The sequence below is a fragment of the Poecile atricapillus genome, chromosome 3, assembly GCF_030490865.1.
Source record: "Poecile atricapillus isolate bPoeAtr1 chromosome 3, bPoeAtr1.hap1, whole genome shotgun sequence".
In the NCBI taxonomy this organism is placed as follows: Eukaryota; Metazoa; Chordata; class Aves; order Passeriformes; family Paridae; genus Poecile; species Poecile atricapillus.
In genome coordinates, this window is record NC_081251.1 from 46,326,365 (window position 1) to 46,545,159 (window position 218,795).

General features: G+C 38.9%; 4 protein-coding genes across 8 annotated transcripts; 3 read left to right on the forward strand and 1 right to left on the reverse strand.

Moving 5' to 3' along the window:
• Positions 1–4,789: 4,789 nt before the first annotated feature.
• On the reverse strand, positions 4,790–125,112 carry CDK19 (cyclin dependent kinase 19). 4 transcript variants are annotated; one of them, XM_058834928.1, is made up of 13 exons: positions 124,865–125,112; positions 106,101–106,176; positions 79,624–79,734; positions 68,984–69,124; positions 40,193–40,250; positions 38,721–38,852; positions 23,064–23,207; positions 22,738–22,807; positions 21,467–21,539; positions 17,670–17,767; positions 16,084–16,162; positions 11,842–12,108; positions 4,790–9,047 (listed from the first exon to the last, which is right to left on the reverse strand). In XM_058834928.1, the coding sequence occupies exons 1-13, from the start codon at positions 124,990–124,992 to the stop codon at positions 8,916–8,918; spliced, it is 1,509 nt and encodes a 502-aa protein (XP_058690911.1). In that variant the 5' UTR covers positions 124,993–125,112; the 3' UTR covers positions 4,790–8,915. The 4 variants fall into 4 exon arrangements, with proteins under 4 accessions (XP_058690911.1, XP_058690912.1, XP_058690913.1 ...); XM_058834929.1 differs by lacking the exon at positions 124,865–125,112 and adding an exon at positions 124,492–124,514; XM_058834930.1 differs by lacking the exons at positions 4,790–9,047; positions 21,467–21,539 and having other exon boundaries at positions 11,847–12,108.
• A 30,126-nt stretch (positions 125,113–155,238) lies between these two features.
• Positions 155,239–173,289, forward strand: AMD1 (adenosylmethionine decarboxylase 1). The gene is made up of 9 exons (XM_058834796.1): positions 155,239–155,767; positions 165,681–165,767; positions 167,038–167,164; positions 167,619–167,721; positions 168,528–168,570; positions 168,656–168,800; positions 169,808–169,900; positions 169,986–170,141; positions 171,118–173,289. Exons 1-9 carry the CDS (start codon positions 155,637–155,639, stop codon positions 171,256–171,258), a joined length of 1,026 nt encoding a protein of 341 aa, XP_058690779.1. The 5' UTR covers positions 155,239–155,636; the 3' UTR covers positions 171,259–173,289.
• An 18,351-nt stretch (positions 173,290–191,640) lies between these two features.
• On the forward strand, positions 191,641–198,280 carry GTF3C6 (general transcription factor IIIC subunit 6). 2 transcript variants are annotated; one of them, XM_058835634.1, is made up of 6 exons: positions 191,641–191,979; positions 192,921–193,001; positions 195,241–195,304; positions 195,846–195,890; positions 196,022–196,132; positions 197,645–198,280. In XM_058835634.1, exons 1-6 carry the CDS (start codon positions 191,908–191,910, stop codon positions 197,941–197,943), a joined length of 672 nt encoding a protein of 223 aa, XP_058691617.1. In that variant the 5' UTR covers positions 191,641–191,907; the 3' UTR covers positions 197,944–198,280. The 2 variants fall into 2 exon arrangements, with proteins under 2 accessions (XP_058691617.1, XP_058691616.1); XM_058835633.1 differs by having other exon boundaries at positions 191,643–191,979; positions 196,019–196,132.
• A 1,883-nt stretch (positions 198,281–200,163) lies between these two features.
• Positions 200,164–211,059, forward strand: RPF2 (ribosome production factor 2 homolog). Its single transcript, XM_058835632.1, has 10 exons — positions 200,164–200,290; positions 201,406–201,538; positions 202,344–202,381; positions 202,658–202,697; positions 204,505–204,586; positions 204,678–204,754; positions 205,068–205,167; positions 209,223–209,325; positions 210,199–210,343; positions 210,652–211,059. The coding sequence occupies exons 1-10, from the start codon at positions 200,268–200,270 to the stop codon at positions 210,829–210,831; spliced, it is 921 nt and encodes a 306-aa protein (XP_058691615.1). The 5' UTR covers positions 200,164–200,267; the 3' UTR covers positions 210,832–211,059.
• Positions 211,060–218,795: the final 7,736 nt, after the last annotated feature.

The following is a 218,795-nucleotide window of genomic DNA, read 5'->3' on the forward strand; positions in this document are numbered from 1 at the left end:
CATTCTCTTCTTGCATCCCCTCCGTAAGCATGCCATGTTGCATGTACTGGAATTTCAGGCCACACAAGGACAAGACTGAATGCTGCTGTGGTGCTCTTTTGAGTTCATTTTCAAGGTAATGTGTAGGCTATCCAGAGTCAAGGCCAGTGCATTGTTGGTCTCCCCACAGCCACACACGAAACATCCCGGAGAAGCTAGGCAGAATACAGATGGATTACCACATCTCTAATGCACGAGAAGCAGCAGTGATAAGACAGTCTTGGAATAGTACAACTGCCATGTATTAATAAAAGCATGACACACTGCGACTGATTTATGAGCCTGGCACGTTAGGTGGGAAGAGAATATGCCTGGTTCTGGTAGAGATGGCAGGTTGTTCCTTACGTCCACCAGCACACAAGATCCATTGACAAGTATTTCATAAGATTTATAAGTTAGCAAGTCACAGCTGAGCACGTCTCCACAGACAATATATGTAAATGTTATCATGCCAGATTGAGTTCTTGGAGTTGGAAGTGTATGGCCACTGTTCAAATACAATACATGTCACAATCTCAGATGACCCAAATGCACTTCAAACACCTCTAATATCGCTCTGAATGATAAGAGAAGCTGCTTCCTTCCTGCTTTCCAGAACCAACTGTTTTAAAGTCACAGGGGACTTCCAGCTTTCATCTAGCAGCAGCATGACGTAGAAACAACTCTTGATAATCCCCATTGGGACATACCACCAGGGTGTGTTAGTAAATGTCCCCATTGTTTCTTAAATGAGTGGGGATTTATTTCTATGCTTGTGGGATACTGCAAGCTACAAGAAAACTTTCAGATGTTTAAAGAAAAGCTCCATTATTACCAGGGGATGTATTCTGAAACCACAAACTATGCAGATTTTCATGCATTTATGAGTGGGCAAGACCAAAGTCTATAAACTTCCCAATGTAATCAAGTCAGTCTGCTTGCTATGTGCAGGGAATTTCATAAAGTTGACTAACTCACATCAACTTTGCTGGGTATACTTTCTATGGTTGTGATGCTGCACTTATAAATATTTCTCTTTCAAAAGCAAGCGTTTCCCAAGAATTACAGTTACTACACAATGTCACAATATGACCTGCCTCCTTGAATCAACTCTGCTGCAGTGGAAGGATTGACACCAGCAAGGGAGAAGCCTGATCTCCTTTGGTTCCTCTTCCTTAGCAAGTCAATGTTCTGAGCTTTACGGCCAAAACCAAACTACTGGAAACTGTCCTTTCTTCTCTACCGCTGCAAAAACAAGTCATACAATTACAAAATTACAATTACACTTTCACAAATTACTCATTCCACATCATACTAGATAATGGCAAGATGTTTTAGAACAATAGATGTTTCAGAACTGCACAGACTAGCAGCAATTATATGATCTGATAATTTACAATCATCTCATAACACTGTCTGTCAAACTGGGGGGCCACAGGAACCTTTTGCGTAAGACTTTAAGCCTTTAATTTCGCAGTTCTCTGGCTCACCTTACAGCCAAGGAAGTGTGTTTTCTGTAAAAACTGATTGCTTTTCCACAGACCTGTGTGACCTGAGCTTAAAGGTTAAAGTTCAGCGTCCACTTGTGTAAATTGTCTGCAGGACTCTGAACTGACAACTGTCCCCCTGTCCAGGTCATGCATGCTGAGTTGAGGTTATCTTAGAGCAGGGCTGTGCCACACTGCCCAGACAAGGGTGGAAAATATTTTTAACAAATGTTAAAAACACATACTTAAAAGTATTTTGAATTTCATTATGATCTGGAGAACTTTAGATACCTAAACTTGATAGCATGAAAACTTTTTTACAAAATCAAAAGGCTGCACACTTCCAGTCCTTTCCCCTCCACAACATCCCACAGAAATCCTATTTGTGGATACAGGGAAGAATCTTACCAGTGTAGGCTTACTTATGGCTTATGCAGGCCATAGAAAGGATGTCTGAGCCATACATCACTTGGCATATTTGGCTCATTATTAAAACTTTGTCTGCTGCTGATACCTATGAAGAATCCCTTTCTTCAGTGCTTCATATATCAGGTCTTTTGGTACTTGAGACATGATGTCTTGTGGGATGGAGATGGCATAAAAAGTATTATTGTTGGCTGTAACATCACATCCAAGATTCAGTAGCAAATCACTAATATTTAAAAAATAATTTGTATTTTCCTTTACTAATTTATTTACCACATTTACTGACAGTGCAAGCAAAGCAAAAATCCATTCTGAGAATGGACTGGGGCACAGGTATTCTTTCTGTAGTGATTTCATATACCAGCTTTATTCAAACAGCTTCTTACTGAACAACATTGTAAGACATTTTAGCTACGGGAATTGCTGAATACTTCATTCAACCACGTGTTCTGTGCATGCAGTTAACATGTAGAAGTTAAATACTCTCAGCTTGTCTGTCCTCTTCATAATGCTTCAAAGAATACACAAAAAAAATCATAGAAATGGCTTGTTACAGACCCTAAAATACACATAGCAGCATGACATTTCACCAAGCTGGAAAAAAATATCTTATTCCAAGGCAAGTACATTTTTAAAAAATATTAGGTAGGTTAGTAAAACTTTCAGACTTGCAATAATAATAATAGTAATAATAACAACAACAATAATTTTTTAAACACCTACTCTGGATTAACTTGGAAATCTGTTACATAACAGCTGTGGTACTCCCCCAGCAATTTCAGCAGCTCAGCTATGACTGTACACACATCTTTCATAACCTTGTTGGTGATTTTAATCTACCTCAACAACTGTTGCTCTAATAAATATTTCTTTCAAGTGAAAAAAATCATTGTAGTAATCATGCAATAATAATTTTCTAAATTATGATAAAATCACCAAAATAAACCAAAGCTTTTGGGTTTTTTCTGTGATCATAAACAAGGACACGAAACTCCCTGGAAAGTAATGCAGCAGAACCTACCTGTTAAAAAAACTACAGGTACACCATCATTAACCTTCGTTGCCTGTTGGAACAAAACTTGCTCAGGTTCTGTGATTAGCCAGGTGAAATTGGTATTTGGCACAAACATGACACTTCTGGAGTTGAAACAGCACATGGAAAGCGACAATACTACCACTGTGTATTGTCAGCAGTAAAACACCATGATATATACAGTGATTATTATTCATATTCCAGAGTGCTGCAAGCCCCAGTCATGAAGCTACTGTATCAGAACAAAATTACTCTTCTTGTCACAGGGAGCTTGTGAGGGGCATGCAGGGAGGTGACAGATGAATGCAGACAGACTGGAAGGCAAAATGAAGTCTTCATTAACACAACAGATATGACTCCTTGCACACTAGTACCATAAAATTTGTGTATACATTAAAGCCAAGGGGCTTTAATGACAGATGCAGAAGACACCTAGGAGGGAATTTTTCAGAAATTTATGCAACAGCTCTTCAGGAACAATGAGCAATTGAAACAGCTTAAAAATGCTTATTTAGAAGTCTGAAAATGAAGGGTGCAGAGGCTGACCTGGTGGGACAATCAGAACAAGAGATAACTTACATAACGTCTTGATTTGTGTAAAAGGGATGGTGTAACAGCAGGCTTTGGTAGTCATGAGCAAGTGAAGAGAGAAGCTTTACAACTAATGCAATAGAGATGGCAAAGCCAGAGAAATAACACAAAGCAAGAAGCAACAAGTCAAAGCAAAAGACTAATAAACAACCCACTCTGCAACTTTCTCAGTGGCTGTGAAATCAAAGCTGTTTAGCTGTCAAGGACAAAAAAGGGACACCATAATTCAGATCAGTATGATCTGGCTGGGTTAGACTGTAAACTTCATGACCAGGTAGGAAAAACAGAGAGAGATGTGCTGTAATGGATATTGAGACAGAGCTGGCATAGGAGGTTTTAGAAACATCCAAGTCAAAGCTGTTTACTAAGCACAATTGTATCTACAGAAGGACAACAGAAGCAGAAATCATGAGGGTTACAGAGTTGGGAATATTCAGTTGCATTGAAGGAACTGCTCAGTCTTGAGGCATCAGAGATGCACACTAAGCAGAAGGCCAATCCTACTCCCATCCTTGTGTAAAAGGCATATCAAAAAGCAAAGCCTATTTAAGGCAATGGGCAGTGCCAAGTAAATCCCAACCATTCTTATGCATGCAGCTGTTATGGAGAGGACAAGTAGGATTTTTAAAAGAAGTTATCCATCCATCCATCCATCCATCCATCCATCCATCCATCCATCCATCCATCCATCCATCCATCCATCCATCGTTGGATGGAACAGAATCACACAGACTAGCAAAGCACACAGAATCCCACTCTGAAAACCGACCAATATGCTCTAGCTCATACTTTCCATGGTGCCACCTGAAATACTTGAAATGCTCCAAGGTCCAGCAGGTGGATTTATTTAGTAAGGTATTTATTTCCAGAACAGAGTAAACCAACTTTCTTTTTCAGAAGATGCACCTACAAGATTGTCATGCAAGTTATAATGAAATGCCATCAGTGTGGCACACCAGCACAATTACAAGCAGAGAGCAAAACCTAAGAGAACACTCCATCGATCCTGCTTTCCATAAGGCTTCATTCTATTTTGATAGACACGTAGCCATGAATATCTTCGTGGACAATTCTAAAAGCTGTAATTTTAACTCTGAGGTTTTGCAAGCTTTGTTTTGTGTGGTGTATGATATCATAAACATCCTGAATATAATTACAACTGCAATTTTGTGGGCTGTACTTTCCCTACTGGTAGCCCAAAGTTGATGCTTACAAAAACTTTTCTGCAAACTTATTTGATTTGAACTTTTTATTATTATTACAAATGTATATTATTTCATTAAAAAAATTCACACTGAAGCAAAGTCAATTCCATTTCATTACAACCAAGAATATAAAATAAATGCAATGAACTCATAGCTTAGTTTTAACAGTCATTTCAAGAGTGACATCAGGACAACTTAAAAGCAGTAAACTCTCAACTCTAGAATGAGAAACAAGTATTTTGCTTTGTGGTTTTGGTAGCCCATTGGCACAGGCACTGCTGAATGAGGCCACCACAGATCTGGAGCGGCAAAGTTTCATGGCAGCACCAGGCGCATACACAATAATTTCTAATGGAAACTACAAAAACGAAAGATGCGTGCATGAAATTATTAGGAAAAAAAAAAATAATTGAGTAGAGACAGGCACACTTCCACAAATAGTAAACATGGGAATATACAACTAGAACAACTTGAAAAGTTACTACCTTACATATATAAAAAGTTCTTTAAATTGCTGTTAAAAAGGACATGTTCTGTCCAGATTTTGTGTAATACTTTTTAGTGTCTACACAAGACAAATTTTTAAAAAAATTAAATAGCATTAATTTACTACTAAATATTTAGGAGATAACAGTGCATTAAGGACTTTTTTCATATAGTAATACACATCGCTGCTGTCTGGCGACATTTTTAGAAGATTACGTATGGCCTTATGTACAATACATTTATTTAATCCTAAAACAATTCTTTGCTTAATGGTGTTAAAGTACCATTCCTGAAGATTATGAAGGGGAACTAAGCTTATTATGTTTATATAAAATATCATACATATTTGAACACTTCTAGCTTCCCGCCACCCCTCCCACTAGGAATGCGCTTCCCTCCCCCTTCCCAGATACAGTGTCACAGATACAGTGCAGGAGTCGCAGCTTTCCCTATATTTTTCCTTCATTGTGCAGTTTGTGCTACATAAAACTTCACCAGCGTGGACCAGGATGCTCATCCCATTAATTCCCTATGTTTGTTTCCTCTGAGCCACTATGTGAAAAGCTGTACTCAGCAGCCCGCTCTCCCACCGGGATGGAGATGACAGCTCTGCACCTCTTGGTACAGGTGTGAAACACTTTGGTGAGGGTCTACAGGTTATGGGCAGAGACAGAGCTGAGTAATAAAGAAACTGCACAGGCAAAAAAACCCGATAAAAATGACATGGTCCTGGTTTCCCACAATAAACTGCACAATTCACTTCTGAAAGGGGAGTTTTTACCTCATGGGATAACCCCTAGGCAGCAAGGCTTTTTCCATTATGACTGCCACCCACCCTGGCAGCATGCATCGAGCTCCCAAGAAAAGGCAATTTCACTCCCAGGAAGAAACTACAAGAGCGTGCAGAGCCTACGTTTTGCAGCCAGTGCTGTTGGTTTTATTCGCTCTCCTGGCTGTGAATTTGAAGGAACAGAGGAAGTCAGCTTGGCTTCACCTGTGCACACAGAAGCTAGAGAGAGGAGTGGCAATGTGGTCATCTATCAAACCCAACCAAGGCAAGAAAAGCAAGTGCAGCTTAGAGAGGTTGTGGCAGTCACTCTAGAAGCTGGAAGTTCACTCAATTAAAGCACCTTACATTGCTGTGAAGTTTCACACTCTTTATACAGATTAATCTACACCATGATTTTGCATTATTGGCACAAGAGCCCACCTTAATTAACCAATGGATCCCTGCCACCTCCTGATCTTGCATGAATTTTGATGATCAGCTGCAGGTCACAGCAGGGAAAAAAAATGTTAGATAACTAGTAGAAAAGAATAATTTTGAGAGAACAGAAGGATGAAAAGAACAGGAGGGGACAAAAATCACTCTGCCATTAAGTTAATTTCCAGAAATGTGACATTCAAATTGCAGAAGTATAAAAGATGTGTTACTTAATGGCATTGGTCAAATATCCATCTGATCAAAAGTACCTCATCCTAACATCAATAGGGGGGAGACAGAAAGAATGTCACCCCAGAGTCACTGAAATAAAGGAACAATTAAAATCTGTTCTTTCAAACAGAGTATATATATGTATGTAGTATACATACTACAGTATGTATAAAATGTAGCACTTCAAGTGTTACACAATGAAACTATCCTTCGGGAGATTATTTTTTCCCCAGAAATAATTTTTTTTCCTTCCAATTGCTTAATTTAGTTTTTCACCACCTTCTTATCCATTTGATGACAAAAGCAGGTTTTAGCTGCTTTTCCAGAGCAGCTGGGTGTTGTCAAAATCACATGATGGTAGGGATGGCCAAAGCAAGCCAACCGCCCACAAAAAGTAGGAAAACAGCATGAGTTTGAGAAGGAAGGGGGCACTAAAGATGATTGGGAGATCAAATCCAGTAGAACCATGTATATGACTGGCTGTGACAAAAGTTATTCTCCTCAGAGCAAACAGATCTACTCATCTTGCTACATCTGATCACACCTTCAGTGTGAATGTGTATGGGTACACCATTTTTGTTGTGTGGGCACAGGACAGAAGAGAACACTCTAGAGTATAAAAACCTGATATACCAAAGAACTCCTCTCACCTCACCTCTTCTCTGGACACCAGCTGTAGAAACTCACTGATGTTACACTGCCAGTAGCTTACTAAATGCATTCCTCTAGGTTTTCTGCCACAGGAGTCAGCCTTATTTCTGAAGGCTGAAGCAAAAATGAAGCTGTCCCAAATTATATGTTGTGTCTCTCCGAATAACTGTGGTTCCAGAAGTTGGACAATAATCCTCTGATTATGCTTCTGAACTCTCGCTTAATTACTGAGGATTTTCTGCCAACTACCCATCCACTTACAGTCCCTTAGGCACAATCAAAACATGTTTGCTCTAGGGAAAAAGAAACATTTCAGTGCAATCAAGCGCATCTGGTGTAACTAATCTAGTTAATCACAGCAATGTGAGGGACACAGAATATGCATTATAAACAAGAAAAAGGAACAATTTTCAACATGCTTTTCAAACTGCACAATTTCTCTTAATTATAAATTCTAACATAAAATGATTAAATGCATTTGTTTTTGCAAGTCTTAGTATTTCTGTCACCTTTAAATTTTGAGAACTGACTCAGGAATGTGAAAGAAAGCTACATTTTTAGAACTCTCACACACATTAATAAGCTACTTAGCAGAAAAACAGAAAAAGCCCATCATCCACATTCCTATTGAGACTTGAGGGCAGTAAATACATTTTCCTGACTATTTTGGTGTCCAGCCTGGGAAGACATTCCATTCTTCTGTTCCAACAGATCCTGAAAGCATCTCCTTTTCATGTGACTGTCCTGGTTTCATTTGAAGTAATGCTTAATTTAAAACTAGTCAGAGCATGATCACTGTGATTTCAAGAATTCAATGTGAATGAGTTAAGAAATATCAGCAATCTTCTGTTTGGCATTCAGTCCAGTAGCATGAAGCATATCTGTCGCTGCAGAGACTTGGGTGGGTTTTTTTCTTTTTTCATTTTTCTTTTTTCATTTTATTAATTTTTAAAATTTTTTATTTTTAATACTTTGCCTGAAAACTAGACTAATAAAAACAGAATAGTAAAATACTCTGGAACAGTAAAATTTTGCTGTTCTTGACATCCATGAGCAAAACAGTAATATCCTGTGAAAATAACATAGTGCTTTAAAAAGGTGCAATATACCTGTATAGCTAAACTGGTTTGCCTAGTATAAAACTAACTATATACAAGCTTGAAAGCCTGGGAGTTCAAGATTTTAAAACTTTAAAATCCCATCAAAGAGATTGAAAAGACAGATTTATGGCAATCACTACAGCATAAGGAAGGTGCACCAGGAATCCTTCAAAATTCCAAAGGATAAAGAAGTTAAGTGCTGGGTTCAGATCAGAAGGGTTCATTAGAGTAACCACAATGGAGCACATGCAAGGGCAGGGAAGAAGGAAAACTTCACAAGAATCTCCTTTATGGCAATAAAGGGATGGGGATGGGGCAGGGGTGGGGAAAGTCTTCAGTGAGTGAAGTTTTCCTTTTGTCATCATGAATTTTAATTCTGCATCATAGTTTGTATTTTTGGTCTTCTCATCGTTATGAACTTCATATTGCTGGAGTCTTCTGGCTTCTAGTCCATTCCTTTCTGAGTGCAGCCTGTCAGGCCCCTCAGTACCTGTGAGACTGATGAGATTGGTGATACTGAGAGCTCTGCTGAGATGATGTGGAATAGCCCATTGTACTCTGGGACTGAGAAGATCCCTGAATGTTGCTTTGGTAACTCAGGCGCGAGCTGGAGTGCTGCAGGAAAAAGGAGAGGGATCAAAGGTATGAAACCCAGCCTGTCAGGATCATGCAGCTCAGGAAATTTTTTACCTCTCTGGTGCTCATTAAAACATGATTGTTGTGGAAGCCGACTAAACAGTGCTACTATTTAGGGTCCCACAAAACAAGTCATCATTCTGATCTGCAATTAGCTTTAAGACAGCACACAAAATACACGAGAACTCTTGGAGACACCTAAAAGCACAGCAGGTACACACCCATTTTCTGAAGAAAAAATACACAAGAGACAAGAGAGCTACCTTTCAAAATTCATCTGTTTCTTAAACTTACATCTATGTTATTGCAAATGCTGTTAATGCTAAGGCTACAAACACCCTTTTCAAGATAGGCAATACTAAATGTTATAGAGGAACATATTATTCTTTTCTAAGAAAAAGACAACCATGACTTAAGAGCTACTCAATTTATCTAAATGAAAAGTTGTCCATTAAGATAAAATAATATAATTTTAAGTGAGTCTTTCAACCTGCTACTGCAAACAAGGACAACTGCTTAAAGATGGACATATGTATGTACATAAGGTAACATTCATTTTCCTGAAGGCTTTTTTTCCCCCCACCGCAGTTTGGAGCAGTCAGCTCAGTGGACTCCAACCTCAGCAAGACAAATTTGAGGATCTTGCAACCTCCAGCCTGCTGAATTTTCCCTTTCATTATCATAACCATTTCCCATCCAGAATTAACCATGAGCTGCCCAATAATGCAAGTTGCAAAATCACTTGGCATGAGAAGTACTGCTTGGTGGACAGGAGACTGTGCAGCAAGGTAAACCCCACCACAATCCACATGATTAGGCTGGTTGTGTAACACAGCGTCTGAAACCTGATATTTTTCTCAAAATTTTGGAAAGTTCTTCAACTTCTAATGGAAAAGAAAAAAAATTGTAATAAATTCTATGACTTCATAGGAGCTCTTCCTGGATAAAAAGCATCAGCTCACCAGCTAAGCAGAATACCCAAGGTCACATAAGAAAGGCTCAGTAAAATTCAACAAAGAGTTTGCATTTTCATTTGTGGGAGTAACATATATTGAGGCTGGTGAATGACAAAAAAAACTTCAACAGAGACTTTAGGCCACAAGCTAAATGAAACTCAGAGCAAAGGGTATCTTCTACCTAGTTCTGAATAAGATAAAATGAAGTAAAATTAATGCTGTAAGACTACAAGAATGCATTAACTTGCCCATGCTTATTTTTGTTCCCCATATGAGAATTTGTTTTTAACAAGTCAGACTTGGACAAATTGCAGACATTCCTTTCTGGAATAGAAGATAGTCAGCTACAAGTTAAAGGCAGATAGCCAAACACAAGTGTAAAAATGGATAATCAGACCATGCAATTTAGTGAATGACGTAAAGGAAACATACAGATCATAATTTTGATGCCTGAGCTGTTAAAGTTTAGAAGAAAAGCGTCATGGAGGGCAAAAAAAACCTGAGAAAAAGAATATTTAAATTGCTCGCAACTTGTAAGGCGTTAGTTTGCCAACAGTTCAGAGAACTGGATAAGAATTCTATAATGCATCATAACAGAATTCATCAAATGCATCCCACCTGTCCTCTAAGTGTAGACCAAACCAGACCAGCTATAAATACTGTGCAGTCAGACAGATGTACTGATCTGTCCAGGCCTCAAGCCTGTCTGGAACTTTTCAAAAAACAAACTTAGTTGTCTTTCCCCTTAAATTGCCCTCAGTGCCTTCATGACCATTTGTAACTAAAACAGTCAAACAAAAATGGGAGAAATATGTCTGGCACTGAGTAACCAATTGTCTGTGAAGAAGGTCTGGAGAGCTAATTCAAGACAACTCGAGAGCTGGTGCCTTAAAACCTACTTATTTAACTTTAAAGCAGCCTGAAAAGGCCGTTCTCCAAAAAGGGATCCTCTTGGAGGCTAGGAGCAGACAGAACCCCTAGCATAATTTAAAATTTACCCTTAATATCTACCTTTTTTGTTTTATTCTTCTTTCAACTAATTACTGCTCTAGAAAGTATAAACTGAGAAGTACTGAAGATCCTGGTAAGTTCAATGCTTTCTACATTTAATGTAAGTCACTTTTTTGGTGGAAAATATAATTATAGTGAGCAATGACAAGTATGCAAATTCAAAAATTATTCAGTGATAATGCTTTTCCTTATGAATGGTACTGTACAGAAAATATGAAATCTGTTCTACTTTGGTAACATTAGAAACAACACATGTCTTTGTGCCCTTCTCTGGCATGAATCAAATGGATGAACCAAATTGTCATTAATGTGCTTACACGCATTTTTTTTCTTTAACATTAGAAGGAGACTTAGAAAGATACCAGAATAAACTACAGAACCATTTCATACACGTGACAACAGGAGGAATGAGATGGGAGAGCCTGGTTCTAACTTTGCTTCTCCTTTTCAGGATTGTCTCACATCTACACCTCACATGGGATTTAATATTGCAAAGACTCGAGTATCCTGAACTTGATACCATGGAGCATTTACATCCACTGGCTTCAGCAAGATTACTCTAAAATACAATTAAGGAAATACCAAGTGCTTTCCTGGAGTGGACTAGTCCACGAGACTTTATAGGGCACAGTAGATACAACTCAAACTGGTTGAAAATTACTAATCATGGAACAAAACCTCAGGATGCCTCAGGTTACACCAAAAATTCATTAAAACGTGATCTTTTCTTGCAGTTGGGAAGTGGGAAGATGACATTTTGGCCCTTGGCCCTATAGTATCAGAAGCAGCAAAATTTCCAGAGGTACCTGATAATCTGAAGGCATGACAGGCCCGCCTGAGTTAGCGCCTGAAGGCCCTATGCGTGGTTTCTTGTTCGGAGGCACCTGGTTGAGGCTGGAGTCCTGGCTGTGCTGGAGCCCTGTGCCTGCGCCCCCTGCGCCCGCGCCGGTGCCCGCCGCCGTGCCGTTGGTCTGGCTGCTGTTCTGCTGCTGCGGCTGCGGCTGCTGCGGCGCTGCCTGCGCCTGCTGCTGAGGTGCTGTTTGCTGCTGATGCTGATTCTGCTGCTGCTGATTCTGAGGGAGGAAGAGACACAACACGGTCACTTGCTCTGAGCTAGGTCTGTGAGCTCCATGGAGCTGCCTATCCTGGTGTCACCGCCTGCCCGACGGGAAAACACAGCAAGGCTGAATGCTGGGAGAAGTTCACCCTCACCTTATGGGGGTGTCCCACTTGTCGTTTTGCTTTTTTAATGAAACAAGCTGGACTTAAACTGGAAAGACAGCCTAGTGCCTCCTACAGCTACGCAGGTGCTCCGAGGATAAAAGGAACCCTTTATAAAGCAGTAATCACCGAATGAAGTAAATCAAAGCACCCACTAGTGCTCAGTGGCAGATATGAGGAACCACTGAAAGTTGTTCTAAATGCTTCAACAACCTTGTTCATGCAGAATCAAAACCACATTTCAAACTTTCACTTTTCACCTGAAGAAGGCTGGCACCATTACTGCCAGAAAGGTAAGACCAAAGGAATTATAGCATGTCTTCATGGTTGCAAGGAAATTCTGTGGCAAAAGCAGAAAGAGGTTTCATTACTATTTGTTTTCCTGTGCTTTTAAGCACCTTGCAAAGGGTGCTGTAAAGGGAATAGGGCCTGGCATGGTGCACAACATATAGGGTCAGAAAATCTTATTGCAATAAGAGAAAAGTGAAAATAGACCAGAGATGTTGAAGACAAAAGAGGAGGAAACAGCTGAAAGAAGAATCTGGCAAGGGAAGGAGAAGACTAGCAAAGGAAGATAAGGCAGATAATTAAGATGATACTGGTTCCTAGCAGGAAAATAAACAGAGAAAAGTGTCACAGAAGGGAAAAAAAAGGTTAAGAAGAAGAACACAAGAACAAAAGACATTGAGAGCTCAAGAGACATTCCAGCTTCAGAAGGGTACAGACTAAAAGGAGTATTTGAGGAAGCGGTGGGAAGGTCAGAAAATTAACTGAGTGCAATTCCATCCTCCATGGTTACAGCTCTGGGAAAGACAACACATTCATCTACTTTCAAACAGCAGGAATGGCTCCTCCATCCCAGCACTAAACCACCTAAGAGAATTGCAAAGAAATGCAGCTTCACTCCAAATGTGAGATATGTCACTTGCTCATCATGGAAGAAACCTTCAACTGACATGGATTGACTTAAAAGCTTTACTATCTTTCCCCTAATATACTGTAGGGAACATTCCAGGATAGGGTTTATTTTTCCTAGAGTATCTGCTTATATAATGACTAAAGCTTTAGTATGGCAGCCTTTTAATTAAAACCTCACTTTATTAGTTTCTCAGAAATTATGACAACCAGCTGCCACTAGCAGAAAATTCTTGATGCCCCCCTTCACCAAGAGGCTTTTAGTTACCTCAGATAAATGACATAAAAGATCTGCATCTATGCCATTCATTGCAATGGTCTCCCAAGATACATTCCAATAAAATGTGCTGTGATGTATTCACTTAAGACTAGAAAGAAGACTTGCATCTTCAAGGATAGGTGAACTTAAGAGGTGAACTGCAATTCCATTTCACATTTACCAAAACCCACAATGTATCCTTCTGCATGTAGTCCTCAAATCTCATCTCAGTCAGATTATATTTCCTGGGAGATTTAAATAATCTCATGAATTAAAAAAGTTAATCAAACTAGCTTGTAAAAAAAACCTATTAAGAAGCAATTTATTTTTCATAATGGTTTGAGCTTCACTTACACAAACAAAACACCAATAACTAAGGTACAATTTGTGTTAGAATTCTGAAATTTGTGTTTTCATAGGAGTGTTTGGATACAAGTAAGGTAGTTACTATTGTGTGAGCTGAAAAACTTCAATATATATTTGTAAACAAATATTAAAGTGAGTCTCACAATTAAAGGCAATATCTTGTTGTAGGACCCAGGTTTTGTGCTTCAGATTTTAGCACAAAATTTAGCTGACTACCCTGAGTTTGCTTGTGTGGAACTACTACTGCTACTGCCTGGCTAAAGACTGAGATCTGCTCTGTCAGTCTCCAGCTGGGGCCTGGCTGCACCACCTTACTCCAGAAAAATGGCTTTCGCCAGCAAAAACCTTGTCCTCAGGTCAGTCTGGTTCATGGCAGTTCCTACATGACTAAACTCATGAAAGGTCTACACTTAACAACCCACTGCCATATGTCACCTCTCAGGCACAAATTACCCAAATGAAATTTCAGTCCTACCTAGAAACAAACCTAGCAGAAACTTGCCTAACAGAATTTAAATGAGAAAAAAATAGTATTTTCACTTTCTTTTACAAACCCTCATTTTAGTGTTGCTAACTAGTAATGAACCATTTTGCAAAATGAATACTTATGCAAAATGTTATTTAATTCAGATGCAAGTTCCAAATAAACAAACAGAGACTTCTCCAGGTTTCCAAATGATTATATAGATATTTATGGTTTTAAAAACAAACCAGTAACAAGCCAATCTAAAAATAATAATAAAACCTTTCATTTACAATAACATTATAAAGAAACAAAACATGGCACAGATTCAACTTTCAGAATAGCCTTTACCTCCACATTTTCTACACTGTGGGAACACATTCAATGAGTAATGTGTGACCTGTATTACATAAATGGTCTAAGAAAAAGTTTAATTTGGAGTGTGCATAAATACCTGACTGCCCTCAACAATCTCAAAGACCATTTATATGTTGGCTTTTTAAAATATAAATGTGCCATTGTCATCATCCCTGCAACATTCCCTGGGAAAACACAGATATTTATTTTCAAGTACACTGACTTAAATGTAAAAAAGCCAGAGTAATTTTAATTCAGGTTTCTTCTTGTTTTTTTGAAGTTGTGAGAGTCGAAGCAAAACAACTAAAGTAAGAAATATTTATTTTACAACATTTATATATAACAAACAACTATTAGTAACTAAATTACAGTGAAATCAGTATCATGAATTTTATTTTTGCTCAGGGGTCTGTTTCCTCCTTTGGAAAAAATTATCTGGACACAAAAACCATAGATACTGCCACTTGTTCTCGGTAAAGAAGAACCTGCAATATCACTTCTGAAAACAAAATTTGCTCTCTAAAATAGAGTTTTAAACTCAGCTAGTTTGTCATGCTACACAGAAAACTGAAAACGGAAGATTCATGTATACAAATGGTTTCTCCAAAAGACAACAGCCCTTCTCATATAGTCCTCAGATAACTACAGTTTAAGACTGTTGTCTTCATATTTTGTTAGCTATACATCACTGCTGGTGCCTCACTGTACCATGTTCAGTGAAAAATAACACGCTGTTTCCTACACTGTAGCACCATTGTCTGGCCTTCACAGCACAACAGGACAATCGCTGTGGTCATACAGCACAGCTGAGCTACACGCACCAAGAAGATCAGATTATGTTGCAAACACACCAAAATTTATGCACACAAACAAGTTCTCACTCATGTCTACGGGGCTATGGGAAAGAGAATATTTAGAGCAGATTGTTGCTACCAGAACAGCTCAGAATCCTTATTACTCCTTTGTCTGAGGGCCCTTAAAACATGATCAGGAAACTGCGTGCAGATGGATGAAATGTTCTGATGTAGTGCCAGAAGCAGGCTGCCACTATTTATTTGAGACCCCGACAACCATCTACATTCAAATGGCTGGATGGATGCCAGTCATACAATGAAAATGCCATTCTTTTCATGTGCTCACCACATATTTTCATCATGCAGTGCTGGAGGAGGTAGCAAGGTCTTCTTGGAACAACAGCAGCTGAGAGCAGGCTACAGCTGACAGAACAGCCCATCCAGCTCATTCCCTGCAGGTCAGGGTAAACTGTGCTGGTGATACCACCTGAGACACCCCAAGGCATCTGATACTTTTCAACTGTCTGAGAAGCAGTTTTAAGAGAGCTTTGCCTTGGAAACACATTTTTGGTTAACTCTTCATGTTTCATTAGTTTTTATTTGGCACCATGATGCTTTCTTATTGAATGCTTGAAAGTAAAAAAATAAACCCAACCGAACAAGTTTATTATACCTTATCCCCTTTCTCTTCAGGTTCATCTTCATTGAGGAATTCTCTTTTTGGATATGGAATCTGACAGCCAGCAAACACACTGAAACACAGCAAACAGTAAACACTCCACAAATATGTACACATGGCATACATTTCCTTAATGCTATGCTAAAAACAAGTGCACATAACACAGCCTCATTTCTTGTATTTGACAAATCCTGTTTCCACAAGTGAGTGGCAGTGTGAGCACCCAAGATAGGTGCTGATTGTAATGTCAGATCTCTTTGCTGTTGGCACAAGGCTATCATTTAGAAATCATGGCATGGTTGAACATGCCCAAATGCCAGAACGACCACTTGTTGATCCAGGTGGTAAAATGAACAAACACAGTGTCAGAGGTTCCACAACACCCAGTTGGAACATGCATGGCTCACTGAATAAAGGGACTGATCCAAAGAGTATAAGTATCTTATGAGCCTGCCTTGGCTTACAACAGGCTTCAATATATTTGCCAATCATAGCTGCAGTGTCACTTTAACTAACTTCTCAGCTCTTGTTTAGGAAAAAAAGATCACTTTTAAATCCATCTAACCAGTGGAATTTGGAACATTCCATAATGTTTATGGCAGAGACCTTATCATAATGTTATCTGGTAATCCATGAAGAGCTAGAGTTCTCCACAGGATAGCATCAGATAAACTCTAAGTGGAAAATTACTGGTAGATCTTGACCAGTATCAATTTCTTAGATTTCTGTGCCAACATTCAGAATACAATCAACATGATGTGCTTTTCAAGAGGGTGTAAACAGTTCTTAGTCTAGTTGCTTTGTAGTGTTTGATTTTTTTAAACAGAAAAAGAACTTTAAAAAACCCAACTAGTCCCAACCAGACTCCTTTTGCATTCCAGTGACTGTTCCCTCCTTTTGGTGTTGCCTGCTAGTTGAGTAAACCATGAAAGCAAAGGTAGAAGTCTACCTGGACCAAGTTCATACAGATCAATGCTATGCACCACTATGCTGCAAAAACTGGGAAGAGAAACTGACAAAATCTGCCAGCTGGGACTGAATATGTCCTTTGAACTTTGCATGACAACAAAACATAGAGACATCAATTATGTACTCTCAAGCCTTCTGAACTATGGATTTGTGGGATTTTAGGCAGCCATTTATCTCTTCACTTTTCTCATACTGTTACCCTGTGAAAGAGGGCATGGGAATGGGTTGTAGGTCAGGGAACTGTCCCACTCCTAGGGAGAGGCACAATCAGCCAAGCAATGGAGAACATTGGCTGTGTAAGGCAGAACAGAAGAGGGCAGAGATTGGTTCTCTAAACGCTGCAGTAATGTTGTCACTCTGGCTTTGGTAGTATGCTCAGAATTACAAAACTACTGAGGTACTGCGTTATTTTTCATGACCACTCAGTTGTGGCACGAGTAGATAGAGACACTTCCGTATTACACTTGTAGTTTCTACTGAGCATGCTGAACTGCTATTTCTTGTGGACACAGGTAGGTGTCTGCGAATTTCTCAGCTGTCATGTCATTTCAGGTACTAGCATGTAGCAGAAAGTAGTCACCTCAGAAGCGCACAGAAGAGGGAATACATACTCTGATGTAGGCAGAGGATCCTCTTGAAAGTAGGGGTCCTGCAAAGCCTGCTCTGAGGTAATTCTCTTCGTAGGGTCCATAGTAAGAAGCTTCTGAAGCTGCAAAGCATGACAATAAAAATAGCAAAAAAGCGTATCAAACTATCACTTTTCAAACTATGACTTGTATGTCTTGGATTGTGGATTGCTAAATTATTTCTAGCTTGCCCAGACAAGCCAAAGTTAGCATTGCTTGTTCGGTGAAGTTTCCAAGAACTACAATGCACATCCATCAAAGTACTGTGGTTGTGAAGTATTTCTCACGTAATAAACAGTTAAGTATATCAGACAGTATTAATTGCTCAGGCTGAACCACTGCACTAAAGCAATGCTAAATTCACCTATTACAGGTTCATAAAACATCATTTCTAAATAATGGCTGTTGTGGTACACGTACAGCTTTTATATTGTTCTGCACTGCTGACACAAAAGGAAAAAAGAGTGGACTGAACACAACCAGGATTCTCTGTATTGCTTTAGGGAGTGAAACAATAAATCTTCATTTCTTGCACTGGCAACATTCCAGAATCAGAACACTCTGCTACTCATGCAGCTCCCAAACCTACTCTAATTGGTACTGAAATGAGAAGGAGCAGACCCTTCCTAGTAACCTTTCTTCCTTGTTAGGAGGAAAACAAGCACAAATTTATTAGTTAGAATGCTTTTGACTGCAACAGGCTATAAAAGGGGATTACAATATATTAGCAGTATAAAACAGGACTTATAGGCATATTGCACCATTTTAAATAGTTACTTATCACATTCTGGTAAACTTACAGTAGGAAATTTGGGTGCTCAAATTACATTACACAGTATCCTGCTCTCACACAATACTTTCTTAATTCAAGCCACCAGTGAAAATAAATTTCCTTCTGTAAAGCACATCTCAGTCCAAACTCTCTTTCAGGTCTCCAACAAAATCTGCCTGGATATTCAACAAAATAATGTGATTTTGGCATGGGTATTTGGGGCTTTTTATTCCAATAAATTAAAAACCTGGCATAGAATTATATATATATTATATATATGTATATATTATATTCTATATATATGCTACAATAAATTTTATATATATGCTAGAGCAAACAGCTTCAGTAAAAATCACTCACTCTCCTCAAGAAAGGAAATACAAGAAATCATCTTTTTCAGTAGTTGTAGTTAACCCTACTTGATAGATAAGGTCTCAAAACTCTCTGTACTTTTGCCATTTCCTTCCAAACTCCCAACTTATTCACATACTTTATGGGCCACAGACCTCAACAGATTCACAGCAAAACTGCCATTTGGGCTGTCTCTCCACACATCAGCTCGTTTGCAACTAGCTCCTAAACAGATTTCTGCTGCTTGCCTAGAGATACACCTCAAGATATTCCTGCTTTATATACACATGGAGGGTCTGAATGGGCACTTATTTACTGTATTTTTGTGTGCTCTTAACCCTACATTTTCTGTGCATCTTCACAAACTGAACTTCTAATGATATGTTGGTTCTCTACATAGTGACCTCACACAATACAATATAGACAATAATTTGGTACTCAGTATCTTTACTTCAAATCACCTTTCCCTACATGAAAATTTTCTGTCAGCTGAAGCAGCTTCTGGCACCATTACAGGTTATGCAAATTTCCCAGTTCCTCCACAACAATTTGCAGAGACAAAAATGCATATTCTGTGCAAGGCCATGCCTGATCTTTGGTACCAGATGTCACTGTTGACAGAAGAGCACAGGGCATCAGCCTCTGCCCCCTGGACTCCTTTCCTTAGCATTCCTGCTTCACTCCTGAGGATACAATCAGCTAGCCCATTACAAGTAATACCACACACAGTATCATTCCCAGCAAGATAACCTGCCTATTGGTGATGCTACTGTGAACCAACTTCTTTGAGAAATTCCAATTATTTGTAGCTTCTGGGAAAATGAATAAGAAACGTGTCTGGAGACAATTTGCTTTCAGGGCAGCAGCTGCTAAGACAACATAGAAAACCAATGAGACTAGATTTCATCAAAATCTCGTACTTCCTAGCAGGTCTCAAGCTCTTAGGCTCCACTGGCCTAACATGACAGCTATGAATACTATGCCTGTAACTTTTCCAGGACAGCAAGAACAGATGCCTCTTCCTGAAAGGAAAACATTCTGCCCTTCCTGTAGACATTATCATTCAATGTCAATCAGCAGAATGGCATAATATCATTCTCTTTGTCAAGAGTCACTTGCTATCCTGTACTGATCTATTTGGTGCCATCTGTTCCCCACGCACCACACTTCCTGTACTCATTAGCACAGGCTCAGTCAATAACTGCTACAAAGCAGATGTCTTCAGAGGTCACCCTGCAAGATGGAGGTCATCTCGTAAAGATAACTAGCTTGGATATGAACAAGAAGTTCTAGGGAGTCTGCTTCACAATACATGTACCTCCAATGTACAGCAATGAGATACCGGGAAGGTAGTCCATACTCTTGGGCATTTTTATTCAGAGCTTTGGGAGACTGACCTATATGAGATCAGCCTCTGCCTCTGTAGCTGATCATTAAATCACCCCTGTTCACCCTTTGAACAGTGAGAAAAATTTAACAAGCTACCTTACTTAGGAAACTAAGTCTTCCTCACAATGTTCAGAAAGAAGGGCAAACTATGGTTAGTTTTGTTGTTCTTCAGAGATCTGGTTAATATTTCCGCTGGGAAAAGCAGCCAACCCACCCAAGATGACTCTCAACTCAATGTTCAACCTTAAAGAATTGGCAATATAAGCTGACAGCAAGCAGGTTTTCTGGTATATTCCACTTTAAGTAAGAAAATATGGAAATTCATGTGCTAACCAATGATGTCTCTTGCAATTGTCATCTTTTCAGTTAGATTTGCCCTCTATGTGATTCCAATATGTGCCCAGTAAGTTGAGGTTAAGAAATTTTAATTCATTTTTCTTCAAGTCTCACTTTTCTTACGGAAATTCTTTCCTTACACCCACTTGGGACTAACCTATTCTGTTTCCACAGCTATTTGTGTCATCATCCAGCAGCCACTAACGAGTCAAAGAGCAAATCTTTGCCAGAGATGACTGCTACGCTGAACTTGCAACTGAAAGCAGACCACTGAAAGTCAAGCTGCACTAAGAGCCTCATTACTGAGTTCCCTGTACACAACATTAGCAATATCACTTTGAACTTAATTCCTAAATTTAGACAGCACTAAGTCATCACAGAGACATCCAGAAATGATGCTGTATTAGACAGAGAAGCCCTGTGTTGGCCTACAATGGATGACTCAACTAGGCAACCAGCAAATATATAGAGATTTTGATTGGAATCATCCCCAGAACAGTGGTGGACTACTGTCAGAGGGAAGAAAAAGAAAACAAAATTACTACAGGAAATAAATGTCTCCTTTCCTCTTCCCTTTCTAAACAAAACTCTAGCTTTTGGGACTTTTTAGCTCTCTGAAGCCACACAGTATCAAGACACATATTATACTCACTCTCTTATTTGCACAGCAGACCTAAAGGTAAGACTGGGTATAAAAGTGTCTTGCAGATCTTACTTAGAGAAGATTCTAAGATCTTTAATACCAACAGTTTAAGCAATTTTGAAGATATGAAAAAAAATGAAGAAAATACATTTTAAAAATGGCCAGTTAGTGTTAAATAGCTTTCTTTAACATTGTTGTTCATTAAAATGAGATAGGAAAACCGACATAGATATTACCCTTAGAAATGCAATTTCATTCCTGTCATCACAGCAATTTTCAAGTTGCACCTACCAAAAGAAAAACTTTGCTGTCAGGCTTGACTTTGTGTTTCTCCATGTATTTTATGAGGCTACTATTGGCATATCTGAAAAATACAGTTAAAGAAAGACATGTCTGAAATAATAGAGCATTTAGAACATGGAACTCTATCAAGTGACCACAGAAACATCTCCCAACCCGCAGTAAGTAAACTGTAAAAAGAACTGACATCAGAAGACACGTCAGATATTTATCTAGCAGTTGCACACAAAGTGTGCTTTTCACCAATAGGACTGCTATCAACTGTGTAAAGATTATCTCCATGAAACATGCAACTTTTATAGTATATGGATAAGCTGCTGATAAGGACAATGACAGAGAGACACAACTTGAAGTTTATACTCTACTTTTCTAAAGCAATTCTGCCACAGAAAGCATTCAGCAGTTCATCACAGCTCAACATTTAAGCTATTGTTCCTGGTTAGAAATTGGCAAAGTAGTTAGATTACCATTCTCTCTTCCCAACCTCCAGAAAACCATACAGTCCCTACAGCTCCCAAGCTCAAAATTGCCCTAAATACCTATGACCTGTGCCTTGCCTTTAATTTACAGCTCCAGAGGTTATCATCTATAGCCGTTTTCAAAAGAAAGAAGATTCATGCACAGATAAGCTTCATATCTTGTGTAAAGCCAGTGTAATGAATCCACGTCAGAGCTGGAAACAGAATCCAAAACTCCTAAATCCATGTCCTCTACCTTACTTTAAGGAGTCCATGTGACTCTTTACCAGCTCTGATCTATTATCACCACTTGACTAATTTTGCCAAAGCACCAGGAAACAGTAAAAATAGAAAATTCCCAGATCCCAGACAGGCTTTGAATCACAACCTATTGAACATGTTATATTCAATAGAAATTTCTGTCCCATACATTGCTGCCTCCACATACCTGCTTGTCAAAAATACCAGTGTTTCCCTATTCTTTCTCACACAAAATGAACAACATTATCTTGAATATGTAATTGAAATGGGTTAAGGAAGCTCATTTGTCTGTGCCTGCTATAGATTAAATTATACTTATAACAACCCCTTCAAGAGAAATGAGGAGGCCACTAGGCTGATGTTCTTAACAAGCAGCGGAGGTAGAGAACACCGGTCATGTAAACCAGATAATTCAAACAGGACAGCTGCCACAGTATTAGAACCCAAACACTTCAAAATCCCCTCCACAAAAAGTGAGGGCATAGGAGCTGATTTCTGCCTCCACCACACTCAATGAACTGTTGTTACATTATCATTACTTACGTTGTTCTTCTAAAATCTTTCTGGAGAGTTGGATATTCTGGCATCTTCCTTATGTCTTCCCAGTCTTTATCTTCAGTAGTATGGAAAAAGAAAAAGCATTTACAATTCTGAACATGTAGGTTAAGTAATACTCAAGAAGAAATAACTACAGGAGTTGACTTCCTGTTTGTTGCTCAGTGCTATTGTTCTTTAATTGTCAGCATTTCCAAATCCATCAAACTGACAGTTTCTTCGTACCTATACAAACAACTAGTAATTTCTTTTAGAAAAAAACCAACAAACAACTCACTAGCATCATGTCTGCTGCTTTAATGAAAATAAATTACCTGCAGGGAATCCCATTACACTGAAAATGCGGTCTAGCTGATCGTGATGAAAAGGATTACTTGTTTTGATGTCCTCCTGGCGACAGTGAAATATAGGTTCTGAAGTCAATAGTTCAGCAAATATGCAGCCGATTGCCCAAATATCTGCAAAAGAAGGGGGATAATTAATGAAAATTTACTGCACTCAATTGCTTTGTTTTTTGTTTCTGCACAATTTCTCAATCTGTATAACAACAGTAAGAAAAAATACTTCACATTTAAAAACAATGCATTAATATAACACATTAAAAAGGGTAAAATCTGGAGATCTGTTTTCTTTAAACCAAAATTAGAGTCTCAAAAGCCAATTTGCATAGTGGCAGTCCAGCACTTAACATATTCACACTTATGTCAGAAACCTACACAATATTTGCTTACAACATAGCTTCAAGGGCATTCAGTTGACCAAAGATTATCACAAAGATACATGGAAATAATACTTCTAGCACATATTTCAGAACAATTCCAAACAGATAATTGATAACCAAATAAATACTAAGGAGAAGACTAATGGCTCATATGTTTAAGCCACCAACAACTGGTGTAAGCTAGTTAAAATGCGGGGAAAAAGATCCTAAATTTAATCAATTTTAGAAGAGTGACTACCAAACTTTGAAAAAATTAAAATCCTACTTGACAACTGACTCCCACAGCAATAATACTTTAACTGTCTCATCTACATCTCAAGTACATAAAGAAAACAACAGCACGATATTTGACAGTTGGACTTGATAATCTCAGAGATCTTTTTTACCTTAATAATTCTATACACTGAAAGAAAAAAACAACAACTTCTATTCCATAAAATTCTCATTAATATGCTTCTTTAGATTAAATCTATTGTGGATCAAAGCATTAATTTACAAGAGAAGAGTTTTTCAGATTAAATGTATGCATTCTAGTTACTGCTTATTACCATCCATCCTACTGTTCTGTATGATCCAAATGGTTTACTATGCATCTTAAAATGAAAGTGTGAATTTGCTAGTGATAAGAATCTTGTTCCCACCCCCCACCCCAAAAAAAAAAAAAAAAAGATTTATGGATTTGCTAATTTACTCCACTGATAAATATGTGTCTGGGATACTGGGATATAACTTTGGAAAAGGTGTTGAGATCAGATTAATAATAAGCATAGTCTGCTGAATACAAGAGTGGAGACTTGCGTACCAATTGAAGATAAATTAGATGACCCTAGGAAACCTTTTTTATTTTTCTAATTTAACAGAATAAATACAAAAAAACAATTTAACTTTAATGTGTCAGCTAAAAGATACAAAATTCTTTAACCAGATCTTAGTTTATTCAAACTAAAGAAAATACCAAGAAAAATTCTCTTGGTTATCGCAATTAATCTGAGACTTCAAACCCCACCTTGCTGTCAATGGTGGTGTGTTGGCCCATGCTGCCTATGAGACAGGGTGTCCTTAAGAAAAAGCACTGCCCATTCTGTAGGAAATCAAGAAATGAGCCATCACACTCAGCTTGCCAAAATGGGTCAGTTCCATTTTCATCATGTTACAGATGTGGAGCTTGAGGTGTCCCAATATATAACCCTTTCTTCCAACTTCCCTTAAAGGAAAATCTGATTATATTTCATTCAGACTTTACACTTTTGACAGGGTATAACTTGCTCTGTGCATTACATCACATTCTCATGGTTTTATCTTCCTTTGATTTTCCTATTAGCCTTATCTGCATGAAAACAAGATCTTTAGCTGTTCAGATTTTATCTGCTCAAGCAATTAATGCAGCATATTAATCACAATTGCTGCCTGGGTAGTAGGTATGAAATTATCTACTCTGGAATGGAAATTACTTATTAATATGAGAATGGAATCTTCATTTAACAGTATCTATTCACTCATTTTCATAACAGATAGCAAATCCTTTTAGAGATGGCTTATCTAGAGGCCAAAAGAATTGCAGCTTTCTTAGTTTTCATGGCTTTCTACAGTGCTCACTGCCCATCACATTGTGAGGGAGAGGCTGGGCCACTGCTCAATTACTCCATTCATACTGCTCTAGCCAGATTGACCTTTCCCTTTTAATGAAAAAAAAAACAGGTAAAATCTAGTATTCCCCCTGACAGCAAAGCTGAACTGGGAAATCTCCCTGATGTGACACAGCAAACTTCAAAACACTTTCTCCTTCATCACCTGCACTGTGTGAGAGAAGAGCCACTATACAGTGTAGAGAGAGTGCGTTTTAAACCCTTTGAGAATTCAGAAAGAAAAACATTGTACCAACTGGATGTTACATCTGTGTAAACAATGGAAACTCCCAAGATGGTGCTACAATTTTCTGTGGGATGGCATTATTGGTCAAATCAAGCATGAGACTACTTTTAATTTGATCAATTGTTATATTCTCTAGCAGTCCATATGCTGGGGTTCAACCCTTTATGTTTCTTGCCAGATATTCCTCATCTCCAAAGAACTAATATAAAGTAACCCAAAGGACTTGGTACAGAAAACCTGAAGCTTTAATTTATGTAAGAAAAGATTAAACAGATGGAAAAGGCCTTGCAGCCATGCAGGTCAAGGTCTTCTCTTCATTAACCTTTTATGGAACCGAACCTGATCTTGAACGCATCCTTGGCATATATTGATACCATTCACAGTTAATGATTTTCTGCCAAGATTAGCTAGTCCTTTTGCTTGTTTCTTCTAAAAAAAATTCATAATTTGCAATAATAATGCACCACATCTGGCACCTTTTTCTAGCAGGAATGCTTAATTAAATTCCTCTAAGTTTAAACACTTCATAGATACAAGCAGTCTTAAAAGGTCTTAATCTCCTACACTGTTCATTGTAGTCAACCAACTACAAATTTTAGGCCCAGCTATGGGCACTAAAAATAGCACTTGTCTAGTGCCATTTAAGGTTTTCCATTTATGATCCTTAAAAAATTAATGATTATTACATCTATTTAAAATATATTCCAAGTAACATGCACTACTCCTCAGTAGTGGGCACTGACAGAGCAGAGCTTAAAACACACAGGTAGTGTTTTTCAAGTACAGTGTATTCTTATTCTAATGCACATCATCTGCCCCTTGCACTAAAGGAGCTTCTTATAATGTTATATAAAAATTTCATTATAAATAATTTTTTTTTTTTAAAGCAAGCACCAAAATAAGTTGCAAGATTTATTCAACAATTAATTCTCTCGTCTCCCATCTACTAATGGTCAAGACGGTGCTCACTGTTCTGAAGTCAAAGCTAAAACTACTGAAGGCATCCATACCCCAGATCCACTGAAAACCAGGACACAAAGGTCCTACAGAGTTGCACTGGGTACTAAATGTTTTCCCATCTGATGTTTTGGGAGGATGCAAGTAAGGTTACCAGAGTAACACAAACATTCCTGTAAAGATGGGCCTGTTTCCTATGGTCTCTTCTACCGTCATTACACTTCAGGACTGATCCATAGTAAAAGGTTTTTACTGTCTGTTGGGCTGTGTTGTTTTGCTGCTGTTCTCCTCTGTCCCCCAGACTCACAGATTTCTCACTTTCCCCAAGTTTACACTGGACCCCAGTGCAAGCCAATTTTGCTCCCTGGCTCTGGAAAGAGGGGTGGGAGTGACTCTTAACCATGCAACTTCCTGAGATTCCATTCAAACCTGTTCTCTACTAAAATATCCTTCCACTATGACAATACTTCTCAAGTACTACATAATTTTATGAAAAGAAAAAAAAACTAGCCTTTTATGGATAGACACTTGTGTTTGGTAAACATTCCCCATATAAATGCCTGTGTGCACAGATTATTAAAATATTTGTACGGCTGTCTATGTCCCAGTTTCAAAACCTGGGACTCTAATAGCTTTATAGGTCAGCTGAGAAAATCCTGCATGTCCTGCTCTACTTTAGCACTGTAGCCAAGAAGCAAGAACAAAGGGATACTGTTTCAATGATAGGGCTGATTAAGCAGACAAATGCTCATGTATTCTTTCATTTCTATGGCACAATAATCTCATTTCTGTATTTGTTCCAGTATCTTGGAAACATTCTTTAAGAATAGTATGACCACTTAAGACAATAAGAATTTATTAAGCAATAGCCGTGACCCATAAAATGAAACATTTTCCCATGCATATTAACCAAAACTTTTCACTGAACACAGGACAGAATCCAAGATTAAATACACCTTAATTCTTAACTATATCCAATAAAAGAAATAAATGAATGATCTCTTAGTCTCATTGAATTCTTTAATAAAATCCTCTTAACGAAAGCAAGTAAAGGCTTGGAAAACATATTTAGGTGCAATCAATCTGAGCAATTCATCATTAGTGAGGTTTAGCATAATAGCATCAGCACTCAATCAAAGTGCTTTTTTCCTGTTGTTCTTTTAAACACAAAGTCTACACTCTTGGACATGTGTGAATGCTGGTAAAGGCAGTGAGGAGCAGCAGGACAGACAGCAGAATACAGCTTCCCTGCACCTGTCAAGGGCTAATGCAACAACCAGGGTACCCAAGAGCTGGTTAGCAGGGACTTAGCCCAAACAGGGCCTTTCAGGCCACCTGTAAGAGTAACAGAATTTACTTAAGATCCTCCAAAATTTCCAGTCAAGGCAAGGACATCAAACACACCAATGGACTAGAAACCTAAAATGGGGCTGTACAGGTAAATGTGTCTATTTTTTTCAGATAGCCATCAGTTGGTCTAATGAAAAGAAATAACCTTTCTTAAAAAAATATTCCACGTCATGCTGAGCACACTGGCACATTCTAGACTTACCTGGAATCTTTATATACAAGAGTCTAGGAGCACAGAGATTGTATAGAAAAAGAGTTTTTTGATATTTATGCTGGTTTTAGCATTAGAAATTAGATTTAAGAAAGTAATATATCTTTAAACAGGGATTTCTTTGGCCTGGTAAGGCGAACAGAACATGCCTGTTACATATGTTCTGTTATCATACATATACACAAGCGAAAGACCTTCCCACTCATACATTAAGGTCCCAGTTTTCATGTGCTTCATTTAAACTTTAGTCAGCAAAACAGAAGGTTGAGGAAGTGGGTTACTAGCCTTTCAAATTTGACACCTTCTATGAAGAACTGAAGTCAAACATTTAAACAAACAAACAAAATATGGAGTCAAACATTTACATGTGACGGGCTTTTCAAGGGGAAGCAAAAAATGGTGTCAGTGGGTTAACGGTCAGAAATTTGCTTTCACTCTTTGACATTAGGCAGTGTTGAACAATTTTTAAGAAACAGCATCTCAATAGACTTTGAAGAATAACTTACATTTGTAAAGCCACAAAGATGACTGTGCTGCAGACGGAAACAACACCTCCCACTAATCTGAGGGATGTTCACAGCCAGCTAACCACGTATCTAAGAACAATGTTTTATTTCAAAAGTGCATCATCTTCTGTGCCACGATGTAATGTTAAGATAATTCAAAACTTTTAACTGCAAAACCATACTAACTTGAATTAATAATGAAATCCATCATCCTTACTTTTCTTTCTACCTCTATGCCTTCATCCTAGCATTTTAAACTAAGCTGCTTTCTTCTCATGTTTGCACTAACAATTTAATTAATTTCAATTAATAAAACCCTCAAAAATTTAAAGCATCTTGACTGAAATTCTGAGTTCACTCAAAATAATTGTCATTTTCTGCAGTGCTTTAATGGGCCAGGCTTTCATCATTCTGTCTTAACAGAAGTATTCAAGGTTGTCAAAATATTTTCTTTTCCCATTTAAATTTCTACTCCTCAGTATATCATTAAATGAAGATCCTGGATTATATGATTTCAGACTTCTGCTATGCATTAGATACATTATCTAGCTTGCAACATTAGACTAAAATTACTGTGCTAAGCTTGACAACACAGGTACAATAGATTTAATACAGGGAGTGGCAACAAATCCAGAGGCCCTAAGTAGTCCTTTCATGCAGCAAAAATATGATTTCAAACAGAAAAATCCTGTAAAAGAACTTAATCCTTAGTTTACAGAACTTCACATACAAGAATTTGGAAATTCCAGGTTTATGGTTCTACATTAAACCTTGTATTTAAAATGTGCAGATTCCTGAAGACAGGAATCATCAAGGCTGAAATCTTACCAACAATTGTAACCCCAGAGCACAAGAATTTGACTTACGCCAGCACCAGTACCTTGAGAACCAAACCTTCACCAACATTATATTGCTTTTGCAAGGATTTTCAGTGACTGTCTTCTCAAAGACTCCTCTCCTCCCTTCCCCCCCGAATCCTATATACCACATTTTTATCAACAATTCTTTAATTCCCACTTGTATCTCCAAGACTACTGCTGTTTAAACCAGATTATCTACTACACTAGCTAGCAGTAGAGCAGCTAACTTCCTTGGGAGCATAGAGTTGCATGAATGCAGAATAGAGTGACAGTTTCATCTTCTTTCTCCTCTTCTCTCAGTTCCTCCAGAACCTGGGGTTGCTCCAGCCTCAGGTGGTGTCATCTCAGGGCAAGGAATTAGGTCAGTGGGACAAGCACTTAGTTCTGGCATGGAAAGGGTGTTACAGTCTTTCTTTTTCCCTAATCCTAAATCTTTAGATGTTTGGAGATGGCAGAGGAACATTATGACAACTCCAGCACCTCCAAGATTTAGTAAATTGCTACTAATACTGCTACTTTTGTTTCAGCATGCTAATACCTCCCAAGCTCCAAGAGGTACCGTGGCAAACTCTCAAGCTCTTCATGCAAACAAGGGTAAGAAGAAAAATGGCATTTCAGTGACAACACTTCAAAAGCATGAGTGAGGTATGTAAAGGGTGACAAGAGGCAGCTTTGTAGCTTCAGGGCTACTTGCTACTTCCCACTACCAAATAACAAACTGCACCAAGCAAAGGAAGGATGAAGATTTATTGCAAAACTCTCTCAAATCTCTCTTATACTGCAAAGTATTAGGCAGGTCTAACACAGAAATTGTTACTATTTCCTCCTATAATGATGACAAAATTAAGAACAGGCAAGATTAGCCACTGTTTGGTAGAACAGTATTAACAAAGTTTTTCAAGAAACATGCACAGCTCTACATTTCATAAAATCATATGAAAAAAAATACTGACAATAGCAAATAAGAAAGCAGTACATATTCTTTGAAAGGGAAATGTATTTTTTTTTCTAATTAAATTAAAAATATTTTAATAAACCAGCTTTTCTGTACACAGTGGCACTCTTCGCAGCTTAACTCCACACTAACTAATGAGGAACAGTGAGTCTGCTATCTGTTGTGTGCTCTCACTTGGCTTGTGTCTTTAGCTATTATAACTTTTTCACAGATCCAATATGTCAGCACCTTCAGAGCTAACATAAGGTGAGCAAAAGCCTTACTATCTGGTAGACTGAGTTATCACAAGGAACATCTGTGAAGAATACTTTCTTGGACTGTTCCAATTCACAAGCCATGACAGTCATTTCTAGAAGTTATCGAAGTTTTTGATACCTACTTTATTTCAGTCAACGGAGAGGAATGCATGTGAAGAAACCTCCCAAACAGTACGACTGGAGAACTTTCTTTGTCCTTCCAGAGTGTTTTACTTTACAAGATCTTAACATGTCTGTTACTACGGTTTTCAGCCTTACAGCTACTTCTAGTAAGGCACTGACAATAACTCAGACGAAATTATAAGCAACTCCATTGGATAATACATGAAATAAATTGGTGTGAAGGGAAATTTTGCTGTCAATCACAGTTACTGACATGAAGTCAACTTGTGAAGCAATCACACCTGTCCTGAAAACCAGTCATTCTACTCAATCAGTGCTGTAATGTTGAAAGTTTCAGTTGATATTGCTGAAGTAATTATGCCTGAAGATCAAACTGATGGATCAGTTAAAACAACTCCTCTGCACCAGGAGCATGTATTTTGTTATGATAACAGGTACTTGGTTTTCAGCCAAAATCAACTTTTAGAAGCCAACTTTTTAGATTTCATAGCAAAAAGTGCACATTTAAAGCTACTCATTACTGCACAGTATAGTGAGGGTAACATGTTTATGGAACCAACTTACACAAGAAAATCTCCTGTCTTACATTACTAAGTAATGTTTCTTTAAAAAAATCAAATTTTTTATTTTTTATTTTTTTTTAACTGAGTTCATGGCATATGTTGCTCAGGAAGATTAGAGAATCAACATGCTGCTGCAAAACTCATCTGTCTGGTAAAGGGCAAAGTCAGTGAGAAACTAGGAAGAAAAATCCCATATGAGGTCCCATGGTTATTAACTGTTTGGAAGAACACAAAGCTGATAGGAAGCGAGAAACAGAAGGAAAAAAGGCATGGAACTAAAACTATGACCAGTACAGAAGATTTTTGACCCACAAATCATTGATGACTCTTGAGGTACATGGGACTAAATGTAGACAGATTTTTGAAGGCACCTCCTGCTCAAAAGTGGGTTTTTATCACAGAGCTATTGCTATAGAGAATATTCTGAGTATTCTGAGCCTTCTGAGTATTTTTATATTATTTTTCATCCTCTAAAATAAGCCATATATGGTTAAGTTGTAGTACTAATCATGCAGCAGCAAATCTGCCAAGATACTAAACAAAATGGCAAAAACATCCAGTAATTCCCTTCATAACTGTTGCAAGGGGAGAGAGACACTAGAATACAAAAAGTATTGGGTGACCATATGTGGAAGTTTACAGGTTAATTTACCAAGCAATCCAAATTGGGTTTAGTGCTTTTGTTTTCCTTTTCTTTCCTTTCCTTGTTTTTAATGTCCAGAATGTGTAAATTTGTCAAGTTAATTGCAGATGCTAAGTGACATCCCAGGTTCTCAGACAAATAATCCATTCATCGAATTAACAAAAAAAAATTTACAGCATGCTTGTACTGGAGTTCCCTATTATCCTTAACTGACTTTATCTTCAGGACAATACCATTAAGTTGCGTCCTCACTTTATAGATAATGAAACAACACTTGGGATGGAATAAATTACACATAGCCAACTACATACAACCCTTGGGACTGAATCAGTATTTAAAGCCAAGTCTTTTAAGACCCAGCTTACTGTCCTAAGAAATGAAACTTAGTCTGCCCCACATTACAGTATCTCCTTTTTTTGCTGGTTTTACACCAGCAGAGACAGGTCAGACCCACAGCACTGTTCTCATTCTTCTGGTTATTAAACTACTACACATCTTTCAGACTCTTCAGAGTTGACAATGGCCACCAGCTAATTTCCAGACTTAACATATTTGAGAAGCAAGAGTAATAGAGGAGTTAGAAAAAGGCAGGAACTAGACCACAGAACAGTTAATGTCTTAGTGCACAACAATCCTGCTGATGATATTCCTTGAGTTGATGTCAGCATCCCAAGCTTCCCAAAATACTTACTAATATAGCTTTAAAATGTTCTAATTAGGTGATCAAATAATCCTTTATATAGCTTTACATTTCTTAGATTATTGTAGTCAAAAATGCCTTTTATTTTTTAATAAAAGAAGAAGCTTGTATAGTATTTTAGACATATTTTTCCATTTTAGAGAGCAAGAGGGAAAAAGAGCAGTAAATGATCCAGTACCTGCAATAACTAGATAAGAGAGCAACAATTAATCCTTGGTATTAAAATATGTTGTCTCTCAGAAAAAGTGTAAGAACAACTTTCATAATCAAAATTAAGAAAGTTTACCACATGCTAAAACAAGTTTACCACAAAATATCATCTGAATCCAATTACTCTTCATGTTGTATAACATTTCCCAGGGCATGAACAAGGCTCCCTTCTTGGTGCAGCCTGAGTTTTTCTTTTCAGCACGCATAAATGAATATTTTCCAAACCTCTCTAATTTAGTTTATTTTTCTAGTTTTTCCACAACCCCTTCCTCAAATCACAATCTCTCACAAACAAGAATGTGGATTCCTATGCAGCAACCAAATGCTGACTGACTATGGATTTGTTCTTCTTAATTATTTCTCACGGACGCCTAAAAGCAGTCTCCCTGCTCCTGTGGCTCCACAGATAGGTATACAGGAACCTTCCCAGTACAATTTTCCTGAAGGGTTTTCAAACTTCTGGCTGATCCCACCTGTAATTTCTGGTTTACCAGATTTTCCAGACAGGTCTTATTTTTTTTTCCTCCCAACCCTCCCAAAACTTGAGACCAAAAGAGCCTCAGGCATCAGTCCAAGATTTCCAGAGGCCCACAGCCTGGCTAGTATGCCAACAATCTGTGCATGCACAGTAGGGACATCTGATGCACTCGGAATGTGTGGGACTCACTGCATAGGCAATATGGAACACATATGCACATATTTCCATCCTAAATCCTACATAATACACCCCAGATATTTCCCTCTCTTTTATTCCTGCGTGAGGTCAAATGGAGTTGTTGAAGCTCTGACAGATCCCAGCATTCATTATAAATTCATTCCCTGATACACCAAATATTTTCCTGTGACATTTGCTTTCAAAGGCATTTTGGTATCTGCTTATACCTTTCACACATTTCCAGCTTCCATAACTGCATGGTAGTCTGGAAATAGAATGAGGTAACAGTGCAATACCCAGGCTTTGAATTACAGTTTCTCTGTGCCTAAGTCTCATTTGGGCTGGTAAATGCAGTTACCACATGGCCATTTCTGACATTTCTGCTGACCTGTAATTTAGACAAGTGTAAAAAGAAATGGAGATTTCTCAGGTTTCCAGATTTATTTTTTCACTTTAAACGAGCCCATCTTTCTTTTGTTCAGGACAGTGTTTTAGCCTTGCTTAATGGGTGGCTGAATGATCCCTTTGAAGAATTTTTTTGTCAACAAAATCCAAACCATCTTAAATACTAGAAGCCATCTGAAGCCATTTATCAAACATGCTATTGCTTTAATTAAGGCAAGTAGTAAAGAGAGGTAAGATAACATGCCTGTTTGATAGCATTGATAACTATACAAGCTGCAGCTTGATAAAAACAAGTCATAATTATGTTATTACCTTGATATGCTACAAGATGGCCCAGAATGAATCATATTGGAGACTGCCACTTGCTTTCTTAAAAATCTATGATGAAACAGTTCTTACTATTTGCTTTACCTACTAAAACATTCTTTTCTAATCTGATGTTCTCAGAGTGAAAAAACCACTCTGATTAATGTGTCCTTTCAAGCTCAAAGTCAGCTTAATGTTTCCTTCATTTTACCACAGTCATTTCCTTTAGTTTCCTTAAAATTAAACAGCAGAAGTCTTTGCCCATACATGAAAAGAGCACTATACCTTGCCACTTACTTCATCAAGCTTGTTTCTTAAGTATTTTAGGCATAAAGGCATTTTCTGTTGTGCTGGACTTTCTAGTTGTTCAGTAATTTTATTGAAGTTTCCATGATGGCAAGCAATTTGCATTTTTGCAGCTACTTGGCTTCACCTGAAGCTTGTTTAAGTTGCTTTTATTTACAGGTTTTATGTCTTTGCTAAAGTATTAAGACCTGATGAAAACAGAAGCACATTCTATTTTTGAATTTTGATGCTGAAAATGCAGAAAGTCTTCACAGGCTATAGTGAATTTAGTAAAAATTCATATTGTGGTAATGGAATAGAGAATTAACTTCAGTTTCTACAACACCATTTTCCATTTTTGCATTCATCTGGTAAGTTAGTTACTTGTAACTATGGCAGCAGATATTATATGTGAAACTTTTATTAACAAATAGGGCTTAGATTACAAACATTCATAATTCAGGAAATGAAATATTACTCTCCACGAAACCCTAACCTTTTTATTACCCTTTTAACATGCAGAAAGCAAAAGCTACTTCTGTTTTTCAGCAATAGCATTTTCCTGATTCCTATCTCTTTAAAACATGATGTTACATATATGGTGACCAACTATCTGTTCTGCAAGAAAATAAAAGTAGAATATTTAATTAGTGTGAAGAGACAAACTAAATAAACAAAAAATATCACTGAAAAATCACCCCTAAAATAATGAAATATGTTTATGTATTGCTTTGTGTAATATATAGCAGTTTCTAAACATTGTATTTATTCCAATTTTCCCTCAAAGTTAAGCCCACAAAATGTAACTAAGATCAGGTCCAGAATTCAAAGACAAAAATCCTGAACAAGTCAAAAGTCGACTTCTAATTTCAGTCTTTGATTACATGAGAATTATGTGCATGTAAGAAAGCACACCTAAAGGCTCTGTTACAAGAATAAAACCAAATTAGACATTATAGTAGACAGTGTCTAGGATACTTAGAATAAACTGCTAATAATTAAATTATATGTGAATCAAAGACAAGGGAGAGTATTACATGTAGAACACAAAAAATACATTTAAAATAAAGTAAAATCAAGACAAATTCAGTAAAAAACTAAGCAAACATCTGAATCATGTAGCAACTGTTGGACAATGTTAGGACATTGCAGAAGAGAGCTGATGATAATGATTTCCTAGTACATTCAAACAAAAATATTTCTTACTATGACAAAACTGAAAGAGAAAACTGATTTTAGCCTTATCTTGTATGTATTTACTAATCAATAAAAGTTATGTATTATTCAAAAGACACAGGAAAATAGCTATGGAAAACAAGTAGCTATACTAAATAATCTTTTTTTTTCATAATTTGCTCTATCTAATCACCTTTCTTTTAAATTATTGTTTCCAACTCAAGCAATTAAATGAGAATCTTAATTTCTGAGTTATTACTAAAAGCAATACATTATACTTCCTGAGAATTATGTAATATTAAGAGATATTAAAGTTGTATTTCTTGCACAGAGATTTAAGAGAAAGTTTTAAGAGTTGCATCCGTTGCCAAAAACATCAGCACTCAAACTCTCACTAGCATGCTTCTTAGCTCATGAAAATGGCCTTTTTTAAGTGCACATAGTGCTAGAAGCAAAACACAAGTCCAGACTCAATAAATTGCATGAACATCACCACTACTGTCATTTTGCTACTCACTTCTTCCCTTTGCTTTAAAGCTGCACATAGATCAGTTCCATGCATTTTTTTTCTTTTCTCTCCAATCACATGCTCTTCTAATCCTTCAGTCAGCCTACAAATCTCAACTTGCTACTTTTCTTGTTTTCATTTCCATATTTTTTATTTTGCTGCCCAAACTGTTTTGAGTGCCCTCAGCACACACACTGCATGCTAAGTACTACTATGTAACCATTCACACCCCTCCTGGGTGACTCACTGGTGTGATACAAGAAATAAAAGCCTCAGAAATAATAAACTACTATCAAAACCAGATCTCTCCAAAGTACCACTGTCTTCTGAAGTTTCACAGGAACTGCTTTCCTGTATTTTAGTATAGACTAGAGATCCCTCAGGGCAAGACCCAAGTTATTTATGACATAATTAAACAAACAACAGCATTACACTAATTCATCCTTCAAAGAGATACCCTGAGATAGTGGTGCATATCACTCACCCAAATCTCCAAACAATATGTCATCTATCAAAACCACGTAGCTGTCAGTTGAGGTAACTTCCCTGTACCACACACACACAAGTCACTCAGCAATCCGGTCCATTCACATCAGTGTTTTCCACTGTGAACACAGGGTAATTTAAGCATCTAATTTATGTTAATTTATCTAATATGTTTGAGGCAATTCTGTTGGTATTTTCTTTAAAACACTTCAGCAAACACCAGCTTGGTAGTTAGCAGCCCAGTCTGCATAGTGGCAGATGCGAAGCAGGCCCTAAGAGTCTGCTCCTGCCACCATGGGATGGTACCAGAACCCTGCAGGGAACAGGGGCATCACAAGGCTCCATCCCCAGCTCCCACCGAAGCAGATCCCTGGGATGCCTCTGTCTCAGCTGAGGCAGAGCTCCAGAGGGAGGGAACCATGCAGGAGTCAGTCTGCAGGGTGACGCTGGCCTCACACTGAGAGACACCCTGGTTCGGGCACTGGGACACCAGGCACAAGGAGATGTGGGAGAAGGTGAGCAGACCACAGGAAATCATGGAGAAGAAACAGAACACAAACAGGGTCACTTCAGGGATGCTGAAAAGATTTCTAGTGGACTGGGCAGTAAATTATATGTGTCATTCCTCAGATCTGCTGCTGAGGAAGAAGGAAGAACTGGTTGGGGATATGATAATCAATGGCAGCCTTAGCTGTAACAACCATGAAACAGTAGAGAAACAAAGGCAAGAAGCAGAGGAAACCAGGATGGTCAGAAGCTGGAGAACCTGCTCCAGGAGAGGCTACTGAGGGACATGGGTTTGTTCAGACTGAAGAGGAATCTAAGAGCAGCCCCCCCGGTACCTAAAGAGAGGAGACCATGATGACGGAGCTAGGCTCTTACAATGGCATACAACAGGAGAGCAAGAGATTATTGGCATAAACCAAAACAAAAAGTTGTAACTAGGTATAAAAAGAAAATTATTTGCTACGATGATGATTTTGCAGTGGAACAAGTTAACCAGAGAGAGTGTGAAATCTTTGTTCTTAGAGGTTTTCAAGTTGGACAAACCCCTTAACAGACCAGGCAGAATTCAAACCAGGCACTGGTTTGAACAGGAGGATGAACAAGAAGCCTTCCAGGATCCCTTTTGACCTGACTCAATCTGTCTGCAATTAGTATTTTATTTTGGACCATGTTTGGGTTTTGAAATGGATCTGGTTTTCCTCACTTCTGATACTTCAGCTTTTGCTGCAGAGTTCTCCTACAGTCCACAAAGTAAACTCCTGCACTGGAGGATTCCAAATGGAAGTGGAAAGCAATAAAGAAACGGGAAATGGAAGTCTACCTCAAAAAGTCAGGTGTCCATTCATTCTCCAAACCTCTTGCTGTATATGGTAGCTGAATAAACAGGAGTTACTTGAAAAAACAAACCCAACACTGTGAACCCTTAAAAGTGTTGGTTCACCCAAGAGAATACTCAAACTGAGATGCCAGTACAACACAGTATTTTTTAACTCTCCAAACAAAGGCCCATAGAGCATCTCCAAAAACTTCTGCAGCAGAAAAATGCCTGCCAAGAAAGTCACCTCTGTACTCATAGGAATGACTTAACACTATTAACAGAAGGTCACTGTTTCCTTTGCAGTTCAATATATGAGCCAACCATGCAGCCAGGATACCTCCCATGTACCTCAATGCTTTAATTCTCCAAATAGCTGGGCACCGAGGCTGATTGTGCTTCTGGAACTTACTAGAGTGGAAAGAGCCTGGCTACCAGCATTTCCTGAACATGGAGCTTCATAAGGCAGCCGGAGCAAATGATCTGCAGGTTATGCATAGCACAGGAGTCCAGCTTTCTGCTTATCAAGCCACACATTTCATAGAAGCATCTGGACATGTAACACCCTGTAAGAATGCCATAGCTATTTCCCTTCCCAAGGTTTACAACATTACAAGATTTCTAAGCCAATATTAAGAAAACATATAAACTAATTCAGGGGATATTTTTGTTTTAAAAACAAAACAAACTAGATATTTAAAATGTCTAGGTTATAGTGAAAAATAAAAGCATGGTCCTCAAGAAGTTTTAATCTTGATTAATCTTTTATAGATGGGATCATCTGCTACTACCTCAATAACAAAACCTCAAAACTAGCTGGTCAACTGACCATCCTATCTGTTATAAGGCTACTATCCTTACAGAACTTGCAGGCAAATGTCTCTCTTACAGGACAACTCACCAATGGCCTTTGTATAATGTCTGGCCCCAAGTAAAAGCTCTGGAGCTCTGTACCAGAATGTCACCACAACTGGATCCAAGTCTGCCAATGGCTTCAAAGGCGAGTTAAACAATCTTGCAAAACCCATATCGGCTGGGGAATGAGGAGAAAAAATGAGATGAGTATTTGAATTTTAATACAAATAAATCAAAATTCAACAGTATTGTCAAAAGCAATTACAATAACTGCTCAAAAACATTAAAAATTACAAATCAAATTTTCTAACAAAACAAAAACTACTTAAAACAATACTGGACCAAATTTTTCTAAGGCTAAATTCCATTTACTTCATTCCTAAGACTATGAAGGCTAACATCTGATTTGTTTTCATCATGGTATTGTAAAACTTTACATATCACAGATGCCTGTTCATTTTTCAGAAGCGTAACAGAAACTTGGTTAACTGAAGTCAACAGTAGTAGGTTTTTAATGTACATTTTCTCCTTTATTTTTACACATGCTTACAAAACTGAGTCCATGCTCACAAAACTGTGACTGCTACATATTTACCCAAAGTGCAAAACTAAAATGACTACAGTGTAGGTGGCTTTGCACCATTTTTCAAGGCATGCCTCCTACATGATTTGGAGGGAAGAGCTCCAGAGTCAGTCAACATGCACTGTTAAGGAGGTGTATTTTAAAACTAAGCATTCATTCTATAAAACCCAAAAACTCTCCTTAGAATGAACCTGGTAAGTAACATCAAGAACTGAAAGAGGACCAGTAAGAAATGCTAGATGGGAAAGTACAAAATTTGGGGTACTGTCAAACCCAATTCAAATCTGAAACTTCTCTTTTATACACAAACTTGAGTATTGCCACATGATTTATTTAAAAAAGGTAATATCCACATCACTAAAACTGAGAAGGTAATTAGATTTTGGATAAAGACCATTATAGCCACATGTGTTACTCACCTTAGCACCAAATAACTTTTGCGTAACAAACCTTTGTATCTCTACAAACATGTGCAATAATGTTATTTGTATTTTTAAAAAACCAAACCCACACCAAAAACAACAACAACCCCCCCAAAAAAACCCCACAAAAACAAACAAACCAGCACCAAAAACCCACACCCCACAATTTATAAGTTACAATGCTAACTTATGCTAACTAATCATAATAGAAGTCAAAAGAACCCTGGTCATTACCAATGTTCTCTGTGCTTATTGCTTTTTTGTTTCATACAAATGCTTTTATGTCTCATCCAATACCCTTGGCAAGTTTAGAAATGTCTAATAATATGCTTAGAATTTCTTAAGTCTGTAAATTCAGTGAATGAGATTTAAAATTTAACTAGAGGTTGTAAATACATACACTCAAAAAATAATGATCTGTTTCTATCTTACACAGAACCTGCTTCTATCTTACACATTTTTTTATTATAGTAATCTCTTAGCTGCACAATTAAATTTTCTCAATAAGTTTACCTATTTTGACTCTTCCTCTTTCAGGACCTTCCCCCATTACCAGAATGTTTGCTGGTTTCTGGAAAACAAAAGAAGAATTTTTAGCTGATCAGCCTTTAATGATTATTTTTGAGAATAATAACATTACATACATTTGTTTTATAATGAAAACATTTCTGGAAATATCCTTAGAAGTCTAAAATTACCTTTGTCTTGTTGACATTTAGTTTTTATCTCTAGTTACCAATTTCACAATTAGAAAACAGAAGTATACTTTGACATTTCGCAGTAAGAAATGCCATCCATAATTAAATGTGCATTTCTATTGTTACTAGAGTAATTATACTCACTGGAGAGATTTTCTTCTAGAGGAAAGTTTTATATTAGGTTAACTTTTATGCTACACATCAATAATCTAGCAAGAACCACTTTTGCTGGTATAACTTACTTAAAGTGATGCCAAATCTCGGTATGCAAGTGTATGGTTGAGAGTCACTTTTGTTTTTATCCCATATGACTACAGTTTTAGAGCTGTGCTTGTTTTTAGTGTACAAACGATAAAAATCACATGGGCAAAAGTACTTTTTGTCCCACCAAGTTGATTTCATGCTATGAGAACTCTCTCGAAACAGGAGTACTCACACACAGCTACATCCCAAAAGCTTTTGACAGTGCAGACAGCAGCTTTACAAGTAGAACAAAACCTTTATAAGCATTTTTTGCAATCTGTTTGCAACCAGCTGTTTGTGAACACCACATAAAATCTGCACATCACATCGCAGCAATTGTTCTGCAATTAGGATCAAGGTTCCCTCAGACATCAATAGTCATTCCTTGGAAGCTTTTGCCCTATTGTGTTAACAGCTGTAAAAAAGTAAACAAGACTGAAAACATTAAGTGATTTGAATGAAGAGATGCATAACAAAGCTTCAAAGCAGAATTTTTGGAATGCTCATCTAAACAATAATTGTATTTAAATCCTTAATGTCTGCAGAGGGGTTTGCTCAAGCAGGATTTGTTCAAGAATCTGAAAAGATGTCCAGAAAACCGATGTCAGAATCTCACTTAAATTCTCAGTTCCTTGCTGCTATTTACCTGAAATGAGACACTCAAACTAGAGTTACCAATTTAGCTCAAAATTACACATCTTTAGCTTTTTTGAAAAAGCAAGCAAGCAAACAAACAAAAAAAAGCACTCTAGCTCACACCTATGCTTTCTTCTTTCCCCAGGAAGGTGCTCTTCCCACCCCTCACCCAGTGCTAATATTGTTTCTTCCCTGGCTCCACTGCCTCTCTTTCCAGATGCGTCTTTTATTCTCCCATTTTTAATCTGTAACTCTCAACACCATCGCTGACTTTTAATTCCCCAACATATACTGGAACCATTCAAGAGGCAATATGCACTTCCTTCTTGGAAAACACAAACTATTTCAATTGACCTTGAGCAAACACTCACCAGCAAGTCTAGGAGAGAGAAAGATGCTGCTTGCTCTTAGCTAATATTTAATGTTAATAAAATCAACACCTCAAGGCAATTGTCGAACTCTGGTTGCACATTTATGTATTACCCTGCACCAAATATTCCAGAGAACAGACTAATCACTTGCTGCATATTCAGTAACCAGGCAGCAAGAGATGAATGCAAGTTCACACTACATTTTACCTCTGTTAGGAATCATATGGATACAACTGTCCTTACCAAGAGAGCAAAACTCCAGTTTTCTTGATTAAATTCTTCCTAAACTTTTGCCTAGCAACTTGGATTCAGAGTTGAGTATGATGAGCTTGCTGGATTGATGTGCCAAAGCCAATGGTATGAGGTTCAACAGGGCAAAGTGTTGGGCTCTGTGCTTGGGTCACAACAATCCCATGCAGTGCTACAGGCTGGGGAAAAGTGGCTGGAAAGTTACAGCTGCAGTCACTGGAACAAGCTGCCCATGAAACTGGTGGAATCACCATCCCTGGAAGTGTTAAAAAAATGAGAATTTGGCACTTGAGAGCATGGTTTAGTTCTACACATGATGGTGTGACGTTGGACTTGATCTTAGAAGGATTTTCCAATCTTAATGACTCTATGAATCAAAAATACTCAACAGCCCTTTACATTCAGGATTGGATTTTAAGCACTATAAAAATGCATTTATTTGTCAAGCGAAGCATGATGATAAAAATGTTATTACTGCACTGATTGATAGGTCAGGTTGTTTCTAATAAAAGAATGAGGTTGTAAGAAATAACCATTATAATTCCAGAGGATTTACTAAGATAAAAATTAAAATCTAAGCAGAAACGATTTTCAAAACATCTCACAAAAGCCATAGTTTATCACTGACAATACAAAAACATTCTCCAAGCAGCAATTTCTTCATGGCAAAAAAGGCTCCCAACTATTTCATCTGCTGACATAATCCACAATATTCACAGAATATTTCAGGTTGGAAAGGACCTCTGGAGATCAAGTCTCAAAGCAGGGTTAATTACAGCAGACTGCTCAGGCCTGAGCCTAGCTGGGTTTTAAACTTCTCCACAGATGGAGACTTCACAGCCTCTCTCTGAAACTTCCAGTATTTGACCACTCTCACAGTAAAAAAGGTTTATTGATACACTGTATTTACATCTACTGCCTCCTACATCTACTGCCATGGGATAGCACTGCAAGGAGTCTGGTTCTGTTTTCTTTACTCACACTCATTAGGCACACACACACATTGGTAAGACCCTACACAAGCCTTCTCTTCTTGAGACTAAATAGCCCCAGCACCCTCAGCCTCAGAAAGACTCCCCAAAGCCCTAGGAGATTTACTTGTCCCATAAATACAGGAGATACACTAGATTAGAATCTATGGAAGCAAGAGACTTGTCCATTTATGTATATTTTTAAAGCCAGAATGTTTTAGAGAGATGCTGCTCTGACTAAAATTTAAATCTGTTCTAAGATGTAATCCACTGAGGTTCGAAAACCTGCTTAGGCAGCCAGCAGAGAAACAAACTGATTTATAAATTTAGCAAATGTCATGTTCATTAGCTCTTATGAATCCCTCTGAGAAAGTCAGGGGCAGGGGAAACAGGGAAGGAATAACACGGGAAACAATTGAAAACTTATTTCTAAAAGAGCAAGGGCTTCTCCTGAGGCACCACCAGCAATAAGAAGACAGCATGGATTTCATGGATGGCAACCTGATGCCTACATGATCCCCACTGTGTCAATAACATCCTGCATTGTGGCACCTTCCTGCAAGGTGAGAACTCTTGGTTCCAACCTGCTCCTTAAGTAACAAGAAGCCTACACCTCAACTTCTTATTTCCCACATGAGCAAATTAACTACTTGATTATCTACTAATGAGCACTTTCTGAGTTCCTCTTGCTATCAGAGCAGTTCTGGCTAGGAAAGGTTTTTCAATGTACATATGCTAAACCTGATGAGACCCATCTTCTTGAGATGCAACTGATGATATCCAGTTCCTCTGCCCATTAATTTTTTTTTAATAAAAATAAACAGCTTCAGAGAAGCTTAAAATATAGGTCAAATACAGTTTTATGTAATAATGGCTTGAATATTGTAAAACTCTCCTCACAGTCTTAACAATGCACATACCATGGTGAGAGAAACACAACCCTCACAGAGCAGTAGTGCTTGGTTAAACAAGAGGCACCAAGGCAGAGCAGCAGAACGTCATAAGCTCAGGTATGGAGGAAAGATTTTGGTTTACTTCAAAGGGAGTAATTTGGCATCAGAGATCCTCAGAAAACTATGTTATGAAGGTTTCCATCATGAAGTAAGAGAAAGGACTACTAAAGGAGAATTCAAACAACCTCTGCTTCTTGGAGAAGGTAGAACGTGTTAGCTTTACCTTAGTAACCACTGAAAATGTAGCATTTAAATATCAAAACATTTTACTCCAAGATAGTCACTTAGCTGACAATAAAACTACAGTCTAATATACTATAGTTACTGGACAGCTGCAAAAATCAGATTAAAAAGCCCCACACTTCATGTACATTCAGGCTATACGTAAGTCATAAGCACCAGTCTAGTTCCTGACAAATCCTACTGCTAGCCATTAGATGAAGAAAACAGGGTGTTAGCTGAAAGGAACCATCAAGAACCAAGCAGCAGCTAGAAAACCAAAAGCTGGCACATACTCAGAGTAAATTATGTGTCTATTGAAGAGAACAGAATTTTAATAAAGAAAGTTTGAGAATCCATGCTTAAAATCATTAACAAACTCCTCTAAAGGGTGAGACGGCCCAGCAAGGAGTATACTTTTCTACCAGTTACATCCTAATTAATACTCTGTTTTCCTCATATTCTCCCCCCTTGCTGAGAACACGAACACCAGCTGGGAAGCAAAGTGATGCTGCTGCATCTCCCCCTATCTAGTTGCTATAGGAACAACAGAAACAGTAAGAATTAGGAGTCTCACATTTAATATAAGCTATAAAATTGAACAGGCAAATCCCCACTGAGAAATTCAGTTGAGGTTTGACTGTCTAAAAAATTTTGCAAAAAGAGCAAGGTCAACAGCAACAAACAAGTAAAGCAAAAATCTGAAATATTTACAAAAAGGGAGGAAGATGATGATTCTTTATGAGTCTTTACAATAGGTTCTTTACAAGTAATAAGCATGAATAATAACATTTACTTTTCTACATTGGTGGGGGAGAGAGAATAAAGCAATTTAAAAGATCTTGGTGGGAGAGAAATGAAAATTTTGGACTAACAAATGTGTTTTCACAAATACTAGAAGTGTCACGACTGGGACTCATACAGACATCCATCTGGAGATACACTTTTTTTTCATATTTAGACAGTAAAACAGAAGAAAGGTTGAGAGAAAAGAAAATCTATGGTATTAAGATATAACAGTTCAAAACAGGAACAACAACCTAACAATAGATGGCAATACTTCAGGTTTAATGGTTGTTATCTCCTTAAGTACAGCAGTGACACAATTCATAAGAGATTTGGTGCAGAACTACAGTCCTGTGAGAAATGCCCATAGGGATATACCACTTTCCATACACTATTCTTTATTGTTTATATCCAACCAAATGTGTTTCCCTTTTGGAATGTGTCACTGGACAAAGAATAATCTCAATTTAGGAGGCTTCTATTGTAAAAGAGATTGCAAGCCTTACAGATAAAAGTTACTGACACTGCCTTGTGATGAGGTCTTTTCAAGTCTCCCTTATTTAAGAACAATTGTAAACAGTACAGTGTTGATACACAGAGATACTTTCATTTCACAAGTTAAAGGAGAGCCATAGTATTTTTGTCTCAGCTTTTACCATGCTGCTTCCCAAATGACAAAGGTCCTGAGTGACATGGCAGTGTCCCACTCTGCAGGCACTACTCCAAAGACCACTGAGCCTCTCAGTTCAAAATTAAGAGGGAAATGCTGATTGTTCACTGAAATCTGCAAACAAAGCTTTTGTTCTTCTCATCTATAAGGAAATGTAGGTATTTCCCTGCCTTAAACCAACACTGTTCAAACTCAGACTTTGTGCTCAGATCAATAAATTGGCACATAGGTATTAACGCTGTTGCTAATAATTGAGCTAATTAAATTTAATAAAAAAATTAAAGGTTCTTTAAAGATTTTATTATGCACTGTAAAACTCAAAATCATTATCACTTCCTTTTGCAATATTTCCATATATTGAAATGCATGTAGGAAAATTGTTATCCCCACTACTCCTTTTAGAAAACTGTTTGGTCAACATTTTTCTGATTCTGAAGCACTAGAGAGAAGTATTCCATATAGAGTGAAGTATCTTCATATCTGCTTCTCTTTAGCCTTACGCACTACAAACTCATATGAGAGTCACTACTGTGATTACATAGGATCACGTTCAGCTTGGTTTTTATCAGTTACCTTATCCTTACCTTTGGGTTACAAAAACCCAAACATATTTCATTACATTTTTGGCCTAGATTTGTAATCCATACAATTTTTTCCCACTATTTCTCTATTTGTTGAAATGATTGACCTTGAAAAGTAGTATTATTAACAAATTCCATCAAGATATTTATAATTTAATTTGAATCAATAATGTAATAATACAGATATTATCAAATTATCCAAAGGCCAAACATAAAGCTGATTACTACATAACATGATCTAAACAGTCAGCAAAATCACAAGGCAAACAAAATGCTTTGAAAGGGTAGATCATTCAACTGAACTCAAAACTTATTCAAATCTGAAAAGGAGCAAAAAAAATAGAGATAAACACATTAAGTAAATAAAAGACTGCACAGGAAGCAAAGAGTAGCACAGAATGCTCTTATCACATTAAGCAGAGTGCTTGTGCCTCTGGGATAACAGTTTTTAAAAGGAAAAAAAAAGTTATTGCACAGAAGTAATTGAGGTCAGAGTAGAGAAATATATGTATGCACACAGACACCAAGATCAGTGAAGAGGGGCAGGAGGTGCTCCAGTCTCTGGAGCAAAAATTCTCCTGCAGCCTGTGGTACTGACCATGGTGAGACAGGATGCCTCTCTGAAGCCCATGGTGACCCACAATGGGGCAGAGATCACCTGTAGCCTGTGGAGAAGCCCATGCTGGAGCAGATGGATGCCCAAAAGACAACTGTGACACTGGACTTGTGATCCCATGGCAGACCCATGCTGGAGCAGCCTGTTCCTAAAGCGCTACACTTCATGGAAAGAAAATTAAGGAAAAAAAAAAGGACCCATGCTGGAGCAGTCTGTGAAGAACTGAAACCCGTGGGAAAGACTCCTTGAAGAAGATCATGCAGGAGTGTCTCCCATGGGAGGGACATGGCAGTGGAGCAGAGGAAGGACTCCCCTGCATGAGGAGGAAGCAGTGACAGAACCAACATGGGATTAACTTGCTGCTAGTCCCATTCTCCATCTCTCTGTGCCACAGTGTGAGGAGGAGGTAGAGAATAGGGAATAAAGTTAATCCCAGGCAGGAGGGAAGGGCGGGGGGGAATGCGGTTTTAGGATATGTTTTACTTCTCATTATCCAGCTCTAATTTTGACTGGGAACAAATTCACCTAATTTCCTTAAGTCTGGTTTGCCTGTGATGGCAACTGATGAGTGATCTCTCCCTGTCCTTTTCTCACCCCAGCAGCCTTTTTTTTCTGTTTTCTCCTCCCCTATCCAGTTGAGGGGGCTTTGGTGGGCATCAGGCATGCAGCCCAGGTCAAACCACCATAAAATGGTACACAAAATTTTACAGCTAAGCATCACCAGACTGTGTCTCTAAAAAGTCCCCAAAATTCATTTTATTACCATTAGAGGAATATTAGAGACAAAAGAAACATTTAAAAGTGCACGGTAACTTTTTATCTCCACTCTTGGTCCTTATAAAATAATTTTAAAATGAAACGTGTACAGAACCGATAAAGAAACGGAAGCATGTGCCACTCTTCAAGAGAAAAAAAAAACAACTCTCTTGTAGGATTCTGAGATACAGAAACTGCATATTCAGTCACAAACTATGCTGTCAGATTATGATAGTGACATATATTTCACAGCAGCTGAGCTGATATGGTCAAAACAGTCACTAAACTCCAGCTACCATGAATTCTAATAGCAACTACATTTGCAGGATTTACCTGAGAATGATGGCAAAACATTACTAACTAGGAGTAGGAATAAACTGTACAGAAGATAACCCGAAATATTTCTTTGGAATGCCTTAGGTAAAGATTTTGGTTAAACACATTCCTTGCTTGTATTCATTATGTGTTGAAAGGGGAAATGTGCTGCTTTCACATGGAAGCTAGTTAGCAAAGAAATCTTTTCATGTTTATATACTCCTATAAAATTTGGCACAAAAAGCAAAGGTAAAGGAAAGCAGAAAAAAACAAACTTTGGCCACAATGCAACCATAAATCTGCATATATTTAAAAAAAAAGTCCATGAATTAAGCTTAAGGTGATCTAGCCTTCAACAAAAGCAGTCACTACACAAGCTTCATTACAGACAGATTTCAACAGCCCAAGAATCTGGATACTCATCTGGAGGATCAGACAAAATCATACAATGCTTTGAGCTGGATAAGACCTCTGGATGTCATCTGGACATTTTTCAGCTCAAAACAGAGCCAAATCTGAAGCTCCATTAGATTTCTCAGTATCACGACCAAGAGAGCTGCAAGACTCCAACACTGGAGGTTACCAAGCCCTTCTGGTGGGCAACACCCGGCACTGTCTGACAAAAAAATTCTTTCCCATCACCTAATCAAAATGTCTCTTGTTAAAACAGATCTGTCCCCCCTCCTCCTTCTGCATTCCCCTTAAGAAGGCTTCACCTTTTCCACAACGCCTATAGTTCAAGTCCCCTCAAACCACTCATGCTGCCAAGTTGCAGTGGTAGCACAGCTGACTCTCCCAGAGACATCTCTGTCACCCTGCTGCAACCAATTCTATTGCTCCTTTGGCTGAATGGCTCCAGAGACACACTTTTAACACCAGAAAAACGTATCTGAGATGACAGCATCAGCGTGAAGTCCAGTCTCTAGAACACACTCACTCCAGAAGTATTTTACCAAAGGGAAAGATAGACTTTTCCACTCCTGTCTTCATTTTAACCAAATCACACACAATCACACACAGACGTACATTCTAATTAAGTTGATATTCCTTCAGTTACTCTCATATATAACCACCCTTAGCACAATGAAATCATTGTTCAGGTAGAATATTCATGACTCTGTTTAACTTGATTTTTCATAGGTCAGATGTTCTCTTGAGATGTAATTAAGCATATACCTCAACTAACATTAATTCTTTAAATTCCCCCCCACCCTCACTTCTATCTAGGCCATCCCCAGAAATGGCCAGAATGTCCATGGTTTCTTATAAGAACACTCTGCTTCAAAATCCATTTGGAACAATGTTTTCTTAGGCAATTTCAAGAAAAAAATATTTGATTTATAAACTCAAGGAGCTTTGGTCATTGTTGGAACAGTAAAAGACTATTCACAAACTCTATTCCCTGGTTAACCAATGGATAATATACTTGCACTTAGGTAATTGGAAAATTGACTGCAAACACAAGGGAATATGAAATAAGAGACATCAACAGAATGGAATATAATTCTGGGCTGCATGAAAGTTCAGAAATGAAACAGTCTTCCTTTCACACAACATTTCAGATTTCTTATGACTGACAGGGTGATAAACTAGTGCAAGACAAAAACGAAGACTCCAGACAACTCTGGATGCTGGGCATTGCTTTGATTAAAACAATCTTCACAATGTACCAGTGTACCAATAGCTTCACCCCAGTCAATGGCAAACCAATTTAAGTGAAAAAGAAAAGGATGAATAAAAGTCACACTAGGAGAATGCCAAAACATTTGACACAAAATAAATTTTATGTTGCTATGCAACATTATCCAAAGCATTCTGCTGTTACTAGTGCTGCAATAGCATTCTTGAAAATATTACATGCAACCTTGAGAAGGACAAAGAAGGGGGAAGTCAGAAACAAAGAGAAAAATATGATCATAAATTTTCAACGGACAATAAAGCAAATGTTCAAATAATATGCTAAATTCACATTGTCCCTGGGATTTTCAACACATTGCAGTGTTGTAAACACATTGACTGTACACACTCAAGCAAAATTCCCATGAAGCTACCCAGCAACCATCTAGGGCCTTGTATTTATACCTTGCCTGGGCTCTTTGGGAGCACCAAGCATAGCACAGGACAAGACAGACTGTCCAACCTTTCCTACCCTGTTTCTGAACAGTGAGATGTGCAGGTCCACCAGGCAGGGGAACAGAGGAAAGACTCACCTCAGAATACTTTGGAAGAATGTTCTGCTTTTAATGTATTAACAAAAAAAAAAATTAAAAAACACACAAAAAAGAGAAAGGATAAATTTTGTTCTATAAAAGCACAGTCAAACTCTTCCTCTGTTGGGCCTTGAAAATACATCCTAAATGCCCCAAGATGCTGTGGTCAAGCCAAGTCTTTGCATCTCTGCCATCAAGTTCTCATTACACATTCTTCACATGTAATCTTTACTCAGAATTATAACCCAAACGCAAATAAATTGAGAAGATATGTGCATGCATGAAACATTACAAACACTACTATTTTCTTCACCTTCTTAAAGGCAAAAGCCAGAAGACAATAAGTCTGACAGAACACTAACATAAGAAAGCCTATGCCTGTACTAACATTCGGACTAGAATTGAAGAGAAAGGGGAAATGACATGATGCAATTCCCACCTGTTCCTTGAATTACTTTGTTTCTGTTACAGCAGCATGAAAATTAGGTACCATAACTGGTAATTCTTTCAGTTGCAGCATTATATTCCACCACGGCCAAAACCTGGTATTTGTTTTATACAATATTCTGACAACTCTTCTTGATTTAGTAGGGTTATTAAGTCAGGAGGATGAAGCCTCTATCCAATCAAGCAATAAATGACTGAAAGTGAGACTAGTGACACCATCGTAAAACATTTTCTTAATTGCCTCTCACAAAGTATCTTTGGCAGTAAACCTCCAGTATCTCCATTCCCCCAAGAGTCTGGCAGAGTCAAATAATTAACAAAGCTTTTCTGACTGCAATAAATAATATACTACCAAATGAATAGATATAAATGTAACCTATTTTCATTACAAACAAGCTTCTGCTTGGATAGCTTAGACTGATTGAATTAGGTTGAAATATTGAAAGCCCTTTAATGGAAATTTCAAAGAAGGAAAAGAATAGGGTAGCATGATTACCTGAAGTGGTTACTTCCATGCTAAGTGGGTCTTAAAAAGTCCCTTTTTGTCTGCATATGGACATGGGAATATAGCTGAAGGGACTCAGAACTATGGAATACATTTTTTTTTTTTATTGGAGTATAAGCTTGGCAAGATTTAGAAAAGCAATAAAAACATTACATTTTACAGGACTTTAACAAGCAAAGGTTTACGTCTAATAATATATTTTTATTAGCTCTTGTCAGTTTATTACATACATAATTTCATAGCATCAAGCTACATTTTTTATCCATTTTCACATATGCTGTTCTTCTATGCTCATTTTCTCAAGGATAAAAAAGCGAAATCCCATCTCTTCTCCTCTCCTTCTTCCACGTTGAATCTGAAGACTAAAACTAACCCTTATGTACATGAGTAATGCAGATGCCTGTCATACTTTAGCATCAACTTTCTTCTCTGTTTGGAAACAATCTAGATCAGTGATTTAAAATGTAACCCAAATCCTCATACATAGTCTTTCTTGGAGCATCTTGTTAAAGCAAGCTCCCAAGTTCCATTATTTGCAGGGCTAGGTTAAGTGTCCTGTTTGCCTCTTGCAGATCAGTTTTCAGGTTTCAAGGAGAAATTTTATCACCCTAATACAAGCCTTATGCCTACAGCAATACTGACTGGGATTTAACAGTTCTCCAGACCTTAAAGCCTCAAACTCACCATCCAGTTACCATGTTTAGACAATTTACTCATGTATCACTTGAGGCAGCACAACCCCAGATGTCTTCCAGTGGGAAAAAAGCAACCACAGACCCCAAAGCAAGCAGATAGAAAACATATCACTGTTCAGCTGACACATGCATTACAAACAAAGCTAAATAAAACACAACCTTTGAAACCCATCCTAACAGAAACTTTTTTCCTAGTTTATCACCACCACCTGAGATTTATCAATCTCAACCCCGAAATTATATCTCACTTCATCTCTCAGTCAGTTCTCAGATTCCTGTGGGAGATCCTTAGGTTCACAAAGACTCTGATTTTTAAGAAAACAAGCATCAATGGACAGCTTCTTCAGCAAGAGTTCAGACCCAGTCTTGTAACATAAAGTCAGAGAAGCATTGTGCTCCTAGTTTTCTCTTGGAGGTTTTCTGAAGGTGTTCCTGCACAAGCAGCTAAGAAGTCTTTTAAGTAACCAGTAAATGCAGCCAGGTGACGGCATGCTACAACTATATGTATATAATACTCATTTCCACTGTTATTCAAGAGAGCACTTGTTTCACAACATTAACCAGATTATAGGAGAGCAGAATCCCCACACCATCTCAAGAGCTGTCCTGTCTCTGCAGCCCACATCTCCATTGCTGTACTCCTTAAAGCAGTCCCTGGACTGCTGCAGTGCTCACCCCTGAGCCAAAAACCTGCTCACATGCTCAAGGTACTCTGTCATGGCCGGGGCTGCAACAATTCCCTTGGATGAAAAGGCACTGATGAGATTTTTTGAGGCAGTGAACTTCACAGGAGATACAGCAAAACATTTCTAGATATAATGCTATAGCAGTATTCAGTATTAGACTTCAATACTGGAAAGTTAGTAAAGTACCAACAAGATAGGATGATTCTCTGAAATCTTTTTAGGGTCTTTTTTTGTAGAAGAAAAAGTCAGAAAGAGGTAACAAAGGTTATATTTGCAGATAGGTTCTTAAGTTATAGTATTCCTACTTGTTTTTTGAAGCCTGAGATGTATTCATTACCTGCCATTACTCCTACACACAGATGAGATTAAGAGATACCAAGTAGCACATGTGCATGTGCTTATATTCATGAGGTCCTGGTAATGATTCTCAATACAAATGCACTCAGTAAAATTTAGAGTAATAATGCATTCCCTTTTTTCTCATTTTATCAGTAAATACATAGGAAAGGAGCTTAATGTTCAGCTGGGATTCAAATTTTTTGAAATTTATGGCGTTCCTTTTGTAGTATAAGCTCCAATCATTACAAATCCAGTGTAACAAAAAAGGTCTAGATGGTCTAGATGTGCCTGAAGAATTGAAGACCTAGCCCTTAAATAAGCACTAATTCAGAATTATCAGCACCTCAAAACAATTTGAAAGCATCTCATCACAACAATTATTCTCGTAAATTAAAGGTCATACGTGTTTAAGGTTTTCCAGTGATTAAAATAATTTTCTAACAGGCCAGGCAGCAACAAGCACAAACCCTTTCAATACAGAATGTACTTTCCAAAATTACCATAAACAACTAAAAGGCACAGATCTGGAATACTGCTATTCCAAACATGAGTGAACACTGCCTACACCACAACCCAATTCAAGTATTGTATTGTTTGTTTATTCAGCCTTTTGTGCACAAAGGGCACAATACCTAAAGTACCAAAAAACAGCTCCTGCTTTGGAAAACTGGAGTCTGGGAAAGGCCAGTACAGCAACAAACATAGGAGAGAACAGAGAGCAGTGCATGTTGTGTAAGGAAGACACAGCAACTGCACCAACACAGCTCAGGGCTTTGGTTTCAGGGAGGAAGAGAACTTGCAGAACAATAACCAGAGAGGTTCTTTCAAGCAAAGACTGACACATAAAGCATTGACACTGGGTGGAGCAAGGGACAAAGACCAAGGAAGACCTCTCCAGCCACAGGCATAGCTGGTGAAGGCTGTGAAAGGTGTATAAGAAACAGGGAAAAAAGGCTCTGAATACAGAGACTGAAAACCTGAAAATGGTTGAAGAAAAGGAAAACTATTTAAAGATAAGATCTAATATGCCAATTAAAAAATTACAGAGACCACAAATTATTTTTAAGACTCTTGAGTATTTATCCCAGTTACTTAGCTACTGTATGTATAGTCCAAGATTGCTAAGTTTTCTTGCCTTGGAAAAGAAAAATATATTCCTCTCTCAGATGCCACATTATTTACACAGCTTGATAAATATTTATATTTTAAAAAGTGTTATTGGAAATCAAACAGTTTCACTTTAAAGAATGACATTTGTATCAACAGTCAGCCTAAGACAAGCTGGAAGCAAAGGCTTTAAGTAGTATGTACCCTGCCATCTTGGGCATGAGTATTTCTGCCTGTTGATCCAGTTTCCAAGTTTTCATGGAGAAAAACACTTACTTATTTAGAAGAGTCCTTCCACAGAATACTTGCAGCCATTCATTTCAAACCAGTACCTCCAAAATTTCAAAATAAAGATTCTGCAGATGCTGAGGCAAAGTATGTTGGACGTGAGCAAGGAAGGCTCCTAATTCCACAACACCATCACTTCAGGGCTGGTAACACTGCTCCCTTCTTTCAGTCTAAGAATCTCTTACTAGCAATGAGAGCGTGTTTGAAGGCAAAAAAATTCACAAGAGTTTAGACAAACCTGCTCTTGAACCTAAAAACTCTGGCCACAAAGAGTTCACATTGCACTTCCATGCTAGTGGGAAGTGCCAGGCCCCCTCATACATTTGCTTGAATAACCAAAAGCAGTAGGTTTTCAATGGCATGCTTCTCCACAGCATAAATGAGTGAGATGCCACTTAAAAACTGTTCATCAACACATCCATTAAACAGTTACGTTACATTCTTAGTATTTGCTATGGGCGTTTTCACATGCAGAGTTACATGTTTGGAGTAGCCTTAGATATTCGTGCAGCTGGATGAACAAATTAGGCTAAATGAAAGCAGGAGCTGTCAGCACCTCCATCAACATGCAGGTAACTGCCATGGGCATGCTCTTATCATGTGGTATCTTGCAGTAGGCATTAAGCAACCTGCTCCTTTTCATGAAGCCATGAACGTATCTTATATTTACCACACGATACCACTGGTAAAAGTGTGCGCACGGGCACGCAGAGAAGCTAAAGGGCTTTGAGTTCATACTCACCATCTCAGCCACAATAACATCTCCTTCAAGAGAACATGCTTATACTCTGACCTGCAAGTCTCCCAGTAAGAGGTTCCTCAGGTTAGAGACTACACTCATAACTGAAATGAAAACTGAGGTGCAGCAGATCAGTGATGAAATCTCTCTAGATTAATAATGAGTTTATCCACCTGACCCAGTATCTTAACTGTGTTTACAAAGCCAACAAAAGATTGAGATGATGACACTGTCAGATGCATGAGTATTCCATTTAGGCTTCCATAATACATATGAAAGCTTTTCAGCCCTTAAATTTAAAATAACCTAGGTAGATAAAGAAGAGTGTTTGTATTGAACGTACTTGATACAGTGACTTGAAGTGTTAATAAAAATGACTACAGTTTATTAAAAGCTGCACAGTATCTAAAGCAAAATGCTAATCTTCTGTCCTAAAAACATCTTGATTTATGAATGTAAACAGAAGAAAAAAACATGTTTGAGGAAGCAGTGATGGCAACTAGGCCAGAATAAGTTACACAAGAAGCAAGTTGTTTCTTTATTTCCTTTCTTCAGAAGTGTACAAGAGCTTTATTAGGGGGAAAGAGAGAACATTAAATATATTTATACAGTGTAACATACTGCTACAACATGGTATTTCAGATTCTTAAAATTTGTTTCTGTAGGATATTGACAGACTCTTCATTTTTTATTTTACTACCTCATAAAAATGCATAAGAAAACAACTACGTCAAGAGAACATTTCATGAACACATACATCAGGTATTAGTATTACTTGGACTCATTAATGCAAACCAAAAAGCATTTCTTGGCAGGATATTAACAAGTGATGCTTAAATATTTTAGATAAGCCATCTTAAAACAAGATGTGAGAATCTGTTAACTACTTTTGAAGATTAGGCTCTTTCCAAATGACACATACAGCAAAGAACAAAGAAATCATTAAGTCACCTCAGAAAAATTTAACCTAACATATTAACATTTAAATAAAGTCTTGTTAATGTCTCTGGAGTTATTTGCAGCAGTTTTACAGTAGTTTTATAGTAAGCATCAAGACCCCTCTTACACACTGAAGTTGCTGTGCTGTATCTAATCCAGTGTGGAATGGCTAATTAGTTATTGACTTGGAATGCCTGCAGACAGTTTACAACACCAATTACTAAAAGGTTTTTTCTTTAGTTTTCTTTTCAATTGTCAGTCAAGACTGATTCTAGACTGAAGTCTGTGGTTGATCAACTTTCATGCAAGCTAGTTAATTATGATAAGGGATCAGCCTGACACCTCCAAAAAGCCTGTAGTCAGTAATACTTCTGATAATATAAATAACACAAACACTTCTGGAAAGTTTGGGTTGGTTTGTTTTTTTTTTTTTTAATTTTTACAGTGTACTGCCAAAAAAGTCATTGCTGTTTAAAAAAAAAAAAAAAAAGGTCTGCCAAACACAAAATGGATAAACCCCCTTTTTATTTCGTAAACTATTTTCCCAGTGATCTCCAAATGCTTTAGAAGAATTACATAAAAACTAAGACATCAGAACTATAGATTGCAGCAATTCAAACATACATGATCATATTCACACACAAAGTTACTAATGGAAGCTAAAAGAGATAGGGAAAGAAGATTTAATACATACAATTTTGAGTGGGAAAACACAGAAAAGCTGTCTTGGGAAACAAAAGCCTCAGAAAAGACAGTCTCAATATCTTTTTTGAGGTAGAACCACAACAGTACGGAGTGTTACTGAACTCAATCTAGAAACTAAGTTTTAATGAGCCCGTAAAGTTTTTGTATGAGCATAGTAGTTTTAATGAGAACCTAAAACAAAGGAGAGTCACTCCACCTGGAATATGTAAGCTTTTCCTACATGGGGGTCAAGTTATGAAACACAGCATTCTACCCACACCAGCCACAGAACTCAAAGTTACAAAGGCCAAAGGGAGGAGCAATAATTAAGATTGTTAAGATGAGACGGAGGAGTATTTCAGGAAAGTTAAAGCTGAGTCAAGGTTATATGAGTAATGTTGAAGAAGTGGCAAAAGGCAGATCAACAGATATGGAACGTGGGCAGAGGAGAAGGAAGTTGGAAGCAAATGAAAGATTTGTGTCAAGAAAAAAAACCAGAATAGTTGTGAAGAAGGTTCTATGTGCCAAAAACAAAATCTCAAGTAGTTCAGAACTAATTATAATATTTTTCCATTCAACAATTATGCCCTATTAAAAAATGAAAAACAACCTGCGTAGACATGCAACGGCTGTGAGATACTGTCAATTCCTGAGAAACATTTTGTGACTCATGTCAAAAACATGAGCATGTTAAAGAGTGGCAGGTCAATCTACCCTAATTTTTTTAATTTTTATTTTTTTAAAATTAAACAACTCCAAACACATACCACACTTTTAAAGTAAAACACAAGCATCCTTGCTACAGAAAATTTGCCTCAGTTTACTAGATAAAATATCTATGTTTTCAGTGCTCAGGTCTTCAGATTTACCTCACTGTTGATGTTGCCAATAAGTCTTCAGATATTCTCACAAAAATCAAGTGCTTAAAATGCAAACAGATTTGTTGTGGAAATTTTTATTTTCTTTTTTCAAACTGCATAAACAGGCTAGACACTCAAGTCCTGCTACTCAAAACCAGATTATGACTTTTGTAAAGTTCACTGTGTAACAAAATGCCTTTGAGAAAATCCCTGGCTTTCAGAACACAGTATCAGAGAACTTTGTACTTCCTGTTAGTCCATCCCATGTTTTGTATAGTCTACAGCTCATCAACTGAAGTTCTTCTCTATAGCTGCAACATCAATTTTGAGAATAGCCACAAATTTAGGACCAGGAATAAAGTCTAGGGAAGCTCTACTGGAGGTAATAATAGTTTTGATAAAGATTTAATGGCTGCAATGTTTCTACTATTAAAAATCCCAAAGCCATCAACACATTTAACAACCTGATGTTAATAAAATGGAAAGAGACACTAACACCTTCAATTCTGAACAAAATCTTTTGTAATACTAAAGTACTTCTTGCATACTGAAGCCTAAACTACACACACCGCAGGAGGACTGTACCCAAAAGGCTAAATTCTTCTACAAGCTCAGCATATGGGTACCAGTCAGAAAAACCCAGTAACATACTGTCATTATTATTAACATTATTTTAGTAACTTACATTTTAATGAAATTGCTCTCAGAAACAATGTAAAGCACTTCTAAATTAATGAAATAATTGTCCAGTTTTAATGACAGTAAATAGGACAATTTTATCTCACCCTATTAAGGAGTAAGATATCAAAGCACTATGCTCTGTCTGCAGCATAAAAACATGCAGGTGAGCAGACACTATAGAGGACCTAATGCAGAGTAAATCCACACCCTAGACTACCTTGCTGTAACTTGTTCATGTACTCATACCCTCTGCATTAGTTTAAGATTTTTAACTAAATTAAAATTACTGAAATACTAAAGACAGGTACCACATCATGTGCACCAAGAAAAGCAGCGGTATTGTTTAAAATGTTGCTACCTCTAACAGCCCACGTTGTCTTGGCTGGAAATAATCACCCAGGAAGTAGATGGCTGGAAAGGATGGGCTCCCTCCAGTCCACTTTTAGCACCTCAAAGGCAGCACTGGCACCATGGGCTGGGTCAGACACAGTGGAGAAGCACCCTCACACCACTGAGTGCATGGCACCCAGCATCGCCCCCAGTGCCGCAGAAGGCTGGGCAGGGACGCCACTGCCTCGTACTGGCGCAGCTGGACTGAGCACGGACCACTTTCAGAACAGCCACATAGGTACTTTTCAGACCACTCAGAAGAGCCACGGAACAAGTTTAATGCAGTTTAGTTAATCTATTTCAAAACTTTATGCAGACCTTGACTGTCCCCATGTACACCACCTGTGGGAGTGAGGAAGAGAGATTAGCATCTAGTATTTTTCCATTGAAGCAAAAAGTCCTGAAATGAGCAGAACTGTGGGGAACAGCACTTGAGTAAGCTACAAGTTACAAAGGAATAAAAAAAGGAATAGGAATACATATCCTTATAGAGAGGGAAAAAATAAGAATCAAAACTTCACATTGAAGAAGGAAAAAAACAATCTTGAAATTAGACAAACAAGAAAACAGCTTGATGTAACATGTTTTCAAACTTATCAAACCGCCTGCAATGTATACTCAGGCACTCTTATGGTACACAGAAAAGATCACATTTATGTCCTCTAAAAGGTTTACTGCTACTGGAAGCTCTTCCCATTGCACTACAGAAGCTGGCACCAAAGAAGAAGAGCAGCTCCTACCAGAGCAAGATGTGCACAGAGCAACAAACTTAAGTAAATCCTTCATCCTAGAAAAGAGCAGCAGCCAGCCAGCAACAGCATATACATTTGCTGACAGCAAAATTACTAAGAAGCTACTAAAAATGTATTATATCATCTAGTTATAACCAGAATTTCAAGCACACGCCTTACCCAAAACCTAAATGGGTCTGCAATTCTATTTGGTTTACCTATCAAGAATTCAAATTAATATTTACTTGATAAACAGTTTTAGGGCTGAGACTGGGATTCACACAATGTCAAGAAACAAACCAAACTTTAAACATCTTCTTCAAGAAATTGTATTTCAGCTGAGCTGCCAAATAGGTACTCATACTCGCAGTTAAACTGCCACAAAAAAGTTTTCATAGTTTTCATTAGAAGTTAATATCAGTTCATTAAAATGTAACCTACTAGAGTTTGCATTTATTTCACAATTCTAACATTCATCATCCACAACTGTTACATCAAAAGTAACTACATGAAACACAAATCAAAGTAAAAATGTACAAGTGCATTTCATGGATTAGAGAAGAATGCAGAACAGAAGACACACCTGAAAAATCTTCTCTTTGGCAACAACTACAGTGTAAGACAAAATGGCTTGAGCAGCTGAAATCCCCCATTCCAAGAGGATTTTCAGGAATGAGAAATATTGGCTATGGAATTTTATTTTTCATGAGTTACATCTGAGAACACCAGCTACACAGAACTTTACCGTGCTAAATTTTGGGATTTGGGCTCAATATTTGAACTAGCAAAACAAGCAGGAATAAAATACTAGTACGACCTGACTTCATTTGTATGACTATTTTATCTGGTTAGGTAAAATACTTCAACCAAAAAAAACCAAAAAGCATCCTCAACACACCAGAATTGGTTAAGTAGAAATAAACTAATAGAAAAATAATCTCAACCTATGTTCAAAGATTATTATAACAGTAGGAGCCAAAATGTCACAGATGGAGAGCTAGCTTGAGGGTGGAAAGAAGGGATTCCAGGAAAATGTAAATAATTCAATAAAAAGAACATTTTTCAGATGCCACCAGCTAACTTAAATAGAATAAAAAAAATTTCCACACAGTTTTCAACTACTTTACATAGTAGCACAGAAATGTTGCTGAACTGCTTGCAAGTGCTTCTACAAGCCAGTCAGAAGAAACCAGGTTAATTGTGCTCTTCCACTGAGGTCCTGAACGAAGTGGAATGGGGTCTGTCAAAACTACTGTCATTCACATGGGCTTTAGTTTCCAGAGGGCAGGACAACAACAGAGAATAGCAGTTCAAAAAATCCTGTTAGTACCGAGGTTTGGTATTCAGAAAATTGTGTGTGTTTGACTACTTGCACTACGACAAGCCTTTTTTGTCTTGTAATCTTTGCTGTTAAAATAGGTGACAGAATATTATAAATTTTTTACCAGTGGTCCAGATATCCTGAAGGAACTGGTCCTGTATTAATTAAAATGTCTTGAAACTTTAATTCCAATATGGTTTTATGTGAAATTCAGAATCCTCCCTAAAGATTAATCTGAAGGCCTAATGCACAGTTTCAGAGAGGACCACTTCACAGATTATGCCAAGTATTTCCTTCGTTTTAACTGACATAACTGTGTTATTGGGTCTTAAGAGCTACCATAAGGTCAGTGATTTCTGAAGCAGTAACCAGAAAGCATGGAGGTTGGAGAAGACGGAGGCCCTGAGATACACCATCTGGGAAACACCAGCTGATCAGTCATTTTCTACAGCAGAGCCAGTTTCTTTGATAAAGTTCACACATAGTAAAATGAGAAAAAAACTAACATCCTTTGCTAGGCACTGCAGCTTCCTGGATCACTAATCAAAGATGCTTAATTTAAATGCAAGACAATCTGCAATGTTACTGCAACTGCTTAGTAGAGCAGCAATAACTACAGCATGTTTGCAAATGAAGAGAAATGCATAAGAGAAAGCACAAGATGGCAAGCAACATGGAGAAAAAACACCTTTTTATTTTTTTTCTTGATTAAACATTGTTTACATTAGTGGTATTCAGTGATTGTAACATACTTTTCTTAAGCTTCATTAATTTCTATTACTATAAAACAACATGGTGCCAACCTCTGTAGCCTTATTCAGAAGATGTACTGAGTCCAAACAGAAATAATCCCATAAATGCACTTGTAGTCAATCCCATTATCCCAAGGGTACTTTCTCCAACAGAAGAAAAAAAAAAAGTAGTAATACTTTTACAAAAGAAAAACTTCTAAAATCAGCTTCTAACATTTGTATTTTTATTTAGAAGGCAAAACTCAGTTTGCTCACTCCAAATGGTCTGGTACACCAGTAAGCTTAAATACATCACATATTTACTAGAAACCTCCTTACGGGCAGATGGTACCTAAGCTGGGGCTACTAGAAAAGATGACGTTTTCAATCTGTTTATTCTGTTTCAGGAAAAAAAATTCTAGAATTATTTTAATACTTTTGCTTCCTTGTCACCCTTTTTCCATCTCAGGAAAAGAGATAAGAAGTTCACAGGCCATATGTCATCTGTTGACTTTAGCAGTAAAACGCAGCAAAAAGAACATTAAATCAGTCCCTTTGTTTCCTCTGACTCAACTGAATTTATACCCAGCCAGGGTTTTATGAGTATAAGCTTGTTTCAGAACCTGAGGTAAAGCATTTCTCTTCAACTGTAATTATTTTTATTAGTAAAAATTAATCTACAAACATCTTAATACTCTTGCCACAAACCAAAAGGTATGCATTAGTCAGCCATGGAAAAATTGCTGTTTCCATGTACACAACACAGGTAACAGCATACAGGTCTTCACATACCTTTTTAATACATGTGAAGATTAGTTTTTACAACTGAAGGACAAAAGCAAAGTTCTGAGTAGTGAGAAATGCACCATTTTAAAGAGGTGCCCTTAATATATGCATAATACTTTATATATATATATATATATATAAGTATACGTTGATAAAACTCTCTTAATCAGCATGTAAAGTTTCTGGTTCATTTATCTATCTAGAAGCACAAACAGATACGTGTATAGACATCTACAAACTGCTCTTCTTCACCAGTAAATAAAAAAAAAATAAAATTCACTCTAACCACATGTAAAGTAGGAAAAATGTGTTGACCTTTCAGTTAGTAAATTCAAGTCACCTTCTAATGTCATCAACTGAGTCTTATTTCTTGAAATATCTGGGTTTAGCTTGCATTTCCTTTCTTTTAGGAAATCTGCAAGCAGAGTATGATCATGCATATGGTTCTCTGACACTGTGGAAAGTGTCCTCCATCCCAAAGAGATCATGCAGATGGAAAAATAAATGATTAGGAGGTCCAAACCCATACACAGCTTGGGAAGAATTTGAGTCAGGAGTGCATGTCCATACGTATTCCTGCACCCTTCCCATGCACACACACACACACCCCATGACACAGAATGGTGGAGATGACAATTACAGTGGGTTTTAAAAGTTTAAAGAAACTGGTAGACAGATTGACTTGATATTTATTTCTAGGAGTCATGTGTATGCTCAAATGGGTGCGCCAGGGTCAAGAAGCTTTTCAAGCCAGTACAAAATTACTGGCAGAAGGCAGGACCCAACAGTTCTACATTCCTACACAGCAGCTGCCTGTCAAGAGAGGGATGTATGAACCTGTACCTAAATTTACTTTTGATATCAGCACATAAAAAATCCCATTTTAGAATTGCTAGTAAAAGGGGAGTTTCCCACACTCATCTATTTACATTTTATTTTTCAAAACCACAGTTTGCTTGCTTAGCAAAATGCAAGTGGGAAATTTAAAAGCTATTTCAGTTCTTCTGCTTTTTAGGTAACTTTTCTAACCATTTACTGGAAAACCTTGTGAGGGCACAGGGAGGAAGTCAGGGAAGTAGTTAAGTGATATAAACTAGTAACAGTAAGAATTTATCAAAGGTTTTGAAATTAAAGCAGAAGCAAAAAATGAGTATCCACATAACATAATTGTAAGTTTACTGGTGCCTTCATACAACATGAAATTATTTTTATTTTTAGAAAAGGAACATCAAATGACAAAAATAAGTCACCTACATAAGCCATAACATACTACACCAATTTCACATTAAGCAGTGAGCTACAAAATAGACCCATAAATAGGTAACAGATTGGGGAACAGAGGCAAAAACAAGTTAAACGAGTTGCATAATGTGGGAGCAAAGTTTTAGAGCAGAGTCCAGGTATAGGTCCATGCTAAGAGACACCATATTTACGTATTGGTTAGAAAATTATTACTATGAGAAAATGACCAGGGGCTTTCCCTAAACTAAAAATCTATCAGTCAACTAAAAACCTGAAAACTGTTAGAACTTTACTGAATTTAATATAACTGAATAACTGGAAATTTACTAAAATGTTGCTATTCTATAGAAACATTGTGATAGGTCATCTAAAATAGTTATTCTGAATAAATAAAAATATTTCTTTAAAACTTAAAAAATTGTCAGAGTTGGAGGATGAAAACCTATTTAGTTCAATCATTTCTGAACAGGCTGTGCTTTTATGGAGACAGAAGTAGCAGACTGACAGAAAATTATCTGTCTGACCCCTTCAGCTTGGGCTTTCCCTTTCTGCTTTACTTCTGACAGAAGAAAATCCAGGTTCCAGACGGCTGCAGTTTCTAAAAAACCCTGAGAGACAACAATACTGCACTGTCCACTCCGCACAGTTCCACAAGAGATGCAGAGCAGGACCACTGCAGAAGTCAGCTTGCCCTGAGCGCAATCACAGCCAGCTGGAGCCAGACACCACACTGGCATCTCTTGTCTCTGCTCAAACTTTATCCTTGGAAAGATACTGGGCTTTCTATTACTACACCAGCTGGGTATCCAGGGGCCTTGTTAAGATGCCTGAATCTGAGAGCTCACACATCTGATCATCCTAAAGGCTGCATATAGATATTTACTATAGAGACAGATATGCAGAGTCAAAATTATGTCAATCTCACCTATGTCCTTCCACCAAAAATGCCCAGATTAGCTCTCCATATATTCTGAAGGTGGGAGAAGTGCATAGACCCTCCATAATCTACTCCATAAAGAAATAGAAACTGCTTAGCTTAAGCACACAATGAAAATAGCTTCTCCCAATACAGATGCCATAGTGAAACAAACTAAAGAACACAGATACTATTTTCTCCTTCTTTAAGAGACAAGGAGATGGTAATTAAAAAGCTGGATATAGGAAACAAGTAGCAAAGTCTTTACCACAACTGGATTCCTCCACCCTCTCCTCAGTGAATTAGTGAACTCAGGTGGATTTGGAGAGAACGGGTTACGCTGAGAAAACCTCACATGGACATAGATGTGCCCAGATTAATGTTTATATAATAAAAACACTTAAGTAACTTGGCTCACTTTAAAAAGTTACTTTATATGATCATCACAAGCAAGTTTTCTATTTCAGAATCCTTAGAGCAACCATGTAACTCCCTGGGGAAGGGAAGAAGAAATCTGCATTTCTCTGGTGAGTCTGATTTCCAACATTCACTTTTCAACCAGTCATTTTAATATTAAGCAGTATTCTAAAGAAATGCCCAAAGACGTAAGTGGAATCTTAAATTAATTTCTCCATATGGATTCTGTGTGCTTCAAACATCTCAGAGATAACAGCTCCCTTCAGAAAAATACATTCTGTTACAAATAGAAATTGCTTTTATCAGGTTCTAAAGGATATGGTCTCTATTTGCTTTTGACCTTAAACAACTAATCCCAGAATCTAGAGGGATTATTAGCACAAGAAAGTGCCCAAATCCCTTCAGTTGCTAACATGAATAGACATTGCAAACACTATATGGAAGATCTCTGTTTTTTGACATCTTGGCAAACTAAGACCTTTGCTGAACCTTCCTGTATAATCTAAATATTTCCCTTCTAGAAGAAGGGACAAAGATCTCAGAGAACTCTGAAATAGTGTCCTTCTAACTTGCTCTTAACTCAAGGTATGGAGCACTGGTTAGACCCTACAGTCCACAGTATATATAGAGTATTTTAAAAAGCCAAAAGCTTAGTACTCGAAGGTTTTTTCTCCAATATCTATCTCTGTTAACCTCTTGTTCATAACAAAATGCTCCAGCAGCTAGCAAAGCCAGCAAATCCTCCCTCCTTTCATGCATGGCTTTCAGGAATGCTGCTATGTTGAAAAGGCAAAATTATCACTGCCCAACAGCACACAATTCAACAGCAAAATCCCACTCAAAATGGGCTCACAGGAGAACAAATTTTGATGGATTGTCACAGACTTAGGTCAACTCCAAGGTGTATGAACTGACACAATGCTATTCAAATAAATCAGTAAACCAGTCTTCCTGTCCCATAGTCTATATCTGGTTGAATCTTGCCATAAAGGCTTAATGTTTTTTAACTGGAAGAAATTAATAGCTTAGCTAAAAAAAAAAATACCAAATAAGTCATTAAGCACCTTTCAGCTACCCTCAGGATACAAAAGCCGAACTCAAGATAACCTTGATAAATACTACAAAAAATTGAAATATACACAACACTAAATTAGTTTCCCATTTCTAGAAGCACAAGCTTGCACTGCCTATTTGGTGTTTGCCTCAATTCAAGCACTTTCCTAAAGCTGGACTTGTATTGGCAGTCTTAAGCTGCTGTAAATCTTGCATTACAAAGTCATATTAATTTCATCTTTTAAGAACACTTGCACTCCCTCCTATGAATCAAAACAGTGCATTTTAACAATGAAACAACCAGATCTAATGACAGGTGATGATGGAACGGTCTCTGTTGAGCCTTCTGCCACCACCCCCTGCCCCACACTGCCTCTGCACCAGCTCCTGCAGCTAAGCTCTTACTGCCAGCTAAGCTCCCAGTGAGGTCTCTTTGGGACCCAACCGTGCAGAAAACAAGCTCTGCAGGTGAAAAGCTTTCTGTGGGTTTAACTCCTTGAATGAGCTCACCATGAGCCAGGTGAGTGTCCCCTGCCAGGCTATTAGCATGGGTGCTGCTGTCTGGCAGCAGTGAGAAGGGGAACGAGACTGTCTGCTTGTGCCAACAGCCATCCATTAGCTCAGCCCAAGGAAAGGACATGGAATTCAAGTTGGCAAGTTCACATTGTTTACCACTTTTATTATCCTGTCATGCACTTGCTGGCTACTGCTGATCTTAAAAATGATTTAACTAAAAATATCTTAGTAATTCTAAGGTTTTTAAGTAACAAATATAGTATTCTAGCTTCTTTAAAAACCTCTTTGATTTAAGGCAGTAATAAATTACAATTTAAACAATGTTCTTCAAATACCTCTAAGCAAATACTTAACGTCCCAGGTTTCTGTTTCTCCACAACAACATTTGTTAAATAAATTAGAGAGGTCATTTACATGGCTCAGGAGAATTTGACTAATATTATGATAAATATTCTTGGAGAATCTAATTTTATTTTTTTAAGCAATGGAATAAGAATAACATGACTTTTATGGATGTCACCATCTTTGGTCTACATCCAAATACAGGTTAAAAATAGTAAGGACAGAGTTATATTAAACCAGGAAAGTACAAGGTGTTTTGATGCAATATTTGGTTTACATAAAATAGAAAAATAGTTTTTCCAGCAGCTGTAAATTCAAACACCTAAGAGAAAATCACCAGAAAAACTGCTCCCCCATCTTATGAAGACACTGAGGAGCTGGTATTTATGTATTATGCAAGAAACTGATTCCTGTGAAATTGTGCCTGAGGTATCATTTTTAGTAGCAAAAAGTCAGAAGCATGAACACAGTAATAAAAATTACAGAGAAAAAAAAAAATTTGGTTAATCCAGGATTTAAATTGGTTACTAGTTATATTAACCTCTAATTTCAAGTGCAGACACAAGAATACATCCAAAATAACATCAGTTTTTTTCCTTACTATGCTCAAGATAGAACTATTTGACATACTTGAATTCTTTAGAAATCCAGAAAAAAAAAAAATTAAAAAGGCAAAGTATTCTGATTATACCTTTAAGTCACTACTGTATCAAAGCAATTTTTTAATGCTTTCCTTTGTCTTACTGAGGCATCCCAGAATCCATCAGTTTACATTTATTTGCGGACCAACAACAAACTAAGACTTGACAAATTACTGTTCTTCTCCCTTCTCAATTATGTAAATATCATTCAAGCACTATCATTCCAGAACCAAAAAATACAGTCATCTTTTCACAACAGCAACCATCATCTCCCAGCATTCCAAAAGAAAAGACAAAGACATTAGACAACAGATTTGCAGCAACTAATCAGCAACAGATAAGACCTGTAAAGTAGCAGCACTAGTCATGCAAAACACCTGGTGCTGCAGGCTGGAAATAACACCAACAGCAAGAAAATTCTCGAGGGTATTTGTTGGTTATCTTAGATACCATCTTGTATTTCCTATCAAAAGACAGGGTTTGTGTATGTATTTAAGTGTGTATATATATATATATATATATATATATATATATATATATATATATATATATATATATATATATATATATATATATATATATATATATACACATGTATATAATGCATGTATAATATATATTTTATTTTTATGTGTATATATAATTAACAGTTCCATGAACAGCTACGTCTCCCTTAAACAGAGCTGGATATAGACTTTTCAGGTGTTACTCCTCAAGCTGTAGCTAATTACAGCTGAGCACTCTGCCAAAGCAGCAGCTGACTCTTTGGGAAAATAGTAATTGTAACGTGAAAATCAGTTGTACATGCTTCCTGTTTTTTGGCCATGGCCACTATTCCAAAGGCAAACCACACCCCCCACCCCTCCTCAAAATATAGTAACATCTGGAATTTAACAGAAAAACCAACAATAAACAACCAAGGAACAAAGTAAAAAAATGATCCATAACAAAAACTGAAACCCACACTGGTACTGTTGTTAGGTATTAGAACAAAAATTAAATAAAATTCAGTTCAGAAAATGTTTGTGGCTTATATTCCAGGCCTGCCTTACTTTATACTTGCCTATTAAAAAAATTTGCTCTACAACCAAAAATTAATCAAAGTCCCTACTTACTATTAAAAACTCAACAACAATCTATGTCTCACAAAACTTAATTAGTGACTAGGTTTTTGGACCGGCAGCCCTATTTTGACATCCTGGGGCAACTACGAAAAATAACCAAATAAAAGTAGTGACGTTACACACAGATTACCATACCTAAGAGTGTTGCTTGGCATATTAACCATCACATTGTTTCATGCTAAACATTCTAGTTAGAACACAAGTGGCAGCACACCCATATTAGTATTCTTTTGGTAAACCATGGTAGCAATTCACATAACTACAAGGAGCAATGGAAAACTTTAAGGGGAAAAGGAGAGCTAAGACAAGGCAACTAGCTGCCCTTGTAATCTGGAATCAACTTCAAGAGCTACTTCAGGTCATGAGAAATTTCAAGATGATAACTCTTTTATAGTTCTCTTCCCACGGTCAGAAAAAATACCACATGGAAAAGAAATACTCCATGAAAAAACTACTCTTTCACTAGCTTTTATGCTAACTTGCACGTAATCCGAACAATGTAAAAGGGTATCAATCACTCTCCTATTTAGATGCCTTTTCAAAGTCATGCGAAAAGTTGTAAGAATGCTCAACCAACATATATCAGCTGTCTCACGTACTGTTTTTGGATACTGATATCTGCAATCCCTTTACCGGATCTGGCATCATTGTCCAAGCTCATATGACTCAGACAAAAACAATGTGAAAGCATAGTTTGTTTTCATGTTTAAAGTCACAACTGGTCTCCTGCAACAATAACAGGAAGAGCTGTAGGGATCGATACGCAAGATTACAAACAGGAGCTTTTCTTGTCCTACCCAACAACACACACGTGGAACTTTCTTAGCCAGGTGTGGCATGCCACACTTACCAGATCTCTGTGAAGCACCCAGTTTGCATGGAGGTAATGGATTCCATCGAGGATCTGGTAGAGTAGGGATTTAACCATAGATCTTGGCAACTGCATGGGCTTTTTATTTGCTTTTGAGGCACGGTGAAACTTGATAATATGCTAGAAATAAAACAAGTAGAAACATGAAGAAAGTTAGGTGATGGATAGGTGAGAAGGTTGGGTGTTTTAGGATATTTTAACTACTAACACTAAATAATGGAATGAAATACAAAGTTTGTTGAACTTTGGAATTAAAGTAATAGTGATGCATTCACAATTCTCTTTAATTGTTTTTATTCTCTGAGTTGCTTCAAAGAACAGCTGTGAAATTTTTGTGAATATCTAAATACTGGTGACTTACCTCCAGTAAAGGGCTTTAGACATTCTTCTTTCTCCCTCCTCCCCATATGGCATCCTCTTACCCTTGGCAGCTAGAGCAGAACCAGGAATATCTACCAGTAGGAGGGCCACACTCTAAGCTTTCATAGAGACTTTTCCTATTCTTCAAAAACACCCAGGCTAGCATACTTGCAACTACCATTACCCCCAAAACCAGAATCCCAGTAGACAGACTAAATAAATATTTTTATACATATTTGAAGGGGGGAAGGTATAACTTCAAAAACCCCACACCACAACATTGTGGTGAGATCATGTTCAGACACCTAAAAGCGGTGGTGTTCTTGCTTTCAAGTTATGGCTGCATACTTCACTGATGATGACAAGCTGGTGGCTCTTGGATTACAGAAGTCAGTCTGCCCACTAGAGGACAAACACCACCTGAAAACATAGAATGCAGTAAAGGACCCCAGTATTGGTTGAAGGAATGAAAAAAACTATCGAAAGATTGGTGAGAGATCATGAAATAGCCAAACTAATTAATTCTAAGATCAATGTGGAGACAATGGGTTTGGTTTTGCTACACTGTACAAGAAATTAACTGGAGTCAGGCCATTCTACCTTTCCAATCCTCAGACACGGTGGGGCTATGCAAGGCACAAATACAATCTTAATACATGTTCATTCAGATGGAAAAAAAACCCAACTTTTTGAAGGCAATTCAATTAAGTACCTCAAAAAACAAAACAGTTTTCAATTATGTGTCTTTTGAAAGGCGGAAATGGTAAAGGCAGTTTGCATTTTTACTGACAACAAGCCAAAATGCTAGAGTAGGACTATTAATTACCCAATTTTTTTAATAGGATTTGTCTAGCTCAAGATCTCCTCCCTTCCCAGGTTAAAGAGGTAGCCAAAGGTTGTGCTTTAATTAGACCACTGCTCCACCATCTCCACTCCCCACCCATTTTGTCACTAGAGCTCCCAATGAAAATGGTAATGAGTTAATGTTTACTCATGGTAAATGCTACTTCTTGCTGTCACCAGTACTTTAGCCACTATCAAACTGTACTTAGCAAAAGTGTAAACAATAACGTTTAAAAAGGAATAAGAAAGGCAGAACACACCAATTTAAACAGCCTGCTTACTCCCTATCAACAATGTTCCCACAGAACCTTCCACTACTCAATGTACAGTATTTATGGCTTTGTACTAAAAGCAGTAGAAATATACAGGATTGTCAGTTTTTAATATACTCATAAGGATCAATAGACAAGACAAGCTCTTAGTATCTGATCCTTTAGTTGTGTAATCACTCTGGAAACTGCAGTTAAATGCTTTAAGGGATTATTTCCTTAGAAAATTTTTTCTTGTGATGTCACAAGAAGACTGTCTCAGCTAGGAGTCCCTAGTACTACACAATGCTCACCAGACAGTGACCTTCATGTGTAATTACAATATGATTTATAAAGCAGTAATGATACTATAAACTCACAAATTAGTATATTTATTAATACAGGAGATGAAAAAAAATACAGAGGAACCAACAGGCAAAGGTCATACACAGAGGCCCATAAATCCAGTCCAGTCCTTTTACAAGGTGCATGTAATCACTAGAAGGGATTTTTACACCTACCTAAAAACCAGCTACTACCTACACAAAACATTACTCCTTAGGCACAGAGAAAATGAAGGAGTCTCATGAGGCAGAACAGGACACAACCACAGATGTATTGAGGAGGAACAACACATGTGGCTCTGCCTCAGCTGCTACATCTGGTACCTCTGGAGGTTGGGAGCGAGACAGCACCAGGTTGATGCCATCGGATTTCTGTCCCTGCCCTTCCATGTGGCTCCCAGTTAGAAAGGCTAAGGAAACAAGCTCCTTTCTTGAAAGGGTTATTGAATTGCAGAAGCGAATTCAAACGGATAGCTTTGCTCGAAGCAAGCAATATCACCACTAGGTAAAATCCAGTTTTCTGCAAAAGCAAATAAAACTGTTGTTGCCAGCTTATTCTATGGAAGTTTATATCCAAAAGATTGTAACCATCACAGTTTAGAGAACTGAACAAAAGCTAAAAATACACTGCAGGGCCAAGTAGTATAGAGAGCTGAAAAGCTAGATTTGCCCCATGACGTTGGAATGAATGCACAGTGCTTGTGACCAAGCCCTACACTGAAAAGATGTAGTTAATCCAATTTCTTGCAAGCAACTAGCCATATGAAGAAAGAACAAGACACCTAGCATACACTAAACAGCAATTTTAATGGCCATGTCCATCTCAGAAATAGAAGAGCGAACAGGTGCTGTTGCTGAACAAAATCTCTTCCACTGGAGGAAGCAAGCCTAAACTCTCTTTTATTACTTCATATTCTCAGAAATACATCTATATGGCCCCACTACTGTTGTGGGAAATTATACCTCAAATTAAATAAGAAAAAATATAGGTAAGAGCATCAAATCACAAAACAATGGGACAAAAGTTTTGGTGACCCTGCAGATCAGGTGTACAGTGAGCCTCAAAGCAAAGGATGCCACAGCAGTACAACAATGCTAAAGGAACTTTTAACTTGAACAATTATGCTGACTTCAGCTATGGCAGGGAGATGTCCTCCTTCCATGTCAAAATATTTCATATTTAAGAGTCTAATTGCAAGACCTCAGGTGTAGAAATGGGCACAGATACCAACACAAATTAGGATATTCTTTACACATAAGTGCACTCTGCATGTAGAGGAGGCACAGCCTCACTACCTGAAGAGTCCCAAAGTGCAGCTTCAAGTACAGCACGTAACAGCCAGAACCTTAGACCTAATAAAGGCATGGAATAATTTACAGGAATTACAGCCTGCATTTCCCATTTCCCAGAAAATTAACCTAACCACTAGGCTTCAAAATTACACTTCTCTCATTCAATAAATCCTTTTGCTGAATAGCACAAAATTAAGGTTGTCCTGTGAATTGAGAGTATAAATCTGAACTGTGACAGGTATGAAGCATGTTCTGCCTTCTCTCTCTAGGAAGCATGAGCTGCACTTGGACACTGCAGTTTCTAACCTTTAGGTATAGTCAAGCTCTTTACTCAGTCTTACCCCAGTTGGATAACCATGAAGGACAAAACATGAGGACTTTCACAATCCAGGCAAGTCAGAGGCATGTTTGTAACAAGACAAAAAGCAGAGGGTCAAAAAGCTTCAGCATTCCCCAGGTCTTTTCTCACTGCAACTCCTTAAAGATAACTCACATATCCTAAGAGATCACCTGGCCAAGAGAGCTGGAAAACACCCAGACTCATTCAGCAAAATTAATGAAGGAAGTTATTGTCAGTCCACACTATACCAGTTGCATGCTACTGAACAGAAACCCTTCCGCAATGTTACGCAGACATAAATTAATTTTAATTAGTTCATTAGAACACTGCAGATGCAAGCTCTCTTCTGATATATTTAAAATCTTTCAAAATGAAAGAAGAACACACATGTCATAAGAGGTAAACATAACTCCAAGCAATACTGGGGTCTATTCAGCAAAAGTAGCCATTTTCCCTTTCTGTGCATCCATATTTCAGATTCCTAAATCTTAAAAGCATGCTGCCACTGACTGGATCCCAAAAATGGTGTGAGCTAACTAGGTAATCACTGTTAAATATAAATATAATGTAAAAAATTTTCTATTGCTTGTACATATTTTGTTTTTACTTTAAACAAGACAGTGACCTTGTAGAAGTGATTTTAAGTTTTCATTCTAAATTAAACTAACACTTCACTGACCAACATTAAAGTACACATTCAATAGCAGTCTAGGAAAGCAAGAAAGCTATAATTTGCTGTTTGCAATATCTGGGACTATAGGTTTTACTTACTAACTCCTTATTCCCAATTTTCAACTTCAAATAATGTAATAAAATTGCAAGGAAAACTGGATGAACCACATTATTTCAATAAGACCATTTTAGCTCTTGCAAAGGCAAGACTGTGTAAATGATAACAAATTAAGAGGAGAAACAGAGCTAGACATTTGGAACTAAAATTATGAAACAATATTCAATCTAGGAGTTTGCCTGCCTTCTTCTATGTTACCTAATGCATTGAAATCGGTTTGAAAGCTGGCTGGTGAAGGACTATGGGCATTTTCTAATTCTCAACCACAAACAAGGCAAACATAATGCATAACAACACAGAACAAATTCAAATCCCTAGGATTTACCCAGCAGTTAAGTGAGCACTCAATAAAACCTGAATCTTAATCTTCTTCCAAATCTGTTTGTGTCATCCCATTCCCAATTCCAAGAACTGCTGCTCAGTATGACGGAGGTTAAAACAAACAAACAAGTTAAAACTATAAACTTTTGACAAAAGTAGGAAGCTGGCTAACAGAGGGATTTTATGCACATCTAACTCAATTTAGTTACAGTAAGCTTGCATCTGAACCTACATGAGATAATCCATAGACACAAGACTCTAGAAAACCTGACTCCTTGAGTTCTACTGCTTGAGGCAATGCTTGTTGAAAATCACATGCATCTCCATCAAACTGAATTGCAATCATGCCAACACAGATGCCTCTCCCTGCTGGAGCAAACTGCTTGCGCTCCCACGCTTCAGCAAAAACCCTGCATTCTATCCAATCCCTAATCCAGCCTTTGAGAACAAACCAGAATTAGGGCAATGTGCCAATAAAAAGTGAAGTTACATTGTAATTTTGAGGACATGGAAAGTTGGATACATGTTAATCTGTACTAAACCAAGAGGATTCATATTATACAGCGTCCAGTCTCATTTTAAAAACATAAAAACTTCCTCAAATTACTATATTTACTTTGAACATAAAGCACTCAAAAAGAGTATGAAAGAACAAATCAAAATGTTACGGTGGTATAAAAACTAACCATGCGTTGTTTACATGATTTTCAAAAAGAGAAAGCAAAGACTCAATGAACTCCAGTAACATTTGTTTGCTGTTCCAAAAATAAATCATAGTTTCATATGCCTACACTTACGACTCATTTCAGACATCAGAGTTTTAGAAACTAAAAAAATTTTGTCAATTTACTTATCACAAGTAAAATCAAATCAAAACAGAAGTAGGTAGAAGAACCTCTAGAGCAATCACTTTAGTTTCCAATCTTGGAATGAACAGTGAACATAAACTATCCTTCAAAAGAGGAGGGGAAAAAAAGCATGCTTGTTCCTTCTAAATGGTGCCAGTGCATGGCCATCATCAAGTATCTTGTTTAAAGTGTCATTAACCAAACTGCTTAATGAAAGATCCTATTCCAAAGTGACAAGAAGTGAACATTTTTAGTAAGAGTGAAAAGAAACCTTAATACAGCAACTCCTGCTAATGCCAGCTTGCTTTAAATATCTAAGCTTTGAAACACAGATCTGGCATAAACAGATTCTATATAATTTTCCTAGCTTTTGCCTGGGTTTTTCTAGGTCTTACATCTTTCAGCCCTAAATATTGCAAAATATCTCTATACGATGTTAATAAAAATCATCCAAAGTTAGCTACCCTTTCAGTATGCATAAAAGTGAAATACACAGTACTCACACCACTCTGCTCACATTAATTTTTCACACATTTATGCTTTTGAACTTCGCCTTTGTTTTGAGGCCTGCTCCTAGCTGTTGTTTTCTCCAATTCTCATGCTTTGTGCATGAGTCCACATTAAACTACCCTCAAATTCATACAAGTCTGGCAGAAAAAGCAAGTGTATGTTCCGAGAACATGGCAAAAAGCTATGGGCAAGGAATGGCACTGCCCTCTGCAAGAAGTTCAACCAATTCACTTGGATGGTCAAAAAAACCCCATCCATTCTACTTGCAAGGAATCAATCATGACATAAAGACCTATGCCAGCCCATTCCCTCTTGTATCAAAAAATCTTATATTCTTCTTCCAGCCTATATTGGTAAACACATTTACAAGAGAGAAGACTACATGAAAAATCACCTGGTACAATCACCTGAATTACACCAAAAGTGTAGACACGACTTAGAAAATCAAAAGATAAAAAAAATAAAACTGAGAAAAGTATTTTTATGTACATTGAGATATTTGTCATCAATTAGCATCTGAATTATATTTATGATTTAGAGCTAAACTGAAGCCTGTTGAAGAAAAATATGATAATATCAATTATAATTCTAAGGAATATGTTAAAACTCAGCTGTTAGACAATATTCATGTGATTAAACAAATGTGCAGGTTTATTGCATACATCAGTATGCAACACTCCCAATTTCATTTATCATAAAAGATTATTCAACATGTTGTTAGCTGAAATTAAGTATATTTATTTGTAGACTGAGAGCATCAAGAATTGCTATGAAATTCACATGTAGGAAGAGTATTTTCTCCTTTCCACTATTTGATCACTATTTTTAGGTACACATGACTATGCTAATAATCTCTACCCTACATTTTCTAAAAGCAGAATATATATATAACAAGTAATTCCTACAAAACAAAACCAGTCTGCCCATATAGTTTTATTATCATCAACAATAATTCCGAGATGAATTTTACTCCACATTTCTCAGGAGTATTTGCTGTTAGGCATTTAGTTGTTAGAGATCACTGGAATCTAATAATGAGAGAAATTTTCAACTAAACCTAAAAAATTCACAGATCATGGCTTAACTTGTCTGGGATAGTGAATGTATCATCACATTCAATATCATCAAATCATAGGTAATTATTTATGTACTTACTTATTAAGAACAAGCAGTGGTTTTTATATTTAACACATTTTACTATGATAAATTGTCACCCTTTTTCAGAATGAGATCAAACCCATTCAGAAGCTTCTTATTTAAGTTACAACACATATTTCCAGAAAAGGCTATCCTAAAAAAAATGACATTATACACACATATTAAATAAGTCTGAGAAATAAATCTGTACCATAACTAGGAAAGTATATAGATAACCCATGAATACAAAAAGTTAAAAAAAAAAAAAAAACAAACCTACAAAAATCCTGCTTAAAGTATAGAGACTACAAAATTGAGGTCATCAAATGTGTGTTTATCTGTGGCACTAAAAATGTGTACCTTAGAAAATACTTTCAATATTAGAAATCTGCTGTAAAAGGGAACAAAAGAAAAGTTCTAAATATGGTAACCTCTACGGTGGCTAAAAGTAACTAGACTGACAAAAAAATTAATCTCTGGTATAGACCTCATTTGTATCAAACTTTTTTAAAGTCCATTTTAGCAATCATCATGCATTTAAAGCACTTGATGTAAATTTGAATAATGTCTTTAAATATACCAGCTTTACACAGGAAGTTCTGGACAGGAATATACTGTGTAGAATAATAAGACTAGGGTGATGAAGAACATCCATGAAAGTTCAATAAAAAAATGAAGTTATTTTTCTGCCAATAAGACAGCAGGAACTCTGGCATTTAAAACAAATTTTTGACCTTTAAAAATAAAAAGTTAGCATTCTACAGCCTGAGGACTTTACCAGTTCTCTTTGGCAGAGACAAATAGCCAAGAAAAATCATAACACTGTGTATTACACTAAGAATTCTGGTAATTAAAGGAAACTAGTTATAAATCCATTTGTCAAAAGAATTCCTATATTCTTAGATTTTCTCCATGGTAATCTCATGGTTTTGCACTGTTTTGTATAATGCAGCTTGAGAGATAAGAAAAGAAAGTATATTTGATAGGCTTAATAATTAAAACCAGTGACTATCCTTGTAGTCAAGGACAGCATAATTGGTGTTCACCAACACTTGCCTAAAGTAGCTCAAATGAGCATAGCTTCTACATCCCTTGGTAATGGTAGCAGCAGAAGTTACAGAAAATTATAAAGTATGTGCTATCTAAACATAAAATTTCAGATCTGAGCAGTTTCTTGGGAATTAATTGAGACGTAACAAGAAAAAAAGTTCTTGCTCACCATAGAAGAACTTTTTAATAAGTTTAATTAGCACCAACCCTTTAGAACAGGACATTTTTTTCAGTATTAAAAAATTAACAGAATAAGATAACATCTAATATAGTTTATTCATCTCTTGCCAGATGTTTCCAGTACAGAAGCTGAAAAACATAATGATTTTAATTAATCTAATGATTGAATGTGATGAGTATTTATCCTTTTCACTGAAGCCAATAGGAGCTACTAAGGTTGGGCAGCTTTGAACAGAAAGACAGTTTCCATTCATATTGATTTTTGAAGTAACTCTAAGTTACCTACATTTGAAAATATTAGTTTCTGGAAATCTACATCTCTCTAGTGACAGCACACCTTCATTTCCAAAGCTTAGATCCTTATAAACTGATCTATCCATGATAAATAGACTTTTTTGTCTTTATGTAGTGCTGGGGAAGCACATGGTGCTAAGCAATAAAAAAAAAAAAAGTGCTAAACCCCCACTAAAATTTCTACCCCAAAGAGTTGAAAGGGCACAAGCTGTAAAGCACAGGAAATGCAAAACACAACACAACACAGACAGAATGACAAGTGGTTGGTATTACTGAAATGCGTTACAAAAGTGGATTTTCAGGAGTTTTTTGAAGGAGGATAGTGAAGGATCTTTACGTACGTTAATTGGGAGGCTGTTCCATGTGTAGGAGGCAGCGTGGAAAAAGACACAAAGTCGGGAGTGAGCAAAACAGACAAAAGGGGAATTAAGAGCGATGCTTGGGAAGTGCTGACAGTAAAGGAAATGAGGACCAAGGTTAAGCCAGAACCAAGAGTGCCTTGAACATGGCCAACTTTATGCAAGGGAGGAAAAAATTCCTGGCAAAGGCTTAAGAAGCGAGGAAACATGGGCAATTATACAGGAAAGGAGAAATGATTTGTGTAGCATGTCCCATAGAAAAAAATAAAAACAAAAGAGTTAGGAAGTGGGAGACCAGTTCATATAAAGTATCTCATTGTAACAAACATTTCAGTCTCAAATAATAGACAAGAATTAGCTTCACTGAGATTATATCCAATACCCAGCCATATGGGAGGAGTGGCAAGAACATCAAACTGCAGTGATTCTTCTTCTAAAGCTTTTAAATCATGTGAAAAATCACTATGTAGTGTAAAAACCACATGGCCAAAGTAAAATCAAACGGAAAAGGTTAGGAAAAAAGGTGTTTAAAACATACGGCAATAAATGTAGCAGTAAAATGTGTTTGTTATAACTGTTCCATAAAATTAGTAAACGCAATTAATACACAAATAAATTCTGTCATACAGAAATTTAGCTGATGCACTTCCTTTCATCATCACTGCCACCACCTATGTGAAATACACAAGCTCTCAGTGTCCATTGAATTTTGATGAAGAAAACTTTCAAAATACAAACCTGCTAGCCCATAGGAGAAGTAAAATTAAATCTCTTCCAAGCATATCACATCAATTACTGTGATTTTACGTGTTCTGAGACCGAAGTGTCTTTTTGAATGGTCTAAGTTTACTTTCCATCCAATTAAAATTTAGCATCATTTACAAGCTCAAGAGCTAAGTATGAAGAAATTGAGCAATTTGTCACTACCATTTGTAATAACATCTGTATTACCAAAGCCTTCAAAAGCAATACTGGAATTTATATTGCCACTTCTTCTTGCCAGTATTTTCAAAGGAATCAAACATATTCGTTACACTTTGTGTTTGATATCTTTCATGTTTAAATACAAATTCAGGTTTGAATAACTCACATCTTATCAACTGATGTGGAGCTTGAATATTTTCATCTGAGTTCAAGTTACAATGTCACTGATGTCCAGCCCTACAACAGACTAAGCCAAGTTGTATCATATATTGCTAGAAACTTAAAAACAGACATCTATGTCTCTACTCTTCCATGTAATGAGACTCCATCAGTAGGCCCAATTAGCTTACTTGTTATTTTATTTCTACTCATACTGTAACAAATTCTCTGTTTAAAATACAGATGATTGAATGTTAGTCACTTGTCTCTCTCCTTTTTATCTTGTGCATGTATGTGAAAAAGGTCGGGAAAAAATATTAATTACATTTCCAAACACAGTTTTAGAAAATCTCAATTTAGGAATGCTTCCTTTAACTCCAATTAAAGCATACAGAAAAATTCCTTTCACATCAAAACCCAATCTGACTCAAAAAAAAAATAATTGCACATAGTCTTTAGCAGGCTTTAAAGTGTAAAAGTAACAGGATTACCAGTTAGACCCTTAATTACAGAGCAAGAAATTAATTCATCTCTGCCTATGCGAAGGTACGTCCACACACATCAGTTTGAACAAGCACTTATTGCACAATCTCAAACACTCAGGGAAATCTGTACTTACCCACAAATCATGCTCAGCATAATCAAACAGCAGCCAAACCTTTCTGTCACTGTGAGAAAGGAAAACCTTCTGCAATGCAATCACATTTGGGTGCTTCAACTCTCGTAAAAGCTGCAGAGAAACAGAGAAGCTCTTGTTACTTCTGTGCTTGTTAAGAAAAGCAAACACAGCAACAAAATCACCAAACAGGTCAAATAGCAAGCAAGTAATCCTAAAACAGGCCCTAGAAGGAAAGACGCCACGGATTCAGCACATTATCTTCCAAACTATATATCTATCAAAATCAGGATATACACAGCCTCTGTGGCATGGGTTGCTGTTCTAACAGCACAGCTGCCCATCACTACCAACCTTTCTCTGTCCCACACTCAGCACAGAGCTGCCTATCCCACCTATTCATCCTACTTGACATCAGCAGTTTTTTTTAAAAAGTTATTGCACAAAAGTATAACAGTTTTCTTATCAAAGGTGAACATCAGGATTTGAGGATGCCAGAATGAAGCTTGTGCAGCTGCTCCAGTTCTTTGTCTAGACAACAGAGTTCTTGATCATCACATAATTATTTTATTACCAATAATTTTGTTTTGCTTTGGATCCCTACCTCACTTGCCTCAAAGTTCATAAGCTGTTGTTCTCAGAACATCAGGGTGTTTTCAAAGGAAAGTTTGCCAAAATGGGTTTCCTACTGGTTGGTTTCAACTACTATTCTGTAATCCAGAAATAATCTCAAATTTATTTATTCCTTGCCAGAAAGAAAACTAGGTCTCATCACTAATTAGCATATTAAAGCAGGCTCTGCTGCTGAAGTCATCCTTCTGCCAGATTAAACCAGTTTCAGGAGGAGTTGAGAAGTTGTACTCCCTAAAACATAATCTCGATGGAATCACTTTTTGTTCCCCTCCCTCTACACACTGTAGTCACCAGAATGATTGATCATTTCTGTCTTATCTGGAAATTGCTTGCATCTGTAGCACTAGTATATACATTGCCAAGAATCAATTTATAATGGCAAAATTGTAAATGGAGTAGCTTCCAAAGCACATTTGGGAGAAATTAATCTTCCCTTTTTTCACCCTACAGAAAAAGACTCAAGATGTTTATTTTAGGGGAAATAAAATACTTACTTTAAGTTATATTATCTTTTGACTATACAGATATCTGTCAAGACAAGAAATCTAAAGAATATCATAGCTGTTTAAACGTATTCCATTTTTCCAGCAAATTAAATCATTTAGCGGCTTTTTTTTACCAGTGTTTTCTTATTTTTCTTTCTTTCCCTAACCCTGAACCTCCTTTTCTGCATACCAAACAACCCCAGTTTCCTCAGCAGCCCCTTGTGAGACTTGTTCTTTGTTACACTCAGGCTGTCAAGGCTGGATGCCACATCAGCCAACACTTCAGCAGCACAAGAATGACCAAGGAAATGTTGGCTCTCACACACCACATCAAGAATGAGAGCTCTATTCTAGCTATGCTGGACTTGCAGTGGTGCTCCACACCAAGTAGAAGAGGTCAAAAATAATCATATATGGTACAAGGGATGAGTGTGAGCCACAAACACAAGCTGTTGGTCAGATTTATGTTAAAAACCATCTCATCTAGGAACAGACTACTGCAGGAGAGAGGGTGACCACAGGGACTGAAGAGATGTAACTCATAGGAACATAAAGAGTAGAGATATGGGAAGTCATTCTAAAAGCACAGGAAAGATGTGATCAGAAAGGAATACTGGGCAGAACCAAATACACAGCTGTGGAAACCAAAAGACAGCAAATTTGAGACAAGCGTTTCAAAGATACGTATTGATCTAAGGCTGAGACAAAAAGAAATTAGTGACTTCAGAAACTATTTTCATTACAGCAGACAGGTGGAAGCCAACAATGTGAAAATTAGGGTGACACAGCAAAGCTACTTGCATCACAACTGAATCTACCACCTACCGTAACAACTTTTATGTATGACTAGAATTTTGTCAATATTTACCTCCTATACATATATCTAATAGCTAAGTGATGCACCTTTTTGGGACATGATTTTATGTCCATGCACAACCATAAACAACTTTCACAAATGTGCATTTCAGCCCTACCTAGAACCACAAGGACAATTTCTGGGATGTAGTAAATCACTGTCTACCGTTTTTCTGCAGCAGATTGCTGTATAAACTTTAAAGAAAGAAAACTTATAAATGAAACACAATACCAATATTAATTTCTTAGGTCTTCTGCAGAAGTAAATCAGTTTGAAGACTTGGTTGATTTAAGTTCGAAGGAAGAAATTAATATATTGTCCTAATAATTGAAAGATGCCAGTGTACTTGACAATATCTTGTACTACAAGGTAACAACCTGAACTTAAAAAGGATCTGCAACTACTATAATTTATTAGTAACTGAACACAGCATTATATTTGAGTAGTACTTTAACCTAATGTTCCTCTAAAATTTAAGTTCCATCATACCCAAATTGGGGTAAAATACTAATAAAAAAAACGGTGTCTCAGTTACAATACATTTCTTTCTTGTAGCAGCACACAGAGCAGTTTAGATAAAAAGGCTTTGAGAAAGACTTCATAGTGAATTGTCAACATCTCTGCAACTTTAACTGTCCTGTAAAATGGCTTTCATCTAAACAGAGTATGATGATTATTATTGAAATTATTAACATGAGAATTGTACAAGCATCATTTTTAGTTGATGCCAAAGCTTAAAGTTTAAAATTATGCTTTTGGATAGCCCAAATAGCATGGAACAGCTTCTAGGATTCCCAGATGGATATCTGTTATATGCAGAATTGCTAGTAATTTCTTCAACTATCTGATGAATAGTAAGTTCTCTGTGATGCACACAGTGAGAATTTCCCTCACAAGTTAATGTCTCTTCTAGCAGGGGAAGGGAAATGTCATGATGTGAAAGTCAAAGATGCCTTAAAAAAAGTTAAGTTTGCAACAGCATTGATACAGCAGCTTGAAGTCCTGGAAATGTAAAATGTCAGCAGTCATGCTGAGGTAGACTTTGCATAGAAAATCCAAGAGTAAAGGTTGTCTAGCCAGAGAAAGAGCACAAGAGAGTGTACAAGATTAAGCAAGTAAAAGTGGGATAACATAAAACAAAGAAAAAATAAACAACTGTAATGTTTTACCTCAGGTTTTAATAATAGTTATGATACAGATCATGGAATGAATAATTCACAGGTAATAGAAATGCCTCACACTTAAGAAAGTAGAAACTAGCATAGGTCATATACAAGCAAAACTCAGAGGTATCAGAGGATTAGCAAATATATCACATACATTTTAAAAGGGGACACCAAGGGGACAAGGCATTTGGAGACTTGTGAATCCAAAGCATGCAAAATAACCATTTTGAAACAATGAACATAGAGAAAAATGTGTGAAAAACAAGCTATCCTGACTTTCTTCTCTGATAACTAATTTTCTATAAAAGTAGATCTGTGTTCAAACTTCAACCTTATAATAGTTTTAAATACTTCATCGGATGGGAAAGATGACAACTGGAATACATTCAAGGTGAGCAAAAAACATATCCTAAAAGGGCAGGAGACAATGGGTCACATTTCAAGGTAAAGTAGCTCTATATATTAACTATTGAGGAGTTACCAAAGAACAAGTACTGTGTTTACTTATTAACAAAACCCATCTCAGTACCAACATCATAAGTGTGAATTAAATTATCTGAATAAATAAAGGCAGAATTCCCAATGGAGAAAAGGAATGTGCTAATGCATCATCTTTTATGCCACTTTATTCTGTGACTGAGTAAAAAAAGAATAAAGAAATAAGATTAAATTAACAGCACAGAATCTGAATTCATGCACTTAAAAACTAACCAAGAATTCCTACTATAGACTGAAAAGTCAGCAGGTGCAAGTGAGAAATGGTAGAACTGGATTGCCATAAAACAGTGAAGAAAATTAAGGTGGTAAATCTGATATTAGATATCCTAGTTGAGGTCCTTACAGGAGAGAATAGGATGTATTTATATCAATATATAAAAGGCTTCTGTGATATATTTTTTAAAATACTATATGCGGTTTTCTTTGTTCAAACACCATCCCCTCCACACCCACACAAAAGATGAATTCTCCTGGAAAAAGGCAAAGGGTGATCAAAGGAGCAAAACAATCTGTCTCTCAAAGGGGAATTCTCAATTATTCTAACTGCTCAAATATTGAAAGAAATAAGATGGATACCCACTAAAATACAAAGATATGAGCATCAATGATGAAAGAAATCATTACACTAGATGATAATCATGGCTGAAGAACAGAAAGACAGCTAATAAGAGATAAAATTACCCTGCAAGTTAGCATCTCATGAACAGGAAGATTCAGGAACAGCTCCTCAATAGAAGGGAAAACCGTATATTTCATTTGCTTCTTTATCAACATTATGAAACAAATTCAGTTTATGAACTTGATATAAATCACCACTAGATTCCCTAGATAGATGCCTATGCATTACGTGCTCTTGTAGAAGCCTTCATGAAAAATGGGCTTAGTGAGGTTTTACTGATCATCTCCAGCAGATGGAAAAGATGACTGACACCAAGCTCCTACAGCAATTTGGTTTAAATGCTTGAACTGAGCCTGCAAATCACCTATCACCATACAATGCAAGTTCCTTTCACAAGTAGAGTAGCAACTAGGAAGTCTCTTGATCTTTTGAGATATGTAAAATTCTCCCTTTTTTCTTCCAAAGAGAGAGAAAATGTCTGTGAATGGGGGAAGAGTTGCAGTGTTACCAATATAAACAATGTGATCAATTATGAGGGCACTTTAGCATATTGAAAAACAACTCAAACAGTACCTTCCTCAAGGAAATAAATTGTGCCCATGAATACTTTTATGCCACAGGATGAATAACACTTTCTAGCTATCACAAAAGCAGGGTGAGGACAGACACTTCCATCTTTCGTAATAAGTGGAAATGTGGATCACAAGAAATCACAGGACAGGCCAAAGCATTAGGCTGATTGCTTATAAAAGCAATTGCACATTAGAGGATTTTAAAGCCACTTCTTCTGTGATGAATCTATTCAAAGCCTCTAGGGTCACTGGTTATTTTTTAATTAAAGCTGAACTTTTCAAAGGAACATAAAGATCATAATTTTACTTCTTCAGTAAGTCTTTTAAAATTCCAACTAGTTTAGATGCTATTAATCAATACTAGATACTCTCCATGTTATTAATATTATCCTTTCCATAGACCCTCTGCTGCCTATTATATTGAACCCATGCTGCTGCTTTTCCCTCAGGGGGGTATATATGGGCCTCTCTCTCAAAAAAAACAGGCAGCTATTTATTTTATTTAACATGTAAGCACAATCCTTTCCTAACTGTGCTACAGATCTTGAAGTTATCAAGGTAAGAGGAGAAGTTACCAAGAAAAGAGAAGAGAATTCAAATTCAAACAGGGTATCACATTAGAAAACTACTCAAAATTCAGCTTTTTTTAGTGATCCAGCTGATTCCGAAGTTAGGGATTTTCCAGTCTGGACTCCCATTTCTACTTGGAGAAATTACCATTACAGAGTTACTGCATAGCTTAAGTACCAAAAGACTTAATACTAATAGCTTCAAACTGAGCAGGTATGGGGGGTTTGTTTCCAGTTTTAAGTTGTCCATGGCTGACACTTATATAAGAGGTCTCAGAAAGATGAAGGCAATATAAAAACAGACATAGAGAAATATATATATATACATACACAAATAAAGATAAACTATCCAAAGAATCTAAAAAGAAAGGTAAAAGTTTAAGCATTAGCTTAAGTTCTACTTTACAAAGGACATATTATTTGTGCTCTGGTCTGGTAAGGCCTATCCTTGGACTGCTTTTGGCATGCAAAACCAAGTAGGGGAGGTAAAATGCCAAAAATTAACAATTGCCATTCTTACACAAACTGCTAGGAGTGCTGCCTGAGTTTACAAGGCATACTCCAAATTAAAATTAACAAGCTGAAATATTTCAAAACAGACTCTAAGTAGAGTCCATGCAAACTCTCTTCTTCCCTCTAATTCATCCTATACATGCATCTAATTTTGACCAGTTTGATCCCAAGCAGTCCTTCACATTTAAGAGACATCCCTCCATGTATGCTCTACACATTCTTCAACCTTCTTTCTTCACACTTGGATCTCTTCAAAGCATGCAGTCCCCAAACTCATTGCGAGGGCTCAAAATTATCAGAAGAGAAAGATCAAGTATGTTTAAAAAAAAAAAAAAAGACAATGAACAGAATCTAACCAGTAAATGGCCAAATGACAGGACAGGAAGAAGGCAAAAATGTGCCCCACCCTTCTCCTATGAGAAGGATTAAGAAAGTACTTATTCTGTAAATATTTTCATTTCGGGAGCTGAAAATGGTCTGGCATTGCTAAATAACATTATTATTCTGAAACAAAAGCTTGGCAAAAGACTTCTTGCAAGTATTACAATGTAACAAAACTGAAGAAATAGAAACTAGGATAACTGCATTTTTAATTCTTAAGGTCTCAAAAAACCACCAAATTATCTTTGGCATTTGTCTTGGAGACATGAGCAGAAATACAAGTTAAGAATTCTTTCCATTTCTTACTTAGCAGTATCATATACTAGAGGACAGACTTCTTAATAACACAGAGAAAGGACTACTGTAAAATTACTTCCAAAGCAAGAAATTACTTAATTTTTAATACAACTATATAAGGAAATGCTGACATTAAGATCACACAATATCAGCTTTGCTACAGTGCACATATTAAATATATAATTTATTTTCATATCTTTACTACAAAATAAGTCTGAATTATTATTAAATTTGGGCATGTTTCTAAAAGAAACCATTTCTTTTAGGACAATTGAATTCTATGCTCTCTATTCTTTTAAAGGCAGTTATGTCTTTAATTTTGGTCAGTCTGGCAGGGATTTAGCAATAACCGTTTTCCTCCCAGCTGAAAGGTATAAATAAATTAAAGCTCTGTCTCTCTCAACAGAGATTTTTCTCCTTATTTGGCCTACAATAAAAGAACATCCAACCACAGATAACACCACCAACTAAACTGAAAACATCTATAGAAAGTAACTTGCTAAATAAGTAATAGTGAATGTTTGTCCTTTCTGAAGATTTTAAGATACCCTGAATTTACTTCTAGGTTGACTAGAAATTTCTTCTGTTACTGAAAGGAGAAAGAAATTTTCCATCAAATTAACGAAGTCTCTTAAACCTAAAGCTATATTAAAATGTTACAATGGGGCAGAGGGAATACAACACTTCACAAGTAGCATCACACCATTCCCCAAACCTACGCATTCAGTCTGGAGTTTTAAACTGCAACAAGCTTTCTCTTGCAGGTCTTATTCTGACATTTCCACACTTTTCTGAATTCCTAGCAACCAGTTATCACCTTGCTCTAGCACTGTGTCTCATAGTGCATAAACAGTGATGGCAACTGCAGTGCTCTAAAACTCTTGCAGAAGAGCAATGAATAGACATCAATGCTGATTGTCCATTTTTCAAAGAAGATTTTCCTCTCAAGAAGACTTCAGAAAGATAAATGTTATACGAACCAGAGTAAGACAAACAATGTTTTAGCAAAGAACAGCCAAAAGGCATGTTTTCCCAGCCTCAATTAATTATGGCACCATAGTGATGCATCTCTACAAAGGTAATAAATTTCTAACCTATACAAAATATTGGACAGGGATTGCAATAGTATCCTGCTAAGATAGTATTTTTACAGCCCATTTTTTCACTTTGGTCCTAAAGTTTACTTATCTCCTCTACTTAATTGACTTTTTGATTAATGCTTTTATTACTAAAGCTATTTTTTCTTTTTTGGGATTATTTGTCATTTTCCACATTTTATACAGTACAAACTATATAAATACAAATTCTGAAACAAGTTATTTGAAGATACCATTAAAAAAAAAATCTAGATCTTGAAAAAACTTCCAACAACTTCTTGTATCTGAACAGTAACAATCACCAGCCTCCCAACTTGGTAAATATGCTTGTTGGGCCCAGGGAAAAGTGCAATCCTGTGCCTCTACTTCTTATCCTGAAGTTCTCTATCCTATGCTATGAAAATTTCCCACATTTGCTGGAACCAGAGGGTACCAAGTGTGACAATGCTGATCTGATCCAACACCTATACCCAAGATCCAAAGTTTCTGCCAAAACCACCTGTAAAATTCAATGTGTGAGGGGTTCTCTCAGATGATGCATAACAGATTTGGCTCCACAATAAATTGCTTTGTGAGGCTGCCAACATCTCCTTTCAACCTGACAGCTCAACAACCAAAGCTCTCCCACCAAGTGGCAAACCTGGCTTCAGTCCTCTCCACTGCTCTGACATGCTGAACACAAGGAGCATGGTGCCTGGAAAGACACAGCTCAAGCACTTCAGGACAATATTCCAGATAAAAAGAGGTGACTCCCTACAGCCTGAAGATACCCCAGCCCTTTCCCAGGAAAGGCACAAAAAATGAAGCTTCTCAAGTGTGCATGCTGCAAGTTACAAATCCAACTTGAGAACTGGAAAACCTACCCTTGCTTTGTAAAAAGACCTGGTGTATTATTAAATGTCAGGTATGCTGCTAGAGAGTACTCCCACATCTGAGTTATGAACTTGCAGGCAATTATTTCTCCAATACAGAAATATACATGAATATAAATCAACAATTATAATGAGACAACACTCTAACAGTAATTTATCATGTCCAATAGCATTTTAAGAAGGCACTCTTAAATACAAAGTACTAACACAACAGTCTTTTGTAATTCAGAAACTGTTTGAAAAAAAATAACTAACTTAGCTTAATTTTGTATCCAGGGGCTGTATGCTAGATCAGGTATCAGCTATCCTGTGTCATGGTTTAGGAATGGTACTCTCCAATGTAGAATTCCCACCAAAACCACTTCAAATCATGTGTCACCTGCTCACTCCTCCCTCTTCCCCAAACCCTCTGGAGGGCTGGAGAGAATTGAAGGCAAAAAAAGACAAAGATCAGGCTTGAGACAAGAACACTTACCGGAAACAGCAATGAGATAAGCAAAATAACAGTAACAGCAGCAATATTAATAACAAAAGTGTGTGCAAGAGAGGTGAATGATTCATATGCAAATGCTCACTACCACATCACACGGGGGTCTGACAACACAGACCCAAAAGGGATCCCTTCTCCAATTCCTGGAAAACGGCAGGAGGAAGTCCTTATACAAAAATTAACCCTGTGTCATGGCCAGAATCAGGACATCTGTCTGCCTAAAGCCAGCATAAAATCCATGCTTTGAGAAATTCAAAAGAAATTTAATTAAGTGCCTTGACCCCAATCTGGACCAAACAAGAAGGTTGAACCAGCAACAAAACAGAAACCTCCAGCCAGGATACAACTCTGTTATATACCATTTTCATGATGCTGCATGACAGAAACAGAAGATTTTTCATGGAAAAATAACAGTCTTGCAAATCCCATTAAGTTTTCTGTGACACTACAATGTGGCAACTTGTATACATTTTAGCATTTAAGGATTAAAAGAAAATACTACTTTTTTATAGCAAATGTGGGAAAAGAAAAAAAACAGATAAAAAAAGGGGGAAAACCTAACCAACCAACCAAACACAACCTTAATGGTTATGCTTCATATGTACTTATTCTGCTCACTGAGACTGGGATGCAGGCGTTTTGATACATAATTTATAGTTACAGTCTTCTTTAAATAGAAAATTAAATCAAATCAGAGGTATGAATTCAAAGCATATTAAGCATATTAAACCTCTGTTCCTTATGGGAATCAAGTTTTAGTTCTGAATGACAGCATTCATTAAACTTTGATGTACTTCAACTGATGTGCTTTAATGTCTTAGATGTCTTACCTCTACTTAAACAAGCTAATACACAAGCCTGTTGTTGCAAGTGTAAATTGAGTCTAACACCGTGCTCCAAATGAGAAACATGTCTGCAGACAGCAGGAAATAATGTGCTATTTTGGGGTTTTAACTTCCTTTTATTAACTTGGGTTTGTTTAAAATAGCGAAAGTTGTGCACAACGATCAGGTTTCTTATATACTGTTTTCAGATAGGATTACTTTAGAAATATTATTCTTTCAGAGTTTTTACTCAATAATTATTTCTAAAATTAGTCTGTTGACAGTTATTGACAAAAAGTTCAGCATTTCACTCTAGAAGCACAACACTAGAATGCTCTTAGTATTCATTAACACAATTACCCATTAAATTTGTTCTGCTTTTGCTCATAGGTTTCCACTTTCTACCCAAATTTTCTGCAATCTTCAGCCACGCGTTAGACAAATCTAATGTGTGAAGCAAGCTAAAACAAGATGTTCACTGGCAGTCTCCCAAGTCATTAAACGCCTACCACAAGATTCTTCTCATACTCTTAGGATCAGACTGCAACTGGATAAAAAAAGTCAGTTTGTAATCTAAATCCTGCTATTTCCTCATTTTTCTATTAAATATGAAAAATTCTTTAATGACACAATGAATGCAGCAGAATCACATTTCCCTCAACAAGGGCCAATACAAGAAGGCTCAAAAGGTGGCTTAATGCAAGTTACAAAATTTGGTAAGCAAAGAGATAAAAATATAAACAAGGTATGGTAAATATGCTCTTACAGCAGCCCATAAGAACTTAAAACATCCATTTTGTAAGAGAACTTTGGAAACAACAGTAGGTTATTATTAAATAAAGAAATTAGTAACTGGCTAATATTTACCAACATAAGAGGTTAAGCACGTGGCACTGTGCATTTATCTTGCAAAGAATATACTCCTCTAAAGTAACTTAGATTGCAAGTAAATGGGTAGTGAACAGACCTTTTGCCAAAGGCAGCAAAAGCCATGTGGCCCTGAAAACAACACACCACAAACACTCATCTTAGACTTTCTTCCTGAGAACTGACTGCAGACACTGCCCCACATGTTATGCACAAAGGAGTAACAGGAAGTCTCTCAAAACTCCAAAGACCTGAAACAGAACTCTTCCAGAATCTCATTAAGCATGCAATTAGGGCAGCAAATAACATTTTTCTAATCCCAGCAAAAATTACAGCATTCATTTATGTGCATCTTCCTTCTGAAACAACAGCTTTGGACTGCCTGAAGAAAAAGAACCACATCTTTCAGAAGTTAGGTAAATTTCTTACACAATGATGCCATGACCCACTATGGCAAGTCTCTTGCATGGTTATTGCCTCTAATGTTCTAGTCTGGGCTCAAGTGAACACCTGATTATTCACAAACTATTCAGCCATTTGTAAGAACACTACTGCAATAAAAACACAAAATACATGTGCATCCCTAGTCAAAGAAGTAAGAGCTGCTCTACTTGATTCAGACTCATTTCAAGTCTGCTTACTATCCTGCCACAAGGTAGCTAAGGCATACACCAAGGAGAAGAACAAGTTGAGCAGTGCACAGAGAGTACAAGCCTTTTATGATATGAGCAGTCAGCTTCCAGCAACCCACCAGATCAGAGATTTAAAAATCAGAGACTACTATCTTCCTTCAGTTGCCTTAGTTCTTCTGTTCTGATAAACACTGAATAACAATTCCATAATTAAATTTGCCATCTAAGTCTGTGATTTTAGACCCCCCACATCTTCCTTCAGCTTTCCTCCCTTCCAACCCAGATTCCCATACTGAAGTAGCTTTGTATCACCAACTTTTTGATTCCCTTTGTCTCTACCTTTACTGGTGCTACCGTATCCCTTCTGAAGTGAAAAGGGACCCAGATAGATTCATAACCTGAACATACCAGGGATTTATGTGGTTAACCAAGTCTGATTTACTGTCAGGTCTTGACTTAAGAAACTCACTAGAAAATCATTCTAGGGACTTGGAATTTGCTTTTTTGACTGCTTCTGATCTTAGAGCTCTTTACAAAAGAGTGATGAAGATACTCCCCTGACCCTCAACTTGCACTTGAAGTAATAATCATCCAAGAAGCCACTGCTGTCTGCAAATAGGTAGGATAGTTTCTCTCCCATATCCACTACATTAAAATTCGAAGATGACAGATATAAATGCAATTTTATTACACAAGCTGCACAGTAGTATTATGATACCTTTTGCACTTCTGCACAGGTTAGCAAAGTAACAAAATCAGGCTAAGCAATTTTTTATCATCAAACTGCCACCTGGCACTTCATTTTCCCTTGGGGGGGAAAAAAAAAACCTATTTGAGCATAGTCTTTAGAAAGACCTTTAGAGCTATTAAATTATGCAGGTCAGAGACAGCTCTGGCACTAAAACAAAGTAGAAAGTGTCCCTCATTTTCCCCCTGCTTAATTCAGTCCCTGAGGAGACGGATGACTTCTTATGGGGCAATAGACCTGCAACTCACTCCAGAAAGAGGGGTAGTAAGAAGGTGAAGGAAAAGCGGGTCAGGAGAACCATTCCAGGGAGAAGGAAATCAGCATGGCAGCCACAGGAGGAGAGGAGCACAGGTGCATCTTACCAGCTGCTCTGCTCAGCAACACTGAGCAGGAGAAATGGCAGAGCTGGAATGAGAAGTGAGGATAACTGCAAGATCTTGAAGAAAGATGCTAGACCACATGAAAAGGATTCATGGACTACAACGGTATATCAGGAATGCAATGGGCTATGGAAACAGTAGGGAAGAGGGGGAGGAGAAAAAAAAGCAGGGGACACTAGCAAAGCTGAAGGCAGAAAAAATGGTGTTGGTAAGGTGAGGAGTAGGATATGGAAGTGTAAAAAGGAATCAACTATGTGGGAAGAACAGAGGGAAAGAGTAGTGGAGGGGAAAGCAAAGGGCAAATACAAAAAATGTCAAGGGAGGAGAGATGTACAGAAATGTTTCCAACACAGCAAATCTCCTCCTAACCTTGGCACAAAGTCCAGAGGCCCACCAACCCTCTGGCAAAACTGTCCTCTTGTTCTCCTCTTTTAAGCATTAGTTCCCATGACAGTGAGGTTACTTAAGATGACAGGCTGTGCTGTGAGCAGAAGGTCAGAAAGAAGAAGAAAAAATGCGGCATAAAGGAAATGAACCGGTGCTGGGAAAAGAAGGGGCATAAGGAAGAAACTTCTATTTCCAAGGACAGAAAATGGAAAAATATGTAGTCCTTGTCAAATTCTTTTATTCCTTGAGCATGACCTTCAGGAATAAAATCAGTCAGAATGATTTGTACAGAAAGGGGCAGCAGAAGAAGAGGAGGGCTCAAAGTTTATGTCAAGGGTGATGAAAAGAACCTGGGACTGGCAATATGTGATACAATTAAACTGCAAAAATGGAGAAAGCTCTCATGAAATCAGATGAAAAATCTGCAGAAGGTGATTACAATTTTATTACAAGTAGACTCGAATAAAAAGAAGAAGCAAAAGTAGTAAATACTGCTGCTGACAAGCCCTGTGATAAAACAGGGAAATGCAAAGAAAATCAAAAACTGTATCAACAGAAGAAAAGCAAGCAGGAATGAAATCACAATTGAGAAGTTGTGAATACTTACACACCAGATATCATAGGGAGGTCTAAGCAACAGAATATGAAAGATAGTATAGAAAGAAGAAACTGTACAATAAAGAAAAGGTTTGGAATAGAAATTAGAGATAACATTTGAAAAGCCAGGAGACAGAGTCAGAGGAAGGATGACAAGTAAAAGATTACAAGTTACATGCAAGGAGTCTTGCAAAAAGGATTAAAAACCCCTAGAATTAATATTTTTTCCTACTCAGACTGCAAATACTTTACAATGGTTATTGAAATAACTAACTGTATTAGGACATTGTCCCAATCAACATGTCACTACTATACAATAGGATAACTCAGCCAAATAATCTAAGAAGAGCAACACACACTTTGTTTCCACACATTATAACATTTTCCACAGTTAGATAAAAATCAAAACAGCATGTCCTTTATCAGAGGAAAAAAAAAAAAAAAAAAAGAAAAAAGAGAGTAGGTCAAGGATTCTTCCTTTATCCTATTATTGTCAAGACAAAAAACATGTTTTTGCAATGCCCCATGTGAAAAACAGAGTATTTGCCTTTATATTTGGCAAGAAGCATGGAAAAGCTCAGGCAATGGGCCAGATCTTTTGTCTAAAATGCATAACATTATGGCTTGGCTTTGCTAAGGACTCTTAAATAGTGCCCTGAGAATCTGGTCCCAATGCCCTCTTCTTATTTAATAACCCACATCACATTTTTATCCCAAAGGTAAAAAGAGTAGACTTATACACACACACCCCCCTCCCCCTAAATCTCTTACAGAAGACAGAAGCATATCTTATGCTGTAAGGACTACAATAACCTCCCAGACTGATAAAGCCATATCCATAAAGAAAACAAACACTTGAATCCATATATGAAGTTACTTTGGCACAACTTTTCACAAAAACAAGGTACACTGCTGATGAGTGCTGCAGGGAGCTCGGACACTCCTTGTTTGACACTATGACCTTCAGCTCTTCTCTCTTGCCACTGCCACCACCTGCTTATCTCAGCACACACAAGTTGTGCCCCCATTTAAGCAGCCCACAGTGGGGTTTCACGTATACACGTGTCTATATGGCTTCCTTTTGCCACAGATTTTATATACCACTGTCCCAACCTGAGTTCCTGTGCTTGGATTTTGCCACAAAAATAAAAAAAATCCATCTAAGAAAACAGTTATATCATTTATAAAATTTTCCATCTCTTACACCACTGCAAGCATCCCTTTACCCCACTGCCTTCAGATTTTTAGGTATTTTAAATAAACAATAAATTAATATGATCTGACACAGATGTGATGGAGCAATGGGACTCAGTGGATCATGAAAGAGACACTGCAAATATCAAGGAGAGAAGAGTGGACAATATAGATAAAAAAGGAATGATAAATGGAAGTCTTAAAAGGCATACTAATGAGTGCTATTTTATAAAGTGCAAATATTTTTTAAAAGCCTCATTCGGGAAAATCCATGCAAGGAGGACTCCTTCCTTTAAATTTCGTTCACTGTTCACAGCGTATGAATCGGACGGTATGCAACAACAAAGCAATTAGTTTAAATACTGCCAGTGCTCTCACTGGTGATAATTGGTTGCTTCTTGTAGGAACATCTGTTCCATCTTTCTTGAGAAATGAAGTACAGGCCACGTTACCTAGACAACAGAATCCTTCTGAGCATCATGCACTGTAAAAGGGCAATATCAGCCTAAGTCACACTGCACAGTCACTCTCCCCACCACTCCCTTATCGCTGCTAATGCAGCCAAATGCTGTGACTATTTAACATTAAGCTTATATTTATTAGATCACATACACTCAAGCCCACTTTCACATGCACTAAAAGCAGCAGCTGTGTCACTGTCCTTTGGCCAAGCAACAGTCACTTTGAGGCTCAATATTCAGCCAGTTTCCACCACTGTGATTGCCAAATTATCAAGATGAAAATGCTACAGCTTACGAGTACCCTGAGAGCAAGTTTTATCAAATCAAAAATTCTCAGCTCAGTCCCTTTGAATGTGATGCAGAAACAGTCACTTGCACTACCATCCCTCTTGATTACTGGATTCTAGCACAGAAGGGACTGGTTCCTTACTGGCACTCACTAGTGTCCTCTAGCCAAATTCAGGAGAGGAGCAGCAGACTAAACTTTGAACATGCCTTTTGTTGCCTTAAGCTCACCACAGTTCCATAAACATTGATAAAATGTTAACAACGATGAAGTGCACCAGATGACCAAATTACTTTGCATGCTTTAGCAAGATGGATGGATTTGTTTTTTCCTGTGTGCATGTGATGGAAGACCAATGAACATAGAAACTAAAACTGTAGAATCATTAAGGTCGGAGAGGGGCTTTTCACAAGAGCCTATAGTGATAGGACAAGGGTCAATGACTTTATACCGAAAAAGGGTGGGGTTAGTTTAGGGATTAGGAAAATATTCTCCATTGTGAGGGGGGTGAGACACTGGTACAAGGTGCCCAGAGAAACTGAGGATGTGCCGTCCCTGGCAGTGTTCAAGGCAAGGCTGAATGGGGCTTGAAGCAACCTGATCTAGTGGAAGGTGTCCCCACCCATGGCAGGACGTTGGAACTAGATGATCTTTAAGGTCCCTCCTAACCCAAACCATTCTATAATTCTATGAAAATAATCCTAGTGAGAAAGCACCACAGATCTGTTTTCCAGGGACATCTCTGGGGAAAAAAAGAAAAAAAAAAACCAAAACAAAAAAAAACCCATGAGGTCTAAAGCTACTGAAGATTAAAAATAAAAGCTTATTAATAAAAACTGGTCTGGATTCGAGATGCTCAGAAGAAGCAAAAATTAAATAATCGATCTGGCCTTAGACTGAAAATCTGAACGATGGAGATAGCCGAAAATTATTAAAACATAAAATCACAGCAGAATTCCTTATTTTGACTGCAAGGCTTTGAGCAAAGTTCAGTGATTTTCAAATGTGAAACAGTACAGAAGACCATTTAGCAACAGTAAAGTATTTTTTAGGCCACAAGTATAATAAATATTTAGAGACAGAATGTAAAGCTGCAAGGATCACTCATCTTCAGAAAAATTAAACAGACTCGGTTGAAACCTAGGCAAGCAGAAAATCACTAATACATAACAAATATAACATGTTGAAAAAGAAGAAACAATCATTAGTCTGAAGTGCAAAGATACTAAGGCAAATGAGGATACTGAACAAACATTGGACTTTGGTCAGAGAGAGATCATTAATCACAATAAAAAGAAGCTTTTTAGGGTAGGAGCTTAGAGAAACACAGCTAAAATGGATCCAAAATAGAACTAGCAGACACAAACCTACTATATTGCCTGCCAATATTAAAGACATCTGGAGATAAAGGAAAGCAAGGGAAATAGTATAAAAGGCAACTGAGGTAAAAATGAAACTAAAGTAATCTAATAAGCGAGTGAAAATATGGAAAGACAATGACAGTTGAGAAATAAACTTTGCAGGGGCCATGGGATGGCGTAAGTTCATTAGCACAGAAGTAAAAGGCAGGAACTCCATGTCTTCAAGAACTGGCAGTAGATCTCCTATTTCATAACTGCCTCCAATCAAAATCGTTCTACTAATAGCTTTTTTTAGTAGCCCACATATTCAAAAAACTAATAACTTTTTCCAGAAGTATAACCTGTCTGGACTACATTAACTTCAGTATGCTCAGGTGGCAGCATATGAATAAGCTCAAGGTCAAGTATACTTGTGGCATATTTATGTACCCACAACTTCGTACATGCACTAGGTGCAGGCAACAGACAGGTTCCAGGAAGCATCCTGACACTGCAGTGACAGAGGAAGCATGAGCGTGATGCTCCTTCTACAAACCAGAAGCATTTTGCAAATTAGATAGCCAAATGGAGCAGAGAACACCCCTATGATGCTCACACCCTTCTCATCAAAATGCAAACAAAGCATCACATTGCAAGATGCATGACAGAATTAAAGACATGAGGCTATCCATTTTGTGTTGTACTCTTAACTACAGTGTCAAAACAGGAAAGCCTCTCTGTATCTTAAAACCCCATACATTAATGTCTCAAGTCGTCATAAGATGATAAAAATCTCAGCAGAATACAGTAGAAGCTGTATTTAAATAGAGGTACTGCTCAATTTACCACAGAAATAGACACAGAGGTTCGCAAGAACACAAACACCACATCGAAACTTTTCACATAATGGAATTCAATTAAGTGAATAAAGTTTTAGCGGAAGATTACATTTTACCTTCTATAACAAAGCTGACTACAATTTGCACACAAAAATTTGCAAAGGAAAATATGACTATAGACTAAAAGCACTATCCACTTAGCCACACACAGGACTGAAGACAGTGCCAGATAATCTATTTTTAAAAAAATCAACATTTGATCAAATTCCAAGAATTTTTCTTTCTTCCAGTGCTGATCCATTTGCAATCCTACCATCTCTGTTCTATATTAAATTCATGCAGTTTAGACACTATGAACAGTATTTCATTTCTGCCTCACAGACTCCATGGGAACCAAGAAGTCTCAGGCAGTTTATGGATCTGGGAAAGTAGAGAAACCAGCAAGGAGGACAGTTTGTGTTGGGAGTACATTACAGAATGATCTGATAAGGATGGGGAATAGGGTGAAGTCTTCTCTACAACTCAGGGAAGTCTCTGATCCACAGCCATCATTCTTATGAGAAGACATTTGCCTCCTTGACATTCACTGGAATTAACTCAGTAAATTTTGGGAGGCTATCAGGAACAGCTTCTTGATACACATACTGGAAGTTATATATAAATATACAACAAATACAATAAAGGTAGCACACAGTTGTTCACAAGCAATGAAGAACTGGTTGGAGATTTGACAAGGTAGCTTTGGCTGTTGGAACCATTAACAAGTACACGTGAAGATATTCAGCACAGAGAAGAGAAGGCTCCAGGGAGATCATCTGCGGCTTTCCAGGATTTAAAGGGGTCTTATAAAAAGGAGAGGGACTTTTTACATGGGCAGACAGTGATAGGGCAAAGGAGAAGAATTTTGAACTAAAAAAGAGAGGAAAGATTTTTTTAGAAGTTAGGAAGAAGTTCTTTACTGAGAGGGTGGTGAGGAACTAGAAGAGGCTGCCCAGAGAAGCTGTGGTTGCCCCATCTCTCACAGTGTTCATGGACAGGTTGGATGGAGCTGTGAGCAAACTGATCTAATGGTGGCATCCCTGGCTCATGGCAGGGAGGATGGAACTAGGTGATCTTTAAGGCCCCCTCCAATCCAAGCCATTCTATTATCCTGTGATTCTAAGATCCTGAGTGAAGAAGAGCACAGACCTGGAGCTTCAGGACAGCATTCAGTTTACTGAAGAACTGGTAAGTAGCCACAGGAAGCAGTTGTGAAGAACAAAATTGCTCAGGAAAATTGTCAGGTCTATTAAGAAATAGAAGTAGGGGACCTGTTTGGCTAAGCAGACTGTCAGAGCTCAAATGCAAGTGTATAGAGAGGTGCAAACAGGGACAGGCTACATGGGAGGAGTTTACAGACACTGCCCAGGCATGCAGGGATGGTGTCAGGAGAGCTGAAGTTCACCTTGATTTGACACGAGCTCTTGTTGAGCACAACAAGAGCCTCTGCTACTACATTGGTTATGAAAGGCTGAACAGGAAAATGTGAGCCTGTTTCTAAATGAAGTGGACAATTCAATAATAGGAGTAACAGCTTAAAAATAATCCATCATCTGAAAACCCATGCCATCACCTCTCCACCTGAGGCATAAAAATAGTCACATGTAATGTGAAATTAGAGACATTCTAGTTATGCAAAGTCAATATATTAATTTAAACAATTTTACAACTCCACACAGAATAAACTAAAAACATGTACAAACTAATTTTCCTTAACTACAGGGAAAGCACAAATGGAGAAACAGAAGGAAAATATGCAACATGAAAGAAAGAATGAGAACCAGAAAACAAAGTTTATGACAAATTTAGAAAAGAACACAAAATTTACAAAGCATTCCAATTGAAGCTTTAAAACATATAAGTATACACGTTCACTTGTGCATGCACACACACACACAGAGTCCCACAAGGAGTATTCAGGTTTGACAAGTAAGTCTTTAAAAACCTCTTCTTTGCATCATCAGCAACTCTGTTTTTCTTTACCTGAGTGATAAAGTAGCTATTTGCTTTTAGTATATTGCTGTCTAAAGCTTAATCTGAAGCAGTTCGGCTTTGGCTTTTTGTTCATTTCTGCTGAAGGCACCATCAGTTGATTTTGCATTTGTGTGTTCTGAGAATATTCAGAATCTCAACAAAATAACAAATTGAAAGTGAAAATAACTGAACCTAAATAGCACTGAACAGTCATTTTCCCTAGTCAAGCTGTACAGGGAACTTGGATTATATCCTAACTGATGTCAAGTATCAAACTCAGAGATGTTTCCTCAGCTCATACCACGTTAGAAAGGGGTAAAAGCTTTCTTCTTTTTAATGTATCTTGCCACAGATTTATTGATATTGCTCTCCTGCTATGAGCAGAAACAACTTAAAGAAAAGTAACCTGTGCATGAAAAGAACTTGTAAACTTTTCATTTAGAAATCTAAAAGTACCATTTCTTTCTTCCTTTCTCCTCTGCATGCTCTTTTTTGTTGTTAAATTGCTGAAGAAGATAGTTGCAGTTAACACAATGGAGCCGACTAGCTGCTTCAGATTATCTACTTGTGTCCAATTCCTTGATATAAAATTGTACTTCAAGCTGTGAAACTTCATTTTCATAAACACGACAGTGGGCTGATAAAAACATCAACTTAATTGATAAAGAAAACAGTTTTATTCCACATATTTACTACTTGTGTACTTTTTTATTTAATGAAGTTAATTGTTCTATCAGATGCAATAAAATAAAGACAAAAAAATGCCCACAGAACCCTTTTGAAAAATAACCAAAGCAGGAATTAAAGTACTCTCTTACACAAAAAGCATTTAAATTACACAGATTATACAAGATTAGACCATGTAATGCAGAGAACTCATTCTTCCTATGGCATGCAAAACACGAGTTGTCATGTAGCTGAATGAAAAAAACTTTTTCCAGCTGATTCATACTCATAAAATCACAATGCATATACACTTCTAGCCAACACATGCCTTAGGTCTCTAATAAAAATCCCTTCAAAAAAGGGGGTTTTTTACTTATTTCACTACCTCCAGCTATTGAAAGAGGGAGTGGAGTTTCAAAGTTTCCACAAACAATCTTTTCTAATTAGGTAGTAGAGAATTTATGGGGAGATTTTACTTTGCCAAATATTCTACCCATTTATCCTGTCTTGGCATGGGAAAAGAAGTCCTGACATTCAAAAGGAATCTCCTACAGCAATTGTACTCAGGTACAGACTTTCAAAAAGCCTTTTTTTTACTCAGCCTTGCCTCCAACAAATCCAGGGACCAAAGTCTACATAAGCCTACACAGCTGCAAGTACTGCAAGCCGCTGCAATAGTCACAAAGAAAAGGTCGATACAGCTGAAGCACAGAACTCGTACCTATTATGAAATTTTATGCAACTTGCAGAGAGACAATGGCAGTACCAATCTTCTAAGTGTTTTATAAATACTGAAAAGTTATCATTATTCCTGTACAGTTGATCTTTTCCACATTACTAAGAGACACAGAGACAGGTCAAAGATGTTTAAGACCAGCCTGGTCCGCCGTCCCAAATTATGTAACTTCATGTTTAGCTCATTTGACTAAGCAGTTTCCAAACAGGGAGGTGAGAGCAGCTTGTAAATGATGTGCAGCACCTGACAGAGACAAAAGCAAGTAAGTTTTACTAGCTCTACCTGCAAGGCACAACATGTCCCCTTGAGTTCCTGTGCCATGCTGCCAATGGCACCAGAGGAAACACATGACAAAGGCACCAAGTGCTTCAAGATGGAGACGGCAAGTCCGGCTGATTTCCTTCGCTCACCACAACATCACAGCATACCCAAACCCAAGAAGAGGGGGACACAACCCCAGAAGAACCGCCTACATGGAAAGGGCATGGACAGCATGGCACAAAACAACATAAATACAGTGCGAAAGAGCTGCCTTCAAGAGAGCTGACAAACACAAAACGGTTACAAAGATGTATTATTTAACCTACAAGGCTTCTAAAACTTTTCCCACCCTCAGAAATCAAAATATTTGTATGCTGTAGTACTTTGGAACGTATACTGCATGAGTAGGCAAAAGTCCTGAGAATGATCTGTGCATGCCAAATTGTTCAACTGAGCTTTCAGTAACTCATTTAACATTATAGTCTGAATTTATTTTAGCCTATACCCATAAATGCAAGTTTGAACAACAAAGGCCGACTAACGCTCCCACTAGTGTGCCACAGCATACTGGCAACATTTCAAGGCCTCCCAGAAGGAACAGCCTTCCCTAACAAGCAGCACACAGAGGCACTGCATGCAGCAACTAAAATGGTTACAGGACCCAGACCCAACATTCACACAGGGCAAAAGAGCACCAATTTAGGGCACTCCTTAAAAAACACCAGGATAGAAATGCTGGTTTGTGGCTCTGCTTCTCCCATTTAAATCATCTGCAACAGCCTGGTCTCTTTTTTTTTTCCCTACAGGGAAAAAAAAAAAGTTCGTTATAAAACCACCCTGATACAGAAAAATCGAATTTAAATTTACAATTAAAGTCACTATTTACAAAGAAGGCTAAAGTTGGTAAATTATCCTTGGAAGAAGGGAAGTTCTCATTGGCAAGGGTGCAAATAAAAGTTAGAAAGGATCAGAAGTTGACCAAAGAATATCTAAGTCTTAACTCAAATCGCTGTTTCATTTGAAACCTTCAGTAGAGTAATTTTTTTATCTGCAGACTGTGCTAGCTACTCTGTGAGATTATTATGGAAGATACTAAAGTCAAGATGAACAGAATCTACAGCATTCACCAAGCCAGACATCTCTTTATACACAACAAACAGATTGGTTTAGGATTATTTCCCCTTTGAAAATCCATGCTGACTACTTCCAATCACCATCTTGTCCTGCACATGGTTGGAAATGGTTTCCATGAGCATCTTCTTCATCACCCCCCCCAACAACTAAGGTGGAGCCAACCAACTTGTAGTTCCCCTGGTCCTCCTTGGAAACAGAAGTGGCACTTGTTCTCTTCCATTCACCATTACCTTTCTGAGGTAACGGAGTAGTCTCATAATGAAATCCAAGCAGCTCCCAGCACTTGTGGGAGCAACTCATCAGGTGCCCCAGATTTGTGTATGCCCAGTTTAAGTGCTCCTAACCTGGACCTCTTCCACCAAGGTAAGGCTTCCTTCCTCAACCTTCTCTCTGGTCTCAAGAACATGAGACTCCTGAAGGCTGGACTCACTGTTAAACACCGAGACAAAAAATTGAGTACTTTGGTCTTTTCCATACCATTTATTCCCATTCAGCTGCAGGTTCATGTTTCCTTTAGTCATCTCTCTGACATTCATGTACTTGCAGAATCCTTTCTTGTTGCACTTCTAGTCCCTTGCCAGACCCAACTCCACATCAGCCTTGGCTTTTCTAACCCGTATTCTTGCAAGATCAAACAGCAGCTCTATACTTCACTTGTTCTGCCTATCCCTGCTTCCAATTCATATATAATTCTATTTCTTGTCCAGGTTCAATAAGGAGCTCCTTGCTCATCCAGTCAGGCCTCCTGTTGCCTTTGCTTTCTTTCCCACTTGCTGGGATGGAACTTTCTTGAGTTTGGACACGGTGATCCTTGGATACCAACAAGTTTTCCTGGATCCCTCTTCTCTCCAGGGCTGTATCTCACAGAATACTTCCAAGCAGATACCTGAAAAGGTTCAAGTCTGCTCTCCTAAAGTCCAGGGTTGTGATCCTGCTTTCTGACATGCTCCATTCACTTAGGATCTTGAACCTCATCATATCAGCTAAATAAGCCAATAAAAATTGCACTGAACTTCTTCCATGTTCAGGGACAGGACACATATCCATATATTTACATTATTGCTGAATGACACTGACTAAGAAAAGGCTAATTACTTTTATTCTGAATTAATTTTTCCCAAAATCCACAATTAGAAGTTTATAGTCTCTTTACTGTGAAAAACGAAGTCCTTAAATTAACTCAGATATACTCTCACAGAAGTGAAGCCTTTGGGACAAGAAATCTCAGATAAAGCTGTATTACCCTGGTGCTTTTTGATAAAGAAATACCAAATTCCATTACCGCTACATGTTGGCAGATTTTTCAGATCACAGCTATTGGTTCTTAAAAGATGATGGCCAAGATATTCAACAGGAAAACAACAGCCTTAACAAATAATATTCCTCTGGTCTGTTTCTTGTGTCTCCACTTCTTGTTCTAAAGAACCTACTTAAATAAGGTAAGGAAAAAATGTAAAATACAAAAGCAGCAGAATTGAAAACTTCCTTTCAACCAACCTCAGGTTCCCAAAGTAAGCTAATGCAAGCCTTGAGCTGAAAGAAATGTCACATTCATTAACTAAATAATCATCTAAAAATATAAACACTATTTTCATATTTTACAGCTCTGCTCTTCAAAAAATGCTGCTGCTTAAGCCAAGCAAAAATCTGCCTCATAACAAGAGCACTAGTTAGCATTTCAGTTATCTTCAGAATACACTTGAGTTACAGCAACTTACTGGATTTTTACACACACACAATTCTTTGAGGTATAAAGAGTCCTTTCTAATACTTTCATACTCAATATAACAGAATTGGCTGAAATAAGGATTCTTTAAGCAGGGATCACCCCACAGCAGAAATAAAGCAACAATCACTTGCCACAGAAACCCCTGCCTATATAATGTTTTTATTGATATAAATTTTCTTACAGAAAAAGCTCCTATGAATGAATAGCAGCAAGAGAAACTTTATGGGTTTTGAAATCCTAAGCAAAGACCAATTTGATTTGTAATGTCAGAAGAGGAGAGTGATCTGCCTTTTCTTTTAGGGAAAGCTAGTCAGTAGATCTTACTATAGGTATCTATGCAATAAGACACACAAAAAGGGTCTTGGACTGTAAAACAGAATGCCTTTCAGTTCAGCAATGTATTTCTTGAGTATGTCAAGTGTCTAAAGTTTACAGAACTATTAAAATATTCTGAACATATACACACAGAACCAGGTACACTGGCGCCCTGTTATTTTCTCTTCTTCCAAAGTGAGATTTGGGTTTGTTTTGCTGCTGGAGCAAAGTGGAAGGGTTAAATGCCAAAAGAACTACCCATGACATTTTTAAAATGGCCTCTGTCCAGGCTGATAATCTTTATTTAATCAGTAAACATGACCCTCTTTGTCACCTATCTAAGCCTTTAACTACAAGATAAGCTATTGATGCATCATTTAGAAATCTGCCTCTTTTTATGGAAAATGCACTTGATTTTGGTCTGTTTCCGTATGACAAAAACACTGTAATTTTTTTCAACCATTTCACCTTTACCTTTTTCACATTTCTAGTATTTTACCTGAAATTTCACTGAAGAAAATGGTCATGTGCTGCATTAGCTCAGGTCACAGAGTTTTACAATAAGGTTTGAAGAAGAAGGAACTATAACTCATGGAATAATTACCAGAAGAACCGCTGAAAGCGGTCAACTAACTTACACAGTAGATGCCAAAATTCACAAGCTGTACTAACCTTTGTACAGAGCTTTACTAATTAAAAAAAAAAAATTATGTATCATGAGAGTTAAAACATAATTTGACATTCTCTTCTTCCTTACATTGCTGTCTCCAGGTAGACAGAACCAGCACCATATCACAGTGCTACCATGCCCACAGGAAAGTCTCCTTTACACTAGTCCACACATCTTCACAGCAGCACAATTTAAAACAAAGGGTAAGGATCAAAAAGACAAAAACCCCTCAATATTGTCAAAAATGACTTTGTAGTACCAAGAATATACGTGAATACAGATGTTAAGAGGATTTCCTATTTCCTGCAAAGGCAGAAATATTAGCGAAAAAAGGTCACTGGGTAAATCCTGTGTAAAGTGACTGACAGCAATGCAGCCACTTCTCAAATCCACAAGAAACCTTGACCTTACAGTGATAAGTACTTTAAAAGGACAGCAGTTTTATCTGTTAAGTCTCTTCATACAGAATCACCATGGACACTACACTAAACACAAACCAGTAGTTTGCTCAGTTCATGGACACCATAAGTTTCTAATGTCTCACACTGCATTGCACAACTGGATGCTGTATTTCAAGGCAACATTACCAGATTATAAAAAGCTTTAGGCACAATCCTAAAATACATTTCAACAGCTGACTGCATAGTGGCAGCATTAAGACAAGGTAAATATTTAATTAAGCAAGTGCACTTCTTTTGCAATGCAAGAAACACATTACAAAATTTTACTCAGTATCCAGCATTTTGTCAATTATGCACATTTTCAGACATGAAACACATTTAAAGATCAAATTCTACCTTTATTTACAAACATTTTTTACCAAATTTGAAGGAATGATAGGTATGCAATAAAAGACACATGTAATAAACATATAATTAAAGCTGTCTTTCATTTTGCTATGAAACTTCTTTGTACTTTGCAAAACAAATTAAAAATCAGGAGAACAAACTGTTCTCAGATACTAAAGAACAACAAGTTACCATTAGTCTAAAATAAAATACATCATTAGTAAGTGGACTTCAGATGGTACTTGTAATCTTTCAGAACCTTTTTCTTTCAAGTCAGTTTAAAAACATTCCTTTTTAAAGTCTTCATTTACAAGTTCACATTTATTTCCCCCTCAACACATAAAAGAAGATGAAAGAAGATTTATCAGAAAGAGGCATTGCTATTACCGGAAAAGAATTAGAAGAAAATTATTTTAAAAGCTTCTTTAAAAGGCTCAGATCTGAATAATGGTTGCATACTTTAAAGACAACATTTGGATAATCTTTATGTTACTTAATTCTAGGAAAATAAAGTACCTGTTGAGTAATAACGTCAGTAAAATTAGTTTCGTTTATGTACACTTACTGCAATCTCTCTACAGGCCGACATGGATATCCCTGTACCTTCAATTTGCTTCAGTGCATACTCCTTTTCATCTTTTCTGTACACACATGAAAAAAAAAAAAAAGAGAGAAAGAAAAATATATTTAGCTCTGACTTACATTACACCAACCAATATAAGTATAATGATGAAACACTTAATTTGGTCTGGATGAAGAAGCTGAAAAGCCAATCTATTTTTACACATAAATTACACTTTGATATGAAAAGCAAGTTTCCTTTTAACAAAGATCTTACAGTTCCCAAACAAAAACTTCATAAAAAAACTTAGTTAACCTATACTCATTTCTCCCTAAAAACAGGCATAAAATCTGCAGATAACTGCAAAGACAGTTTTGGAAGACACTTTCCCTGAAATTCCTGGTTACTGTCCACAGCTGTGAAAACACCGCAATTGTATCCCATGCCTGGAAAACTGTCCTAGAAATATCTGGGAATGGCAATCTTTTCTCTTGATTTTATGAGCCACTCTCAAGCCATTTTTATTTCTGAAATACTACCATTTTAAACCAATTATATAATAAGCACTGGCTATTGACAGATCCCTACACAGCATGTGAAACTCTGAGCTCTGATGTACAAAGCCAAAATATGAGAAAACGTTCAGCCCCAACACTGTACTACCCTTTTAAACAATCAGAGCTTGAAGTGATTTAGAGAGACGACCAAAAGAACAAGAAAAGGAGGTAGAATCTTGAAGCTTTCATGATACAACAGAACCAGCCTACAACACGGTTTTTGCAGAATTCAGCTGTCAGATGCTGGTAGGCATCAATGCCCACAGAGTTGATGTCCCTTTGCAGACTCACCAGTTACAATTCAGCAATCCACAATCCCCTATCCAAATTCTCCATGGCATTCATGGTAGACCTCAGTTAGCCCTTCTTCCAGTCCCAAATCATTTTGTTTTGCCACACAGAAAGATTCTCAATTTGCACTTGCTTCAGTCTCTCTGGCTTTGAGCTCCAAGCCTGTGTCCTGCCAGCTTCAGCCAGTTTTCCAACTTCTGACAGACCCTCTCCCTCCAAAATTCACAGGAAGAGAAGTGACTAAGTGGAAAAATATGGGGCAAGATGAGAACTTGAAATAATAGCCATCTACACATATTGTACGTAACACAGGCAAGCATTATTCTCAGTAATTTTCAGTAGCAGCTAAACCCTCAATGCATGTCTACAGTTAACACTGACATACACCTTTTGAAATAAAATTTTAACAATTCTAGATGTTCTCCAACTACACATGAAAACACATGTAACGTCACAGGTAATAAGATCATACCTTATCTCACAAGAATTGTTTTTGATTTCATTAATTAGTCCAAATTTTAAACAGTAAATAGTAAATGCCCATCCCCTCTTATACATGGTCCTTCTACCTATGCAGAGGATTTCCATACGCTGCGAAGTATTAATGCAGGGAGCTTACAGAAACAGTGAAGCAAAATTATATTGTCTGCAGAACCAAAATCATGTAAACTATGGTCAGGTTTAAACTATGCAGTGCACAACTATCAGCTGGAATCCCAAAGCAAAGTAGTCACTACAGCATCACATCCTTCTTTTGGCACATCTACTGAACCAGGCACAGGACCACACTGATATGGCCACCCTTGAACTAGTTCTCCACACAAAGCACTCCCTCCAGCTACTGAGACCTTCACAGAGCGAAGGTCATTGCAGAGACCAGGCATGACACCTGGCACACACACTGCCTTCAGCAGCACTGCTGAACACCACCACCACGGCAAGGCTGTCAGCACTTGGTAGACAGCCACTCCATGCAGGAATTTAAGATACAAATGGGAAATTATTAAATATGCTTTAATAAACCCCTAACCAATCCAACAACCTAAGGTATTACAGCATGTGGGAAAAGGAGGGAGTCTTACTGAGCTGCAACCCAGATAGCTCTAAAACACTAGGCTTTGTAAAAAAATGAGCAAAAATAGGGACAATTAAATGCTTTTTTATAATAAATGGGTGGCAAGGATAAAGAACTGCAAAAAGATTGGTAAAAAAATTGTCAGGTCAAGAATACAATGGCTTTGGAATCATAAACACAGCCTCCTTTAAATACTATTTACTTGCTTTGGCAGGAATGCAAGTCTATAACTTTTCCAAAGTTAACTGTCCTTATTATGGAAACATAATAGCTAATTCCAAATGATGTCCACCAAGTGGTATTTTAGCTAATAATATTTCCCATTCAAGATAATTTGAAAAAGAAAGAAATCTATTTGAAACTTCAAAAGCAAGTCAGCCAATGCCATCTGATGAACACACAATTCTAGTTATTCAGTGAAGTGTCCAAAGAAAAGAATACACAGGTACTTTATTAGCTATTTCCCTACTTGTACCAATTCAATAAATAATATCAAACTGTGTGTGTGTGATAGGTAAGTACACTGTTCAACTCCCTAAAGACCAATGCTCTCATGAAACACTTGAGACAGGGAGAAGTACTTATATTTCATTTCAGAAAAACTCTAGTGAACTCTGAACACATTTCAAGAAATTGTACAGAATTACACAACAGGAAAGTTTTTACAAATCCTTTTCTGACAGATCCTATATCAGTACATTTTTTACTGGAGTGAAGCAAGCATGATCAAGTTAACACCAAATCCAAACAGCAACCACAAACCACACAGCTCTGGTATGAGGCAAAAAGCACAAATGCCAGGGATAGCCAAGCACAAGGCAAGGTCTTTGCTCACAACCGTTTTTATCTGGTCCACAGTAACACTGTCTCAGGAACAGGTCAACTAACTTGAAGGTCTTAACCTCCAGCTGTAAGGGAGTTTGTGGGCAGGAAGCAAGTGGCACAGATCAAGGTTTAATCAAGCAGGTTGTATCAAACAGCCACCCCAAGCTAATGGCAGCAATGTGTTTGCTAATCTGAGCAAAAAACATAGCAAAGCAGAACTCAGAGGGAAAGCATACTTGAGGAAGCTGTGAGTTAACAATTTTTATTAATGCTTTTCAAAAGTGATGCAGAAGAATTTGCCTGATAAAACAAGCATTGCATCACAAAACTACAAGGCTTCTCTATGCTTCAAGCTCCCTTACACAAAATTAGGGGTTAAAGATTAAAATCAGCCTTGCTTCTGATTTCAGAAATACTACAATTCATGTTATTCTAAGGAGGATTAACTTCTTACCAAAAAGACACTGCCAATATGAGATACTGCCCACCTGAATACTTCTAAACTAGTATTTCAGACTGCCATAGGCAGCACCCAAACACAAAGGTCCTCATGCATACCAGCAAGTATTGAGAACACTCCTCCACTATAAAAACTTGGTCTTCAAGATCAAGTTCTCCCTCACCAATAAATATCCCATTGTGCAATCCTTAAGGTTAATGTCAATATTTTAATTTGTACTGTGCAAAGGAAAACTCTCTTCTCTTGCCCCAAAAAGTTGTACTCAGTGGTTGATCTCCAGCTGCAGTATTCAATACAGAAAATGAAAATATTACTACTACTTCTGGGTAGCACTTTCAGTTTCCATTTTCCAAATGCTTTGGAAAGAAAAAAGTACCAAATGCACTTTAAAAAAATGTAGTTCAGAAGATTTAGAATAATTACAGCATTTCAAAGGAGCTAAACTGTCTTCACTATTGCAATTGTACTTCAGAGACCTCCCACCATATGAGAAACTACTTTACAAACAAGCTAATGGAAAACTAGAAACAACTTGCCCAAGACCATAAGAAAAATAGGAGGATTTGAAAATAGTGCATGGTTCAAACAATTGTTTTATCCCTATTATTCAAATTTGAAGACTTTCAATGATGGTCTCTCTTGAATTCACAGATAATTTAACATATATTCCAACTTCAAAATTAATTATCCACATCAAGGAACTGGCTTGAAAGACTGCAATCACTCTGAAGCTAGAACTGTGACTATCACATCAGTTAATACAGATATTATCGTTACAGTATATACAAATAATAGCTGCCTTAAATTAAGTGCACAATACCATAAATAAATAATAATTTAAGTGCACATTTTCTTAAGCCAAAAAAGTGCACCATAAAAGCATTTCAAAACTTACCTAGGAAAAAAATTAATAGAAAAGAACAACAATTCATCCCCGTAACAACACTAATGGAATTTATGTATTTGTGACTTTGTAGGACAAAGCCTGGGAACACTATGGAGTTCAGTGTCCTTCACAGTACCAGGAACACAATATCCATACAGGTATCTGGTTACACTCTGATCACTTTGTTTAATGCCAGACAGCATGAAGTTAGTCACTCAGCAGGAGATCACAAAGAGTTGCAAACCTTTTTCCCCCTGAGAAAAGGCAAAACCATGACACTGATGTGCAACTAGAAACTAACTGAAAACCTCATCTAGAACTCAGCAGCCAACCCACTAAATAGATCGTGCTCAGCACTGGTTACCTTACACAAGCTGTTCACAAGCAGGATTTAATCCTGCACTTAGCACATGGCCATAGCCTTTACAAAGGTAACAGTACCAGAAAATAAGTCTATGTATGACTGACTGGGAGAAGGGACATAAATCCTTTGCAAAAAGTAGTGAGTTCTTGTGCTTTAATGTTTTTATGGATACAGGAGCAGTCACTAAGCCAAATGAATTACTAGATCAAAAAAACTACACATGGTGTCTCTAGGGTACATGCTCTTTATCAGACTAGAAAAGTAATTTTCTTTTACCGCTATCCTCCAAACGTATCAATCCTTATCCAGTCAGCAGCTCAGCCAACTCATTTTCATCCACATGACAACCAGTCACAAATGACAGAGGCTGTCAATCTACAGATTGATCTTAACTTGTTTCTAGCCAGCAGTACACATGTTGTATTTCAATGCACTTGCATTTGGTCTCATTTTGAGACCTACATAAGAAACTCAAAATGTAAAACACTAAGGATGGTAAGCAGAAATTTGAAAAGAAATCCCTGACCACATCACCCCTTTAAAAGATTTAACTTTCCTCACAGACAGCAGCCAAAACTTCACAGCAGCTACAGGCTGCTCTTACAACCCAGAGCCAGCCAAGTTAACTACAACATAAACTGGCTGGTTTTGGCCATGAAAAGAATGGATGAAAGCAGCAGGCGTTTACCTTGTTCTGCTGCTGTGAAGAGTTTCAGTAATGTCTGTGGACTGCACAGCTGGCCTCTGTGCTGATGCATCCCCCAGAGGTTTGGTGGGAACTTCCTTGGTGTTGCAAACAGAACATCATGTGTGTCAGTCACAGGAAAGGACTTCTCATAAAGAAAGAGCAGATATGTATGTCACCTGGACCTGGGCTTTCCTCTTAGTGGCAGTGCTGCAAAATGTGGAATATGTAAAATCTTCTTAAGAAAATATATTCTTTAACATTTGATCTTTCAAGCCTAACCAACAAGAAGGGAGATTTAGTCTGTGAAACAGACAGCAGCCCACGAGCTCTAAGTGATGTCCAGGTGTTAGAAAGACAAATTACTGGTTGATAGAATTGGTAGAAAAAGAACAGCTTTAGGGCCTGACAGGTTTCAGTGATCTCGCACCCAGAGGGAGGTTAACAAAGTTGGAAAAATAAGGATGTGCCACTGACAGCTGACACAAAGAATGCAGAATTTATGAGCCACAAGGACACTGGGCAGAACCCCCAGGATGAGGAAGAAACTAATAAACCTCACCCAACAACGGTGCTGAATCAACTCTGACTGGGTGAAAGGTAATCCTGCAGGGGGAGATCCCGACCACCGACACACAGATCATTGACCCAAAAACCCATCGGCCCAAAAGAGAAACACCATGGGACTGATTAGCACGAGAAGTGAGAGAATCATTAACCAACAGAAGATAGAACAGTAATTGATACAAGGATAATGTAACATGTAGCCAATGAACACTAATTCCTTTGTTTGCTGCAATGTATAAATAGCAGAAGGTTTTGATAGTTGTTTGGCTTGATTTGTGGTATTCCACTGGGCACCCAGGCTTGCAGAATTCTGAAATAAAATAATTAGTGTCTCTCTCAAGTGTGTAGTTATCAGCTTGTTGCCCACTGGGTAACAAATTCAATTTCTGTGGACAACAGAAGGATGGTAAACCAACCTCCCCATCAGACAGTAGCTATTCAATCTTTAGAAGCTGAGCTTGTATCTTATCTGCAACATCTACAAATAAACTTGAGGAGTGAAAACAATGCAACAAACTTATATCAAACAGGACAGTCCACTATAGTAATATTAAAAGAACTAGAGTGAAAAGAGAATGCCCAAGGCTGATCCAGGTAAACAAAAGGAAAAAGCTTTTTGTAATGGAGACAATATGCTACAGTAAATATTACATTTTTGATTTTTTTTTTCAATCTCAAGTCTTTACAATCTGTTTTCAAGAAGGGGCTTAAATGCTTCTCAGCTCATTGGTTTCACTGCCTCATGATACCTACTGAACGCCACTAGGTCCCACTCCTGACACCAGATAGCTCAGTGTATACATGGAATAACAGGGTGACAGCACTTTTCTCTATCTTCTGCTACCTCCAAGACTTAAAGTCTACCCATAAAACCCTTTAGAACAACCTAAGAACACATCCAAAAGGCAGAAATTTGTATGCAATTTTCGACATTACTCTTCTCAAAATGCAACAATACCAAATTCCTGAATGCTGTATGTTTTACTACTCCATTTTTCAATGGAGTGCCAATGTCAGGTGGCACAAATGTATGCCAAAAGAAGGCTAAATCAGGAATCAAAATGCAATCTGTGAACTTTTTAAATAATTATTTTTTCCCAAAAAAAAAACTTTCAAGAAAATATATTTTTTTTGTTGAACTCAGCATTCTAAGTTTAAGTCTACTATAAATTGGCAGAGACACTCAAATACAGAGCAACTGATTACTACAATTTGGCTTTTTAAAAAGATATCTGAGTTTTATCACATGCACTATGAGAAATAGGCAGAAGAACCATTACACACAGTTTTGCCTGCTGAAAAATCTGCCATCTTCCAGTCAGACTAGAAGAGCTCATATTAAAAGTACCAACTGCATCGTATTATCACATTATCACGGCATCCCATGAGAAATTGAAACATATTTTGCTTTATAATCTGTAGAACAACCCCAAATGTATCTCAAAATCACACTAGTGATATGGCTATCCTTCTCCTTGTTTACTCATCTGTAAACCAGATTATGAATTCAGGAGGAAATGTTAAATGTTAAAGAACAAGGCAAGCTCTTAAAGTGATGCTAAGCTACTTGTCATTAAACACAATGCCCCTGACATTGCTTGCTTCCACAGAGCCCCACAAAAGACGCTGAATTCCTATAAATCCCCCACAAACTTCACATAACATAAATGATTCCTCATGCATGAGGAGACAGCTAATGGAAAAGGACAAAAAGTGAATCTGAGCACTGGTAAAGTTTTCTGCCATTAAAAAAAAAGATGCCTTTTCCCAGCTATGATTTCACTAGACTGGGAATGGAGAGCAGAGGTCTCTTAAAATGAATATGAGACGACTAAAAGTATTCCATTACATATAACCATATGCTCTTCTCTTTATTCCAGTAGTTTCAGAAATTCAAAAGCAAATCTTTGTAGCATTGATACCTTCTAACTGTTATCAACAATTCCCAATTATTTCACATCACAGTCTAAGATCTATGTAATACCAGACCACTGGAAATCTTACTAAACTTAATCTATTAAAATTTAGCCTTTACACTATAATAATAAAATTTTGTATTTGCAAGGAAAGAGAGCACAACTTCAATCACTGCCACCCTCACTCCAGATTTATTGATGAAAATTCAGAGAACTCAACCAGCTAAAGAGCTGTTGCCATTGCTAAAATTAGACTGATTCCTAAGTATCTGGAGCAACTGAGAACTGTGAATTTCATACAAGTACATTCAAAGCAGATTGGGGTAATCAGACTTGACAGCCTGTTTGTAAGGGTAAAAACTAAAGCGTTCACATTAAACCCTGAAAGCTGTAAAACTATTCTGCTGCTCCAGGTAACTTCTTCCAGCATTTGCTACATTTAAGCAGAGGAGAGAGCTGCACCTGATTTTATTTCTTTACAGACAGGCTTGATTACAGATAACAAAAAGATTTAAGAAATATGTCCCTGTCCAAAAGGATAATGTATGTGAGGATTTGCTACCTTAAAACAAGGAACAGCAGCAGCAAGGAGAAAAATACCTCTGAAATAAAGAGGAAACAAATTTTTATTTGTCAGCAAATTATGTACCAAGGTCACAGAAACAGACTATGCCCAACTAAGACTATGCCAAAAAAAGAAATCTGCCATTTTCTCCATAAAACAAGAAGAATGCTTGTGACTAACTATAAATGCGAAGAAATTAATTCCAAGAAACTGGCATTTTTTAAGTCTTAAAGCCATACCGTAACTACATAGTCCAGCTTAAAGTTCATCACAGCTCTTTCTATGTAGTGCTAAATCTGGCTGAATACTGCAACTTTGATAGGTGGGAAATTACTATCAAATCACCAAATAGTAGGAAGTCTGTACTTTCTTGGGGTCTTTTTTAGCAAGAACATGTTTAAAATACCAGGTGCAGATTTTTTTTCTAAATCCCTACAATGCATTAGGTTCGTCAATAGCAGAATGAGCAGAACTATTGACTCAATGTAAAACCTAATAGAAGGGCAATGGCCTAAAAGCTGCAGTTACTCAGATTTCCTTTTCTGATTCATGACATAATCAAATGCTTCCCCTAAAGCACTTGAAAACCCAGATTATGAGAGACCTATCACAAATTTTCTGGTTTTTCCTTCAGAATTCCTAACTCAAACCATTTACAGTGAAATTATCAATTCTCAAAGCCAGATCTACATGAAAGTTTGCTAACACAATGTTAGTGTAATTCTTAGGTGGTAAATTAGCCTTTAGGTACTAAAGCTACACCCAGATCATGAATAAGAAGCAAGACCCAAATTCCATATGGGCAGAATAGGGCAGAGTAATATAGAGCACATTTACTACAGTTGAAAAGTTGCAAAGTTGAAACAACATCCTCAAAATAAGGTAGAAGAACTGGAATGAAACTCCATGAAGTCACCACAATATCCAATTTAATTCAGTCTGAAATGTAAAAAAAACCCATATTTTTGATGATTTTTTTTTTTTTTAAGGGAGCATCTCCACTTTTTTCCTCACTTCGGTGTCAGGGGATGAGGATTTCTCAAAGACAGAGGTGTTCATTGCAGCCACTAAAACAACTTTGCTACTTCCAAAGAACAAACAAGGTCTTTAGTCAGCTATCATATCTGTTCCCAGGGAAAGGGAAGGGCATCCTGCTTCCTTTGGATATTAGAACTCCATGTCCCATAGTCAGAACAGGCTTCTGTCACAATCTGAGGTTTAAGAACATCATTTGATGAAGTTTTATGCTGCTCTTCCCCATCCCTGCAGTGACACTAAAAGTAGAATAAATGGCATTCTACTCATACCGAGTCCTTTGGTTGTTCTGAAGGTCAAGTTAAATTTGGCTATTTGTCTACCTCTGTTTCTCATTTGAAGCATGACAGAACTGGGCAAATGAACAACTGGTTATCCAGTACAATGACTGGTTTTAATCAAAAGATATGAACATAAGCTAACTTTGAAGTCTACAATGCCCTTGAGAACAAGACAAGTGATACAGAAAATCCGTTTCAAGAACAGACACATTCAAAGACATGAGCTGACACTCACTCTCAGCAGCACTGACAATAATTAACGCAAGCAATAAACACCACCACATTTTTGAATGTGCAAGGTGCTAGATCTTAGCATGAATCCACGGTAATTCATTATAAAACACAGGTGAGAATTTTCTCTCAACACCTCTGAATTTGCAGAATTCATGACTTCATGATACTCAAGAAGTATCTTTCTCAAAACAGCCGACTTCAGAACCAAACATGCTGCTAGAAATATCATGCATGAGTGGCCCTTGCATCTCCTCAGGCTCTCATACCCCACAACATTAGCAAAGAGGTGGGAAAGTCAAGGACAATCAGAGCCAGAGTTTCCCAGCATTACCTGTGTGAATGCTTCCAAGTCCTCTAATAAAGACAACAAAATAAAGGGGGGACAAAACAGGCAGAAAACCTTTCGGCCACACAAAAAGGATTGATTTTTCCTTCAACTAATGCATGAGGAAAGCAGATACATTGCTTCAAAATAGTGAAGCACACCTCCAGATGTAGTTTCAATTCCAACATATTAGCTTCTGCCTCTAGTCAATTGCCTATAACTCTTATTTTCACTTGACTGCAAAAAGAAATCAATAACGTTTTCTACTTAAGTCAGCACAGAGTGAACAAAAAAAAAAAAAAAACATACTGCATGCAAGGCCCACTTTATGGGAACACTGTTCCAGACAGTCCCCATTTTATATGTGTATTTTTACTTAGTCCAGAGCCCTGATACTTGACTAAGTAACCTGACACTCCCAGCACACAGGGGAAGCTATGGCCATTGCTCTGCCTATTGGAAAGCCTACCTTCAGTGTGGTTTCTTCTACAAGATGAACAACTGCAGAATATTTCACGATCATTAATTTTGTAGAGAACAGATGACAACTGAGGGACACACAGTTATACAGCGGCCTCATTTGAAAATACTGTTTTAAAGATTGCTAAGCCCAGAAAAGACAGAAACAAACGTGAACATGAACAATGCCCTTCAGGGATCCACTCTTTCAGTAATCTCAGCTTCTTCAATCTTTCTCACAAGCAGAAGAGTCAGTTCTGCTTTCCAATAAAGTAAAATTAAATAAATAATAAAAGATAAAAAACCCCCATCACAACACACCAACCGAAAAACCCAACCCATACTTACAGACACACATTTTGTACAGGTCAGTTGATACTATCTCCACACCATTTCTTCCCTCCAGTCTTATTAGATACACTAGTATTTTATAAGCTCTCTCAAACTCCCACCACTAAATGAAAGGACTGCACTCCCACAGAGAAATCTAAAAAAAAAATGTTGATAAAAAATTCAGATATAGAAGTTAAATTTCAGTTGAGTTAAAGACTTTACTTGGACTTTATCAGCAACAAATTTTGGTTAAAAATACTTCTGCACTTTTTTCTTCTTGAATCTGTTGAGACAGTGAATTTCACTAGAGGTATAATGATTTCTTAATATCATCACAACTTGCCATCTGTCAGTCATCTAACTTATAGTCAAACAAACCATGCAAACCAAAGTCCCAGAGCTGGGAGGTCTTTTATAAACCTATAATATTTAAAAAACATGAAACTCAAGTCAAGTCAAAACAATAAACTTCTTGTAGTTGCTACACAAGTAGAAACTGTTCTTCATTTCCTGAAGTCACATACTGAGTTAGCCAATTTATTCTAAATGCAATTGTCCTGGACTAGTTTCAGCATTCCTTCAAGCAAATGTGCTGTTACTGAAAAAATAAATCTTTTTTAAGTTCTAACACTTTGTTTCAGTAAAAAAAAAAAAAAAAACCCAAAAAAAAAAAAAAAAAAAAAAAGCAGTGTATGTCAGTTCTCAAATGCCAGCAAAGGAGCTCTCAGAACAGCACATCTTTGGAAGCACAGTGTAAGAGCTTCTTGTCACTGCTGCTGAAAATCCCTTCCTGATCACACATGTAGACTGTACCTCCTCCTGGACCGAACATAAAGCAGCAGCAAGCGCAAACAGAGTCACTTCACAACACATAAACCAGTTGCTACAAACAGAGGACAATCTTCTGACCCAAGTCTATGCAAATCATGAGCTTGATTAGGGCCACAGAAGAGGCAAACAGCATTTCAGTAGGCATTTTCAAAACACAGGTGAAAAATTAATGTTACTGATAAACCTCTAGTGCAATCTGGTTAGGATACTCCACAGAAATTTTGGTTACTTGTACAAACACATCTGCAACATTATGAGGCACAGAAATTTCTGGGGCTTTGGAGTTTTTGCTGATTTTTTGGTTTCTTTTTAAATCACACACGATGTAAAAATACTCGTGTTGAAAATAAATTTATGAAAAACACCTCTACACTTCTACCCACAATATAACATGCTAGATTGGGTGACCCAGAAATACAACATATTAAATTGATATGTCAAGCAGTTTGCACAAGTATTTAGTTTCTGACTTAGTCCACGGTCTATCTTGCTTTGCTCCCTATTACCAGATGGGGGACAGAAAAGGAACTTTTCTTCCCCTTCAACCTCTTACTTCCTTTTCCTGCAGCTCTACTGGAAAATTCTTAACCCCCTCAGTACAGGAATCTTCTTCCCTCTTCCTTTCTTTAAAATAAAAAAACACCACTCAACTTTGAAAATTTTTCCTTCAGATCTTATGGGCTAATTTATGTACAATTCTTGCTTTGCAAGATTAGGAAAAACTCACCTATTTCTCTCAAACACAACCCCTTCTACATCTTACTGACCTCCCTTTCTTCCTCAAGAAGAGGAAACACACCACACCACCTTTGTGCTTACCACAGTAGCAGACAAAACACCTGCCAAATACTATTTGTTTTCTGAAAGGTAACAATGCGCTTTACAGCTCATTTCTGCATTTAGTTTCAGGAAGAGTAACAGAAGAAGTGACAAAATAGCCATGGGAGAAACCATATGCAAGAGTCTGTGGGAAGCACTAAAAATTACTCGTCACCACTTGCACTATCCTCTTGGGCAGGAAGCAAAGCCATGGTATAGCTGCAACAGCAGCTCTCATTGAGGCACAGATATGAAGTACTAATTATCTCCTCCTAGATGGGGACTCTTCTATTAGAATGCATGGCAGGCAACTAGTTTGACAGGTTTGGTTTAGTTCTGCTGCTCTTTCTCACACATATTGAGAGTGTTCAGTGGTTAAGAGGTATTTTCAGGATTTGCAGGTAAATTTAGTATTTAAGTTTTCTTTTGAGAGATTTTAACAAGGTATAAACAACGTATAAACACCTTCAGCCGTTCTACCATCACCAAGATAAGAAGCTTCATCAGGAAAAGAAAAAATATGACAGTGGAAAGCAAATCACAGGTTTTCAGATACAAAAATAAGAGATTTTCCTGCAGAGAGAAGTAATTGTTTAGGATCTAATACATTGTGCTTCAACTTTGGTCAATAATTCTGTGATTTAGCCTGCCAAAGGTTTATATTAGTAAAGAGCAGCTACAGCACAACACTCAAATTACTTATGTCCAAGGCAATGTCAAACAAAGGAAGTAAGAAAACATAAAGATATAAAATATTATAGACTCTCAAATGTCTTACAAGTATCAACTTGCATTGGTAAATAATATTCCAGTTTCACATTCAAGAGAGTACAATCCTTGCCACATCAGTGAGTTGCCTCTCTTTTAAGAGTAAATGCAACTGCAATACTCATTTCCCTGTCATTTTGCCACCAATGTTGTTCATTTGCAGCATTTAGCTAATTTGAATGCAAATTTCCTCTCCTGACAAACTCCTGCTATAGACCTTAAATTACTTAAGTTTGACAAAATAACAGTATGGGGAGAACAGTACACATATCAATTGTTACACGAATACTGATTTAAGAGATCAAGCAGATTACCTTTACCTCTTCTACCACCACAGTGACCTGAGCCACCACCTTGACCTGATGTAACCTCTGAACAATGTAACAATATTAGCAGAAATACCAAATACACCAAGCTGCCCCAAGAGAAATTCTGTTTTTCCAACGGAGCCATGCTTCATAGCAGATTTTTTTCCTCTCAATATTTTTCCACTTCTGCTTCAAACAAACAAAAAAAAACCAAAACAAACAAAAGTTGACATGGCCACAACCATAAGCATCTGTAATCTGTATTAAGATTATATACTTGCATTGGCTATATACTCCATCCTTCTTTCTCTCCCATGTCCTACCTTTCATAAAACCATAGAATGGTGTGGCTTGGAAGAAATTTTAAATAACATCTAGTTCCACCCTCCTGCCATGTGCAGGGAAACTTTTCATTAAACCAGGTTGCTCAGAGCGCCATCCAACCTGGCCTTGAACATTGCCAGGAAAGGGACACTCAACTCTCTTATGTGGACTTGTATGCTGTGAGTGAAGAACCTCACACTGATGATTCTGCATGCCAATGTCAGTTGAAGGAGGAAAACAGACTCTCTTCTTCAGTTACAAGCTTACAGTACTGAAAAATAGGGGAAAGAAGACGGAAAAAATATTTCATTTGCCTTCCCCTTCCTACGCCTGTACTCCACAGTGATGTTTCCAGACATGCATAACTGTTACCCAGCTTTCAAAAGGGAATTCCGTATTTGGCAACTAAGGTGACACCTGTTTTATACCAATTCTCTTCTAAAAAGTCACAAGTACAGTAACAATAAAGTAATCTGGCAAGTTACAAAAGCATACTACTACAGTAGCATATAAATCTATATGCTTTGTTCAGCTGATACATTGTAAGTACATGGCAGTGCCAAACCCTTTATATTTGCCAAAGGATAACATGGCAGGAGGGTCTGCCAGGGCAGCACCAGCTACTGAGCTGGCAGTGAGCCTGGGAGCTGCTCAGGGTACAAATCCTGGCCCTTCTACTGCCATCATTTTGAAAGCTGATCACTTTGTATTTCTGTCACTCCTTCAGTAGCAAGATTAAAAAGCACATACTTGCTTTTTGAAAGGTCTTCTGAAACATACAGATTAAACTAAAATTACAAACTGTTTTTTTTCTTTCCAAGTAGCTATAAAGGTAATATTATAATAACCTTTGTTGCCCAAACGCAGACGGTGAGTAAAATGAAAAAACAGCCCTAGACTGAGAAAAAGCAGACACCTCAATTGTTTGTTTACAGGTGAGCAGAAGCTGCAATAAATAGAAAAATTTTATTCACATGAAGATACAGCTTTTTCAAGTGTTGCATCAGCTGTGGCTGCTACAGAATGAAGAACAGAGTGGCCTATTTTCTACTTGACTCAAGTATCCCACTATTCCTTGCACTCCTGACTAACCAGCAGTGGTATCTTGTCAGCTTGCTGACTCATGCAAACATCCACCTGCAGGTGAACTGACATCCTGGTGAAGGAACAGAAATACTCTGTAGTGGCCTGGACTCAATCATTTTGAAAAAGTAAAGGAAAATAACTCAGGCATACACAACCAACAGAATTTCCAAACCTCACTCATCCTGAACCTTGCCTCTCATATGAGAAGGACATACAAGAAGTGAAACAACTAAGCACAACATTGCAGCTTAAAATGTGATCAAAGAAGAGGCAAGGAACATAATGAGGAGAGGTAAGCCATGAAAAAAAAACTTGCTTTTCCTAACCATGACTGGAAAAGCTGCATTCTTTGCTTTATTAGACAGATGTGAATGCGTCCAAAAAAACACTTAGCAAAAGTACTGCTTTGAAGCAGTACACAAAAAAAACTGTAACAGATTTTTCCAACTACATAAAGAGCTGAAAACCTAATACTGGCGACTGAATTGCAATCGTGAGGCTTATATCATGATTTCCCCCATCAAAGTCACTGGTCTGGTCTTAGTGTACATGACATAAAGGATTGGACAGTTTAATATAAATACCTATTCTCTACACCTTCTGGACTACTGAACTATTAATGAAAATTCTGTAAACGCAGGTGCCTAATTTAGCTAAACATATAACACAAATAGTACCTCCAGACCTCACCAAACCGTACAAACACTACTGAACCAAATAGAAGCTGCAGCTGCTCAAAATCTCTAAAAAACATAATGATACAGTGCATTCAAATGTAATACAAACATTGTTCAAATCTATTTAAAAAAGAAAAAAATCTTCTAGTTTTCATAGAAACCAGTCAGCTCACTAGAAACATGCCCAAATGATACTCTATTCTAGGCTGAAAAAGCCAAACTAAGCTGTTACTTTGTCAAAAAACTGCTTTTATGCACAAGCCATTCACAGAGATCTAAGCAACACAACCACTTTTTTACAAGCATTTTATCAAACAGCTTGCCAAGCTCCATATAAACACATTTTACTATTTCATAAAATTCATATGCCAACTTTTTGAAATGCGAAGTGACAAGTTTTCAGTGGAATTTCTACAGAGCTACAAGATTCTTATTGCCCTCAGCCTCCTGACACTGTAAATTGACTATATGAAGCAAGAATCTTTCTCTTTTATACAGGAATACCTTGCACATTGGAAATACTTTAATGGTATCTGCAACCAGCTAAAGAAGAATTCCTTTACACAAGGCTCAAAAACCCTCAGTGATAAGCACACAATAAATAATGCACCACTATCAGACTTCTTTTACTGATTTCTTTCATTAGGGACCCCTTAAAGTTCAGAACTAATGCTAAATATCCTCCAACCTGAAGATATACTTTAGCTAGGTGTTTACATAAGGAAATCATCTCATATTAGTGGTTTTAGTTGTTTCCTAATTTTTTTTTCCCTCAATTGTTCACATCTTACTTTCACCCAAGGATCTAAATTTACACAAAAGCAACTTAGAGTGAACTCACCAATGCCATAAAATGAAGATCAAGAAAAAGGAAAAAATAATCACTTTCTGAGCTTCATGAAGTAAAGACTCTGAGTATAGTACAGTTGAATTTGTGCCATGTTATATTACATGTCAATCTATCTGACAGCACTGAAACTTTGCACTTCCTTTTACCAGTTAGTTTTCTTATGGCTCAAGGTCTCCTTTTGATTATTCCCAATTCTGACACATTAGCTATCTTTTTATAATATTTACTCTTGCTTTACTACCCATTTGCATTTGTCATACTGCTACTGCTGTAAGGATTTTGAAGACATGTCCTTTATGGTGCTTTGTAGCAGCAATGTAATTCCTGTGATGGCTTTCCATTGCAGACGATAGAAATGAAAAATGTCTGGTTTTGACTTATATCGAATTTCTTTCTTTCTTTCATAAAACAGTAAAGATAAAGCTCTGCCTATTTCTATGCTGCAATTTTAGGCTTACTATATCAAAGAACAGCAACAAACATTTAACTAGCATTTTTGGTGGTTTTATTACCACTTCCTTTCGTATATCCCATGTATGTTTTACATACATATATATAAATTAATACCTAGGAAAAATAAGCAACCATTACCACTTAACTCAAAAATACTGGGCGAGCTCAGTGACAGCTCTAATACCTGGAAAAGCTTTGATATTTCAAGTTAGCTATGTTCTAGTATTCCTAAGGTTGCAGAGCAACCTAGTTAGAATCAGAGCTCATTTCATGGTATTTAATCCTTCTCTGGAATTAATGTCTACTTTTCAGTTATTAATCACTTTTATATTATAACCTCTTAATTCAGAGTTTAAATTTTCAAGACACATGACTCCTACTGAAGAATCCCTAGACCTCTCTACTAATCTAAAACAGCAGCATTCCCTTAACTACTTCCAAAATTTTAAGTAAAAGTTGTCATTTTCCCACATTCAGTCTCCTCTTTCCCAAAGTTTCAGTTGGCTATAATGGAAGGCTATTCCCTTTAGCATCCTGACTGAAAGAAATCACCTCCAATTCACAGGTATATTTTATCAAACCTCACAGTATGCTTAGAACACTCTATAAATACAGCCTGTGTTTGTGCACCAAGCACACACCACAGTGAAAAAGTGCTCAATGGCTCTTCTGAAAGCAAAGGATTCTATTTGGAACCCACACCTGCACGAGAGCCTTGCTCAGGCCTCAGGATTGCTCCCCTTCAACAACTGCCAGCTAAGCAAACCCAAATGGCAACCCTAGTTCCCCACTGCTCTCTTAGCCATAGTACCATGAAAATGGCATCCATGGAATACCTATCCCACGGCGCCAGGTGTTTCTTCCCCACAGAAGAGAAGAAACCTTGTTTAGCCAACATACGGGGGCACGATGCCTAAAGGACCTCTCTGGATCAAGCCAGCAGCCACGTGTTTGGTGATAGGGACTTGTATCCTGCTCTCTCACGGGAAACTAAAGGAGACACACCTGTGTGTAGGTACTGGACAGAAGCCACCAGCTCTGCCTGCAAGGAGCTTCCCAGACAGGCCATCAAGCCAAGCGTGCCCGGCACTGGGATCAGCGGGATACCTGGGGCTGGGGACACACCAGGGACCAATACACGCCCCGGGAGCTTCCCGGGCCGCTCGGGAGGGAGCAGCCGGGGAGGGGCCGTCGGGAGCCAGGTGCTCCTCGCTTCTCAATCCCCTGCAAGTAATCGGAACAGAACATCAAAGTACGAACGCGGTCACACAAAAGACGAAAGCGACGACCTGAAACACGGCGTGCAAAGCAAAGGCGACCCCAGGGCACAGCCTGCTGACACCGCACCACCAGGGATGGCGAGGGGAAGCGGGGCAGAGCGGGACGAGCTTTAGGTTGGACACTTGGTAGAGCTGCTTACATAAAGGGTCATTAGAATAGGCTGCCCAGTCCCGTCCCTGGAGGTGTTTAAGGAAAGACTGGATGTAACACTTAGTGCCATGGTCTAGTTGAACACGGTGATGTTCGGCCATAGGGTGGACTTGATGATCTCCGAGGTTTTTTTCTAACCTAATTGATTCCGTGACTCCGAGCAGCCGGACACCGATCCGCGGGGCCGGGCCACCGGGGCCCGCTCCCGGCACGGGGCGGGGGATACCCGGGCGGGCTCTGCGCTCCGGCCCCCGCGCTGCCAGAAACTTTCCGAGGAGGGAGGGAGGGAAGGGAAGGAGGGGGAGGGCGCTGGTGCGGGGGGGGAGGGGGGGCTGGAAGGGGGTTCTCGGCGCGGCCCTTACCCGTCCTTGCGGCGGGCCTTGTAGACGTGCCCGTAGGTGCCTCTGCCCACCTTGCATCCCTCGTATTCGAACAGGTCCTCCACCCGCTCGCGCTCGGCCGCCAGCTTCGACTTGAACTCGTAGTCCATGTCTCGCCCATGGGCGGGGAGGGACGGGCGGGCAGGGGGACGCGGCGGCCGGATCAGCACCCGCAGCTGGCGGAGCCCCCTCCCGGCGCCGCCATGTCCGGGGCTCGGCGGGGGCGGCGGGCGAGGGGGATGGGGGGGGAGGGGGGCGGTTTGTTTTTGTTTTGGTTTGGGGCTTTTCGGCGGGGGGGAGGGGGCGCGCTCCGCCGCCGCCACCCGCTTCAACTGGGCTCCTCGCGGCGCGCCGCGCGGGGTGCCGGGAGTCGTAGTGCGGCTGCGGGAGCCGGCCCCACCGCCGCAGGCGAGACACCGTAGCGGCAGAACTACAACTCCCGGCATGCCCCGATCCGCCCCGGCCGGGCGGCGTCGGCGCACTGCCCTCCCCGGAGACACCGGAGCATTTCAGCGGCCGCTGGGAACTTGCTGACTCTTCACATTGCGCTCAGAGGCGGGAGCGGCGAGCGCGGCCGGACGCGGCGCCTCTGGCTGGCAGGGAGCGAAGGAGGGAGGAACAGAGGAACGGACGCGGACACGCACCCCATGCTGCGGGGCGCCAAACAGTGCAGCGACTTGTTTATCTCGGCAGCTGCCATTCACAGTCCGGCCCCGCCTCCCGCGGGATGCTGTCCTGTGATTGGTCAGTTCTGCCTCGCCGTGCGGCGGGCGGGGCGGGGCGGGGCCAGGCCGGCCTCAGCGCTGTGGCGCTGCGGGTCCATGTTGGAAAGGAGAGCGCTTGGAGGTTTCGTGCAGCTAGATGCTGCTAAATAAACCCATCACTTACAGAAATACAGCGGCACATACTGCGGTGGCGCTCAGATACAGCCCAGGCGTATTGCTGCGTCTTTCTGATCCGATGCTGTAGCAAGACTGTGCCCCTTCAGCCCGGAGAAGATTTTTACATAAACGCGGCGCTGCTTTGGGGTTCAGATTTCATCTAAGGACTTTGAGATCACAGAAACATTCAGGCCTCTTAATGTTGTGTCTCGGTATCTCGAAGATTTTTTTTTTTTTTTTTTTTTTTTTTTTTTTTTTTTTTGGTGTGAAAAGCGTCACTGCACGCTTACTTGCATTATGGAAGTGCCACGCAGAGGTAACAATATCACACAGATATCACACAGAATCACGCAATCATTTCGGTTGGAAAAGGCCTCTGAGATTGAATCCAGTGTGTGTCCAAACACCATGCCAAGTACAGACCATGGCTCTAAGTGCCATGTCCATTCTTCCCCTAAATATCTCCAGAGATGGTGACTCCACCACCTCTCCAGGCAGTCCCAATGTCTAATGACTGTTTGTAAAGAAATTCCTCCTTATGTCCAACATAAACCTCCCGTGGTGCAGTTTGAGATGATCTGCTCTCATCCTGTCACTTGTTGTCTGGGGGAAGAGGCTGACCGCCCCTGCAGCTTCCTTTCAGGGAGTTGTAGGGAATGTAAGGTCAACCTTGACGTGACCTTCTACAACCTGCAGGTTACATCCCGCTCTAGAAGCAAGGGACAATCCCCACCTTGCATATTCAACCTTAGATTAATCATGCCAGCGGCGAGTGAATGAAGCCGAATTAAATTAGAGGAGGGGAGAGTAAAAATGGCATCTCCCCATATACAGAAATGGTCTCAGTTTATCACCTGCTCTGCCAGCATTACTTACCACAATGGAAAGTTTTTCCGTGTGTTAGATGGGAGGGTAGGGGAGCTGATGAGAAGCTGTCATTGCTGACAAAACACAGGGAGGTGTCAACTACACGATAAGGTACAGTGCTATATATGATTTCTAGTGCATAGCTAAGTCATGAGGTCATAGCCAGAAGTTTTATTTCTCAAGGAAAGGCAGGAGTGTAACCATTTTGAGGTGGTTATTTCTTCCAGAAGGCAATAGATGATTCAGAATTTCCCTTGGGACAGGTAGCTAGCAACTGAAGTTCTCAGAAAACTTCATCACTCATTTACCAAAGTAATATTTTCCAGAGAACTGCAAGTGCTTTGCTTTTCAGTTGCAGATGTGGATCTTTCTGAGCAAGGCCTGATCATGAGCTGGCAATTTTCCTGAACAGGAGGAAGAACACCATCGATCTTTCAGTGTCAACATTAAAGACATTTACTAAAATTTGAGCTAACCACTTAAATTTTTCAAAGTGTTCACATCTTTGGTCACCTAGAAATCAAAACTAAAACTGAGAAGGGGCACAGACATAAAAAAGAAAACTTAACTGTAGAAGGTTATTTTACCCAAATTTATTCTGCCAATTTTAATATAAATAGGAATATTGACTACCCTGTTGGTGGTAATAATAAACTCTTCAAGTAGTTCCTATTGCCCTCTTTGAGCAAGAAAAATAGCTGTTACTGCCCATTTTCACCACTGAGGCATTTGTTTATACACTTTCCATTTTACAATGTACTGACAAGAATGTCTTTTCTTATAATTCATTTTAAGTCCACAGTGCTGGTGAGAGAGGACTAAGAGCACCCCAATTATGGTAACCTGGCACTTGTAAGCCAAGGCAGCATAATTTCTCCTCCACCCTATACTGTACACAGCTCCCTAGTGTTGCAAGCAGCCATTTTATCCTTTCTTAAGTAAATTAATTGTGCTTTGCCAGTAAATTTTTTGGCCCTCACTGTTGCTACTTGGAGGTTGTCCGAGAAAAACCTCTCTAACAGCTGGAAGCCCTTTCAAAATGTCAAACCTACATTTCCCTGTGACCAGTACCACGTCTATCTTTTCTTTCTGTGCAAATAATGTCCTGAAGTAGCCTTTCCCGCTCTCCTGTGTGTACCCCTGCCAAAAGTATTTATAGACAGCAGTTTCATTTTGCTGGGCTAATCAAGCCATGCTCTTATTCTCTTCATGAAGGGAATTTCCCCTGCCAGTGAAAGTTGGACTGGTACAAAGCTGGTCGTGAAAAACACTGAACATGATCAGTGCCCTGATTCCTTCTCTCGTGACACAGCCCTACTTCTACTTTCTGCATCCGTATGTTGGCCACACAAAAGCCACTAAAAGCATAGAACCAATTAAACAATTTTTCTTCTAAAGTTTCAAGAACAGGCCAGCTCAGAGGCTGGTAAGAATGAGGCTACTGTCTCATTTGTGCAGAAGTTTTATTGATTCATAGTTGAAGATGGAAATGGGAACATTTTTTTCTTCTTGAGATTGGCGAATATGGCAGGATTCTGTTTCAAGTTCGTAAAGGTGGAAAAAACTGTTTCTGTAGGCACAGGCTGTCAGACCTGCTGGAAAGCAGCTGCCTGGCATCTCCTCTCCAGAGGTTCCCGGAGGAGAAGCAGAAGCAAGCAGCCACTTACAGAGCAGCGACAGCAAATTGTTCAAGAGAAAGAGATAGAAAAATACTTTGACATTTCCATTGCACTTCCAAATTAGTAGACCAGTTGTGATATTACTAACACATATTTAATAGCATTCATCTTTTCTTTTAAAGTGTTTTATCAATTGTATTTTTCATTTCTGGTCAGATGAGAAATGACTACAACATTTTTAATATGCAATGCCCTATCATTTGTTAATTGTGCTGATGCAGAAAGTTTGAGTAGCCCTAGCAAAGAAAATTATGGGCTTGCATATTGCAAGCAGGACATTTTCCAGCCTGCCAGCCTAAATGAAGATGCCACATCGTCAGTCATTAGAATCACCATTTCTTCCAAATCTCAAGTCACTGTGGTTAAGTTTCGCAGGAGGTGAAAGATTTATCAAGCAAGACTGAAAGCTGAGGAATTGTGTATCCTCACCAGATCTCTAAACAATTCTCCAAGACAGATAAGACATTAATTTCTAATGTAAAAAGGAAAAATTTGGCTTTTAACACATCGGTGTCAAGAAAGTGATACATGCAGAACATTGTTCTACTTTGTAGATTGCCTTGCACTTAAAATATACTCTCATTTTCTTTCCAGTTTGTTTCATTCCATGGGCAATCTCTTAGAATTCTCTCTTCGTTTGTTACTGAGACCAAAAATAGATGGTGGGATTTTTTCTTTTTCTTAGCCACATTTGAAAGTAGTAGCACCTTTTCTTAACTCACTCACTTTGTAAGCTTTTACTTGTTTATGTAATGGGAAATTTTTGATTCTTCGGGATTAAGATAGCATTTTTTTCCAGTAGATTTTGAGTGGGATATTAATAAAAATATGCACTCAGCCTTGACTTCTGTCTGTCACATTTTAAGCCAATGTTGCTTCACTTCAGAGTGGAAGGATGGCTCTTAGAATTCCAAGAGATATAAGCAGAGAAACCTTAGGATGAATAGAGGTCTCATATGTACTGTACTATCATCTCTACATAAGCAGAGAAAAACTAAAACACCTGTTCCAGAATGTGTAGAGATATACTTGGGATTTTTAAACATATTAGTCTGAGTGTGAAGAGCCTAATGAAAATGGGATAGCATACCAGAGGATTTTTAATAGGGATGGATTAGAAAGTCCCCAATTGGTTGTAAATTCATATGTTATGATTCCCAGTAAAACTCTGAATTTTGGAATCTTTTATGTCAATTAACTTCTAAACCCCTATAGTAAAAATATTAACCTTATTATATTGGTTCAAAAAACAAAGTATGTAACTAAGGGGCTCTATCAAGATTTTACAGTAAATCTAGAGAGCATGCTAGGAGTGAAAGAAGGGAGTGCTGACTTCTGCACTCATAATTATTTGGCTAGCTCTGTTTTGTTGTTTGGGTTTTTTTTAATTCATTTTTACAGTACCATAATCCAAATAGTACTAAACCAGAAACTTTGTGCTGCTTTTCTTGATCATAATCCAAGAGCCTGGTCCCAGAATAGTCTGTACTGCTTTACTCCATATTAAGAGATATGTTAAGAAAACCCTTGCAAAAGCTATTCCCTACCTTCTCTTTGCAGACTAGCAAGTATGAACTTGAACTTATTGACAAAATCAAGGTAATTAGAATACTATTAACTAATGCCTTTGTGTTCACATTTGAGAATCAGTATGACAGCTGGTTTGGAGGTTTAGCTGATTTAGAAGGCAAGCCAATACCTCCAAAGCAGAGATTTAGAGAAAGGCTTGAATTTCAAAAAATGTAGAAGTTGCCCATAATTATGGAGAAAGCATAAACTCTAATTCCGAATATAGCGGCCTAAAATTGGAGCTGCACAGTCAGTGTAACTGAATTTTCTTTTCTTCATTGGTATACATGGTTTCAATCTTCCTGCATTGTTGGCATTCTCATTCTAGCACCATCATATTCCATCCACTGTATTTCCTTGCCAGTCATTAAAGTTTTCAGACGTAATTCTAAGCTTTGCAGTAGAAAATTCAAAACTTTGCACTGGAGAAGATAGTACCATATAATGAAAAAGGAAAGATGTTTATTTTCTTACCCTTGAAGCATACGAAGGAGAATACAGCTAAGCTGCTCTGATAGCTTTCTACTGTTAAATTCATTCCCACAGAAGAAACAGAATTGTGCTAAAAAATAACCTGAACCACTTTGAGTTTTACTCTTGGGTTTTCAACTTTTTCCTTGGATATAATAAGTTTTATACCAGTGTATTGGCAGAATCTATCCTAAATACAAGCTACAGCTGCAGAACAGTACTTGATGACAGCTCTATACAATGTACATAATTTTTACAGAGGGAATATATATTATTATTTAGTGTTGCTCCTAGACAATCAGATTGTGATGCCCTATTACAAATGTTTTCAAGAGCAAACATTCATAAGGGCATCAATAAATCATCTTAGGGTAGGAGACATAGGATAAGGAATAAAAATCTCCAGTTGTACCAAGTGATATGTATATATGGGAAAACCTTTGAGTGATAAAGACAATTACATAATCAATTATCTGAAGATACTGTGTAATCATTAGACTAAAATTAAAATTATTAGATATTTTTAAGATCAGATAAAACTCTGTCAGAAATTTTGTAGGTAAGGTAGAATTAATGTGATAAGAAATTAGACTTCTTGTTTTTTCTTTCCAGACCTATTTTCCCATGTATCTGTTATTCTATATGGCATAATAAGGACCCTCAGTTCACAGGCTAAAGAGTTAAAAGACAAAATAAACTGTGAGTTTCCATGACAGAAAGGTTATCACACAGGGATTCATACCTAACACTGAGCTGTTCACAGTTCATAAATGAACTGGGAAAAGGCACGAATGATGATGTGACAACATTTGAATAACATATTTAGTAATTCAGATGTGAAGCTGATTGAAAAGTACTGCAAGATGCTTCCACAACAGTGTGTGAGCAGTGGCTGAAAAGCAGTATTCCAAAGCATGAAACAACATAATGCACAAGGGGGTAAAAGTCATACAGAGATGATGAATTCTAAAAGCTGGTGTCAACCAGGAAGAGCTTTGCAGTCACTAAGAGTAGTTTTCTGAACAAAGGTTCAGTGCTCAGAAGTGATTAATAACATGAGAAGGATGAACTTTTTGGGAAAAGGATAAGAAAACATAATGTAAAACACATTTATAGTGCAGTGCACTACTTGCATGTTGCTTTCACTTCTAGTTACACTATCTTGAAGTGCATATAGTAAAGATTACAGTAATGTTCAGGATTGAATAACCAAAACCTAGAAAATCAAAATGGCAAAATACAAATACATTAACAGCTTTTAAATACAAAATACTGGCACTGTCTTGGCAACTCTGCAATACTCACATTACTGGAAGATGAGAAGGCATACAGAAAGGGTTACTGCTGCCTCCTTGCCCTTTTCAGATACTTTTTTAATCATGTGCTCATTGGGTCTCTGTTGTCTACTACAGCCGCTCTTAGGAGGATTCTGTGAGAAGAGGCTAAATACATTTGGATTTGTTAGCTGGGAGGATAAATGATTTGGAGGAGGGGAGGTGATAAATGGTAAAAAATAAATTAAGACAAAAGACATATTTGATTAATATTGTGTCATTTGCAGCTATTGTATACTATGGTCCAGGGGAAAGTTCCAGTACAGGAATTCACTGCAACACAGTTTGTTAGAATATGAGTAGCTATGCTAACAAAAGAACCAAGTGATCCAAGAGCTAAATTCCTTCTGCCTGTGAATGATTTTGTGTAACTATGGTGGAATTAGATTTAAATAAAACTAAGAACTCCTATGCTGAGAGGCTCTATATGTTGCAGGAGTTCTGGTTTTCTTATTTCCACCATAATTTTATTATTTCCTAACTCCATCTGTGCCTCAGTGGCAAAATCCTAAATTATCTAGATTCCAGAACTGTATTTACAGCCAAATAGGAAATGACAGCATTGGCTGCTGGCTCACAATGCAGAAGAAGTTGAGCAAGTCTGAATTAAAAAAGAAAGCCAGATGGTCTAATGAGAGCAGAAACCAGAAGTTCCATTGTCCTGCATGATTATATTTCTTTGGGAAGAAGGTTTTCCACCTGTAATGCAATGTAGAATATTTTCCCATCTTTAGGAAAACTTTTATATTAAAGTATTACTAAAATTATCACTTAGCTTTACTGGCTCTGTTCATCAACCAGTAAAAATTTGCACTCAGTCAAATTTCAGTCAGCCTAAAAGAGGAAACTGACCAAAAAAAAAGATTATCCTGAGTCAAATTCCCTTTGTTAATGCTATATATAGAAAAGACTTAAGCTCTGATTGCTGAAGAAAAATTATTTTTTAAGCCCTTGCTACCAGACCTCAAAAAATTTTATTGTCAAACCCCTATAGTGCTTTTGGCTGGATGAAGTATCAAGGAAAAGGTGACTTTGACTTTGGCCTCACAGAAGATGCAGAAACAAGACTAGAAGCACGGGGATCATGCATTCACAATCACTCTTACTACAGAATATGAATGCCCTTGCTGCTAACTTCTTATCACTTGCCTCTGTCTTGCCTTCACTCCAATTTTCCACAGTGACTCAGTAAAATTAGAACAATCAAAAGTGGTAAATCAATGCACCTAAGCTGAAGTACATTTAACTTCCACGTTAATGTTTCCTTGAAGGATGAAGTGCCCTAGGTTTCTTGTAGCCTCTGGTAGTATATTGTGTCTGGTTGGGAGGGGGTTAATTTTCTGCACAGCAGCCTGTGTGGTGTTGTGTTTTAGATTTGTGACCAAGGCAGTGTTGATAACACACCCTTGTTTAAGCTGCTGCTGGGCACTGCTCACACATCATCAAGGCCTTCTCTGTTTCTCACTCTGCCCCCACAGCACGTAGGCTGACATGAGCTGACCAAAGAGGTCCTGCATGCTGTGTAACATCATGCCCAGTTATGAAACTGGGGGGAGGTTTTGCAAAGTTGCCATTGCTTGCAGACTGGCTGGGCATCAGTCTGCTTGTGGGAGGTGGTGAGTGCCTTTCCATTACTTACTTCTTTTTCTTCATCCTTTTTTCTTTCATTGCCTTATGAAACTGTTTTTATCTTGACCCTTTCCTTTTTCTTGCTTTTGCCCTTTCGATTGTCTCCCCCATCCCACCTCAGGGGGAGTAAGGGAGAAGCTGGGTGAGTGTTGAGAGGCTGGCCAGGGTCAATCCACCACCCACAGAAAAGCTCTAAGGAAAGAATGAGAAGGAAATGGGATGCATCTTACTGGTCTAATTGCTTTGCCATGGCTCTCTTCTTCTTCTTGGAAACAACCAAATCCTTTTTGTTAGGGCCTGAGTGGAAGAAGTTGCAGTTCATTTTCTCTTTCCCATCTGCTGGTGCCAGCAGGAAGGAAGATCTCAAAAGGATTAACAAACCAGTAATAGTTCCTGTTATGTGAACCAATCAAACAAAATGTGCTGCTTCTTCCAACCTTTAATGCAGGCATAAGCAACCTATAGGTCATATGTGGCTTCTGCAAGAGGAACACAATATGACAGACAGGTAGCAGGCAGTGCAGCTGTGAAAGTTCCTTCACCTTCTGTATGTCCAGCTGTCAGAAAAAGCAAACAAATTGAGGCCAGTAAAGCCAAAACTACACTGCCACCTTGGGCCCAGCTCTACTCTCCAGCAGAATCCTTACCAGCAGCTTATAATGTCATTCTGAAGTTTGACCTCTCTTTGGTGTGATGGGGTGTCACATGAACTTGAGCTTTCATCTCTTATCTTCCTTAATCTGAAGCTGTTGTATTTGATTCTGCACAGCCCCAGTCTGATACCATAACATCCAAACCAAAATTTTCCCCTGACTGCAGTTTTTCTACTGATGGGTAAACCTATGGTAAAACAAGCTCCTCCAGTAACCTTGAGGCTTCTAAGAAACTGCAGGAATTTGGATTCTACAGATGCATGAGCATTTTGGGACTGCTGGAAAGCAAAAAAAGAAAAACATGGAAAGGGTTTTTTTTGTTTGTTTGTCATCTCAGATTAAGGAGACTCAAATTTTAGGAAGTGCATTTAGTACACTCTTTAAATAGAGCTTCAATTGTAAGTTAATGGAGACATATTTAACTCAGAGTCTGTTTCAAACCACTTTGTTAGCATTGGAAAAAATGCATCGCACGTGTTTCATTTCTTCTGGCTATAAAGTAGGAAAAATCATCTTCAGACATCCTTAATAGGGCTGTCACAAATCTAACTGGTAACTGTGGGTATTCTGAGTACTAATCTTTCCTTTATTAGTAGTACTTTATTAATGCAAAATGATAGCTGCTAGTGCAAACAAAGCTTTCTTCATATAACCCATTGAGTCCATCACTTGCGATGGATTCTCTGGCATAAGATGAAACACTGGGAGCTGTAAATTTAGCATGCTTGTTATAGAAATAAGCATGCTTGAAACAAAAATATTTGTGCTATCAATGGTAACAGAAACAATAACAGTAGACTGACATCAGATTACCAAGCTGTTGTCAGTAGCAAAATCCCAACCATTGTATGTAGTGAACTGGATGCTTAAGGAAAAGAGGATAAACTAATATAAAGAAAATTTGTTGAAATGGTGACCGTTGTGCTGGTTACACTAAGAATCCATTTTGGTGCTAAGCTCACTTCAGTCTACTTAATTTTGATGTGTTGCTTTTGACTCTAGTCACTCCCAAGTAGAGACCAACTTCTGCTCTTAAGAAGTGAAAAGCCCTTGCTTCTTTGGATCTGTGCCCCATTCCTCATGCTTTCCCCATGTCCACACCTCAGGTTCACTGCCCATCATCAATCTTCCCTTCCCCCAGTGCCCACAGCTCCTTCCTCCTGCCTCCCAGCTACCAGCTGGGTGAGAACCAAGGGGATGTGGCTGCCTTTGAGCTGAGCATGTGCTGGCTGCCAGCAAACTCAACATAATAAATAACCTTTGAGCTCAGGCAGCAGCCTTTCAGTCACAGTAGTAATTTGAAGGAAATAGTCTTTCCTTTACTGAGCTGTTATGTTTCTTAAAACTTAGAGGAATTTCATAGCCTGAAATTTTCTGTTTCTGAGCCAAATGTAAATGAAAGAAACTTAGAGATTCAAAAGTTATTAGAGAGGGTCTGACAAGATGGGTAGGCAAACAACATCTCGCCTAAGCCCTGTTTCCTGAGGCTTACAGTCCTAGAAAAGTATCCTTTGATGATGTAATAGATACAGTTCCCCAAAGTTTATAAATAAGGTTTAACAATGGAAGGTATGGGCAATATGCAAAATATTGATCTCAGGAGTTTCCATACCATTTACAACATTCAAGGGAAATCTGCAAAGCCATTTAGCAGAAAAAACACAGTGGTTTTGATTTATTTGGATTCATACAAAAATTAGTAGACACAGTGGGAGCACATTTCAGGAGCCAGAACATGTCCATGTTAAATGTCTTTGCTCCAGCAGTTAGGCATCATTTCACAAACAAATATAATTGTAGTTTGTTGTCAGAATTATATTTAATCCTAAATAGGATTATATATGAATTAAAAAGGAAAAAAAAAAACCAAACATATTCATAGGTCCATACTATACAATTCTACTGAATGAAACATTTTCACTGCCTTTAGGGCTTCCTGCATACAAAAGATCTTCTACTTGAACATCCACAGATAGAATCATAGGCAGCACATGTCTGACTGCACTTTCTGCTTTTATTAACTGCATTATTTTTTCACATTTTGAGCATCCTAGGTTGTACATGACCTGAATTCAGATGCAAAAAGAATTGGTTTGGCACGGTGCAGGTAACATGATACCTGTTCTAAAGCCTGATGAAATTGCATGCTTTCTATTCTGTATAATCTCTTTTCCTTGATATCATTTGAATATTGATACCACATGTCATGCTTATCCCTTCCAAAATACACTAAAAGTGAGGGGGGAAAAGAAAAAAAAAAAGCCAGACACAAATTCACCTTGACATGACCTTGATGGAAGGAAGACAAAGACATGTGCTGAACTCAATGGCATTCCTAATGAATTTATTTATGACTGGCAATAATTTGGATTGCATTGAAAATATGTCAGGTCCCTGAAATATCAGAAAAATTCATCTAGTGTCAAAAATGTTTCAGAAGAACTTAATGTCTGAAATTCTGGTGGTCATACAAATTCTGAATAAACTGAAAATAGAGGAGTAAATTTGGAAAATTACTGATGAGGAAATAATATGCAGTGACTGTAGCTCCTATTGGTCAGGCAGCAGAGCACATAATACACTTTCACAGAGAAAGGGGCTAATAGAGAAGTTCTGCACATATGTATGAGAAACAATATCAGAAATAAACATAAAATATGGAAGAAAGCCTCAGAATGTGGGGAATTTGATTTCCCAGCTCAAACTGATCATGTGTAAAATGCATATCTAAGTGCTATGCCCTGACCACTGCAGAGCTTTCAGCAGGCAAGTCACGTAAAATCCCCTTCAGGACCTCTTTCCTATGTACAGAAGCTATGTGTTCATAGAATTTCATGTGCTATTAACCCAACAAGTTAAATCTTTGTGTATGGTTTCTCTTACATCGACTTAGAACTATTTTTATCTGTTTGCTTTATGACTATACATTTACACCATAAGCACAAATGAAGTTTGCAAACATTTGCTCCATTCAGAGTCATTACTTCTCCCCAGCCCTTTATCACTGACCATTTGCAAAAGGCCATTTACGGCCAGAGTTCTGCCAGACTGACTCCAAATAGGTCCCTGGTGCCAGTGAGACTGGTGAGCAACCTCCAGTGAAGTATCCAAGGGGATGAGCCAAAGAGCGCCAACGCAACAGGTGTGGGTGCAGTAACCTGCTGCTGGATGGTGACAAGTGACGAGGTGCTGGATCTTCATCAGTTCCAGCTGTGTTGGGAAGGAAACATCCATCTGCTGCCCTGCTGACAGCTAAACCAGTGTAAACAGATCTAAACCATGCTAAAGCCATGACTGCACACAGCCTTGTGTAATATACTTGCTATATTGATTGGAAAATCAATAATGCTAAGCAGGTAACCCCCCTGTGCAAGCACATTTATAGCATTCTACAGGATTTACTTTCACTGATGGGATATTCCTATAAATTTCTCTCTAATAAAATAACTAATTTTATCATAATCTACAGCATGAAGTAGAATGCATCCTGACTCAATATATAAGCATGAAAGATGAGTATCTTTATCTATCATCTCATAAGGCCATTTTTTCTTAATATTATCTAATTGCACTGCAATGAAAAACAGTGCAGTTTTTAAGTAGTTTTAGGATGCCTTCATTTGCCAAATAAAACAAAAGGAAGACCAAAAAAACTACTGAGCAGGGCCAAATGAAGCTGCAGGATATCTGGGAGGGTCAGGCTGTAAGTTATGATGTTGTTCCCATGCTGTGTGACATGGAATGTGCCACACTGAGGGGTGCTGATAGCCTCCAGCTGTAGCCAGGTCTCCTGAATGCCCTTTGGTGGCAATTTGAAAGGATACAACTTGAAGCCAAATAAAACAGCAGAATAAATTTATAATTTCTGATATTAAATTCCTTCAATCACAAATTTTTTTTTATTACACAATATATTTCAAAATTATAACTCTTACTTTAAAAGTATTTTCCTTAAGAAACCTAGCCAGAAATCATTGCTATATGCAAACATATATATAGAATGCATAAATACATAACACATAAAATTATTATATTTTTCTAATCATAAGATTGCATTAATGTGGGTAAGGCTGCTTACCTGCTTTGATGCTTCTATCAGTACATTGACTTTGTGGGTGTAACTTTTACATGCCTTCTGCATGTTTACATGCCATTGTAAAGGTCTGCTCTTCCCTTTCCCTTCGCCTGAATCACACAGTCCTCAGAACTGACTGTCCTGCTGAGTTGTGGAGCTGTGGACAAGCACAGTAGATCTGGAGAAGCAAAACCCGCAGGCAATAATGTGTATTTGAGCACCTGCCAGTGCCCATGGCCACGTGGTGGGCAAGTAATCCCATGCTGTGCCTTCAGCCACCCAAGTTTCTAATATAGTTAAGAACTGAATGACAGTCTTCCCAAAGACAGCATCAGAACTAGAGAGTTCAGAAGTGGCTTAATACTTGGTAGAAGCTCCACCTAGGCAATCCACAATGTCTTAGGAATGCAAATATTTTGCAGCATTCTGATCCTGGCAGGAGGTTTCTTCTTTGTAATTCTATAACAAATCCAAATCAAATAATTTGATCCTGTGGGACAATTTCTGCATTAAAATAGCAAACTCAGATATCTTTCTTAGTCAGAGGATTTGAAGCTGAAGTTCTGCTGTAATTTATATATATATATATATATATATATATATGAGGGGTATATATATATATATGAAGACATAGCCTGCTAATATAAAAAATAGCAGTACCAGCATATGAAGGCAAGAAGTTTAATTTCTTGATTTAAATAATTTAGATACAGCATTAAAAATCTTTAGATGAGACTTAAGAGTGCACATGAAGACGTGAATCCACCTATTTCTAGCCAAGATTCCATTTACTGGAATAAAAACATTTGGACAGGCAAGTATCAAAAATAAGTGGCAGGAGCTGATCTCCCAATAATGAATTGTATAAGGGTATCCCAGAGTAGGGGCAAATTCTGGGAAAGCACATCAACAGCCATAATTATGTAATCTGGCTGTAGTTAATGGGATTATTACCTAGCTTTCCCTGTTTTTCCTTTAGAATAACCTTGTATAATGGAGAGAGTTTGATGGAAGATGTGTCTTTCCCAGCTCAGGAATCAGAAACCTTTGAGAAGAGCCCCAAAGACAAACTACCCTTGAAGCAAAAAACCAGCGCTTCCTGCTGAAAGTCAAGACATGGAGCAAACTTGAAGTACACTCTGTCTCAGAAAGGATTTGATAAATATGACTCCAAAGTGCTCAGCAGCTCAAAACAACAGGACCATTTGGTATAATGGGTGGGAAGGCTGAAGCAGGTCCCATTATCCTTGCACTCTCTTGTCTGGTAGAGGCTGCCTTGCACCATCACCCTTGTTGATAAAAAATAAGGGAGTGGTATACCCTTTTTTGTTTCCAAAACACACCATGTCAGCTCCTGGCCCAGAGTGTTTCACATGCATTCCTCACTGCCCTGAGTTCAAGCAGATAAATGTGCTGTACCAGGGACTGCAGACCCTGCCTTCACATTATCCCACTCAGTGAAATGCCTGTCTGCTACTGCTACTGCATTTATGGAGAGAATGAAGGAACGCTCAGCAGTTGGTCCAAGGTGTGTCCTGGACAGACACAAATACCTTGTAGGCATTTGCATAAAGTCTCACATACTCTGAGATTATCAGTACAGGAAGGAACACAAGCCCCAGATCTAAACAAACCAAATGCTCAGAAGCCAAATTTGTGGCTTGAAAGAAGTTGCATTGGAGGTAGGGTTTTGACAGGAAGATATTCACTCTGTCATTTCACTGACAGACTTAAGGTTTCTCTGAGATCCAGTTGTGACTCTAAGAAATTTAGCACAAAATACAGAGGATAAGGAGTTTGTTGTCTCTATCATTTTTTGAACCAGTGTAGCTCCTGAGCTGTGTGTGGCATGTATTCAGAATGTTTTCCACCTTTGTATAGTCCCCCTATTATCATCTGGAATTATGTTGCAAAATTAACCCCTCTACTCTCATACTAAGAATGCTACTTTTGTTTTAGGTTTATTACATTATCTTATACATTGTCAATAATCATACATATTCTTTCTTTCTTTATAATACTAACATTTTCCATTAAATGTTCTTGTGTCATTAAAAAAAAAAAAAAACAATAGCCATATTATCTTCAGATTGCCTCATATATTATGGCACTGTAAGAAACTGGGTGTTGGAAATAAAATGTTAAGCCACCCAAAGCCACTGCAGTTAATCATATTTAACACCTGACTAAACTGGGCTCACCCGGAGTTTTTGGTAGAGTCCTGCTCAAGTCATTCTGTACTATTATGTGAGAGCCCATTAATTACCACAGTTTCTACTAAAGTTAGATGTAATTTGAAGAAGCCAAAGCTGTTTGTATCTCATTTCTCTGGTACAACAAGCACTCTTGGAAGGGCTTATCATTTATTTTTTTGTGACCTACAGGTTGATTATTGATCCTAAATCTACTTGCTTTTATTTGGGATATCATCATGACAAGTGTATGAAAGGACAGAGACGATGCTCTGCTGCTCAACCTCCAAAGTGATGCCATAGTGCTAAGTGGCTTTTTATTTACTCTCTTGAATCTATAATCAATACATCCTCTATAGAAATCCAAGTGTTAACTTTTGTCATCTCTATCCATATTTCCACCACAAAACTGATGTGAAAACTCAGCTTTTTTGTTGCCTGAATAATGTAATCCTCCCCCAAACAGCTCACACTTGAAATGGGTCAAAATCCCCAGCTCTGAAGAGCAAGCAGAGTGCAGAATATTAAGGCAGAGCAGGCTTCAGTGTGGAGAGACACACTTTTTTTGAAATGGGGTGGGATTAGAGACAGATTTACAAAGTTAAGTACATCAAGGAAAGGGAATGGGAGTTCAAGAATATCCTGCTGTATATTACTTTAAAAGGTATGATTTTTCCTTAGTGGGAATGCTTGAACTTGACTTTTTTTTCACTTGAAAGGAACAGCCTTTTCTTCTGTCTCTTAGCATAAGAAATGAACAGGCTTTTAGTGGTAGCTGGATTTTCTTCAGCTTGCAGACAAGGGAAAAATCCTGATTTCCTCAGAATATATATATTTTACTTATAGAAAAATGGCCCTTTCATCCCCCTGGATCCTTTTTAGTCCCTCTGCATAATTTTCTTAGGTTCCCAAGCTTTTTTTCACTCCATGAGGATATGCCCTTGGGTCATCCCAGTACATATGGTTGGAAACCTACAACTGTGTGTACCTGTGCCTTTGTCACTGCTGGGGACATTAAAATGGTCATAACCACTGCTTCCTGTACTGAGTGAGACTGACTATGCTGTACCAGTCTTCCTAGTTTAAGATCCACTACATCAGTTCCCCCTTTCATAGGACTCACAGGCAATCCCCAGCAATTTAGCTTCCCTGCAGCAATGCCATTACCCAGAGCAAGCTGTTTGGAAAGGGACAGGAATTCCTGCAGGGAAAGAAGTTTCAGGAATTTCCAAATTCCTTCTCCTTCCTGTTACCAAGAAAATCTAAAAATGTCTCCTTTGATGGAAGGTCCTAGAAAACTGCAGTCTCTGTAACTGCTGAAGGATGGATGCAGATTAAGGGGAAAAACGGGTTAAACGAGAGATAATACACTTCCAGAGCCTCTTTATTCCACAAAGAATGCTGAACATTAGTACACACAGTAAAGGGAGAAATATCCTGGGGAGATCACAGGAAAAATCCTGTTGCAGAAAAACAACATGCTTCAATAAAAACAGAAAGGCAGATAGGTGCATCTGTTATCAATCAGCTCTTTAGACAAGTTGAGAAGTAGTGGAGCAAAAGAAACAAGCTTTCCCTCAGGCTCAAATTCCTCCTTGGAATTTCTCAAATGTCCATGGCTGCAGAGCTGTAATTCCCGGTCTGCCCTGAGAACAGCAGCTATCGCCACCTTCCTTACCAGCCTGATTACCCAGCCAGGGAAACCAGCAAAACTCTTGAGCAGCTGTACACAAACCATACTGGCTCACTGGGAAAAGGCAGGTTTAGCCCATTAATCTATCAAGCCAAAAAGCATTGAGAGATTCTTGATCCCATACATACTCACTCATTGCTTTTTTTATTTGCTTGCTTTCAATAAGGATATTTAAATTGCAAAATTAACTTTCTGAAGTTGTTCTGCCGTACCAATTCAGCTTTTCTCCCTGAGCATGGAAAACTGCAGTGTACATTACCGGTGTGCTGAGTGCCCATATGCTAATGTTAGCAGCAGCCAAACCCCAGCAGTTTCTTTAGCATAAGAATAGGTTTGTAATGACAATGCTGACTGAAAAGCAGACGTTTCTGTAGAAGCACTTTCATTTAAAGCTTGACCACATGTCCTTGTACAACACAAGCTTGACCACACGTCCTTGTAACACACCCTCGTCCTCAGTTCTGACTCCCAGCCCCCTCCTCAATCCTAGCTGCCCTTAACAGCCATACACTTCATCTCCAGCTCCAGGCAGCCCCATCTGCCTTGCACTTTCCTTGTCACAGAATCACAGGGAATCAATTAGATTGGAAAAGGCCTCTGAGATCATCGAGTCCAACCTTGTCCTCCCTGAGTGTGGGCAGGGTGGTTCCTGCCACTCTGTCCTCTGGCACTGCCGTTCCCTGGCAAGGGCACCGTGCTCCTTGGCAGTTCGAAAAGAGAGCAGGGCCTGAAGTGATGAATTTCTAATGGCAGGAAGAGAGGGGGAGGGAATTCAAAGAGAGTGTTCTGGCTGAGTAGGGGGTGCATACACGTTAGTATTTTGATTTGGAAGGTCTTTTGCTCTGTAGATCCCCTCCTAGAAGTGTGCACTGAGATCGTGTGGGTGGCAGCAAGAGGAGGATGCCCCAAACGTACCCATGCATACACTGCATCGGTGCTGTATGTTCACTTTGCTTCCAAAGTGTGTTCTATGCTCCTGGATATTTCTAAACCCTTCTCTAGCCTCTGGACTCTGACCTCAAACCAAGGAGAATTCAATAATGAATGTAGTTAATTTGAAACCGATTATTGTTTCCAAGGTCAATAAATGGGAAAACTGACTATAAGCAAATAAGCCTCCTGAGAACACAATTCTGAAGGGATCCTGTGTTTCCCTTAACCAAACAATGCCATAGAAACTGACCAGATGTTTGCCTACTCAGTTTACCAACCTACTGCCATGCTTTTGCTGTTGCTGAAAGCAGGCCTCACAAAACCTGAACTAAAAGTACACAGCAGTCACAAGAGCATGCTTATTTCACTCAGACCAGGCTTAACTGGGTGTGTTGCTTCTGAATTTTAAGAAAATCAATGACATTCATCTTGCATTTGCTAAAACAAAAGTTGAATCTCTTTGGTTTCTGCATTTGGGAAGAAAAGGCCAAGTTTCACTATGCACCCTTCAATAAAAAACAATCAAAGAAAAATGTTTCCTGTGAGTATATCTTCCTTGATCAGCCAAGGTTTACATCATGGACAAATATGCCCATTTGTATTCAGAGGATGCAGACTCAGGATGCGCCCAACCTATTTCCCTACCACAACCTCATCATCCCCCGCTTCAGATTCCTCTGTTCCTCAGGCACCACCCTGATTCATAATCTCAAGAAAGCAGATGTTTGATGATCTTGCAGACCTGCACAACAACTGTGTTCACTGTGGATTTTCCAGCCCAATTGATTGCCTACTGTCTGGCAAGCTGGCTTTGCTTGCAAACTTCTAGAGCATGAATGCTATTTGTTTATCTGTCATCAGAGTGGCTCTCACTTTGGTGTCTCTTTGATGAAGACCAGGGCCAGCACCTCTTCAGCATGCAATTTCATTTATGTGGCTTTCTTCACTCTGAATTTCTTCATCCAGTGCTAGTCACACAAGACCTGCAAAACAGTTTCACATCCTGGTGCAGTGGTTTTTAGGGCCAGAAGCATTATTCCATAGTGTGATTTTTTTCCTGCTCCTCAAAATTAAATCATTCTTTTCCTATCATGACTCATCATTTTAGAAGGACTTACTTTAGTTCCATGTATATGAAAGATATGCAGATGAGAAATGCAAGGTACATTACCTTTTACAGATCTTGTGCCAATGACAGAAAGTTGCAAGGTATGGGTTTTTGTTAAATAGAAAAAGAAAATAAAAACTGTGCAACAGAGAAATGTGTAAAACTGATCCTAATGCATCAAATGGAAAAATTCTGCACAGAGGAGTGCAGGGCAAGTTAGCACAGGGTGACATCACATTTTGGTGTGGCTCCACCCTGTACCATCACACTTGGTGAAGTTGGGTTGTGTCAGGCTGAGTAGCCCTGCATGAGTGTACTCTGGTGTTGCAGTGTCAGCTGTTGCAGGCTGACAGCAGAGTTTTTCATGGAGTCACATCTATAAACCCTGGGATTGTCAGTTACCAGCTCCACTTTGACTCCATGTCAGATGCAGACATCAGAACTGCAGACATCTTAAGTCAGATAATGCAAATTCCAGTGCTGATGCTGTAAAGATGGAAGACAAATGGTCTCAGGTCAGTGTTCAGCAGGGCTCTTTCTTAACATTCTTTACAATTTTCAAAGAAACTTTTTAACACTTTCTCTCCAGTAAAGATGCATCAATCTTTCAATACCTGAAACAGCAAGGCATGATTTTTATGCAGCCACTTTTTCATGCAGTCTGTGTGCAAAATTCTTAGCAGTGCAAATATAAATTATTGCATAGATTATGATTTATTATAACATAGTTTATAGGGTTCCTGAAAATGAGTAATAAAACTGTTGCAATTCCTGCACAGATGGTTCATTTCTCTGCTCACTCTTCCCAGACTGGACATGTAGTTTCACTGCCACACTTCCACTTACTCTTCCAGTAGAACAAGTAGATCCTTTGGTGTACCTAGAAAATTTAATGAATCCTTATCTAAAATATTTTGGGTGATTCATGCCCTAAACCTACCTGTTCTGCTACACTGACCACCAAGGGAAGTCCTGGGTGACTCATTCACCAACATCTGCATTGCATATGTTAAAGTTAAATGAGATTCATTTTTCTGGTGGTATCTGCAATTGCTTCAGACATTTCCTAGAAAAACTGTCATCTTTCAAAGAGCTCAAATACGTGGTTTTTTTGAAAGCAAAGAAAGCACTTGAAAGTCATTTGACCAAAGGAAAACACTTTCCTCTTTTTTTTTTTTTGCCACAGAGTGAATAACGTCTGAAATCTGTCCACAAAATAAATGCACACAAACACAGATGAGAAGAATGCACCAACAGGAAAACATGCAGAAATATGGATCCTATAAACTGAGGCAGAGGAAACAGACAGAACCTGGGCAGAACTTACTGCCCAGTAATGATGTTCTATATAAATAATACTTTCTAGTTTCCTATGTAAAACCCAACATGGAAAGTTTAGTATCCCAACTAGGCTAGAAAATTAAACAGAGAAACAGAAAAAATTCCTCACTTTGGTGATCCTGTCAAATGAACAGTGTTAGTGTGCTGAATGACATTACTTTCCTGATATAAACAGACGTGGATACAAAGAAAGAGAAATAAATTCTTAGATTACTTGTCTAAATCTTGACATTTCCCTGACAAAACTAGAGATTGAAGAGTATATCTGAATTAATGCTCTGTTTTAGAGCACAGAAATCTGAAGTATATATATTTGCATATATGATGTTTACAATTTGAAAAATTAACTTGAAGTTATCAACCTCTTTTACCTCAACAATGTCAGGTAACTATGAGTTAAAAAAATTAAAACAGTATCCTACCATTGTTTATGTGGACCACAATTTGCTTATAGAGTATCTAAATCAGCACACTTCTTCAGATGAAAAGCCTTGATGCCCTTGTTGACACATGAATTGAAGAGACCAAAGAGATGGTAGGTAGGAGAAGAAAAAAATAAATGTTTTTAATACGTATAATCAGATTATGTTTTGACACTGTCCCACATGACATCTTGTCTCTAAACTGGAGAGACCTGGATTTGACAGATGGCCCACTGGGTGGATAAGGAATTGGCTGGATGGACACACTCAGAGTTGCAGTCAATGGCTCAATGTCCAAGGGGAAACACCAGTGATGAGAGGCGTCCTCAGGGCTCGAGACTGGGACCAACGCTGTTTAAAATCTTTGTCAGTGACACAGACATTGGGATCAAGGGAACCCTCAGCAAGTTTGCCAGTGACACCAAGCTGTGTGGTGCAGTGGACACACTGGAGGGAAGGGATGTCATCCAGAGGGACCCTGGCAGGTTTGACAGATGGGACTGTGCAGACCTCATGAAGTCCAACAAGGCCATGTACAAAGTCCTGCATCTGGATTGGGGTGATCCCAAACACAAATACAGGCTTGGTGGAGAATGGATTGAGAGAAGCCCTGAGGAGAAGGGCTTGGGGTGTTGGTGGATGAGAAGCTCAGCATGATCCAGCAATGTGTGCTCAGAGCCCAGAGAGCCAACTCTGTCCTGGGCTGCATCCAAAGCGGCGTGACCTGTAGTTTAAGGGAGGGGATTCTGCCCTTCTGCTCTGCTCTCCTGAGACCCACCTGGAGCCCTGCATCCAGCTCTGGGGCCCCCAACATGAGAGGGATGTGCACCTTCAGGAGTGAGTCCAGAGGAGGCCACAAAGATGATCAGAGGAGGCCTGAGCACCTCTTCTACGAAGGGAGGCTGGGAAAGCTGGGGTTGTTCAGCCTGGAGAAGAAAAGGTTCCAAGGACACCTTACAGCACCTCCCAGTACCTAAAGGGCACTGCAAGAGAGCTGGAGACGGACTTTCTATGAGGGCCTGTAGTGACAGGACAAGGGGGAATGGCTTCAAAGTGAAAGAGAGTGGGTTTAGATTAGATATTAGGAAGAAATTCTTTATTGTGAGTGTGCTTAAGCCCTGGAACAGGTTGTCCAGGGAAGTTGTGGTTGCCCCATGTGGATGGGGCTTTGAGTAACCAGGTCTAGTGGCATGTGTCCCTACTGCTGGCAGGGGGTTGGAACTAGACCATCTTTAAGATCCCTTCCAACCCAAACCATGCTATGATTCTATGATTCTGTGTTACATGTTCCAAATAGTAAGTTTAAAAAAAAAATATAATTATTATAATTAAGCTGACAGTATTGCTTAAGATGTGTCTTTTCATAACCAGGCAGCATATATTCCATAATTGCACACAGAGACTGAAATCACATCAAGAGATACTCTGTTGACCAAATGACAAAAAGGCTCTTGCACCTGCAGTCAGCAGTAAGTATAAAAGTTCAGTGTATGTCTTCCACCACAGTAGGCATAGCTGGTGCACAAAGTCAAAGCTGCAATCAAAGACAGTTGTGGAATTTAAACCTTAGCTAGTATTTTGAAAACACAGAGGGAGGAGCAGTATTAAACTACTGAAGAAATATTATGAAATGGAAGGACACCAAGTAGATTCCAGTTTAATGAAGGACTACTGATCCTTGGGAAAAAAAAAAAAAAAAAGAAAAAAAAAAGGAAAAAAAATACTGCAGTTATTAAAAACTTATATTTTTGGACAGCGCCTTCTTGGGTTTCTTGATGAACTCCAGTTATGCACAATACTGCATAATAGCTTTGTCTGCCAGTCTCCAAAACAGGCAGATCACTTTTTATGTCATCCAGAAATATGCTCTCTGCAACAATTCATCGTAGAGAAACTTTCAGAAATCAGTCACAACCTTTGTTTAAAGGTTTTAGTTTTGAAATGCTGACAGCAGCTTAGCTCTAGCATTGTCTACAGAGAACACTACTACCGAGATACTCAAATGATGCTGTCACATAGAGTAGAATAAATTATTTAAATTGTAAATCAGCTAATTATATATTAAATCTGGTACCTACTCTTCTTTGATATAAGAAAGCTTTTTTCTTACCCTGGATGAAATACAGAAGTGTGCCCAAAGCCATAGAAAGAGCCATTTTGTTTTTATCCTATCACTCGGTGTCTCAATTTAAGATTTGTATTTCTAGCCATGTGATAGCCTCAAGTTTTCTTTTCACTCCATTTTTACAGTTTTGAAATTTTCAATGTACACATTGACAAATATCCCAGAGGTCAAATTCCAATTTATTAATGTCTGAAATCTCATTCTTTTTGAATAAATCTCATTAGTTTAAGACCTAACTGGTGATTTTTTATGCTTAGGCTTATTAAAATTGATGATAATATAACCAATGTAAATCCCTTCTTTATATAAATGAGCAATTAGAAACAATGTAAGCAATTACAAGCTGTATAAATATTTTTTCATTAATTTTCTGATTATATAATGATAAATATATGAAATTTTCCCTGTGGAAGGCTGATTATAAATCACTAACAATCAATCTCTGCAGAAGCAACCAGCATAAAGAGGGGACAGCCTGGTTTTCCTCAATCAAGTCTAAAAGAAATGAACTTAACTCAGAGAGAGACTAAGTGAAAACAAAAGGAGCATAACTTTAAACTGAACTTTGGATATACCTAGGTTCTCTTGAGGGAAACATGGGTTTCAGTGTTGCCTCCCCAAGAATCCTTTCAGCTTCAACCCCAGGTCTTGTATATGGGGTTGTATATCTTTTATATATCATAAAAAAAGAGACGCATCTTTGTTAGCTCTGTGTAAACAAAACTCCTCCATGTGGTTTACATCCCATCCTTCCCTGGTTGGTTCTTTTAAACAAAGTTTTCTATACAGTCCAGGTTAGGCATTTGAAAAGCTGGAGCTTTATCTTGTCTTTAAAATATAAAAACCTTTTTGAGGGTTGGGGTTTTTTATAACAGATTATTTGTTTTCCCTTTGCCTACTGCACCTTTCTTAGTTTAGCTGCTTATTGGAAGATAATGAAGATGTCTCAGATATGAACTGTTAACAATCTACATCAAGGAAATGAGACACAAACTTTTAATAAAGATTTCTTATATGTTCATTCAATATTAAAGTACAGTATGTGCCAATGCATTTCATTAATTTAACTAATATATCTTTGTGATGTTTCTACTGGTCTCTCACCATGCACAGATGGAAGAAAGAAAAGTAGAGCACATGGCAACCTGAATTCCTATTGTAAAAACAAGCAGAAAAAAAATTTGGTTTGACAAAAAAAGTCAAAGATGATGAGAAAGGGCACAGTTCCTTTTCCTCCCTGGAACCCCTTCTCTGAAGGTCATTTCTGATTATTCTGCACCCTTGTAACAGAAAACAGTAGATAATACTGTAAATTACCATTCCTTCCTTCCTTCCAGCAGAGCTAAGAGGAGTCTGCCCCTCTCATTCTGTCATGCCTGCTAATACTTTTATACATTGATTGCTTCTTAGATTTGTGTACTTTTGTTGACCTCAAATATACTTTAAAAGTTAAATATGTAAATGTTTGCGGGAACAAGGCCTGAGTTTGTGTACTGGCTTCCTTTAGACTGGACTAAAATGACTGATATGACATGTGGCTTTTGGAGACTGGGGAAGGGGAGAAAGTATGAGTTTTGCTCATATGTGTGTATTGTCTCCTTCAGTAAAACAGTCTTCTCAGGGAGCCTTTTCATTTTCAGGAACACAACTACAAGACAGCTCAAGCAACAGTTTCCATGTACTTTTTAATTGCCCAAATGTAAGGGCTGACACAATCTTTTAGACCACTGAAAAACTAATACCAATAGGAAAACAAAACAGGATTACCCAATTGTCTTTCTTCAGTCCCTCTTTGAAGATCAGTTATAACTAGTTTTTGTTTGAATAATATCATATCTTTAGTAAATTAGGTACAAATAAAAATTGAAGGTAACTACAACTGAGCTAAAGGTATTTCTAAACAAACTTCATAGATAAAGATAAAAGCTTAATGTTCTATCTGTGAATTAAATTCATTATTGCATTTAGTGTATTACATTCATTAATCAAACACATATGAAAACCTATATAGGCATAATAGTAATTGCATTGCCATTGAACAATGACAGAAGGGGGGTTTGACAGATATACAACAATTTGGTAAGGTAAGAATTGATTTGGCAGAAGATCCAAAAGCAAACAATATTCTCAATTTCACAAAGACAAGCTTTGAGAAACCAGAGAACTTATTTGTGAAGTCAGGGACTGAGGAATTAAAATATTGAAGATAATATAATAATTTGAAGTGAAAAGAATAAAAGTATGTGGACTTTGTCTCAAGAAAGCAGGAAAAGTTTTACTGAAGCGAGCTAGTTGAATAAATAACCACAAGCAAACCCTAAAACATTTGCAAAATGGCAGAGTCTTAAGCACAAAGGAAATGTTATCTGAGGGATGAAGAAAAGGAAGGACAAAGTGAGAACTGCCAAAAGTCAGGCTAAATTAGACTTTCAAAAATATATGAAAAGCAAACAACAAAAAAATTCTTCATCCCCATAAACAAAAGACAACAAAGAAAAGAACTGTAGTGCTATGGAATAAAAAGTGCAGAGAAATGGAAAATAATCTTGGCAAAATATAAATTGCACTTTGCTATTGATCTGAAGTAAATACTTTGCCTCAGATTTTAATGAGTACATTGTCTGATCATGGGAGCAAAGTCAGTTTAGACAACAGCAGGAGTGTGGGGCAAAGCATCATTCAGAACAAGGACAGACCAGAACCCCAGAAAATGAATGCAAGACTCTGCATCTTCTCCACCCCGTTTCTAAAAGGAACAGATATGTGAGCTCATGGGTCTACTGCCAGGTGGCTGGAGACGAGCAAATTTCACACCCATCACAAAAGTGATGGTTAATTTCCAGGCCTGCAGAACACATAAACTAGCAGCAAGTGTAACTTAGGTCAAAATTGAAATTCCTAACTTTTTAATTTAATTTATTTTTTCCAAATGTAATTGATTGATTATTCTATTAGCCAGATATTTGCAACTGGCTCTACAAATTAAACCTTAAGAAGCTTCAGTAATTTAATGTTCTTAGTAAGACCTACACTGTCCAAGTATTAAAGTTATGCTATTTCTGCTTTACAATTTCACACTTACAGAATTTTACAAGAGTTGCTTAATTGTCAGCGCTTCCCTTTTTTTGTTTATTGGCAGCAAGTATCATTTATCATGAGACAAATCATATGGCAGCACTACACTTACAACTATCAGTCAAATCTGAGCTGCAGAGGAATTCATAATGGCACCCTGAAAATGATTTCACAGGACAATTCTTCATATTTACCTTCCTCATTTAATTTAGAAGGATATTTCCTGGTTATAGGTAATAAATCAATTTAGTCAGTAGGGAATAACAGCATTAGGTGTTGAAATCACTATTTTGAGCTAAAAATAGCTCCCATTACTGAAAGATCATTTCTGCTTTTTCCTATGACAGTTTACAATTTCTACCATATATCAGAACAGCCCAAATTTGCTGAGAAATTCTGTTCTGAGACCTTTGACTCTCTGACCTGTGAAGCTGGCTGCAGTTGCTGTCCTTTCTGTAAGCAGAAACCCAAGAAGCAGAGCAAGTAAATCAAAATGGAAATGGAGAAGCAGGGCCAGGTTGGCAACAGTAGAGATGAGTGCTTTTGTTTCTAACAGAAGTGAAAAAATGCCTTGAAAGTCATGCATTCTCTATTCCTACACTGGCTCTGCAGCAACTTGCTTTCCTGTTCCTTTTGAAACAATTGGAGAAGACACTAAGACAGTGTCTCCTCCTCACAGCACACTAGTTTTTGCTTTTCGTGGTGACATAGCAGAGATGCATAGAATTAGCATTAATATCACTTTCACACAAATATTAACAAGGAATGTTCTCCTCCACAAAGAGTGAGCACGACCCGTTACTGCCCGGTGGGTGGAGGGCTGGTAAAGGCAGCTTTAATTCCGTACTTGAATCTCAATTTTTCTTGGCAATGCCTCTCGTGTAAGTTGGCTGCTCTAAACTACTTTGCTGCCACAGCCCCCTATGGATGATTCCAGCTGCTCAAAATAGCCCTTCAAAGCGAGGAAACCTCTACACAAGAAGTATTTCCTTGAGGAGAAATTTCAAGAACTCTACAGGCCCTCTGTGCTACTGGGAAAGTATAAAGAGACTGGCTAAGAAAACAGAATTCATCATTGTCCTTTCCATACAAAAAAAAAATCATACTTTCTCATCTTTCTTTCTGGACTTGATTATTTGTTGACACCAAGCTTACCCCATTCAAGAATATTGGGTACGAGCAAGTTAGCTTCACACTAACTCTGTGAGCTCTGTGCTCTGCAGCTGGTTAAAGCAATGAAAATGGGGAGCAGCTTCAGCACCATACAGGCTTGCATTCTGTTTCTGACTGCTCCAAAGCTCTGTTTTGGTATGCAGAAACTCTGAACCACTCTGACTGTTTGGCTTGGTAACACACCTAACATTAAAAAAAAAATAAAAAATTGAAAAAAAAAAAAAAGTTACAATAGTCACAACAGTTTTTTGTAACATAGAATTTCCTCCTGCACACGGGAATGTACCTGGCCAGTTACAGCCTGCTGTGCCAGCAGATTACTACAAAGGAACAAGATCATAAACAATTTTTGGCCCTGTGTCTCACAATCATATGATGATATCTGAGCCTTCCTGTCTTCCTAAGCCATTCTTCCTCCAGATTCAAATGCCTGATTAATATTATTAAAACTATTTCAAAATTGGTCTAGGTAAACTCGTGCAACCCCTTTGAATGGACATTGCTGGTCCTTCAGCTCCTGTCCTGCCCTTTATCTCTGGGTAATCTCAGTTGTAAACATGAATTCAGCAAACATCTTTCCAACGCTGACTCACAGAACCTCCCTCTAATCCAAAACAATCTCCTTCTGTCCTTCCTGAAACCTCAGCCTGTCTCTCAGACAATACTTTGTTCATGTCTAGTTGTCAGTCAATTCAAAAAAGAGCTTTCACTGTTTCCCTCCTTTCCCTCCTCCACCTGTTTTTTGTGTATCTGTCAGCAATCCAGACTCGGGTGAAGGAAGGCCTGCAGCCTTCAGCACTAATGCAAATCTCTTTTTAGGTGATCTGGCTTCAAATATACAATATCACCCTGCTACTTTTCTAACACATCAGAAAAAATACTATTTCATCTTACACAGTGTTGAGATCATTTCCCTTCTCATGTCAGCTGGTGATACTGAGCTGTATTGTCCCTTGTTAAACTTTCAAACAAATAATTCATGTGGTTTCATAGGTTATCCAATCCACTGAGAAGTTTCCCAGAAACAGAACAAAAAGTACTTCATTTTTTTAGAAATCTTGTCCTCCTCCAAAATGTCTCAGAAGCACTCTTACAGGCAATTGGTGTGCCTTAAAACCAAGGGACAACAGTCACAGCTACTGGGTTAGGGCCACTCTGACTGTAGTGAACTGTGTCTCATAGCAGGTGCCAAGTCCTGAACTGGCGAAGTCAGAAAAGGAACTAATTGAGGGGGCAGACGAGAGAACAGTCAAGACTTCAGGAAATGATGGAAGTTTGCAAGCACGTGGTCCAAGACACGCTGTGAGACCACATCATAGTCAAGATCAGGAAGTCAGAAACTCCATATGAGACAGGATCCATGACAAGAAAAAGACATATCAGGCTGGAGCAATGTCACACAGATCACTTGCAAACAACAAGTAGGATCAAACACCTGACTAAAAACCAGAGAAAATATTAAACCAACAGAACTAGGAGCTAGTTCTGCATATCTAAAAAGAAGGATGGGTAGACTGGTATTAAAAGTAAATGTGGAATATGGCTGGACTAAGTCTACAAACTCTCAGGTGTAGTTCTATGAGCACTTCAAGCAGATTTAATCAATTGTGACTTCTGAAACTAGTGGTCCTGCACTCCTCATCCATAATTTGATGTGCATGCACAAGCACAGCTTCTTATTTATACCAATACAAGCATCTATGTAGCTGGGACATGAAGTGGCTTGGGAAACTGATGCAAATTAAAGCTGATCACAATTAAAAACGATTAACCATCATTAAAACTAAGTAGTCAGCACTAAACCTGATGCAGTCCACTACACAGCCATGCAAGTGCTTGTGCCGGCACGAGGAAGGAGGCAGCATGGAGGTACAGACAAACGGCTGAGAAAGGAAAAACCTATTTTTTAGAGTTGTTACAACTCACACAAAGTTAATAAAAACCAGTGAAGCCCCAGCACTAGAGAACATGGTTCTCTGCCAGCTATTAAGGCTGTGCCATGGGAGCATACAGCGGCATCCAGCCACCTAGGGAATGATTCACATCCAGCTGCCTTGGCAGTGACTCACTGGCTCAGTGACTCACTCACTCCTCCGCCGGTGGACAGAGCCCACTGCCTATTATGCCGTCCGATACTATCTTACTGTCTCCTAGTAGGGACTCATTCATCTGCCCCCAGCCATCTGCTGCTGCCTGTCCCATGGAGTGCAAGTACCGTAGGCTCGTCGGGGAAGACGGGATTTTCTGTTCTTCATTTGGTCAGTAGCGAGACTTTCCTCAGACTACGGAGTATTGCAAAACCAAGTTTATAATGTGTTATAGTATAGCTAAAAAATGCTTTAGGAGACCATAGATCTATGTGGTTTTCAACAATTTCTTCTAAATATCAGAAAAAAAGAGTCGCGGGTTATCAAGCAATGACCCGCGCACACAGATCCCTCCCGTGTGCGCCCACAGACGCACATGTCTTGCCCGGTCACTGGCTCCTTGTGCCACACACTCGCGTTCCGGTGACTCCCCATTTCTCGGTCACACACGCTGGGCTCCTGCATAGGGCGAAGGGAACGGGAACTACGGCTGAACGCTCGGCTGAGCTCCTCTTACGAGCGAGGGGAGCGCCTTACGGCGAGCACAGAGGGAAGGAGCGCCGGGTGCGGGCGCAGCGCTGCCGCCGCGGCCCCGGAAGAGCCGAAATTCTCGGGCTCGCCCCTCGCTACGCTCCGAATGGTTTCGGGGGATGCTCCCCCGCCGTCTCTGGGCCATGTTCAAGCCCTGCTTCCCCTGACACGGCTCCCTGTCGACCACAGCCCGTGCTTCCCACCCATGTTCGGGGCGGTCCCATCCCGGTACGGCGGCCACACCGCGGCCCCGAGCGCTACCGCGGCCCCGAGCGCTGCCTCTGCCCCGGCCCCGCCGCCGCCCGCACTCCATCTCCCGCTCCCTGCGGGCGGGCTGCAGCGGGAGGGGCCAGAGGAACCGGCATATGCCTTGACAGGCGTCGCCTCCACCCTATGGGAAGCGGGGAAGGGCGGGCCGGAGCGGCGGGTGCCCAATGAGCGGCGCGGCCCGGCGTGATGCGGGTACCTGCGGGGGTATAAAGGCGGCTGCGTGCGCACTGGCCCCTCGCTTACACAGTATGGCCGGCGACATTAGCTAGCGCTCGCTCAACGCTCTTCTCTGTAACAGGGGAACACACGGACTACAAGGAACCGAACCGCATCGCCCGCCCGCACCCCCGCTCGGACTGTAACCCGCTCACACACGCTCACGCCGCATCCGCCGCCGCGCACTCCGGGTGGTTTTCGCCCGTTTAAAAAAAAAAAAATCCTTCCTTCTTCTACTTATTCCTTTTTTTTTTTTTTTTTAAATTAATATTACGCAAATCCCCCAGAAGGTGAAACCCGCTCGGGACGGACTGGGACCCGGCGGCGGCAGCAGCGCGGCCCGTGCAGCAGCAGCGAACGGTGGCGGCCGGGGGCGGCAGTTTGGTTGTCGTTTAATTTCTGTGGTTGTTGGTTGCCGAGTTGTCTCACCATGAAGGAGAGCGGTGCACACTTCTTCGAAGGGACCGAGAAGCTGTTGGAGGTGTGGTTCGCCCGGCAGCAGCCCGCGCAGCAGGAGCCGCACCAGAGCAAGGGGTCCGGCGACCTCCGCACCATACCCAGGTCCGCGATCGGCCGGGGCGGGGTGGGGTGGGAGCGGGGAGAGGCGGCGGCGGCGGCAGCGCTGCCCCTGGGGGGCGGCCGGCGGGGCGGGAGGGTCCCTGAATGGCCCGGGTGTGGCGGCGCTTTGGGGGGCGATGGCGGCCGCGCCGGGGGAAGGCAGGTTCCGGGGTGGCCGTCGGTGGGGGCTGGGCTCCCGCGCTGCCGGCCGCCTTCCCGCTTTCCCGGTGACAGCCCCGGCGTCTCCCCGCTGGGAATGACCTTCCGCCGCCCTCCAGAGACCCCCGGGCAGGGGGGCGGCGGTGCCGGGAGCCATTCCGCGCCTCCACCTCGTGCAGCCCCGCGCGGCTCCCGCTGGCAACATGTGGCGGAGCGGAGCGCGGAGCCGGGCGTGTGCCGCGCCGGCCGGGAGCGCCGCGGGGGGAGCGGGCGCGGTGGCGCAGTGCTGCTGGAGCCCACCCCTCTGCGGCGGCTCGTCCCGCTCCGACGGCCGGTTTCGGGATGAGAAAGCTCGGGAAATCCCTGCCCGTGCCGTACTGCGGAGAGCGGGGACTCGGGAGTCTCCCTCCCCGTTAATGCCATCTGGGAAGGGAGATCCCTGCGGCTGTCGCGGTGGATGGTTCCCTCTCACATGGCCGGTGTGGCACTGCGTAGCCGGAGAGGTCCATAAAGCGGCTCTCGCCGGGGGAAGCAGGCGGTACCCGGGGACCCTTCCCGTGTCTCCCAGCGGTGCGGTGGGCACCGTAGCTAGGGAGGCACCGGGAAAGGCGGTGCCCCCTTCCTCCCCCAGAAGTGTGGCTGGAGCCGCGCTTTACACGTGAGTGTCCTGGCCGCGCTCCCGGGCCGCGCCGCCGCTCCCGTCCTTCTCCCCCATTGAGGAGCCGAGGCCAATGGGAGCGGGACGGCGCGGAGGGCCGGGCCGCGCCCGTCACCCAATGGGCATGTGGGGAATGCGCTGGCGCCGCGCTCGGCGCCGCCCGGGGCGGGGAAGGAAGGCCCGGGGCCCGCTCCGCGCCGCTCCGCTCCCGGCGCACGTGTTCGGCACCGGCTCCCGCCGCTCCCCGCCCGCCGCCCAGGAATGTGCCTGCGCCGCCTTTGTTAGCACAGGGGCCGATGGCCACCTGCCGGCGCTCGGGGCGGCTCGGGAGCCGTGCTGGGCAAGGCGGGCACTGACCGTCTGTGCTGCAGGTTGCCAGCGCTGCGTTTTGGAGCGGTACGGTGTAGAAACGCTGGAGCTAGGGGATCTCTAAGGGCGCTTCCAACCCAGACCGTTCTAGGATTCTGTGGAACACTTAGACTAAGTGAAGGTCCAGCTGTTGATCCACAAAAAATTGTGTTCTGGAAGTGTAAGAAAATGGTAGCTGCAAGCTTGAAGTACAAAGCAAAATCTGCAGAACTATGGATGAGCTTGCAGTGACAACAAAAATGACATGTAGGTGGGATCAGTGACATAGTTGGAAAATGTAGCTTGTCCTAAGCAAACAGGACAAATCTGAAGGTTATACTCATGTGAGTAGTTCACCTTTCACTATGGTCAGCTGCTCAGCTTTTCAAGTTGCTGGAGGATCTGGCTCTCGGTGTATGCAGATCTGCTTGTGCATATCGCTGTTACCCAGCGGTCTCTGCTGCTCTGGGAGATTGAGCAAGAGAGCTTGTCATAGTGTACTTAATGTTTGGAGTATGTTAATGATCTCCATTCAGAGAATGTCTTGTTTGTCTTTTTCTTTGCTTTGGTATTTCTCAGAAAATTTCCCATGTCTATATGTCGGTAGAATTAGCTCTTCACAGATGTGAATTGGCAGTGAGCTGATACCTTTTTTTAAACTATGAGTAGCCCATGTGTCCATGGTTAGTAGAAGCTTCATTTCTGCTGTACCAGAAGCACTGCGGAATACATTTTTACCTCTGACCTGTTGGTGTAATGAGGTAATTTGCTTGTGTAACTTTGACTTGTGAAGGTATATAGACCTTTCTGAATAATGTACTTAACGTGGAAATCATCGAATGTGGTTTTATAGCTCTTTGAGGCTTAGTGGTGTAGTAGATACAGGGTAAGAGCTTGTAATGTTAATGTCCAGGCAATCCTGGAAGGAAAATCCTAGCTGAAATGCTTGCAGATGATGTGAGCTACTTGGGTGCTGGAGGAGTCCTGTAGTGTTTGACTTAAGATGTGAAATTCCAAAGAAATACTCGTTTGACTTTGTTGATGTGCAGACGTAGTTTAGAGATGGCATTCTGCGAATGCTTTCCTCATTGACACATTCATGCTCTCTGATGTTCCATTTGTCGGCTCAGACTAATTTTTGCCAAGACTTTCCGAAACTGCGAACCTAACTTTTAAACTGCTCCCAGAGCTTTTAAAGTAATTGCAGGGTGGGTGCTGGGATAATTCCTTTGTGTGGTTTAGATATGGCTGTAAAGTTTTAATAGAGTGGATAAGAACTGTTAACTGTTGAACGTGTAGTCTTTAACGCAGTGTCAGAGCTGTGAGCAGGCTTTGAAGACTTTTGTGTTAATTGGCTCTTAATACAACATGCTAATGGAACTTGCTTACTTTCTTTGGTAGGAAGCTGTGACATGTGTGAGACTGCTATTAACCTGAGTCCGAGTGTAATTATCAGTGATACTGTGTTTCTAGCATGAAATAACCTACAAACATTATCTTCTGGAAAACTGTTAGAATTCAATTACCTGTTACAGCTGATAGATGCAAACGGAATACAATGTATCCTGCCATGATAAGTCTATAAAGGTGATTGAATAAGCTAGTTTATGTTGAACAGAACCTGAAATCAAAGCTGAAACTGTAGAACAATAGGTAAATTAGAATCAAGTTGCAAACCAGTTGAGCTTGCCTTTTGTATCGTAATACCTGCTTAGTAGTGAAATGTGAACCATTCATCTACTGAATGACTAAGCTGGTGTTCAAAGCTAAAAATTTCCATGTTGTGCATGCTTGTTAGGGATTAGATATTTTAAAGTTTTTGCTGGATATCATCAGCAAAAGAAGTTCTTGACCTGATGCAATTAAGACTTTTTTCCACTCTTATGGGGAAACCTACTCTCTGGATAAAAGTTTGGATTATGTGTAATGTATTTCAGAAAAGATCTGTCATTGTAATACATTCAATAAAGGTCCCAACTAAAAAGCAGGGAATTTGAGCTTTATTTTGTTAAGTTTTGGGGTGTTTTTGGTCACTTGTTAATGAAAAAGATCTTGTGGTTGAAATGGTTACTGGCAAGCATCTAAATATGCCTCCCCTGCTTATATCTAGCAGTGGAATGAAGTTAATGTTTTTGTGGTCTCAAAATAATTTACTTTAATTTTATTGCTTCTTCACACCATGCTTTGTAAAGCATTTTTTTTTCCCTGAAAAAATAGCCTTAAACTATGTATAGAAAGCAGAGGGTTTGTTGAAAACATGATGAACTTGCTGCAAGCCCTGGATTTCCATGGTGACTGTGTAGTGCATTCACTATCCCCACAGTAAAATTCCTTCAGATGATGTGCAGCTATGCAGTTTACTTCTCGAGGCCTATCAGGATCTTGAATGTACAGAAGTTTGAAACCATAAATAAATTATGCCAGTGTTAAAAGCTCATCTCTCAAGCATTCAACCATGAGGAATACTCTGAAACTGAGCTTATTTATGGACTTTTAATCTTCCTATTTGTCTATATTATACACAAGCTGGAGAAAACTCAGCAATGGGGTGATACTGCTAGGACATTCTGACCCTGTGCTACAAGAAAGCTCCCAAGCACCAATACAGTCAAGGATTTGGTAGGAGTCCTGTAAATCCTTGCTGTGTACTGCACCCTGTAGCCCGAGTCAGCTCACTGCTGCAGTGCTGTGGCATCTCTGCCCCTTCCCCCAGTCCTGGCCAGTGTTACCTGCCTGTTTCATCAAATGCTGAAGGTATGAGGAAGCTGGGCCATGAGCCCTGCTCTGCTCCTGCTCCTGCAGAGCTTTGGAACAAAACTGAAGGGACTCTGGAAAGAAGACAGGGCTGTGCTGAGATAAGGGCTTCTGTCCCCTTGTACTTGTGAAGCTTTTTTTATAGGTGATGCAAGATTATTTGGAGAACTTTATGTAAGAGTGCAGTGGATAGTAATCAACTAGATTTTAGATCAGGTAAAAATTACAGGTAAAAGTGCTTTCTTATAACTCAAAATTGTAATTAAAGAATGGTTTCACACAATGGAAACAAGCCCTTTTATTCTCACTACTACTGATTTAGATACTGCTTGCATGAAGTGAAGACTTCTGTTGAAGAGTTTCTGGCGTTTTCCTACTTTACCACTAAAAGTGCTGAACCATTTGGGTAGTCAATTTCTGTCAAAGGTCTGGGCCCTTGCGAGACTGTAGAATATAAATAAGCAGCTATTGGTGTATTCCTCAAAGGGCTTTCCTAATGGTTGTTTGCTTGGCCTGGAGAACAGGAAGACTTGGAGCTTTTGGTAGATACTTGCTGTCTTACTGTGTTCCTTCTGGAGAAAATTGCACTCAAATTTGCCCTGAATGTTGCTTTTAAGTCCTGCTGTGCCTGCTGGGGCTTATGCTTCCTCAAATATTTCCGATGTCCTTGCATATGAGAGGCTTGGGAATACCTATTGAGCTCCTTGGATGTAAAGGATGGAGTCCCTATCCCATATAACTGCAATAGTGGTGTAAGGCTCACAACTGGAGGAATATGCAGCCTTCAGAGCCCCAGCTGTGGCCATCTTTGTGCCACTGCTGAAATATCTTGGTTTAATTTGGGAGCAACATTCTTAAGTAGCTGGCTTGGGACTTTGTAGGTAAGAGGGATTTTGTGAGCAGTACTGCACAGAATCACTTTGAATGTGGATGAAATTTTCCAACAGGTGCCTGTCTCAATGTTAAGTGCTTGTCCCTCTAGGGCTTCTTAGGTTTAAGATAAGGGAGATGTGGACAGTCTCTCTGTATAGCTGTGCTCAGAACATGTAGAGGGTGTGACACTTTTGTGCACCCCACAGATATTGCCCATGTAAACTTATCTTAGTTGCAAGTGCTCTGAGCCTAAACTCAGTCTGTGTAAGTGGTTCAAGGTAACCTGTCTTAAACAGCAATTTATAAATTATTTCTAATAGGAAGTAATTCACATGCACCTGTCTGCAGAGAAATTCACAAGCTGATGAGAGGTGCTTTAAAATGCTTGTGACTTTTGTGTGCTCTGTACTGTTCCTACCTATTTTGGTATGCTTGAAAGCAATGTTCCAGCTCTGCTGACACCAATGTTCAGCCAGCTTTTGTGTGTCTTTGCTTCATCTCCACTGCCTAGGCAGTTTAGACACAGTTTTAGGCTGTCTGGATTACAGTATTGGTAGGAATTTGCTGTTTAACTGTAGCTGGCTAATGAGGTAACTGATACCTATGTGGCTCCTAAAAACACTTAGTAGGTAACAGTTGAGGGGATAAAAGATTGTTCTGCATTTGAATGCTTAATATGAGAGCAAGGTCTTACATAGTCAAGATTAAAAGGCTTATTAATTGTGGTACTACAGAATTGTCAGCTGTTCTATTCTAATGAAAAGCAATGCAAGAGTATGTATACTGCTTAAGATGTCTTTATAATAAATATGATTTATTTCCTAAGAATTCCTGCCCTACTGCAGTACAGCTTTTCTCCACAGTGCTGTCTGGCTGCCGTAGCAAGGTCCTGTTACTGGGGTGGTATGCTTGAGGAGGCTGTTGGCTGCTGATAGGAATGAGTTCTTGATGTAGTTCTTAATCTTTTCAAATTGCTGTTCCCAGTTCCAGTTGGCCTGAAACAGCAGTATTGTGCCTGGCATGCTTGACTCTTGTCAAAGGATGTGTTTTACCCCTGAAGGTAAAGGCTCAGAGGAGGCCAATATCTTGTGTTCAAAAGCATGGTTTTATCTGTCAAGGAAAACTTGCTTCTGAAATAAAGGAGCAAATATGATGCTTTGGAACTTGGTTGAGAGGAACTTTGACTATTCATGAAGCATACTTCCTACAATTAAGCTACTTCTCTCTAAGTTCTAATAGCTTTTCCCTACTGACATACCTGGTTGGCTTTTGCCTGGAAGTTACTTGTACTCTGGTAACAAGTCTGTTGATAAGGCATTAAATATTGCCACACAGGTATTTGATCAGGTTGTTAAACTTGGTTTTGTTTTGTTTTTTTTTTTTTATTTTTGGGATGTTCTGCTAGTCAGGTGTATAACAAATAGCTTTTTACTGTTCAAGTGAGGGTAGTTTGTCACACTTGAGTGGATGTATTCCTTTTTCATGGATGCCCTTCTCTGAGAAGGTGCAGTCATTTGAGGTGTATGATGCTTGCCCCTTCAAGAAACTAATTTGACTCTGGATAAGTAGCAGTTATTTGAAAATTCAGAAAGGGGATCTTGTAACTTTGTAATGTGGAAGTGGTCAATAAGCCCACATAAGTGAGGAGTCAGTCTCAAGTCCGTGTCTGCAGGTCTGCTGCAGAACTTGCTTCCAGTGCAATCTGCCAATGACTCATGGATCATATTCTACTATGCTTGAGTATAGGAAAGCAGTTTCCAATGTGGCATTGTCTTGATGTCTGGCTATGGGAAATAATTTAGGAACTAGTAATGCCTTGCACATTGATCACTGAAGGGGGAATTTTGAAGAGCGCATGTCCATGATGGCACTTCACTGAGAATCAGTCTTACTTTGGTACCCTTTTTCAGTTGCAGGCTTTGCTTCCAAGTTGAAACTTAACTCAGCTATGCAAATTAGTAGTGCTCTCAAATACCTTAAATTACTAACTTAGCGGATTTTTACATATTATTGAATAGCTGCAATACATGTAGTGATAACTACTGAAATACTACTTTTAAGGTTGATTTTGTTTCTTCGTTCAAGTGTGAGTAGATGTTGTCTCAACTAGTGACAATTACATGGATCCAAGAAAAAAAGGGGGAAGAAATACAAGGGTTAGACTTGTACTGAACTTAATCTACTTGGTACAAAGTAGTCCCAGATGTTCTTCCTTAGCTTTAAACAATAGAACATGCCAAATAGTAAGGTCATCTTGTTTAAATAGATTATATTGGCTCAAATCCAGCCTTCCTTTAGTTTTCTGTACTTAACTTTAAAATGCAGTTAGATACAGGCCAGTATCCCAGCTGATCCTGGTATTGCAACCCTTTGTTAGTCTGTGTATGCTTCTAGAGCAAACCTGGCATCTTGTCTGATTCTGAAGTTGTAGGATTTTTCCTTAATGCTGCCCTAGCCAGATTGAACTGTGACCTTGCCCTTTATTTCTGTAAAGGCTGAACACAACATTTAGTATATGCTTAGCTATGGTTTCTGTAGTGCCACAGTGAGGACTTGAGCAAAGCTGTGGTGCAAAGGTCTTGTGCAACTGCAGATTTCAGCCACGGAACTGAAATACCAGCTGTGGTACCAGCAAGCATAATGGGACTTCCTTTGCATCCTGGGCTTTGCACTTAACACACAACAATGCATTGTTGGTGCTATACTGGACCCTCACTGAACTACCAAACTTGTTACATCTTCCTCTGCTAATATGTGTCTGAAAACATGCACAAGGTGTTTCCCTGAAATGCATGCGCAGAACTGCACTACAGTGATACTTAAAGAAAAAGTGTCACTTGCCTGCATAAGCCTGAGGTTTTGACTGTCTGACCGAGTAAGAAGCTTGTGAAGGCTGAGACGTGTGCTCTTGCAAAGCCTTAAGATAGTTACATGTCCATTAATACTTGGACAAGTACAAAATCAGATTTGTAGTAATGTACAAATGGAGTTAGTACAGCTCAGCATCAGGGAACTCTTCCTCACCTTTCCCAAATGCAGTGTCATACTCTGGGTGTTTATTTAATGGCAGATAAAATGTCAGTAGGGATGCTGGAATGGTTTGAACAATCTAATACATTACTTAGTTCAATTTACAGGAGGAGTGGCTGGCAAACTTATGCTGGTGTGCTGTAGCCAGAGAAAACTAAATCCTTTAGTACTCTTACTAGCAAAATAGTATGACTTTTTAGGAGCATTTAGAAGATAGTTTATGATACCTATTTCACTCTCTGCATTTACCACTCTTTTTAAGGTGAGCACTGCTTGCATTTTCATGTACACTTGAGTTTTAGGAACAGAGCTAAATCCAATCAATGACATAAGCATAGAGCTGAGTAAATGAGTGCAACCTGAGCTGAGCATTCAAAATAAGCTTTTTAATTTAACATGGAGATTTGAGTGTGCTGTCATGTTTGTGTTTGCAGAAAAGCATTTCATCAAGGGTCACTAACTGGAGTAAACCTCACTTTGATTTTAAGTATCCAGTTATATCACTGAATTTCTAAGTTAATCAGATGTACACTTGCTTATGAGGGTTTTTTTAATGGATAGAATTTTCTTAATGTATGTTATGGTTGAGTCATATATATAAGTATTACTGTTCTGGTGTAATATGTATTTTAAATGGGAAAATCCTTGAGTTAGTAAAGGTACAGAATTCATTTTCAAAAGGTATTCTTCTGAATGAATGAATTAATGGAGGGAGAAGTTAAGGCATTTATTTGCTGACTGTTTAGAAAGACTAAAGAATATATGGATGTTTTAATTATACATATGGCAGAATACAAAATTACAACTTCACAGACTGACCAGTTTTCTAAGGGGAAAGACTGGTGGCTGCAGGAGAAAGTGTTGATGGAATTAACAGTGAGTGCTCTGTCCTGGAGTACAGCCATGGGGCTTTTGCAGTGTCAGTAAAGGGTGAGAGGTCTGCCTCCTGAAGAAGGATTAGGCTGACAGTTTTATATGGCCAAGCTGAGCTTGCTTGGTGATGAAAAATTGGCAATTTTTTCATGCTCCTAGCTCCTGCAGTTATTCTAGCTCTACTGATGGGCAGCTTAGTTTTGTGCTGGGTTAGTAAATCTCTTGGATCATGACATCCCCGAGGACAGGAGCCAGCACAAACCTGCAGGTGGAATATGCTGAGGCAAGGGAGAAGTAGGACAGCTGGCACTCTCGTAATTTTGTGACGTCAGGAAGCTGTATCTGTTCCTGTCTTATTTTTAGCAAAATTGACTATGTTGAATTCTACTAATCTGGTGTAGACACAAGACTAAAGTGACAACCAAAGTAGTTTTTTTGCAAGTCCCTCGTTTCTCTTGAGTACGTCAGTCTTTTGGCTTAATTTGAGCCCTTGTTTTTTGTTGTTTGTTTTTGGGTTTGGGGTGTTTTTTGGTTTTGTTTTTTTGTTTGTTTGTTTTTTTTGTTTTTGTTTTTTGTTTTTGTTTTTTTTTGTTTCAGATTCTTTGTAGAATGAGTAATATTAGTAAAGAATTGAAATATTAAACTTCTACCACCATACTGAATTCTAGCACCATAGCTACCGTTTGCACTGTATGAAGGAATTCTGTGATCTTGGTTGGTCAAAGAGGCGTTCAGACCACTGAATCTATTAATAATAGTTTTTAGCTTTTCAGTTAAATTACAAACTTGACTCTAAACTAGTCAATTAAAACATCTCAGTGATAACCTACTGGTTTATTGCTGTAGTAGTTGTCAATGACTACTGTGGTTGAAGTGCACAGAGGTTCAAGCTACAGCATACCTTCTGTTACCAGCCTGTGGGATGCAGGATTTAAGGTTATCCTGGCTCACCTGGTTAGAAGCTTGAGGTTGCTGTTCAGCAGTTGTCTGCATGCAGCAGATCATGGTAACAGATTTTTGAGGACTACTGAGCCATCAAAAGCAAAGAATGGAGTGTTACTGTATTGTGAGAGACAGTCCCTGTATGAAAACTCTTCCCATTTTGTGCTCTCAGATCCAGTAAATCAAGACTCCAGTCTTGTTTGGGCTTTTTACCCAGGGCTCCAGCAAGCTTTGGTTTGTTTAACCTGTTGTTTGTGCTCTTCTGTAATTTCTTCACAGGATTGAGTGGGACAAACTTCTGGAGAATGTGCATTGTTTGATCATAAGTGTGACAAAAACTGACAAGCAGGAAGCTTATGTACTCAGGTAAGGCACTGGCTCCTTCTTTTAGTCCCTAGGAGGGAAAAAAGTGAAAGCTGTCATATGTGATTCACATGGCTGAGAACCCAGTCTTGTGTTAATGGCAAGTTGATGGCTACAACTTGCAGGGACCTCCTGCTCAGAGGTGCAAATCTCATCATAGTTGTATTTCTTTTTCCCTTTAACCAGCATTGACAGAGCTGTGGTGGCTTTGCACCTCATCACTGATTTTTGTCCATGGGTAAATAAGTGTCCCCAATACAGAATTTCAGTATTAATTGCTTCACCATAATAGGCTATAGGTGTCACTTATAGATCAGCAGAAAATCCTTATTGGTAGATCAGCTTTAACTGCACATAATACAATCAAATGGAACAACACTTGCAGCTGACCTAAGGGTATCTGTAAAACTGTAGCTTTCCTGGAACCCTGGATTTTTTGTTGTGCTGTGTTTAGTTGTAAGGACACTACTTTTGCCATGTGTTTTTCATCTTGCAAAATACTTTTCTTGCTTTTTGTACATGAACTTTACAGACATGTTTGACATTCTCTGGTTTACTTCAGATTACAAATACTGAAGCTTTTGTACTCTAAAAGACTGCCTTGAGGGCAAGGTTGTGCTAAGAGCAAGCTAGTCAAAGAAACTGTGTTCAAGTCTTGTTTCTTCAAGCTTCACATATTTAAAACAAAATTCTGGAAAGAGTAACTAGTTGCACTGCATCCTGGATAAAATTTAACCTCGATTTTGAATTTGTATACAGCATTCCAAGCTGAGTTACTTAATTTTTACTCCCATTGTTCAGTTACCTGATGGAAAGATACTTGTTAAACATGTTGAAATGTTCTGGATGTAGTATGAATGCCTGTCTCCAGTTCAGCTGGGCTGTAGTTAAGTATCTGACTTAGTTTATATATAGTTAATTTCTGTATCTTACTTATGAGACATACCATACAGCTGTGCCTGTGTACCCACTTCACAGCATGTTTGTATTTCTCAAACAGTTTAAGGGTGTCTCATGTGTCTGCCTTTTCCTGTAGTGTGACAGCTCTGTCATATCATGCTTGGAGCAGGTGTTTGTTTTGGGAAATCATGACAGCTCTCAAATGTTAGCTGCATTCTATTGATTTGATCTATTTGCTGGGTGTGTTTGTGCCGTATACTGAGTGTTCACTTAGAGTAATGCATTTGGTTGGGATAAGTACCAAGACCTAACAACTCCCTCCTGGATTGTTTTATGCAGAGCACTTAATATAGTCTTAACACCTCTTTTACAGTGAGAGTAGCATGTTTGTCTCCAAGAGACGTTTCATTTTGAAGACGTGTGGTACCACCCTCTTACTGCAAGCACTGGTTCCCCTGTTGGAGCTTGCTAGGGAGTACAGTGGGTTTGACTCAATTCAGGTAAGGTAAAAAAAATCTTCTTTGGAATGTACAAAAAGCTTTTTGCTAATATTTCAAATTCACTCTTTATTAAATATTCTGAAACTTGGACATTTATGTATGCTTCCCATAATGGCAAGATTGTAATGTAAGATTGTTCTGCTGCAGCAGTTGCCCTTTTTTTTGTCTCTTAGTGGGTGCTAACTAACAAAAGCTATTGTGCTGAGTTGCTTAAGAGTAACTGTGCCCATGCTGTCCAGTGGGAAACAACTTTGTAAGTAAACTGTCTCCTGAAGCTTAGAAATTAAGATAGGAATAACTGTGTGCTTCTGAAATGGGAATACAGATACAGTGTTTTGGCAAGGAAAACTTAGGTCCTGTGAAAGTTCATGATACATGCTTGCAGTTTTCTAAACTCTTAGATTCAAGATGGATGCATATACTCAATACCTAAGATGCACCTTTATTTTTTCAGAGCTTCTTTTATTCACGCAAGAATTTCATGAAGCCTTCCCACCAGGAGTACCCACATAGGAATTTCCAGGAAGAAGTAGAGTTTCTTAATGAAATTTTCCCAAGTAAGTTGATGAAACTTCAACAAAGCTGGGTGAAGGATTGATGTATGAGAAGTGATGAGCAGTACAATGGGTGCAGGCTGCCAGGTCAAGAATTCAGCAGTTGTTGCATGAAAGTCAAAAGCTGTAAATACTTATTTTCTGAATTTCTGATACTGGTTTGCCAAGATCAAAACTTAAATTATACCAAGCTTTACATTTAGTACCTTGTCTTAATTGGGTCATCTTCAGATTTCCAGTCACTCTGCCAAATTCTGAAAGCCCTATTAAAAAGCTAGGATAGTAATTTAAAGTAAGTAATGCACTGGAGAAAAATGTGGGCTTCTCAGAGAAATGTGTGACTTCTCAGAGAAGTTACTATGCTAAAAACTGAATTTAAACATTTAATACAGTTTAAGACTTGAAAGAAGAATTTAAAATTTTAAGGTGACAGGTTTTTGAAGGAACATGGAAGCTGGGGTACTCATCTGAGTTATCTGAAAAGAAGTTATAATCATAAATGCATTTAACAGAGGCTTTAAGAGTACCAGGGTTTCTCTCTGTGCATAGCTAAACTGTAATATCGATTTCCTGATAGCAGCCTCTCAGCTGGGGTGTCAAGACCCACTTCTAAGGAAGCTTGCTTTTCTGATTCTTAACTTTGCATTCCTGAAGTTAAATGCCTGGTTATTTGATATGGTACTGACTGCATCAGTGAACCTCATGGGGTTCTGTGAAAGGCCCCTGTATTTAAATAAGAAATTAATAGAATATTTTACATAAATGTTCAGCTGTGGTACATTAACTGGAAAATTTTTTGTCTTGTCTAGATGGAGCAGCTTATTGCATGGGGCGTATGAATTCTGATTGCTGGTATGTATGTAAAGAGTTTGAAGTCTTTACAGTGGAACTTGGTGCTGTCAATATGTGTTACATACTTGATTTGTGCTTCATGTAGGTACCTGTACACCCTGGATTTCCCAGAGAGTCGGATATCCAATCAGCCTGATCAGACACTGGAAATTCTGATGAGTGAGCTTGACCCAGTAGTTATGGACCAGTTCTACATGAAAGATGGTGTTACTGCAAATGATGTCACTCGTGTATGTTTGCTTGAAAACTGAAAATTTTGGGGAATGGTGGAAATTGAGCAACGAAATGCTTCATTCACTTACCTTTTAGTACAAGGTTTATTTTGTGGTAGGAGAGATGTCATAGAAAGTGTTGTTTTCCTTCGGGAGGAAAATTGATTTAACTCAAGAATGCTTTGGGAGAATATAACTTCATGTTTTCAATGCCCTCCTTTAGTGAAGGCAACAATATGCAGTGCTTTGGGTGATTGGAAGCTTTTACTCTGAAGAACATGTGAGTAGAAATAAAACCACAAGTTGAGTAACCTTTAAGGATGTAGATTACGAGCAGTAAGGCTCAGACTGGAGATAAGGAACAAAAAGGTTAAGTAGTTATCAAAATGAAGATTAAATCAGGGAGCCTTTTCCATGAGGAGAAGGGCAGATTTGGGGTCTAAGCATAACTTGATGGGTTTGCCTCCTTTTCCCAGATGAAGTCATGTGTCATGAATAAGTTTTCCTGACAAGTACACTGACTTCATCTTGTTTTCCATCTTAGGCTTTGGTTCTCATACTGTATTTGCTGTTGAGATTTGGCTGTAGCTCAGGTACTGCGGGGTAAATCAAAACACTTGGGATTGCACTTCTTTCTGGGGTATAAAGTAGCATATCCTTACTCTGGAGTAAATGTAAACAGCCTTCACTTTGTGGAGAGTAGTTGAAGAAAAGCTCTGTTTTCCATTTCAGCAGCAAAAGCAAAAATGTTTTGCAGTTCTGAACTGTTTCCTTGTCTTGGATGGATGCAGCTGGGCTCTGTAAGAGGCAGTGTGATAGCTTGTTGCATGCAGCTTGTCACTGCCATTGGTGTAGTGACAGGATACAAACCAAGGTCATCTGTAGTGGTACACATAATCACACTGACTTGTTATTGGGGGAATTCTGCTGTCCTCTTTGCTGGGTAAATGTTCATTCTGCATTTGAGTTACATCTAAAGGAGTGTAAGGGTGCATGATAAACAGAGTTGTTTAACTTTGTTTCAGATGAGTGGAATTCGTGACCTGATACCAGGTTCTGTTATTGATGCTACAATGTTCAATCCTTGTGGGTATTCAATGAATGGGATGAAATCGGATGTAAGTTATACACTCATTAATAATTAACATTGGTAAATAAAATAAATAATTATTTGGTGGTAATACTTTTTTTTTTTTTTTCCAGGGAACTTACTGGACTATTCACATCACTCCAGAACCAGAGTTTTCTTATGTTAGTTTTGAAACAAACATAAGTCAGACCTCTTATGATGACCTGATTAGAAAAGTTGTAGAGGTCTTCAAGCCAGGAAAATTTGTGACAACTCTCTTTGTCAATCAGGTGAGTTTTCTTGCATTAGCTTATTGGCTGATGAAATACATATAGACACAAATGAAGCAAGGCTAGAGATTGTCACTGGAGATTAACAGTTTTCAGTTTGCCTGGAAAAGTAAAAGTTTGAAAAGTAAAAATACCCTTCAGTCTTGCTTTGGCATGTACTAAATCTGATCTTCAGAAAACTTCAGAAACAGCAAGATTTGGCATCCCGGTCCAAGAATTCTAATGATTCCTGTGTAGTTCTGTGTAGGCATAATTTCTTGCTTCGGCGTTTTTTGTCGATTTGTCTGCAACTGTCAGTTGCAGAACACCTGCTGTTAATGGTGTTGCTCTCAGCTAATCAGAGAACCACAAAATTATTTGGGTTGGAAGGGACCTTAAAGATTATCTAGTTCCACCCCCCTGCAGTAGACAGAGGCACTTTCCACTAGATCAGGTTGCTCAAAGCCCCATCCAGCCTGGCCTTGAACACTGCCAGGAACTGGACATCCACAACTTCTCTGGACAACCTGTTCCAGTGTCTCACCACCCTCACAATGAAGATTTTTTTATTCCCCCGTAATATTTAATCTAAACCCACCCTCCTTCAGTTTAAATCTGTTACCACTTGTTCTACCATTACATGCTCTGGAAAAAAAGTCTCTCTCCAACTCTCTTGCAGCCCTCTTTAGGTACTGGAAGGTGCTCTAAGGTCTCCCCAGAGCCTTCCCTTCTCCGGGCTGAACAACCCCAGTTCTCTCAACTTGTGTCCATAAGAGAGGTGCTCCACCCCCCATAATTGTTCACAGAACAGCAGTACCATATGTAGGTGACAGAATCACTGCTTGGGAATGAGGCTTTCTGCACCACTGTCAGGAAGAGTGGTTTTAAAATGTATTAGTAAGAACCATATATGAAATGCAGTGTGCTAATCCATCTCTAAATGACACTTTTTTAAGTAACTTTCCCTTTTTTCTTTTTTTTTTTTTTTGTTTTCTAGAGCTCTAAATGTCGCACAGTGTTTTCCTCTGCCCAGAAGATTGAGGGGTTTAAACGTCTTGATCACCAGATTGCCCAATTCAGTGATTATAATTTTGTTTTTACCAGTTTTACAAAAAATCGCCAGCAACAGCACAGTTGATTAAGAATGAAGAAAAAACGCAAAAAGAAATCCCATATAGAAGGTGGTGGTTGCTTTCTAGTTAATGATTCAGGGGGCCATGCTTTCCACTCCCACCACCTTGTAGTTGTGGAAAGCCCTAGGTGTAATCATAGTATAACCATTTTGAATTGTATGCATTATTATATCAAGGAGTTAGATATCTTGCATGAATGCTCTCTTCTGTGTTTAGGTACTCTATGCCACTCTTGCTGTGAAATTGAAGTGCATGTAGAAAAATCTTACTGTATGAAACTTTACAACACTTGTAAAAATGATTCAGGTAGAATTACACACAGTATAGTTTTTCTCCAAGTATCACCAAAAATTCCCCACAGACAAGGCTTTCGTCCTCATTAGACTTCAGCCTCAACCTACTTACTGGGGACAGTTCTCTGTTAAATTGTCACGCTTTTTTATTTTAATCTATGTTGTGATTTCAGTCTAAAACAGTTTTTGATGAACTTCTATGATTTCTAATGAAACTGATTCCTAATTAACACTTTCATGTTTGGAGAAAGTTCTTAAAACAGTTACAAATTGTTTTGCTACTACAGGTGGTGGTTGATTTATTTTTAAATCAGACTGACTTTTCATGCTCTAATAAAGCTACTAGGAATTTGCTCAGCTCTTCTGTAGAACTGAGCTAATGCATTGGTCTTTCACCTTTAGTAACTTGGGTATCGGTACTAGTGCAGGCTAAGTTTTGTCTCACCTTAATGGTCATTTGTCTGTCCACATCCCCAAGCTGTCACACCGCTACGCGGCGGCAGAATTTGATGAAGGTCCAAGACTTGACAGGGGAAGAGCTGAGCCAGGCTTCAAGTCCCTTGGCATAATTATGTGACAGCTTTGCAAAGTGCAAGTTCATATTGGCAGCAGGCATTTTCTGTCCTAATCCTTTGCTGTGTCAGACCAGGAAGCTGGTGCTTCTGAGCACAGGCAGGTAGGGCTAGTGGAGGACTGGAATTTTGCTCGTCTGGGTGAGTTGATTGGCTTGGATTATTCTCAGTAAAACCTGTGACCTGCCACTTGGGACTGTAAAGAGCGCTTCTAAACTGGTCCAGTGTCACTTCATTTTGTTGTTCCAAGCAAAGCTAATGCCTCTGTCTTGTGACAGTCCTGTGACATTGTTGTGCATGTGACTTATGTTGTACTTGAGTGTTGTGACTTCATCTGTTTTTTCCTCCTAATTGCTAAGGTGGTTCCTCTTACTGTGACTTGAGGGCATTAAGTGAAGGTGTAGAACAAGAGCTGTCTGGGACACCTGGACAGAAGCAAAGTAGAATGCTGTTCATGGAGCATGAATTAGTGTGTAATTCAAAGTCACTTTAATGAGTATTGACTAAAATGTAGGCTTTGAAAAGCTGGCACACTTTCAGCTATGTTTGTTTGCAAATACTGGGATTTAACAGCTGTGAGACCAGCATGTTAACAACAAAATTGAGATTTTTTTTTTTCCCCTCTTGTCCGTGCAATGTTTTGAGTCTTTCTGGTTTGATACAATGGTTCTTTTGTTCCTTCCGTATTTATGAATGAAGCGCTTTTTCAGTGCTTCTAAACTAAAGTCTGCTTGGTTAGAAATCAAGTGGTTGGAACATTTTGATTTTTTTTTTTTTATTTTAAGCATATTATTGATGTTCTTTACCAATGTTATCAATTACATGCTGTAAATGGCACTAATGCTTTTTGGTGTTAATATTGAGGACCAATATTTCAATGGGGTATTTTTTTTGTTCTTGCATTGTCCCAATTGTTCTGACATTTTTTGGCTTGAGGTCCTTTAAGTAGACTGAAGATCCCTTTTAAAGTAATATTGAAAGAATGCATCTTACAAAAAGAAGCATAAGCCTCGTCTATGAAAATGAAAGCTGTTGAATGGGTTATTGAACTATCTGGGTGATCAGGTTGGGGGGAGTATGGTGTTTATAATTTCTGTGGTGTTAGACTTTGATCATTTAAAAATATCTGTACCACAACTTAACGCTTCAATAAAAGTTCGCTTAAATTGTTTGTAGTGATGATCCAGCAATTCTATCCTTCGCTCTCTTCATGCTTTTTGGTACCAAATGGCTTAATTCTGAAATAGATTTGTCCTTACTGTCCTAATTTACACTGCTCCAGTAGGGGATGCATCTCTACACATTGGCAGTTTAAAATGAGGCAGCGTGTGAAATGAAGCCAAGTGAACATGTTATGCTGTTCTTGAAACTAAAACAGTTTCTCTAAATGAACACAAAAATGTGTTGTTTACATTTAACCTGTATCTTTTTCATGAGCATTAGATATTCTAAATAGCCCTCTGAATTAAGACAACTGGTTCTAAGTAACAAACTGGCATACATTTGTGAGCTTAAGCTTAGACTGGCTTTGAGAATTCAGGGTGAGATTTATCTCTTAAGCTGAGGTAGGCAGGTATACCTAATATGGATAGTAACCTAAACCAGAAGGTAGTGGCTAGGAATGTCAGTGCTAAGCAGATGCAACCAGCACAGTTGAAAATTCCTTGAGTTCATGTGGTAAGTCCTACCAGAAGAGCAGCTGCAGTTTAATCATACCTGCAAAGTTACAGCAGTGCTGGTATCCCCCAAAGTCACCTAAGTATTGTGTTGGTATTGTACTGGAAGTCTAAAACCTTTAAATTGTTTAGTTCTGAATACATGTTTCATTAGTCACCCAGAACATTCTCTGTGACGTTACAGATCTCTAATGGTATTCTGAATAGTAAATAGTAACTTGTTAGTTACTTCAAGTACTTAAGACTTTTTAAAATGCCCAGCAAACTCTATCAAAATAAATTCCAATTTGCAGCACCAAAAGATCCTGTTTTAACAATTTCAGCCATGACAAATTAGCAATAATCTACTTCTGAAGGATACTGATGGAGCTGGTGAAAGAGCTTGTCAAGCCACTTAAATTATTTTGCCACTGTCCTGGTTAACTGGAAAGGTCTCAGTTGGCTGGAGGGTAGCAAATGTGAGGCCCACCTACAAAAAGGGCCACAAGGAGGATCTGGCAGCCTGACCTTATTGCCAGGGAAAGGTCATGGAGCACATGGTACTAAGCACTGTCACAGAGCACATACAGGACAATCAGGCCCAGCCAGCATGCACTTGTGAAAGACGGGTCCTGACTGACCAACCTGATCTCCATCTATGGCAAGCTGACCCCACTGTGGATGAGGGAAAGGTGGATGGTGTCCATTTGGGCTTGAGTAAACCCTTAGATGCTATGTCACAACATCCTGAAGAAACTGGGTGCACTGTTTGCTGGGTGAAAAAATGGGCTGGGTCATCAGACCCAGAGAAGGGGTGAGTGGTGCCACATCTTGCGGGTGCCTGGTCAGCAGTGGTGTTCCCCAGCGCTCAGTGTTGTGGTTGCAAAGCCGGGGCTGTCTCACCCAGTGGCAGGGACTCCTTCCGATCCAAACCGTTCTCTGATTCTATATTAGACTCTGTGGGGATGGAGGGGAGGGGCAGACTTAAGGTAGCATGGTGAGGGGAGGAAAAGAGGATAAGGCAATTCTGTGCCTGAGCACTCTCATGTCTGTTTATGGGGCAGAAAGGAAGATGCTGACACCAGTGCTGGTACCAAGCCCCTTGAATAAGCATTAAAAACCGGTGGTTTCCAATCCTGGACTTTTACTGTTGATGCCAAAGAGGTGAGGCTGCTCTGGTGCTTATATCTGAGTGAGATGATTGAAATGGATACTGGCTGTCAGTCTGGCTGCTGCTTTGGTGGTGCAGGATAATGTGTTGGCAGAAATGTTGAAGCTTGCCAACTGGGGTGGTGTAAACTCAGGCTTCCCTAGCGATAGTCCCAAAAGCAATGCCACCAATATCTAAATGCACAAGTCTTGGAGAAAATGGTGAGGATATGCTCCCAAGCTATTTCAAGTAAACTGTTCCGTTTTCTTCTATTGCTTGTTATACACTGTACTTATAATATTGGAGCTGCTGTTACGTTTTTAAAAACTAAGCAGGCCCTAGAGAGTCTTGCTTCTGCAGCTGCCTGAAAGCCATATCTTTATATAAATTTTACATTCTCTATAACATGCTTAGTTCTGCCTTTGGCAACCGCTATTAATTTTAAATATATGTGTACAAATGAAATATGTACAGTCACTTTTAGGAGCAAGACCAGACACATGAATACCATAAGCTCAGCATTTTTCATTCCTGGATTAGCCAGAACGTGAACACACATTTTTGTATCATGTAGTTCTTATTGCAGGCACTTTACCTAATCCCTAACTCTATGTTGTTTATAGCCTTCCTGTTGTTTTTCCCACATGTTTTTCTAGATTATACAGATCCTCTCAGTTCATCACTCTGTTTTTCTTAAATACTAAGATTTCAAAATAACATATAAGGCATCTGCCCATTTAAAGACATAGAATCACAGAATTGTTTGGGTTAGAAGGGACCTTAGAGATCATCTGATTCCAACCCCCCTTCCATGGGCAGGGACACCTTCCACTAGACTGACTTGCTTAAAGCTCCTTCCTGCCTGGCTTTGAACATTTAGAGAATTGGGGCATCCTCAGCTTCTCTGGGAACTTGTTCCAGTGTCTCACCACCCTCACAGTAAAGAATTTCTTCCTAACACCTAATCTACACCTTTGCTCATTCAGTTTAAAGCCATTCCCCCTTGTCCTGTCACTACATCCTCTTGTAAATAGTCTTTCCCCATCTTTATGGCAGGCTCCATTCAGGTCCTGGAAGGCTGCAATTTGGTCACTGAAAGCCTTCTCTTTTCCAGGTGGAAAATCCAAATTTTCTCAGCCTTGCCTCACAGGAGAGGTGACACATCACTAATCAACTTGGTGTCCCTCCTCTGGACTCACTCCAACAGTTCCATGCCGTTCCTGTGCTGGCCCCCAGGGCTGGATGCAGCCCTGCAAGTGGGGCTCAGCAGAGCAGAGGGGCAGAATCCCCTCCCTCCCCTGCTGCCCACTCTGCTCTGGATGCAGCCCAGGTCACATTTGGCTCTCTGGCCTGGGAGTGCCCATGGCTGGGTCAGGTCCAGCCTCTCCTCCACCAGCAGCCCAAAGGCCTTTTGGGAGGATGCTCTTGATCTGTTCATTCCCCAGCCTGGATTGATACGAGAGTTGCCGTGACACAGGTGCAGCATCTTGCACTTGATCTTGTTAAACCTCATGAGATTTCCATGGGCCAACATCTCTGTCTTGTCCAGGTCCCTTTGCATGGTGTCCCATCCTTAAGGTTTGTCAACTGCATCGCTGTGTTTTGTGTCATCTGCAGTTTTGCAGAGGGTGCACTCAATCCCTTCATCCATGTCATTAAAGAAGATATTAAATAACACTGGTCCCAATATGGACACCTCAGTATTGTCCTCCACATTAGAAAGGTGTGAAAATCTGGCTTGTGTTTGCAAGGTAGCCAGAGAAATGGAACTTCTGGCTTTTATTTCCACTAGAAATGGACTTTTGGCTCCAGAAGTCTAAAAGATGAAAATTGTCTTATTTTCATCTATCAAATTTCATTCTTACTTTATGGGCAAAAGTAAGTATTTGGTACTTGTTTTATACTATTAAAACTGCTGCCCCAACAAAGAGAGACAGGGAAAAGCCAGCATACGATTGAACAGAGTTGGAAGTTGCAGTTATAGGACTAAGTTTCAGCTTCCTCTCTGTGTTGGCAGGAGTTACACAGATGTAACAGAACAAGACAAAATGTTCCAAATCCATTGTTCTTGCTCAGTAACTTGGAGCAATTTGGTGCCTCCTCATCATCTGCTTCTTCCAGAAGAGACACTGGCCTCTGTGCCTGCCAGAGATGATTTATTGAAACACCATGTGACAGCTCCATCAACACACCAGCCCCTGTAGCTTTACACCCATCTCCAGTCCCTAAAACTGGATGTGTTTCTTTCAAAGAGGAACTTGCTAAGTACCTGTCAGCTTCACTAGGTTCATCTTTAACAGCACTGACCTTAAAAGTTAGGAAATATTTAGCCAAATACATGGTCGGATTTCAAATACGAAATTAGAATCCAAGCTATAAAAAGGTAGATAAACTAGACTGTACTTAACTAAAAGATTATTTCTTAGCTGCTGTGGTATTTTGCAGCCAGAACAGCCTATACACGTGTTCCATGCTATTTCAGGATGAAACTTAACACTAACCAGAGGGCCTAAGCCCTTGAGGGTTCTTCTCTAGTGGTAACCCACTCCAAACTCTCTTCTTTTTGTTAAAGATGCTTCTCTCCTGTTTTTATTTCATAGTGCTGTTTTAAAACCAAGATAATGCTGTTGCATTATCTGAGAGGGAAGAATGTGTATTTATTCAATTATTTAATGCATCCTCAATACTGTTACAATATCCAGCAAGGTATGTATAATCGGGTCTACTCCTGTGTTCACTTGATTAGGCTTGGAGACTTGGGCTCTTTCTGGGCTGTATCTTTCCTAAAGCCATGTTATCAGCTACATTATAGGGAGGATGCTCTATCCAAACCATCTCTCTTGCAGCCCAAATTTGCCAGTTTTACAGACGTGTTTTTTGGATAGTGCAGAAGTCATTTTTTCATCTTACTTGATAATCTAATATTTAATTGTTTCTAATTCTCAAGTCTTAAAATCTTATTTAGAGTGAAAATCTGATATAAAACCAAAAGTGTTGATGAAGTTGCTGATTTAAATAAAGGCCTGATTTATTTATTCCCCTAAACTTTTGTGAAATATGGGGGGGCTTAGAGAAAGAGGACAGAAAAATAAGAAAATTACTCATTCCCCTTATAGAATGAGTATAAATATATTAATGATTATAAAAGAAATACAGAAATATTACATTATGTAAATATAACAAATATAAAAGAAATATATAAATAAAAGGTATATTTTCCCCTACTGTGCTAGGGAAATGAAAGCTGGCATACATAACAACAAGATAAAGCTGCAAAGGCTTCAGGGTGTAATTTCTGAGGCTACAGTAACTACAACAGAAAGATACTGAGCATGAAGCTGATGGGGTTAGTAAAAGCAGTAAAGCAAACAGACAGCCAGTGTTGTAATTGTCTGTGCTCTTGATTAATATTGGTTTAAATGTTAATATTTCATTGGTTCAGCTGTGCTTGCACTGGTTTTAGATAAACAACTGTAAATTCATAGGTTTTAATATTCTAGTTTTAAGCATGGGAAAAAGTTTATTTGTAGTTGTACTCTGTTGTTAAGTGCCATGACATGAAAAAGCTGACCAGTTTATATATAACAGTGCCTTTCAGTTCTTCCATTTAGTGTGCTGCTACATAACAGAAAGATATATTTTCTGATTACCTGCTCTCTTAACATTGTAATCTTTTAAATACTTAATTCCTGAAATATTTAAACTATGCAGACCACCCAGAAGGCCTCAGCAGACAAGAAGTTTTGAACCAGTGCATTTTGTTTCAACTGCTCAAGTTACTATGTCAAGCAGTTGGTAAGAAATGAATCAACTACTCGAAAAAGCTATCCAGTTTGATCTTTCACAAAGCAAGTAGTCCAGAGACACACTGAAATCACATTTAAACTAGCTTTAATAAAACTATCTTAACTCCTTTTTAAAGAATCGTAATCCTAGGTATTCTTACTGAATTTGGGTAACTGCCGTCTCCTTGAGCTCAATTTCTTGTAGTAGTCAAGGCAAATTAATAGACAAAAAAATAGATGGTTACAGAAACAGATGTTCAGTCCATACTGAATATCTCAAAATATTCAGGTTTTTTCAGTTGATGTGATAGTGATTCAATAAATTTTTACAATCTCTGTATTCCATGTGTAACATTTTAGATACAAAGTAAATACACACTGGTATATACTTATGTATATTAATATGGGAAATTATAAATGACACAAAAAAAATAAGCAGTTCTAGACTACCATTTTTGTAGCAGTTCTTCTGTTTTGAAATCCTTTCTTTTCAAAATTGTTTAAGACTCTGTAGGCACTTGGAATTATTTTTATTGCTCTATCTGCAAATCTAACCGAATTTCACTCTAGCAGTGGAGCCTGAGCTCTGAAACAGCATTGGTGGGAAGTTTCTGTTCCAGGAACCATACACCCCATACAGTTTCTTAGTGGACCTCTATCCATCTGCAGAAAGATATATTTTAATGCATTCTGGGGTGAAATGGTAAGATTGAAAGTCAGGCCCTCAGGGACCCTATTGGAATCAGAGGAATGGTTGCTTGTATGCTGAGGAGAATAGGAATGTCACATGCAGGATGTTCTGTTGCCATACAAAAAAAAAAAGTGCAGGATTTTACTGTACTGATAAGTAGCCTGGAATACACTTAAATCTGCTGGAATCTGAAACCACATAGGAAGACAGAAAACTGTCTCTTCAAGGACCAAGTGGGAAGGAGACATGACCTATAGGTCTTCATCTTGAGACTTGGGCTTCTAGTGAGTCATGAGGACTCCATGCAGGAATGGAAGTGCATGGAAGTCTTTTCAGTTATACAGTATGGAAATAATGACATTTACTTCATTTCACAGAGGCACCAGTGGCAACTAGAATGTTAGAAAAGGTGGTAACATGGAGAGGCTTGAGTGCATGGATCCTTCATTGGTAGTTACCCTAAATCCACAATATTATGGGTATTCTTTTGATGAGACAACCTTAAGGCTACATAAGAATAAATATATATATATATTCTAAATCAGGTCAAGAGATTTGAACAACTCACCCTCTTCTGAGTGAAGACACCAGTGTAAAGATTGAATAGTGTAGAAGTTGAATATTTTTTGAAGTTTTTGTTGTCTCTAGCAGTGAAAATACTCATCATAGTATCTCTTGTTTCAGTGCTGGATTAGGATTAGTTTTATAGTTCCTAAAATTCTTGAGCACACTTCCTAAAACAAAAAAAATGTAATTTGGGAATTCCAGAGAAGCAGCAAAGCCAAATAAATGAAAAAGCCAAGTAAATGAATCATTATCATTTACTGTTGGTCATTTTGTGTATCTGCTAATATGGGGGAAAGAGCTGATTAGAATAGCATAGAAGAAAGAAAGAGAGGAAATTATTTGTTGCGTCTAGTCACAAACTCAGGGCTGTTGCCTGTTAATTCTGAGATGATTAGAGAAACTGAAGGAAAAGAGAGATTTTGGCAGTGACCACTGCTCCTGTTAGCAATGCCAGATCTGGCCATTCTGTAGCTCTTGCCAAGCACACAATCCCTTGCCCAGACTGGTCCAAAGCTGGTCTTTCCAGCAGTATCTTTCCATCTGGATTGCTCCCAAAATGAAGATGACAGAAGGGTATTTGTAATGCTTTGCCTTGCCTTTTCTGGTTTCCAGAGCGGTACTGGCTGGATCAGCTTGAAGGAATTGAAATGGTGCCAGTTACACATCATTATGTGTTCTAACACAGTGAACGTAAGGGAGAGCAAGTCTAAGGTGTTACTCTCTACCTCCTACAAGGGAAAAAACGGAAGTGTACAATGTTATGTAACTATTACTTAAAGACAAAAAGTTTTGGGTTTTACCATAATACCTTCTGAAAAATTGTCCTCTTCAGAAATAAAGTATTTTTGCATCTTAAAATTGGTACCTGCTAGTTTTTCGTAAGAACATGTATATCTAAATGGCATCATAAGCTTCCGTTAGTCTTCTTTGCAGGGAGATTCTGAGCCCTTGATAGATGTTAACCATTGACCTTATGGCTAAGATGTTCAAGTCTGCCATTTGGATGTCATGTTCAATCCTTTAAGGAGGATAAAGCAAAAACATTGGATTAAAATACAGATATGACAATATAAACTTATGGGCATCTTCTCTCATCTCCTAGTTGATGCTCAATTACAGTATGAGGACCCTGGCAGATTAAGCAGTACTTAATAGCAATCTTTTAGAAAAACTCATGTAGCACATGTTCAGATGAATGTACTTTAGCATCAGTCACCATTCATTTTAATCAGTATAAGCTACTCAGAATGCAAGAATTGCAATAAAAAGTTATGAAATTAGTTACAAAAAAAGGCGTTAAAAGGTGATGCACTGGGGACCTAGTACAAATACAACACCTACTTGTAAGAGCAGAAATAGGAACAGAAAGTCCTGAATTAATTATGTGTAAAGGGTATTTATGTGTTGCTACTGACTGTAAAAGATGACCCTTAGTGTAAACAACTTGCCTTCAGAATCTCCAAGACAGCAAATAAACAGCTAAAAAACTCAATGCCATCAGAATTCAGTATTTTCCATTTTCATTATAGACTTGTATAAAGTGCCTCTAGTCTATCCACCATTTGAAAATACATGTGAGAAAGTAAAAATTATTCTCCTGTAAGAGCAGATTTCTGTGGGGAAAAAAAAATAAAATATCACATCAGCAGTAAGTGCTGCTGAGGCATTTTCAGATAGCTAATAACTCCCTCCAGAGCTGCCTAGGTCCAATTTGGAATTTGAGATGACAATTGTATCTCCCTCTTGATTGGCTGCCGGGAAAAAAACAGCTATGCTTCACTGCAAATGTAAGTAATAAAGGATAATAAGGTCTTCAAGCCTTAAAGGTAATAGATCTTTGGTTTTAAAAAAATTTGCCTACCTGCTTTTCTAGGGGAAAAAAACCCCAACATATTAAAATTATTATTTTTAAAATAGAATCTCTCCTGATATGGAAGTCAAAAGCATACATTCACACATACTGAAAATATCATGAGCTTAGCACAAGCTAAATGAGACAATTGTCAGCAGTGAGTTTATTTTTTTACATAGAAGTGAAAATTTCATTCACAGCAGCTATAAAAGTATAGATAAATTCTTTCACACTTCATCTCCTGACCTGCATCACAGAGACAGTAATTTCTTTGCTCTATTCATGCTTTGAGCCAGCTGGACATAAGATCAGCTTCTTTCCAGAAATCATGTGGCCACATTAGCACAGTTCTGAGCCCAAGCTAATGTATCCTGCTTTGCAGCCAGCCTTGGTAACTCAGGTTCAGCAGCACACAAATCACAGCTACAGCTGCTACACTGGTTGGCTCAGGGCACAGGCAGAGTGAACCTCTCACTGTCTGCACCCATCCATGTGGATGTACCCTCACATGACCCTAGCACTGATTACAGCACTGTGTGCTGTAACAAAAGCTAGCTTTAGGAATTGGTTCTCCAATTAATTGCATTTTAATTGCATAATACAAACTATGCTGGAAATGGAGTAATGAAATCTTACGGGATATGGTAATGTGAGTTTTTGTCAGTGTCGTGGTTTTAAACCAGTAACTAAAAAAATTACTTATTTCTTGTTGTGAGATATGGATTAGAACAAGAGCAAAACAGGCATAAAACTTAAAAGGAATAAAGAAAGTTTATTAACAAACTACAATAATAAGAACACCAGAATAAACTTCCAGAAAAAAACCTTTTTATCCCCCACTATCCACCATTTTCTTGTTCACATGACAACAGAGACAAAAACTTTGGAACTTTGGTGGTTAAAACAGTCCCAATTCCTGTTACAGTCTTTTCATCAGTCTTTGTAGAGAAACAGAAGTCTCTTTCTGTTAATCTATGGAGTTTCTCACAAGAAAACTACTTCTGCTATAGTTTTCTATTTCCCTGATGTCAGCTGCCCAGAAATCCTGTCATCAGAGCTCACTCCTCCCATTTCACATCACTCTGAGGTGTGTATGGGCCATGAGTCTAGGGATGGCATTTTAAGGATGAGTTATTCAAAGGCAAAAGTCTTCTTCATCTGTCTCTGTGAGCTTCACTAGAAAACAGGTTTTTTTTTCCATTGCCTCCCAAGGCTTCAAATCTTCGCTTCACTCTGTTCCAGCACTTCACTGTATCACAATTACTCTACTTTTTACTCAAAATCTACACTTTGAACACTCCATTCCTCCCTACATACTCTATCATGAATTAAAGGAGTTCTTTCAGGACTTTATTGTCCATCTCCATAGCTTTAACAGAAAAATATTTCAGCTTATAAAGCATCTCCTTATTCTCTACCTTTTCTGAAGCTTCTTGTCTTTCCTGTCACTGGTAGTTTATAAAGTCTCTTTTCATGTTGATCACTCTTTTTTCTTCTCTGGATAAAAAGATTAATCTGCAAGTCTCATCTGGGTAATAAAAGGGTTAAAATCTTGCCCAGGCTTTTGTAGATGGTTCTGTGACTTCTGCTGGTGCAGGAGCTGGAGCTGTCTTCGATAGAAGATTCTTCATAGCTGCTCTGGAAAGTGTGGTCGCTGTCTCTGCTTGCCGCAGGTCAAGAGCTTTTTCTTTTCTTTACTCGGCAGTCTCTAGCGAATTCTATCACGGCAAAACCTGCAGCTTAACCAGGAACCGGCCTCGCCCGGCCAGAGCCCGGGGCAAGCCCCGCAGGCCCCATCTCCCGGCCGGGAGCCGCTGGGCCCAGCCCAGCCCCCGCCCGGCCGCATGGCCTGAGCAGAGAATGGGAGGCCAGCTGGAGCTCTGTTACCTTTCACAGCCAGAAAACAAAGAGAACTCAAGTGCCCTGACTTTACATCTTAAGGTAGGGTTCACAAGTTGATCCCACTTTTCAATGGTTAAAACAGCTGTCAATTCCCAGTAATGACCGATAATTGGTCAGGAGAAAAGACTCCCATCAGTCCTCAGCAACTTCAACTTCCTTAGCTCTCAAAACCACCTTAAAGGTAAAGTCACCCCATTACAGTCAGCATCACCCCAGCAGTATGGTGGCTATGAACTAACTTAAAAAAACCAAACAAACAGATTCATACAAACATAAAACATTTTAAGAGATCCAATTGTCATAGGAAAGATTATCATGTCGCATTTCTGTCCTTGTTTTCCAAACACATTATCAAACAACAATGTGAGTCAGGAAGGAAGGACTGCTGAAAGAATGTGGTCAACTGTGACAGTGTCCTTCTTTCCACTTTTTGCTTGGTGTTTCTGAATGGTATTCCTTAGTCAGTGTAAATGGTATGTGTGCTTGGTATAGACTCAGGTCCTTCTTCAACCATTCATTACTCTTCCTTCCTCTTGAAAATAGAGGCAAGACTTGCAGTCAGTGGGTCAGTACACCGGATTTGCACGGAACTCCTCAAAATTACTTTTCCAGTAGCTTTAAAGTCTTAGAAGTCACTCACAATACTTTTCACAGTCTTCCTCCATAGAATTCATAAAAAGCCCAATAACTGCTGTTTCCAAGTTCTGATCCCTTCATGAGTAAAAGCAATAATTGTAGGCATACCAAATGTCACGGTAAGTTAAGTGACAATGGGAACTTCACAGGGATTTCCACCTTTTGGTTTTCTATCTGCTGTCATTTATCTACTGTGTTATACTCCTGTGCTTCTCTGTACAAAAGACAGTGAAGTTAATATCTGGAATTAAAAACAAAGCTGCTAAACACAATTTATTGCTCATAAAAGGTTTCACCTTTGGGTGTAGCTCGCTCACTACACTGCCTGCAGCAGTGGCCACCGAGTGAAGAACACAAGTACATATGGTGTGCTCCCAGCTGTCAGCTCAGTTATGTCCTTGGCCTGATAGGATTTGCCCATGTTATTATTCCCAGTGGATCCCTCCTTCAAGTACTCATCCAATCTTCCATTGAGTTCAGCCTTTATAAATTTTGGAAAGGAATGTAACAGGTTTACCAGCTTTTTGGTTTGTCCTTCTGAACCAGATTTGAGACCGTAGAACAGCCATACAGTGAGACAGATCAAAGATCCACCTAGCCAATACCCTTGTCACCTTAATCAGCCCATAGTGAATGCCTGGAAAAAGCAGCAGAACAGGCAGGACAAGCATGCAAAGGTATTTCCTCATTCTTCAGCAATCTTTATCTCAGGAGTTGCTGAGACAGAGAATGGTTGCAATTCCCCTGCCCTTTTTACTATCTAGTCATGTGTTACAGCTCACAGTAGGCTTTCATTTTTAGAACCCCAAAAATGCTGTACCATCATCTAACTTCCATGCCTCACTTTCCACCTTGGATTTTTTAAGGGTTTTTTCTCAACAAATAATTTAGAAATATGTTTCATACTTCAAATTTCCATGAAAGTACATTAATAGTCACCCTTCACTTTGAGAACAGACCGTTTTCTCCTAACCTGTACCAACAACTTATTCCTTGGCAGTTTAGTTTCTTTTAAGAACCACACTCCACTGTAGTCTGTTATGGAAACAGATGGGTTTTTTCTTTGTAAAAGTGCATCAACTGCAAGTATAACAAGATTACTATTTCAGAATGGCTCTTCCATAAAAACAGGTTGAAGCAGACCATACATGATGGTGATCAAAAATCAAGTCCAGGCCAAGAAGCCTAAACTTTATGGCACCAAATATTTTAGTCTCATGACTCTGATCCATATGACATTTACCTACACTCAATCTTTTCTCTTTTGTTTTCTGTTTTTACAGTGCCTGGTTTTCCTTATCAGCAAGTGTTTGCAATCTACATACTACAGACCTAACAAGATATATTTCCTATTTGGAATTGATTTTAACTCTGATTAATGTCTCAACATCCTTTGGTAGTGCAAAGGTCTCTTTTTGTCTTCTCTACATAATTTATACATGGTGTTTATTCTCCTTCCCTCCAGTGTCTCATATGCACATTATCACACTATCCCAACTTAAACTAGCTGTTCTTAGTCTCCTTTTCTGGATTTGAGGGTTTTGATGTTTATGGAGCAATACATGTTTAGTAATTAAAGAGATACACACAGACAGATAACTGAGTCAGTGCATCCTTCTGTTGGTTGTACCGCTGGACTTACTTATTGGGCTACTCCACTCTATTCTGCCTCACTTTTGGCACTTCTATCCTTCTTCAGAGGCACAGAATCCATGATTCTGCAATGATTTCACCCACACAATATGAGCTAACACTGAAAAAGCAACATTCTTACACCTTGTAGTAATATCACAGTAAGAAAAAAACCCACATATAGTATTGACCCTCAAGCTTCAACAATATGATTCTTACTTTTTATACTGTGTCAGAAACATTTTCTGCAGGTCAGTGGACATAACTACACAAGCAGTGAACTACGAGGAATTCCAAATTGCTGCCGAGTTACACCTCAATAAAAGCCTACTGAATCAAGACTGCTGCTTCTGATGCAGATTGATAACAACTGATTTTTATTTCCTGCACTGCAAACCATTCTGGCAGTTCTTAAGGTGTGTAAAAATTGCTTTTATCAGCACTTCACTAACAAACAAAAGGTGTTAAAGTAGATAGAAACCAAAATACAATTCACTATCAAAAAATATTTCACTTTGATAAAAAGTGAGCCACAGGAACATTTGATCAAAATCAGTGAATAAATATGAAAGAGAAATAACTTTCTGATTTTACATGATTGTATGCACAAAAATTCCAAGGAACATTTATATTAGTTTTTTTTTTAAATACATTTTAAACAAATAATCTCCTATGAGCAAAAGCTGAGAGATTTGGGGTTGTTCAGGCTGGAAAAGAGAAGGTTCCAGAGGTACCATTGAACAGCATTCCAGTACATGAAGGGGACTGCAAGAGAGCTGAAGAGGGACTTTTTTAAGGGCATGAAGTGATAAGACAAAGGGGAATGGCTTTAAACTGGAGAGGGAAAGTTTAGATTAGGAAGAAATTCTTCAGTGTGAAGGTGGTTAGGCACTAAAGCAGGTTGCCCAGAAAAGCTGTGGATGGGAGTCCCTGGGAGTGTTCAAGGCCAGGCTGGATGGAGCCCTGGGCAAGTCAGTCTAGTGCAAGGTGTCCCAACCCATGGCAAGGGTTTTGGAATCGGTTAATCTTTAAGATCCCATCCAACCCAAGCCATTCTCTGATTCTATGAAATACAGACAGGCCAGCTGGGATTATAAAAGAGTTTGGCCCTGAATAATAACTATTCCTAGTGAATTTTGAAGTCAAGGGCTTTCAGCTGCTTTCAACCCAACAGGAGTAAGAATTTTCATCCTAGTATCTCAAATAACTGATGCCAGTTTATCTGAGGTCCTGTAAAAGATGCCAAACTTTGACATTTCATAAACTAGCAAGTCAGCTCTATAGATAGACATCCCCTTCTGATCCAGCTGGATAATAAGTCATTTCATTTACTCCCTATCTATTACCACTTGCTTCAGAATATTGTCACCTGCCAAGTTTTACTGAGAGGGATCCCTGTTTCAGAACTCCCTGAAGGACACTGCAGCAGTTCTCAGCTTTGCCACACCACTCTGCTCCTGACCTATCACTCACAGCTGTGAAGATGCATCCTTTACACATGTGGATACAGCACCAAGTTTCTTCAGGAACATTTGAAGCTCTGAGCTGGCTGTGTGCAGGAGGAATCATTCATTACTTTTAACATCCAAGCCTTTTTGCCCAAGGAAGACAAGACAAAATATGTCTGTTTGAGGAATTTTGCAGGAGCCCTGTAGAAAAAGGCCCTGGAGGGAAGAGGGAGCCCAGGAAACATGTGTAGGAAGTCAGGTAAAAATGCCAGGAGACCTCTGTAGGTGAACAAGGAGCACCTCCAAACTCAAACACAAAAAGAAAGAATAGAGGAGGTGGAATCAAAGGCAGGTAACCTGTGAGGAATACAGACATTGTTCAGGTATGCAGGGATAAGGTCCCAAAAATTAAAGCCCAATTGGAACTGAAGATGATAATGGATGTCAAAGAAAATAAGAATGCTTCTGTAGAGGACAAACGAAAGACTGGGGAAAATGTGAGCCCACTGCTCCCTCTGCTCTTCTCTCTCAAATTTGCCCTAAACCAGGACATATTCCTACTATAAATCTCACTCCATTACTTTAGACTAGACTCAGTAAATAGAACCAGCTCTGTTCTGTTACTGGACCTGCTCTTCTTTGTTTTGTCTAATAGAATTCCTAGGATTTCCATACATAATATTTAAGGAGTTCTGGAAAAGACAAAGGCACATATGCAAAGGAAACAAGCAGGTGGGGCTTTTGTGAGGTTTTTTTGGTTGGGTTTTTGTTTGTTTGTTTGTTTTTTGTTTTGTGTTGTTTTGGTCAATACCTGTGAGCTGGTTTGGCTTAAAAATTCCTAACTGAAGAGGCTCAGCAATGGCACTGCAGAGAAATAGAAATAATCTTCCGTAATACCATTACAAATTACCTTTGTCCTGGGGCTGATTTACCTTTTGCAGCCCCAGCTACATCCAAAAGCACATACTAGTCTCTTACAAGCTTTCTCCTGCATCTCTCTGTACCTTACAACTCTGTATTTTGGCATTTAGGTGTTTCACATGGTAGCATTTTACTGAGAATCTCTTCTGACATCCACAGGCGATCACCTTTTGTCACAGCATTGCTTCTGGTTACACTTCCAACAGAAAATAAGCCTAGGAACTACAATGTCCGTCTTCCAAGGCTGTCAATTCAGCAAATAGGACAAAGATTAAATATAAGTTGTGTGTGTATATTTGCACACATATGATCTATTATAATTTTTAAATGCTAAATCCTATGTTTTGTCGCTACATAATACAAAAGGCTTTCAACCAGCAACACTCACAATCTAAACAGACAGAAAAAACATAAGATCTTAAACAAAGACTCTTATCTTACTCTGTGCTTTTACAAAACATTTAACCTTTTACTTAGACTAGTGCCAGGGCCTCACAAAGAATGTAATATGTTCAGGAGGGAATGGAGAAAGGGCACTTCCCTCCTGCAAAAGGATTGAGAAGGAATTTCAAACATGAAGATAAAAATCAAAATCAAATGGAAAAATGAGACAAAGCAGTAAGACAGAATTTGTTCATTATGTGTTTCAGTGAACCTGTTCTGATTTCCTATAATGTACCTTAACTGCAACGTTTATTTGCTAAATAGATAGTCCAAGCCTCTAATCTATGAGCTTCCACAACTAAAATTTGCTAACTACGTGGCCCAAAATAAAATACATATTAACATGCTTAAATTGGAGGTGAGCCCATGGAAACCAGTGCATCCACATTACATATGTAATCTCAAACACGTAGATCTGAAACACGAGCATTTATTTTAAATTGACCATTTAGTTCTCACTGACTCAGAATTACGTAAGTGCCACCAAGGAACTGGCCTCTGGCAGCATGCACACATAAATCTGTTCAAGCACTGACAGGACTGTTAGCTGAGACATCAGAAACCCAAAATCTGGGTCCTCAAGACACGTATTTCCATATTTATCTCATCAAGCAGTTCAATCTCACTGGCAGACTCTGAGGACAGTCTCTTTTAAGAGCTAAGTTGTCAAAACACTCCTGCCAGGATAGGAAAGACCAAGGTAAACCACTAATGCCCACGGCAAATTTAGCCTGACAATGCGGTAATCTCTTCTAAAATACCTTTGGCACTAATACACCAAAAATTTCCCATCATCCAACTGCGTGCCCTGAATCATGATAACTGGGAGACTGAGATGACCCCAGACTCTGCACGACACAGGCTGGTTTAAAAGCAAATAAATGTTCTTCCTCCTTCACAGCAGTTCATGCCAGTGTATGATTTACACAGGCTGATCTGGCACACATTTACATTCCTGTAAGGGCTTTCTGTAGTTTTTCACTATATCACTTCATATTTCCCCCCAGCTATAAAAAGAGAATGGTGGAATTAATGTAACATTACAGAGGCACCGTCAGTTATGACAATTAATTAAAAGAAAATAAATATTCAGAATAGAGAGTTGATTCTGCTTTATTGAGGTAGAGATTTTTTTTTAAAACAACAAAAATTTTGTCTAAGCGAGGAAGACCTGGTGCAAAAACTAAAGCTAAATAGAGACAATGATACAAAATACTACTTTAAAATATCTGATAATTAACACTTGTAGTATACCAAGCATCTGTTCCACAGCTTTTATTCCCTGCAGTCAAAATTCAAGCCTTTGCAATTTGTGTAGTGAAAAGGTAACATGACTCAGCATCTTTTCCTGTATTTAGAACAAATCCAGATTTATAGGCTGTTTTTACCACAGCAGTATGCAATATTCCAAAACAAGTTCTAAGAAAAAGTAATTAAAATGTGAAGCTTAGCAGAAGATGAGACAAAGCCTAAAGCCAAATAAAAACCCTGCTGAACTTATTTGATATTATTAAGATCTGTAATTTTTCTAGGAAAAGGAGAAATGCACTAGATCACGTCTGTCTGGACATAGTTAAAAACTTGATATGGTGCAATGCTGATATTTATGTCTATTTTATGGAAGTTAAGGACGGGCTGGAAGAAAATTTTCAGCATTTTCCCTTGCAAACAGTTTTTACTTAACATTTTAATTAATTACTTCAAGACAAGGATTGGTGACACACCTTTGATACAAAATAAGAAATATAGCATATGGAAAGAAAAAGGGACAAATAAAAAAAAAACAGTGTACAACTTAGAATTATGGAGAGCAACATTGTAGGAAAATGTACAATATGCAAAATTTTCTCAAGAACAGATTTTCTTTTATCTTTGATCTTTGTATACTTTCAAGCCTAACCAACAAGAAGGGAGATTTAGTCTGTGAAACAGACAGCAGCCCACAAGCTCTAAGTGATGTCCAGGTGTTAGAAAGACAAATTACTGGTTGGTAGAATTGGTAGAAAAAGAACAGCTTTAGGGCCTGACAGGTTTCAGTGATCTCACACCCAGACGGAGGTTAACAAAGTTGGAAAAATAAGGATGTGCCACTGACAGCTGACACAAAGAATGCAGAATTTATGAGCCACAAGGACACTGGGCAGAACCCCCAGGATGAGGAAGAAACTAATAAACCTCACCCAACAACGGTGCTGAATCAACTCTGACTGGGTGAAAGGTAATCCTGCAGGGGGAGATCCCGACCACCGACTCACAGATCATTGACCCAAAAACCCATCGGCCCAAAAGAGAAACACTATGGGACTGATTAGCACGAGAAGTGAGAGAATCATTAACCAACAGAAGATAGAACAGTAATTAATACGAGAACCATGAAACTTGTAGTTAGTGAACTCTAATTCCTCTTTGCTGAAATGTATAAATAGCAGAAGGTTTTGATAGTTCTTGGGCTTGATTTGTGGAATTCCACTGGGCACCCAGGCTTAAAGAACTCTGAAATAAAATACTCCACGTGTCTTTCCTCATGGGTGTAATTATTCGCTTATATTGTAATTATTGTTGCACACTGGGAAACAAATACGATTTTTGTGAACAACATCCTGCACTTATAAATTAAGACATTATCTCAGAAACCCTGGTCAGAAGGATGTATTTGCTGGGGTATGTTTGAATCTGTCAAGGTAACTAGAAAGCGTCATGCAAAGTGACGAGTGGTAGAAACTAACAGCAAATTTTATTACGTAATAAAAGCTTTCTAAACTAATGATCTGTACCAGAAGCAGGACATTAATTACTCGTGTTAATAACGTGGCTGGTAGCCCTTTTATTTTGGAAGAAAAGATTAAAAAAAGAAAAATAAAGGGTGGGGGAAGGATGATATTTTAAGGATTCCCATTTTCCAGCACCACATCTGAGATTCAAGAAATACTCGCAGAGCGGTCGGCAGTGCCAAAAAGCAGCTCGTGTTTGCGTTTCCCGGCGCGGAGCTGAGCCCGGGCCCGCCCGCCGCGGCTCTGAGGGAGGGGCAGGGCCGCTCCTCTCTAAGATGGCGGCGCGGGCCCCACGTGGTGCGCGCTGAGGCGGACGCGGGGCGGGCGCTGGCGACATGGCGGCGGCGGCGGCGGCGGCGGGCGGCGAGGGCGGGAGGAGCGACGGTGCGGAGGAGGACGAGGTGGAGGTTGGTGGATGCCGATACCGAGGCGCCCCCCAGCCCCGGGGGAAGGGTCCGGCCCCCCTCGGGGCGTGGCCCGGTCCCGCTCCGCCTGGCCGGCGGGGCAGACAGGGAGAGGGGCCGGCCGCGGGCCGAGCGCGTTTCACTGGGGCTGGCGGGTTTCTCGGTCCCCACAGCGGTCCCGTCGCCAGAGCTGCGTGGTTCTGGCTGTTCTCGGGCTTCCCGGAAAACGGCGTGGTCAGAGAGAGAATTTACAGATTCTGTTGTTTCCTATTGCCATAAAATCACAGAATCAGAGGAGGGTTTGGGTTGCAAGGGCCTTTAAAAACCATCTGGTTCCAAACCCCTGCCATGGACACTTTCCACTAGACCAGGTTGCTTAAAGCCTCATCCAGCCTAGTCTTGAACACTTCCAGGGATGGGGCATCCACAGATTCTCTGGGCAATCTGTTCCATTGCGCCCTCTCCCCCAGTAAAAAAAATTACTTTCAACAATGAAAGTTTCAATATCTAATTTAAACCCACTCTCGATTTAAATCTTTTACCTCTTGTCCTATCACTATCACACGGGCCTTTGTAAAAAGTCCCTCTCCAGCTCTCTTGTAGGCCGTCTTTAGGTGCTGGAAGGTGCTGTAGGGTCTCCCCAGAGCCATAATACTCATTTTTCAAGGGTGAAAAAAAGTGCTCCCCCACTGCTCACTAAGAAGAAAAGACCAGGAAATTCAGGCGTGAAACAGGTGTCTTATGGCATAGTGGGTCACTACATTTCCCTGGGTATTATGGGAGGTCTGTCTCTTGACAAAATGCAGCATAAACTCCAGTTTGGGATCTGTTTATCCTGAAAGACTGTGTCTTTGTATGCTGATCTTACTGGTGTAGATTGCTTTCTGGGGAGCCTTTTTTCCCCCCTGAGTTATGTTATAGCTGTGCATTTTCTTTTCTTGTAGGAGCAACTGGTCATGGTCGAGCTATCAGGAATTATTGATTCAGACTTCTTAGAAAAATGTGAAAACAAGTGCAAGATTTTGGTGAGTGATTACAGCACAATAGGAAAGGGGTAAGTTATTACTGATGTGAACAAGGGACTGAGGCTCCTTCTAAATTTCTTGACGTTGATAAGATTAGTTCAAATCGTTGATAGATAATTATGTGTGCTGTACTTGGCTGCATGTTGTGGGCTCCCTTTTAGAAACAGCGTAAAATTTTTGAATATATTATTGCATAAATATAAGGAAACTTTTTCAGAAGTATATATAAGCTTGGACAAGTATTTCCTCTGATTTCAAGTTCTAAGTTAGTTTTTTTTAAATTATGTATTTCACACATTAAAAAAAATTGTTAATCACACTTCTTCAAATAACTGGAATACAGCAGACAGATTGACACTGTATTTACAATGGGGCTTTTTTGCAGATGTGTCCTGGCAAGTTCAAGTCTTGTAAAGGATAACTGGGTATTAAGCATTTGGTAAACAATTTTGGATGTTGTTTGCATCACCGTAAAGTTATTGTAGGACTCTAGTTTCCCTCTCCCATTCCTTTGAGGTTTTTAATCACTATCTGTAAAGGACAGATTTTATTTGCCCTTCAAAACCTATGTAGACTATGAGAACTGTATAGATAGTACAAGTACTACTGATTTGCAAATGCTTTCTGAAAGTAGGACTTTATTATAGGCTGAAAAGATGGAAAAGAACATCCGAGTGTGCCACTGATCACAATATATATGAGTGGTAAAGTCAATTCTGAATGGACCAGAAGTAGAAATACAATCAAAATTCATAAAATATTCATCTTTGGATGGATATGTGTTTATAAACTGGTTTCCTTCCTTGATCCGATCTAATTCTCTTGAAATTTGTTATATGTATCATTCATACTGATGGCTGAATGTCTACAGACACTGCAAGTACTGCTGGCGGGGTTGTTTTCAATGTTGTCCTTTGAGGTTCCCTCGTAATGTTACTAGTAAAAGGTTAAAGTGTCCATACTATGTCCTGCTTGTATCCACGTCTGCTTGAGTTCACTCCATGGAGTGAGCATTCTTGAGGCTATTCGTAAGGGACAACTGTTGATAAGACTAATTAGAGTGCCTGCTCTGTGTTACTGTTTAGCAAGTTTATGGTGGTAACATAAGGGGAAGACGGTCTCCACGTCTGTGTAGTTCACAAAGGAATGCAAATCAGCCAAAGAAATAAGTTTTTTAATGTAAAATCCTTATCATGCTATTGCTTAGTACAGCTGTGTTATTATTTTATTTTTTGTAGGGAAAAAAAAAAACCATCAAATTATGTTCTATATGTTAGCTTAATGTTATTGGTGTTCTCAGTTTATGCAGAAGAAAGACAATCCCAGAACTTAAGTCTTGTTGATCTTGTACTTTTGAAACACAGAATATCCAAGAGGAAAATTGCACAAATTCATATTAACATGTGTTGTTCTGTGTTTTATGCAATTTACCACATAATGACTTATCTTCAAAACTTTTAGTATGTGCTTGTCTTCATGTCCTGAAAAGTTCTGATGTTCACAAGGTACTATTCACAGTCATTGTGCCTTAATTAGTGTGTTCTGTTCAGACATTGTTTTTTATCAAAATGCAGTATATAGGTATATCTTATATAAGAAAAATTGGATGCTGGGCTGTGTATTTGGAAAAGCTGTGCCCTAGAGGAAGGGAATGAACCGATAGCAGTACTTCCTTACTCTTCCACTCATTGTTTAAAAAAATAAAATAGCAACAATTTCCAGCTCCTTCACATTATAGACACACAGCAGTCACAGAAGCTTCCGTGACCCTGCAGTGGCACTTTGGGTGCTGATGTAATGCTGGACTTCTTCACCCTGCATGTTTTCCAGTTTGAAAGTTATTACACTTTCTAGAACTTGTATTATTTGAAGCTTAGAAGATGACATCATCTTCATGCAAACACTTAGATTTTTTTTTCATTTGAAATGGAGGTTACATTAATTTCCTAAAGGAAATAATAGCACTTTAACTTATATAGAGTGTTGGCTTCAGTTTGATCTAAATTTATTATAATATACTAGAGCAATTTCTATACAGTTCTCTACTAGGTTTTGTTATGATAACTAAAAGAGTATTATCTGGTATTTTTTTGTATTTAATATACTTAAAAGAACATGTATGATGAGGAATTGATATAATCTGGATTCTGCTACATCTGTCTTTGCTGGTCATACAGTGAGAAATTCACCTGAGCAAATAAAGTCCTGACATTATGCAATTTTATCCTTCTTTACATAGGGAATAGAGACAGAGAGGCCCATTTTACAAGTGGACAGATATGTATTTGCAGGAGAATATGAAGGTAGGAAAACTTACATGAATACAATCTCTCCCTTTCCACATGACCCAAGGAACTTTCTTACTATCAGGTGGTTTTACTGCAATTGGTCCTGTGAGAGGCTGAAGTTGTGGGTGGTTGTATAACACCATGTAGAGCAGCAGCAGTCTGAGTTCACTGCTGAATTAACCATGCATCCATGGTACTTTCCAGGTTAAGTATGTCTGGAAGCTGACTCTGTGGTGTACCAGCTAGTATTACTGCAGACAGAGCTGTGGGATATAAAATGCCTTAAAGTTCTGTTGTCTCCTGTGTAAGCAGGACTGACACGTTGTGCAATCTGTAGTTCTCTCATTTTCCCTGTGGTGACAACACTGGTCTGGGATCCTCCCTTGTAGTGACTTCCAATGGCTGTGATACTCCTGCCTGTTCCTGAGTTCTTTACCAGTGCTGCACCTCTGTGAGGGGCTGGAAGTCAGAACATTCCCACAGCTGGGCCTGTGGGCACATTATCTGCAGCTGATATAAATAAGTCTCTAAAATTTTCTCACTTTCTTTTTCGTAGATACCTTGGGAACCTGTGTGGTTTTTGAAGAAAACACAGAGCAAGGTAAGTGCTGTGATTTGATTCTGTTTCAGTAGCTGGGGAGGTTAAAAATGTTTATCTTGTTTCAGTTTCTAGTGGAATTCACTACAACAGTTGGGGTTTGGGTATTGTTTTTTCTCGTCTCTTCTTAGTAGATGCAGAAGGCAACCAAAAAGTACAGCTGAAATACAAGTGCCACACAGTGAAGAAGTTGAACATGACACGGACCCTTCTGACAGAAAAGAAGGAAGGAGAAGAGAATGTTGGTGAGTGATTCTACTCTTATGCGTGTGGACATGAGTGGATTATGCTTGGGAGCATCGGCCTTTATCAAATGTTTGATTCAAGAGCACGCAGGAAGTTAAAGGAACTTTCTTCTGTAGGCACCACATGCATATATTTAAATTAAAAAATTAAATACATTTCTGACCAGCGCTGCCTCCAGAAATGGCTATTAGGAGATCACTGCAAGGAAGAGTAAGAGCAGGGCAAACATATGCTGATGCTCCCTAGTACGTCCTTCTTTCATCTAAAAGTTTTAAAATCAGAGGTGCTGTTGAGTTAGTTCTTAGTTGATTTTTTTTTTCCTGCCTCCGTCATTTTTTCTAATGACTTTCTGAGTCTCTGTAATTGTTGAAAAGAACTGAATTGCACTTACTGACTTTACAGTTGAATGGGAATTAATTTAAATTACTTGCAAAGACATACCTATAGACCATTTATAAAGATTTTCATTCTGTAGGCAGAAGTTAGGGTTCATATGTTTGCTTTATTTATTTTTTTTCGTACAAAAGTCAGTACTTTTACAGAGTCAAACACTGAGTATCCTACTATATAGAGCACTATTCATTAGAGCTCTCCTACTGCTTTTAGCTGCTTTTTTTCACTCAAGTCAGTGTTACTGCTTCATATTTTAAGAATATATAGCCGTTTTACCTTAAATATGTGCAGTCAGATGGACACTGGCCATAGGAGGTATAAAATGAGATGTCATCTAGAATCTTACCAAACACCAGCTTTCTTATCAACACCATGTACCACTTCTGTCTATAGAATTAATTGTTTAATATTAAACTGAAACTATTATTGTGATAGTATAGGTAATATTAAATTGAGACTAGAGAGTATTTTGCTTAATACAACGGCCTTTTTTATTCTGGAGCAGCAATACTGATGCTAAGTACTGAAAAACACTTTGTTTCTGTACTGTGACAGGAATTTAACTTGTGCATACAAAGTAACTACAACATCTTGTGAAGTGACAACATGTACTGCGTAAAAAGCAAAATGGGAGTGGAATCCCATTTCTATTTGGGGTTGGTTTCAACCTGTTGTCCCAACTTGTTGTTACACCCATGTTAAAGAGAGTGCAAGAACTTGTGTCCTATCTCTGTTGTCATTACCTATTGCCAGAAGGTCTATTATTTAGGTGAACATATATTCAATTCTCTTCATTGCATTTGTGAAATATTTTCTCTGCATTTTGATTCAAGTAATTTTAAGAGCCTAAGGGTGGCATCAGACACCTAAATACAACAGGAACTGCCATACTGGATGGGAGGAAAGATCTTTTTAGTCCTGTGTGGTATTTTCTGACTATGAAAAAATAAATGGGTATGTGAAAAGTAATAGGAGGGGCATGCACATCTTTCTGTTTGAAGTGGTTCTTTTAGTTAGATCTTGGTCAGCCTCAGCCTTAATAAAAGTGAACTTAAACTAAGAAAAAAACTGCTGTTAACTGTTTTTGTCTCTAATAGAATTTTCCTTCTTTACATCAGGTGGAGTAGAGTGGTTGCAGATCAAGGACAGAGATTTTTCCTACAGCAGGCCTAATATGATTTGCAGTTTTCTGCCTGAAAAGGATGATTCTGAGGAGTCAGCTCAGGCCCAAGATAAATTGACTGAAGAGTCAGAGGGAGAGGTGAGCGGCAAAGGAAATTCTAACATGAACTGTGACCTGGAAAAGCAGCACACCTTGGAAATAGATGCCCCTAATCCTCTGCCTGACAGCTCTGCGTCTGGGGCAAAGGAAACTCCTTCTGGGGATGCTGCCTTAGCGGAGGATGTACCTCCATGATATTAACTCTGATGTTTTCAGGATTTCTACATGGAATTAATGGGCCAACTTTTATAAGCTGTGACATGGTTTCCACCTTATCTGAGAAATGAATAGTGGAAAAACAGACATGATGTTCTTGTGCATTGCTTTTGTGTTTGAATTATAGTGAGAAGGGCTTAAGTGTTTTTTAAAATTACTGACTGGAAATGAATGTATCCCTACCTCAAAACTGAACAAATGGAAATGGTTACATAATTAAAAGAAAGTCCTACCTTAAAAAAATGTTGCTGTATTGTACAGTCTGAATCATTTTGTAAAAATAAAGAAATTTCATTGTTTAAAATAAAGTCCTGAAATTTTCAAGTATACCTTCACCTTGTGTGTCATATTCAGCTGCACACTCTATCTGCTCTTGTGCTGCAGTTACTGAAAGAAAACAAATCAAATAAGTGTGACTGTTTGAATACTCATCAAATTGCTTAGTTTAGATTCTCTCTAGCGTCCTTTGTCTCCTTGATAGAGTTTAGAAATCTTTCATGTTGGAAGAGACTTTAGGAGGTCTCTCATCTAGCTTCCTATGTAAAATAGGATCAACACTGAAATTCAGGGCGAGTTCGTCAGGGCTTTGTCCATTCAAGTCTTGAAAGCCCCTGCAAAGTTGTCAGCAAATGAAATTCAGGTCTTAAAGAGTCATCTGTCATGCTGCTTCTCCCATTTTCTGTATAATATAATGCATATTATACAAAAGGAAGTGTGGTCACTCTGTTTTTCCTCACAGTAACTTCTTGGCTCTAATCTTCCTCTCTGGCATTTTTCTGAAGAGTTTTATAGTTTTATACTTAAGAGCCTGTACCCATATGCATCAGTGGTTCCCAGATTAGTCCATGTGACCGTACTGTGGTGCCTAGCTAGTCTGTGGGTTGATAGTGCTACATCATTTATACTGCCACACACTGTTCTATATCACATTTGAGTGTGTGGTGCACTTGGGTTAATGTTTTCAAAAGCACAACAATTTTAAAACATAAAACATTTTCTCCCTGACTATTCTTCTTTCCTACCTTTCTGTGCCTCCCTCAAAGCAGTGTAACTGATGGGAACACCTAATTAATTCCAGCATAATTATGTAATACTTTAATTAGTAATGATCAGAGGAGGAGCTCACCCACAGTGTTGTTCACAGCACAGCATCAATAAAGAGAAGTCATTAAAATGGCAACAGTTTTGAACCACCAATCCCATTATTCTCTTTTTCTTTTTCTTTTTCTTTTTTTTTTTTTTTTTTTTTTCTGTGTAGAAGCAACTTGAATCCTAGGGAAAAGGGAAGCAGGGAGAGGAGGAAAAGAGAACATGTCCTGTGTGCCTCCAGCCTGGGTGTGGATCTTTCATATGGAAGTGTTGTTGCATTTGAGGTTTAAGGGAGACCGCACAGCCATCCCTCTGGATTTAACTGCAACGATGGAAGTTTAAAAACATCATCGTTCACACTTGATTTGTGTTGTGCTGATAGACAGAGGACAATTATAACTGGAATAACGATCCCGGGAACACGCCGGCTCTTGAGTGCCGGAGGAAGGGTTTGCAGTGCGCTTGGTGGCAGCTGAGCCTCCTGCAGAGAGGGCTCTCGCTGTGGCTGCTTCAGCCATTGAGAGCAGAGAGGCGCTTCAAGAGTCTGTTCTCCGTCAGGATGCAGACACAAAAACTCTTCCATGTGTTGTTAAATGGTTGCTTAGTCTGGCACTATGTATGTGAAGTATGTTCCGTATGTACAAGGAGTATTCCAACAGAATCGGTTTCTGGCCTTCTCAGCCTTTTCCTTCAGCGTTACACTGAAGCTGTTCTTTGTTCTGGTTCATCTGGTAATCAGTAGTATCATTTGAAAACATTTTATGTATATCATACACGATGAGCACCTGAATAATATTGGGATTTTTAATATTTTAAATGTTATTTCTAATGGTCGAGCTTTTGTTTCAACTATTATTAACCCTAGATTTTGCAACCATACAACCTCTGGGTGAAGAACCTTTTCCTGATATCCAACCCTCCCCTGACACAACTTCAGGCCATTCCCTCGGGTCCTGGCACTGTTCCCCAAAGAGATCGGCGTCTGTCCCTCCTCATCCCCTCAGGAGGAAGTCGTAGGTTGCCATGATGTCTCCTCTCAGCCTCCTCTGCTCCAGGCGGAGCAGCCCAAGCGCCCTCAGCCCGACCCTCGGCCGCGGGGGACTCTGAGCGGAGCCGGCAGCGCGCCCGCGCATGCGCCGCGCCCCGCCCCGCGCTCCCGGCGGATGTGACGCGGCCGGCGGCTCCCGCACATCCTCTCGCACGTGAGGGCAGCGATGGACGCGCTGGACCGCGTCGTGTGAGTGTGCGGGGGGACCCCGCGCTGGGAAACGTGAGCGGGAGGCTGCAGTGGGGGAGCCAGCAGAGAGAAAAGCCTGATGGGAAACGTGCGGGAAAGAGGAAACTGAGCGCTGCCGTCTTTTTAGTGGTGGCCAAACAGCCCTTACTCAGTTGGTAGCTTAAAATAACCGCGGTGAACAGCTGGTGTTGAATTTGTGTGTTTCCGTACACCTGAGAGAATTCTTTTAATTTCTGAAGTTTCAGGGGTGCCCAGCAACAGCATGGGGAGCAATTGCCATAAACTAAAAGACAAGAAATCTCACCTCAGCATGAGGAGGAACTTCTTTAAATGAGGCACTGTTCCAGGGCACTGGAACAGTCTGCCCAGGGAGATCCTGGACTGTCCCTCTCTTGAGACAGTCCAAACCCACCTGGACACATTCCTGTGTCACCTGCTCCAGGTGACCCTGCCTTGGCAGGGGGGTTGGACTCTATGATCCCCAGAGATCCGTTCCACCCCTGACGATGCTGTAATACCGCTGTGTGGGGGCGGGGGATATTGTTTGTTATAAAGAAAACAATAAAATTAATGCTTTACTGAGAAGATTATCCTGTGGAGAACTGTAATTCCTAAGCCACGTACCTACTGACGTGTATAAGGTCCGTGTCCCTGCAAAGGCTACGGTATTTCACCTGGATAATGCCCAGCATGCATCTCTGGTTCCTGACAACAGATAGATGTGCTGTACCTCTGCTTTTATCTTGAGGGCCCTTGGTGGTCTTGAAGGAACTTTGTTTTCTTCTCATAAACTAGTTTCTGGCTTGTTGAGGGAGCTGGTATGAGGGGAATCCTTCAGCCTGGCAGTAGGCTGAGAATTCTAGCATAACTTGAGCTTTAAATTAGCAGAAACCGAAAAGCACAAGTCTGTAAAATCACTTTTCCTAATTTGGGGGGACAGAGAGGAAGAGGAATGGCAGTAAAAACCTTAGGGCTCTTGGCAAGGATTGTAAATTCTGCAGGTTTGGATTAGTTTGAATACAGTTTATTCCACTTCTTGTTTGGCTTCGCTGTTTTCAGTAGTGTCAAGTCTTGTTACATACATTAAGCTTTTAACTTTTAATTTATTGTTACAGAAAGCCTAAAACTAAGAGAGCAAAAAGATTTCTTGAGAAGAGAGAACCCAAGCTAAATGAAAATACAAAGAATGCTATGCTCATAAAAGGAGGAAATGCAAATTTAACAGTGGCCGAAGTGCTTAAAGACATTGTAAGTTTTTGGACACAGCATGCGACCTTCCTCTCTCTTTCTTACGATTTGCTGTCTCTGCTGCACTATCAGTATTTTCATACTGTCCCTGTACCCCAAATCTCAGAATGACCTGTACTACAAAGGTACCATTACCTGCTTCTTAATGGAGATTGTTTTCTTCCAACTTCTTCTTTGCCAGAAGTTTTGACCTTGCTCCCTTATTTTTTCACAATTGTTTAGTATATAAGATGAAGTGTTGCCAAGTCTGTTTGGCAACAAGAAGATTAAGAGGATTAGATGCAGAACTGGGACTGTATCATACAGCTAAGTTATATCCCAGAATCCTGTAAGCTGACTGTGTGTATTGATAGGGAGCTTTCAGCCTCTCCTAAAACTAAGTTACCAATCTTGTCTCCTAACTCCATAGCTCAAAATATCTCTTCCTACACTCATTTTTCTCTTTGCTTTGTTGTTTTCCTATTCTTTTATGTTTCTTATAATCAAGTTGTTGTTCTCTCCCTGTTTTTCCTTATGCCCCTTAGAAGCAGAGGGATTGCATTCATTACATGGCTTTGATTTCAGCTGTTTCTAAGTCAATTTTTTATTTCTCAGTTTCTACAAATGATTTCTTGTGCAATTAATTTGGAAACAGGATTGTCACCAGCTTGAAGGGTATTACTGTGAGCAGGCCTTTTGAGGTACCTTCATCTAGCCTGCTCTGCATAGTTACTGTTTCACCTGATCCTGTAAATTGTTGGGTTGTAAAAATGACAGTGCTGTGCATGTTTTAGAGATGACATGTGTTAAACTTTCTGTTTTGCAGTATGCGGTGAAGAAGCCATTTGCTGTACTGTATAAAAGGTAAGTAGTGGTAGTAGTGATGGTGGTGTTGGGCAGTTTATGCCCCAGCATACAGGAAATGTGGAGGAAAGTATTTGGAATGGCAAAGATAGCACTAAGGCATTCCTGGCAGTAGTAATAGGACTTGTGATTTGAACTCAAACTGAGCCTTTACTGCTGGAGTTTCTGGTAGAATGCAAAACATTTTATGATCAGAGAATTAAGAATAAGTGGCTATCTGGGCTTGTTATTTTTGTTTTTGCTTTTAGCTTGGTTTTTTTTTTTTCCTTCTGTCAGGAAAAATATTACCAGGCCTTTTGAGGACCAAACATCATTGGTAAGTATAAACAATGTTTTCTCTTACAACAATTTTGAGCAGGCTATCCTTTTGTGCCAAAAACCATCAGGAAAGAAGAATAGCCTGTCTGAATAGACCTTTGGCTGGACCTTAGGGCTAAAAAGAGAGTATATCACTTTTGGAAGAGGCAGGCCACTCAGGAGGACCACAAAAATGTTGTGAGGGTATGCGGGGAGAAAATTAGAAGGGCCCAAGCCCAACTAGAACTTAATCTGGTTACTGCCATAAAAGACAATAAAAAATGTTTTTGCAATTACACCACCAACCCAGCCCAAAGCGAGGGCTAAAGAGAATCTCCATCCTTTACTGAAGGTAGAGGGAAACACAGGGAGAAAGGATGAGGAAAATGCTGAAGTACTTAATGCCTTCTTTGCCTCAGTCTATAATAGCAGCACAAGTTGCTCTCTGGGTATCCTGAGCTGGAAGACAGGGAGCAGAATGAAGCCCCCTTAATGCAGGAAGAAATGGTTGGTGACCTGCTACACCACTTACATACATCTGTGGGGCTCCATGGGATCCATCAAGGGGTGCTTAGGGAGCTGGTGGAAAAGCTCACCAAGCACCTTTCAATCATTTAGCAGCAGTTCTGGCTGACTGGCAAGAGGCATTTTTTTAAAAAGGCCAATTTTGCAGTGTATGTGTTGTTGCAGTATATGCAGGGCACATTCAAAGCATTTGAGTTTTTTACATCTTGTTAATAAAATACACAGCTCTTAGAGAGTGTGCAGATAACACACAGTGGTTAACAGAGCTGTATGAGCACGTGTTTTAAGGGGAGTGCCCTCTGGTTGGTTCTTGGCCTGTCTAGAGGCAGCATTTTTCAGGGATCTGGTGGCGAACCTCGATGCTGAGCTGTGTGATTTGTAAATGCAATTAATTCAGCCTCTCCAAGTGTCTCTATGACCTCCTAGAGGGGCAGAGGTGCAATGTCCTCTCTGAGCTGCTATTGCAGGGGTGGGAGATGAAGTGTCCTGTCCTTCACAGCTGCCAAGTGCAGGTATATACTTGTGAGAAGCCCTTGGTAAATTTTGTGTGTGTGTGCATCATGGAGCTTCTGTTGATAAACAAGATGAGCAGCTGCCTTGAGAGGCAGAAGTGTATAAAAAGATTTTGGAGCTGGACATTGTTAGAAAGAACTGCTGTAACATTGCCTCTGGACATCGTACCATAATAGGTTTTCTAATCTTTTCTTCCTGGAGAAAAGATCTCTGTGATAGTCACCACTGGCTTGGTTTTAGGTAGTATCTTAGTCTCAAGTAATAAATGGACATGAAGTTGCTCTGTAGTATGACACTTGTGCCAAGTGCAGGTGTTGTTTGACTTCTGTTCAGGGAATTAACTGGTTGTTCAGAGGCTGCCAGGCAAAGCCAGTATGCTGCATAAAGTTTAGTTGGGAAATTACAATGAAACATTACAGTGGCAGCCAGCTTGCCAGTACTTACTTGTCAGGCAAGAAGTGGCTGAAAGTATCTTGTGTAAAACCAAATAATCAGGAATTACAAGAAAGGTTATTACAGATAAAATGGCAAGAAAAAGTTGCCTGATTTGTATTCTAAAATGCAATGGTAAATAAAAATAGAAATTATTTTAATCTTGAATCCAGCTGTCAGTTTTAGTGTAAGTGCTGAAAAACATTCATGACCTGCTCAAAACTTTTCTGGTAAGTGCAGTTGCTCTTCTCGTTAAGCAGCTCCCAAACTCATGTGTTTGTGCCATATGCCTTTGCAGAGTATTTTAAACCCTGTGAACTGCAACTCAAAAGTTTGATTCTTTTCTTCAATTGCAGGAGTTTTTTTCCAAGAAATCAGACTGTTCTCTGTTTCTCTTTGGCTCTCATAACAAGAAGCGACCTAACAACCTGATAATAGGTAATAAGTCTCACTTGGGTTTTTATTGGAATGATAGATATAGTTTTCAGTGAATATTTAAATAGCTGGATTGACTTTTTTACCCTCATAGGTCGCATGTTTGACTACCACGTGCTAGACATGATTGAACTGGGCATTGAGAAGTTTGTATCCCTAAAGGAGATCAAGGTAAGGAATTGCTAATTCAATATTACAATGACACCTACTGGTGGATTTTTTTTTGCAATTTTTTCTGTGCCCTGAATTAAGTTGTTTAGAAGAAATGTTTCATGCAGTATATGAAGACTGGTAATTTGTGTACTCCAGAATGTTAATTTTATGCTCTGCTTTTTAATTTAGTTTGGTTGTTCTAGTCTGTCCCTATTGACCACAGGTCACAGCAGGTTTTTCTTTCAGTGTTGAATGGCTGGCCAGCTATTAAATCAATGATATGTTCCCTAACTGTCTGAATTTCTGTTGTTTTAAAATTCTTATTCCACAGAACAGTAAGTGTCCTGAAGGGACAAAACCTATGTTGATATTTGCTGGTGATGCATTTGATGTGAATGAAGAATACAGAAGACTGAAGAGCCTTCTTATTGGTCAGTATTTTGATTATTTGGGCAGTAGGATTGCATGGATCTGTAGTAATATGATCTGTTGGGAAAAGCTAGTTTGTCAATAAATGCTTGCTTATGTTCAGCGCAGAAGGAAAACAAGAATGAGCACTTGTAGGTTTCATGTCATATAAAATTAAAGTTAGCTAATCATGATTATTACTTTTAAAGGGAGGAAAAAAGAATGTCCTGAAAGACTCTGAAAATGAAACCTCATCACTAGAGTTCATTACTTCGATTGTGAGAAAATATAATTTTCCAAAATGTCTTGGCCTTATAATTGTACTGGGTTGTCACTTTTCTAACAAAAGAATGTCTTGAATTATTTAAATAGAAATCAGTGGATTAAGTTCAGAAAGTGGGATGTTTTTGCTTACAGAAAAGCCAAATCAGTCTAATTCAGCTTCTGCTTTTGTAATGCAAGCATTTTTTTGTTGGAAATTCCACCGATTCTAGCAAGCGTGCCATTGCTTAGGATACTTGGAGAGATCAGGTGCAGTAAAAATCAGCTGTAGATAAGTTGTGCCCTAACTTTAAGGTAGACTTGGAGCCTTCAAACTGGCATGGCGTTTTTTGATATCTTAAAGTTGGAGGCTCTGGAAGATAAAGCACATTAGCTTTATAGAAGCTATATGTAGACATAGAAGTTTTAGGATATTGTGACTAGATCTAGTAAGTAGGGCAGAGTGATTTTTCTTTTTAATAGTTTTCCTGAAAGTAGATTTTACTTTAGACTTCTTTTTAAGTTCTGGTAAAATACTGAACCTGGGCCAATAAATAACTGAAGTTCTTTCAGTTCCATTCTTGGGTTTCTAGGTAAACAGGTAAATGATTGATCTTTAGAAACAGACCCTGAAAATGAGGGTTTTTTTCCTTAGTTTTATTCCTTAAAGCAAGATGTTTCATCTGGAATGAGACTGAAAAGGGAGCAGGAGAGGAGTAAATTTTCAGCCTCTCAATACAGCTGATTGGTTCTTGCGGGTGGATGAAAGGGTGGTAACTGAGCTTATACATCTTTGAAGATGGCTGAATATGAAGATAAGTGAGTTTTACTGCTGTGTGTATCACTGTAAATGAGTATTTACACAGGAAGCAGGTGCATTTTTTAAAGTGTATCTTGTTCAGGCATCTGCACAATGATGGGCATCCAGATGTGCTCAAGCACCCCATGATCAGATTGCTGAAATGGAAGACATGCATAGTAAGATAACGGCCAAATAACTGAATAGTGCTTCTTGTTTCTCTTAATGTTTGCCTGTCCTTTCTCCTCTCCTATTTATTAGCCATTAATGACTTGGCAGTCAAATGTACTCCACACCCAATCTTCTTGAACGTATGCTATGTATTCCAGGTCTTAATTGTTCTGCTGAGTTCTGTGAAATACCCAGATGCAAAACAATAGACAAAGAAAAAGGTTAAGGAGAGCAAAGGCTTGAAGGTATCACTAACAAATTAAAATAATTTGGGTATTAATCTGACCTGCTTCAAAACTGCCCTTTACCAATAAGGAAGAAGTGATTTGTTCCATTTCTGCAAAAGATGGTACCTTTATGCTGCTACTCTTGCTGAGAAAGATAGAAGAATGGCTTAATAATAACAGCCACAATCTTTTGTTGCTGTACCAGTATTGTTTGGATCCCAGAGGGAGCATCAGATAGCTGACAGTTTCTTGTTGCCAAAGCAGTGTGATGCCAGTGATGCTGAGGAACAACCAAGATTTCATTTGCTTTTGTGATATCAAAAGGGCTTGTGCATGTTTGGACAATCATCTTACAGCAGTTTCTTGGTAAAATTAAGGGCAAGGGTGAATTATTGTCTTTGTGGTAACCAAATGCTATGGTCTTGTTAAACTGTGAAGTGGAAGAAGCTGTTTAGGAGAAATAAATGACAAATGCATTTTCTTTGGAGACCTGGAAGACAAAGACATCCCACTTTTTCTCTTCTGGTTTTAATTGCTCTCCAACGTGGTACTGTAGTTCATTTAAATGATGTAAGTCTTGGAATGCATTTAATGAAATTCTAATAATTTTTTATGCCTGTATCTATAAGATATTTCAACTCTTAAAACACTGCCTGCTTGTTGATAGTTGTTTTATTGCATGTCTATTTTATCCTAAAAGTGGCCAAGCCACTGTAGAGCTTGCACTTTCTAAAATGTTGGTTTGCAGATCTCTGCAATTTTAGATTGGCTGTCACCTTGATCTTCAAACAGCCTTCCTCACACAGTCTCTTTTTGTGTGTTTGAAAAGATTTGAGGGCTTTTTCTGGCCAGGAAAGGGGATGGCTGGGAAAGGTTGAAACTGCACTCACCCTAACCAAAGCTACATAGAATACAGTGTTACCAGCTCTTGGATACAAGCAATACAGAAAGAGTTACATTCTAAAATCCATTAGGAATTTAATCTGGAAATAGAAAGGTCCTGAAAAGCTCTCTGTAGGAAAGAGTAAATTAGACTTTGTGGAAACATGTTTGAGGACAAGGGGTAGAGAGAGCTAGGAATGGAAAGAAAGCAAGTCTCTAGTCCAACCAAAGCAAGAGATGTAAATTAAGAGTATGTTAAAAAAACTTCAACTCTCTGGGTGTACTGAAGTGTAAGATTTCTGCAGCTGTTCAGTGTTGCCAGGAAACAAATTCCTGACCACCTGCATTTATTGGAAGAGATCATCCTGTGGGTAAAAAGATGTATGATGCCACAGGAAAATATGAAAGGGAGGTGTTGCCAATAAAACCACTATGAATGTAAGCTTGTGTACCTGCAGAGAACTAATTGAAGGGAAAAAAAATATGCTACAAACGAACAAAATGTTTCATTTGCAACTTTTCCTCTAACTACAAGTTAGACTTGAAGTAAGAGTATTTAATTGACCAAGAAAGTTTCCTGGGCTGACTCCATCTGGTATTTGCCAGCCAAACTTTCACCAAAGTTTGGTGATACTCTTGCAAAAAGGTAGTGAAGGAAAAGACAAGTAGCCAAGGGACCTGAAAACAGGACAGAGCAGAAAAGAGTGATGTGTTTTGCATCTGTTAGCAGTTCTCCTATGTTTCAGCAGTACCCTGTCATGTTTATTAGCACACCTTGTTCCCTTGGTCAAGGTCACATTCTTTCTCCACCCTCTGCATATGTTGGACAGATTGCTGTGCTCAATGCAGGCTCTCTGATTGCACAGTATATTTTCATAACCTGATATAAGAACCTTGCTAGAGGTGGCTCATTTTGTATTTAACCTGTATTCAGTGTTCTCATTGCAAACTGGGCAAGTATTTGAAGTGTCTTATTTTCATAGATGTGTTGCTTATTAATAGAGAAAACATTAGGCATAATGAAAAATACTGCTTTACCTAGAGGACAGAAGTGCCTTGTGAAGAAGATATGAAAGAAATTATGTATATAAACTTTTTCCCAATGTCAGAGAGAGAAAATGTAGCTAAGAGTAGACAAGGTGCAGTTTTGATCTGCTGTGTAGTAGTTTTGATCCCTCTTTCTAGTGTTCCAAATCTGGCTGTAATAAAGGTCTTAAGTATTAGGTTTGAATGATGTCTTTAAACAGATACCTGAGGAAGTGGCTTCTCTGTACTGATCTGTGTTTGTCTGACCATTGACTGGCCTAAACACCAAATAAGATAATTTTTTCCCCTGATTTTAGAGATGAATATTTGAAAGAATAGGCAATGCAATTATTTGCATTAGCTCAATAACACTAAGTTACTGCTCTGAAAGTGTATTTGCTCTTTTCCATGCACTTACATGTAGGAAGTATGTATATAGGTAGCCTATATATTGCTACCAAATTATCTCTGGGAAGTCACTGTGTTCCTCTCAGAATATCCACACACATTTGCACACCAGTGCACACTAACATGTGCAATGTTAAATTTCTGTCCTGTGTGTTGGCCAGGCTGCAGTTATAAGTAGTGGCTATTTAATGAGATTCCTATTTCAAAAAGGGCCCACATCACATCACCAATCTGTTACAGGCATCTGTTGGTTTTGTTTTCAGCCAAGAAACCTGGCATTTATTCCTTTTAAATACTCTCTCAGATTTCTTCAGAGGTCCCACTGTGCCCAGTATTCGTCTGGCTGGTTTAGAGTATGTTCTGCATTTCACAGCTGTAGATGGGAAAATTTACATGAGAAGCTACAAGTGAGTATGTGTTTTATCTATTTGCCTGGGTTTTGGTACACTTGTCAACTTTAATCTGTAGTTGTGAAATTGAACTGATGAGCTGCATTTAGAACATGCAATGTGTAGAGATGCTCCACTGTAATTTGTAGAGCAGAAGGAAAACACTTGAGCCCTAGGTCTGCTGTCTCCTTCCTTGTTGAGCTCCTCCTGGCTCAGAGGATTGCTCTTCCAAGTGGTTCGGTTAGCAAGGTGGTGTGAATTAACTTAGTGAATTCTGTGTACTGTGTTAGACTTGATAGACTGAGTCTGTTCTCAGGCTGATTTCTATGACTCTCCTTACTTAGGTGTTTGCCTGGGAACAACAGGGGATAGGCTGCAGAGAGAGATGCACAAGGGAAACCAGGAAAGGCAAGACAAGGAAATCTTTCTTGTTGCATTGGTATTCACCCTCACAGTCACTCCCTGTCTTGAACCAAAACACTTGCTTGAAGAAGTGCTCAGGTTATTTTGCTGTAAATGATAGTGAATATTTTTCATGTCTAATAATACCCAGGGTGCTGTTTTGAATTTGAAAAGTGATATGGCTTTCAGGGTACTGGGGCTGAGTTTTAAAAGTGATACTGATTATACTGGTCTTGTTAAAAAAAATAATAAATTACATTAGCCAGGTCATATTTTGGATGTGTTCAAATGTGTTGTAATGGGACAATGGACGATGGGACAGTTTAATTAAAAGTTGTTATTGATGGATGCCTTTCCCAATGATAGAGTTAGTGGTAGGAGTTGATTTAATAGTATTTTGAACTGCAGGATTGAACCTGTTCTTAAGAAAGATGAATAAATCTCTAGCACAGGGGGCAATGTTGATTTTGGTTGGTTTTCTCCCCCTAGAGTGCTTCTGAAGAAATCTGGCTGTAAAATACCCAGAATTGAACTGGAAGAGATGGGACCTTCATTAGATCTGGTTATGAGGAGGACACATTTAGCCTCAGATGACCTTTATAAGCTGTCTTTGAAACAGCCGAAAGGCCTGAAGGTATGTACCTTGGAAAGGGCATCGCTTTCAGATCTCTCTGTGATGAAGAGCAAAGGCTGAAATATTACTTGTTGTGTATTTGACCAGAGCTTACTTTCCTCGAGGCCATCTGACATTCCTGGGGCCACAGCACTTCTGTGCTGCTCAGCTGGCATCCAGACTCTCCTCTGGAAGCACACAGAACACACAGCACAAATCTTAGTCTCTAAACTCCAGCCAATATATGAGGCCTTGCTTTCGGGCACTTGATTCTCACCAGAGCTCCTGGGATTGTACTCAGAAATATTAACATTATTCTTCCCTTGCAGCCTAAGAAGAAAAAGAATATCTCCCACGATGTGTTTGGTACAACTTATGGTCGAATCCACATGCAAAAACAAGATCTTAGTAAACTGCAGACACGGAAAGTGAAAGGCTTAAAAAAGAGGCCAGCAGAGAAGTCAGCTGAAGATGGTGGAACTACTCCCAAAAAGTCAAAGTCAGCTTGACAATCTGGGACAGCTTTGAAAACTCTTTGTACTTTCAAATTTAGAATATGTGTTGTAATATAAATTGTCAGACATAAAAGATTGAGCTGCTTTGCTCTTTGGTTTTGTAACAAAAAACCTTTTTAAACATTTGTCATTTTAAAGAGAACATTGGGGTATTGAGCTTTAACATGGAGCTTGGCTATTTAAAATAGAAAAAATAGGATATAACTTTCTTAGTTTTCCAAAGCTGAGTGTTTGTTTCTTTATATTAGCAATATATGGGAGGTGATTAATTTCCTGACAGTTTCACAAAGTGGATTGGAAGGTACTTCAAAGATCATCTGGTTCCAACCCCTTTGCCATGAGGAGGAACACCTTCTACTAGACCAGGTTGCTCAAGGTCCCATCCAACCTGGTCTTGAACACTTCCAGGGATGGGGCATCCCCAGCTTCTCTGGGCAACTTGTTCCAGTGCCTCACACCCACACATGGAAGAATTTCTTCCTAATATCCCCCATGTTTTGTGCTTTTAGTATAAAGGCATTTAAATTGTGTCTCCAGTGAAGCAACTTGCTGGTGGGAGAGGCTTAAATTCCTCTGTGCTGCCCTTCAGGTGCTCTCCTGTTGACCTGCAATGCCTCTCCAGGCTTTGGGCATCTCTTGCTGGTATCAAACTGATCAGAGTGGGATGGATTGAGGTTCCCTTCCCCCAGAAATTTGAGTTTTATTGCTGTTTTGTTGGGTGCCCTTGATCAGTCAGTTCTTACACCTTCTGTGCAGGACCAGAGCAATGAATGTGCATAATATAGACAACTTCTCTGTTCATTTATTGTTTATGTGTTTCAGATTTTGCACAACTGCAACACTCAATAAACTTTAAAACATTTTCTAAAATGTGAGCTTGCTACATGTGTGATGGCTGAGCTTTGCTTCTATTTCACCAGGCCCTGCTTTACACTGGCAGAAGTGGGAGTGCTTAAGGTGTTTTTACAGTGTTCATCACCATGGTAACAAAGTACTTGATATTTACTTTAGGCATAAATGAAACCTTTACAGGTTGAATTTCAATCTTTGCTGCTTGATTTGTGCCTAGAATGGAAGTATGTGAAGTACTAAAGGTCCATTTTTCAGATATTTTTTTCTTCTTTCCCTGCTTTCTTCCCAAGTTCGTGCTCATGAGTTTGTGCAGACTCAGCTTTAAGGGGTTTAAGAGTTTAATAAGACTTTAGTGTGATGTTCTGTTCTGAAACACATTGAAAAACCTAGTTTTTTAAATTCTGTTTGTCTTTTTGGAAGCTGTTTCTCTGCCCTTTAAGCATAATTTTTGTAGAAGTGTACACACATTATGAACACAGCAAGCTTGCTCATCCTACTTATGTTTTTAGTACTTTTCTTGCTAGTTTTCTAATCAGCTGAAGTGTCACATCAGAAATAGGTGGTTTGTTATTTTCAATTGTCTTCTGCATCCTGGATGGAAGCTGTTGGGCAGCTTTGCTTTCTATTGAGAAGACCCCCGAGCTGTTCACCACTCTTCACAGAAGTAATTGTGAATGCCAGTTTATTTCTATCTTTAGCACACTTTTATAGGGTTCTACAGGGTCTGCGAGCAGAACAAGCTACTATTGGCTAACACACACAGTTTACATTTTTTCTCTTACACACAGGGATATTGTTTTACTTTACTCTCTCTTCTGCATGAAGGTTTCAAGGACTTTGGCCCTTAATATCACGACTTAGTTCAAAGGCTGGTTTGTGCATACAGGCCTTTACTAATATATAAAATATAGCAACAAATCCCCCTTTCTCTTTTGCACAAACCAGGCTTTGGATAAGATAACATACAACTTAGACTGTCATCCCAATTAACATTATAAGTAAAGTCCATCCCCCCTCTAGCATAAGAGACCTCAACCATCCAGTGATGCCCCAGCTGGCGAACCAACTTCCGATGGGGTCACTATCTTCTTTCAGGGCATGCAACCCATCCTGTAGCTGTTGTAGTTGCTCATGGATGGAAGCTGAATGATCGGTAAGATCCAAGCAGCACATGCCTTCAAACTCTCTACAACCATGTCCTTGTGCTAAGAGCAAAAGGTCAATTGCAACTTGATTTCATAGTACTGCATGATACACACTACTCACATCGGCTGAAAGCTCACTTAACATTGTGGATGTTAAGTTTAATTCTTTCCTAGTCCAGCAAGCAAGCCTTTTTAGAGTTGCTAGGCCTTAATTCATTCAGGCTTTGCCTTGACTGTTTGATGTTCTTCATTTTGCTAGCTATATTCAACAATAGATGTAAGCTTGGGTGGAACAAAGTGAGTTTCCCAAGATAACAGGGTCTTCCATGTGGATTAGCAGGAATCTAATTCCATGCTCTATCTCCACAGATTAGGAATATGGAACTAGGTAATCGCTTTGGTAATTGTCCTGTGAGATTGCACCACGAATAAAGGCTTTACTTTCAATGGTAGTAATGAGATCAGCTATAGGGTTGACTGCAACCCAGTGCTGCATTACTTTGTTAGAATGACTTTTTGTCGGGGGTTCAAACATTATCCATCCACCCGAGGTATTGGTGGAACATAACAAATCCAATTCTTCTGAGGGTTATAACATTAAGAACTTTGGTAATTTTTTGCTTGCTAGCAGGCTTCAGGTTGTCTTAATGTGAAGCCAGCAGTGCGACTGCACTCTTGCAACATTGCCAATCGATTCAGTCAAGTCTCATTACTAATTAAACTTTTAAATGCTTGAGGATCCCATTCAGGGACTCCTATGAGAGAGGTGCGAAAGGATCTCCAGGTGTGGCTAGGCTCAGACACATTGACCTTTGGCCAGTTCAATGTGCCAGAGTGACCCATATATTCTGTCACTTTTGGATGTTAGTTAGCAGACAGTTGGTCACGACTATACACAACACAATTACCATAAGCATTTTACCATGTAAGTGACACCATATTTGCAAACTCACAGCTAGAACTTCAATCGTTAAATGAACTTTCAAAGATGCTTACACTACCTCTTGAAGAGGGAATACTTATACTTTATACTAACATAACAATTACTACACAAGCTAAACACTTAAACTATTATCTAACTACTTTTAACACAGGTGCTCTGGTATATATGTAGTCTAAGCGTGAAAGCAATTTGCTGAAAGGGTAAACACACAACTACAATTTGCTTTATATACAATTAAATGGAGTCTCTACACTTTTTAGATCTTCTACAGAATTTCTCCAACACGATTCCATCCTGGAATGTTCACTGCTCCCGTGATGTCAGCTGGCAGTTGATCGGTTTTGAGGGCTGACGTTCAAGTTGTTCTTCAGATCCTTCTAAATCTTAAAACAAAGGATACCTGAAAAATTGGTAGAGACACAACATCATAATAACAACATAAAATTTCTGTTGGCAACTGTCTATATAGTGTTCAGACACAACTGTGTCCTGACAGGTCCACTTCTGATCCATGTCTGGAGTACCAAGGCTGTGTGATGACTTCTCTGTTCACTGGATCTCGTATGTTCAGAGGCACACAGTCTGGTCAGATGGACAGGTGACCTTTTTGAACCTGCCAACAAAACACAGACACTTCTCTCCTTGAAGTTAATAAATTATACTAATTAAATGCTTGTGGGGCATCCATTTCCCCCCGTTTTTTCTTAAAAAAAAATAAAATAAAAATGAGATGTACTTCTGTTATAAGCAACAACAGCAACACAAAACCTTATACACAATTAATAAGAACTTATACTAGTTAAAAATCAATTAAATCTTAAACATTATTAATAACATATATAATATAAAACTGCTATTAATTACTAAAACACTGCACTAGCATCTCATAGTTAGCAAACAAACAGAAACAAAAAATCAGTGAAGGATTGGATAATCACCTCCGGAAAATGATTCTCCAAGCCCACTTCAAAATTGATCCAGCTGTCATATTAATAGGGTCAAATTGCTGAGTCAAAAGGTGACTCAAATACTGATTTGGGACAGAAAATATCTGGATCTGTTGGCAAACATTCTGTCCAGGTAAAGTCAAGGCTTGGCCAGGGCCTGGCTTTAAACTGGAAAGATGCCTCTTAACTCATTTCTAAAACAAGGTTCTCAATAGTAGCAGCTATGAGATGCTTACAGCATAGCAAACTGTTCTGAACTCCACAATAATTATATATGACAAAAGGAAATAACAAACTTAACCTTAAAAGAATATCTAAGTTAGAAAACTTAACTTAAAAACATTCAAGCCTAAACATTATAAAACTTGACTATTCTTAATTCTATTAGCACTTAATCTATATTAAATGAAAACATGACTTAATCTTATTCTGTTACTACAAAAAAGCAACTAAAAGTTTAATATATGTAGCAAACACATCATAATTCTATGTCATCTAGCTTTGAAAATAACCCACAATAACTGCAAATGTTAGTTATATGCGTTTTATAACAAAAAAAAAAACTTACATTAAAATTACCTTATTAAAATTGTGGAAAAAACAAGCAAATAGATAATATATACTTTAACTTAACTTTGTTTTATACAGTAAAATTCTCTTGACTAATTATTTTTTAAACCACAAATCTCTTCTTTAGATAACATTAATTGGAAGAAGGTTTTCCTAAAAGCTATAAATCACACCATATTTTAACCTTGGATTCTAAAACCAATTATTGCAAGGCAACTTCTGTTAGTATTCACCTTAAACACTTTTTTTTTTTTTTCTTTTTTTTTTTTTTTTCTTTTCTTAACTTTCAAAGAACCACAATAATTTCTCTAGTAAAACTCTAAAAACTGCAATTGCATAAACTCATAATTACTTAAAACACAAAATTAACTCTACAATGGTATATAAAAACATTTTGAAAACCCAATAAATCACGACAACAAACCAGGCACCATCCCAGTGCCCCCCCCGAGAGAGGGAGCGGGGGGGCGGACTGCCCACTCTGCTGCTGCTGCAGCTCTGCTCTTATCTTTCTTCACATTCTCCACATACTCTCGCAGCGAGGAAAAACGGAGAGAAAGAAAAAAAAAGCCTCACAAAGTTAACTTTAACAAATGCAGTTTTTTCTCTCAATCTCTCTTGTTGTTTGCTGATAGAGGAAAAAAGGGCACGATTATGCAAAAGCAGGCGATTTTACACGAAAAGTCTCTCACGGCCAGGTGCTAACAACGGCGATCAGAGGCCTTGGAACTTTTCTTGCGCTGCTTCTACCCCCAGGGTGCCTTTGTTCCCTGCGCTCACCTCGCTCCCTCATATCTTCCTGGTTCGGGTGGAAACCAATTTAAATTTGGCTTCTTTTCTTCCAGGGTGGTAAAGATGGAACTTAAATAAGGTTGTAGTGCTAAAAGTGACTCCAAAAATGAAGCAAATAGTTCTGGATGTATCACATCCTGCCATAACTGAACAGATTCTGTTCGTTGTTTCAGCGTTCCCTGTGGAACTTTTTTCTCATTATTTTCTTCTCCCTAACTCTCCCTCCCTCTCTCCATGGGCAATATAGATAGGAGAGCTTGCCCAGCAGTGGGAGGTAAAGGCATCTGCCGCTGTGACGCAGGTAGAATTACAGGGCTCACATCCTCAGCATATCTCACTTTTCTGTTTTTTAAGGTATTAATTACAATCTGCCAAGTTCGACCGAGAAACACAGTGTCCTTGCTCTTTTCCGTAATTGCCGTTTCCCATATCAGAGCCGATATATCAGTCCGTTCTTGCCCCGCAAGAAGCAGTGAGCACTGCAAATGCTCAAGACAATTAGCCCATATAATGAGCATATCCAGGTCCCTTTCCTGGGCTGCTTCGCCTCGTTTAACGAGGATGCTGAGAAGCAGTTGATTTACTGCCGCAAATTCCACATCCATGACGACAGCACCCGCAAGAGGGAAGGTTGCGACCCTTCTACACACGCCCTTGCCTTCTGGGCCCCCCCCCAGCAGCCCTACTTCCACGTCTAACCGCTCCGCGTCTCACCGCGCTCAGGCTGCCTATTTGGTGCCGATCCAAGCCCTCGACGATTAAGGCCCAGATCCACACCGATGACTCCAGAGTCCTTCTGCCCGCAGGGTGTCTCTGGTCGGTGCGCCAAATATTGAGAAGACCCCCGAGCTGTTCACCACTCTTCACAGAAGTAATTGTGAATGCCAGTTTATTTCTATCTTTAGCACACTTTTATAGGGTTCTACAGGGTCTGCGAGCAGAACAAGCTACTATTGGCTAACACACACAGTTTACATTTTTTCTCTTACACACAGGGATATTGTTTTACTTTACTCTCTCTTCTGCATGAAGGTTTCAAGGACTTTGGCCCTTAATATCACGACTTAGTTCAAAGGCTGGTTTGTGCATACAGGCCTTTACTAATATATAAAATATAGCAACAGCTTTCCTTATGGGAGGGCTGAGCTGTAGCTGTGGCTGTGCCGATGCCACCCATGACATTCTTGCAGTGCTCATTTGATAAAATTTGTAGTGTGAAAAAGGAAGGGCTTTAAAAGCGTGGATTAATTTTAGGGGCACAAACATATTTATCATCAATGTATTTGCATGGCATCGCTCCAAACCCTTTCCTCCCATCTATAATAATGTGTTTGAGAAATTGATGATTCCAGAAACTTCTTCAGATTTGTATTTCCCATTGTATCTTTCTGAAGTACAAATCACTTTTGTCTGAAAGCTATAGAAGAACCATACTGGCAGGCAATGCTGTCTTTTACAAGGTTTGAGTTATAAAAGTAATAGCAAAATACTATACATTCATGAAAGCATGTCCATAGTTTAAAAGACTGTAATTTTTCAGATTTTCCTTATTTGGAAGCTAATTTTGATGCTTAATTTGTGTTTTAAAACTTAACTGAGCAGTAATGTAGACCATCTAAAATCCTGTTACCTCTTAATGTAAAAAGTGAAACAGCTATTCAGTACCAGCCCTCAGAGAAGCTGCTGCATCCTGGTGTGGGTTTTTTTTAATGCTGCTGCTGGTTTGCTCCTTGTATGAGGAGGAGTTTTGGACAGGTTAGGGCTACTACACCTTCCAACACCTGAGTGTGTTTACTTAAAGCTTCAGGAGGTGAGAAGTCCTTGAGCATGGGATATCAGTTAGTGGGGAGAACCCAGGTGCATTTATTCACCCTTTGCAGGTGGAATTTGAAGTGCCTCACCTGTGGCTGTTTGTGTGAATACCCTTTTATATACAGCTTTTTGTATATACAGCTGTATATTTTGAAATACAGCTACATGGTGAACAAAATGTATTAAATATGTGAGGTAAGGAGAAATTCTTCTGGATCGTGTGTAAGGATATTTAGGTTATGCTTTTTCATGCCAATCACCTTCAGGTTATGTTGTTAGCAAGGATTAAAACTTACTGTATTTCTGATAAATACTTTGCAGTACTCAAAGTAGCGCTGTTTTGGTAGAAATTCTTGAGTATGAAGCGCTTTCTTGTTTTTCACAGCAGAGATGAGCTCTGGTCTCTATCATGAGATAGGATGAAGCCAAGTTAACAAATGAGATCACCTTGTGCCCTTCAGAGAAGTTTCAGCCTTGCTGTGAAGCACTGATAAAAACCACAAGGCTGGTGGCTGGTGTGAATTCAGGAGTACAACCACACATCTGCTCCGTAGGCAATGGCTACATTCTGAGTATCTGATTTAACTCAAGGTGAATGGTGATAGGAGGGCTAAATATAACCTTTCTGTTGGAATGCTCTTATTTCCCAGAGTCTTTCAAAGTCTAGGGAAATTTGTCTGTAGCTGTGTGCATGAGAAACAGAACGTTCGGTGCTCGAAGGGCAGCTGATGAAAGGGACTTGTTCTACCTCAATTGCTCCTTGCTTCCAGAGTTCACCAGGCTCTGAAAACACATAAACATGGCCCCAGGGGTTGCCTGGCATAGGCAAGGCGTAACTGGCATGTTCATCCCTTTCCTCTGGCTTTCATCTTCCCACCTCCCAACACACAGGAGTTA

Excerpts from the sequence above, each read along its gene's own strand:
- CDK19 (XM_058834928.1), bottom strand. The coding sequence starts at position 124,992 with ATGGACTACGAGTTCAAGTCGAAGCTGGCGGCCGAGCGCGAGCGGGTG. Across the intron at positions 79,735-106,100 it reads CGGCCTGTAGAGAGATTGCA|CTTTTACGAGAGTTGAAGCA; the intron begins GTAAGTGTACAT and ends GTTTCTCTGCAG. Across the intron at positions 38,853-40,192 it reads AAGAGGAAGAGTCAAAATAG|CCGATATGGGTTTTGCAAGA; the intron begins GTAAACTTATTG and ends CTCATTCCCCAG.
- AMD1 (XM_058834796.1), top strand. The coding sequence starts at position 155,637 with ATGAAGGAGAGCGGTGCACACTTCTTCGAAGGGACCGAGAAGCTGTTG. Across the intron at positions 168,571-168,655 it reads CGTATGAATTCTGATTGCTG|GTACCTGTACACCCTGGATT; the intron begins GTATGTATGTAA and ends TGCTTCATGTAG. Across the intron at positions 169,901-169,985 it reads TGAATGGGATGAAATCGGAT|GGAACTTACTGGACTATTCA; the intron begins GTAAGTTATACA and ends TTTTTTTTCCAG.
- GTF3C6 (XM_058835633.1), top strand. The coding sequence starts at position 191,908 with ATGGCGGCGGCGGCGGCGGCGGCGGGCGGCGAGGGCGGGAGGAGCGAC. Across the intron at positions 193,002-195,240 it reads AAAACAAGTGCAAGATTTTG|GGAATAGAGACAGAGAGGCC; the intron begins GTGAGTGATTAC and ends TTCTTTACATAG. Across the intron at positions 196,133-197,644 it reads GGAAGGAGAAGAGAATGTTG|GTGGAGTAGAGTGGTTGCAG; the intron begins GTGAGTGATTCT and ends TCTTTACATCAG.
- RPF2 (XM_058835632.1), top strand. The coding sequence starts at position 200,268 with ATGGACGCGCTGGACCGCGTCGT. Across the intron at positions 204,755-205,067 it reads TATCCCTAAAGGAGATCAAG|AACAGTAAGTGTCCTGAAGG; the intron begins GTAAGGAATTGC and ends CTTATTCCACAG. Across the intron at positions 210,344-210,651 it reads AACAGCCGAAAGGCCTGAAG|CCTAAGAAGAAAAAGAATAT; the intron begins GTATGTACCTTG and ends CTTCCCTTGCAG.